This window comes from Sorex fumeus, unplaced genomic scaffold (genome assembly GCF_029834395.1).
Source record: "Sorex fumeus unplaced genomic scaffold, SorFum_2.1 ptg000128l, whole genome shotgun sequence".
NCBI classification, from domain to species: domain Eukaryota; kingdom Metazoa; phylum Chordata; class Mammalia; order Eulipotyphla; family Soricidae; genus Sorex; species Sorex fumeus.
In genome coordinates, this window is record NW_026606185.1 from 48930688 (window position 1) to 49182882 (window position 252195).

Below are 252195 nucleotides of genomic sequence, written 5' to 3' on the forward strand. Positions count from 1 at the left end.
GGCCAAGAGGAGTTCTTTGTAAGGTGTGGCTGGTAATAATTTAATTAGCCCAGATTTTATTTTTTTTTTGGGGGGGGAGTGTTAATTAACTTTTGCTTAAAATACACCATCATCATCGCCTTATCTTCCCCACCTCTCCTCTGGGCGAAGCTTCATTCTCCAGTCTTCACTCAGGAGCAAGTCTCAGCCTGATCACTGTTCTTCAAGCACAGGAAAACAGGAAAAGTGCCAAACTGTGATTTTTTGGGTTGCATCACAGAGGATAGTGGATGGGGACCAATTCCTCTGTAACAGGCATGGGAATTGGGACAGGGAGAGGGGGCGGGGCCCAACCTGTAGGCACCAAGCGAGGTCCTTGTTCCCTCCTGGGCCCTGGTCACTGCTCAGGTGATCACTGCTCAGGGTGTCTTTGAACAAGGAAGGTGGAAGGTCAAGGTGGGGGGAGGGGAAGGGGTAGCGCTGGCCACTCAGACGGAGGGGAAGAGATCTCTCCAGGTGAGCCCGTCGCCCCGCTTCTTGTCCAGCCACTGGCCGCAGCTGAAGATGGTGGCCACGCCGGTGCTGGTGTTGGTGACCTCCACCCGCTCCACCAGCCAGCCCGCGAAGTGGCCACTGCTGTCATGCTCCAGCCGCACCTTGCGCAGCTCGCCCAGCTCCAGCGTCTCCAGGAAGAAGCGGTCGGTGCTGCCCCGCTCAAAGAGGTTGCGCATCTTCTGCTTTAGCTCCCGCCTGCCCGTGTCCCCGTTGGCCCCAAAGATGGTGACAAAGACATTGGCGTCGGTGCCAGCACCGGGCTCGTAGCCCGTGGTCACGATGATCTCGTACTTGACGGGCACCAGGCTCTGGATCTTGCTGGCGAAGCTCTCTGTGGTCTTGGTGACCTCGAAGACGCGGAAGTACTTCCTCTTCCTCTTGAGGGGGATGAGGCAATCACAGTTAAAGAAGTATCTGGAGAGACAGGTGGGAGAATGGGGCATGGGGTAGGGGGAAGTTTCAGGGGACAGAGGTCCGGGCTCACGTCCTCCCCTGGGAACCCCTGATCATTCTTGCACAATTTCCCAGAAGATGGGAGGGGAAATGCTTTCATTCAAAGGTAAGCATGGGGTCCCGCTTATCTATAATGCCCCTGTGGGAGATACCCAGCTCTCCAGTTGCCCCTTTGGTCTCTTTGGATCTCTCCCATCACACTTTATATCCGATTCGCTAGCCGACCCCATCAGCAACTCAGTCTTTGAAATGGGTACATAATTTATTCCATTAAAAATTACATTATCTTGCTAGGTGTCCCTTGGGTTTGAGGCAGCAGCAGCCTCTACCTGGGCATACCAGCATCCTCACCACTCTCTGCTTCTTGTTACCTATGGCCAATGCTCAACACAGCCAGTGGCTTTCACATTGAAATATCTGGACAAGTTGACAAAGAACGGGTCCTTGGACTCCCTAGAGAGTGCTTGGTAACACCTCTCCACCACCTTGAAAGGACCATTTATTTTTCCTTTGACACCCCAAGTAAAAGCCAGTATCTCATGGAAGCTGTGAGACGCCACCCAGGAGCCACATCTCCTCCCAGGGTTTCCTGTCCCTCCCTGTTTCTGCTCTTCCCAGGGCTCATGAGACATTCCTCCAAGGGACAGATGCAGGTTCCAACCTTGTCACCTTCAGAGGCCGCTGTGGAGTCCAGTGTGACAATCCCAAGCAAATCTTAGAGGAACTGTAAGACAGAATGTAAACTTCCAAATCCCCTAACTGAGGCTGGGCTGAACCATGAGTGTATGACTGTGCACATGTGTGCGAGTATATGTCTACGCACCAGCACCAACACCACGTCCATGCCTGTGGTCATGAATTGCAGAGTATGGGCCTAAGGAAAGGACCTTTGTTAAAGGAGTCACCACAGACAAGCAAGTCCAGGGTCTGAAGCAATGGTTTGAACCTGAAAGTCTCTCCCAATTTCCACCTTTCACCCACACTCAGTCACAGCAACAAGTCCAATAAGCACCAAGGAAACATTGCAGAGGGTGTGAAGGAGTCTGGGTCTGCCCAGCACTGTCTCCTCCATGCCACCTGCCACTCCCTCTACCCTGTCCTCCGTAATCACGTTGACAGATGAGAGTGATTCGGACTGAATAACTCTTTGGTTCCTCGTCATTCCAAATTGCTGGTATTTTAACTCTGCTGGAAATATGCCATCCTAGCACTCATGATGACCCCATGAACAGAGTCCTCATGCCCAGCAGGATCAGCACCAATCCTATTTCACTTCATTTATTCTAGGTTTGGGGATCAAACTGGCAGTGCTCAGGGGCTACTCCTGGTTCTGTGCTCAGAAGTGACTCTGTGCCTTGCAGAACCAGACATAGTGCTAAGGATGTAACTGAGTCCAGCCACATGCCAGCAAGTGCATATCGTGCTGTACTAAATCTTCAGCCTAATCCTATTTTCTTTGTTAGCTTTCTTTTTTTTGAGTGTTTGGTTTTGGACCACACCCAGTGATACCCAGTGGTTACTTCTGGCTCTGCACTTAGGAATCACTCCTGTGGGCTCGGGGCATCCTGGGATGCTGGGGATTAAACCCAAGTCAGCCATGTGCAAAGCAAGTGCCCTATGTACTGTACTATCTTTCCAGCTCCATGGCCGAATCCTATATTAGAATAAAAAAAAATCCCCAATTTTTTTGTATGGTTATTAGATATTTGCGTTCTTATATCTCATCAGCTCCCACAGGCTCTCTGGGTGGTCAGCCTTGCCTTCCCATGTCAGAGAAGAGCCAGTTGAGTTCAAAGAAGAAAAATAAGTGCCCACACTGACCCAGAGCCGGCAACGGTGAGCCCTTTAGACCCACTGCTCTCAATCTTCTGTGGTGAGACTTCTTTCCTGCAGTTCATTGTTGGATAAACCTGAGGGGTTAGCACATACCACACTTTCCTAGAGGGAGCACACATAATTTTTAATCTTAAAATATATTTAAAGTGTATTCCTTCATGTAAATGCCCACCAATGTGCATAACTATATAAAGACCCAAATTGTGCTATCACTGGCACGCTTTTCTAAATACACTTGTTTTCTTTTCCTTTGGCTTGGTTCCATCTCTGTCATTTTCCCTCTTTCCCCAGTAGCATCCCATCTTCACCTTCAGTAACCCTGTGATGGTCACGGGCGTATCTCACCAAATTTTCCCCATCCCTCTCAACCTTTCACAGACACGGATGGAGGCGGCACGTCAGTATTTATCCCTCCAGAATGGAGCCTGTCATCTGAGCGTCTCCCATCTTGCTTTTCTCACTCTACAATACTTCCTGGGATTTTCTCCAAGTCAGCCGAGACATGATTAATTCAGCATGTTCAATGACTGGAGAGTATCTGCGGGCATCGCGAGAAGGAGAGCTAGTACATGGAATCAAGAGAGACTCCAAATGCAGGGATTTATCGCTTTGTGCAAGAAAAACTTCAGTTACCCCTGAGGCTGTTTCCTCTGGAAGTGGGGAGGAACTATCAGCAAAGCAAAGGCAAGAGCAGGCAGTATCAGGATGGGGCGAGAACTCAAGGGGCTGGTTGGTGGGGGAAGCAGAGTCACAGGACTGGCCTGGCCCCTGCAGATGGGAGCTGCTGGCTGGTGAGTGTAACCCTCTGGGTCTTCCCTCACCCAGTCCCTGGCCTTCAGCAGTGTGGCTCAGAACCATCTGCCCTGCACTTCCTATGGGATTCATCCTCTCCAGGTTTCTTTTTTCCTCTAAAAGAGCAACACATTTCATTATAGCCAGAGAGGAGAATTAAGAACGGAACTGGGGGCTGGAGCAATAGCACAGTGGGTAGGGCGTTTGCCTTGCACGCGGCCGACCCGGGTTCGATTCCCAGCATCTCATATGGTCCCCTGAACACCACTAGGAGTAATTCCTGAGTGCAGAGCCAGGAATAACCCTGTCCATCGCCAGGTGTGACGCCCCCAAAAAAGTAAAAAACCAAACAAACCAAAAAAAAAAACCTGAACTGTGTCCCTCACTCCTCGAATCTCAATCCTCACTGATAGAAGCCCTGTGTGGTGGAATATGGAGGTGCGGACTTTGGTAGGTGATTATGTTTCAATAGGGTCATGAGGGTGGGGTCCCCACCATGGGGTTAGCACCCTTGGAGGAAGAGGCTTCAGGTTGTTCTGTGCATGGGAGGGCAGAGCAAGGCAGAAAGCGCTTCTCATCCAAACCTGGCCACACTGGAAATTAGGAGTCAGAACCCTCTTTCCACCCAATTCCTGGGTCCAAGGGAGCCACATGCAGGCAACCTGCAGGTCTCAGATGCAGCTTTGAGAAGTGTGGACTGTGGGGTTGCAGGCTGCTGGGTCTGGTCAGCAGATCTGTCTGGGGGAGCCGGGTGTGGGGGTTCCTAATGGGAACAGAGCTCTGGGGATATGGGTTGGCAGGAGCTGTCCACTTGGGCTCTCACTCACTCCAGTACCCCCGTCCCAACAAGCACCGCCCTGGGGGCTCCCTTCCCTTCCTCCTGGGTCTTTCAGGCCTTCCAGAGCTGCAGGCACTTTCTGGTTTCCAGCGTGGTTACCAAGTGGTTTTAATTATAAAAACTGATGGCGGTGGAGGACCGTTACCCAGGTAACTAAGACCCTTAATCCTCCTGCTGCAGGAACCTCCAGAAGGCCCTGTAGGGGAGAATGCAAAGCTCCTTATCTGGGGGTCCTCGGAGGCAGATGGGCCCTGGGATTACCCGAGCTGGTCGCTGCTCCCAGCCTCCCACACAGTGTTCACTGTGATGGAGACAGCAGCTGCCCTGAAAGCTGTCACTGCAGTGATGGGCAGGCCTGCTGTCCGGCACTGTCGGCCTTGCTCAGCCCCCTTCCCAGGGAGCTCACGGGAGTGGAAGCCAGGAACACCTGGGTCTTGGGTCCAGCACCCTGAGGCTGGGCTAATGCCAATGGTCCCTGAGCTCTTGACCAGATAACTGCCTCTTCCCTACTTCGTCCCTCCCTGCCTTATGCTTAAGCCTCCTTAGTCGACCCTGGCCTGGAGTGGGCCCACCCTCTGCTCAGCTGCCCTCTGTGTGGAGGACGCGGGGGCGAGGGGGGCAGCACCTACACGTTGCCGTACTCCATCTCTGTGATAGTGATAGTCTTGACGTGCCACATCAGCTCTCTCTTAGGGATCCACCGGTCCTCCCTGGCCAAGTGACCCACACAGAGGGCGGCAATGTCCCCCAGGTAGACGCTGTCAAACTCGAAGGTGTCTGTGGTCCCCCTGCAGGAAATGAGTGAAACCAATGAGAGGCATTGGCACCCCAAGGGCATAAGCATGGATTGAAAGCCCATGGGGGTGGTGTCCCACCTCTTCACACCTGCCCACCTCCCCCTTCCTCCTGTGTTCTGGTGGTCACGCGAATCTGTCAGAGAGCAAAGGGGAATAAGAAGCCAAGCCTGACCTCAGCACCCTATTTGCTTTGCTTGTGTTTTGAGGCCACCCCCTAAGGGCTGGCTCCTGACTCTGTGTTTGGGGACACTAGGTGGTGCCTGGGACCACACCAGGGTGGCTGTGTGCAAGGCAGTGCCTGCCTTACTCACTGTCTTCTCTCTCTCTCTCTTTCTCTCTGGCCCAGCTCCCCATTTCCTGAGGGATTTATTCTCATTTAAAAGCAAAATTATCCCATCCAGGGGGAATCTTTGCCAGCTGGCTGGTCCCAACACCCCATATAGTGGCACTGCCAGGAAGATGGAGTTGGGATGGGGGTCCTGGGTCCCAGACATAGTGCTGAGGTGGGTGGTAGGTGTCAGAGAGCAAAGGGGCTTGGGGAAAAAAGAGTCCCCTGGTGTAGACCTGTCTCAGCAGAATCATGGGCTGGGACTGGCGGAAATTGGGGTGCAGACACTTATGGGGCAGTACTGACTTGGATGGAGTTTGGGTTCAGGATGGGAGATGACCATGGCAGAGCAATTGGGATATGTAAGGTCAGGCTGAGCTCAGACCTGATACTCATGTAGAGGGACTTTGAATGGGTAGCAGTAGAGTGGGCTGGGGGACTGGGGAGATAGTGCAGGAATGAGGAACACATGCCTTATATATGGAGGCCCTGAGATCAATCCTGGCACATTGGGGCCTGCTGAGTTCTCAGGCTGTAGCCCTGGAGGTCCTTGAGCCTCCAGGTATGACCACAGTGACCCCCAGTGCTGCTGCCTCCAACCTAGGGAAAAGATAGGCCCGAAGGCACCCTCAGCATTTCTTGGGAGACCTTACCTCCTTGTGGGAAAAAATAAAAATATTTGGAATATTGCCTCCTTAGGTGTTATGGTTTCTGGGGGTGGGTTGATAAAGCAATGTACTGGGGGATGGGGTGGGAAATGAGCACATAAGATGTTCAGAGGTGACTCAGATGTGAAGGAAGAGAGACTCCCCGGGTTTGTTCAGTGGTCAGAACTTGGGTGGGGGTGGGGGACAAAAGTTCCCTTTCAACAGGCTAGTTTCAATTTTCTCACAAAGTATTGTCGGTCCCTCCTCCCACCTGATTCTATAGTTAATCAATTCTAGTAAATACACACTATCAATGAATTACTTGAACCATGTATTGCTTGGATGAGGGTCTTACTTGACAGCGTGGCTGGTTCTGCACAGATAGGGAGGAACACCTAGCACTTCTACTGTGGACTGGGCTTGGCTTTTCTCACGAACCAATTGATAAATTAGCTCATCGGTCATTGCTACAGCCCTCCACTGACTTCAGATCACTCGAAACAGGATTGACAGGCAACCTCCTGTGCATTTAAGGTGTGTGATCATCAATACATTCATGGGCTGCAGAGTTGCCTTAGTGATACCACCCTCTGCCAGGCACCCCAGTTCTCTTACCTTTCTCAAGGTTGGGGTTGAGCTTTAAAGCCCATTCCTGCACCAGAGAGATAGTAGAGGGGGAAAGCACTTGTCATGCCTGCTGTCAACACTGGTGTGATCCTTGGTACTATACATGGTCCCCTGAGCAGAGTCAGGAGTGACCCTGAACACAGAGCCAGGAGTAAACCCTGAGCAAACCACTGGGTTTGGCCCCAACATCCCAACAAAAGCCCCCCAATACAGATAGAAAAAAATTATATCCCCACCTTTCTTCTTGGACACCCCCATCTCGTCTCCAAGGTGAGGAAAACACAAGGTAGAATAACTAGTGACATTCAGTGAGTAAATAAATAGTAAGTGAATAAACAATATTCAATAAGTGAATAAACAAGTGATATTCAGTAAGTGATCGTTGATGAGAATCAAGGGGGTGATTTTCAGGTTCCTCCCTCCCACCCTGCCCACCTCCATTCCCCAGGAGAAACCCTACTTCCTGAAGGCCCGCTGTCGAGAAGAATTTTCCACGAGGAACTCCTTGGAACGGTTCTTCCTGCCCTCCAGGATGAGCCAGACGTTCTCCCTGGTCTCACCACCATTGCCAGTTTCTATGACAATCTCATAGGCTGCGTTGAAGAAGAGGGCATCAGAAGAAGGGCAGTGACATCCAGGCTCCCATCTGATCTCAGAACAGTCAGTGCACCCCACCTAGGTCCTGTGTATAGAACCTACCTCCACTTGAGCAAGACAGAGACTGTGGGTTTATTGACATCACAATCCCATCGCCAAAGGAATTGGTACAGGGGAGTGCACCCTGGGAGGCTTCTTTACCAATCCCCATAAAGGAGGGGAATGTTTCAGAGGGCAAAGGACTGTGGGAGTCTGGAGGTCTCTCTCTCTCATTTCCCATTCTGGTGTCTAATCAACGCAGCACCCCACCCATCCCCTCTGCAGCCACCTCATGCACATTCTGTGGCAGTCCTCCAACAATGGGAGATGAGGCAAGGTCAGGTGGTCTGGCCTGTAGGGAACACTAAGATATATCTCTAGCATCGACTACTTAAACTCCATCCTCCACCCTCTTCCCCACGTTGGCTGGGCCAACTGCCTCTTCTATTGGATACCCCAATTACCCTAATAAAAATGGCTGTTTCTGCTGATGATGCTGGCCTCATCGTGACCTGCTATCTTCTCTTGTCCTATCCCCTCCCACTTGCTCACAGGCTGTGCTGTTTACTGAATTCCCTCTCCCCTGAATCCAAGTGCAACAAAAGCAGAGGGTCTTCATTTTTTCTCATTGATAAATTTCACAAGAACCCCTGGCACCTGGGCACTCAACAAAATAATTTGGTTGAGAGAATGAATCTATGTGGGGCAAATCCCAGGCAGATTCATTGAGGAGGTGGAACTTGAACTTGACTTGAAGAAGAGCTGTGATGATGATTATGATGGACAGGAGATGAGGAACACTGCCAACAGAGGGTGGAGAAAAGGCAGAGACACAGAGGGTAGGGGTCATGATCTGGCCCTGCTCTTTAGGGGTCAGGCTGGGGATGGAGCTGACCCCCAGAAGCATGCATTGCTTGTCTGGAACAGAGTTCTAGCAGAAAATGAATGGATGAGAGTTTAAGGTTCTGGATCCAAAGTGGGATCTCAGTTTCTGTGTCTCTATTTTAGAGATATGAAAACAACCATTAGGAGAAGTGGCTTTGCCCACAGCTCAATGTAAGGTTAACCCTAGCTTGGCAACACCTTTTGACTTTGTTCTGCTTCCCAAAGCAGGAGCAGGAATCTGGGCCAAGAACAGGTGGTGTCCACTGGGTAGATGCCCTGAGTGAGCAGCTGTGGTGGGGCAGGGAGGCTGAGTCCTCTCGGGGGCTAGGGGAAACTGTGGTCTGAGAGTACTGTCAACTCTCCCACAACAGAGAGAAAGAAGCAGAGCCAAGGGGGGAAAGGAGGCAGAAAACCCTGGAAACTATGGGGTCCCCTGGAGACAGCCATGTCTAAAGCAACTCTATGGGACACTTCTCAAGGTGCAGATCAATACCTCCCCTTTTCGCTGGAGCTAGTTTTACAGAGTTGGAGTTCAGGCATGTTTGATCAAGAGTCCTGACCTCTTCTGAAATGTTCTTTTGGCCCCGCTGGGGCTGTCAACAGACAGAAGCTTCAGGCGTGTGAATAAGAGACGGTTGTTTGAGCAGCGCTGCCTAGTGAAGCAGCGAGTCCCCTGTCCCTGGAGAGTTGGCCATCAAGCTGAGTGTGTTAGAGATGGAAATGGAGCTGATCAGGCTGAGTGAGCAACCCCGAAAAGGTCACAGGAGAGTAGGGGGATAGGAAGGGGAAGGGCTGTAAGGGGGAGCACTGGTCCTGCAGACTGTAAGCGGGAGCGCTCGTCCTGCAGATGGTGCTCCAGAGAGAGATTCTTTTGACACCTCCCTCCCAGGTGAGGAAGTATATGCATAACTATATTTGTGTCATTGTATGTGTGTGAGCGTTTTGTGTGATCATGTGTGTACATACATTTTGGTTCACAAGTCTGTGCTCCTCCTATCCAGGATTTACTCGAGCTTGATTTCAGCAGGACCTCTGGGGTGAGCCCAGACATTGGTAATATTTCATGGCTTCCCCGGTTCTCAGCTTTGTCTTCCCACTGAAATCGCCTGCAGGGATAATGCTTGTGGAGGGGGCAGCTTCTGGAGCTTTGACCCAGTGCTAGGGGGGCAGCAGGGGGCAGGGAACAGGAAGCTGAAGGAATGAGATAGTCCATCAGTATGGAGTACAGGTGAATCCCATGAGATGCGATTTCCTGTGGGGTTTTATGGCACAAAATCACTCAAAGGAGAGGCAACCAGGGCAGAACAATGGAGTCTCTAACCCTAGCTCTTTAGGGAGCTCCCACAACAGCAAGAGACAAAGCTCTAAATCCCAGTGGCCTCACACTGAAAAGTAAATTTTCACACATGTGACAAACAGACAGGGTGGTGGCTGGCCAGAAGGTCTTCCACACTGCAATCAGGCACCCAGTTCCTTTTTTGGGTTTGTCCTCCTTACTCCGGGCATGCCTTACATGCACCTCATCACTGTCCTGGTATTTTTTTTCCTTATCCATGATCCAAATGTGGAATTTGCACCTTACACAACAATTAGAGTGAGAACTGGGTAGGGAGAACCTAAAGAGAAACTAGGTGCAGAAAGAACCCCACTTATAAAGTGTGAGAAGCTGTTTGTTCTCATAAGTTGGGTGGCCAGGTGTGGCCCCAAAGGCCATGAAAACTAAGGGCAATGACAGTGCTTTATTCATATTTGCTTCCAGGCTTAGCAGCTGTGCAATTACTTGCGAAACACCTACATAACGGAAGCTGAGCACTAGGGGTGTGGTCCAAACTGCATCCATGGCTGTCCCCAGGATAATCCTCCATCTAAGGACACAGGTGTCCTCAGGGTTTCATTTTCAACTATGAAAATGAACCTTTTCAACCTTCCTGAGGGTGGCCTGTCCCCTTCCTGAATGAGCAGTGTGGCAGGGTGCGATGGCCCTCTGCAGCTGCTAATAAAGACAGAAACAGCCAGGCAATCTCCTGGGCACCGAGCCCCCACTCTCCCATCCACAGCCTGTTCACATCTTTCTGGGCACTCATGCACCTGCCATCTCTATGCCAAACCCAGACCCTCAGGTCTTAGCAGTTGTTTAGCAGGAAATTTACAAAGGAGATTCAGCAATTGGGCTCACAAATCTCTCCTTTCTGGGCACTGATGTCCCGAGGTGCCTCTTTTGCTCATCTCGGCATTGCACCCAGATATTGCACTTCAGTTTCTTTCTCCAATGAGACAGCCGCCCTGACCTCTGGTTGCTTAGAGTTGTGTAGGGAGACTGACACTGTGTAAAGGTAGATACAAATACAAGGTTATGGAACAATGGGCAACTGTCAAAGAACCTATAAAGGAAAACCAGGCACCAGGAAGGCATTCCTCAGTAAGTGCCTTCACAGGGACTACAAGTTGTAGCTGGGATTCTTGACAGGAAGCCTGATGAAAGCCTCTTGGCCCCTGTTGGAAAGTTCTCCGACACATTCGTGCTCCCTACCTCTCACAACATCAGAAGGTCACTGGGAAATTTGGACAGTACAGCAGAGATGGTTGGGTAGCTTTTCACAAAGACCATGCTTCCCTTCTGTGGGCAGACTACCTGGAGGGGCTTTCCAGTCGAGAACTATGTTTCCCAGGTGCCCTTGCAGCTAGGTGATGTCACATGACTAGGTCTCACCAACAGAAAGTGAGTTAATATGCTAAGCTGTTATAGGAATGTACCTTCTTCATGCTCTTCTCTCCTCAGGAAATGTGGGAGCCGTAGTTGAAAATGAAACAGATTAAAAGAGCTTGGGTGTTCCAATTACACTTGGATAGATTACTGTCCGCTACCACAGTGGATTGTTTATGACTCATGTAAGAAACTGTGTTAGGCCATTGAGATTTGGGGGCTCAGCTCTCATTGCTGTGGGTGTTACCTTAAAAACTAAGGCAACAATGAAGGCAACAGATCCAGTGGCCACAGAAACACAGAGAGGTCTACACAGGCAGGACCTATAAGCATCTCCCAAACCACCTCCCACTTTCCTTTCTTCCAATTGACTTTATCTTAATGAGTCAAACATGTCCAGAAAGAATGCAGATTTCACAATACTTTATATGTAGATTTGTTATTTCTTTTGTCTTTTAATTATACTTCTCTAAACTTGTGCAAACTGTTCTTGTGAAGAAGAGAGAATTGAGGAAAGTGAAATTGCTGAAAAATATGGAAAAAAAAACTAAGGCTGAATCTTTACACTGGACTCTACCTGTCTTAGGCTTTCTTTGGATTTGTTGGACCCAACCTCTGATATTCATAATTTAAAAAAATCCCTCCTCTTTCCCTTGCTAACCATCAGATAATGCACCAATTCCTCTTTAATACCCCCCAAGGAAGAACTGAAGAGAAAGAAGCTGATGGGGCTGCTGGCTCCCCCTGCACATTCTGTTTTCAGGAAGACTTGATTTGGCAGCTGTTGCCACAGGCACCAATTGAATAGAATTATAATCTAAAAATACACAAGAGACAGTTTCACACCAAATATCTCTGCCCAGTCCAACAAGGGCAGGGTGAACTTGTCCCTGGTAGATTTTTCTGTTGCCTAATTAGTTCCTGTGATTCACAGCCATGATCTGTACCAGCATCTTGGTCGTTTCACCAAGTAACATGTACTGTATTGACTTATGTACCACCCCAGTATTGGGCATCTGATTCCCCTCCAGCTGCCACATTTCTCCTTTAGTTCTCTCACTCTTCACCCCACCCCCTTGCCCTGACATCCCACTGTCTTCCTGACATAGCTCTCCTGTGCACATGGCAAAGGTGCAATCTTGTAATATCTTAGATAGCTAGGCAGGATGCCTTGGTCTTCCCACGTACTGGTCTCCTCCAGCTCCTCACGGATCTCATTGTTGGCACAGGCAAAGTCTCGGACTGTCTGCCTGTCGCCCTCACTCTTGGAGAGCCAGCAGTCACACTGGAAACGGAAGGTTTCATCTCGGGAGTTGTCTTTGACATCCACGTAACTCAGGTGCCAGCCTGGGAATATCCCTGTGGAAAGACAGGGTGGACATGGGCAGTGAAACCAGCTTTCTCTCCCCACAGACCTCCACTGTCTGGCTTGCTAGCAGCCAAGCTCTCTGCCAACTTTGGGCTCATTGATGAAGAAATAAAAATCTGGGTTTGATGATCTGTGAGGAGAAAATGGGAAGGTGCTAGGTGAATTCCTGGTGTTAGGAAGTAAAGAGGATTCATTGCTTAGCTTTGTGATCTCCAGAAAGGTCAGATTCCACAACAAATTAGACGAAAACTTTGCGCCCTCTCCCTGATCAAAATGTACATGTAGAATTAGAGCGCAATTTCTCTCTCTCTCTTTTTTTAAAACAATATAGTTTTACTTAAATTTATTTAGAAAGATATGAGGAGAGAGAGAGAAGTGCATATTCAAGAGATGACACAGGCTTCTCCAGAGTGGAAATAAGCAAGAGATATACATGTTTAAGGGGGAACACAGACCTGACGAATCCTAATATCAACAAATTAATATTTCTTTGGATGGTTTTCTGGGGGTTAATAAGATCTCATGTAGTTTCCCCATGGATCTCCTGATTTAGAAACAGTTTTCTGAGACTAGCTCACATTTCAGACCCCTTCTGTAATACCCCCACCTACATACTTATAGAGCAATTTCTTGAGATTCCTGTTTGCTAAATGTCCCCTAGATTTCAGTATCACATCTCTGTGATTCCTCAGCACATTTACACACATGACAGGATGAAAGGAATCAACTCAGTGCTTCTTTAGATTGTCACCATTCACTTTACTTCTCACCTAAAACTGGAAAAGTTGTTATCAAATCCTCCATCTCTATGAGCTAGGTATATGAACCAGCATTTTGGATTCACTTCCTCTTTATTAGGTCTTCAAGTTATTCCCCTGCACAAAATCCCCACTTATTCTTAACACTACTACATAAAGCCCTCCAAGTTTCCAGCCCACAGAATTTTCTGTCTGTTCAATCATTTGGCCATGTATGCAGATCAACTTGGAACATCTTTACTTTTGAGGTCATGACAGTGTTCTAACTCTTCTGGAACTTTTTATGTGAATGCATGATTTAAAATCTTCTCCAGTAAGATCTTAAGGTGTGGTAACTATGCCTTATGAATTCTTAATTACATCATGAGGAATTTGACTTAGCACCCAACTGACATAGAATTGATAAATTATATTTACTTTCTAGAGTAAACTCTGAAAAATTTTTAAACTGTGATTTTTTAAAAAAATTTTATTTTATTAGTGAAGCACCATGAGGTACAGTTGTAGATTTACAAATCTTTGTGCTTGGGTTTCGGTCATACAATGATCAAATACCCATCCCTCCACCAGTGCCCATTTTCCACCACCATGGATAATATCCCCCCCACCCCCCCTTCCCGCCCTGCCTCTGTGGCAGGGCATTCCCTTTTTTTCTCTCTCTCCTTTTGGGTGTTGTGGTCTGCAAAAGAGGCATTGAGTGGCAAACATGTTCAGTCCATAGTCTACTTTCAACATGCATTTCCCCTCCCGGGAGGATCCTCCAAACACCCTTTATTTGGTGCTCCCTTCTCTATCTGAACTGCCCTTTCCCCCAGAGAATACCCGGCTGGCCTCTAAGCTATGGAGTAATCCTCCTGGTGCTAATCTCAGCTATTCTTGGGTATTAATCTCATATTTTGTTGCTTTATATCCCCCAGATGAATGCAATCTTTCTATGCCTATCCCTCTCTTTCTGACTCATTTCACTTAGCATAATACTTTCCATATTGTACCACTTGTATGTAAATTTCGTGACTTCATCTTTTCTAAGAGCTACATAGTACTCCATTGTGTAGATGTATCAAAGTTTCTTTAACCAGTCATCTGTTCTTGGGCACTCAGGTTTCTTCCAAACTGTGATTTTTTTTATTCCAGTGTAAATCCTTGATAATACTACTTGAATATATAGATAATTTTCTTCAGTAAGCAACTTGAAGAAAAATAACCTTTGGCAAAAATTTACATTTCTGGGCCAGAGACAAAGTACATCAGGCAGTGCATTTTCCTTGCATGTGGTGAACCAGGTATGGTGAAACCCCCCCAAATTAAAAATTGCATTTATTTTTTGGGAGGGGAGGTTAGGTCACACCCAGCTATGTTCAGAACTTACTCCTGGTTCTGTGTTCAGGTGCCTGGCAGGGCTTGGGGGATCATATGGGGTGCTGGGGATTGAACCCATATCAGCCACGTGCAAGGCAAGTGCCCTAACTGCTGTACTATCTCCCCTAACCTACATTTCTTTCTTTTTTTTTTTGCTTTTTGGGTCACACCCAGCGATGCTCAGGGGTTACTCCTGGCTCTGCACTCAGGAATTACTCCTGGCGGTGCTCGGGGGACCATATGGGATGCTGGGAATCGAACCTGGGTTGGCCACGTGCAAGGCAAACGCCCTACCCGCTGTGCTATTGCTCCAGCCCCCTAACCTACATTTCTTCAATAAGATTAGTGATACGTTGAAATGAGCTGCAAACCCATTATACAGAAGAAGCTATAAAAGAATATGGGAATCTAGCTAAAGTCTTTCTACAAACCATTTTACATAGACATCATCCAAACTAAGGTGTTCAGAGAAACACTGACAGACTGTATACCTGGGCTCCATTCTCATTACACCCACATGGTAAATGCTTTCATTTTCTTGTTTAAACAATGTGAAAGGGTTAAAATATATAGATATAAATGTTTCTATGAATTTTATGAGTCATAAAATAAACTCATTTTGTGTTTTTTTAAAAAAAGTCTCCATGTCACCAGCTATTTCATTTCAGAGAAAGCAAGAAGAGCAAGATAAATTAGAAAATAAACACTTGTGTTATAATTTGTTCAGTACTGTAGTATCTGGTAATTGGAATTAAGGGGAAGAATTAATCATTTATCTTGATTTTCCTTCTTGAACTATATTTCATGATAATCAAATATCCTGAGGGACTATTTTCTTACAGAAGAATTCTAGCTAATAAGTGAATAAGAAATGACAGAATTAGAAAAACACAATTTGTAACCCTAATTGATCATCAGTGGATGAAGCCACTAGATGAAAAATTACAGGGGAACTTTTTAATAAAGTAAGCTGGCAGTCCCTGGATGCACCATTCAGTGTGGGCCTGGGTAGAGTGGCACAGAGTGGCACTTCTGTGATGCAATAGGAAGCACACAGGCCCCATTTCTAAACGGTCTTGATACCACTTGTCAAATGGTCTCACAAAAGAGAGTCAATATCTTTGTAAATCAAGGTGCCTCAATTAAAATTTTCATTAAAATGAAAAGAAACAATAATTGCTCACAGGGATGTAGCTCATCCACTGCTGCTGGGAATGTTATCTGATTCAGCCTCTATTAAAAAAACAGTACGGATAATTTTCAAAAAATTAAGAATTGAGCTTTTGCATGTCCCAGAAATTGTTTTTGAAAAGACATTTGAACAGTTTCAAAAGATTTGCACTTCTGTGATCGTTGCACGATTATTCACAATAGTTGAAATCAAGAAATAACCCAAGTGCCCAGCAACAGATGAGTGGATTAAAAAAACATGCTATATGTACGCAATGGAATATGACTCAGTTATAAGAAAAGATGATGTCATGCGATTAACCATTATGCTGATGGAGCTAGAAAGTATGTGTCATGCCAAGTGAAGTCAGTCAGAAGGCGAGAGACAAATGCAGAATGTTTTCTCTCATATGTGGAATATAAAGAAATATAGTAAGGAAGTAAAAAAAAAACCAATGGCAGCAGACCCTGAGAGTTTGCCTCTAGAACTGAATTTACCAAGAGGGTAGGGTGTGTGTGTGGGGGGGGGGCGTGGGGGGGTGGAAGGGAACTTGAGACTTGGTGGAGGGACACTGATATTATGGTGGTGAGTGTGGTGTTGGAACATTGAATGACTGAGTCAAGCAAGATTAAATCACAAGCAATCAATGAACTTGATTCTAATTAATCCTTTAGAACCGGCTTTCATGTTGCAGACAATATGGAAATAAACAGACAATGAAACCACAAGGAAGCAAACAGATTCAGAATGTGCAAATTCTGTAGATCATTGAACCAAGTTTACCAACAGATCAATGGCATATGAGAATAAGTGAAGTTGGCACAGCTGTGCATGAGCAAAATCTATGAGCTAAATGTGGCCATGGACATCAACTGCATCCTGACTTAAAAAGTTTAAAAACTGATGAGGGAGTTTGTATATGAAATAAAATGGGACACAAAGAAATCATTATTAAATGTGATGATGACACTGGATTTCATAAGAAAATGTCACTGTATCACTGTATCACTGTCATCTCATTGTTAGTTGATTTACTCGAGCGGGTGCCAGTAATTTCTCTATTTGTCTCAGTCCTGAGATTTTAGCAGCCTCCTCTTACTCGTCTTATAAGAAAATGTCCTGTCCTCCCATTGTTCATCGATTTGCTCAAGCGGGCCCAGTAACATTGTGAGACTTGTTACTGTGTTTGGCATATCAAATACGCCATGGGTAGCTTGCCAGGCTTTGCCCTGCAGGTGAGATACTCTCGGTAGCTTGCTGGGCTCTGAAAGAGGGGTGGAGGAATCGAACTTGGGTCGGCCATGTTGGCTGCATGCAAGGCAAACGCCCTACCCGCTGTGCTATCGCTCCAGCCCAAGAAAATGTAAATATTTAAAAATTGAAAATATTAAATATGTTTGGGATAAAATAAGTTTTAGGATTGGCTTTTATGTCTTCTAGTGACCAAAAATAAATCACAAAAGAAAAAGAAACTGTAAATAAGCAAAAAGGATAAAGCAGTTATGATAAATAATATTTGCTGATTCTATATGGTATGTGAAAATTCATTATATGATTCCCTTTACTTTTGCACATGTTTATAACTTTTACAAAAGAACTATTGGCTTTTCTAAAATCTCATTTCATTTAGCAAGACTTCCTCCAGATCTATCCAAGTTGAAATAAACTGCACAATTTCATTTTTTTCTCAGATTTGTGTATTATCACATTGTGTTCATACGATCGTGATCATCCTGTTGTTCATTGATTGCCTCAAGCAGGCACCAGTAACGTCTCCTTCGTTCTAACCCTGAGATTCTAAAAAGTGCCACATTCAAGGCTCTTTCAGGGTTAGGAGAATGAGACCCAACATTGTTACTGGTATTTGGCATATTGGGCACACCATGGGGAGTTTGCCAGACTCTGCCATGTGGGCAGGTTACATTCGGTAGCTTGCCAGGTTGTCCAAAGCAAGAATGAGATAATAAGATGTCGCATGGCCACAAATGTGTGTTCATACACTATGATTAATTTATCCACTCATCTGTTATTTTCCACTGGGGTTGTTTTGAGATCCTGGCTGTTATATATCACAATGCAGTGGACATAGGTATGCACATGTCTTTTAGAATTATGTTTTTGTGTTCTTGGGATGATGTCCAGGATTGGGATCACAGACTCACATGAAAGTGCTATTCTTAATTTTTCAAGAAGTCTACAAATAGTTTTTCTAAAGAGGTTGAACCAGTAAACAGTCCCACCAGCATTAAGAGTTCCTTTTTTGTCACACCTATACAGGCACTTATTGTTTCTGGACTGTGTGGGGTGAGACTATTCCTTATTATGGTTTAAGTTGCATGTCCCTGATAACCAATGATGGGGTATGGTTTTCATAACCTTGTTGACTATCTTTATGTATCTTTGAAGAATTGTCTACTTATTGACTTACCCTATTTTTGCTCTGATTCGTTTACAGGATATAAAGAAACAAAGCAAGGGATTAGATAATCCTCAGTGAACACAACCCTGAAGGATGGTCAATAGAACTGAGGGTGAAGAGGGTGGGGAGAGGAATCCTTGGGACAGTAGTAGAGGGACCCTGGCTCTCTGGTGGTGAACATGGTGTAGCAGTACTGCAAGTATAAAACAACAATATTATGCTACTGTAAAAATTGTTTTAACAATGGGAAAGGACAGATGAGAGATAGATTCAGGAAGAAAGAGTACCATGCTATTAAGTAAACTAAACATTCATAACCTTACATATGGCATTTGTTCAGGGATCCAAACCATTTTTGTTGAAGACTCTCAAATGAAATACATTTGTCCTCATTTCTGTTCAAGGAAGCTTACTTTAGCTTTTTTAAAAAGGAAACTATGGTATAGAGAAAGCTTAAGGACACATTTAGCTATCAGTTTGTACTAACATTTAAACTTCCTTCTCTGGAGAAGAAAGTTGCTATAAAGAGGAATTTGGGCATAGAAACGATGTAGTCTTTCCCATCTCTTTCCTGACCTTAGTATCCCAGCCACTTTTTCTCTGGAGATTCATTATTTTGTCTCGAAAAGTAAAAAGATCATATCAATGACTTAGGACATATTTAACTCCAAGAATCATTATGGTACCAAAATATAGGATGAGACAGATTTGGGTTATCACAAGAAGGAAGCAAATGTTCTCTGCAGCGCCTGGTATCCAAATCTTTCTATAACATCAAGCCCCAGGGTTGGGCCAACGGGGAGCTGTCCGCAGTGCTGAATCACCTCTTTTTTTTCTTTCAGGTTGTTTTGATGGTGATGTGCTAAAAGAATTAACTGTTGAGTATCTGCACCAGAGGAAAATGCACCAGAAAAAAAGTGAGAAAGTTTAGATATGCCCAAGTCACTACCTGGAAAGTGGCACATCCAGTTTTGAGGAGGATGCTCTTATGATCTTGAAGTTCATGACCTAGGCTCAATAAGTTCTATGTTTTGGATTGATTCTAGAAAGCTTTGAGTCCTGATGACTAAAGCAAGACAATACAGGATAGGTCTAAGGGCTTGAGCTGTAGGTGTACATAATTTCTATAAAAATTAAGTTCCTACTCTCTTAAAAAGGGTGTGATAGACATTAGGAAAAGAGCAATAAACTAGGACAACAGTGTCCACTGAGCTGAGAGTCAAATAAAGGAGATAGAGAAAGTAAATATGTAAAACTATAAAGACTATTCTGGATTCAAGTTAATTGTGTAAATAGATGAGGATACAAGTGAGTTTCTAATCATTAACTGTAGTTGTAATCATGATGAGACACACAGTGGAAGTAGGGCCACTGACCACACAGTGAATATAACTAAGTGACAAACTAGTTGATGATAACTCTAGATTCTTCCACTTATTCTTATTCAGAGAATTATCTGATTTCTGACTCTCCGTCATTATGGAACTGCCAGCAGTCTACGAAGACTACAGTTGCAAATGTCAAAAGCAATGAGTTTGTCAAGTTGCTTGGGAATTAGAACTCTGGATTGTCTGGTCTAAAGCTGCTTCAGATGTTACTGAAAGATTTCTCTTTTCTCCAAGGTGCTGCATGAACCCCATCAACAACTGGCTCTCTGCAAGTTGCTCTCCAACGTGGTGTGTCTTGTTTTGGCTGGTGTGCTTCTCTGTCCAGCTATTAAATATCAAGGTGTATTCTTTGCCACAGAAGTGACTCAAATGTGCCCCATAGAAAATATTTCCTGACTCAGAAAATTTTTCTCATCTGAGTTTGTTTCTTAAGTCTGTTTTAGCAAATAAAGTTTGTGACCTAAAGCTATTTAAATTTATTTGTAGACAACTCTAAAATCCTAGAAGTCTTAAACCAAGGTACTGGTAGGACCAGAATTGTATTGAAGGCTCCAGGGAAACTCTTCTTAGCTTTGCGTGGTTCCTAGAAATTCTGAAGTCCTTGACTGCTCTAAATTCAACCTATGTGACCATCTTTCCTATATCTTCCTATGTCTTCTTATGTTCTTATAGATATAGGCCAGAGAAGGCAGGACACATCCTAAATCAAGGATTGTTTAATATCAAGATTCTTAATGAATATATCTGCAAAGACATTGTTTATGAGATTCTGAATGGAGAAAATTTGGAGAGAGAAGACTACTCAACACACTAACTTTACTCCTGGAAGATTACAAAAGTTTGAAAATTAAAAAGCATGCCTGAAGGACCGAAGTGATAGCAAAGTGGGTAGGGCATTTGCCTTGCAGTGGCTGGCTGTGGTTTGATCCCTGGCATCCTATATGGCCCACCTATGCACTGACAGGAGTAATTTCTGAATGCAAAGCCAGAAGTAATCCCTGAGCATCGCTGGGTGTGATCCAAAAAGGAAAGAAAAAAGAAAGAAGGAAAGAAAGAAAGAAAGAAAACTATGCCTAAGATTATAATTAGATAGTACATAATTACTATATCTGAAGATCTCTCAGCAATATTTAGGAGGATAGGGACTCTGAGAATCTAGAGAAGAATTGTATCCGGGAACCATTCAATTAGAAAAGATCCAATAGTTGCTGAAAACAGTTTATTCATTTCACTCTCATAATCATTAAATACTGAATGCAAGGCACTGGGAATACAAAGGTGAGTGAAGAATGACTTCACCTTTGAGAAGCCAAGAATATGCTCACTGTAATTGGAAAGATTATTAGAACTCAGCATGGTAAGCACCACACTGTGAAAGTATGAACAGAGATGTTTTGGAGCACAGAGTGGGAACATCTAACATCAAAAGGTATAATCAGGGGCGTTTATGAAGAACACCTAATCTGGACTTAAAGGAAGCATAATAATTCATCAGGGAAGGAGAATTTCAGTGCAAAGTTATCTCCTGCATATCTGTAAATGACTGCTAATGTTGCCCCAAAGATATAAGTAATTTCACACCTGGTAAAATTTAAATAAGGACTGTATTCAAAGTTGGGAGAGGTAGGAAAGAGAAGGGAATGGAGAGAAAACTTTTGGCTTGGGGTCACACCTGGTGGTGCTAGAGGATATTCCCAGCTGGATTCTTGGGGGGTGCTCCTGGCAATACTGAGGAATGGCGCCATGCCTGGGGTGGAATCTGGGAATACAATATGAAAATTATGCTCTACAACCCTTTGAGACATTTCCTTAGCCCCAGAGGAAAACTTTTAAATGGAAAACGCTAATTTTAGAGATTTCCCATTGCTGCAAACTCATATGTACCATTCTATAGAGGGTCAGAATGAAATAGAAATTCCACTTTACAAAAAATACCAGTGTGCAGAGAGGCTGGGGATATATGGGAGAGATTTCTTAAACTTATATTGTTTTATTTTTTGTGTCCGTGGGTACTACTTTAATAAACATAAACCATAAATGACAGAAATCTGTTTACCACGCTCTCTCTTCCTGTTACAGTGATTTAAATGTTTGGCTGTATAACAAGATTATTCATCAAGAGATTCTGGGAATTAGTTAGGGAGAAACAAACATTTAAAATATTTTAATTGCTTTGTTATTTGAAAACAAATGTGGTCTTAGAGTTCTTTGATTAAATTTATGTCTGTAAAACTTAGAGTCTGGAACCTACACACTAGATATTGAAATTTCATAGCCAATGAGCAATCCATTGCATTACAGAGATTCCTAGTCTTGGTCTATTTCCCCAAACTAAGTTCAGTTTGAAATAAAAATTATAGAGGCAGCTCTTCCATTTCATTCCCTTCTACATCTAGCCTCCAATGTTGGACTTCCAAGGAATCTGCTATAGTTTTCCTAAAGGTTCACATCATTCATAAACTCTCGTATATTCAGTATTGTCTCTGTGCTATCTATAGATCAATAGCCATGTCAATATTTGCAATGAATTTTCCTCTTGAGTTTCAGATGCCTGGTTCCTCAGAACCACCCTGTTAATGCCTCCCAGATCTTAAAAATATCTAGCATATTCAGATGCAGAAAATATCCCCCTGCACTGTTCTCCCTTTCTGTCCAATCTCTAACAAGTCCCCTGTCTAGACATTTTTCTCAACTCTCTCTTTTTTTCCTATTTACCCTTGTTATTATCATCGCACAGGACATCACCACCACCCACCATATCCTAACCAATTTTTAGAAGTCCTTTTTCTTTTCCACCCATCTGACACCCCATGCTGACACTATAGTTTCTTGTATGACTCCTATTCCCAAGAGCCTTCAGTGATTGTCTGGATGCCTGTGTTGCTAGCTGAAGTTCAACAAAATGACATTCCATCTTCTTCTTTCAATGATTATACTATAAACTAGAGTCCATGCAGTCTACTTGGTAAAATTCTGTCCAATTTATTATGATTTATTTTTGGTGCTTATTTTATTGTTTAAAATGCCCCCAAGTCTAGTGATGAAGTGCTTGAGTGCCTACAGTTCCTAAGTCACTGGAGGCTGTGATCTGTCTTACGGAGAAAACAGATGTGCTGTAAAACCTTTGATCAGGTATGAGTTATTGTGCTATTACCCATGAGTTCACTGACAATAACTCAGCCTATATATAATGAGGTGCCTTTAAACAAGAACACACATGATGAGATCATGTAATGATGACTTGATAAAAATGCCATGACCAAAGATTTGCAGCATTTATACTTGCATTTTTCCTAGGAGCACAAATCTGGTGTTTGCAACAACTTTAGAGAACATGACCACTGTGACTGGTGAGAACTGCCTCCATTTGTTTGCCTGAATGATGATATAAGAACTGTGAAGACTTATGAATGTGCCTTGGAGGACTATTCTGTTTCTACCACCTGCAGAGGAAGACTACCAGGTAAGAGGAGAAAAAGATGGAAGGCGAAATCTTGGAGCTCATTAAATGTAAACATTATCCCTGACTCTTGAGATATGACTATGCTGTTTCAAGAAACAATCCCAACCACAGGAGCCTTTAATTTCCTAGGTAGGTTGGTGGGAAGGTTATAGCATGCAGCAGATATGGCCAAGAGAACTCTGGACCATTTTCAAGGAGAAACAGACTATCTTTGAGGAGAAGGCTGGCCTTGAAGGTGTGGAAACAACAGGAGAATCACCCATGAAACAAATAACCTGAATGTTTAAGGATTTAATTAGGTGAAGCTCAGAGTAGACTCAGATGGAGCCAGATATGGTGGTTTTGGAGGGCAGGAGACTGGCTGAATCTTATATTGCTGTAAATTGGGGAGACACTAATTTTACATGTTAGTTTATTTATGATTTCTGACTTTGCATCTATTTTTGTTTTTGGATTAAAGCCAGTGATTATTAGGAGTTATTTATGACCCTGTACTCAGGCATCACTCCTGGAAGTGCTCCAGGAACCCTATGCGGTGCTGGGATCTGGGGTCCGCCACATGCAAGGAAAGTACCTCACCACCTGACCTAGAAATCCTACCCTGAGACACTTATTTTTTTATCTGAATTGTCTTGCCAAGCTTGAGGTATATATAACAGATCCACTTGAAAACAGTCAGCTCCCACCTAAGAACATGAGACAGGAAGATTGCTCCATGGCTGAAAGCCTGCCTCATGAGCAAAGAGGAGAAGGCAGCTGGAATAGAGAAGGGATAACTAAGAAAACGATGGCTTGAGGAACCGGGTGGGATGGGAGATATGCGCTGAAAGTAGATAAAGGACCAACCATGATAACCTCTCAGTGTCTGTATTGCAAACCATAATGCCCAAAAGTAGATAGAGAGAATGGGGAATATTGTCTGCCATAGAGGCATGGGGAGGGTGGGAAAGGGGGGGTATACCTGGGATATTGGTGGTGGGGGATGTGCACTGGTGGAGGGATGGGTGTTGGATCACTGCGTGATTGTAACCCAAACATGAAAGCTTGTAACTATATCACGGTGATTAAATAAAATTTTAAAAAAGAAAGAAGGAAAGAAGGAAAGAAGGAAAGAAGGAAAGAAAGAAAGAAAGAAAGAAAGAAAGAAAGAAAGAAGAAAGAAGAAAGAAGAAAACAGCTTCCAGAGAACCCTGTGAGCAGGCAGGAGGAGTCAGGACCCTGGACAGCGCCAAAGGCAGCGGGAAGCCTCTCCAGCTCTCTCCTCGCTCTTTCTGGTCACACTAACCATACAAAAGTGTAGCAATGTAGCACTCTCTTCCCGTTATTCATCGATTTGCTCGAGCAGGCCCAGTAACATCTCCATTGTGAGAATTTGTTGTTACTGTTCTTGGCATAACAAATATGATACGGGTAGCTTGCCAGGCTTTGCTGTGTGGGCGAGATACTCTCGATAGCTTGCCAGGCTCTCCGAGAGGGGTGGAGGAATCGAACTCAGGTTGGTTGGGTTGGCCGCATGCAAGGCAAAGCCCTACCTGCTGTGCTATCGCTCCAGCCCCCTACAAAAGTGAAATACTCATATTAAAAACAGATACTGTCTGACCCTCTTGGGAAAGGAAGGGAGGTCATCATAGTCTATGCAAAATTCTTTCCTAGTTTTCTGACCTTCCAGGGTAGTGATAAGGGAATCCTGACCCTCTCAGCTCATCATGAGGTTGAACCCTGAAGTTTAGGTGTGGTGGGATACTATTTCTTCCTTTTCAAAATCTTGGTTCCTTTGGTCTTCTATTATTTCAAGGCTATAGACTAAGACAGAACAGAGTTAAATTCCTTCATATTTCTCAGTCCTTTCCTGTTGGGGGTAGTTAGGCAGTGATGAAGAGGAAGATGGACACAATCCTGTCCTCCGGGGTGAAGATGCCTTGTCCAGGGTGTGTGGTCTGCAAGCATAGAGTGGAAGTCTATAGATAGAGCATACTTTCGGAGGAAAGCAGGGGCGTGCTTCCTGTCAGCATGCTTCCTACACAGTGATGTGCCTTTGATGTAGGCACGTAAGCAGGAGACTAAACGTATGGGGGATAGGGTGGAGAAGCTCCTACTGCACTCCCCATTCATCTGCTATGTCAGATCCCTCTAATTAGGCTGTGGGGGCACACACACAGGGACAGGTGCTTTTTATGAGCCTCTGGCAGCCTGATCAATCACCGCCTGATTAAACTGATTGTCATCAACTCCATTTGTTGACTGTCACCGGCAGTTCATTCAGATCTCATGAACTGACTGTAGCAGAAGATGGTCTTAATGATTATGATTTGAAAGGGGCTGGAGCAACAGTATAGCAGGTAAGGTGTTCGCCTTGCATGCAGTTAACCCTTTGATCTCTAGCACCCCATAGAGTTCCCCGAGCCCACCAGGAGCGCAGCAACAGGAGTAAGCCCTAAGAATTGCCAAATGTGCCTCCCCCAGAATGATTAGGACTCAAAGGGGGAAGCATTGGTTACACTCAGCAGTGCTCAGGGGTTATTTCTGGTTCTGTGATCAGGAGTGACCTTTGATTGTACTTGGAAGCCATATATGATGCACTGAATTTGCTAGCTCTGGAGTTATTTCTAGTTCTGTGCTCAGAAGTGACCCCTGGCAGTACTTGGGGGGACAAATGTGATGCTCTGGACTGGGCAGCATAAAAAGCACTTGCCCTAACCTCCTGTATGAGTTCTATGATCCATGTGCTTTTTGTTCCTAAGGCACACACACTCCCAATGACCCTGTCAACCTGCTGTGACTTCTAAGACAATCATGATGGAGGATTAAAAGGTGGGGGAAGAATGTCGGTGGTCTGTTTAGTCTCCTTCTTGGGAAAGATGAGTGAGTCTGAAGTCCGTTTGGCAGATGATTTGCAAGCCTGTTCAATGACATACAACAGGTGAGGAGAAGAGTTTATTATCACTGCATCCCTGTCTGGATAAGATGCTCACATATATTTCGGTAGTAAATTCATGTGAAGGTGCATAGCAAACAGAGATAAAAGAAGTTCCCTTTCCCTCCACATCTTTCTTGCACCTTCTGGCACAGAGACAGGGGTGGGGATATCAAGGTCCAGATGGGCAAGGAAGCACAAGCTACTACATAGAATCATGAGCTAGAAGAAGCACCAGAACTGGATTGGAGTTTGGGCTCTGTCTCTGTCTTAATATGCTATTATGAGGAAGATTTACAGATCACACAGTTTCTCCATACTCCTTGTAGTAGAAGAGAGTTATTTAAAATGGTGTGCTCAGTGTTGAAAAGATGAAAATATTGCATTTTTAGTCCTTAACAGAACACCAGGCATGTGGAGAGCACTGCTCATGTTCACTAAATGAATGACTGAATGGATCCTCTGAGATCTGAAAACTGGAAAGCTGGGCAAAATGTTATTACTTTATCACTTTGAAGACTGGCTGTTTTCTCTGTGCCAAGCCTGAGCTTAGATCATGTATACTTGTGAGGAAAATGAGCTGTTTAACCCGTGTTAGAGCAAAATGGTCTAGATCCTTAAGGAAGAGTGGCTGGGAACTGCAAAGTTTTATGAGTAGGGATTTGGCAGAAGACAGGATGGCTGTAACAGTCAGGATGGTGTTAGGCCACGTGTGGGAAGACTTGGAGGAGGCTGGAGAAGTCTTCCAGAAGCTCACTTTGCAGAGATTAGATCTCATGGAAGATGAGAGGAATGTGTTGGAATAGTATGAATGGAAAAAAGCTTTAAGTCTCAAGGAGGTGAAAGTTAGTATTTAATTACGCGCTGATTCGATGCTACATATGTAAATTACAACTTAAAGGTCTAGGGACTGGAAAAAAAAAGATCTAAATGGCCTTAAGACAAAAGGGTAACAGAGAAACATTGATAGCATGCACATCATCACAGGTATAGATGTGACAAGGCATGCTTTCATTACCTCAAAGTTAAAAATAAATTTCTCCCTTGGTTTATGTCCCATTCCATCATTTACATTTGTAAGTGAATCTGACTAATTTTAGGCTTGCTGTTATAAATAAACAAGCATAAACCTCTGTTGGAAATCCATGAAAAGTTAATTTGATAAGCTAAGCCCCTTTACCCCAAAGTCTGAGTAAAGAAGAGTAAATTCTCTTCTCAGAATACTGAGAAGTGCTCATCAAACAGGGGGTGAGTGGAAGGAGCTAAGTTTCATGTTGAATATCTATTCAGAATCACTTGTTCTACTCAATAAAAGTTTGGGGCATTTTTAGTTGTCCATCATTCTTCAGTAGAAAGGTCAATCTACTTCCCAGGATATGAAGATGAGCATGGACAGAGAGCTGAAGCCGCCCCACACCCTGGTCTCTTAAACCATGACCCCGAGCCAGCACTACCTTTGTTGTCATGCCAGACTCTCAGCTTGCAAAGGTGGCCCAGGCTCAGCATATCAGAGAAGTTGAAAGTGTCCGTGTTGTTCCGTTCAAACTTGTTCCAGTTGGCCGACTGCTTCAGGGCCAGAGTGCCGCTGTCCCCGTTCTCCCCAAAGATGATGATAAACACATTGGCATCGGTGCCTGCTCCTGGGGGTGCATAAAACAACACAGTCCTTCTCCCCTGATCTTGTCCCTGGACTTCAGGCAGAGCTATCAGTGCAGAAGGGGCAGCTCAGAGTTGCTAGGACAGGGATGGAGTGGGAAGAGTCAGCTGTTTACTCATTATGGAAGGCAATTGTTCAGGTCTTACTCCTGGCTGAGTGCTCAAATATCACTCCTGGTAGGAATCAAGGGACCATGTGTAATTCCAGGGAAGGAACTGGGTCAGCTACATACAAGGAAAATACCTTAGCCATCATATTCTCTTTCTCCACACACCCCCAACCCCCCTTGCTTGCTCACTCACTTGCGCATGCGCCATTGTTTGCCTACTTAGACTGGATTTACAGTTTAGAAATGCAGGCACATTTCCATGCAATGTGGGCTCAGAAAGAAATAGGAAATTTTCTTGTTCCTAGCATCACCCTCTGATTGGTAGTCTACCTTCACGCTTCATGTCACTTGCTTAAGCCAAACAGAGACATTAGCCCTTGTTACAAAGAAAAGGTTCCCAGAAGCCTTTCTGAGACACTCCACCATGATTGGAAAACAGTGATTCTTCCCCAAAAGCCCATAGGAGGGGATGGAGGGATTTGGAAACATACGGATGCTTGGAACTTGAAGCCAAAGGAGTGGCAGTGTTGTTGTGTAGAGGAAAACAAGTGAAGTGGGCGTGAGGGGCCCCAAAGTTACCAGCCTCAGTGATCCCTCACTTCTGCCTGAGATCCATCCCTGAAAGCCTCTTTTCTCTGACTCAACGCTTCTCTGGAGAAAACATATAACGTAAGCAACCAGCCAAGAAGTCAATCCCTTCACTGTGTTCAATGCTTGTGAATGAGATTGCCAAATTCCTGGGAATAGCCCCCGTGGTTAGGCACTTGGTGTGGGGAGGTGAATAGAAGGTGCCCGCAAACTGAGGTTATCCCTCTCAGCTCCAGCCCCTGGAACATGCTAGTCCTCTTTCTGAGAGGCCTTTCCTCTGATGTTTCATGTTCCTCAGTGGCTTCTGTTCATATCTCTGGACTAGACTTTGGCAATGACTCTGGGAAGCTGTCAGTGATTCTTGCTCTTAGTCCCCGCTAGGGAAGTCTCCTTCCTCCAGTCCCCTGCCACCTTTGTCTCACTTTCATGGCCTCCCTGCAGTGTTAGACCCACAAGGCCCCAAGGTCATGTCTCCACCCTAGGTCGATGCTGACTCGTGGAAGATGATGACCAAGATCATAAATGTGTGAAGAGTTCAAGGGCATCTGAGAGCCCTGGCACCTAGGGAGGGGCTCAAGGAGCAGCAGGAGGATAGAGAGACACTTTGTGAAGCTCTCCCAGCTTCTTAGGGGTGTGGGCAGAGCTAACTAAGTCACTGGGAGAAAAGTTCAGAAGAAGGTGAGAGAACTTTTTCCAAGAAGAAATTTTAATTTCTGGTCATGGGGGGTTGCACCCCACAGTTCTCAAGGTTTAATCCTGGCTCTGTGCTCAGGGATCACTCCTAGTGGGGCTCAGGGGACCATATGGGATGCTGGGGATTGAACCTGGGTTGGTCATGTGTAATGCAAGCACCCTACCTTTATACTATAACTCTAGCACCAAGAAGGGTTATTGAGACATAAGGTGAGAGTTTCAGAATTAGCTCAATGGGCCAGTGCATTGAGGACTTCACATGCTGGAGGCCTGGGTGGAATCCCAGGCACTGCGTGGTCTTCTGAATACTAGCAGGAGTGACCCCTGAGCATGAGTCAGGAGCAGCCTCTGAAACTACTGGGTGTGGCCTACTCCCTCTCCTGGTATTAAAAGAAAATACCATATTTAATAAGTGAGGTGAATAAAGCAAATATTGATAGGGGGTAGAAAATGAGAGAAAGCTGAAAGAAGAGACCCTTGGGCCTGCTGGTAGGATGAAAATCTCATGCAGGTTCGTATAAAATCAGACAAATAAAATGAACCTGGGTGTGCTTCAGCAACAGTCTTAACTGTATAAAACTCTGAGTTAGGTAGGCCAAAGGGACTCCAGTGTGTCCCCTAACATTAAGGAAGTTCAAACAAATCAGCCTTCTTCACCCCCTGTTTGAATTTCTCATTTGAAAGCTGGAAGAGTGCAAAGCAAGAGAGATTAAGGACTGGAGCATGGGCCTGGCACACACCTGGCACACACCATCCCTGGTTCTGCACAGTCCCCCAAGCACTGCAGGCATGGCTCTGGTGGCATCCAGTACCACTGGGCCTGACTAAGCACTGAACCCCATGACATGAGGGTTTGAGCATGCTTGGGAAGGCCCAAAAATAGAATTAAAATTAAAAGTATGGAAGTCCAGACTAATAAGAAACCTGATCATTTCGGTTTCTAACTTGTTAAGAATAGCTTAACCAGGGGTCCAAGTGATAGTAGGGAGCCAGACTATGAGTAAGGGCTGGGGTCTGGAGTGGGGGAGGTGGGGGCAAGATGCCCTGCCTTACCCAGGATGTCGCTGGTCTTCACGGAGACGGTATAGGACGTCCACTCCATCATCTCCTCCTCGTCAATGACAGCGCACATCTCGCACACCAGGGTCTTCTTGCCCTTACGCAATGACAGCCAGTCTCCATAGTAGAACATGGTCAGGTCGCCAGTATTCATGTTCTTCAGGAGGATCTGGGTGGGCAGGGCTGTGTGGGATCCCCACCCTGCCATCTTATTCCCCACCCATCCACGGCACCCAGCTCCCCAAGACCCTGAAGACTCGGGATCTTACACCTGACACAAGTCTCCAACGTGAACTTGAGATGTCTAGAAAAGATACTATCTGGGTCACAGTTCCTGTTCTGCATGTCTTGTCCAAGGTCTAATGCTCCCTCCCCCCCCCCCCCCCAACACACACACCAGAGTGTCCCAACTCTGGGATCTGGAAATGGGCAGTTGGAGAAAGTATGTATCCTTGTTCACAACAAATGTTCATTGGGTGATGGCAGTAAATGGGCCAAAGGAACCCTACCATCCACTGATGCCTGGATACCACCGAAGTCTTTGGCATGAGCGCCATATTGTTGGTTGAAAAAAATAATGGTCAAATGGGAGATTTGAGAGTCAGGGGAGTTGGCATAGATGGTCTTGGATGGATAGGAGTGAGGATATGAAAGGACTGAATTGAAATGTGGGGGGAGCAAAGACCAAGACAAAAAGAGGCAGCTACCTAACCAGGTGATCAAGTAGGATCCCAAATCTCCCTCAATTTCCTAGAATTTCCACCACTAACCTTTATCTTGGTCTTCATTCTTGCTGCTCCTTTCTCCCTCCCACACAACTCCCTTTCTTCATGAAGCCCATGCCAAGACTGTCCACATCACATGGACAGTTGATGCCAGGTTCTCAGGTGGTCAATTTTGTGTGCCTGCACTCAAAACCATGTTGTCTGACTCATGCCTGATGAACCGACTGTATGAGACCATCCTGGACTATGCTGATGAGACATCTGCCTTCCACCGATAACCCCACGGAGCAAAGGGGTGAATAGAGCTGGGGGGGGCAACATATTACCCTCTCCAGGAACCATTCAGGCCGGCTGCCCAGGCCATCAATTCGGATTCGCATCTTGGTGAATGGAGCAATGTCCAGGATCTCCATGATAAAGGTGTCATTCTGCTCCCGTTCAAATCTGGGGGGTGGAGAGGAGGGCATGAAGGAGGGCAGAAAGAGGGAATGAAGAAAGGAAAACTGGACATGAGAATAGGCCAGGCTGGAGGCTGGGTTCAGAATAAGGAGAAAAAGCCTTTTCTTGGCCACTGGCTTAGCTACTGTGGGGACTCTCTGCATCCCAGAAGGAGTGCCTGAAGTCCAGACTAAGTGACTCTAAGGGAGAAATGACCTTGAATCAAGGCACTAGAGACACCAGTTGGGCATCTGGCAAGTACTTTATATTCTCTCTGGAACTTGATTTTCCTCTTCCTCTGTAGCTATGAAAGAAAGTCACTGACTCTGCTATCTCACAAAACCGTTATGACAGTCAAATGGGCATGGAATGAGCTCAGCCTAACCAGAATCTTATACCCGCAAAGTGTTGAGTGAGATTCTGCAAGCATTGGTGGCATCCTGCATGGAGGGACAGGTTGAGCACTGTGCAACTATCAAAGGTGCCAACCACATTTCTACACTCAGGTCTACACAACAGCACCACAGTCTACACAACAGATGGTGTCCGGCCACTGGAAACCTGAGGAGGCTAGGTGCAGAGAAGCCACATTGCCTTGGTTGCTGCTGCTGTCTCTACAGCTGACCTCATCTCTGAGTTGCTGCCTTTCATTCTCATTGCCCCTCCCATGGAGCCACACAGACAATCTGCCCTTCATTGTTGGTTGGTTGTGTGACAGCTGATGGGTGCCAGATGCTGCTACTGATAAGGCCCTGGGGGCAATAGAGGTGGCAACAGAGATATGACATTGCATGGGCAAATGTGAGGCTTTCTGGAATATCAGACATGCTTTTAAAAACTGAGGACTGGGGCTGGACAGATAGCACAGCAGGGAGGGTGTTTGCTTTGCACACGGCCAATACCCAGGTTTGATTCCCAGCATCCCATATGGTCCCAAGCACCGCCAGGGGTGATTTCTGAGTGCAGAGGCAGGAGTAACCCCTGAGCATCGCTGGGTATGCCTCTCCCAAAAATTTTTTAAAAACTGAGGCCTCAGTCTTGGCAGTGTGTGTATATGTAAGTGTGCATGTGTGTGCGCGTGTGTATGTGTGTGTGTGTGTGTGTGTGTGTGTGTGTGTGTGTGTAGGGTGGTGCTTGCAAATTGTGAACAGAAACAGCTTTTCCAGGCTTACAGGCATGGCAGTGGTGTGCTGGAGGGGAAGATTGGAGGGGGAAGCAGAGTCTAGGACTGTGCCCCTACTGACACCAGGTCACTCGCTCTTAAGCAGTTTGGGATTATTCAAAGGGAAGATATTCCTCCAAAAGCCTGACCTAGTTCCTTCACCCTCTGATTTGGGCGTGGTCAATGTCTCTGCTCATGTGTATGTAAGGGGGTGAGCATAAGTTCCCTCATCAAGCCCCTGGGAGCCTCTGAAATAGCCTTACTCCTGCCAGGTGGATGGAATTTACAAACCATAAGGATGGTGGTGAAAGATTTATACGATTTGAAGAGAAACCAGTCTCCTGCCCCTGTGCCTGGCTGTTCCTCGCCAGGGTCCCTTGGAGGGGAGCGGGTTGAGCTTTCCTCCCCGCCCCGACCAGGGCTCCGGCAGCAGAAGACCTCCAGGACCAGCCACCACCATGCCGATACCACTCTACGCACACATGAAGGTACTGGCAGAGGGACAAAGCCACGCGGGTTCCGGGGCCGAGATCTCCAAGCCTACTCGGATTGGAGTTGAGCATCCTCCACCCAGATCCTCCAAATTCCAGTAGGCGGGGGTCACACCCACCACCTGGCCCCCTGGCACCGTGTAATCCCATCAGCGGCCAAGACTCAGAGACTATAAAATCCAGCTCCCGGACGAGACCAGTGCAGTCTCCTGCCCCTGCGCCTGGCTGTTCCTCGCCGGGGTCCCTTGGAGGGGAGCGATTGAGCTTTCCTCCCCGCCCCGACCAGGGCTCCGGCAGCAGAAGACCTCCAGGACCAGCCACCACCATGCCGAGACCACTCTCCGCACACATGAAGGTACTGGCAGAGGGACAAAGCCACGCGGGTTCCGGGGCCGAGATCTCCAAGCCTACTCGGATTGGAGTTGAGCATCCTCCACCCAGATCCTCCAAATTCCAGTAGGCGGGGGTCACATCCACCACCTGGCCCCCTGGCGCCGTGTAATCCCATCAGCGGCCAAGATTCAGAGACTATAAAATCCAGCTCCTGGAACCGCGCGGCCGCGACATCTTATTATCTCATTTCTACTTTGGACAAACTTGCAGGCTATTGAATGTAGCCTGCCCACAGGGCAGAGTCTGGCAAACTCCCCATGGCGTACCAAATATGCCAAATACCAGTAACAATGATGGGTCTCATTCTCCTAAAGAGCCTTGAATATAATCTCAGGGCTAGGATGAAAGAGACATTACTGGGGCCTGCTCGAGGCAATCGACGAAGGATGGTGGTCTCTTTGTATTTCTCTTTCATTGCCCACTTTAAATGTAGTCAAGGATTTTCATTCATTTTATGAAGATTTCATGGTATCAAGGAAGAGGAAGAACCCAGTTTTTCTTTTGTTTATTTGGTGTCAGAGGAGGGCCCTGAGACACCGAGACTCCCTGGGTCACAACCCTACCCCCACCCCATGGTGCTCGGCACTCCCCAGAGCTACACGCAATGCTGCTCTTGGGACCATGTGGGACTGGGACTTGACCTGGGGTCAGTCACTTGCAAGGCACATGCCTTAACCTCTGTGCCATCTCTCTTACTCTTCTGTCACCCCTCTGTTTTGGGGATCCACACTTGGCGATGCTCAAGTGTTCCTCCTGGCTCTTCACTCAGGAAACACTCCTGGCAGTGCTCTGGGAGCCATATGGGTGCTCAGGATTGAATCCAGGTCCACCACTTGCAATGTAAGTGCTCTACCTATTGTACCATTGCTCAGTTCCTCCCTTCACCCTTCTTTACAGACTAAGTGCACCTAAAGGAACTGCCTCACCTCAGTACAAAAGGCCCCCATCCAAAGAGTAAACTCCTAAATCATTCTTTAAGCTCCCACAACCTACTGCCTTGACTCCCGCCACAGTGCTGACTTCAGCTCTCTGGCCATACGTGAGACAGTGTCAGTTATTTTCAGTCATAGGTTTGTGCTGAGTCTTTATCACAACCCCAGGAAACCAACTGTGTCCCAAGTGGCCAGAATGAAGCACTTAAAAATTGTTGAAGGGTACTGTTGGAGTAAATTCCTCTGATTTCAGCACAGAGGGACCCGGAGGATTGGCAACTAGTCAGGTGACTGCTTCTTGGTGGAGGCAGTGTCGGGTGGGAGGGAATGTAATTGGAGAATTAGAGGCAGAACCCTCAGTCCCCAGTTCCTCTCATTCAGGCCCCCAAATCCTTCCTTAGAGACCATTAATATAACAGAACTTGGAACCTCTCCAGCCCTGTACTCCCTGCTTGAGGTGTGTCTCATGAACAAGCATGGGGCTGTGCTTAGCACCCCCTCCCTCCAATTGCATCAGCATCCATGTCTGAGACTGTGTCTCACACACTCGTGTTCCTTCACTTTCTAATTGTTATGAATTCCATTTAGCTTTTCACTCTAAGTCATTTTAGACGTGTTAGAAGGGTTGCAAAAATAGAACAGAGTTTCTGGTTACCTCCCGCAGTTTGCCCTAATAGTAGCACCTGATATTATCACAGTGCAATGAACCAAACTAGGACTTGTTAACGTCACAGTGCTAGCCAGTAATCACTCAGGTCTTACAGTAAACATTGATGCTTACAGTAAAGACTGTTGAGTGACAGCAGGAAGGGAGGATGGAAGGAGAGAAGGAAGTAGGAGGCTGAGAGGAAAACATGTAAAAGGGAGAGGGAAGAGAGAGAGAAAGAAGTAGAAGGAAGAAAAACAAGGAAAGAGAAATAAGGAAGGAAGGTTGGGGAGGAAGAGAGGAAGAAGGGGAAGGGGAGTGAGAGGTGGGAGGGAGGAAGGGAGGGAAAGGAAGGAAGGAGGGAGGGAAGGGAAGGAGGGAGGGAGGAAGGAAAGAAGGAAGGAAGGAAGGAAGGAAGGAAGGAAGGAAGGAAGGAAGGTTATGGGCTAAGCTGATCCAAGAAGACTTCCTGGAGAAGCCAGACTTCATTGGCCCTTGGAAGAGGAAAGTGTTGGGGATAAAGAGTGGATAGAGGCACTCTGGGAGGGAAGAATCACAAGGACCAAGTGTGGAGGCTGGAAAGTCTCAGATCCAGTTGAGCTGGGAGCCTGTGTCTGAGAGAGAGCTGGTCTAGGGAGAGAAGATCAAGATGGTGGGGAGGTGAGGGCACAATCCCACTGATTACCTGGCCTTCTTCTTGTCCAGCTGCACCTCCTCTGTGCTGCCGTTGATGCCATAGAGGGTCATGAAGATGTTGGAGTCGGTGCCACCACCGACCACGTCCCCTGTCCACACAGTCATTTCATAGAGCACCTGCCATGAGAGGGTGCAGGCCTGAGTCTCAGCATGGCCCCTCCCATGCCTGACTGACAGGGGCTGGGGACAGCATGACACACTCCCCAAGTTGGTGCAGCGAAACGCTACTCCAAACACATGTGACTACCTCAGCCCCCCTGGTGTCTCACCATCCCCACTGCCCAGTTCCAAGCTCACTCTGACTTGCCCTTGACAGAGAAGCTGTAGGTGCAAAATAGAAGCATGACCATGGCCCCATTTGTCAAGGGTCCCACCCAACCATCCAGAACACCCTCCCCAATCCCCAACCCTGGCTCATACTGATGCCTTCCGCCCCAATCTCTGCTTCATCTGCTGTGAAATGGGGAGGCAGAAGGAAGCCCAGGGCATTGCAGAAGGAAGCAACCACTGACTATCAACCCCCTGCAGCGGCCATGTGGGGCATGTGAAGGGAGATTCTGGCCCCCTTCCTCCTGCCCAGCACATCTCTGATCCTGGGGAGAGAGGACCACCATAGTGGTGGTGCTCCGCATTCACATGGGTGCTGGGGCGATTGCGGGGTCTATCTTTTCTGCCCTATAGCTGGGGGTTGGCCCTATGGCCCCACATCTACTCCAAAGAGGATGCTGAGGTCTCTGTCTGTCCTCCTGGTGGGACGGGGGCTGGGAGCAGCTGCTCTTCCTCAGCAGGGTCCAGGCTCAGCTTCAGGGAAGCCCAGAGGCATCTCCCTCGATCCCTGGGAGCCCTGTGGCCCTGCCATCTTCAGGATCCATCACCACGTGTCCACGGCCTAGCAGTTGTGTCCTGGGGTCCAGGAAAGCTGTACCCCTCAGTATGGGAAATGCCAGACTGACTGTCTGCCTTAAACAAGCCTGTCCCCCTGCCCTCTCACCAGGCTCTGCCCAGGGCCCAATAGATCCCCACCTCTGAGTCTGCCCGCTCAGACCGCAGTAAGAGAGCTAAGTCATCCAGAGCAGTGAGCACAGCCTCGCCGTGTGATGCCTGGGGGTGACTTTGCAGAGGCATCTAGAATCTTCACTCCTGGAATGTGACCAGGGGCATTTGCAGGCCGGGAGCCGTTTACTAGGAATGACGGAAGAGTCTATTACTCATCCAGGGAAACTCTCCATGCTGGGCAGGAGGCCTGCAGGGTGGGGGTGGGGGGGTGGGGGCAGTGTGCCCAGCGCTGGCTCAGATACCCATGGGATTATGGTGCTGGAGAGGAGCAGGACTCCAGGGGCCTTTGGGCCATCTGCTGTGTCCACTGTCATGTCCGCCATACAGACACATCCTTACTAGGTCTGAGCGGTGTTTTTAGAAAGAGTTTTTCTCACTCAGGTATGATCTCAAACATCCTAGGAAGACAGTCGAACCACAGGAACCTGGGGTTCCTTTTAAAAACTGTCACAGAGCTGCCTTTTCCCCTAGCATGTGTGGCTGGCCTCCAAGCCATGGAGTGAACCTTCTGGCACTTATCTCGGCTATTCTTGGGAGTTAGTCTCCTATTTTGTTACTTTATATTCCCCAGATGAATGCAGCTCAGATAGAGAAGGGAGCTCCAAATAAAGGGTGTTGGGAGGATCCTCCCAAGATGAGAGATGCATGCTGAAAGTAGACTATAGACCGAACATGATTGCCACTCAATGCCTCTTTTGCAAACCACAGCACCCAAAAGGAGAGAGAAAACAAAAGGAATGCCCTGCCACAGGGGTGGGGTGGGATGGGAGTATGGGGGATGGGAGGGATACTGGTATCAGTGGTGGTGGAGAAGGGGCACTGGTGGAGGGATGGGTACTCAATCGTTATATAATTGAAACCCAAGCACAAAAATTTGTACATCTACAACTGTATCTCATGGTGTTTCACTAATAAAAATTAAAAAAAACTGTCACAGAGGCAGCAGGACTGTGACTTGGGGGGATGAAGAAGCTCGGGATGGATGTGGGAGAGATGGCCTCTTACCCACAGCCCAGACAGACCCAGCAGAGAGCAGAGCAAGCCTGTGTCTGGAGTGGCACCTGCCCACATACCCACCGCAAGCAGCCTGGGCATTGGGACAGGGTTTCTGGACAGTGGGTGCTCACCCCTGTGTCCACCCAGGGGTTAAGGGGAGCTGCCCGGGGGCATCTGTGCTGCAGAAAGTTCTGCTCTCTGGCTCCTCACAGGGGTGTAGCTTGCCTCACTTTTGTAATTTTAGGATCAGTTAGGGAGACAACCTAAGGGTTGGAATGCATACTTCACATTGCGAACCCCCTGCCCCCCCCCCAGAGCTTCATCCTGGCAGCCCAAGCGTGGTCCTAATGGCCCCATTCCAGAGGGTCCAAGACAGCATCATGTGGCCAGACCCCAACCTGGTCAGCAAAGTATCACCAGGAATGATCCAGGCGTCCCTTAGGGAGGCTCCTCCTACTCCAGAAAATAGATTTTGGAGGCTATCGTGGCTCCCCTCTTTATGTCTCCATCTATAACACAGAAGGCCCAGCCCAGGAAAGCTGGTGGGCATAGTGGAGTCATTTCTCATATAAATCCAGTAGGCTGTGGTTCACCCCGGGGCGAAGATGACAGCAGAGTCTTTAGGTAACCCCACCACTTTTCCAAGAAACCGAAGCCACAGGGTTATATGAGCCAGAGGCATCTGGGCCACCCACTGCCCTTGTATCCTTAGCCGCAGTGCCCAGGCCTCCTGCCCGCAGCCCAGGCAAGCAAGCACTGTGTCTACACAGCTTGTCCTGGGTCACTGGACAGTTTGAATACAGGATCTCAGAGCCCCACCTTCCAGCCTCTCTTAGGTGAGGGGGTCTCATGCAGAGGCCCCTCACTGCACCCAATTTCCCTCACCCCCTTCATGCTCTTCTGGTGCCACTGGGCTTCCTCAGGATAATAGCAGTATTTGTCTGTGTAGAGCCGTTGGCTTGCTGAGATCCTCGGGTCACACTCATTCTCATCAAGGTCTTATGAAGAGCGGGATGGGAGGCATTATTCTAGGTGAGGCCCAGAGAGGGAAGGGGCACACTGTGGCAGAGCAGGAGAGTCCGCCACTGTACCTGGCCATGATCTCCCAGGAGCACACCTCCAGCCTCCCTCACTACCACCTCTTCTCCTGCTCCCCAACCCCTGCACCCACACAAGCCCCCTCCTCACCTTCACCCCAATGTTCACCACCATGGCATCCAGGAGGTCGAAGACGCGGGAAGTGACGCCATCACCTCGGTCCTTGGCGAGCCAGCAATTGCAACGCAAGGTGTACTTGGTGCCCTGGGTGGGCACAGCCAAACACAGCTCCTCTACCAGCCAGCAGCTCTCGGGAGAGGCCCCGTCATGGCCCAGCTAGGAGGGGCCACACCAGGGCTGTGAGGGTCTGGAAACAGTGGAACGAAGCCCTATCTGCTTAGCACCCCCTTCCACCCTCCGTGGAGCTCTGTACTCTGCACTCGGGGGTGCATATGCCAAGGTTCACCCATGGAGGGCAAGAGGCTTGCATAAAGTACTGAGATCTCTGTTGTTGAATGAACTCAGAACTTGAATGAACTCAGAAGTCTAAGTTCACGCAAGTGCTCTGATGGGCCTGATCTAATCAGAGCCCTTGTTCAAAGTGGCCGCGTGGGTCTAGATGTCAGAGAGGGACAAATCCAGAGGATCACAAGCAGACTTTCCTTCTCCACCCCGAAGCTGTTGCATTTTGGAGAGGGTGACAGGCTGGGGGTGCCCCTGACTATGGAAGACCTCAGTCCTTCAACCATCAGGAAGGAAACTCCAGCACAGCCCGTGGGCTGTAAAGAAGATTCCATCCTTGGATGAAAGTACAGCACTTGTGGGGTCCTGGTCTCCAGACAGTGAGACTGAGGAGGAGGACCCGGCAAACGCGTGTCTGTGGAGCTGTGAGATGGGTTTGTGCTCCTTTGATCCATGGCAGTGGAGAATGAATCCTCAAGTTGCCCCCATGGGTGGGAAGAGCCCAGGAGATGGAGGGGCAGGTAACTCCCCATGTTACCCATTACTGATGGCCAGAACCATGACATCTGCCCTTGTTGGCTACTCTGAGCTCAGATCTGAGCCACTTGTCTGGATTTCCTGGTACCCACCCCAATCAGACACTGGCCAGCACCTTCCCATCTGGGACTGGTCACCATCCAGGCCCCACCTCTATCTTCTTGATGAGGCCCACGTCCAAGCCGGCCACGTAGAACTCCTCCACGGAGCCACGGCTGAAGCCCCGCTTTCCTCGGGGGTAGTCCAGCCAGATGCGGTTACTGCGCTCATCATCCTCCCCGATGAGTAAGATGAAGGCACGGCTGTCGGTGGCTGCGTCCTTGTGCTTTCCAGTGGTGACCGACACGTAGTAGGGGATCACTGCAGGAGATTTGACGGGGGGGGGGGGTGTCTCCAAAAGGGCTGGCAGACGTGATGGTGACATCTGGTACAGCCCTCTGCACCCCCTAAATGCAACAGAATGTTTCAGAAAGTAGAATTCTCTGTGGCAAGGGTCACTCCATGGAGATAAGGGGATGACAGCGCTTCAGAGAAGAGCGTAGAGCAACTTGCCACAGCTCGGGGCAGGTTAGCTAAGGAGTTTATGGGCTTCTAGTACCCCTGTGGACAGGAGGCTCAGAAATATCATTACTCCCCAAAGACAGGGGCTGTGTGCCTGAAATATTCCCGAGTATGGGGAGTGTAGGGGCTACAGGACTAAGGTGCTCCTGAGTACAAGGGCCATATGTCTGAGGGGCTCCCGAGTACAGGGGCTGCATGCTTGAAACACTTACTGTGACTGACATATATAAAATCTCACAGTAAGTAGGAATTTAGGGAAAAATAATTAAGTAAATGAAAATTCTGAAGGCCCACGTTTCTGAAACAGACCAAATTCATCAGCATACAAACTTGTTCTGGTAGTGTGACAAGAGGTCTAGTTACCCATCCAATAGCCATTCTCCTTGCAGCTAGGGATGACCAGCATATACAAACAAATACAATTAGGTGGCTATTGAGGGAACTTTCTTTGACAGGATCTGACTCCACTAGAAGGAAACTTCTTTCCTCCCATTACAGTCTTCCATTCATTCTCCATGGGATGTGGTGCATGTGATGGCTGGTGCTTCAGAAGCCATCTTGAAGACATGTGCAATCTTTAGAATGCACATCTCTCTAAAGGTTGCGAGGGACCAAATTAGAAGAATCAGATCCCTAACTTTACTGAGGCAGGTATATTAGATCCAACTGTCAGGGAGGGGCTGTCCCAAGCCAAGCTCAGGGAGTCTGGGGACCACTCCCACTCTGAGTAGCTAGTGCCAAAGGACGCAGAACTACTCCAGGCCCTACAATGTCAGGACCACCAGGGCCACACCCAGAAGTATGTGGGGGTCTCCAGAGCTACACCCAAAGATGCTCAGGAACTTTTGTGTGAGAGGAAGAAAATTCCTTATTGGTCTAGGCTGCCTTCTCCAGTCTCCGAATCTCTGTTGATATGAACCAGGAACTCTCAGGGCTCATCGTCCATAATAGCCCAGGAGACACTGGCCAGTGCAGAGGCTTGTAGATGGCACAATTTGTCTCCCAGAAGAGTCTCCAGGCTGGGGCCATCTGCCTGGTTTCTGTATCTGCCATGGGCTTGCTTTCTCTTTATCAGGAGAGCCCCACTCTGCACCCTCCTACATTAATCACAGATGGCATTTCTGCAAGGAGAGGCCCTTTCTTGTGGGCCCAGCTGCTCACACGCTGGTAGAAAGGAGAGTCCCAGAAGAACAGTATCTTCCAGCTCCACAGAACTACAACGTGGCCTACAGGAAGGAATACTGGGGTGTTTATGCTCTTCTTGTACAAGGACCCAAGGGAAAGGTCATGCGTTGAAACACCCAGTAGGCAAATTAGAGAACTTCTTGATTTCAAAAATCTAGCTGGAAAAACAAGTGTGTGTGTGTGTGTGTGTGTGTGTGTGTGTGTGTGTTTTCAATATTTTTTTATTGGGTGGGAGTACTGAAGTTCAATGAGAGACTTGCCCAAGGCCATGTTTTATTGTCAGAACCTAAAAATAGAACTTCATTAAAAAAAACACCCTCAGGACATCAGGGGTCCCTAAGCTGCTACCACAGCATGGACCATCTTCAGTGTACCTGAGTCCAGGGTATGGGGCAGCCCTGGGCTGACCAGCTGGGAGGGCCAGGAGAGGACTCCCAGGGATCCATGCTTCTCTCAGATTCTGTTTTTCAATCTGGAAAAGGAGTGAGTAAGGGACCTCTCACCTTGGATGGCTGTAGAGAAAGATGAAAATCGACACTAGGCATGAAAATGGAATAAATGACCAAGGGCTGGGGCATTAAAGCGCAGCCTGTTGAGGATGAGCTAAATCCAGAGTTTGTTTGTCTTTGTTCACTCATGGCCACCTTCAGATCTGGTTTCCTCCCAGTGGTACCCCAGTATCTCACTTGTTGGATCCTAGTCTCACCCTATGGCCCCCCTTCGACATGGTATTCACCTGGGTCCCCCTCAGAATTTCTGTGACCCTCCGTTAAGAAATAATGAATTCCCCCGACCCAACGACACCCTGAGTTGCCACCCACAAATGGCTCCTCCAGCTACTTATTGAGCTCCTTAACAGCCATGATCCCAGATGCACACAAACCAAACTTGGAACCTAGCAGCTTTTGAAAGAAATGCATCCGGACTTTGCATTAAGCTGTGGTGCCGTGCTACCCAGGGTGGGAAAAAGGTGTTGTCCCTTCCACCTTTTCCCCACCAGCAGCACAGTGGCCACCATCTTTCAGAGCCTATTAGACATTCAGGTATGAGACTGCAGCGATGAGACACATGGGGTCTCACAGGATGGGGGTAGAAACGGCCCTTCTCCCCTGCCCCATCGAGACCCTGAGTTGCCACCCACGAATGGCTTCTCCGGCTACTTATCAAGCTATCGCAGCCATGTGACATCATATGCTTTTCATAATCAGCAATAGAAAACAAATTATTTAATGATGCCTTTTCGGCAGGTCTGATTTTGGGGGAAAATTCCAAATAATAATGGTGGGTATTTTGTCGAAATATTGAATGTAATCAAAGTAGAGAAAGAGTAAAGTAGAATTCATCTGCCACACAGGCAGGGGAAGGGATAGGGGGGTATACTGGGGTTCTTGGTGGTGGAAAATGTGCACTGATGAAGGGATGGGTGTTTGATCATTGTGTGACTGAGACTTAAACCCAAAAGCTCTGTAACTGTTCTCATGGTGATTCAATTAAAAAAGAAAAATGCTGGATTAACCAATCCTGCACAGGGCTCCTTCCCCGAGGGTCTCTTGGCTGGCTCACCTGGGCCATCCTGCACGTAGTTGGCCATGGGCCCTGTCACTGTGGCAATGTCCACGTCGGCCATCTTGGAGCTCAGCGCGATCTCCCAGAAGTCAGCCGGACTGCTGCAGTTGCTGCTGCGGTCACCTGTGTACTCCTGTCAGGAAGCATGTGAGCCTGTCAGGAGTGACCCCTTCCACTCCCTCCTCCCCCGGGGGCCGAGGAGGACAGGGATGCACCTTCTCATAAAAGAGCCTCTCTAACCGCCCATCCTCCTTCTTCAGGGACAGCCAGCGGCCGCAGAGGAACAGGAACTCATCCTCATTGGTGTCATTCCAGATCTCCACCTTCTCCACGTACCAGTCTGCACACCACTTGCTGTTGTCATGTCGCAGCTTGATCTTGTAGATGACGCCCAGGTCAGCAGCTTCAATGATGAAGGTGTCGGCCTGAGGGTGACAGGCGCAGGGCCTAGTGGGGTTTGCTCCTCCCTCCACCCGCTGCCCCTGACCCATCGGGCACCCTCCATTCTGCACCAGTTGGCCACAGAGACATTATAGACCCAGCATTGTGGAAGCCTGGAAAGCCCTGTCACAGGCCTGGTTCCTCCAGTGGCCCCATCAGTTCCCCTGGGATGCCCCTGCATTGTGTGGGGAGGGACCTGGGATGGGCTGGAGGTGCAGGCAGGATGGCCTGAGTTCAGGCATGGGACAGTGACTTGGGCAGCTTTCGGGAGGGACTCTGCACTGCCTGCCCAGGGAGGCAGGGAAGTGAGGGTTGCTGCAGGCCCGAGAGGGAAGTAGGCATGACAGGGGGCACCAGGAAGGCTCTGATGGGGCATTGTGATGCCCCTCTGTGCCCCTCTGGAGTGACAGCAGCCCAGTATACTCAGCTGTGTTTGGAAGGGCTCCAGGAGATGGGGAGCTCCAGGCCATGGTGATGTTGGGGCAAAACACAGGTTAAAGGTGATGACGTGAGCTTGGGGACAGGAGGAAGAGCATACTGAAGAAACCCAGACTCGAATGAGATGGGATGTCTGTGACCCCCAATGATCCTCACAGTAGGAAGGAGAGGAAAGGCACTGGCCACAGGGTGGGGAGTAGCCCTGGACATGAGCCAGAGGCTGTAGGCCACCACCAGGACCAGACTGTGGCTAAGCATGATGAAGGCGTAGACACAGGTGGGCCGAGGGACCCTGGTCAGTGACAAGTTCCTTAGAGCAAAAGGAGGCATTGCCCCTGGCTGTCAACCTCCCATCTTTCATCTTTCCTGGTGTGGGGCACCTTCATGTAAGCACAAGGGCTTTTGCTGTAAGATAATGTGTTTGTGGCTAGTAGGGGTTACTGCTGGCTCTGTGTTCAGGGATTTCCCTTGGTGGTGCTCAGGGGACCAAATGGGGAGCTGGAGATTGAACCCGAGTCATCTGCGTGCAAGGCAAGTGTGTTGTACTATCTCTCTGGTCCCCTTCAGGGTCATTTTTGACCAGGGAACAACATGCACTCTCCAGGGTCAGAGATTAAGCTTAATAATGGTAGTGTGATGATTCTGTGATGGGCAGCCCCTCAGGACAGGTGAGTGGCTCTGCCCTGTGTGTCCTGTCGGATACATCTCCATGGTGCCCACTGGCAGGCCACAGCCAGACAGGAGAAATGTCACGTGTCATAAAAAAAGGGAGTGAACACTCGTGTGTTATGCTCTCCTCTGGCGGCATCTGTCTCTGGGTGCACAGAGATTCGGAACTTCGCAGGGGCATGTGGGGCATTCTAGAAAGCAATGCAATGCTTAGGACACTGCAGGAAACCAAGGCTCATGGGGCAATGAGCTCCACAAAGGCACAGGATGACCTGACATTCTGGGACTCCCGATGGCTGGAGTGAACCACAGCAGTCAGCCAGGTGGACAGAGGAGGCAGGAAGCAAGGGACCTGAGAGATCTCCTGGGGGTGACTTTCAGGCGGGGGCTCCCGGGCTCCTTCCTGAGGAGCAGGAAGGCTGAGAAGGGCACTGCAGTGATGGGTGACCAGACTGATCTGAGATATAACTCTGAGCTCTAGTGACTGACCTCATGTGTGTGCAGGAGAGGGGTGGCCAGTGAGGACAGTTCCAGGGCATAAACTGAGACTAACATAATCTTGAAGACGCCAGAGGTGAACTGGAGGCTACGCAGAGCATCAGGGGCTGAAGCAAGAAACTCCAGATCCCCTATAGGGTGTGAGGATGGCAGCAAAAGAACAAGGTACACAGTGGAACAGGCATGCTTGTCTGGTAGCCATCATGAAGAGGAAAGGAATCCCAACTCTGAGCACAGAGGAGGGCTTCGCCTTCATGTATGCTCTCATTTCTGCGCTCAGCAAACGTGCTTTGTCTGCTCTGTGCCTGGAACTGATTTACCAGCGCTGGCTGCTGCTGGCCTGTTGACCATGCCCAGGTGGCTCTGGGACTAACGTCACTTGTACAACATTTGAGGAGACAGAAGCACAGAGCTGGTAAGTGGCATGACCAAGATCACACAGCTAGTGAGTGTCAGGATCTGAACTCAGTTGATCTGGCACCAGCCATGGGTCAGGGTGCCTGACCACAGCAGCCTGTGTGAACACATCTGAGACTGGTGGGCCTGGTCTAGTCCCTGACACCACAAGGTCTGTGATCTCTTGAACATCCCATTTGTGCTCAGTGCTTCCATTTCCTGGGTGCTACCTCCAACAGCGCAATAGATGGGGAATAGGGAGCAAATCAAGAGGTGGAACATAAACCTTGAATGTGTGAGGCCCTGCGTTTGCTGTCCAGTACCTCTAGGGATAGCCTGGTGCCCCCCAGGCAATAATGAGCTCAAGTACCAAACCTCAGTTTCACTGGGAGTGACCCCCAACCTAGCAGTACCATTGGATGTGAGTGCTGTTGTTTTTAGTGTGTGTGTGCGTGCATGTGTGCATATGCATGTATGTGTGTGTGTGTGTGTGTGTGTGTGTGTGTGTGTGCGTGTATGTGTGTGTGTCCAGGGCTCTAAGTAACTGTCACATCACTCTTCCCGCTTCACAAGCAGGAAACCAGAGCTCAAGGTCAGAGGCACTTTTCTGGATGCTGGGCAACTGGATAGAGTGAAGGGCCCAGGGGTTTCCCAGCCAGGTGAGGGGTAACCCACCGTCCCTTTCTCGAACTTGTTGGTGCGGTTCTCTGACTTGCCGAGGTAGCGCTCCCCTGTGTCCCCCAGGTCTCCGTAGATGGTGATGTAGACCTTGGCGTCGGTCCCTGCCCCGGGCACGTTTCCTGTGAAGATCTGCACCGAGTACAGAACGACTGGCCGGGCAGTGAAACAGGCAGACAGATAGGCACGGGAAGAGAAGAACAGCACCACTTAAGGTTTGGGGGCTTTGTATGAGGAGGAAGTGAACACCACCCCCCCCCCCATTTCAGACAAATGTCTCTGTTTCATGGCCCATAGTCCCTGTGGCTCCAAGGCCAGGTATTCATGGACACATCCGACTTGGACACAGGCAGCTTCAAGAGAGCAGGAGATGCCTCCCGACGCCCTTAGATACCCACATCTGCTTGCTTATTACTGGGGTGCTTGCAGACCTGTGCATATATAGCACCCCAAAGGTCCTGAAGGCACCCCAGTCCTCCACCTCATGTGTAGAGGGGGTATCCAGCCCACAAGCTGATGTCCAGGTCAGAGGCACAGGCCTCTCCACCCCTGCCAATACCCTCTTCTCTTCACCTGTAAGCTGTGACTTCCCCCAACCCTGGGGTACCCTAGGAGTCTCTCTGAGGCCCCCAAGTCCTGTGAGTGGAGGATGGAGGATTCTGCTCAAATACAGAGATCTCAGAGCCTCCAGCCTAGCTGCAAGAAAGGAGGTGCTTCCTTCCTCTCAGCCCAATCCAGCACCCCCAACTGGAGCAGGACCTGATGAATTCTGCTTCCCTGAGACCGAGTCCTTCTCTCACAGGCAGAACCGAGGTGGGGACAAGTGAGGTGGCTTGTCTGAGCAGTGTCCGTCTCCCACACTTTATGGACTGGCCCTGGAGGGCAGGCACCAAGAGGCATCAGAGCAAAGAGATGAGCACAGCAGATGGCCTCCAGGCGTGCCTGCCCCTTCAGAGAAGTGGCACCTGGTATGGGGGCCGACCCTGGTACCTGCAGGAGGGCCCTGGGGGGTTGGACCCAACCTGCCCCGTCGGGCCAGACCCTTCCACTGAGCTCAGGACCCTTACATGGCCTTTCTGCAGAGCCTGAGATGGATTTTTCTTTAAAAAACAAATTGAGGCATACTTCCCAGCGGTGCTCAGGTGGGCTGGGCCACTGCCAGTGGTGGTGGGACAACCAGGCTGTGTGGTTCAGGGCTTAGTCCAGTGATGCAGCCCTGCTTGGGCCCTGCAATGCCGGGGACTGCCAGGGCCACCTGTGGAGGGGCTGAGAGAAGAGCAGACAGGGCTGGGGGTCTTTGTGCATGCTAGGCTCAAGCTCCTGGCCCTGAGCTGTCTCCCCAGACCCTTAGATGAGCATTAGCAACCATGGCTTGAAGGGAATCTGTTTACTGAATGAACTCTGAGTGGGTGTGATGCTATGAAGCTCCACCCCCACCTGTGGATCTCTCCCCACATGGCCATGTAAGGGTGAAACTGTCACCATGAGAAGCAGCAGAAATCAGCAAAATTAGCTAGGCCTCAGGTTCAGTTACTGGAACTGAAACAGTTTCAGTTTTCCAGCAATGAAACAATGTGCAACTGGCCAACCTGAACCCATCTGGGAAAGTTCCTGGACTCAGCAAGTGAGCTCAATCAATCAATTCTCACAATGCCCCAGCAATTGCCTTTTGTTAACCCTAAAAGAATGAGTATTAGGGCTGGAGTGATGGCACAGCGGGTAGGGCATTTGCCTTGCATGTGGCCAACCTGGGTTTGATTCCCAGCATCCCATATGGTCCCCCGAGCACCGCCAGGAGTAATTCCTGAGTGAAGAGCCAGGAGTAACCCCTGGATGTGACCCAAAAAGCAAAAAAACAAAAACAAAAAAAAAAAAACAAAAAATGAAACAAAACAAAAAAAATGGAATGAGTAGCATAAGTAACCATAAACTGCTAGTGAAAACTATTGTTTTACTATTGCCTGACCACTGTTACCTTAGACACTTGATAAAACACCTTTGTTTGGTAGCTAAGTAAGATTTCTTTCTGAAACAATAAGGCATGTACTGCTTATGTAATCAAACCCTATATAAACTGCTTGATGCTGCCTGAAGTCAGGGCTGCTATCAAGAGACCACTCTGTGGGTGACATAGTTGACCTCAGTATACTGGAATAAAACTCCTACTGCTTTTGCATTGTCGAATTAGTGTTTTTGTCCATCTTGCTGCTTGGGAACACATAGTCCCGGGCTTAATGCCCCACCAGGTCCCCTTCCCCTCACAGCATCCTGAATCCCCATGGCTACCAGCTCTACTGGCCTCTGGAGACATCCCTTCTGCAGCAGTATTTCCACCTCCTCGCCTAGACCCTCGCTAGCCCAGGTTTGTAGTTCCAGTCTCCCTCAAACTGTGGGCCACGCCCCTGGCACATTACCCGCCTAGATTAGACCAGGGCCCCAAACTCACACCCAACCCTGAACCCCACACCTCTCTTCTTAAGCCTTTTACAGTCTAGTCTCATCTGCACCCTCCTGCCCACACTCTGCTCTGGAGCACTCCCTGAGAATCCCTGAAAATCCCAGACCCCCACACTCCCAATCTAGCCAGCACGACTCGAGCTGCATTAATCACTGAAATCTTCTCAGGCGGGTCCTTGAGTATAGACAGACCACATCAGGATTCTCGGGCGCTTCAGACTTCGTCATCGACTGCCAACTTGCCCACCTGGCTTTCAGCCTCGTACCACATTTGAGCCCATTTTCTCAAGGCCTGGGTCCTGGACTGGGGTGCTACACCCCAGGACTGGGGTAAAACATCCTGCCACCCTCATGGCTCCCCTTCCTTTGGAGCCTGAAATGACTGATTCAGCCCTCTGGGCGCTGAGCAATGAGGCTGTGTATTCAGATGGGCTATTTCTGGATCCTCCTCCCTCCCCATCCCACCCCGGCCACACAGCGCTCTCGGTGCAAAGATGTTTCCCTAGAAACATCACCCAGCACAGTGTGGGTTTGTGGCATGTTATTAACACAGCACAGCCCAAGGATGCCGCTGGGACAGCTTTCCCGGGTGTCTTCTGGGATCAAAGTGAAAAGGGCTGATTCCCCTCAGATTTGACAGCAAAGAAAATCCAGAGAGAGAAGTACATGTGGGGAACATCTCATGATGTCCCAGGAAGGAGCGACTATTCAGAGCTGTGTCCTTCCCCCAGTCAAGAATAGAAGTCGGATTTCCCAGCCCTGGAGCATCTCTGGTCCTGGAGGCCATCCGCATACATAGACCCAGGGTGTTTGTCCATATCTCATCATTGTACGGTGGATTTGGCTCCTGACAGTACAGAGGGATCCCAGCGCTTACCAGCTGCTGAATAAACGGATATGGGCCTTGGTATTGCTGGTGAGAGAGAGGTGCAGCTCTATTCAAGGGATCCAGGAAGAATGTGTGCGTGTGTGTTATGTGTACATGTCCATCTCTGCATACACCTGTATGCTCCTTCTACATGCACAACTTAGAAAGATACAAGAGAAGGCCAAGAACTGAGCACTGGGCAATGAGGAGCAGCTTCCCTGAGAGAAGCAAGGAAAGAACAAGCAATTGATGGAGCAAAAGCAAAGTAAGATGCACAAGAGGACAAATCCCCCCAGTGAACCCTGAATCAGGGAGGAAAAGATAAGGTAAGGGAAAAATTCAGAACCCTGGAGCCCCATCTGGTCCCATGAGCCCCTCAGGAGTGATCCCTGAGCACAGAGTCAGGAGTAAGGCCAGGGCACAACTGGGTGTGACCCAACCTAAAAAAAGAAATGAAACCATGACCGGGACCCTTGCCCCAGGCCCCAGAGCAAACACACTAGCACCCACGTTCCCGTTATCCTGGTGCTTCTGAATAGCTGCCAAGTGGACACGGCAAGGAGATTTAGAGAGGGCAGACTCAGGCCCAGACCAGCAGCAGAACCATGTCACTATGGAGACGAGGCCCAGGAGGGGTGCAGCCTTGGCCACAGAGGAAGAGAAGAATACAGGGAAGAACAGCTCAGCAGTGATTTGCAGTGTGCAGTTTGGTGGGGTACAGAGCCTCTGAGCACCTCCAGGGACTACACCACACCCAAAGGGGGACAGGATCCCCCAGCTAGGGCTCTGCTACACATGCTCCAGGAAACAAGCCAACACTCACTATCCAGCGGCTCCTCCACCTCCTTGTAGACTTGTCGCAGGGACCCATCCTTCATGTACTTCTCCGTGAAGATGTCATAAGGAACCAGTTCTCGGATGGTCTTCTTGTCATCCTCGGAGGTGGCCAGCCACCGGTCACAAGGGAAAGTCAAGGTTTCCGTGCCCTGAGAGAGAGAGAGAGAGAGAGAGAGAGAGAGAGAGAGAGAGAGAGACAGACAGACAGACAGACAGACAGAGACAGAGAGAAACAGAGAGACAGAGAGACAGAGAGCTGCCCTTAATCAACAGTGAACATGCAACAAGGAGAGGATGAGGGTCAGATGGGCTGCAAACAGATGAACCAGCACTGGGCCCTGACCCCACCTCTGCATACCTCCTCTTCCTTAGAAACTGGGACGTCCATGCCCAGGACTACACCCTCATGGGCACTTGGGTATTGGCACTCCTGCATTCTCAGGCAGTGTGGGAGAGGCAGAGCTCTGGGTTTTCCATTGCTCCTGAGTCACCCATAGGACCCCACCTAAGTATTCTGTTTTTCTGGATTTGGGGCCCACATATGGTGGTGCTTGGGACTTACTCCTGGTTTTTCACTCAGGGATCACTCCTGGCAGTGCTCAAGGGACAATATGAGGTGCCAGTGTTCAAATCCAGATTAGCCACATGCAAAGCAAGCGCCCTACCTGCTGTACTATCACTCTGGCTCTAGGTTTGGTTTTTCATGATTTATTCATATGATTTATTCATATGTTTGCGTCTTTTTTGTGATTGGCTTATAAATGGTAGGTGACACTGTGCTAGTTGATGGTGTGTGATGCCCCCCCAAGTTTAGAACTCTGGGGTCTCAGAACACTTTCCTGGTGTTCTGGGGCCTGGTTTCTTTCCATAAAGTGACGGACACACGTGCTTAGGAACCCACTGGAACTCTGACTCTGTAGTGGGGGCAGGGAACTGACCCCTGTCCTGGACACTCAGGCTTCTGCCTTAATTCAGAGATAGGGGTGAGTGGGGCACACTGTACTCAGAGACTGAGACTCAGATAGAAAAGTGGTCTGGTCACTTCTGGAAAGGAACATGGGGACCAGCAGGTGACACTGAACGTGGCTAGAAACTCACATCCTTGTCGGGGAGGAGCCTGCGGATGTCCACATGGGAGCAGTGCCAACCGGGGTTGATGCCTGTGTTATCATGGCCGATCCTAATCTTTTCAATAATCTCTCCCACATCTTCTAGCTGGGGGAGGAGAACAGGCACCGGATGTCAGCCCTAGGGAGGGAGGAAGGAAGGAGAGAGCAAGGGAGGAGGGGAGGAGGGGGAGAGGAAGAGGGAGAGGGTGGGGAGGATGGGACTCAACAGCACCCACCCTAGGGTTGGCGACCTCTAAGTGTCATTCCTCCAGCCTTACCAGCCCCACATTCTTCTGCATATGCTACCATCAACCCTTCTGTTCACACACACACACACACACACACACACACACACACTCACACAAAGGTAGACACACACACTTAAAATAAGTCTTACCCCCAGTACTCTGGTCCATCAGCTCTTTCTCATAGTTTAATTTTGTTTGGCTTACAACACTATTAATAATGACTTCTCATGGACATTATTTCAACACCACACCCCTCACCTATGTGCCTGTTTCCCTCCCCAAAGAACTCCAACTCCCCTCCCTCTTACTATCCCCTCAACTCAACTGCGTGGATCAATTTTCCTTAATGTTGCCTTTGGATCTTTGTTGCTATCTCCCCATGTATCTCTAAGCCCTATATGAGCGGGATCATTTTGCATCTGCCCCTTTCAGTCTGACTCCTCTATGGAAAGCAATAGTGAGATTTCTCCAAAAGTAGGACTGAACACACACTTGGTCTAGCAATATCACTTCTTGGTATCTATCCCCAAAACACAAAGAAACATTCATTTGAAAGGACGTATGCACACCTATGTTCATCACTGCACTTAATACAGTAGCCAACTACAGATACATGGGTCAAGAAGTTGTGGCATATATATAATGGAGCTATAAGAAAGAACAAAACTATGCCATTTGTGGCAATAGGAATGGGACTGGAGAATATCATGCTGAATGAAGAGAGTGCTAGGTAAGAAGGAAGTGAGTGAGACTCTGCGTTTGATTCTTACACACACACACACACACACACACACACACACACACACACACACACACACTCCAAAGAGTGTAAATCAATAAATTGGGCCAGGGAGAGGCTCAGAGGGCTGGAGCACAGCTTTGCTGGCAGGAGCCCTGGGTTCAATTCTCTGAAACCAGGAGTGACAATCTGAGCTCTCTATGCTGTTTGCTCGGCCCTGACGCCCTGTCTGAGGTAGAGGCTGCAGAGAGAGAAATGGGGCTTGCTTAGAAATCAGCAGCTGAGTCAGAAGCAGAACCCTGGGGCACAGGTAACACTCCAACTCTCTCCTGAAGATGGATCAGTAAAGAGCTGAAGCCCCAGCACCCAAAACACAGGTGCTCTCACTCTGGGTTCCCCGAAAGCCTTGGGTAGAACTGCCCATCACCCTCACTGCAGGCCACACTTCCCTTGGCCCCTACAATGATCATCCAAGACCCTTGACCCCAGCCTGCCCCCTGCCGCCTGCAGCACCTCCATGATGAAGCGGGAGGCCGACTTCCTCTCAAAGAAGAGCTTCTGCTCCCTTTTGTTGGTGCACAGGTATTTCTCCTGGGTGCACACGGCATCGCAGCCATAGATGACGATGAAGATGTTGGCATCTGTCCCAGCCGCAAAGACATCGCTGGTGTACAGGGTGATCTCATAAGGGACAACTGTGCAGGGGAACAGAGGACAGATGAGGGGGTGACAATGGGAACAAACTTAAGCCAGGTCCAGGTCTGCACACACAGCCACCCCCGAGTCCTGACCAGGAGCTGGTACCCTGGGAACCCCTCGTTCAGGCTCCCTCAGTTTACTGATGATCTTCTGTATCCATTGACTTTGTGATCTTCTATTAATTAACTGGGGCATGAGGGGAGAGGAGCAGAACACCTAGGGTCCACTAGGAGCCCTAGGCATTATCTATGGTCAACAGAGGCCACCTCAGGCCAGCAGCGAACACGCAGTTCCTTGAAGGGCAGCCACAGGCAGAAACAGAAAGCCAAACACCTTCTGCCTCACAAATGTTGGGGGTGATCATTAACCAAAGACCCAGACACCCTCCTGAGGGCTCCCAACAAGGTGGGCCATGGGAGCTGTTCAACTCAGATTTTAGGCGAAATCTTGACACTAAAAGGTGTATGGCTCATCCACTTATGGAACCCATTACCAGGTTGCTGTGAATTAAGGGGGCAGTGTCTGTCACCAGGTTTTATTATTATTTTTTTCTATACACATGGACTCGGATTAATACGGCTGTATTGTATGTGAAGCATGGCAGGGAGAGATGTTTCTGGTGACTCTACGGGAGGTTCATACTTTTGTATAGCAACACATGCCCTTACTCTGAGTCATGACTTAGTGAGGAAAGAAGAGGGGAAACCCAGAGAAAGGGTCCCAGGGCCAATTTCCCTGAACTCCCGGACCTGGGACGGAGTGGGCTGTGCGGAGGGGCAGACCCACTCTGCCTGTGACCGAGGCTCCTCTGTTTGGGGATGCCCCTGCGGCCCTGGGTTTTGGCCGCTCCCCAAGCTCTTGCTCTAAGCCTGGTCTAAATCTCACTATTCTGAGCCTTCAACGGCCACCCACTAGAGCCAATGTTCGTGTCACTCATCTCACCAGGTGAAGACAGGACTCAGATAGGGGAGGGACCTCCCCAGGTTAGATGACCCGTAAGCAGAGGAATCTGAACTCAAACCCAGGTGTGTCTGGCTCCAAATCCCATGTGGATAACCTCTCCCTCAGACACAGGGAGAGGAGGCCCCTGGGGCTCCCATAATTGCCTGATCAGGGTCTAAACCAATGAAGAGGAAACCAGGCAACCCCGCAGCTGTGGACTCTTCCTCTGAGTGCTCAGCACTTCTGCACAGTCTGAGATCTAGGAGTCCTGGAGCAGAGGCTAGTAGCTTTCCTGAGCCCGCCAGTCATGGGGAAAGGCCGTGGAAAGGTCTGGCAAGACTTCTATCCCTCATTCTTCTAGGTCGGAGCCTGCCATGAGAAACTGTGAGTCCTTGAACAAGTAGCTCTGGGCCTCGATTTTCTTGTCTTTAACATAAGGGATTTGTAGCTTTCTGTTTGGTTCTTGGATGTGGGTAATGTGTTGGGGCCACACCCAGTGGTGCTCAGGGCTTACCCCTGGCTCTGTGGTCAGGAATCCCCACTCCTGAGAGAACTCGGGACCATATGTAGTGACAGGAATCAAACTTGGGTCAGGTCAGTGCAAGGCAAGCACCTTACAGCTGTATTATCTATCTCTCTGGTCAGACAAATTCTTATAGTTGGATTGAGTTCAGTTTGATTTCCAGGGTGGACCTATCGGTCACTTCCTGATAGTGGAATGAACGTGTCTAAACTTCACCAAAATTTTCCCCTTCCAGAGTTTTTCCTCAATCAAGAGAAACTCTCACTGCGACTATTTTTTTTTCAGTGTATTGGGAATTGATGATGGGATTGGTAATGATTTTTCATAGTGAGACCTTTGTCTGCCTCCCTTTGGTAGTGGGGTGGTGGAAAGAGTGGTTTAACTAACATCCTGTGCAAACATCTGTTTGTAAACAGGAGACTGAGCTCCAGGACTTCAGGTGCCTTTCGCCACCAGCTAGCTAGGAGAGGAGTTTGGAATGATTCCCTTGCTTCCTTTCCCTGGGTCTGCTATTCATGTGCAACCCACCAGAGCCGGGGAACTGGAGAAAGGACCAAGTGACATGGATCACTGTGGGCACTGGAGGAAGGAGTGACCCTGGGTGGGGAGGCAGGGGAGGGGATCTGGCAATAGAAGCAGGGTCCTACATGGTGTGTACAGCCTCGTCTGGAGCTCCGCGTGGAAGAGGTCCCGGGTGATAGCCCCGTCATCTTCATTCTTGGCCAGCCAGCGGCCACAGGGAAATGTCATACACTTTCCAAGAGAGGGAGCGTCGACCTCCACCCAGTCCACAAACCAGCCTGGTGCCTTGCCTGGAGGGAAGGAGACACATATGCATAGAGACCCCCGGAGGCCACTTATGGGCATCACTCTCGGTCCACCCAGTGTCCCTCCTGCCTTCCACCCAAGGCCCACTATTCTCCAGGAGCATGGCAGTCTGCTCCAGTGATTTCTGAGAACAGGCACCCCACAGAGGGGAGAGCACACGGTACGCTCTTGTTGGAGACATGGGGGTAAAGCAAAGGAGGGAGGGGAAGAGATGACAGGAGGGAGGGGGCAAGGATGCTGTTATGAGTTTTAGACCATCCCAACAGGGGCTCTGTATGACCCATGGCTTTAACATGGCCTCCCTGGAGAGCAAGAGGGCAGCCCCGGCTCCTGGACTTCAGAATGCGCTGCATGCAGGAGAGAGAGGTCACGAAGGAGGATGGTTCTGCCCCAAAGAGGAAAGTTCTGGAACAAGGAACCAGCAGCCAGGGGCTAGAAGGGCCTCCTTCCTCAGGCTTCTCAAGCGTGGTTTGCAGAGCGATGACAGTACATCTCCTTCCAGAAAGAACAGACATGGGCCCTGCCTCTGTCTGGCTCTACTGTTGGTGGGCTCTGGGTTGGCTAGACCAGTAGTTCTCAAAGTGGGAAATTCTCACACCAGCAGCCTCCGCTCATGAGAAATGTAAATTTCTGAGCTCATTGCAGACATACTGAATAAAAAATGCTGTGGTGAGGTCCAGGAATCTGTGAGACCTGTGTACTAACAACCCTTTTCCCCACCACGCCCCATATGTGTCTGATGAACATTTACACTGGAAACCCACTGAGCTAAACCAGGGATTTGAGAACCTAGCTGCTCACTATACTTTCTTTTTTAGCTTGTTTCTTTTGGGTTTGTGGACCACACCTAGCATTGCTCAGGGCTTGTTCCTGGCTCTGTGTTCAGGGATCAGTCCTGGTGGGAACCTTGGTTAGCCACATGCAAGGGAAGCCCCTTACCCGCATAGGCTCCATTATAATCTCTAAGGTGGGAAAGAGGAAAAGGCTTTAAAATCAGTGTCTGGACCCCAGGCTGTGACCTCAAATCTCAGTGGGGTGCCAGGACTCCACCAGGCTGCAGGGATTGAGGCAGCTGGTCCGCAGGAGGCAGATAGCATCCATGATGCGCCCAGTATTCCCCAGTGATCCCTGGGGCTCTGTCCATGGTCCTTAGAGCAGTCGGGGCCAGGGGCAAGTCAGACCTGTGTTGTCATGGCCGATCCTGACTTTCCACAGATCTCCCAGGCCCAGCGTCTCCACGGTGAAGATTTCGATGCTGTCCCTCTCAAACTTGTCGCTGTTGGTCTTGGAGGATTTCAGGAGGGTCATTCCTGCCAACCCAATAATCACAACACGATAGGCTGGGCCAGAGCCCTTTAAACTGAGTCTGACCCACCCCACTGTGTCTCTTTTCTGAGTAATCTGTTATCTGAATGTGTACCAGATTCAGACTGTGTAACGGTCACCTGTGGAGTACTATGGTACAGGTTGCATTTTTGAGGTGTGTCATTTGTACATAGCTTTGCAGAGTCTAAGTTGTGTTTTGCTTAGCAGTGTGCCTCTAAAGGGGAGAGAAACCAAGAGGTGGAATCATTGTGGGGAACATGTTCTTTGTAGGAACATGACTTTCTTCCTTCCTCCTTCCATTTCTCCATGGGGGGCGGGGGGCGGGAGCCAGTGACCCAAGCTCCCAGGGGACACAAGGTCCCTCCTCTGGCAGACATCCCTGGTTGATGCCAGGGGCATAACCCCTCCCTTCCACCAGCCAACACCTTCTCTATCCTGGGACTCTAGCCGTGGAGTCTGAAATTTGAGATGATTCCCAAGCTAATTCTGTTGACCATGGTTCAGTTACTGTTGTCATGGTATCCATTTATTAACTCTGACCCAATTAACAGTATATATTCTCTATATTATTGATCTACTCGATTATGATCATTATTATCATCAATGTTTTTTGAGGGCCATTTTATAGAGTCAAATATTTTATATATTTAAGTTCATTAACTCCACAATTCTATGATATAGCTTGATCTGTATCTTATAAATGAGGGGAACTAAGGCACTGAAAGATCATACAACTTGCTCAAGGCCACACAATCCATAAGAGCTAGGGTTCAAATTCAAACTAATCCATCAAGCTTGAGTGCATGCTCTCCCACTATGTTACTATGAGCACCAAAAGTCATGGCCAGGTCACTTTATTCTTCAATAATGCTCTCTGCAGGACTCTGAACATAAAGAATGACCATTCTTTGTACTTAGAAAGACTGGGTAGATCATCATGAATGATGACCCATAATCAGCACTACCTTCTCTGAGTAAGGACCTTTGGAGCAAGACCCACAAAGGACTGAGAATTCCTTGAAATTCTTCTAATTCCTTCAGAATCTCATGTCAAGAGGACATGGAACCTGTATGCTGAATGTCCCCAGAGTCTGGGAAGAGCCATAATTTACCTTCTGGGACTGAAATTAGATTAGAGCCACCTCTTCCGTTTGGACAGGAGGAAGCAAGAGATAACTCAGTGGATGGGAAGTCTTTCAGTCATGCCTTTGAAAGCAAACCAAATGATGTTCCCAAGAGGGACACAGGAAATGGCTACAACTTTCAGAAAGACCTGGAAAAGGGCATGCCATAGGTTCAGGCACTATGACCTTGGGAGAGAAGGCTGAAGGGAAAATGTGCACATGGCTTCCGCACATGGTTTCTCTTCTGAGGGAAGTGAAGGTAGCAACGAGGACAGAAGGTAGGGCTGGGGGCTCTCTTCTGCATGGAGTACAGTAAGACTGGCTTAGGAAGATTATGGAGAATTGGTCCAGAGAAATAGTACAGGCATTAAGGCACTTGCCTTTCATGCTGCTGAGTCCTAGTCAATCCATGGCATCACACATAGTTCCCTGAGCCCTACCAAGAGTGATCCCTGAGCAAAGAGGCAGGGACTCTGAGTACCACTGAGTCTGTCCCAAACTCTGTAAGAAAGAAAAAAAGGAAATATTTTCCTAAGGAGTTCCATTCATAGCCCAACTAGGTATTTTTCACCTCATCTAGAGATTTTTTTAAGAGAAAATTAACTGCCTTTCTCTGATGAGAATAATTGCAAGCAAGTTGTCAAAAATCAGAGGTATGCAAGAATGAACACACAATGGGGAAAAATAGTTTGCAGCAAATGGTGCTGGGGGAAACTGGAAGACGGCCACGTGTCAGAGAATTCATCTTGGCCCTAATCTTGAACTTTACTTAAAAAATGAACTCAAAATGGATTAAGGAGACAAGCATGACCTGAAATGTTAAAGCTTGTAGAAGGAACTGGAGGGGGAAAACCTCACGACAATGCATCTTGGCGATGGTTTTATGACTTATGACATCAAAAGCATGAGCAGCCAAAAACTCACACAAACAAGTGGGACAAAATGGCACTAAAAATGCTAAGGAAAGCAGAGGAAAATTAGCCCATGAAGGGTTATTTACAAAATGGAGAAAGGATTTTCAAAACCTATAAATAACCTCCCAAAGATATGAAGAACTCCTGCAACACCAGAAAACCAACAAAACCCCCAATAATCCAATGACCACACAGGTTAAGGACATCCATAGACAAGTCTTCAAAGAAAACACATAAATGATCCAGAGACACATGAAAAATTGCTTATTGTCTCTAATCTTCAGGGAAATGCAAATCAAACCACAATGAGCTATTACCTCTCATCTGTCAGAATGCCTGCTATATAAAAAAAAAGAACAGACGCAAGTGTTGTGAGGACATGGGGAAACCAGAACCCTAGCACACTTTTGGGGGGATGCAGGATGGTGCAGTTGCTATGGAAAATGATATGAAAGTGCCTCAAAAAATTATAAATAGAGCTGCCATATGATCCAACAATCCCACTTCTGGGTATCTATCCAAAAGAAGTGGAGTCAAAATCTTGAACAGCTATTACCACTTCCATGTTTATTGCAGCACTGTTCACAATAGCTAAGAAGTAAGGAAAAAAATCTAAATGTCCATTGACAGATGGATGGATAAAGACAATGTGATGCAGACATACAACGGAGTACTATTTAGCACTTAAAAGAGAAAGAAATTCTGAAAAATATGACAATGTGACTGTTTTAAGGGCATCAGGCTGTTTGGGAATATACCAGACACAGAAAAACAAAGGAAGCATAATTTTACTTTACATGAGGCACCAAAAATAGTAAAACTCAACACACACACAAAAGGCTGGGATGGCAGTTACAAGGAGTTGGCAGTTACTAACCAATGGACACAGTTTCCACTTAGGAATATGAATAGGCTTTAGAGATCAGCTGACAGTCAACAGTAAGATTCATTTAAAATTAGTTGAGGATAGACTTCATGTCAAGCAGTCTTCACACAATAAAATTCTTTTAAATTTAAATTAGAGGGGAATTCTTAAAATACTTTTTAATTAAAAAGAGAGAGACGGGAAGAGGCATAAAGTATTTCTTTGGGAAGTTCTACTGAGTCCTGATGCTTCCCCATGGAAGAACATAGCTGAACCTCAGCCCTGCCATCCTTTCTTACCAGTGTCATCTTGAGTGCCAAAGAGTGTGATGAAGACATTGGCATCTGTGCCAGCATTCTTCTTGTCCCCGGTCTTTATGGTCACTGAGAAAGTGGTGGATTTATCTGCCAGGAGAAAAGTGTAGAGAACATGGATTGAGTCCATTTCTATGTTCATGCTGATCGCATCTACGAGTTCTTTCACACAGAGAATGCAGTTTCACATGCACTGTGTGTTCATTCTTGCATGCCTCTTTTTTTTGACTACTTTATTCTAGAAATTTTCTGAAAGGAGGAATGAATCCTTACCTACCCCCAGTTCACATAATAATCCCTCAATGACTTGAATTGTAGGAGATATTTAAGAGAAAATTGGGGAGACTGGGAGGGTCTGAGGCTCCTTGGTTGGGAGCCATGGTCTGTCTCCTCTAGATTGAGAAGAGTTTTAGAGATGCAATTTTTAATGAATAGAGTATATATCATAGAACTTCATACAAAATTCATTCTTATTGACACAAATGTACTGAGAATCTATAATCTTCTGAGAGGAAAATATAAGACTAAGTCAGAGCTAGCTCCACTCCATCCTACTTCACTCTACTCCATTTCACTCCATCCCATTCCACTCCATCCCATCCCATTTCACTCTATTCTCCTCTAGTCCATTCCATTCTACTCCACTCCATTCTACTTCACTCTATTCCATTCTACTCCACTCCATTTCATCCCATCCCATTCCACATCATCCCATTCCATTCCATCTCATTCTTTTCCATTCCAGTCCCAATAATAGCTCTCTACTCAACCATCTGCTTCATACTCCACACATGGATATATGGCCTCCTTGCCTCTTCCCCTTGCCACAGAAGAACAAGAGGGCAGTTCAGAGTTTGCCAGAGGAGCAAGTGCCCAAGAGGAATTCCCCCAGGGAAAGGCAAGATGGAAACCTCAGAAGATGGTGAGGCCGAGGGACAGAGCACTGGAGGAAAAAAATCGGTTCTAGCTTAGGAAACCTTTCTGCTCCAGAGCCAGGTTGTCAAGTGGGTTGTTGTCCGCGCCTCCCCCCTCCTCATCCTCAGGTGGCAGCACATAGGACTCATCCACTGGCAACAGCTCCCTGGACAGTTGGCCATCGTCTTCCTCCACTGCCAGCCATCGTTGGCACGGAAAGTAGTACCTATAAGGTGAGGAATGAGGAAAGGTCGGGCATCTCCTTGGACAGGTTCCTCCTAAAGGAGCAGACCTGGGCTGAGAAAGGAGGCCCTCATGGGACCCAAATGGTCCCTTGTGTGCCCGCAACCCTCATCCAAGTCTCATCATCCAAGTTAGCATGGGAAACACCCCATCAGAGGACAAATGACTCTAAAGGGGCATGATGGTGCCTGAAGTACAGCAGCCCCTCAACCCAGGAAATGTTGGATGTTTCTAAAAGTGGGACTTCAATCCCAACCTATTACAGAATGAAGCTGCTCATCATGCAGGAGCAGAGCTGCATATCAAATGTGCAGTGAATGCTCTGTCATCCCATGCAGAACTCATGCATTTTACTGGAACGACCTGTAATGCTTCTGGAAGATTAGAGTGTGGTTAAGGAACTCACACTACAGACTAAGGAAGGGAGGTCCAAGTTCGGACCCGGCAGTGAGGAGGAGGCAGCTGGATGGGAAGAAAGGCCCGGCCAGGCAGGTGACAGGCCATGGATCTGGGAATTCAGGACTCAGTTCTGTAGTCCGGCTGGTTTTGCCTCCCAACTCTGCCCTGACAGCTCTGAGCCCTGGAACATGGTTCTTTACTCTCTGGGTCAGGGTGGCCAGGTAGTTACTCCCCCCAAATCCCAGGACCTCCAGTGCCATCTGAATTTTGGATGAGCAATGAATAATTCATCTGGCACCATCCACTGCCTCACAGACCATTGTCAGATAAAGCTTCTGTGGCATCATTTTCAGGTTGACGTGGGGACATGTGTGGGACATTTCCCAGGCATGTCCACATGCCCTGATCTCATTAGCTCTCTGTGAGAGTTTGCTTTGCTCACTCTGCTGTCTGCTTTTCCTTCTCCTCAGTCCGGGAGGGAGATCTCTGGGCGACAGGAAGTCAGATATGCCTCCCTTGGAGACTGTGCTTTCAGGACAACTCAGTCATGCCCTGGACCCTCAAACCCCCCTTCCCTACCTCTGTCCAGATACATGAGACACATTCAAGAATGATTCAAAGAGCAGAGAGGAAAAGCAATGTGAGCTGGGGAGTGGGTGGGCGGGGCCGGAGCCCTCATTTCTGAGCCCCCAGTTCTCTTTCAGTACCATTGCCTCCAAATGGTCTCATGTTCCAGGGGTAGACCCAAAGACCCAAAGCGCCTCACCTACCACCCTGGAACGGGGTTTGGAGGGGTAGTTTTGTACTGAGGGTTGTGCTCGAAAGGCCCAGGGGGAGCCCAATGCCTAGGCAAGCAGCATGACCGTGAAATGAGTGTTTAAGTGAAAAAATGCATTTTGTTCCACTCCTCAGCCTTTCAGCGTATGAATGGGAAAGTTACATTTTCATTCAAGCAAATAAGTTATGAATAATAGGCTTGAGCTCGAAATTATGGCCAATTAAGGGAGAGAGACAGAAATAAAGAAAGGGGTGGAGTTGGGGCAGCAGCAGAGACAATGGGAGTGTGGGAAGTTGGAGAACAAGGAAGGGGGGGAGATGTACAGAGTCGGGGTGACTTATTCAAGGAGAGAAGGAGGAAAGTCAGAGAGAGAGAAGGGGCCGGCGCAGCCCTCCCACAGCCAGGAAGTGAGTCTGCACACAGGGAGACAGGCTGGCAGCCCCAGGCGCCCTCCCGGCTGTCCCTGTCACCTGCTCTGCCCCCTTCAAGCTCTGCTGCAGTCTCACAGGTGTGGTAGCAGCAGCAGCTCTGCTCTGGAGCCCAGTGCCTGGGGAAGAAGAACTGGGGTGATGGGTGTGTGGTCCCACGGCCAACAAGCAACCATGCAAGGTTTAACAGGATCTAACCACCTGATCTAACTACCTAATCCAAGGCTCTTCTAACCACAGGAATCAATGGGACTCTGAGAAATGGAGGTGGGGGGAATTAAGCAGAAACATTTAAGAGTAACGGAGAGAAGTGTGGGAATGTTCTGGATAGATACATCCATATTTGAACAAGGATGACAGAAGGAAGGAATGAGATCTTGAGAGAACAGGGGATTAAACAGCCTTGAAAGAAAGCTTGGGGGGCTGGAGTGATAGCACAGTAGGGAGGGTGTTTGCCTTGCACGTGGCCAACCTGGGTTCAATCCCCAGGATCCCATATGGTTCCCTGAGCACCGCCAGGAGTAATTCCTGAGTGCTGAGCATCGCCGGGTGTGACCCAAAAAGCAAAAAACTAAATAAAGAAATTAAATTAAATTAAAGAAGAAAGAAAGCTTGGGGCTGTGGAAGGTACAAGGTTTGATGAAAGTAAAAAACTACACAAACACACTGCATCACGGAGGGTTGTAAAATAGATATAGCTTTGTTGGGACTTTCCCATTTGGGGCATAAGAGTTTGGACTGAACCACATTACATGGAAGTAGCTGGCGAGACTGGTAGAGGGCGGGCAGCAAGAGTGTGATCTAGAACTTAGGGATTTGAGTTCAAGCTCCTACTTTCCCCCTAGGAAGTGGTGTACACCAAACTCCCATGTTTCATCCTCAGGAAAGTTAGATGAGATCAACTGTATGAAGTTTTCTGTTTTTAACATTCTATGGTTTACCTCCCCCACCCCACCCCGACAACACCCCCCCACACACACACCCAGAGAACCCTGGTGGAGGTTCCAGAAAACATCCAGGAAGTTGAATTTTGTGTAAGCAAGACAACAATCTCTTTCTTCAATTTTCACTGGGAATGAAAGCACACCAAATGTGTTTGCCATATATAATGGAATTCAAGAGTAGCATCTGTCTCTAATGACTAAGGATCTAATGATATGGCCCCCAACCTCAACCCCCACCAATAGGCCGTCAGTCAGAATAGGAGACATTACATCACAGGGTTGAACAGAGGTGGAGAAAACTCTAAAGTGTCAGATCCAATGTGGACAGAATTCTGGACACTAGATACATTCCTAACTAAGGTGGCATCTTCCTCTCTTAGAACTGGAGTGGCCATTTTATTACTGATCCAAATTGCAGCTAGTATTTAAGGAGAAGGGATGTCACAGCAAGTCCCATTTAAGCAGCAAGTCGCTAGACATGGAAGGGATTGAGAAAGCAGCTGAGCTGATGAGCTGCACAAGGCCGTGTTCACTCAAGACCACATCCCCAAACATCCCACCATCACTGACAGTGGTCTGGAATTCAGACATGAGAATTCAGTCTATGAGAAGCTCATAGATTCAGAAATAAAAGGACTGTGAAATTTTAAGCGCTCACAATGACTTCAAAGGATCTTTAAGACCCATTACATGAAGTGTCACATCTCCATGCAACAAGGGTACATGGAAGCACATATGAGGAAAAGGGACCTTATAACTTGAGCAAAGTGCCCTGATGGCCAGCACTGGTCTGTAATATAAGCTAGAAAGAAGCTTCTGTTTTGATAGGCCACAGACGTTTTAGAGATGTGTATTACTTGCAGACCTAACCTGTACTGACCCATACTAATATGCTCATTACTCACAAATAAGTTGTCATTTAAGTGATGAGAATAAAAGAGATTGCCCAGGAAGCATATGCGGCATTGTCTATCTCCTCTATTAGGCAAACCATAGCGCCTCAAGCTGCCTGTCCTTGTTCATTATGTGTTCACAGTTCCTGTCCTATATGGGCACTGACAAATATCAGTAGAATCAGGAAGCACCGTCTTCTCGACTTCTCAGTGAAACATTCTCACTTCCTGCTGAAGAGAGTGGTGGCATAACCTGAGGGCTGGGTCACATGTACAAAACTTGGTGTGTAGATTATTTTTGAGCTCAGGTCAATAGCGAAGGAAAGGAGCCAGCAGGAGGCTTTGTTCAGAGTGATAGAGATGCAGAGCTGGAGTCTGATCAATCAAGGTCCGGGGTGAGAGGCAGTCAGGAGTCAAAGGTGCCCTGTTTGCACAGAGGTTGCACAGGCCTCATTTCTGAGTCAGGAAAGGTTGGGAAAGCTCAGGGAGGCCCTGGCACTGCTGGAGCATTCCCTGGGCACTTCTTTGAGAGGACTCCCCTTGCTGATTTTGCTTCCTCTAAGTGTCAGGACTTTTCTGTCATGCAGATGGTTCTGGGCTCACAGATGAGGGAGCTAGTTTGCCCCAGGGCTCTCAGAGATACTGCAATTCCAGAAAACAAAGGCACAAAAGCCCATAGTCAGTTCTTTCCAAATGTGCAGACATTGCCAGGGTATATCTCCTTGGCGTGTAGATTATTTTTGAGCTCAGGTCAATAGAAACTTGAAGTTCTTAACCTTTGCCTTAACTGCCACATGCCACATGAGGGTCATCTCCAGAAAAATCTTTTTATCTGAGAAGGCTATTTGAATGCAGAACAAACATCTGATTATAGATCTGAGTTTTGTCCTGAAAGGCTTAGTCCTCGCTCCTTGATGTCAGGGTGCCATCCTATCCCTAAGCTCAGGATAACACCACCTGGGCTTATCTCACTTATTTCAGAATGTGCATCCATGCCGATGATCTATTCAATATTTAAATCTTTTCTTCTACTAATCTGGCTGCTGTTCATTGGATTACTCTACCAGCCCAAGAAGAATCCAGAGAGGTGAGTGAGAAAGTTCTTTCTGTCCTGAGAGCCAGGATACGATTGAGAAAGGATGGTGAGGGAGGAGGAGAGGAGAAAAGGAAGAGTGTAGAATGATGTAAAGGGAGCCAGCAAGTAAGGAAACAATGCCATTTATCAAGATGGGTAGAATAATTAAGCATCTCTGCAAGAACTGAACAGGAATGTGTCTGGATACCTCCAGGAATACTCAGATGAAGGGGACATGTGTGCTGAGGTTAAAAGATCATCCTCTGAAACGGCATCTCCCCACAGGTAAATTTAAAGATAGAGCAATCAAAATTATAATAAAAAATTTTTTTCAAATCACTAATTTCTTGATTGAAAAGATAGGAAGAACCATAATGCTAAAGGGATAAAGAAAGCACTGGTACATATTGAAACAGATTATAGAGCTACAAAAAAAAAAAAAAGAAAGGAAGGAAGGAAGAAAGGAAGGAAGGAAGGAAGGAAGGAAGGAAGGAAGGAGGTTGGGCTGACCCTGAGTTGCCAAGTCAAGGGAGCATAATGAACTGACCTACTGACCTCAACTGAGCTGCCAAGGGGCAGAGGTTTCCAGGTTTCTAGTCTTTTGCGACACTTTGTCTGTCAAGCTTGGAAGCCTTCTACTTGTGGAACATCCTGAGAAACAAACTAGATGGCATCAATAATCCCATTGATCACCTTGTAGGCAGAGAGATATTGGGGTCCTGACGACAAATTTTTGGTCATAATTAAAACTAAGAGGTTGCCTAGCCCTGAAACAGACCAAAGGAATTGCAAGATCACAATCCTTTGAGATGCAAATTTTGAGCTCTTTCTTTGGTGATGCAAAAACTGAGGCACCATCTACAGAAGAGGTGGATCTCCCAAAAAATGAAAATCTAGAGGTCATGATAAGAATATGAAAGAACCATCAAATCTTCACAGCTTGGGGCAAAAGAGGTATTATAGATGGTAGGCTGTTTGTCTTGCATGCTGCTGACTCAGATTCAATCTCTAACACCCCATGTGATCCTCCAAGCCCCACCAGGAGCGATGCCTGAACACAGAGCCAGGAGTAAACCTTGAGCACCACTAGGTATGGCCCAAAACACAAACAAAAAGAATCTAATGTTTTCCCTGTGAGGAAACTCAAAGTAAATTTTGTGTATATAAACAATGTCTGGCCAAGGCAATTTAGAGACATTTATGTAACCTTTTCTTAAAAGTCATTCTCTGACTTTCCCCTTGGAGACGGCAGTCTCTCCTGAACATGTGTCCCTTTCCCCTCACATCTTTCTAAGTAAGTTTTGTTCAATTAAAACTACCTTGCTTCACTATTTCGCCTCCTCCTGAACTTTTTTTTCTTTTTGTGTCATACCCAGTGATGCTCAGGGGTTACTCCTGGTTCTGCACTCAGGAATAACTCCTGGCAGTGCTCAGGAGACCATATGGGATGCTGGGAATCGAACCCGGGAACCCGGGTTGGCTGCGTGCAAGGCAAACGCCCTACCCGCTGTGCAATAGCTCCAGCCCCTCCTGAAATTCTTTTCTGTGCAAGAAGGCGATGACTTGGACCATCTTGCCAAGGTTAGGACTGACTTTCCTTTTCCTGCAATGAGCAATTCCATAAACCAGAGTCCATGGGTTCCCAAGAAATTGGGTAGTGGGGACTAATTCCTGCACCGTGATGAACAAGTAGATTAAATGCACAGCTTCAGTGCTGTATTGAGGGATTGGTGGGACATGAGCATCCAAAGTACATTGGTGCTTAGAGCAGATTTTCTCAGTCCCAATCACACCAGGCATTTTCCTGGTGGCCGAGGTGAATTGAGCAAAGAGGAGGAAACCCTCTTCTCTCAAGGCAACCTTCCTCACTCCCCACTTCACCCAAGTAACCCACAATAACCAGAAGAGCAGATGGATACCCTTCAGGGTGGAGTGACTTGTCTAGGTCAGAAACTGGGTTCTAGTTGTGGGGCTGGCCTAGGCCCTTTATGTCATCAACATCACTTCGTGGAAATCCATGACCCTGGACCAGGTATGGGTGCTGGAGTGGGTGGCTTAGTGTCACCCTCTGAAACAATCTAATCTCTGAGGCTGGCAGGGCAAAGAGGGAGTGGAAGAAGAAGGGAACCCCCTCACCTCTTTTCCTGTGCAGGACAGAGCTCAAGCACATACTACAAAGACTCCAACTGTAGGCCAAGACTTTTCATTCACAAATATGTCTCCTTCGATGCCCCCCCCTCCCACACACACACACACATCTGAGGTTCCTCTCTCATGCCTATTGCTCTTCCGCCTCTTTTTCCCAAAAGATAAGGAACAAGAATGGTGGAAATGTCAATCTAATCACTGATCAGGAACTCTGCCCCTAGCGTCCGGGACTGTGATCTTTCCTCCCCGAGCTGCAGTTCCATTCCCTGTCAGTGGGCAGAGCTCTTTCTCAGCCCCAGTTGAGTTCACCAGCAGGGCCAGGCAAGTAGGGTCTAATCTGGTCACAACCAGTTTAGGTTCGTCCCACAAGCTAAGCACAGGCCTTGTATCTTCAAAATCGTGGTGATCGGGAATCTAAAGAACAATGCTACTTTGCAATAAACAAGCATTGCATGAAACGTGAGTCTTCGTCCATCAATAGTGTTGCTGGAACTCCACCATTTCCAGCGGTTTAGGTCTCTCCTTTCTTTTCTGCTGCCAAGGTGAAGAGTAGGTGAGAGTAGGTGTGTCAGAGGCCGAAAGGCCTCGGAGCAGCAAATATTTACTTTCTGGCCTTTAGGCAATAATGAACAAACATAATTAAATAATGAGCAGTTCATAAATGTCATCATTGATGAATAAAAATCACACACTACTAATGGGTGTGAGTAACTATCAAAAACATTAATACAACATACTGGTAGTTGCTCCCTACATGAAGGGAACCATAGTTGGTATGTGCCACTCTACAATATGTCTTTGGCAAAAAGTACATTTTATTTATTTATTTATTTATTTATTTTTATTAGTGAAATGCCATGAGGTACAGTTGTAGACTTACAAACTTTCATGCTTGGGTTTCAATTACACAATGATCAAGTATCCATCCCTCCACCAGTGCCCATTCTCCACCACCAATGATCCCAGTAGCCCTCCCCCCGCACCCCATCCCCCGTACCCCCCCCCCCCGCTGTGGCAGGGCATTCCCTTTTGCTCTCTCTTTCCTTTAGGGTGTTGTAGTTTGCAATAGAGGTATTGAGTAGCCATCATGTTCAGTCTATAGTCTACTTTCAGCACGCATCTCACATCCCTAGCAAGTCCTCCAAACATCCTTAACTTGGTGTTCCCTTCTCTATCTGAGCTGCCTTTCCTCCCAGTATGGGCTGCCAGCTTTTCAAGCCATGGAGCAGACCTCCTGGTACTTATCTCAACTATTCTTGGGTGTTCGATTCCCATTCTGTTACATAAAGTACATTTTATTTTTTTTCTGTAAAACTCCATATTATTTTTATTTTTTTTTAAATTTTTATTAGTGAAACACCATGAGGTACAGTTGTAGACTTACAAATTTTTGTGCTTGGATTTCAGTTATAAAATGATTGAGTACCCATCCCTCCACCAGTGCCCATTATCCACCACCACTAATCCCAGTATCCCTCCCCCCACCTCCCATCCCACCCTGCCATTTTAGAGGGTCTCCAAAGGCAGGATGAGAGCTGCCTTTGAAAGTACAAAAGATAAGGAGTTTGCCGTGCACATGGCTGATCCATTTCAGTCCTAGCACTGGATATGGTACCCTGAGCTCCACCTACGGTGATCCCTAGCACTGCCGTGTATGGCCCAAGCCCCTCACCCCTCACCACCACCACTACCCCAAAAAGGATAAGATTTTGTCTGTAAACTTTTTTCTGTATGATGGGAATTTCCCACACTGTTCCTGGACAGACCTAATATTTTCCTGGGAGGACATCAAGCCCCCACCTCACCTCAGACATCATAGCCCACCTCCACCTAAGCCATCACAAACCCTACCTCAGACATCACAGCCCTTCACCTCAGACATCAGTCCCCACCTCAGATATCACAGCCCTTCACCTCAGACATCAGTCTCCACCTCAGACATCATAGCCTATCTGTATGATGGGACATCATAGCCATCATAGCCATCCCACCTCAACCATCACAAACCCTACCTCCACCTCAGACCTAACAGGCCCCATCTCAGACATCATAGCAAACTTCACAGCCCCACCCCCATCTCAGTCACCACAACCCTTACCTCCACCTCAGTCATCAACTCCCTCATCTCAGACATGAGCCGCCACCCCACCCCCACCCCCGCACCTCAGACTCACGTGGTCTCGTTGTTCATGTCTGTGATGTCTATTCTGTCCAGGAACCAGCCTGGCCTGTTGCCTGCATTGTCATGGCGAATCCGGATCTTGGTCAGGGGCCCCAGGTCTATGGCATAGATGGTGAAGGTGTCTGTCTGGGAAGGGTCAGGGCAGCTTTCAGAAGGGATATCACACCTACTTGGCCCTCAACTTTACCTCAGGTTCAGGCAGCTTGAGACCAGCTGTAAGATCTGGGTATTTAGGAGATGGGCATGGGAAATACAGCCAGTGTCCTGGGCTCGGGTTAACTATTATTTTGTTGTTATTGTTGCTTTTGTTGTCACATGGATGACAATCACTCTTGGAGATCATTCCAGGAGTACTCAAGGAGTCTGGAGATGCTGGGAATCAGATCCAGTCTTCTGCATGAAAAGCAGCCCTCTGGGTTATCTCCCCAGTCCCAGAACTATTTTTTTTGTACTCACTATTCCCCAGAGGTAGAGAACTGAAGGTAAGGGATGACAGAAAGGGGAGAAAACAGGCTGGGTCATCCCTGCCTTATGTAGTATTACAGGGATGTGTGTGTGTGTGTGTGTGTGTGTATTGGGGCTACTGTTTGACTTTGTGCTGAGGTCATATGCTGTGTGTGTACCCCTGTGTATATTTGTCTTCAACCACCAATTTTAAGCATCTGCTATGAGCTAAGTGCAAATCTAAAGGGACGGACAGGAATGAAAGACTTGACTTGTACCGAGTGGGTGGGAAGCTGAGAGAGGTACCTTGTGTGGGTTCAGATCTGTGAAAAGGGCCCTTCTTGGTTTAACATTTTTTTTAAATTCTAATTTCTAAAAGGGTTCAAATTTACGGAAGACTTGCAGAAATAGTACAATGAAAGTCTAGACACATCACTTAGATGCTCCACTTACTGGCAAAATTTGCTTTCCCTGTCTCTCTTACTCTCTATTTTATTTTTTCAGAATCATGTGAAAGTCAGAGACACCTAAATTCTTAGCAGAAGCTCCTTAGCCCAAGGGCATCCTCACATCATCACAACCCAACAACCCAGGAGAAAAATCTCCGAATTCAGGAATCACAGATGCAAGAGGGTTATCTAAAATCTGCTCCAGACTCAGATTTCATTGGTTTTGTCAGTTATTCCCTCCATAGCACTTTTTCTTCCAACCCAGAATCAGAGGGACTGAAGTTTCTCAAAGAAAGTACTGACACCCACAGGGACCCTGTGGGCCCAGGCCCAGCACTATGGGAACTCCCTGTCCTTGGAGGGACCCCACACATGTCCCCTGTGCATCTTGGCTCAAGCTGTCCTGACTTCTCAGTGGTTTGTCATTTGTACCATTTCCTGGTGCTCATGGCCACCATGATATGTCAGCACATCCTCCTGAACCCCTATTCCTCACCAAGCCCCTGACTGATGCCCTCTAGTTAGATCTAGGAGCTGGAACCTACCTTGTCTTCCTGATGAACCCCAGTGGAGGTGTTCTCATAACCCCAGATTGGTTGGAGCCAAACTCCCACAACACACACAATAGAACTTTTCTGGGTGGACCTGCTGTGAGAATCACCCAAAGGTGCCCTTGCCCCTTCTGGAGTGGGGGGAAAGGGTCACCCACCCACACCCCCAAGGCCCTGAGATCCCGCACTCTACCTGGCCCTGCTCAAACTTGTTGGACTTGTCCGACTTCTTAAGGGGCCGCTCGCCCGTGTCCCCATACTCTTCGCCGTAGATGGTCAGGTAGACGTTGGCATCTGTGCCAGCCTTGGGCACATTCCCTGTGATCACCTGGACCTCATAGGTGTTGGCTGTGGATGCAGAAAAATGCAGAGTGGACACCATGGGGTGTACCTGATACCCCGCCAGTCCTCGGATCCAGTCAGATGGGGGGCAGGACAGCGTTTAACTGATCATTACATCCTCTGAGGGCTACACAATGCAGAAAGACAGGCCACAGGCAGCCCAGGAGAAGCAGCTGTATCTGCCCCATCAAAATCCAGGGCCTCACCCTGTGATTTTATGAACCTTATACAGCCCGCAGACTGGACATTTGCCACCCGTGCCTGATACTGAACTAGCTTCTCCTCATACTCACCTCTTTGCCATACCATCAAGTACAAGAGTTTGAATAAAGGTCCTCCTCCTTTCTTACCCACATGGACCTAGAAGATTCCCCTGAATACACAAACCCCGGGCCTCAGAGCAGGGCCATGCTAATCTCAGGGCAGATCTGTCCCTGGTGAGCTCTCCTGGTCCTCACAGGTCAGGAGAAGCCAGAGTGGATCCCACCAGGGGGGCTCCATGTGAGACAATCCAACATCCTCCTCTCCCCGCCCCGCTCAAGGGACCCTCTGACCCCTCCTCAGCCTTACGCTCAGGACCCGGCCGGCCTGCGGGCACCAGCTCCACCACAAGTTCATTATCCTCCTTGCCTCGGGCCAGCCAGCGATGGGCATCGAACTTGTACTCCTCGATCACCTCCTGCATCCCAGGCTCAAGCTCCTCTTCCTCCTCCTCCTCCTCGCTCTCTTCCTCCTCCTCTTCTGACGATGACTCCTCAGACGAGGACTCCTCCTCCTCGTCCCCCTCATCATCCTCATCACTGCCCTTTTTCTTCTTCTTCTTCTTCCTCTGCAGCTTGGCCTTGAGGCGCTCCTTCTTCAGCAGCTGCCGCAACTTGTCCTTCTCCTTCTTCCTGCGGGCCTCCTGCTCAGGCGTGAGCTCCTCTTCCCGCACCACCAGGTGCCGCAGCCACAGCGTATCCACGAACCAGCTGGGCCCGAAGCCCTCACCCGTGTGCCCCAGCCGGATCTTGAAGATCTCCCCCACATCGGCTGCCTCCAGCTGTCAGGGTGCAGGGCAGATGCTGGAGGAGGGTGGGGTGGCCTCCTCTCGATGGCCCCTCCAGGGCCATACCCAAGCGCCAATCATAGGGAGAAGAGACCCAAGGTCCCCGTACTCCCTCTGTCCTACCTCATCCAGCTGGGTGACAGGCGGTACATTCTCCACCCACAGGTAACTTTTCTAAACCCCTGGGATGCCAAGCTGCAACCCTTTTTCTCTCCTCTTCACAGACACACTCACACAATTATACACACCACATGCACTCACATATACACATTTTCACACATTCATCTTCATACACACATGCATATACTTCCACATTCTCATTCACTCACACACTCACACATTCCTATTCATTTCCATGCACTCACATTCATACACTCACACTCACTCACATATTCATTCATATACACTCACATGTGCTCATACATACATGCATATTCACAAATTCACAGTCAGACACTCCCATGCATACATGTTCACATTCACATTCTAATTCACTCAGACACATGCACTTATAGACTCACATCCACTCACACATTTACTTGTATGTTCCATTCACACACTCATAAGCACTCACACACATCCTCACCCACAGTAATCACACACATCAGTCACTCCTATTGTTTCTATTCTACATTTCTGCTTAGGTAGTTTCTTCACCCAGGGGATATTTCTTACTCTACTTTGAAGTAAAACTGATTTATTCAGATTCTTAAGCTTTCCTAGCACTTATTTATGTTTTTCTATTTTATATATATGCATTTCTACTTCCTTTTCCTCCTTTCAGTGTCAATACTCTTTAACTTTTGTAATGAGGAGGATGGGGAGGGGAGGGGGATGTTGTGGATGGGGTAGGAGGAGGAGGAGGAAAAGGGGAAGAGGAAGGGGAAGACGAAGGGGAAGGGGAAGAGGAAGAGGAAGAAGAAGAAGAAGAAGAAGAAGAAGAAGAAGAAGAAGAAGAAGAAGAAGAAGAAGAAGAAGAAGAAGAAGAAGAAGGAGGAGGAGGAGGAGGAGGAGGAGGAGGAGGAGGGGGAGGAGAAGGAGAAGGAAAAGGAGAAGGAGGAGAAGAGGGAGAAAAAGGAGAAGGAGAAGAAGGAGGAGAAGAAGGAGGAGAAGAAGGAGGAGGAGGAGGAGGAGAAGAAGAAGAAGAAGAAGAAGAAGAAGAAGAAGAAGAAGAAGGAGGAGGAGGAGGAGGAGGAGGAAGAGGAGGAGGAAGAGGAGGAGGAGGAGGAGGAGGAGACGAAGGAGACGAAGGAGGAGGAGACGAAGGAGACGAAGGAGACGAAGGAGGAGGAGGAGGAGGAGGAGGAGGAGGAGGAGGAGGAGAAGAAGAAGAAGAAGAAGAAGAAGAAGAAGAAGAAGAAGAAGAAGAAGAAGAAGAAGAAGAAGAAGAAGAAGAAGAAGAAGAAGAAGAAGAAGAAATTTTCGCACACAAGGCCTGTCTTCCTCTGAGGCCTATGCTGTGCACATTTCATTCTTTTTCTGGAGAGCTCAGGTCTGGTATAGAGGCTCTACAACCTCTTTGCCTACAAGAGGTGGTTTCTGTCCCCTTCAGTGGATCTTCAGTGCGGACAAGGTCTCTCTTGTCTTGTACTCTCCCCCAGGAGGCCTCACTTGTGGCTGCACTCTGGGAATTGTGGGTGGATTTAGCTTTTCTTCTAGATCTTCTTGGAAGATCTTTCTTCTTGGGCCTTCAACCTGCTTCACAGCTAGATGAGGCCTGGGCATGCAAAGCTCAAAGAGGACTCACACTGGGGTCTGTTCTGGGGGCGTCACTTGTAGAGGCTCCAGTGGTGATGGGTCCCTGTCTGGGTGTCTGACCCTTCTCCATGCCAAGCCCTACTAGTACTCCCATGAAGTTGCCTTCTGAGTCCACAGAACCCACAGGTGAAATCCTCCACAAGAACTCAGGTCTCCACAAGAATAAGGCAGATCCTTTACAACTCCTCACGAGCCACAAGGTAGCTAAACCCCCAGTCATGAGGAAATTCATAGCCAAAAAATGTACCCTAGCACCCCGGGAAAGAACTTATTCCTCTTAGCGACTCAGGGGACTGACTCTGGCCTGGCAAGTCCTTCCGCAGTACCCAATCCAGATCTGTTTTCCAGAGTTTTCCAGGTCACAGCATCCCAGCCTTCACTCTCTTCTCCCTCAGCTGGCCCAGCCATGAATGCACTCACCACATCCAGAAACACCCTATAGGTTCCTGTTCCGGGAACTTCCCCAAGGATTATTCCTGATAAGGATGACAGCGGTACCTCAGGAAGGTACCAAATATCTAGAACTTGAAGCTCTGAGAAGGGAAATGCCAGGCCTGTGTCTACTCAGCATTGTAGCAGGAGGGCGGAAGCCACATTCCACTAACGTTTTACACACCCACAGCCCTGGCCTGGTTAGCAGGGCTTGCTCTTTGGGTGCTGGTTTGGCTCTTTAGTAAAGGCCAAGTCGCTGTGGCACACAAGCATACACACAGACCCTCTGGCACAAGTGTGCTCCCCACACATACATCTACACACACACACATGCACACACACACACACACACACACGGAAGCATGTCTCCACCTTCCTGCCCATGGCCTGCTCATACACACATACATCAGGGACATATGCTCATATCCTCCTGTTTCCTTCTGTATGTAAAGGGAGGTACAGAGCCCCGGGGCACTCGGAACACAGTCATGAGACCCCAGCGCCCCCCAGAGTCCTGCCTGAAAAGTACAGCCCTGTGGGTGAGAGGACTAGAGGATCAGGCAACGGGGCAGGAAGTGGGTACAGTGTCCGGGGGTTTAGGGCCACGTTCCGCTAAACTAGACACACCTCAGCTCGAATCATCCTTAGAGTCAGCTCATGTTGGTACTATTGCAGAGCTTTGAGAAGCAAACCCAGTACACACGTTCCACCAGAGACATCTGGAGGGAAGAGATCCACATGGGGACAAGGCAGCACTCTTCTCCTCCTGGGAGCCTCACAAGAAGTCAGGGGTGAAGCGCATAGATCATGTTGACCCCCTTTACTTTTGCATCCCCTGGGGTAGCCCCTCCGCCTTACCCCACACACACCTGGAATGTGTCCTTGGACGCCCGTTCAAAAACTTTCGAGCGGCTGGTGAGAAAAAGCACTTCCGTCTTGCCTTCCTCACCGTAGATCTGCATGTAGACTCGGGAAGTGGTGCCGGCACCACCAATATCCCCTGTCCAAACCTCCACCTCATAGTGGACCACTGAGTGGGCACATGGTAAAGAAAGAGAACACTTAGTCAGACTAAGGCCCATCCAGGTGAGGTCAAGAGGTACATCTCTACAGGGAGAACTGGAAAGCCTATACTTGGAAGTAATACTTATCAACCCATGAGAGGGTCAAAGGTATTACATGTATGAACCATTAGAGGAGAGACTTGCTGATGGAGAGCATGCTAGCTTCTGAAGAACTCAAGGGGCATATTTTTCCCCCAAGGGACTATCCCAGGCCTCCCACCAATGCTTTAAAACAATAGCATGATTCTATTTTCAAGTTAGTTTTGTTACTTTTAGCTAGATGGAGCATCTTCCAGTATATCACAGTGTGAGATGTTCAGGGCTGAGAAGAAGACTCTGAGTCTGAAGAAGTTGAATTCATTTGTGAGGGAAGGGGAGCTAGTAGAGGGAGTGCATGGGATTCAGTAAAAACTGGCATTATAATAGTGAGACTCCCCTATCTCATTCCCTCCCTTGGTTCTCAGAACAAGAGGAAGGCAGCATTATACAAAATTGAAAAAGATAAAGATAATATTGCATATTAACATTTAGCAAGTGTAATCGATATTCAACCACAGAATAAAGTCAGCGACAGACCCCAAGGACAGAAAGGGAACTTCTTAAGAACAAGTAAAGTAAAAGTAAAGGCCCTCCCATTGATCATCGATTTGCTCAAGCGGGCCCAGTAACGTCTCCATTGGAGACTTTGTTGTTATGTGTCTGGCATATCGAATACGTCATGGGGAGCTTGCCAGGCTCTGCCGTGCGGGCGAGATACTCTCGGTAGCTTGCCGGGCTCTCCAAGAGGGGTGGAGGAATAGAACTCGGGTCGGCCATGTTGGCTGCGTGCAAGGCAAGCACAAAAGAGAACAAAATGAGAAATTATTTAAACAAGGTAAGAAAATCAAAGGAAGTCTAGTATCTAAAAGTTCAGTTCCAGAGAAAACAGAGGAAATAGTTGAAAATAATTAAAGAACTAATACAAGAAAATGTTCCAAAAGTTAGGGGGGAAAAAGGTCCTAAATCAAAGGAGTCATTAGTAAGCAAAACAATGGGTAAAGCTAACTCACTAATATACATACACACTCAGACAGGGTGATAGGAAATTTCAGAGGGAAAAATGACAAAACCCCAATGGGTAGGATAACAGAATGACAGGAAACTTCTCAACTGCAATTAGGGGCACTCAAAGATGGTAGTACAAATAATGCCTTCTAAACTCTGAAGGAAAATGATTCCTGGCCCACGACTCTATCACAAGCCAACTACTAACCAATTAGGAAAGTTGGCTAAATCGGCATGTCACAACACTTTTCCTTCAGAGTCAACCTGTGGAGAATGTGCTCTTCCAAAACAAAGGCATAAACCAAAGAAGAGGAAGACATAAAGCCAATAAGCAGGAAGAAAGGAGTTTCCCAGAGATAATATCAGGAAGTCCCGAAGGATAGCTTCAGGCAGGTCCAAGCTTCTTAAACAAATTTGTACAATAGAAAAGGAAGTGAGGGGAAGAGATGGCAAAATGAAACCAAGAGACATTTTGTTGGGGCTGAACACTAGTTAAGAACTTATTTCTAGTAGCTGGAGTGATAGCAGAGCGGGTAGGGCGTTTGCCTTGCATGCAGCTGACCCGGGTTCAATCCCCAGCATCCCATATGGTCCCCCGAGCACCGCCAGGAGTAACTCCTGAGTCTAGAGCCAGGAGTAACCCCTGAGCATCGCTGGGTGTGACCCAAAAAAAGCAAAAAATAAAATTTATTTCTATTGGAGAGATGGAAGAATTGTGCTCTTCCCAAATTCTAATGTTGACTCTTTCACAATGTTCTTGTACCATTTGGTGATAGGACCTTTAAAGGGGTGATTTAATTAAAATACCCCAATCTACTAGGGCAGGTGTCATGGAGAAGGGTCATATTAGAAGACAGACATGCCACTACAAGGATCATATGATGACACAGCTGGAGGTTGACCATCTAAGGTTCTAGTCACCTTTCACAAGTCTAGGAGCCCCCAACATACGTGTGTCCTTCTCACACCTTGACCATAGACTGCTGGCCTCTGAATTTGTGAGAAAATGAATGTTTCTTGTTTCAGTCACTTGGTCTGTGGTATTTGTTATGGTAGCCTTTCTAGACTACAAATAAGTGTAGAGGGGTCTAAAAACCATACACAGGGAAAATTAGGCTATTATTTACTCCTAAAAAATCAAAAAGGTACACACAAAAATGAAATGCATTCATATACAATAGGTGAATAACATTTCATCAACGATGAATAAAAGTCATGATATAAAAATTACAAATTGGTACAATCTTACTGAAAGCTGGAAAGAAGAGAAGTGTGCATGTAAGCATGCATTAAAAGTTTAATCAGGGGGACCAGAGAGATAGTACTTGCCAGTGGTCAACCTAGGTCTAATCCTCAGCATGCCATACTGTCCCCCAAGCACTGTCAGGAGTGATTCCTAAGCACAGAGCCAGTAGTAAGCCCTTAGCACTGTTAGGTGTGGCCTCCTCCCTTCCCTCCGCCCCCCAAAATTAAATTGACCCTAAGTCTGGACTGGAGAGAGATTTCAATAATCTGAGCACAGTCTCTGCATGCAAGAAACTTGGGTTCAATCTGTGGCACTGCATAATCCCCTGAGCATCACTGAGAGCAACCCCCAAGCAGAGTTAGGAGTAGCCCCCAGGCTCTGCCAGGTGTGGCCCAGAAATGGAACAAAACATATTAAAACCTATTCCATATTAAAAAGTCAGTAATTAGTGTCTGTCACTGAAATATTAAGAAATTCATAAGTGCAATACTAAAAATATAGAGATAAATTCCAGAGGAATTAAAAGTGCTAAAACGACAACGCTCAAGAATTGCAAAGGTCTTCATCTCTGATGAAGAGGTGTGGGCAGGGAAGGAAGTAGGTCAGGGAACTACTGCTTTTTCATCAGTATCTCAGAATCTAGTACTTGTCTTACTCTGATGTGAATCAAGTATTAATTCATAAAATACAGAGGGACACGGAGTTGATTCTTGTACTAATAACCAAGTCCATAACCAAGAATGTATATGGGACATAGATGTTCATGAAGTTACAGGTTAGGTGGGGAGAGAAAATACACAGGAGAAAAGGTGTCCCGGAAGAGAAAGAGGTGAGGTGGGCCTGGTGCCCATGGAGTGAGCCTTGGCAGATACTTTTAGGGTCTGTGCAGAAGTGCAAGGAAAGAAAATAAGATTCTCTATGACCCATATGGTTCCCAGTGCCCTGCTGACCCTCTAGACCAGCATTTCTCCACTAGGAGCCACATGGCTCTCTGTGGGCTCCCAGATAGTCCAAGGAGGCCAGAGGTGAAGATGGTATAAATGGGGGACCAACCAGCAGGATGGGAGTTACAAGGTTGGAAGGGGTCATGGTCAAGTCAAGGTTGAGAAATGCTCTAGGGGACCGTGGGCTTCTCTGAGCCTTTTCAGAAGTAATGGTTCTCCCACTGCATGACCCTGAACCTCACCTTCACCTCAAGTTGCTGCCACATTGGCCCAGAAGGTCCTGTAGCCCACACCATGGCTATCCCCTTTACATGCTCCTTTAGTGGCCTCCTTCTCATGGGTGTTAGGTAAGCTACTTGCTGTCAGTCTTGCCAGTGGATGTGAACCCACCAGGACAGGAGTGGGGTTTGATTTGTTCAGGGTACCCCTACAGAGCCCTGGGAAATGCTGGCACAGTGAAGGGGTCAGAATACACTCAAGGAAGAGCCAACTCCTTGCTCCCCTCTGATCATTATTTCCAGACAGACATTGCTATATATCAAAAGTCCCCTTGAACACAAGGCTAAAACAATACAGTTCTTTTCTTTTGTTTGGGGGCCACACCCAGATGTGGTCAGGGCTTACTCCTGGCTCTGTGCTCAGGGATCTCTTCTTGGGTCACTCAAGGAACCATATGTGGTGCCTGGAATCAAACCCAGGTTTGGTCACATGAAAAGCATGTGCCCTACCCACTCTGTTTTCTCTCCAGTCCCCTACTGTACATTATTCATGAACATTATCTGCTGCCTTTATCCCAGAAAAAAGATTCACTGGAGTGTCTCCAACTATAAAACAGAATATTCTTCACTCAAAACACCATTGTATCAGAGGCAACTGGAAGTCCCTCTAATCTCCCCACTCGCACCCCTTGACTGGGAGACCCATGGACCCCAGCATCCCTCACCCCCACAGCTCTGTCCCACAGTGAAGGGAGGAGGGGGATGCAATACTCATGTCCCATCACCTCCGCCACGTACGTTTCTGGATCTCCACAACTTCGCTGGGATATAGTTCCACTTCCAGGCGCCCATCAGCCTGGTTCTTGTCCAGCCAGCGGTTGGCAGGGAAAGTGTACTGTTTGCCTTGGCGGGGCACGCGGATCTGGACGCTGCCCAGGAACCAGCCAGCATGCATTCCCGCGCTGTCGTGCCCGATAATTAGCCGGTTGATCTGGAAGGTAGCCCAGGGTTGTGGGTTATCACGGAGCCGGGGCAGAGAAACCGCCACACCTCCAGCCCTCCTGCCCCAAATAGGTACAAAGGGAGAGCATCTGTACTGCTGCCTGTGAGCACCCACGGCGGGGAAGAGTAACGACGGGACACTGTCTTATACTTGGTATGACCAGAAGTGTCTGAAGGTGAGGACTGGCGCTTACTCAAGGCTGAGTGCTCAAGCAGGGATGGGTCAGGCCATGACAGTTTTTCCAGCGATTCTGATGTGCATATGCATATCAGGGATACACTGCTAATGCCAATAACACTCCCTTTCGGATCTCCTCTGTGATGGATGAGGAAACGGATGCAAATGGAGGTGAAATAACTGACACACAGGCAAGAGGGAATGTGGGGGCGATCAACAACTGGGGCCTCAACCCTCGGCATCTGGATCCCATGGTTTATTAGGGGAAGGGGGATTTCAAAAGCTCAAGAAGGTCCAAAACACCAGGCCTGTCCCCCAAGACATCTCACCTAAAAGCTTGCTGTGACTCTAAGTCCCTAGTAAAGGGAATGGGATTTCTCTCTACCATATTGAATTCAGCTTAACATGTAAACAGGTTTTGATAGAAAAGAAATTTTTTAACTCATTAAAGGTACTAATGACAGGCATGAGCTCCCCAACAAAGAGAGGAAGGCTCAAGAAATAGGGGAGGGTTCCCAGATGGGACAGGCTGGTGGAGAAGGGGGGTTTCTGTCCACTTCCACAGGCTCCTCCTTGTGAGGGGCAGGTGGTCACATGAAGTGTAGCTCAGACATTCCAAGGAAGGGTTCCAATATTGATATAAGAAATTCAGACCCTGCTCCTTAGAACACGTGCAGCAGGGTCCCATGGAAGTGTGACCAAGGGAGACGCCCGGGTGCCCTCAGTGACCAGAGTCTCTCGGCTGTGAGCTGGGTGTGTGCCCTGAAAAAACAAGGCCCTGGGGCCTCAGCCCCCTGATTCACACCAGCATTTGGGACTCAGAAGTTGTTTCTGGCCTCTGCTCAGCTCTTCCCTCTTGTTTCTGTCCCCTTCAATGTACCATAACTCAGGTACATTGGCCCTCGCTAGGTAGGTAAAAGAAGTATGAGGATACAGTCACTGATAGCCCATATCCCTGTCCCCAAAGATACTAGAAGCTTAACCAACTGTTCACCTCCTTGCAACTGCTGCACAGTGGGGCACTGTTTACCTGCAAAAACAGTGTGTGGTGTGTGTGAATGTGTGTGAGTGTGTGTACGCATATAAACCTGTGAGCTGTGGGGCACTGAAGAGTGTGTGTGAGAGTGTATATGTGAGTGTCTAAGTGTGAATGTGTGTGCAAGAGCATGACTATATATGAACAAGTGTGATGAGTGTTGTGAAAGTGAATGTGTGAGTTTGTGTGTGTGAGTGTGAATGCATATGTGTGTAAATGAGCATGTAACCCATGAATATGTGAGTGGGTATGTGTGTGAATGAGTGTGTGGATGTGTGTGAGCGTATGTGTTTGTGGAGTGGTGTATGTGAGTGGTGGATATACATGCATGTGAATATGTACGTATATAAATGTGTGTGAGTATATGTGGGTATATGAATGTGTATGAATGTGTGTGAGTGTATGTATGTGAGTATGCGTGAGTGTATGAGTGTGTGAGAGAGCCATTTGTGGGTGTATGTGTATGTGAGTACGTGTGAGCCATATGTAGGTGCACATATGTGTATGGGTATGTGGATGTATTATGTGAGCATGTGTATGAGTGTGTATAAGTGTATGTGAGCCTTATGTGGGTATACGTGTGTATGAGTGTATCTGTGAGTGTGTGTATGTGAGCCGTGTGTGTATGTGAGTGTGCATGTGTGAACCACGTGTGTGTGTACATGTGTGTGAGTATATGTCTGTGACTGCATGTAGGTGAGCTGTGCATGGGTGTATGTGTGTGTGATTGTGTGTGTGAGTGTATATATGTGAACCATGAGTGGGTGTACGTGTGTGAGTGTGTGTATATGAGCCATCTATGGGTGTACGTGTGTGTGAGTGTGTGTGTGTGAGCCCTGTGTGGTGTACACAGGGTAAAGGGTGAAAGGGGACATGCCGTCAGGAAAAGGCTTACGTTTCCAATGTTGAGCGTCTCCAGAGTGAACTCATCCACGCGGCCCCGTTCAAAGTAGTCTTTCAGGTTATTGTCCGAGACCAGAAGGACTTGCTTGATGGTGTCAGACTTGTCCCCATAGAGTTTGATGTAGACTCTGGAGTCCGTGCTGGCCCCAGACACATCCCCTGTCTTCAGGCTGATGTGGTAGCGGAAGTCTGGGGGTCCCAGGAAGGAGGCAGAAGGGAGGAGAGGGGGTTAGTGCAGAGTGAGTGGACAGAGAGCAGGTTCACGGGGGTCCCCCACCAACTCTGGAGAGACATTTCCTTGAAATTTTGTCTGCTACTACTGACAAACTCAGGCACGTTGAAACAGCAGCAGCAAGAAAAGCTCTAAGGCCTCCAGGAAAATACTTAGCACTTGGAAACAAAGTCTTTAGGAGGGTTCTGGAAGGAGTGGGGGTATGGAGAGGAAGAGGGGGCTCCCAGGGGAGATAGGCTGGCACTTGAGCCAGGGTGCTAGGTGCACTGAACCTTACACTCAGAGAAGTGTAAAGCGAGACCCCTTGAGTTCTACATACTGTCAGTGAACGACACATCCATCGAAGGGGAGAAATTAAATAGCCCCGATGTCCTCACGACAGCCTCCCCTGGACCTGCCGTCCTCAGGAGCCCCAGATGGAGGATGCACCAGCACTGCCAGTTCCTGTTCCTGCCCTTGTTCCCTGTGGGCAGGGCCCGGCACCATAGCCCCATCGGCCTGACCTCCAGGTCCTCCTCCCCTTGGTCGGTGAGATGGTTCTGAGAGCTGAAGAGCACTGTAGGCAGGAGTCCCAGTCTCACCCCCAGAACCACATGGTTCCCCAACCCATCCGCTGTGTAGAGAGTATCCCTGAGGATATAAGCAGGTGTGACAACTCCTCTCCCCAAGGAAAATGAAAATGAAAAGTAAAGCACAGGGGGGCTGGAGCAATAGCACAGTGGGTAGGGCATTTGCCTTGCACGCAGCCGACCTAGGTTCGATTCCCAGCATCCCATATGGTCCCCCGAGAACCGCCAGGAGTAATTCCTGAGTGCATGAACCAGGAGTAACTCCTGTGCGTCGCCAGGTGTGACCAAAAAAGCAAAAAAAAAAAGTAACCAGATGATAAAGAACAGGTCCAACTAATAAAGACTGGTCCTATCATTTAAAAAAAAAAAGAAAAAAGAAAAGAAAAGTAAAGCACAAATGGCTGCTCTCCGTCATGGAGGGGAGTGCCATCACCAGGGTCACCCACCAGCTCGGGCTCACCAGGACAACTTACTCTTCAGCGTCGCGTTGCTGTCACTGGGCAGCAGTTCTCGGACCAATTGTCCATCATCTTTATCCTTGTCCAACCACCTGGTGGACAAACGAGGTGGGTCAGTGCTGCAGGTGGGTCCAGACCACAAGGGATACCTGAGTTCTGAGGTCAGTGGAGGGAATGGACTTAACAGTGCTCAGAAACAAGGGGTTCCCCATCCCCGACCGGGGAGGGAGTGTGGTCCTAAAAAGTGGGTCTTGGGCTGAGATTAGAGGGAGGACAAGGAGTCAACTTGCATTCTGAAGGCAACAGGGGCTGGGATGAGGAGAAGAGCACGGGCCAGGAGGGTGGGAGTGAAGGGGGAACGCTGGGCAGTGAGGCTGGAGAGATGATGTCCTGGTGTAGTCCTGGCAATTATGGGAAAAATCCCATTTTCAAAGCCAGGCCCATGCGTGGCAGCATTACCATGGGAGACAGCATCTCTTCTCCCGAGAGCCCTCCATGGGGGTGACCCATGCTGGGGCTCTGACTAAGACAACAGAGTCAGAGAGTATCATGTTAAGTGAAAGGAGTCACACAGAGAGGGACAGACATAGAAGGACTGCACTCATTTGTGGAATATAAAGTAACAGAATGGGAGACTAACACCCAAAGATAGTAGAGATAAGAGCCAGGAAGATAACTCCATGGCTTGGAAGCCGGCCTCACATGTTTGGGGAAAAGGCAGCTGAGATAGAGAAGGGGACCACCAAGCAAATGATGCTTGAAGGGCTCACACGGGATGGGAGATGCAGGCCGAAATTAGGCTATGGACCGAACATGGTGGCCACTTAGTACCCGTATTGCAAACCGTAACATCCTAAAGGAGAGAGTGAAAAGAAATGTGCCTGCCACAGAGGCAGTGGGGGGATGGTGGGGGTGGCAGGAGGGATACTGGAACATTGGTGGTGGAGAATGGGCACTGGTGGAGGGATGGGACTTGATCGTTGTATGACTGAAATGCAATCACAAAAGTTTGTAAGTCTGTAACTGTATCTCATGGTGATTCATTAAAAAATTGTTTTAAAAATACAATAGACTCAGCTCTCAGAGAACCTGCCATTCAGGGAGGCCAACAGAGGGACAAGGAAGCCCTGGAGGCCGCGGCCAGGACAGGGGTGAAACACACAGAAGCACAACAGGAAGTCAGAGAAAGGAGAAAGGCTCTTGGTTAAGGGGCTCGGCTTAGAGTCTCCATGGAGGAATCCAACAGGTGGAATGGGGCTCTCTGCTTGGTACCATGAGGGTCTGAGAGCCGAGACCCAGCTCTCTCGGGGCACCTGAGAAAGGCACTAGGCCAGCTCATGTGGAAAATACCTTTCCCACCGCACACAGGGCCACAGCCTGAGCCATCAGACCCCGCTGCAGTCTGCTGGCCTGCAGGACGCCCATAGTCCAGGCTGATGCACAGGGTCGACGCCCTCACTGCACTCTGGGGCAATCCCCACCCAAGGTCAGGGCCTCTTGGCACAAGGCTCTTTCCCCTCTTTGTCTATGCTGCCTGTTTTTGCAGCTCAGACGCAGGCAGTTCCGGGGCCTCAGGACCCACCCAAGGAAGACAAGGCACCTGTCCAACCCAGCCCTCTTGCATGGAGCTCAGCATCCGTGAGCACAGTGCTCATCTCCTACCCCTGCAGCAATACCCTGCTCTAGGAGATCCCCGCTCCCAATCTCAAGGCCAGCATTCCCTCGAATCCTGCTTCATCCGGCTGCTGGTAGACACTGCAATGCTAGGAGGAAGGTAAGGTGTCATAATTCCCATGGGTCTTGGTGCTGTGAATCCAGGCCACCAAGAAATGTTTGCTAGAAATGCAAGCGTGCTTCATGGGACTGATGAGGAAAGCTCTCTGGGGGCTATTGGCTAGAGCCCCCCAAATCAACACCTAGGGGTCTCCCTCTTTTGTCTTTTCTCTTGAGGCCACACCGTTCACAGCCACAGCCATGGAATCTTCCTGGGAGAAGCTGGGCTGCATATGGGCCATGTGTTCATGAGGGCAGGGAGGGTGGCCCACAGCCCTGGGTGTTTGGGAGCCCCATCTGTCTCCCCACATTCCTTCCACCTCTCGCCTATGCCGGGCTGCCCAGCAGGGAGAGGAAGTCCCAGCTTGTCACTTCCGTTTCTACCTAAATAGTGGTCGGGTATTAATAGACATTTCCAAATATAGTCATTTCCTTTCAGCTTCAAACACCTCGGCCCAGTTTGAGAGTGAGATTGTAGCTAAATGGGTAAGGCAGTCTGCTGTGCTTCTGTTACTGTGTGTCTGGGGTTCCAGGAATGTGCAAGTACACACAGACATGTACATACATGCACACACTCACACAGGCGCATATGTGCACGCACGCACGCACGCGCGCACACACAGACACACACAAACACACACACACGCACATACACATTCAGACACTGAGCTAAAATCTAACCACTTTCCGATTCTGGCAAAGAAACTGGTAAATAAACCTGGTTCATCCTCCTCCCTGGGGAAAAATAGCTCTGGCGGGGAGGGGCGGGGAGCAGCTTAGATCTTCCTCCTAAATATCTACTCCTCAGTGTATCTTCCTTTGTGGTGAATACTAACACTAATCCTATTCATCACCTTCCACCCACCTCCTTAGCATTTCCTCTTTAGCATGTCCTGTCTTCAAGGTCTTCCCAGTCTGGAAACTGAGTGTTGAAAGTAGGTAAAAGTGTATACCGAATAACCTCTCAGTATCTTTACTGCAAACCACAATGCCCAAAAAGGAGAAGAAAAGTGCCTGCCATAGAGGCAGGTAGGGGGTGGGGGTGGGAGGGAAACTGGGGACATTGGTGGTGGGAGATGTACACTGATGAAGGGATGGGTGTTGGAACATTATATGACTGAACCCCCGTGATGAACAACTTTGTAACTGTATATCTCAGTGCAATTCGATTTTTAAAATAATTAAAACAAACAAACAAATAAGCAAAACAAAACACAAAGTCCAAGGTAGCAAGTGAAAAGCAGCCTTAGGAAGATTAAAGTCACATTCGCAGGTTGGGGATGTGGCTCAAAGGGGTTGAGCATAGAACTAGCATGTATGGAACCCTGAGTTCAATCCCAACACTGCATGTTGGAAACTGTGTGTCCCAAGAACTGCTGCTGGCCCAAAGCACTGAACTATTGGCTATGGCTGTGCATTCCTAGGAGTGACCCCTGTCCCCACTGAGCTCCATTGGGAACAATCTCTATAAAAATAATGCATTCCAGGGCTAGAGGGATAGAACAGGGGGTAAGGCGCTTGCCTTGCATGTGACCCAGGTTCAAGCTCCCCGTGTCCCATAAGTCCCTGGAGCCCACCAGGAGCAATTAATTCCTGAGAGGAGAGTCAGCAGTGAGACCCAAGCACCAAGAAGTGTGGCCCAATTTCTCAAAAAAAAATGATTTTCTTTAAAATGTGTGAAACCTTAGGATTTCGAGGTGGGAGGGCTGTGGGATGGGGGTGAGGGCTAGGCACCCCTTCTGCACTATTATCAGAATTTCTTATGTCTTTAGCAGCCTGGAGTTCTTCCCAAGTGCAACCCCGTTTTCCCTTCTCCTTCACTGTAGGACGCATGCTGGAAAGCAAAGATCGGAGAAGTTAAGAGGTTTGCCCAGAGTCACACAGCGGGGCCGGTGGCTAGACTCCTTCTTCCAACTCCATCAGCCCCAGGAGCATCAGAGGCTCCACCTCCATTCTCACCTTTTCAGGGTGGGTCTGGTTCAGTCACTACAGATTCTGAGGGCACCATGGGGAGCTTCCCCACCCCTCATAAGCACAGCCCAGTGCAACCCCCAAACCAACCAATATAAACAAAAACAAAACGGCGCCACACCACCGTTTTGGATGCACACGGGGTAGTTAGACTCTGGGTAGGTGGGGCTGGCACTGCAGCAGATGCGGAGTGGTGGGACAGAGAGCGGGGCCCACTCGCTGCCCTCCGGGCTGTACCTGAGACACGGGAATTCCACGTTGTCGCTCTCGGCCTGGCCCTCCTCCCTCACCAGCACACGCTCCAGGAACCAGCCACTGCCCGCGCCTTTGCCGTCGTGACGGATGCGCACGCGCCGCACCTTCCGCATGGTCACCGCCTCGATGGTGAACTCGTCGGCCTTGGGGTGGGGGTGGGGGTCGGATATGAGGCGTCATTGGAACACTGGGACCCCCTCCAGGAATTCCCCTTCCCCACACAGCAAGGCCCAGAAATTGGAAACACTGAACAGGAAGGCTTGGGGGACCAGGAGGCACCCCCTCCCCTAGGCCCCCTGGAATGGATTTCCAAGTCAAGCCCCCTTCCCCAGATGACGGCTATAAATTTTGACTAAGACAGGGATGCCATGTGCCCTGTGATCTCTTCCCAAAAGTCAGCACCCTGCTCCCCTGCGCCCAGGAAGGAGAGCAGTTTCAGCTGACGCCACTTCCCAACAGTTATTCTAAATTCACTCCTAGCTCCTATTCCCGGACCCTTTTCACAGGGGAATGAAAAGAGTATTTGGGGGGTCTTAGCTCAGTTTTGCCACGTGGAAATAGCCAAAAAGCCCCCAAATGCCTCAAATCCACCTGTACATACCCAGGTGCCTCTGGGTCAGGACCACCAGGTGCAGGGCATGGGGGTGAGGTCAAAAGAGGCAGAGGGAGCAGGAGAAGGGAGTGAAAGTTGGAAGTGGGGCAGAAAGCAGAAATCCCGGTGTCTGGGTACAGTACGCCCTTGCCCCCAGCCGAGTCTGCCCACAACCCCCAAACAGTTGCTGTCCTCTAGGGCCCCCAGACCTGCTGGACTAAAGAAGCATAGCTCAGCCTTGTCCAAGGCTCGCCGTGTTGGGAGGAAGAATACACAGGGGTCTACCTGGAACCCCTCACACTGCCACCAAGTCTCTTTCCTGAGAGCTCCCCAGGGGCTGTGGGTCAGGCAGCACCCATATCGCCTCCAGGGAGGCAGCCTGCCCCTGAGTTAGAACCCCATAAAAGAAGGCAGCTGGTAGGACAGGGCAAATAACCCCATGTCTGTCTGTTCTTCCTGTGACCCCATTTGATGGAGGGGGCAAAGCGAGGGGACTCTCGCATGTGAGAAGCAGAACTCTGATCTCTAACCCATAATGTTTAGTTTCTGTCAACTAGGAGAGGAAGAAGACGCCCAGTGGTCATGCCTCATGTGGTCAGGCCAGCAGTGCCGCCTTCCCTGGCCTGGAAAACCTGACCCACACCTGGGCCCTAGAATCCTCCTTGGGAAGAAAAGGGGTGATGCCTCCTCCCCAGCTGTCCCCTCGAGGGACCTCTTCTTGGAGCTTAGGGGCCCTCCTGCCCAATTGTCCCACCCTTCTTCCCCAGACTGAATGTGTCTGAAGGCAGAAGCCCAGGACCGACCATAGCTCCACCGTCAGAGCAAGGGAGCGGAGGGAGGGGCATAGCATACCAGCAAGGGGTCGGGGGCAACTTACATTGCCCTTTTCAAATAGATCGGTGTTATTCCGGCAGTTGTAGAGCAGACGCTCCCCCGTGTCCCCCACATCACCGTACAGGCAGAGATAGACGTTGGCATCAGTTCCAGCACCTTCGAGTTCTCCCGTGCACACAGTCACACGGTACCGGGCCACTGGTAGGCAAAGAGAGGGACTGTGCTGTCTGGAAGCTCCCCAACCCTGGCCCTGCTGCCCTTCCCCCAACCTTGGGCTCCACTGCCTCCTCAACCCCAGCTTCATCTGTGCTGACTTGTTCCTTCCCACTATCTGAATCTCACTATAGCCCTCATGCAGCCAGTTCTGCCCCCAGATAGACAGAGCTGCCCAGGCCTGGCCGGTCTTCATAATCCCCTTCAGAACCACCAAGTGGCATGTTTAGATGCTCCTTCAAGAACCGCTGATGTACCTGGCAATGCTGGGACCACTTGCCTAATTCATTCTGGCACCTGAGGCCATGCAACTCTGCCTCTGGTTGTTCTCCAATTTGCGTCGTGTCCTATCATATCCCATCGTATCCTCCCCTCCCCTCCCCTCCCCTCCCCTGCCCTCCCCTGCCCTTCCGTTCCTTTCCCTTCCTTTCCCTCGCCTCCCCTTCCATTCCCTTTGCTACACCCTGCATCACTAAGGGCTTAGTCCCTGGCTCTTGGTGAGCTTAGGAGACCATATGTGACACCAGGAATCAAACCTAGACCAGTTGCATGCAAGATAAGCACCCTAACTATCTTACTTTCTTTCCAACCCCAAGGTTCCTTTTCCTTGTGACCCAGAGCCTCCCCTGGTCTTCAGAACTCTCCAGTGATAAGACCACACCAGGAGGAGAAGCAGAAAGGAAGCCACAGCAGTCAGCCACTGTGGGACATGTCGTCACTTCTTCCCAGGTTGCAGATGTCCCCCCCAAAAAAATCAGGACCTGCCTACATGCCTGCACACCACAGCCTCATTTCATACTTCAAGAACTCATTCATTCATTCATTCATTTCCTCCACATTTGTTAACTGAAGTCCAGTAGGTGCTACACAGCAGTGTCAGAGCAAGGATTCAGCTGCAGACATCTACTACCTGCTAAAGCTGGCACCAGGAGAAATCTGAGCTGCAGGTCACCAACAGATTAGTAGCAGAAACATTTCTCATGATACCCGTAATCAAGGCCACAGAATGGAGTCATGTGTGTTAAATGCAAGGCCACAGAATGGAGTCAGGTGTGTTGGATGTCAGGAGAGAGATGGCAGGGTGAAGATGATTTAGAGATGCAGAAAAAAACTGGCTGCAAAGAGGCAATGTTTGGATTCAAATATTAGTGACAGGAGCTGGCCATAGGAAGCTCGGAGAGAAGAATGTGTGCCAGTGCAATGGTCCAGCCTTACATGGAGAGGGGAAGGCAGGAGGGCAGGGGGAGGGGCAGGGCTGGAGCAGGGGCAGGTGCCCAGGGATGGGGAAGAGCAGCAGGTATTTTAGGAATAGAGAGAAGGTCAATATGGCTGGAGTGCAGAAAGTGGGAAAGGATGAGGCCTCATCTTACCAATAAGTTTAAGAAAACAGGTGGAAACTACATGTGCTAAGAAACTAGTAAATAGTTTCAAATAAATGAAAGGTGATTTAAATGAATGGAAAAGCATCCCAGTTCATGGGTTAGAAGACCCAAAATAGGTCACAATAGCTCCTGACCAATTTTTAAAATTTTTTTTATTAATGCACCTGATTTAAAGTTGTTCATAGTAGGATTCATGAATATGTGGGGCGGAAGTGATAGCACAGCAGTAGGGCATTTGCCTTGCGCACAGCCAACCTGGCCGATCCAGGTTCAATTCCTCCACCCCCTCAGAGACCCGGCAAGCTACCGAGAGTATCTCGCCTGCACAGCAAAGCCTGGCAAGGGTGACGTATTCAATATGCCAAACACAGTAACAAGTGTCACAATGGAGATGTTACTGAGCCCGCTTGAGCAATTAGATGAACAATGGGAGGACAGTGACAGTGACAGTTGTTCCACCACCAATTCCAGCAATCAGTTTACAGATTAAATGAATTCTGTCAGAATTCTAAAATTCACATGGAATTTACAGGAGACCAGAATAGCTAAAGCCATCATGAAAAAAAAGTAATAAAGAAGAATTAGTGTTGATGGCACCTTCATACTTCCAGATACCCCAAAATTGCTGCTGTGCCTTTGGCCAGACCCCAAAAACTTGGGGCAAAGTTGACCAAGAAAGTAAACAGCCAAAAGTTAGGTATGTGGGAAACACACCCACAAACCACCTCCAGCTCAGCTATATAATTGGAGGGGAGGCATGGCCTCTCTGGTTTATGGTTGAACTGCTTAATGGCCATGATCCCAGAGACTCAGGAACAAATCTCGAAACCCAATGGCTTTTGTAAGGAATGCGTCCAGACCACGCAGTAGATTACTGTCACCAGGCCACCCCAGGGGGAAAGGATGTTGTTCCTCTGCCTGCTTCCCCCTGGCGGCTCGGTGGCCATCATCCTCCAGAGGCCATTGGACAGTCAGGTTTGGGCCCACAGTGACGAGACATGAGGGGCCTCACAGGATAGGGGTGGTGCCAGTCCTGTCCTCCCTATCCCAATGAGACCCCAAGTCATTGCCCACGAACGGCCTTTCTGGCTCCGGATCAAGCTGCTTAATGGCCATGATCTCAGAGACTGAGGAGCAAATCTCAGAACCCAGCAGGTTTTGGCAGAAATCCCTCCAGATTTAAGTGCTAAAATTTCGGAATTTAAAAATTGAGTGGCCACTACTGTAGCCACGTGACATCATATGTTATTCATAACCAGCAATAGAAAACAAATTGTCTACGGTTGCCTTTTCAGCAGATCTGAGTGTTGGCGTAAAGTCTCAAATAAGGGTCTGGTGTCAAAAAATTGAATGTGATCAAAGTAAAGAGTAATGTGGAAATCATCTGCCCCACAGGTAGGGGGAGGATGTGGAATGGGGGTATACTGGGGTCGTTGGGGGTGGAGAATGGGCACTGGTGAAGGTACGGGTGTTTCATTGTATGACCAAGACTTAGACCCGAAAGATTTGTAACTGCTCTCATGGTGATTCAATAAATAAAAGTATAAAAAATGAAAAAAAAGTAAGGTGGGGTTCATGCACAATTCAATCAGCTAATCAGTGGCTGAATAAATGGCAGTACTCCTACATAAAAAAAAGAACTAGTGTTGACAAAAATGCAGAGAAATCAGAACTCTCACACATTGCTATGTAGATGCAAAATGGTACAGCTGTTTTGAAAAACAATTAGTTCTGGAACCAAAGTGAGCAGGGCACTTACCTTCCCTGAGTTTGATCCCCAGCATCCCCCAGTTCCTCCAGAAGTGATCCCTGAGCACAGAGCCAGGAGTAAGAACTGAGTACTGCCAGTGTGACACCATCCCCTCCATAAAAAGAAAAGAAAACAATCCATTCCTCCAAAACTTAACCAGAGTTACCATATAGGCAGCAGTTCCACTCATAGATATATTTGGTCAAGAAAATGTAAAATAGATCTCCACACAAAACTTTGTACATGAATGTTCAAATGACCATCATCAAAATAAACAAAATAGTAACCCCAGTGATTAGCAATAGTCAAATGTGGCAGTGACATACCAAGAAATATTATTCATCAAAAAGAAAAAAAATGATCCCTGCTACCAGCAGACGGACCTTGAAAACACCATGAAAAGTGAAAGAAACTAGACACAAGAGGTCACATGTGATTCCAGTTATATAAAAAAATGGTCCAAACAGGCAAATTTGTAGAAATAAAAGCAGAGCATAGCTTGTCAGGACTAGAAAGTGAGACCAGGGAATGAGTGTATGCTTAAGAACGTAAGGTAGGTCTGAGCAATTAAAACTGACTGTGATGCCAAATTTTATGAGTATATTAAATGCCATAGAATCATATACTTGAGACTGTATTAAAAGTGAATTGTATATTCAGGCCAGAGTGATCGTACAGTGGGTAGGGTGTTTGCATTGTATGCAGCTGACCTCAGTTTGATCCCTGGCATGCCATATGGTACCTAAGCACCACCAGGAGTGATCTCTGAGTGCAGAACCAGGAGTAAACCCTGAGTACCACCAGATGTGACAGAAAAACAAAACAAAAAAATTAACAAAAAGTTTTTTAAAAAAGGAATTGCATAGAACTGGTCTACAAAACTGAAGCTATGGATGGGAGGATTCCCTGAGTCAATGGTGGAGAGAAGCAGATTCTCTGGTGGAACTGTGGTGTTGGAATGTCAAATGTATAAAACACTATCATGAATGTATTGCTCAATCTCAGTGCTTCAAAGAAAAACTATTATGTCTAAAATTAGTCACATTACTCTTAGATGACCTAAGATGAAGATTAAAGTATGGGGTAAGGGAATGGAGCAATAGTACAGTGAGGAGGATTGCTTGCCTTTCACACAGCTGACCTGGGTTCCATCCCTGGCACCCCATATTGTCCCCCAAGCCTGCCAGGAATGATCCCTAAATGTAGAGCCAGGAGTAATTGCTAAGCATTGCCAGGTATGACCCCCCCCCCCCACACACACACCAAACAGAAAGTCTATGGGGAAATAGATAATTCACCAGGAAGTTTAGCTCAACAGCGATAGCACGGGCTGGAGCGATAGCACAGCGGTAGGGCGTTCGCCTTACAAGCGGCCAACATGGCCAACCTGAGTTCGATTCCTCCGCCCCTCTCGGAGAGCCCGGCAAGCTACCGAGAGTATCTCGCCCTCATGGCAGAGCCTGGCAAGCTCCCCGTGATGTATTCGATATGCCAGACACAGTAACAACAAAGTCTCCAATGGAGACGTTACTGGGCCCGCTCGAGCAAATCGACGATCAACGGGAGGGCCTTTACCTTTACCATAAAGAAAAAGATATATCAATTTTTATTGCCTGTGTAGAGACACCTGAAAATTAAATTTGTACATGAAACATGTGGACCCTACTACAAAGCAGTAATAATTAAAACAGCATGGTACTGGAACAAAGGCAGAACTGCAGACCAATGGAATAGGGTTGAATACACTGACATCTCCCCTCAATCATATGATCATCTAATCTTTGATAAAGGTGCAAGAAATGTGAAGTGGAGTAAGGAAAGCCTCTTTAACAAATTGTGCTGGCATCACTGGATGGCTACATGCAAAAAAAAAAAATGGGCTCAGAACTCTGCCTAACACCATGTACAAAAGTAAGATCAAAATGGATTAAAGACCTTAACATCAGACCAGAAACCATAAGGTACATTGAAGACAAAGTTGGCAAAACCCTCCATGACATTGAAGCTAATAGTATTTTCAAAGATGTCACGCCACTGGCTGAGCAAGTGAAAACAGAGATAGATAAATGGGACTATCTTAAACTAAGAAGCTACTGCACCTCAAAAGAAACAGTGACCAAGATACAAAGACAGTCTACAGAATGGGAAAGGATATTCACCCAATACACATCTAACAAGGGGTTGATATCAAGGATATACAAAGTAGTGGTTGAACTCCACAAGAAGAAAACATCCAACCCCATCAAAAAATAGGGCAATGAAATGAACAGAAACTTTCTTAAAGAAGAAATCAGAATGGCAAAAAAGCACATGAGAAAATGCTCTGCATCATTAATCATCAGGGAGATGCAGATCAAAACCACAATGAGATTCCATCTCACACCTCAGAGACTGGCCCACATTCAAAAGAACAAAAGCAACCGATGCTGGCATGGATGTGGCGAGAAAGGGACACTCCTTCACTGTTGGTGGGAATTACGACTGGTTCAACCCTTTTGGAAAACAGTATGGACGATTCTCAAAAAATTAGAAATTGAGCTCCCATTTGACCCAGCAATACCACTCCTGGGAATATATCCCAGAGAGGCAAAAATGTATAGTCGAAGTGACATCTGCACTTGTTTGTTCATTGCAGCACTCTTTACAATAGCCAGAAACTGGAAGAAACCTGAGTGCCCAAGAACAGATGACTGGTTAAAGAAACTTTGGTACATCTACACAATGGAGTACTATGTAGCTGTTAGAAAAGATGCAGTCATGAAATTTACATACAAGTGGTACAACATGGAAAGTATCATGCTAAGCAAAATGAGTCAGAAAGAGAGGGATAGACATAGAAAGATTGCATTCATCTGGGGAATATAAAGTAACAAAATATGAAATTAATACCCAAGAATAGCTTTGATCAGCACCAGGAGGATTACTCCATGGCTTAGAGGCCAGCCGGGCATTCTAGGGGAAAGGGCAGCTCAGATAGAGAAGGGAGCACCAAATAAAGTGTGTTTGGAGGATCCTCCCAGGAGGGGAGATGCATATTGAAAGTAGACTATGGACTGAACATGTTTGCCACTCAATGCCTCTTTTGCAGACCACAGCACCCGGGGGAGAGAGAGAACAGAAGGGAATGCCCTGCCACAGAGGCAGGGTAGGATGGGGGGTGGGTGGGAGGGATATTATCCATGGTTGTGGAAAATGGGCATTGATGGAAGGATGGGTATTTGATCATTGTATACTCGAAACCCAAGCACAAAAAATTGTAAATCTAAAAAAAAAATAATGAATGTGATCAAAATAGAGAGAACGTTAAGTGGAAATCATCTGCCTCACAGGCATGGGGTGGGGTGGGGTGGGGGGCGTATATTGGGCTTCTTGGTGGTGGAAAATATGTACTGGTGAAGGGACGAGTGTTTGATCATTGTATGACTGAGAATTAAACTTGAAAGTTTTGTAACTGTTCTCACGGTGATTCAACAAATAAATTTTAAAAAATAAAAAATAAACATGTGGACCCATCTAGTAGAATGCAGCAAAGTCTTAGTTAGAAGACTGACCACTGTGCCCAGTTGCCTTGAGTGGAGTGGACAGAGGCAGACCCAGAACCAGGATGGAACATCTCCATATCCCACCATCTCCTTACCCAGAGTGATAGTGTCTGACATTCAACCCCTGACTTCTTCAAATGGTTCTAAAACTGCAAAACTAAATGCTTCCGATAGTTGGAAGGTTTGGGACCTTTTGCTTTGCTCTAAAGAACAGGCATGATGCTGAGGTGTGTGCTCTATGGGACAGAGTGTGTGAGCAAAAGAATGAGAAGCATTCACTTACATGAAATGAGAGAGCCCAGAGGCAGAGCGAGTCCCCCAATTTGTCCCTGCAGCATAGGGCACCTCCACAAACATCCGTGCTGCTTTTCAAGCTGAAACTATTTAGGCAATTCCCAGAGCAAACTCACAAGAGGATTCAGAAATCCCTTCACTTAAAAGGAGCTCTGCCTCCTTTGTTTAGACTCAAAGGTTTTTGGATTGGAAGTTCCTGGGATCCTAATCCTCTCCAGGGGCCCAGCCTACAGCACCAGTTACCAAGTTCCAACCTCCTTCTTGGCCAGGAGTCTGTGGACAATTAACAATAATTCTATTGTCAACCTTCAGCAGTGAAAGACTTTAAACAGATGGGTAAGTACCAGAACCTCTTGTACTTTAATTTACAAATTACAGCTCAGCCTGATTAACAAGAAGCTACGATTTCCAGCACTTGAGTCCAACGGTCTCCTGCCCACTCAACAGTGGCATGTAATCACTTCTGCTGGGCACGCAGTGGAGAACGTGGATTTCACTGATTTTACTCCTCCATGGAGCTCCCAAGGGGAAAACAAGGTAGAAACAAATTGTGGCCCAATGGGTGTTTTGTCAGGGTCACTCCTTCTATGTTACTCATGCAATCACCCCCAAAACCTCTTGACTGTCAGACTTTGCACTAATTGCTTGGTTGGTTAGCAATTCTTTTAAGTTAAGAAGGAGCACACTTCCAAATTTAGAGAACCGAGTTTATATTTGGTCTCTACTCATTTCTCAGCAAATCTACCATACTCCGTTTTGGGGATTTTCAAAAAGTCCTAAATACTATTGACTATTTTCTGACACCCATAGGGATACAGGGGTGGTCTTGGGAATGGGACAGTGTGTCACCAAGAAGCACTCCAAGGCAAAAATGAAGATCTGAGTTCCTGGGGAGGTGAGTGAGGGCATGGGTACATTCCAAGCACAGAGGAAATTTGTGAGCGCTAGAAAGAACAGCTGGGAGGAAAAGATCCAAGTTGCTTTGGGCTCCAGGGTATAGTCAACGACCCCCCAGGAAGCATCAAAATGTCTTGTTGCCAGCACAGACTGTCTCTGACTCAATGCTGCACCCTAGATTTTGTTTTTATCAAAGTGGTTCTATAAAGCATCAAGACAAAAAAAAATTCAACAACTCAGATAGCTCACACTTGGGCTCTGCTTTAAAGTTGCAAGCTTGCCATCAATACTCTTCATCTCACCAGTTGGATTCCTACCCAGAGAATAGCACCCCGCAAAAGCCACTTCATTTGCAAAGGCTGCCATCCACTTCCTGGGCAGGGAGACGCCTAACTCTGATTGTCTCATTGTATGTTCTCCAAGACTTGCCCCTTCCAACTTCAAAATCTTCCTAAGTTTGTCTCTCTTCCTCAATCTATCTAGTTCGTGCTCAGGACCTTTTCCTCTTCCCATATGACTTCTTAGAGATTCAACACTAACACCCCTACCCCCCACCCCACCCCTGCCACTACCCTTAAGAGTGCCACACCTGGCACATCAGGAGAAACATGGAGAGGAAAAAGGAGGGAGGGATTCAAGTTTAAGGGTGTATGTGTGGCAACAGGTGCAGAGAGGAGAAGCTGGGCAGAGGTAGAAGTATGGTTTCAAGGCAGGAACAACTTCCTGGAGTCATCCCCGATCCCAAGTGAGATGCCAGGAGTGTGTGGTTCAAAGGTAGGAAGGGAGAGAGGGCCCTGAAAGACAGTCAAGACCTGGCAAGAAGAGGGCTGAGTCTGCACAGAGCCTTGAAAAGACAGGACAAGACTCTGAGGTTTTGTTGGCATAAGAATTCCTCTGGGGGGGCCAGAGTGATAGCACAGCAGGTAGGGCATTTGCCTTGCACGCGGCTGACCAGGATTCGATCCCCAGCGTCCCATATGGTCCCCTGAGCACTGCCAGGAGTAATTCCTGAGTGCAAAGCCAGGAGTAAACCCTGAGCATTTGCTGATTGTGACCCAAAAAGGGGGAAAAAAAAAAGAATTCCTCTGGGAGCTGGAGAAACAGGACAGAGGTAAAGGCACTTGCCTTGCCTATAACCAGCCCTGACTCAATCCTCATGCACTGGGTGGTCCCTGAGTATTGGGGGGCTCCCCTGAGCACTGCTGCTTGGACTGGGGTCATCCCTGGCACTGCAGGGCCTAAGCAGCACCACAGCCTCAGGTCCTAGCATTGACCCACCAGGTAGGGTGGCTGAGAATCACCTGAAGGGACTCACACCACTTGGGGATGCCCCCAGCCCCAAATAAATTCAAAATGAAAATGAAAATTGGTGAGGAAAAGGCAATGGGGTCCCCTGATGTCCCTGTCTGTAGGCTCCACTCTGGCACACAAAGCGGGCAGGTCTCATTCGAGCTGGGGCAGCTCTGGTTTGGTAAAGGGAGCAACACTCCAGGGAAAGTCCCAAGTGGGGAGGAAGCAAGTGCTTCGGAGCAGATCTGCAGATAGGCCTTTGTGCCGAGCATGACGAGGCAGCGCACAGCCACTGAGCTGGGAGGGGCAGCCTTGCTCAGGGCCTCACTGACTAACTAACCGTGGGATGAGGCCAGGACTTTCCTCCCTCCCTTCTCTGAGCACAAATACCCTGGAATAGCCTAGATCCTTCTGTGAAGGAGAGATCCCTCCAGAAGGCAAATCATGTGGCTGCCAAGCCAGAGCTGTCAGACCCACAGACTGAGTGATACCCCTCGGTACTGGCTGTCCCAGGTTCCTGCATATCTGCAGATCTGACTCTGTGCAAACTTTCCGCCAGGGTACAGCAGAGCTTCTACTGGATGAGCAAGTGCCTGAGGACTTTCACTGCCCAAGTATTCAGAAGGGCTCTTGGAAAGCTACGGGTGACATGGTTTCCTGGCTTTGCTTAACTTTGGGTCATTTCATAATATCACTTTCCTAATTTGAAAAAAAAAAAGAAAAGGAGCTACCCAGAGGATGAGCAATGGGTTCATTATCCCCAGTGCCAGTTGTGATCAATCATTACTGTCCACGTGGAGGCCTAGACAGAGGTCTCTGGGGCTCATTTTCAGATCAAGGGATGGAAAGCTGGAATCACTCAGTCACTTCTCCTGAGGGAATAGGGTGGGCAGGGCCATGTTTGTTTGCCAGCTCTCTGCTGTGATAACCTAAAGGCAAAGGGATCTTTTGGTGCCGCTCACATATGGGGCTGAGTGAAAGCTGAGTCCCCGGCCTTAAACAGAAGTAGGGGGTCCCTCTATGAGCAGCCAAGGGGGCTATACAAACCTACCTTCAAGACTTTGGAAAGATTCTAGAAGGTTCCAGGAGGTTCTGGAGAGCTACTGCCCAGTGTGGATTCTTCACGCTCCCTCATGGCCCAAAGACCCATTAATCACTCCCCTCAAACATTCTCCCCAGATCCTGCATCATGTCTTAGAGAGGGCACCTGTCCTGAAGGAGACCATCAACATTCAAGTCTAGCTCAGCATTGGAACTTTTCGAGCCACCTGGTCCTCTGAAGGGCCTCATGATGCCCCACAAGCAAACCCTATCAGCTCACCAGTCAGCACCTCCCCTGGTGCACCAAGTCAAGGTTCCGCTGGCTCCCCCAGGAAGGAGACCTAGTGAGTGAGCACTTACTGCCCATAATTCTCCGCGCCGAGGGGCCCTCTGCCGTCATTTCCCGCACAATCTCATTGTCGTCTTCGTTGGCGTCCAGCCAGCGGTTGCAGTTGAAGTTATACTTGTCTTTGGTCAATGTGTTCATTAGGGTCATCTGGAATGGAGGGCAGGGGTGAGCAAGGGGCTGCCCCACAGACAGTCCCGCATTCCCTGGGGTCCCAGTCCTGCTAGCTCAGGGAGGTCAAAGTCACCTGCATGGAGGAACCATGCCATGTGGCTGGCGAGTGTTACTTTCATACTCGTGACCTTGCTGCCCCAGAGACCCCCACTCGCCGAGCAGACCAGTAATGGGAAGAAGACACAGTTTCTGAACTCCTGAGCATTGTCCTTTGGGGAAGGGTGCACCCAGTGGTGCTCGGGGCTTACTCCTGGCTCTGTGCTCAGGGTTGACACCTGGTGGTGCTTCGGAGGGGGCTCTATGAGGTGCTGGGCCTAACCCTGGGTCTGCCGTGTGCAAAGCAAGTGCTTTATGTGATGTACTACCTTTCCGGCCCTTGAGCATCTTCTTAGCCTAAATCAAAGTCATCTCCGTATCTCATCAAGTCCTGTGCCCTGACATGTTCCCCTCCATCTTCCCTGGAACCCTTCCCCTATCCCTTCCTGGGCACAAAGGCCGCGTAGGCCCCAGGATCATGAGAAACAGCCCTCTGTTCCTCCCGCCCCCTGAGATGCCCTGGCTCACCCTTTCTAAATGCCATCCAGAGCCAGGGCTCCTTCTGTCATGCCATGCCCGGATCTTATAAAACCTGCCCAGGTTGGGTAGCTCCATCTAGGGTGAAAAGCACAGGGTATGAGTGGGCAGGGTTAAGGAAAACGGGCTTGTCCTCAGAGCTGACCCCTATCCAGGCATCCCCTCCATCCCCACTCCCAACCCAGCTTCCGGCCCTCTCTTTACCAGCAAGCCCAGACCCGCTGGCAGCTCTACTCGAACACTTTGTCCTCAAATGCCCCTCAGAGCCTGTGGCAGGGGAGGGTGCGGCAGCCCTGAGCTAGGATTCCATCCAGGCTGATGGCACTGAACAAAAATAACTGACCCACAGTCGGATCCAGACTAAAGAGAATCTTCTAAGCAAAAAAACAGGGGGAAAAAAGGGTCCAGTAACAAAATCCATATGGCTGCACCTCCGCCATGCACAGTCCCAGCCCCAGGCCTCTGCTGGGCACTGAAACACACAAAAAAGATCAATCTGGCCGCCATGCCCTTTCCCTGGGGGCCACAGTCTAGCCGGGAAGACAAACACAGAAAGAGCAGTGAACCGAGTGGGAGAATAGAACACCAATGGGGGCTCTGAGGAGAGGAAAGAAAATTACAAATCATCCTCGCCAAAAGGTCAGAGCAGCACTTCTGTTGGCCAAATAAGCCTTGCTCTAGCTATGTACATACTGGGAAGCCAATGCTGAAGGTCTTTCAAAGTTTTCTAAAATGTATATTTTGCCTTCAGGACAATTCTCACGCTCCAGTTTTGCCCAGAGTGGGTCAGTGGCTATGAACTCTCCCCGGGGTCTCTGCTCTACATTCTCTCCCTTCCAAATGGCTAGGATGCCTCACCCCATTCTGTCATTGCATCGGTTGATTGGGTTTGGGGCCAGCTGATTGCAACCAGATCTAAACTGCGCCCCGTTCAGTCCACGGCCTGCCCATCAGATCCGGCACTTCCTTCATGCAGAAGCCGAGTTTCCATGGGACCTTGTGATCTTCCACAGTGATTCAAATTTGACTAGGCAACCCAGAGTCCCACGAGAAATGCCACCCCACCCCATCCCCCCCTTCTCCCTCTTCCACCCGTCACCCTCCTTGCCTACCCGAAACTTCTCTATGACGCCTGGTTTGAACCACTTATTGTTGGGGTTTAGGAGGATCTCATCCGTCCGCCCCTTCTGCCCATAAATCTGGATGAAGATAGGAGTGTTGGTGCCAGCTTTCTTCAGATCTGTCGTCCAGACCCACAGGGACCAAGGGAATTCTGCAGAGACAGATAGGCTGCACCAGGACTGCTCCAGGACAGAAAGAGAGTTTCCAAAGAAGATGGGGAGCAAAGACAGAGTACTCAGGACAAAAGAGCAAGTCACATTGAGGGGTGGAGGCAGGACTCCCAAGGAGTCTTACATTTGAAAGGGAGGCCTTGATCTCAGCAGGCTCTGAGGGAGGGGGTGATGGCCCTGGGAAAAAGTAGACCCCTTGATTCTCAGCAGGCTCTGGGGGTGGGGGAGGGGATAGCCCCAGGACATGTAGAGTACAGATTGTTGAACATTCCTGGCACTTTATTTCATTTGGGGACACTGGAGCATCTGTCCTCCATCATTCCAGGTGCCTTGTACCTTGAGGTACTTACTGCGCACCCTAAGAAAGGATCCTGGCCCTTCCTTTCTAGAGAACTGAGAAGCAGTTCTTGCCCTGGGCTCCTCCAGGCTGGCCTTGGCTAGCCCTGCTGCCAGCCCCTGGCCCTTGTACCTACTTTTCAGCCGCTTCTTCCTGAGAGACACCATCTCATAGAGTTGCCGCTCAATCAGCCCGTCTGCCTTCTTCTCATCCAGCCAGTTGCTGCAGGGGAAGGTCTGCTGGATGCCCGTGAAGGGGCACAGAATCACCACCTGGGAGGCACAGGGCAGAGGCTCCTGAGGCGGGGCCCTGGTTGGGGGAATCCCCTGAAGCCCCACATGCCCTGCTCCAGTGATGGATCTGCTGTATTAGAGCCATCCTGGGGTGGTGCTCACCCCGCCCCCCCCCGCCTCCCCCACCCCCCTCATCAAGCTGAAGCACAGAATAGCCTCCCCCAAGAATTCTCCCACCAGTACTGGTAAACCATTGACTCGCTTGAATTGAGAACCTTTTTCTCTACACAAGCAGCTCTCTTCAAAGATCGGGTTTCTTGAGCATTTTTTAAAATCTCAATTAGTCTGAACCATATTAACTTGAACACTGAACTACTTTCTCTATATTTGTTTTATAGAGAGACAAAAAGACAACCCTGTATAAAATCTCCGGGGGTGGCCGGGGAAGGCCTCGATGGCTCTTCCCCTAGCGACCCGGGTTCGGGGTGGGCCTGGGCTGGTCCCCCAGCCAGGGCAGCCCAGGCCATGGTGCAGACGACAGAGGAAATGAGGGCCAAGGCGTTTGATTGATCAGATGCCGGTTATTCCATTCTCCCCACGTGCCTGCCTGAGTCTCCCATTCTAGTCTCACACTGCTCCTCATTCCCATCTTTTCCTGTCTCTGCCGCTCATCTCTCCACGCTCCATCTCGCAGTCTGGGCTCTCTCTCTCTCTCTCTCTCTCTCTCTCTCTCTCTCTCTCTCTCTCTCTCTCTCTCTCTCCACGTGCCTGCTCCTGTATTCTTCCCCTACATCCTTCTCTCTCTGTTTCCCTTGCTAGTCTCTCCATGGTCCATCTTGCGGCCCTGTTCTCTCTCTCATCTCTCCAACTCTCTCCCTCTCTTCAGCTCTCTCCTCACTCCAACTCCCCAGCACTCTGGGCTGACACTGCACCCAGTCAGGTAGCCAAATCAACATAAGAACGTCCTTCCTGAGGGGGAATCCCCTGAGACCCCACATGCCCTGCTCCAGTGATGGATCTGCTGTTCAAAGGGAACACCAAGTTCAAAGGGAACACCACCTAAGAGGTATTCCAAAGCCCTTCCTGACTGCCCAAGGGTAAAATTTCCTCAGTCCAAAAACTCAGTCAACATCTTAATACTAGTTATTTTTGTATGGACACAGTAAGAGATAACATTGAGGCTTGTAGGGCAGCTCTCCTGGGAACATCTTGCCACAGACTCAGACTACAGCGCTCAGGCCAAATTAATCATTCCTAACCCTAGCAGGGGACGAATCCAGCAATTACTTTATGGATCATGACAGCATTTGTCCATGACCAAGATCTTAACTTATTAGGCACTTTGGCCAGGCCCATCTTGATGCCAGGGTAGCACATAGATTACCGCTTGCCCTGGTTCCATCCAGTCCCTCGTCGGGACCCTGCTTTTGGGGGTGCTAGGAAGTAAGGGCAGCTGAGGCTTAAGTCGAGAGAACAGATGCCCAGGAGGAAAATATTACTAAGTCAATAAACACGTACATTACAAAAGCATAGCATTAACTGTCTTCTTGTGTCCATATAAAAAGGACAGTGCTCTAAATAAACTATGCAAAGGACTTAAGGAGAAAAGAAAAACAATATTTACAAGTTAACAGAGCACAAAGAGAGAAGTTACAAATAAATGGGAATGGGAGCACTGTGATGGGAGCAACCCAATAAACCTAAACTACCTGATGCTATGTAGGAAGAACAAAACAATGTTATCCTATACAACCCCACAAAAGACAATACCTGGAATCTCATAGAAAAAGGAATAGCTTTGGGTTGAAGTGATGATACAGTAGGTAAGTTACATACTAACACACGGCTGACCCAGGTTCAATCCCAGCACCCATAGGGTCCCCTGAGCTTGACAGGAGTGATCCCTGAGTGCAGAACCAGGAGTAATTCCTGACCACTATCGGTGTATGCCTCCCCTCATACACACGCACATACACACACACACACATATAGGCGCGCGTGCGCACACACACACGTACACACACAGTGGGGCTGGAGTGATAGGACAGTGTGTAGGATAATATAATGGATTGCTTTGTAAGTGATCAACCTGGGTTTGACCCCCTGTACCCTTTAGATCATACTTCTGGGTGTGACCTAAAAATATATATATACATATATATTTTTTTAATAGAATGGTCTCTTTTGGGCTACTACTCCTACTTTCTCTCCCACTTCTCCCCATCTCAAGTCACATTTTGAGCCCACAGGCTTAAAACATGGGAGACTTTTCAGCCTGGGTCCCCCACCTTATGGATGCCCAAAGCCATGGCCCTAGAACTCGACCAAACCTATGATTAAAGTGAAACTGTTCAGATGATTAGATTCTTAGTTTGCCTTTGTTTTTAACTTGGAAACTAATATGCCTCTCACATTGGTTAATTGATCAACCACGGACTTATTGGGTATTTCTTTCTTACTCTGGATCTTACATTCAGTTCTTATATTAACTCGTTCCCTGGAGAGCTCTGAGAACTTACCTCATGCTCAATACCAGACCATCCAGGCTGTACCTTCCCTTACAAACAACTTGCAAGGAAGAGAAAAGATTGTGCATGGAGGGAGTGAAGGGAGATGGATGGGAAAGCCCCCAGTCCCAGCCATCAGCAATACAGGCTAGATGGGTTCGTACTGATGTAGGCAGGTAGACAGGGAAGGCCCCTCCCAAGGCAATGTCAAAGTCCAGCCCTGCAGAAAACAGAAACTAAGTCCTGATAAGACCCTCACCTGGCTCCAGCAACAGACCCAAAGAAGCTCCTGCAGGAACAAAAGGCCAGGAAAGGAATTTCAAAGAAGACCATCACCTTTCCCAACCCCACTGGTGACCTCCTTAGCAATGGACCCACCTGGAGGCAGGTTGGAGAAACCCTGTAAAGGCCACCTTGAACAAAGGAAGGAAGGGCGTGCATATGCTGCCAAAGTCCTGTGCTGCTTGTGCCCACAAGGCCAAGCGAGCACAAGTATCAGCTAAGCACATGTGTCACCCGCATCTCCCCTCTCGCGATGTATACTTTCATGCTTTGTGTCTAATGCTGGTATGTGTGTAGAGGCTCTCTCCACCCTTGGAGAAGTCCGTGTTCTCTCTTGAGTATGTTACTCTCTCTCACTCTCTCCCCCTACACACCTTAAAAATCCTCCAAATAAAATCTGTTTATTTCACTGCTTGTCTACTCCTGAAATTCCTTTTTGTAAGGCGAGACAAGAACCCAGTAACCCTGGGTCCCAGGTGGCAGAGGAGGTTGGGGAGAAAGTAACCATCTTTCTCCTCCCCAGTTCACAAAAGTCACCTGTGGGGCCCACCGACATCAGTACCACCAGCACAGACCATGATAGGGGACCCCAAGACAGTCGAGGAGTCAGGAGCAGAGTGAGGTCAAAGAAGGGAGGGACCCTGGCAGCAGCACCTTCTCGCAGTACCAGCCTCTGTTGACACCCACGTTGCCATGACCGATGGAGACGCGGCTTAGCGGGCTGAGGAGCACGGCCAACTCAATGTGGAAGATGTCCGTGCGGCCGCGGTCAAACACGCCACCTTCCAGGAAGATCTTCCCACTGTTCTTGTTCCCTCGGGCGCCATACATGACCAAGTAGATCTTGGATTTGGTGCCAGCACCCCGGACATCCCCGGTGAAGATGGTGATAATGTAGGAGAGAGCTGGGAAGGAGGTAGCAGGTGGAGAGAGGTTTGTAAGAGCTGCAAGATCATGTACCAGCTCCTGCCCCCTGCATGCCCCAAGGTTCTCCTCCAGAGACATGCAGTGCTCCACCAAACTCCCTCCGGAAGCCCCCACCTTCCATGTGGAGGGGCCACCCAAGCAGGATTTAGGAGGCCCAAGGGCCATTCCTGGTGATTCTTGGGCAGCCAGATGGTTTCATTCTGATCCCGGCGGTGCTTTGGGCCATCAGTTCCTGAATGCTAGGCATGCATCGCTGACCACTGGGCTACCTCCCCAGCCCTTTCACCCTGTCTTTTTTCAGACTTTGTGTATCAATGTATCTGAATTGGGGAAGCATTTCTCTGTCTTATTACAAGGAGCTCCAGCCCTAATTACAGGAAACTAACAAAGGGAAGGAGAAACTTGAGTTGGCTAAGAACAGAACTATTAATGTTAATTAGCAAGGTCATATTATTAATACTGGCTGGATGAATTCAATCATATTTAATGTAATTATGAGTCAAAGCTCTTCATTCAGATTTATATTCAGGGCTATCTGATTCATTTTGCTGATAACTTAAAGCTTTTAGCAGAGGGTCTTAGAGAGTTCCCCTTTGCCAATAGATGTGTTGGGATAAAGGAACATTTAGGGGGAAAGGGATATTGTGAGTTTGTGAGTTAGCCATTTCAGGTATAGGAGGACAGCGGGGAGGAAGATAACATGGAGTTATTAAAGTTCTGGGGAAAGCCTGCAATGAATGATACAACTCTGAATGGTCCAGCACCTAGCAGAGGACCTGGCATCAGTAAATACTCAGTAGTGGGAGTGAATAATAAATCAATACCCTCAGAAATAGCCACATGGCAGGACTTCCCATTCTGACTCATCCCAAGACTTTTTTTTGCCTTGTGCAGTTTGAGTCTAAAGTGGGTATCTCCTGGTATCTCCTTGGACCCCAACAGTACAGACGAACCAATGTTTCAGGAATAGGAGGTCCAATGGCGATCCCCCCATCTTCCCCTGCATCCCCACTCCTGCCCCAAGACACAAATACCCATTGCAGGCAGGAAGTGATTGCTGAGTCAGTGCCCCCTTCTCCAGACCTACCTGTGGTCTCAGCACCACCCACTAAGATATCCCTCTGGATTTTGCCATCATCTTCATCCAAGGCCAGCCAGCGGTTAAGAGGAAAGTCATATTTTCTTTTGTTCCCAATATCTTCAATGACTATCTGAAAAGAAGGAAGGAAGGAGGGAAGGAAGGAAGGAAGGAAGGAAGGAAGGAAGGAAGGAAGGAAGGAAAGAACGGCATCACTGAGGGGACATGGGGGATCAGGGGGAGTCATGATTTGTGAGCACTCCCGGGCCTTGCTCGTACACACGTTTCTGGGCAACCCAAAAAAGCCCTTATCCAGGGTACACCTGTGGCAAGCATGGGGTCACCCCCAAGGACGCTAGACCATTGTGCATTGTGTCCCCTTGAATCCTTCCCTCTTCATGCAAGACCTAAGCACTTCCTGTTTGACGTATAATTCATGGTGTTTCCATTTTCTGTCTTCAAACTGACTCACCCTGCCTTGTGATACCCTGGGGCAGAAGCTTTGCTCACCACAAGCTGAGCTTTCCTGGATGTTTTGGGATGTAAGTATAGTTTTTGAGAACTTAACTTTAAAATTTTTTTTAAAATTCTATTGTATAAGGGACACACTCAGGCCTCCGGGATTGGGGGTGGGGGGTGGGGGTGGTACCTGTATTGCTGAGGAGGGATTCGGGAATCACACGTGCTGGATCTGCTTTTTCCCTTTATCTACTTCCTTATTCCTTCGATTCCAGGCCTGACATTGTGATCACTGTAATAGGGGTGTCTGAGCACCCCAGGCCTAGCAGGAAACAGCCTTGGTACATGTTGGTTAAGACAGAGCATGAGAGACCAGAGAAGTCCCTGTGTTCCTGGTCCTGAGTGTCCTCCTTCCACTGAGCTGGCATCAGATGGCCATGCACCAGGCCACCCACCCAATTCAGGCCTTCTTGGGCATGGCACAGAAGACTGAATCTTCACTTTAGGTTCAGCATACCTAGGCTAGGTCCCTGTCTTGCCCCTGAAGAACAGGGGGCCTTTGGGCAAAGCTCTTTGCTTTTCCTCCATGGTCCCTGAAGTCAAGGGGCCAAGGACATAGCCCAGAGGCAGCACCATGTCCCATTCATGGTCACTGCTCCTTACAAGTGGCTATTGAACAGAACTTATCAGGAATCACATACACACACACACACACACACACACACACACACACACACACACACACACCAGTCCCATGTCCCATAAGGGGAATGGGGAAACACTGTCAGCCAGGGAGAAGAGACAGGGCAGGGACAGGGGGTGCTGGCCACCTTGAGGCCATCTGTCAGGGCTGGAAAACACTTGGGCCATGGACTTGCAGGGAAGGACGCCTCTGCAAGGATTCATCCCATTAGTACTGACAGTCTTCCCTGTAGATCCCTAACAGAAATACCAATGGGCCTGGCCTGGAACTTGAGGAATGAGAGGGGAAGCACTCACCATGCCAGGGGCCAGCATGGACATGCAGACAACCAAAGGGTCCAGGAATGGTGATTCGGGGTGAGAGGGCAAGAAGAGAAATAGAGAGAATCAGTCATTAATATTAATAGATTGATAAATAGTAGAGCAGAGGGAAGAGGCAGAAATGTAGGGCTTCTGGGGCATCAGTAGAGGAAGGGGACCCTGGTGGCCTCGAGCTTCTGGTTTCAGTTTGAGCCCACTCAGCCTCCTTTTCTTACCATGTGTCCTCTAAGGTTCCTGATGTGTGCACTGACCTGAAAATTGTCTGACTTACAATTAACATCCTTAGGTCAGATCCTGGGAGGCTGGGGTAGGGGTGGAGTTTGGTTTGACTCAAGTTATGTTAAAGGAACAGGCCTTGGGGAGTTTCAAAAGTCAACCCGGAGGGTCAGGGGACCAGGAGGAAGGAATGCAGACCAGGCCCTGACCTCTGCCCCTGATATAATACTAGTCCCCTAGAGAAGCATCCTCCATAGGCATTTTGCTTTGAGTTTTAGTGTTTGGTTTACAAACTAGAAAGAAGAGAGGAAAGATGAAGGAATGAATAAAGGGAGGAAGGATCGAAGAAAACTTTCTGACGAATCAAGAAGAGCAAAAGTGTGGAAAGGAGCTGATATAAGATAGGGGAGAAAATTCAGGAAGTTGGTGTGTTTTACAGAATACAGGAAGATTTAGTCTTTATGAATTAAGAATAAACCTCATGAAGGATAAAAATGACTTTACTGAAAATGAAATAATGATATGAAAAGGTTAAATAAGGTATCAAGAAAAGTGAAACTATAATGAAGCAAAGTTCTTACAATCTGGTGGCTCCCGGGAGTTTGTCATCAATAATAATCATATCTGCATAAAGATAAACCACAAGAGTGTCTGGCAGCTGTGTCTGCAGTAGCAACAATTCTGAGGTGGGTGGGGGGAGAAAATATTTGACAAAGGAGAACTGGTTAAATAATGCATGGTCTATCTGTGCAATAAAAATACAATTCTTGTCATTACACAGAAAAACATCGTGTTTCATCTAAACAGCTTGGAGAAATATACATGCTTTATCTGCAAGTGAAAAACATTTTGTAAATCATTGTGCTTATCATAGTCCCATTAAAAATGATACATGTATATTAAATCATAGAGAAATGAGGGGCATGTATCAAAATATGTTATCTTTGGGTGGTAATTTAAATTATCTTATTTTTATGCTGATTTGTATTTGCTTAACATTTTACAACAGACATACACTAACTTTTATAAGAAGAAAAAAATAAAGGAAGCATTCAGGATTTAAAAGCTCCTGGAACCAGAGGAAGAGACTGAGATAGAGACAGAGAGACAGAGAGAGACTGAGATAGAGACAGAGAGCGACTGAGAGCAAGACAGAAAGCACAGGGGTGAGGTGCTTGCCTTGCACAATGGTGACCTGGGTTCGATCCCCAGCATCATATATGGTCCCCTGAGCACTGCCAGAAATGATCACTGAGCACAAGGTCAGGAGAAAGCCCTAAGCACAGCCAGGTGTGGTCTCCAAACTCCAAAATAAATAAATTAGTAAATCAATAAGATGCACGTAGATGAAAGGTGGGGATGAAACTGGTCCTGCAAACAATGTAAGGGAGAGGATTTGCCAAGAGCTCGTGGAGCAGACAAGAAGTGTAAATGGAAGGAGGGGTAGGAAGTGAGATCCTGACCAGGCTGATGGGTATCCCCAAAACACCAGGTGCTAATGCCACGCAATCAAGAACCTGGTGTGTCCTCAGAGATGGCTTTGCACATGGAGCAGCGGACAAATGAAATGAATAATAACAAATAAATATCCGAGGTTTCCTAGCAAAGACTCACTGTGTTCCAGAAAATGAAAAGGCAGAAGGAAGGGAGGGAGAGATGAACAAACATCAGCCCCACTCCCAAGGGCTGTCTGACAAGAATTTGGGATCAAGAAAAAAGAAAATTCTGTAAGCATCTGGCTAAAAAAGGGAAAGGAAAACAATACTTATGCCCAGAAAGAAACTAAAGTTCACTTGGCCTCCACCTCATGTTTCAACCAGGTAAAGAGAGGTTGGCAATGTCTTAAAGGAAAAACCATGGGGAGTACCCCTAGACCTCACGTACCCCCAAGTTTCCCTTTCCTGAGCACAGAAAGATGCTGTCGAGAGAGGGGCTGCCCCAATGCAGGGAGGACCAGGGGCTGCTATTACCCAGCACCTGCCTGCCTGTCAAGGTCACCCTCATGGATTTGGCAGCTGTTTCTGCTCCCTGAGACCATTTTCTTTCCCAGGATGAAATGTCCGGGCTCCAAGAAGCATGACCAGTGCCCCAATCCTGCACCAGCCGCCCCTCTCACCTCCTCCTGTTCCCTAGGGCTCTGGGGTTCTGTACCTGAGCTATCTTGTCACCAACTGAGCATCAAGTAGCCTCCCAGGTACTTACTCAGCACTGGGCTGGGCTGCCTTGAAGTCAGGCAAGACCCAGGTTTCCAAAGGCATCTTGGTCTTTCCTCATTCACTGCTTCAGGGTCCATCCTGAATCAGGAGCTTTAGGGACTTCAGACTACGTAAGGAAGAAAAAGCCATCTAGTCCGGAAGGCTCACTCAGTCCTCTGCCACCATCTGCTTCCTGGCCTCCCTCTAACTAATGGCTAGGAACGCAGCAGCTGGAGGGAACTACTGTCACATTTCTGGTCAATGAAATATGGGCAGAAGGTTCACCAGGGTCTTAGTTTGCTTCAAAAGATCTTTGAGACTTTGTAGGGGAAAGAGTCTGTCCCTGCTTTGGTTTTCCTTTCCCTTTCCACCTGGAATCCAGGAATCCAGGGATTCAGCAGCCATCTTGTGGCCATGAGGCAGCAAGTTGGAGGGTGAAAGCCACAGGACTAGGGGTGGGGCATGAGGGAGCAGGAAACTCAGAGTGTAGCTGCACCCTCCCTGAGTTCATCTCATTGTATAAAATAAAAAGAAATCCCTACTGGCTCAATGCTGCACTTGCGTTTTCTGATACTTGGCAACCAAATGTGTGCCTAAAGGATTCAAGAGGGTAAAGAAGTTAAGCAGCAACAAAGCCTCAGTTATGAATCTCAGCTCTGTAGTCAAAGGGTTGGAAATCTAAGGGGCTTCTTTCTACCTTAATCAATAAGATGTTTTTCAAAAACAGATGATAGAAACTGGGGAAGATTGTTTAGAGGGCTGAATGCCTACCTGTATGGACAAAACCCCAGGTTCCATCCCTGGCAGCACACAGTCCCTTGCACAAAACCAAATAGAACCCAGCACTGTTGGAGGCCTCCCAAATACATACATACATATGTACATACATACATACATACATTCATACATGCATGCATACATACATACATATATGTTATATATGACCATTCCTATCATTCCTCTAATGAGCTGAAATATTCTAACATCCTTGTGACAAGGGCCAGCATTATTAAAAAAATCTATTATTAACAAGTTGAACAATATATTCAATACACTGTCAAAGTACTAGCAGATTTTTGAAATCTGGTAGTAAATTCTAAGAGGTGGTAGTATTGGTATTCCAACTTTGTTCTTGTGTTTCAAAGTTGTTTGACTATTGCATATTATTTGCATTTCCATAAATTTTTAGAATATGCTTGTCACATTTTCACAAAAAATTCTGCTACTATTTTGATTGGCAGCGCCTTGAATATATTGTTCAATTTGTTCAAATATATTGTTCAGTTTGTTCATTATAGATTCAATCAATCGGAAGGTCTGAAAGCCAGTTTTCTTTATTTTTTCTTTTGCTCCTTTCTGGTGCAGAGATGGAACCCAGGTCTCCAGCTGGCCAAGCACACTGGGTTCCCTTTATCCCCCACCATATTATCCTACTCTTTCCACCAGTCCAGTCTCCCAAGTTGGGACTCTACCAGGAAGCCTTCCTGGACTCAGCCTCTCTAGAATCTCACCCTCCCTGGGTGCTTATAACTTGCCTGCTTCCAAATAACACTCCTTAACCCATCATCAGTGTCTATGATGAGCCAATTTCATCTGACTTATCCTAGGTCACCTCCAGAACCAGGCACAACCATGCTGAGACCACTCTCCACATGCATGAAGGAACTGGCAGAGGAACACAGGCATGCGGGTCCCGGGGCTGAGATCTCCAAGCCTGCTCAGATTGGAGCTGAGCATCCTCCACCCAGATCCTCCATCTTTCAGTAGGCAGGGGGTCACACCCACCAACTGGCCCCAGTGCCAGGTAATCCCATCAATGGCCAAGACCCAGAGACTATAAAGCCCAGCTCCTGGAAGTGCGCAGCTGCATTCGCGGCCACGCAACATCTTATCTCATTCTTACTTTGGACAACCTGGCAGGCCACCGAATGTAACCTGCCCACACGGCAGAGTCTGGCAAACTCCCCGTGGTGTGTCCGATATGCCAAATACCAGTAACAATGATGGGCCTCATTCTCCTAACCCAGAAAGAGCCTTGAATATGGCACTTTTTAAAATCTCAGGGCTAGGACGAAGGACACGTTACTGGTGCCTGCTCGATGCAATCAATGAACAACAGGATGATTATGATCGTGATCCTAGGCCACAGTCAGCACTGTCAGCACTGTCCGGTCAGCACTGTCCTCCTTTTGTTCATCGATTTGCTCAAGCGGGCACCAGTAACGTCTCCGTTGTGAGACTTGTAGTTACTTTTTTGGCATATCGAATACGCCACGAGGAGCTTGCTGGGCTCGCCATGCGGGCAGGATATTCTCGGTAGCTTGCCTGGCTCTCCAAGAGGGACAGGAGAATCAAACCTGGGTTGGCTGCATGCATGGTAAACGCCCTACCCACTGTGCTATCGCTCCAGTATCCCGCCCACACGGCGGAGCCTGGCAAGCTCCCCGTGGCGTATTCAATATGCCAAAAACAGTAGACTGAACATGATTGTCACTCAATGCCTCTTTTGCAAACCACAGCACCCAAAAGAAGAGAGAGAACAAAAGGGAATGCTTGCCACAGAGGCAGGGTGGGATGGGGGAAGGGGGGTCAGTGGTGGGTGGAAAATGGGCACTGGTGGAGGGATGGGTACATGATCATTGTATAATTGAAACCCAAGCACAAAAATTTGTAAGTCTACAACTGTACCTCAAGGTGTCTCACTAATAAAAATTAAAAAAAAAAACAGTAACAACAGTCTCACAATGGAGAAGTTACTGGTGCCTGTTCAAGCAAATCAATGAACAAAGGGATGAGAGTGCTACAGTGCTATCCTGGGCCAATACCCCTCTATTTCTAAATCTTGTAATTGCACCTAGCCTGGACGCAAAAGAGGTGGGGGTGGGGAGCTTCCAAGATGCTCACTCACATCTGCATAAAGCTTATAGAAAAGTTCATGCCCTCAAGTCTCTCAGCCTGCTGGATTTTGATGGAAGGCCCCCTCACCCCCTCGGACTCTCACGGAGTCTGATGCTTCCTTCCAGTCCCGTCTAATAAAGATGCTGCCTGCAATTTTTAGGCCACAGCAAAAAATTAGAAGGGAGAAAGGCATGGTAGGGTTCCTGAGAATCATAAGGAGTTAGCACTGTCTTCCCATTGCTCATTGATTTGCTCGAGCGGGCCCAGTAACGTCTCCATTGTGAGACTTGTTACTGTGTTTGGCATATCAGATACATCAGGGGTAGCTTGCCAGGCTTTGCCGTGCATGTGAGATACTCTCGGTAGCTTGCCAGATTCTCCAAGAGGGGCGAAGTAATCAAACCCGGGTCTGCCATGTCGGCCGAGTGTAAGGCAAATGCCCAAAGTTATAAAAAAGGAAAGAGAATCCTAAAAATTCATAGAAGCCCAGGGTCATTTAGCAAATGGGTTCCTGGACTGGAGTGAATGCTCAGTGGTAAAGTGAGGTGTGGAGGCAAAGAGGGAAGTGAGGTGTGGAGGCAAAGAGGGAAGTGAGGGCTGAAATCTGACCCTCTGAAGAGCCAGAAGTGCCCCCTGTCCAATTGCAGGGGACACAGAGGGACAGAGGAACCCACCTTGCACAGGAACCAGCCTGCAGATCCTCCTTTATTGTTATGGCCAACATTGATCTTCATCAGCTGCCCCAAGTCGGGGGCATCCAACATAAACTTGTCTTCTGCTCCCTTTTCAAAGTTGTCCTTTTCATTCTCCAGCCTACGTTCCCCTACAGGCACAGATACATAAGTTACAAAGTAGTCCACGGAGGAGGAGGAGAAGGAGAAAGAGGAGAAAATCAGCTCCTCCCACTGGAGGAAGGGCTTCAAAACTCAATCCATGAAGAAGTCTATGGACAGGGAGAATGGGAGATGGGCATTATATGGGAATGCTCTGCTCTTCCACTCATTTGGACTGTGGACTAACACAACTCTAGAAATAAAGTTTATTAAACACAAACTCTTGTATTATAAGAGCTACAATAGTTGTTATCAGAGAGGAAATGTGGGAGAGGGTAAGGGAGAGAAAAGATTGGGTAAAGATGCTGAGTGAAATGAGTTGAAGGAGAGGGACGGATATAGAATGACTGCATTTATTTGTGGAATATAAAAACAAAACAGTATAACACTAATACCCAATACCAGGGAAAATGAACCAGGAATACTAGTCAAAGGTTGGTCAATGGTGAGACAGATGGAGGGTAGTTAAGATAGAGCAGGATCCATTATCACTTAATCACTTAACTTCCTGTTAGTCGTCGATTTGCTCGAGCGGGCGCCAGTAACGTCTCCATTTGTCCCTGTCGCGTGCTAGTGTAGCCCAATGGCATCTGTTCGCTCTGGGAACATGAAGAGCCTCAAACCGATCGTTCATGATCTTGACGAAGAAGTCTGACCATCTGGTAGGTGGGTGGCCACGCGGTCTTTTGACATCTCGTGGAATCCAGTCGGTAACAGCTCTAGTCCAGCAGTCGTCTTTAAATCTCATTACGTGACCAGCCCATCTGATTTTTGACACCTTGGCAAACGAGACAGCGTCTCTGATTCTTGATCGTCGACGGATGTCAGAACTCCGGATTCTTTCTCTCATTTGAGTGAAACGTGATATTCCAAGCATAGTTCTTTCTATTCTTCTTTGGGAGACCTCAATAGCGTTCTCATCTTGTTTGCGTAGGGCCCAGGTCTCTGAGGCATATGTTAATGCAGGAAGAACAGTGGAATCAAAGAGATGTGCCCGGAGCCGGAGGTTCTTCGTCCTCTTAGCTATTTCTTTAACGTTCTTGAAGGCGTTCCAAGCTGCTCTCTTCCTCCTGCGCAGCTCGGGTGCCAGGTCATTTGTCATGTTGACTTCTTGACCTAGGTACACATAGCTGTTGCATTCGGAGATAGTCGTTCCGTTGAGAGCGAATGGGGCGTCAGGAACGAGGCTGTTTCTCATGAACATTGTCTTCGTAAGATTCAGCTGTAGCCCTACCTTTCCACACTCACGGTCAAAGTCAGCCAGCATTTGTGCCGCTTGGCTGATGTTTGGTGTTATTAAAACAATGTCATCAGCAAAGCGGAGGTGGTGTAATTTCCGACCATCTATCTTCACTCCCATTCCTTCCCATTCCAGTCGTCGCATGATGTTCTCGACGGTGGCACTGAAGAGTTTCAGTGAAATGGTATCACCCTGCCGTACCCCTCTCTTGACATCAACGATCACTTCTTTGTAGAATGGTGAGATCCTGGTAGTGAATCCGCAATACAGCTCACAGAGGATCCTGATGTATTGGGCTTGAATGCCCTGATTGGCTAGGGCTTCAATGACCGCTTCCATCTCAACAGAATCAAAAGCCTTCTTTAAATCAATGAACGTTAAACAGAGCGGCACCTTGAACTCCCGAGAAACCTCAATGAGCTTGGTTATCGTGTGGATACGGTCGATGGTGCTGAATCCTTTGCAGAACCGGGCTTGCTCGCATGGTTGTCCTTCATCTAGTGTTCTGCCAATCCTATTTAGGATGACTCGAGTGAACAACTTGTAGATGACAGACAATAGGCAGATCGGGTGATAGTTGCCAATGTCATGGATGTCTCCCTTCTTGAACAGTAGTACGGTCCTGCTGGTTTTCCATTGGGACAGAACCTTGCACTCAGACAGGTAGCGAGTGAAGAGTCGAGCCAGTGTATTGATGAGTACTGACGGCAGGTTCTTCAGGTGTTCAGGTCTGATCTTGTCTGGGCCAGGTGCTGTTTGTTTCTTTACCGATGAAATGGCATGTCGGATTTCGGAAGGGAGAACGTTGGGAACGACATATCCATCCTGTGGAATTTGGTATGTTGGTAAGTGGACATGGCTATCGAAGAGATTTGAGTAGAAGTCATGGATAATCTTCTCCATTGCCATTCTGGAGGATGTGATGGATCCATCAGGACGTCGGAGGGCAGTCATCTTGGTCTTATAGTTGGTGAAGGACAGGCGGGCGTTACAAATACTTTTCCTGGCTTCTGCCGCATCTACCAGTACTTCTGCTCTTCTCTCTTTGAGGTCTTCCTTGATCGCATCTCTGCACTGCTTTGCGAGCTCAGACGTTAGCTTGCGGTTGCCTGCGGCATGCGCCAAACCACGCTGGCGAATTAGCTCAAGAGTTTTCGAAGATAGGCGATTTTTTGTGGCTATCTCTCTCTTGGCATTCCTCGCACATTCATGGAGGTGCTGAACCAGTCAATCGTATTCCTCGTCAATGTTGTCAACAATGGCATCTTCCCATGTTGCCGCAATAGTGCCAAAGAGTTCCCAGTTGGTGGTCGTTCTGGGAGTTCTTTTTTTGAACTTTGCAGCCCTTTCTCCCCGCTCTGTGAAGTAGAATTTTGTACGAAGGAGACAGTGGTCCGATCCCGTTCGAAATTTTGGGACAACAGCTACATCGGTCAGGCAAAACTGTCGATTGAATATGATGTGGTCTATTTCGTTGTGGAATCGTCCACCGGGAGACTCCCATGTCCATCGTTTAGAGTCTGCCTTCTGGAACTGTGAGTTACCATAGATGGTCTTGGTCGACATGATGAACTCAGACAGTCTCTCACCCTGTTCGTTCCATTCTAGGCCATGGGTCCCGATGTGAATGAAGTTCTTCAGCTGATCTTCTCGGTCCTATCTTGGCATTAAAATCACCCACAATGATCTTGTAGAAGGTGTGGTCTTCTTTATAGAACTTCTCCAGCTCCATGTAGAACTTCTCAATTTCTCCTTCATCATAATTGGATGTTGGTGCGTAGACAACGAAGATAGAAACTGCAGGCAGTGAGCCACATCTATTCAAATGTAAACGTCCGATTCGGGTTGTTAGGCATTCGAATGAATCAATGCTCTTGGCCAAGTTTGTGTTGACAAGGACACCGATGCCTCCGACACCTCTTTCATCGCATGTTCCGAGGAACAATTCTTCTCCAGTGTCGAAAATGGCATGGTGAGATTCGTGCCTTCTTGTCTCAGTCAGACCAATGATGTCGTACTTGATAATTCACGCTTGTACCATCAGGTCCTCGATGGATGCATCTGATGCTAGCATACGTGCATTGAAAGTACAGACGATCTTGTATATCCTTGAAATTAACCCCTTATCAGATGTGTAGTTGGCGAATATCCTTTCCCATTCAGTTGACTGTCTTTGTATTTTGGTCACTGTTTCTTTTGAGGTGCAGAAGCTCCTTAGTTTAAGATAGTCCCATTTATCTATCTCTGTTTTCACTTGCTTGGCCAGCGGTGTGACATCTTTGAAGACACTATTAGCTTTTATGTCATGAAGGGTTTTGCCAACATTTTCCTCAATGTATCTTATAGATTCCGGTCTGATGTTGAGGTCTTTAATCCACTTAGATCTTACTTTTGTACATGGAGTTAGGCAGAGATCTGAGCCCATTTTTTTGCATATAGCCATCCAGTTTTGCCAGCATAATTTGTTAAAGAGGCTTTCCCTGCTCTAAGAAGCTTCTTCACCTCAAAAGAAACAGTGACCAAAATACAAAGACAGTCAACTGAATGGGAAAGGATATTCGCCAACTACACATCTGATAAGGGGTTAATTTCAAGGATATACAAAATACTGGTTCAACTCCACAAAAAGAAAACATTCAACCCCATCAAAAAATGGGGAGATGAAATGAATAGAAACTTTGACAAAGAAGAAATCCAAATGGCTAAAAGACACATGAGAAAATGTTCCACATCATTAATCATCAGGGAGATGCAGATCAAAACCACAATGAGGTATCACCTCACACCACAGAGACTGGCCCATATCCACAAGAACAAAAGCAACCGGTGCTGGCGCGGATGTGGTGAGAAAGGGACACTCCTTCACTGTTGGTGGGAATGCCGACTGGTTCAGCCCTTCTGGAAAGCAGTATGGATGATTCTCAAAAAACTAGAAATTGAGCTCCTATTTGACCCAGCAATACCACTCCTGGGAATATATCCCAGAGAGGCAAAAAAGTATAGCCGAAGTGACATCTGCAATTGTCTGTTTATTGCAGCACTCTTTACAATAGCCAAAATCTGGAAAAAACCTGAGTGCCCGAGAACAGATGACTGGTTGAAGAAACTCTGGCACATTTACACAATGGAGTACTATGTAGCTGTTAGGAAAGACGAAGTCATGAAGTTTACATACAAGTGGTACTACATGGAAAGTATCATGTTAAGCGAAATGACTCAGAAAGAAAGGGATAGACATAGAAAGATTGCATTCATCTGGGGAACATAAAGTAACAAAATAGGAAACTAACACCCAAGTATGGCAGAGATTAGTACTAGGAATTTTACTCAATGACCCGGAGGACAACCACACATGTTAGGGGAAGGGGGAGCTCAGAAAGAGAAGGGAACACCAAATAAAGGGTGTTGGGAGGATCCGCCCATGATGGGAGAGCATGCTGAGGGTAGACTGTCGAACAAGCATGATTGCCACTCAATGCCTCTTTTGCTGGCCATGGCACTCAAAAGGAGAGAGAGGGAAATGCCCTGCCACAGAAGCAGGGTGGGATAGGGGCTGGGGGGGAGGGGATGCTGGGATCCGAGGTGGTGGGAAATGTGCACTGGTGGAGGGATGGGTGTTTGATCATTGTATAATCGAAACCCAAGCACAAAAATGTGTAAGTCTACAACTGTACCTCATGGTGCCTCACTATTAAAAAATAAATTAATTAATTAATTAATTAAAAAAATTTAAAAAAAAAGTACAGACGATCATTTTTGTCTTTCTTCGTTGTGGCAGCCTAGGTCGGCCTTGAGATTTTGTCGGCCTCTCCTTTCTCATCCTTCTCAGTGCTGCCATGTCGGTGAAGCCTTCAGGGTCAGGTGAATGAGACCAGTTGTAGTTACTGGTTTTGGCATATCGAATACACAACGGATAGCTTGCCAGGCTCTTCCGTGCGGGCGGAATACTCTCGGTAGCTTGCCAGTCTTTCCGAGAGGGATAGACACTTTTGGGGCGACCTTTAATCACCTATGTAGGTGTTACCATATTTGAACCCTATCAAATATGGTGCGACAATTCCGGAAGATGGGTATTTAGTGTCTTACGATGTGTCCGGGTCCGGAAAGCGTCCTGGAGTGTGGCGACGGCTGGGTAGTGGAGGGAGTGTCCATTATGTCATAAGGATCCATTATGACAATAATAATTAAAAATGATCACTGTGGACTAGAACTGAGTGTTGAAAGCAGGTAAAAGAATGTACATGATAATCTTTCAGCATACGTATCATAAACCATAATGCCTAAAATGAGAGAGAGAGAGGTGCTTTCCACAGAGGCAGGGAAGGGTGAAGAGGTGGCTTGAAAGGGTAGGAGGGAAACGGGGGACACTGGTGCTGAAAAATTACACCGGTGAAGGGATGGAACATTGTATGACTGAAATACAATCATGAACAATTTTGTAATGCTCTATCTCATGTTGATTCAATAAAATTTAAAAAATCAATTGGGTGAAGGGCCAATTATAATGGATGGATGGATGGATGGATGGATGGATGGATGGATGGGTAGATGGGGAGATGGATAGGTAGACAGACAGATGGATGAACAGACAGATGAATGGATGGATTGATCAATTGACTGATCCAGACTAGGATTTGGGTGGTGATTATGATGTAGTATAGAATGATGTAATAGAATTATAGTTCTGTCCCCCTAAAACTTATATAATGTTATAGTTTAATGCTACTTCAACTAAAGTCCAATCAAGGGGCAGCAGGTTAGGGTATAGGTCTATCATGTACCTAATCTGGGTCCAATCCCCAGTACCATGTGGTGCCCTGAGTATTGTCCAGTGCAGGCCTGGAGGGCCCTGAGCATTGCCAGGGTCACTCCCAACAGGTTCCAAGCAGCAACACATCTTCATGCCCTTGTGGTAAACCACCTGCCCAGTCAGTTGAGAATTAGCAGTGGTTCCTCAAAAATAATTAATGAGAAAACTTAAAATCAAAATGAGTAATAATAAGATAAAAATACAGTGATATAAAAAAAAACGCCAACTCGATTGCTTCACCCTGAGTCTTACATCTCCTTAATCCCCAGTCAAAGTAAAGGCTTGCTTGGGCCCAGGACACAAATCTGAGTGTTTGGTTTCTGCCTTATTCAGGAGCCTCAGTCTATTAAACTGACCTGTGTCCCATCCCCACACCTGATAACTAACAGTCCTGCTCAGACCAGTTGCTTGTTCTGAGCTGGAAGCACAGCTGTGGTAGCAGAAAATGGGTTGGGGCTGGTGCAGCCAATAGACCACTGAGCCACCAGTGACAGCCATCAGACATTCCGGCTTCTCAACATAGGTAGTTTTCTTCACCCTTGATCCTCACCCCATCCCAGTATTGGGAGAGCAGTGTTATTCACTCTGTCCTGCAGATGAAGAAACGGAGACTTCGAGAAGCGTATCACTTGCCGAGTGTCAAAGGAGGTAATAGACACCAAGCTGGGTCTCCTGCCATCCCGCCTTTCTTCTGAGCCATTTTTCATGGTTATGTTTCTGAGTCTCTATCCCCTGGAAGTACCAGCTTCTTGCTCTTGCCATTTCACTATCTTTCTGTTTAAGAACCTCTCAATCTTAACTTATATTAGTTCAAAACTAGAAAATACTCAGAGATCCATAAGGAAAGCAATCTCGGTAGGTTCCCACCTCCCACATTTAAGATGCTAATATTTTTGTCTAACATTTGTCTAATATTTGCTTGGAACGTTGTCTTTTTAAAAAAATAACCAACCCGTCCTCTAATCAGATCAAATCTCTTTCCTCCAGCACAGTTGTTTGAAGCAGTGGTTGAATGTTTCCGCTACAGTGCTACAGTGCCCTCAGGTTTATAGGCTGCGTCTACCCTTTTGTTCTCTCCCACGGTTTTGTTTGTTTGTTCTCCCTTCTATCAAAATCAGACTATTTTATTTTCTAGAGATCTGCAATATCTTAACATCATTCCTCAGGAGAATATGAAAATGCTCTAAAGGAGATGAGATGATTAAAAGGAGAAGCTACTGACTAGCTGAAATAGGCCCAAAACATCAATTCTCATTTTGTCAACAAGTAGTGTCAGATGTGATTGAGATGGCTCTGAAATTCACAACTGTGCAGATTACTCCTGATTCTAAAAGCAGTGTGCCAGACTTACCCAGCCCATGAGGATGACAGCTAGTAGCATAGAAAGTGTCCTCACAGCATGAAACTCTCCTATTTATAAAGATTGTTAATATTACTATCACTTCAAAATTATCCTGCAACAGTTAGCCTTGTGGGGGTGAGGGGTACTGGGTCACATCTGATTGTGTTCAGCTCACGGCTTACTCTTTGGCTCTATGCACAGGAGTCACTGCTGGTGATGCTTCTGGGACCATGGATAGCACCAGGGACTCGAACCAGGATCAGCCTCATGCAAGACAAGCGCCTCACCTCCTGTACTAGCTCTCTGGCTCCAATAGGTCATAAACAACATCTTTTGAGAATCTTGAGAATGTTTTCCATTTATAGAATAACCTGCGAAAGTTTGTTGAGTTTTTATGGTGATGGTAGTTGTTTTGGGCTGCAACCATCAGTGTTTCCTAGCTCTGTGCTCAGGGGGCACTTCTAGTGGGGCTTGGGGCACCATATTAAGTGCTAGGGATACTACTGGGGTCAGTTGCATGCAAGGCAACCACCCTAGCCTCCATACTGTCTCTCTGGCCCTGAATGTGACATATTTTCAAATTCATTATATTGAGCATAATATATTTCTCCACTTACTTAGGAATTTCTGTATATCTTTTATTGCAATTTATGTTTTTCCAGACAGCTCTCCTGATAGTTATTCACAGGCACTATATAGTTGCCGTTTTAAACTGTATAAGGGAGGCCACAGCTAGGGACGCACTCCTGGCAGTGCTCAGAGAATATACAGTGCTGAGGATCAAGTCCAGGGCTTTCACATGCAACCATTGTGCTCCAGACCTTTGGGCCACCTGCATGACTCGCTCAGCTGTATATTTTCCAATGGACCATTTGTTTATTTTTCATTTTGTATATTGATATTGGACTCAGCAACATTATTAAACTTTCTCTCTTCACTGTTTCTAATGTTCTGCGAATTGTCCTGGATTTTATATGTGATGACTGTTTTTTTTTTTAATGAAAATTAAAGGGTTTTTTCCCCCAGCAGAACAAGAAATGCTGTTTCTTCTGTTATTGAGTCATGATCAAAGAATGTTTACTCTATTTATTGCTGCATTTGTCTCTTCTAAGGTTTGTTTTGTGATTTAGTGAGTGGTTATTGTGTGGTTGAAAAGAAAATGCATATTCTCTAGAGCAGTCAGACAAAGAAACTTGTATATTTTCATTAGGTCTCTGCTTGTATCTATGTAGTTAAAATATTCTGCACCAGGGCTGAAGTGATAGCACAGTTGGTAGGGCGCTTGCCTTGCACGTGGCTGACCCGGGTTCAATTCCCAGCATCCCATATGGTCCCCCAGCACTGCCAGGAGTAATTCCTGAGTGCAGAGCCAGGAGTAACCCCAGAGCATTGCCAGGTATGACCCAAAAAGCAAAAACATAAATAAATATTCTGCACCATATAAGTGTTTATCCATTTGGCTTATCCACTTAGCTATTGAGTGTTATATCAAAATCTTTCTCTCTGATTATATATTTGTTACATTTCCCTAAGAATTATTTTAAAAGGGGCCAGGGATATGTCTCATAGGACTGAATTACATGCATGCAGAATCCCGGTTCAATCCCCCACACTGCCAGAATAACCTCAACTCCACAGCCCCTGAGCTAAGCCCCTGAGCACCATAGGGTATTCCCCTCCCAAAGAGGAAGAAGAACTCTCTTCATTTAGGCCACATGTCTTCTGGGGAATATTAATATATGTATACAAGTCTCATAATGGAGACGTTACTGGGCCTGCTCGAGCAAATTGTTGAACAACGGGAGGACTATGACCGTGATATTAGCTCAGAATTATTCTATCTTCCATGTCAATTCTCCCTTTTGTCATTATCTAAGGTACTTTTATTTCTAACAAGATATTACATTAAAATTTAATTGAATAAGATCGTAATAGAGCTCAGTGTACCCCAAAGTGGATGATAGCAGGGGGTGTTAGAAAAATGCAGGAGGTGGTAGCTTCCTCAGGAGGAATTGGGAAACATTTTCTGTTTGTTCCTTTAAAAAAGGTAGATTTCCAGAGGGAAGCTGAGTGCATTGTCTTTATGAAAAGGGGACATTAGGTCAAATAAATCTGGGAATTTCTGAAAAGGCTATATCTCCTTCTTTCCTGTATTAATATATTCCTGGTATAATTTATTCATCTTATTTATTCTCAACCTTCTTTATGTATACTTAAGATAATTTTTTTCACTTAATATGAGAGTTTACATATATTTTTCAGAACTGGGCAGCTATATCCAGCTATGCCAGGATGTAGTCCTGGCAATGTTTTCAGGGATCACTCCTGGCAGTGCTCAGTGGACCACATGGGGTGCTGGAGATCAAACCTAGTGGCTATGTGCAAGGCAAGCACCTTACCACTGTAGGAGCTCTCTGGCCTGAGAGTATCTATCTTTTAACTGATGTGTTTATTTCTATTTATATTAATTATTTATACATTTACTTTTTTGCTAGTAGTCATATTCCTGATCTTTGCTTTTCGTTCCTCATTTCCTGCCTTCTATTAAATTTTTGATTGCCTTTGATTTCCTCCACAACCAAGCCAGAAGTTATATATTTATCTACATTTATACAAATGACATATTTCTATCTTTTGGGGGTTATTTTCTATTATGCATACTTGGCCTTTACAGACTAAAATCAATCAATATCTCCACTCTCTTAGGGGTGAGAGAATAGGCTGGAGCCAAGAAATATTTTGTTTCAACTCACATTATCTACAATCATCTTCCCAAAGATGCTAGTTGGTACTATTTCAGGTTCCTATTCTCTGAGGTCTTGATAATGGCCACTACCAGTCCGGTTCATACAATCAATGCTTGCATGGACTTCTTAGATAATTATTCCATTTTACTGCTAATCCTTTTTTTTCATTCCATTCCTTCCTTCTGAGTATGATTTCTGTTTTGAAAATATATCCTTCAGTGATTGTTGATGTTTAGGTTTATGTATCAGAATCTTCTCTTTGTTGTTGTTTATTTGTTTGCTCACCCTGCAGTGCCCAGGGTTTACTTCTGGCTTTATGTTCAGGGATCACTGCTGGTGATGCTCAGGGGCTGTATATGGTGGAGTGTTCAAAATGGAGTCAGCTGTGTGCGAGGCAAGCACTTGACCTCCTGTACTCTCTCTCCAGCCCCTTCTCTTTGTTTTTATAAAAAGCTTCTGCTTTTCCCTCATTCTGTAAATTTCTAACAGAAGATAGAGTTCTAAACTGACCTATATTCTTGCTTTGAACAATAAATATATTTTCAATGAAAAAAACTTCAGTAGGTGGATCACAGGAATTTTCTATCAATCTAATTGGTTTTTTTGGGAGTTTTTTTTGTTTCTTTTGTTTTTCTTTTGGGTCACACCTGGCGATGCACAGGGGTTACTCCTGGTTCTGCACTCAGGATTTACTCCTGGCGATGCTTAGCAGACCTTATGGGATGCTGGGAATTGAATCCAGGTCAGCCTCATGCAAGGCAAACACCCTATCTGCTGTGCTATCACTCCAGCCCCCAATCTAATTGATTTTATAGAAGCTAAATTGCTAACGCTGGTTATTTATTTATTTATTTATTTATTTTGGTGCTTGGACCTACTCAGTGGTGCTCAGGGAGTACTTTGGCTTTGTACTTGGGGGGTCACTCCCAGCAGTAGTTGGAGGAATATGCAATGCTGGGAATCACACCCAGGTCCTCCACATTCCAAGATATGTTCCATCTGTTGGACCACCTTGCAAATGTTGATTATGTTTAAGATCTCTCTTTTTGCCTTTAGTTTCACCACAATGTAAATAAATATGAATTTGTTTTTATTTATCTTATTCCCTGATCCAATTTGTTACTTTCATCTGAAGACTCACATTTTTGCTTAATTTTCAAAAGGTTTCAGCTATTATCTCTTCAAACTCCTTTCCCCCCTTCTATATCCCTTTTCTAAAGTGATGTCCAACATCTTTAGTAACTTACTCTTTCTTCCATGTCTCCTGGTCTCTCATTTATATATTCTAACCCTTTATCTTTCTGCTCCAGCTGTTTTACTCATATTTATCTTCTAGCTCTTATTTCTCTATTTAACAGATTCTAGTCATGCTTTTTAGCCCATTCACTAAGTATTTATGCTTAATAATTCTATTTTGATTTCCTGAGTTTTGTTTGCTATCTTTTTCTATGGTGCTTTGTTATTTCCCTCACTTGTTCGTTCCATGTATGCAGCCAGTTTACACATCATTAATTGCAGCCTTTCTCATCGTTCTCGGCTAGACAAAACTCCGAAGTTTCTGATCTTGTTTTTTGTTGCCTCTGTTGATGTAAAGTCATGGTAGACTGTGTACATGAATGCTGTGTAGTTCTAGGAGAGTGAACTTTCCTCCAGTGCTTTACCCCTGGGTCTCCCTGACAGCCCTTTCTTTGTTTCTCCCAAGCTCCCAAACGTATGTTGGCACAGTTTTCTGTAATTAGGGGTAGGGACTCCCAAATCACATTCACAGTGAAAAATCAAGGTATGCAAGTCTAAATGATTGATTTTTCTTCAATTGTTATTCTAACCTAGAGCTCCTACTGGGATAACCTTCCTGTACCGATGAACAAAGTTCACCCTCTACCTTTACTGCAGATGTCCCTGAGAATCTCTGGAACTCCTGACTTTCTGTGTGGCTCTAATTTCAATGACCTTGTCTTCTGCGGGGGTCAATGTCTCCTTGAAAACTATCCTTTAGTGTGTTGAACATAAAAGCTCCCTTCTTCAAGAGCCCCAACATCGATTTCACAGCCAATTCTTCCATTTTTGAGCTTCCTCTGCATTTCTGGCATCCAGAGATTTCTCTCATTTTCAAAAGGTTTTATACGCTTGGCAATGCATGTTGAATTCTTTCATATATTGTGTCCAGAATTCAGATGTCTCTGCCGCTTTCCTGACTCCCATGTAATTCCATTCATTTGGCAAGCGCAAGAGGAGAGAAGCTTCAGTCTCTGCCTCTGTTGCACTGTCCTGCAGAACATTCTAGCACCTGCAGCTGTTTCTGTCCCCTCGCTTCCCACCTCACCTGTGAGGTCGAGTCTATTCTGTTCCCCTGCGCCATGCTGGTCTTCCACAAACATTGAGTGCCATTGAATCAGGCCACGCATATCCACAGACCCAAATATAACTCAAGACAGGCATAAGGGAGATCAAGAGAGTCCATGACAATGGTCTCCCTGGAGATGTGGAGCGGGGACTACAGGAAATTTTGGACCCAAGCCCCAAATAAAATTGCTTCTTCTGAAATCACCTCAAATATGCATGTTTTACAAGATCGGCACCTTTCTGCCCAGGAAAAGTCACGAGGAGCCACATCACAAGAAAAAGATGCTTAGGGATGGAGAGATAGCATAGCGGTTAAGATGCTGGCCTTTCACACAGCCAGCCCTGGTTCTATCCCTGGCACTCTATAACTTCCCCTGAGTACAGAGCCAGGAGCTGCCTCTGAATGTAGAAACAGGAGTAAGCCCTGAGCACAGTCAGGTGTGTCCCATACCCACCTGCTCACATGAAAAAAGGAAAAAGAAATGCTTGACAGAGGAGCCAGCAGGAACCTGGGGCTGCCTCATTGGAAGAATGGGGGCAAACATCAGCAGGCATTTCTGGGGGACTGGGATGATGGCTCCACAGGTTAGAGTGGAGGTCTGGTACCTGGAAAGTCCCAGGTTCCATTCCCAGGACTCCATGGCCCTGAGCACTGCCAGGTATGGCTCTGGGGGCTGTGAGTACTGCTGAGGTGGTCCACCACCAAAAAGAAACCATCTGGGCACAGCTTGTGAGCCAAGGACAAGGATGTTCGCCCAGCACCTGTGTCTCCGTACTCTCCGAAGATGTTGATGAACACGTCCGCGTCAGTGCCTGCACCAATGACATCCCCCGTGTACACTTTGACTTCGTACTTGTTGCCTGGGAACAAGGACAGAGAAAGTCTCAGTTTATAGGGTCCTGAGCAGGGAAGATCAGAACCCCCAAAGTAGCAGCCACGCCCTTGCTTCCCCTGCTTCCCCTCCAACAGTGTATGGCTTGTTGCCATTATTGTCCACGACAGAACAAGAAACCAGTGGGCTGATGTTGGTCTCAGAAGGCCATTGCTAGTAGAATAGCTCTCAAACCAACACGTTATATGCCCCAAACACACAGTGTTATATGCCAACTGTATCTCTGTAAACCAGGGGGCTGGGGGCAGGGGCGGTTTACTGAGACACAATCAGCATATACCACTGTACCTGGCCATTGCTATAGAGCAAGCATAGCATAAATGAAACGGAAATAGGGCTTCTGTTTCCATCTAGGAACAAACTCTCTTGGAGTCAGCTTCCATCCAAGGTGCCCCTGAACCAGGGGCTCAATCCATGCCCTGGAGATTGAAGCCCCTGCATCTACTCTACCTTCCCCAAAGTGTCCACGTGTCTCCTTGGTGTGGCACTCATGGGGGAAGGGAGAGAACATGAGATTTACATGTGAGGAGACCAAAACGTGAGCAGGGTGGCATTTCCCAGAGCCCAGCTCTAGGGTGAATGCTGGAAGGACAGGCCCTCTGCAGATATCATGGTCAGACACTGCAGGGGACCCTCAGGGGACCTCCCCCATGCTGTCCTGAAGGTGGGCACAGGGTTGAGGGGACCAGCCCCCTTCCTCTCCCTGACTCTCATTCAGTGAGTCCCATGGGGGAGGAGAGGGTCTTCTCAGCCTTCTGTCCCTCACTAGAGTGCTATGGGTCAGTCACCCTCAGATGCCCTCTCCATTTGCCTGATCATGAAAATCCTTTGAGACAGGAACACTGATTTTGGCATGCAGAGGAGGCCAAATTGGAGGCTCTCAATTCAGTCCTCGCTGGAGCTGACCAGGGGGGTGGTGCACGAGGCAGGACTCCAGTTCCCTCCCAGAAACCCAAGGACATGAGGCTGTCCCCAGAAGGTCTTGACCATGTCCACTGTACCCTGATCTAGTTCTCCACAGTGATAGAAGCCTCTCTTTGGGGTTCCCCAGCTACAAGACCTCTGGGGTTCATTCCTTTTGGTTCCTGTCCTTTCTCAGTCCCAGCCAGGGCCACTGCACCCAGAGACTGGGCCCCTCTACTGGGGGGCAGGAAGCCCAGGACCCCTTGACACAGGGGGTCAGGATAGGGGCAGGTCTCGGAGGCCATTGCTGAGCATCAAGGGTGCATCGGAAGAGCCAACAGGACTCCAGAAAGAAATGGGGGTGGGGGAAACCAGGGACAGGATGATGGGGGATGGAGAACAGGGGGGAAGCCAGGGACAGGATGGTGGGGGTGGGTAACAGGGCTGGGAAACATTCACAGAGTAGCATCAGGCATCCCGGATTCTCCCAGAAGGCAGAGTCAGAATTGGAGAGTCAGATGACAAAGAGGAATACATTAGCTCATTTTTCTAGTGGCTGGGACCATCCCTTGAAGGAGTGGGGTTCTTCTAGGGGAAGTGGATTTCCCATTTCTATGACCCCTAACATTTCTGGACCCAATGTGGTAGTGGAGAGGCTGGAGGCTGGGAAGTCCAGGCCAGCAGCAACTCCATACGGTCCCTTCAGAAACTCAGCCTGGGAGCCTGAGCATCAAGGATGCCGGGACATCAAGGAAGAGGGTCAGGGGATGCGGAGGGCAGTCAGGTGAGGCCTGGGGAGCAGCAGTCCATGACTGGCATTGGAGCAATACAGCATCTGGGCTCTGGGAAGGCCCAGAGAAGTGGAGTTGTCCGAGAGCCAATGGGGAGTCCAGCCAAAGTTCAGGGGTTAAGAGTCCAGGGTCAAGAATGAAGCCTCAGGGAAGGAAGCTTTCAGGCCTTTCTCGCTGAGGCTGGCATGGGGCCCAAACCCAGAGATGAGAAAGGGGTGGGGGGGAGGCAGAGATCCAAGAGCAAGAACAAGCCACGGCAAAACAAGCATGTCCACGGCAAGATGGGCACCCGAGTGCCAGCCCTGTGGGAGAAAGCAGGTTCCCCAGATGTCAGATGAGCTCCGAGCATGGAGGAGGGGCAGGGGTAAGGGAATGGACTGGTACTCCTTACCAGTTTGGGGGGACCTGAAGACAGTTCCATAGAGGGGGCATGAGGCCAAGAGTTCAATCCTCACACATGCTGAGTGCCATCCCCTACTGTTCCTGCTCAGGATCCCGGGGGACCCTCCATAAATTATGCAATCTCCAGTGTAGCCCAACCAAGAGTGTGCCAGCCCTGCTCAGGGAAGCAGCAGTGGAGGGGAGAGAGGGGATGGGAAGCCAGGGGCGCTTCGAGAGGGCCAGGGACAGACAATGCAGCTTATCTTGTGGCTCTACCTCTTCTCTCCACAGCCCCTCTTCAGGCTGTCTGGTTTGCCATTTTCCAAACAAACCCTCTCGAGGCCCAGCGCCAAGCCTAAATTGTGATGACGTGCATATATTGATGCAGGAGCGATGCCAACACAAAGCAGGGCTTCATTCTCTCGGGACTGGCAAACTCTCAGCACCATGAATTCAAGCCCTCCTCCCCAGTGGCTGCCCAGGACAGCCCCCTCCCCCAGCTTCCTGGGAGCAAAATTTCAACGGGTGCAAACTTGCAATTCTGGTCCCAAGTGAATTTTCCTGTGTTGAGCTTCCCCAGTAGTTCTGGGGCTTAGAGAGAGGGGAGATGTCCTAAACACAGGAAACTTGAGCTTTTCGCCCCCATTCCTTTGGAACCTCCAGCCAAAGAAAGGTCAACAACCAGGAAAATTCTGCTCCAGAGGCATCAGAACCAGGATGAGGGAGAAGACAGGAGAAACAAAGGGCTGAGAGCCATCAGTGATCAGCCGGTCGAGCTGCCTTCAAGGAGAAATACAGTCCACCCCACCCCCCTCACCTCCTCTATCTGAATGCAGACTCTTCTCAGAAAGCCGTTTTGAAACCAAAATGTCATGAAATGAAGAAGTCACTGGTACTGAATTTATTTGAGAGAGAAGGAAAAAAAAACACAAAACACACACACACACACAAAAAAAACCCTTTGTGTTCCCAGATTCCAAAAATAACATGCAAAATCATACCGAAGAGCACATCAAACCTAAACTATCACTCACGTACAGTAAAGGCTGGAAGGATGGGACAAAGGCACAGCCTAAAAGAGTTACAGGAGGGGCCAGGGCCAGGGCGTCCCTGCTGCTACAGGCAGCCGCACCCTCCACAGCTGTGCAAAGCAAACGCTGCTGCTGTTGCTTTTCAAAAGCAAAAGTCCCCTTCTCTGAGTGCTGTGATTGGACTAATACCCTAATATTGGACTAACATCCTTCTTCCTGAAAGTGATGCTGCGTCATGCAAACCTTTCGAAAGCTGGGTACCTGTCATCCTCACCTGCTTGCATGCCCGCTGTTTCCAACTTTCTCTCATTGGATCCATACAATGGCCATGCCACACAGGCAGGGCAGGATTTCCTGGCATGCTCATTGGCAGATGAGGAGACTATGGCATGGGGAGCAAAAGATGAGGGGGGGGGGGTTGTCCCAGGACAAGCAGCTTCCCAGTGATGCCAGAGGGACTTCAAGTCAGGTCTCCCCTCAGACTTGCCTCATGGCCTCAAGTTCAGGGCCAGAGGTCAGTGCTGTTTTGTCTTAAACACTACAGTTCTGGCAAGCCACTTGCCACGATTCCTCAACTCTGCACTCAGGTCACAAAAGCAGCCAAATGCAAAGCCAGAGAGGGCCAGAGAAAGAGCTCAGTGGGTGGAGCACACACTTTAGATGCAGGAGGCCTGGGTTCGGTCCCTGGCATTTATAGTCCTCCAAGCATTGGGCTAGGAGCAGCCCCTGAGGCCTACTGGGGACAACCCCTCCAAAAAGAACATGAGAAAATGCCCATGATTATATTTTAATAAAATTTCATTATAGATACAGACATTTGAATTTCTGCTTATGTTTCCTGAGCCATGAAGTCTTATTCTAGCCTTGATTTCTTTTCAAACCTTTCAAAATGAAAAAAACAAAAACATAAAAGCACCTCACACTAGTGAAACTGGAGCACATCAAAAAGAACAATAACAACCAGTGCTGGTGTGGATGTGGGGGGAAAAGAGACCCATAACCACTGCTCGCTGGAATGTCAAAGGGTATGACATATTTTGGAAAACAATATGGTTCTCAAACAACGAAGACTCAAGCTTTCATATGACTCAGTAATTCCACTTCTTGGCATCTCTCCCAAGGGACCCAAACCTCTATTCTGCAGAGACATTTGTGTCCCTATGTTCGCTGCAGTCCAATTCACAATTGCCAAAGCATGGAAACAACCCAGTGACTGAGAACAGATGACTGGATAAAGAAACTGTGGCACATACACACAGTGGAATACTACTTGGCTGTAAGAAAAGATGAACTCAGGCAGTTTGCTGCTAACTAGATGGATCTGGAGAGCATTATGTTGAGTGTTGAAAGAGCAGGACAAATTCAGAATGATTGCTCTCGTATAACGGTGACAGAGAAACGTAGTTAGAAAGCAACAAATGGCCAAAGACAACAGAACCTTGGAAATGGTCAACAGAAATAACCTTCCAGTGACAAGGGGACAGGGAGACTGGGCTGAGGAGCTTGAGATGATGGTGGGGGAAGCAACACTTTGGTGGAACATGAAATCCTATGATGAACAGTATTATAGATCATGGTATCTAAATATTTTTAAATAATAAAATCATTGTTAATACAAAAACCAGGTCAGAGAGATAGTAGTGGGGCCAAGGCACCATATGCAGTGCATGTAGCTGACTGTTTTGATCTCTGGCCACACAGGGTCCCCTGAATATCTCCAGAACTGACCCCCCAAGCACAAAGCAAGTCGTAGAGCCCAACCATAACAAGTTGGGCTGGTCATGCCCATTCCCACATCAGATAAATAAAAAAAAGAGGACCCATTCTGTGCTGGGGTGACAGGTAGCCACAGCCTGGAGGGGGAGGAGAGCTGCCCAGGGCGGGGTACAGGGAGCCCTCTGCTATAATAATGGCACCTCCTAACCACCAGCAAAACAGCTCAGGACGTCAAATATTGGGGAGATGCTGCCTTGTCTCCGTGGATGTGAAGGGACAGAGAAAAATCCAGCTCTTCCCTCCTGACGTGGCGCTGTGTGCCTGTGCGGAGCCTGATGACACCATATCTAGTGGGGAAAGGGGGCTCAGTCTGAGGCTTCCTGCAGGTGGGCGTTGTGGACAGCAGCACCAGACCCGCAGCCCTAGACCTTGGGTCTTCAGCCCACAGCTGGCCCAGAGCAAGCTCATGGCTGACAGAGAGCAAAGGTCACGTTGAGGACAGAGGAACCAGGAGTTCACTACTTTTCCCAAGCCAGTGTGGGAGGAACAGGACCCAGTGACAGAGACCACCCCCTCCCCCCCCCCCCCCAAGCCAGCTCTATGTAGAGTGGGCCTGGCCTAACACACTGGCCGATGATCTAATTATAAAATTCTCTCCAGAACTGATTTCTCTCTGACCTTTCCACAGCGCGACCATCACCAGGCCCCTCCAGCACCTTGGTGCAAAAGAGAAAACAAGAGCCCAGCCTCAAGACCCTTTACTGCCATCTGTTGGTAACTGCCATCATCAGGACCACAGAGGTACCCAGCCCTCCAGGGGCACAGTTTCCTTCCCAGGTGGGCTTCTGCAGTGTGCAGCCTGCTCACAGGCACCTTGCAGGCTCTTTCTGAGGCAGGTCAGCGAGAGCCAAGAGAGACCAAACTAAGTGGCAGACTGACCTGAAAGAAAAATTAAATAAATGACAGAAACTAAGGATGGAGCTAATCACAGGTGCCTTTCCAGGCCAAAGGGAATTCGGGGAGAGCTCTGAGTGGTCTGAGCAGCTCCAAGAAAGCGCCTGCTCCAGGCATCAGCTCCAGGGCTTCCTTGTCTCACCCCAAGACCCGCTTGCCCTGCCCAGACCCTTTTCCTTCCGTAGGCCCGTCAGCAGAGGCACTGGGGCTGTTCCCTCCAAACAGGAAATCTGTCGTCTGCAGACCAGCTGGAAGATGCCTGCGTGGGTTTCCAGCAAAGGCATTGGCAGCCCGAGCTGCCTCCTGCACCCGCTGCGCCGGCCGCCCCCGCAGCCTCCCCTGCTCTGTCTGGAACAGCCAGCACCAGCCACCCCAGAGAGCCGCCCCGGGGGGCTGGCGCGGTGGGGGGGGGGGGGAAGGGGGGAGGCGCAGTCAGGATTCAGAACCCCCGAATCCCAGTGCCACGTGCACAGTGGAGCTGAGCTGGTCACTGTGTTGCCCGCGACCGCCGCACCCCTCCCGCTTGCCCAGGAAGGCTCCAGCCCACGCCCCGGGTGACTGTAGGTGCCCCCCCAAGCGGCACCCCACGGGCAAACCATGACACGCTGACGCCTCCTCGCTCTCCGCCGTCCCCAGATCTGTGTCATTAGAACGTGCCGTGTTGATTTTGGCAGGTGAGGAGCCGGCGGGGCGGAGGAGAATGACTGGATGGATTTTCATCACACCCCCAAGCCCATCCGTGGCGGTGTGAGCGCCGACTTCCGCTCTCTGACAGCCCGGCCTCGTGGCAGTGAAAGTGAGATCGTGAGATGCCGCAGGCACTGCGGGGGAGGGCAGAAGTGGGGGGCTGCCCTGCGGCGGGGAGGGGGGATGGGGGGAAAAGTGATGCTCTCCCTCAGCCAGGCAGGTCCCCGCTACTCCAGCCTGTCAGCTGTGACAGTGAGGGGCAGCTCAGAGTGGCACCGACACTGCCAGCCCATGGACCCTCACCCTTCCCGAAAGTTTTTCTCTTCCTTCCTGTGGTCTGGAAGCTGAAATGTGTCCCTCACCTTCCCCCCATCCTTCAAACAGCCTTATGACCTCTTTGCTCTCTCCCGGACCACTTGCAGCAGACACAGACTCAGAGCATCGTGCACAGGAATGTCTAATGTTTCCTGGGGACCCCAGCCAGTCACTTCTAGGAGCTCAGTCAGCCCCCTCAACATGCAATCCCAATTGTGTCTTATTTATTTATATATATATATATATTTATTTATTTATTTATTTATTTTATTTTTGCTTTTTGGATCACACCCAACAATACACAGGGGTTACTCCTGGCTCATGCACTCAGGAATTACTCCTGGCGGTGCTCAGGGGACCATATGGGATGCTGGGAATTGAACCCAGGTCTGCTGCGTGCAAGGCAAATGCCCTACCCACTGTGCTATCACTCCAGCCCCCCCCCCCCTTGTGACTCTTGACCTCGTTTACGAAAGAAGCAACAGAAGAAGCAGGAGCCTCTGAAGGTTCCCAGTGTTAAAAAGGGAGGAACAGGGGCCAGAGAGACAGCAGAGAGGGGCAGGCACTGGCCTTGTAGGCAGTTGGCCCCTGTTCAATGCCCAGCATGACCTGGGATCCCCCCAAGCACTACCATGAGTGATCTCTGAGCAGCACTGGGTGTGGCCCAAAAATGCAGGAAAGAAAGGCAGATGCAGGACTGGAGAGAGAGCAATGTGGGCTGAGCACCTGCTTTGCCCACAGGAAGCCTGGATCTCTGGCTCCACTTGGTCCCCCAAGCACCACTTGGTAGCACTGTAGCACTGTCCTCCCATTGTTCAACAACTTGCTCGAGCGAGCCCAGTAACGTCTCCATTGTGAGACTTATTGTTAATGTGGCTCTGTAACTTTGGACACTGCGGTGACACACCAGACTTTAACCTGGGCGGGTGGACCCCACCAGAGCTGTCTGGAGTAGTTGTCTTTGATAAGTAGGCAAGAAAGGAAACCTCCGCTGCTTCTCTCTTGCTTCAGCATATCGAATACGTCACGGGGAGCTTGCCAGGCTTTGCCGTGCGGGCGAGATACTCTTGGTAGCTTGCCGGGCTCTCCAAGAGGGGCGGAGGAATCAAACCCAGGTTGGCTGGGTTGGCCATGTGCAAGGCAAATGCCCTACCACTGTGCTATCGGTATAGCCCAAAAAGCAGAAAAAAGACACAGTGAGGCCTGGGTTTGAACACAAGGCATCTGGGCAGACAGACGCTCCTGTAGCTGTCCGTTCCCACCTGCCAAGTCTAGTCCAGCCTCTTTCCAAGCCTGCCCACTGCAGCCTCTAGGTCTGATCGTTCCTGCAACAGTGAGCTCAGATGTGGGCCTTGGGTCAGACTCGCTCAGCGTCATCATGCACATGAAACCATCACTCACAGCAGCTCTTGGGCAGCAATTGGGGTGGGGGTGTAATTCTATCCCTTTCAGCACCCCCGAAGAAATGGAACGACTCATGTGAAACTGCTAAAGGTAAGTAAGCCTGATGGTATCGGAGGTGAGGTAGTGGGGAGCAGATAAGCTTTTACTCCCTCAGCTTCCCCGGCTCACCAGTGTCCACTGAATTGTTTGCAACTGCACTTCCAGCCACTCTCCAGAAGGACCTTCTATCCCCTTTCGTCTACACATCAGCAGCCTGGGCTCAAGCTTCCCTTCAAGGCCCCCAATGAGCCCTGCCACTGGAGGTTGTCTTCCCAAGGTTCTCATCTGTGACTGTGGAGCCACTGTATCATGCAGTTCTTCCAGAGGACCAGTGAAAGACAGGGGTGAGAAGCCCTGATGTCCAGCATCTCCTTAAAGTAGCCAAGTATAACAAACTGCTGAAGCGAGGAGACAGTATTGGCAGAGCACCCACCCACCCACACACACACACACTGATCCAACTGCTAGGAAGGACCCCAGCCTGCGAATAACCAACAGGAGCCAAATCGGAGGATGAGCTGGGGCAACTATGCTATCAGCCCATTCGTAGAGCAATGGCAGGGAAAATTATTTCCTTCCATAGTAGAGGGTCAAGTGAACACTGTATTTTCAGAACTCATCGAACCAACAAGGACTATTTATTTTATTCCTCTGTATTGAGGTTTTGTGACTAAGAACACTATTAATGCTGGTTTTATGCATACATCATCCCAAGACCACAGCCACCATGAGAGTATCTACTTCCCTCCACCAAGGTCCAAATGTCCCTCCAGTTCAACTCCACACCCAACCCCCCTCAAACACAGTCCTGTGGACCAAAAACCTGTTTCTGTGGCCCTTGGTCATTTGTGGCTTCCCTGATACTTGTACCTTTAAGTCCCATGTGTGAATGAAATCATTCTGTATCTATTCCTTTTCTTTTGACTGACTTCATTCAGCATGATACCCTCTAGTTCCAACTATATCTCCACAAATTGTGTAATTTCATTCTTTCTTAGAACTACATAATATTCTATTGTGTATTCATACTACAACTTCTTGATTTGTTCAACCATAGTTGGGCATTTTGATCATTTCCACATCTTGGCTATTATACTAAGTGCTGAGATGAACATAGGTGTGCATACATCCATTCAAGTTAATGTTTTGTGTTTGCAGGTGTAGATACCTAGAAGTTCTACTGTCAAGTCATATGGGAGTACTATCCAACTATTTGGAGAGATCTCCAATTCCTTTTTAGAGAGATTGCACCAGATATTTAATACATTCATGCACAGAAAAGGCTCAGAAGGGAGTTCAGAGTGGAAATGTTAACAGGGTTATCTACCTAACCAGGGGTTAAGTTCAAGGCTCTAGGTTTACACCTGGACCCATCATCTGTATTACAAATTTCTTATCTTATATGTGCCTCACTTTCCTTCATCTGTAAACTGGGGATAACAATAATACCTCCATCGTGAGCTTCCTGTAAAGATTAGATAGATGGATAGATAGATAGCCATGGACATGGCTCAAAGTTAGACTCTCATTTCAATCCCCGACATTACATGGTCCCAAATGTGATAGCCTCTCAGTATCTCTATTGAAAACCATAATGCCTAAAAGTAGAGAGATAGAGAGTATGAGGTAAATTGTCTGCCATAGAGGCAGGGGGAGGGGGAGGAGGCAGAGATACTGAGGACATTGTTGGTGGAAAATGTGCATTGGTGGAGGGATGGGTGTTTGATCATTATATGACTGAAACTCAAACATAAAAGTTTTGTAACTGTTTATCATGGTGATTTAATTAAAAAAGTTCATAGTCCCCAGCACTGCAAGAAGTGACCCCCAAGCACAGCACCAGAAGCAGCCCCTGCGTTCTACTGCGTGTGGCTCAAAATCAAAAAGAAAAGGATAGACGATGGGTAGATATCAAATGGTATCTGAATTTGAGTCATTGTCTAATATAAATGAGATGCTGTTTTAGTACTATGAGATTATAGTATATTTCATTGATTATTATTCTTTTCCTTGGTTCATTTGAAATCTGCTACACCCTATTTCCCCCTGAATTAGAGACTAAAGACTGAAGTCTTTAGGCCCCTCAAGTCAAAACTTAATTAAGCCAAGCTTTTCTGGGGGTGCAGAAGAGGGTATGTAGGACCTCTCTAGCTACAGGAACCTCTGAAGAAAATGCATGTTTATGACAAGGGACATGTGCCCTCGGGCTGGCTTTGGAGAGGGAAACTTTGGACCATCAGAGAGGCTGTGAGGAGGGCACAATGCTGGGAAGACACCAGCCTCGGGTGAGTGACTGTTCTCTGATGACCACTGGACTGCCTCTAGCCAACACCTGGGGCTCAGAGGGGACCAGCAGGATGTGACAGGCAGGGGCGAGAATGGACCTTACAGCTGGATCCAGGCCAAGGAAATGCCTGTGTCCTAAGTTTAGATTTCTATACACTTGAAAAGAACTGATTTCAGAAACAGGAAAATACAAAATGAGTTATCGACACATCAGTAGAACATCCAACACACCAGGCCTAAGCAACTATACAATTTCAGACATTCCTGGAAGGTTTTGACTGCTGGTTGGAGAGAACCTATGGGGTCCTGAGGTGACAGTGAAGTTGGAAGTTGGGGGATCTGCTCCTTGCTCGAGAGGAGATACTAAATGTGCCTACTAACATTCATTCCGCTAAAAAGCCTGATAAACTCCTTCTCACCTGTAAAGCCTCACTTGGGTGTCACCTCCTCTGTGGAGCCCTCCTGTGCCTTTCTCTATGTTTCCATCAGCCAGTTTAGGTCAGCCCCCACTTTGAGCATTCTATCCTCGGCACTTATTTATGAGCCCAACACTCTCTGTCTGGTATTGGAGGAGTATAAGCTGGTACTGAGTGTCTAGAGCATGAACTCTGCTCCAAGTGATGCTGTGAGACTGAGCTCAGCTCAAGTTCTTTCCTGGGCTTCCATGTTCTCATCTCTCAGATGGAGAAGAAGTAAAGAAGGTCCCCTTTTGTTCCGAAATTTTCTGCTGCACCTCACTGGGGCCTCATTCAAAGCAGCTCTCTTCTTCCCACTCTTTCCGGAGATGCTTTTCTGCTATGTGAAGTGGGAGCAGATGGGGTGGGCGGGAAGCCGCTGTGAGTTCAGAGGAAGAACGCGCTGCAGCACTGCACCCTCCCACCCCCTGCCGCAGTCCTCCAGCTGTGAGTGGGGTGCCCAGGACCACTCCAGGGGCATCGAGGGGCTCCCCACACCCCCAGGCTGCACCCACGATAAACAGAGCTCAGTGGGTCCTGCATAACATCGATGCTGGGTGCTTGGGAAATGCCAGGGAGGGGACCAAGGTTGTAAAGAGAGGGGCTTCCTGCTGGTTTTGAGGCCATCCGGGAGGGGCCCATTTCAGCTGCCTGCACCAGGGTCCAGAGACAGGTACAACCATTGATCTGGGTGGGCCCGTGGGATCTAGAGGGATCCTGGCACCCAGAGTGCCCAAGTCATTTCTAGTTCTGGGGTCCCCAAATCTTGAGTCTGTGCATATACAGAGTCAGGAGAAGTCTGAGGTTGGCGGACAGGGAGGAGAGACCTCTAGGCTGTAACCTGCACAACAGCCATACTGGCACCCGCACTGGGCACATGCTCTGCACCCCCCACCCCCGCCTGATCCAGAGACCCCTGTCTGTTCCCCAGGTTACAGAATCCACCGGTTATTGCAGTGCGAACTTACAGGGTCCCCACAAGACAGAGGAGGAGATGGCGGCTCAGCCACGCATTCCTGCATTGCACCCATGAGAACAGCCAAACCAGGTTTGAACCACAGACTGGGAGTCAGGAGACAGCTCGTGTGGACCCCAAGCAGAAGAGTATGTGTGCAGAGGTATAAAAGGTACATAGCCAATGGCAGGGGCTGGACAGGGACCAGTGTCCTCTTGCCCCTGCAGAGGAGAGCCAGCCCTGGATGCAATCACTGCTCTTGGCTTATGATGGCCAACCATCTGCTAATCCTGTAAAGGCTCCTGGACACCAGCTGGGTACCCCCTTCTGCAGAGGAAGCGCCTGAGGAGGGGGAGGCACTGAGCAGTCCAGTTCTCATCAACCATGGGTGCTAAAGCCAGAATGAGACCTAGGGGTACACAGGTGCTGTATTTCCAGCGAACAACATGCTCCCCAGAGTCAAGCAGCAGAACCCAGGGAAAGGTCGGGCTACCCGTTGTCCTGACAGAGCTCCGGGACTGGCAGCTTTTCACGGCAGTTGTAAACCTGCTATCACTGTGTGTTTGCTCTGCTCCCCACCATCCACTGCCCGTCAGGGAAACTTGCACGTTCATCCCTTTCTCATTCATCCCATTTCCTTTCTTTTTTCTTTCTTTTTTTTTCTTTTTGGGTCACACCCGGAAATGCACAGGGGTTACTCCTGGCTCTGCACTCAGGAATTACTCCTGGCGGTGCTCAGGGGACCATATGGGATGCTGGGAATTGAACCCAGGTCTGCCGTGTGCAAGACAAACGCCCTACCCTCTGTGCTATCACTCGAGCCCCCCGATTCCTTTCTTGTCCTGATCCCTTCCCCAGACACATGCGGGGCACTGTGCCCACTCTCACCCTGCTGTAGCTGAGTGACACTCGCTATGGAACATGGCAGCGTGGAGTGGAGGGTGGAGGAGACCGGGCCACAGATAGGTGCTTCCCTCACACGCAGCTGGTCCCGGTTCAATCCCACACACCCCAGATGGTCCCATGAGCCCTGCCAGGAGCAGAGCCAGGAGTAAGCCTTGACCACCACTAGATGTGGTTCCAGAAATCAAACCAACAAAAAGAACTTGGAGACATCGGCTCTGCTAGACAAACAGCCACAGCTACTCCCAGGCTCCAGGACTGGTAATGGAGGGGAAAAAATAAGAGCCCATCGAAGGCTGGGGATCTGGGTGAGCATTTCATCTACCCACCCACCCCCTGCCTGGCTCCTTCAGTCCACTAGTCCTTGCCATCACTTCCTCTTGAGGCTCTTCTTCCTCTAACAATCAGCTTCTCGGTTTCTTCCTAGCAGAACACAAAACTCACTGCAGCCTCATTTATTATTGACCCCCAAGGAAGACTCGGTGGCCCTTAGGAGACCAGCAAACCTAGGAAGAAGGTCCCAGCTGAAAATAGGGATAAGGCAGAGCCCACGCCCTTTGGGGCCCCTCCCAGGTCCTCCGGGCCCAGGTTTGCTGCACCCCCATCGCCCCCCAGACAAGGTCGGGATCTGAAACAGGACTGAGCTTCTGTGCCTCAGGTTCCAACAACCCCAAGGCGTGAACAACCCCCAGGCCAGTTGGAACCCAGCTCTTGGCATCAGATGCCTGTTTCCTTGCCAAGCTGGCAGTGCTGGCCCAAAGCCATGTGGTGTGTAGGCTTGGTACTAATTTAAATTACGTGACCCTCTCGGTGCCTCTCAAGGTAGCAGGGTTTGTGGGTTGATGCTGGGCAGGGAACGAGTGCTTAGCTATGAGGTAGGAAATGATGTCATATTGATAGGAAAAGGGCTGAGCAGGGTCTGCCTTAGACAGGCCTTCCCCCCACCACCAATGCTGGGATCCAACCTGGAGCCTCCATGCCCAAGGCCAGTGCTCTGCCACAGAGCCTCACCCCACACCCATTTCTGTCCTCCCCACCATGCTCCAGCCTCTTGTCAGAAGCTCCTTTAAGACTCAACAATGCAGGCCAGAGAGCTGGCACAGAAGATAAGGTTGTATTTATTTGCCTTGCATGCTGTAGACCCTGAATCAATCCCTGGCACTGAATAAGGTCTCCTGAGCATTCCAGAGATACTCCCGAGCACAGAGCCAGGAATAGCCTCTGAGCACTGCTGGATGGACTCCAAATTCCCTCCCCTCACCCCTCCCCAATACACAAAGACTTAACATGCATCACCCCAAGTCCATTCAGTGGGAGCACACTTTATCCCACCTAGTCCCCTCCTAGTCTAAGTCACACGTCCCCTCTCTTGTCCAGTACTGGCCCTGTCCTCCCCCTGATCCCAGATGGGAATGGGTAGCTTTGGCTTCTCAGCCTGTGCAGCTGGGCAGGACAGGCATGGAGAGTGCCTGGAGGCTATGTCCCAAGAATATCACACCCAAATCGACCACACAGGATGAGTGAGTAAAATCAGCAAGAGAGGACAGGACCCGGGGATACTCAGTCATGACAGCAGCTAAGAAAACCAATGATTCTGTCTAGGAAACCAGATTCTAGACTCAGAAGTGCATTCTGGAGGTTGCTGAAACTCCAGAGCTACAGAGGGATGCCAGTGAGAGGGAACATTGTCCCTGCGGCCTGCACCACAGCAGAGCAGAATGGGATGCATTCAGGAAAGTATGCTTCAAGCCAGGGCTGGAGGAGGGGAGGTGACTTCTGCAGCAGGAGGACAGGGTCCCTCAATGTGTCTAACCGAGACCCATCAGACTCTAGTCCCTAAGGGGCCCAACCAATAGCCCCTGGCTCTGCCCCAGAGTCTGACATAAAGCTTATTACGAGAAGATCGGGAGACCCGCAAATCACTCTTCCCACTCTGTCACACTGGCGCCTCCATCCCCAGGAAATCCACAAGTCGCTAGCTCCCTGGGCCCGTTTACTCATCTGTGTAATGGGCACCAGCCTGCCGATCCTCACTTCCCCGCCCCCAGAGATAGGGTGAGTGTGAGGGGAGATAGGGAGGGGAGTCCCGATATCTGAGCCGCCCTCCTCCCCTCCCGTCTGGTCTCTGCCTGTCGTTGCTCTCAGACAGGCTGCTCCTGGTGCCCAGTTGCAGTCTGTCCATCACTTATGGCATGCACGAGGCTGATGGTGGCATAAGAAATGATCCTGTGTGTGCGTGTGTGCTTGAATAGGAGTCAGTGTCTGCCTGGTGTGTAGGGCAGATGAGAGCAGGTTTTCCCTCTTAGTGACAGCAACTTGCTGAAAACACCCCTATCCCAGTGCTCCCATCTCAGTCCTGATGGGGGCCTAACTCCGCTGGTCAGCCAGTACCTCTCTCAGCCCTATATGAGGGAAGACATGACTGCCCTGGCCTCCCTCGGGGAAGTTTGAGGACAGAGTCTCCTTCTTTCCCACTGACCCAGCAGACATGCTTCTCCTCCTGAGGACACTCAGAATTGGTAAGTGACCAAACAGAGGAGGGATGAGGAGGTGAAAGCAGGCAGATGCAGAGAAAGGGAGGCCAAGAGCACAAAACGCCAGAGGACCCGGTAGACAATTCACTGAGGGTTGGGCCTCATGAGCGTCCAGGGTTAAAGATGTTCACGCTCACTGGAAGCCACAGGGAAGGCCACTCTCCAGGCTGCCCACACCTCCCTCCCACTGACCCAATGGCACGGGACTTTCTAATGATGTGGGCCTGTGTGACTCCTTTGGGGAAAGGTAAATAGGTGTGGTGATGGGAAAAGGGGAGATCAGGCCAACGGGCACAATACACACCATCTACCCCAGAAAGCTCAAACAACTCAACAGAAGTCCAGGTAATGACCTTAGTTGTGACTTAAGCTGTTTCTCTCAGAAATGGGGGCACAGGGGAGGGCTTCAGGAAGAAGGAGATATGTCTGCCTCTCCCATTTTCCTGGGGATCAAAAGATAGTCAAGAGAATCAGAAGATAGGGGTGGCTGTCTTTGAGCCCAGAGAACTTGGTAGGAACCCAATAACTAGAGTGGTTGGAAGTTGGAGTGTTCAGTGCCACCCCTGTCCCTCCCCATGTCTCCAGTACACTCCACTTCCTCCAGCCCCTTTGCCATTGAATGACCCCAGACAGCTAGGGGCCTCGGAAGGAAGAATCTGTTGATAGGCCTGGCTGTGATCACCTGGACAGAGAGTGGAGGGGGAAGCCCAATTGGCACTGACCTCTGGGCATGTCCATGGGGTTGAAGCTGGCCAGGAGGTCACGGCACCACTGACGGTCACCCTCCACCTTGCTTAGCCAGTTGTTGCAGTTGAAGTAATATCGGAGGTGTGGCCGCTTCATGTCGGTCACCATCACTCGATCCAAGTACCAGCTGGCGTTCAAGCCTGTATTGTCATGCTCGATCCTGGGGTCCAAGCACACACACCCATCACTGACAGAAGAGATGCCATGCCCTACTGTGCTGGAACTCCCAAATGTTCATTTCAGAAGGTTCCATCATGAGTGACAAAGGCTGTTGTCTCTCTTGAACCACAGTTTCCTCATCTATGCAGTGGGGACAACTGACAAGGCGGATGTGCTCATTGATGAATGTTATTTGTTGCTTTGGCCAACCTCACCCTGGAGAAGCAGAGCCTCAGAGAGGGAACCACCTTGAGTCCCACGGCTCAATGCCACAGAGCTGGACTTATAGGCCAGGCACTAGTGTTACTCAGGGCAAACTTCCCAAGTGTGTAAAAAATGGTCCTGAGCTATCTGGGCCCCAAGAAGTGACTCTCTAATGGGGAAAGGTTAGGGCATGGGACTCAGTGCACCGGAGCAGGAGTTGGGACTTTGGTGGCTTTCTAAGAATACTCGGAGGGGTAATCATGTCCCAGAAGGTGTTAGTAGTGAGGTTGGTTCTCCACTCACCTTCTTTCCTCCCAATCTAGCTGGGTCCCAACTTCACCCCTGATGGTTTGGGGGTAGAGGGTCTCCCAAGCATTGATCAGGAGACCTGGGGATGCTACTGGAAATTCTCAGCCAACTGGACTGCTGGTCCAATGCCAGAGCTCCAAAACACAGTGCTACTTGTGCCCTGCCGTGCCAGCTCAACCAGCCAGCTTCCATGGTTCTGGGGACCTCCAGGGCAGTACTCGGCAGTGCTCAGGAGACCCTGTGGTACCAGGAGTCCAATCCAGGTTCGGTGTATGCTAGGCCTGTGCTCTTACCACTGTGCTATCTCCCCACCCCATTTATTGTTTGTTTGTTTTACCTTTTGGCTTTGGGGCCACACCTAGCAATGCTCAGAGGATCCTCCCAGCTTGGTGTTTGAGGACCCAAGCAGTGTTAGATTTCCCACATGCATTGCATGCCCTCCCAGGAGCACTCACCTGACTTTATAGATGAGGCCCACGTTGTTGGTTCTCACCCGGAAAACATCCACATTGGCCTTCTCGAAGGCAGACTCGCTCCTGCAATGATGTGCACACTCAGCACAAACTGGAGCTCCCAGCGCGGAGCAATGCCCGGCCCGCCTCCCCTTTCCTCCTCCATTGCCATGCTCCTGGTTGACACTCAAGCACCCAGCTCGCTCCACAGTTCCTCTCTACTATGGTTTGGAAGGAGGAGGTCAAGATGGTCAGGGCCCACCCGGTTCCATGCCCGGTTCCAGGGGGCCCTCCCTGGCATGTGTCAGGCAGACAGAGGGGGCACCAGAAGCCCCAGTCTGTGCCACCCAGGACCACTGCTAGTCAGGAGTGGAAGTGGGGCCATAGCTTGGTTCTCCCTGTCCCAGTCCAGTGCTCAAGGGTTCCTGTGGGATGTGGAGGAGGAATAAGAGGCTGATAAGGTAGGGGAGCTTTGGGTCGCCCTCACCTGCCTGCCTCTTGCTGGGAAGAGTCACAATGATAGCCCCAAAGGGAGGCAGGCTAGGGTTGAGACACCAGGAGCAGGGCCCAGGGCTTGTATGAATGAGGACCCAAGGCCCCCGTACCACATGCCCCAGATTGCTGGGTGTGGCAAGCAAAGAACTCGGTGAAGACTTGGAAGCACAAGTGCCCAGGCATCAGTGTCAGTCGCTTGCTCTTGTCTGTGTATTCTTTTAGCTTTCCCAAGGGAGCCGTTTGGATTTTGAAATGATAGAAGCACAGCCCCTTGCCCCCCACCCCCAACAATTCCACCCTCCCCTCCCCCAAATACCTGGCTAACATCCGCCTGTGGCAAATCCCCAGGAATGAGTTTAAGGATTGCAGGACTCAATTCCTGAGGGTGTCCAGTTAGAGGGTATGAGAAGGGGCAGGGGAGGAGATGGGTTAGGAAAGCAGCTGGCTCTCTGCATGCGTCTCCCTAGACTGCCAGAGCAGAGGCACAGACTGTACTAGGTAAGGGGGAAAGGACCTAGGCTTCAGAAGGACCCAGTGACCCCCACCCGGTGGAGTGTGGATTCCTTCCTTCCTGTGCTGTGCTAGGTCATCTTCAAGCTCTACAATCGAGAATGCTTTTAAAGTCACATGGCAGGGAAGCCAGGAGAGTTCTAGCAGGATGGGGGATACCCCCACAGTGAGGGGAGCATTCTGGGGTCAGAAGAGCTGAGTGTCCAGTATTTGGCAGTGGAATGAGTCTTTCAGAGAGAGGAGGAAGAAGCACCCAGAACTTCAAATATCTGTACCAACCCCTCTTAGGGGGCTGGAATAACCCCAAATCAACCCACTCAGGGGCCACTCCTGATCTCCCTAGTCCAGTAGGTCACAAAGCAAGGTCTGGTGGGTTCCAGAGAACTGTGCAGGGCCGGGGCCAAAGGAAGAACCGGGAACATGAGTTTCTTCTCGGCAGGAGGCTGCAGATCCCAAAATCAAAGCTCCTGCAGTCCACCCCCCCCCGACCACACCTGCCCCCCAGCAGAACCCCTCACCCCAAAGACACTGAGCATTTTAGCCACCCAGTGGGTAGCACTGGTGACTGCCATGCCTGGCCTCCTGACACACTCAGGCAGAGAATTAACAGGAGCCCTGAGTCCCAGCAAATACGGGAGATGCCATCCTTTTGCCATGTTCTGAACACATAATCCTGGGTCAGAAGAGAGAGGACCCCAGGAGGGGGAAATCTCCTCTGGGAACCCCAGTTGTTGGCACAAGTGCAGGAGTGGTAGGGACCATGTCCCTCACTGCCTAGGGCCCCATGGACAGCAGCCACTGAGGGGAGGAAGAGCAGCGTTTCCACACTGGGTCACAGGATGATCCCGTGTCAGGGAAAAACAGCCCCAAGAGGCCACTTGGAGGTGGAAGGGAAGGGCCATGGGTACAGGAAAAAGGGTACAAGGATAAGCAGGTAGAGGGAGGACGAGGAAGAGCAGGAGAGGAGGCTGAGGTTTTCCTGAGAAAAAGGAGGGGCGCAGGTGTGAAAGAGAAAGAAAAGTGTGCAGGGGAGGTGTCTGGTGTCAGAAGAAGGGGCGACAGCGAGGAAGGCTCAGGGAAGGGGAAACTGTTTTGCAGGTGGGGCAGGGAGCAGGCGCAGGGGGCCACACGGTGCCCCAGCATAGACCTGGGAGTAACCCCCAGTCACCATTAGGTGTGGCAAAAAGAAAAATTTTAATCACAGCTTGGGAACTCCCCAGAGCAGCCATGCTGAGGCCCCCAGGGCTTGGTTGCATCTTCCTGGCACCTGGGGGGCGCACCCATGGCAAAAAGGCTGGGCATTTCCTGTATTCTCTTTACCATGCCCACATCACAGCAGACAAAGACTTCATAAGGCGTCACTGCAGTGCACACGGAGCGCGAGGGTGCGTACCCTGTTCTGGGAAAGGGACAAAACAGAAAGTTACATCTGCCTTGGGGCCATGAGCTCCACACCTGAGTCTGGGTCCCGGAGCCTGGCCTGTCTGTTGCCACCTCCTTTGCCAGGGACCCTACACCTGGCACGCAAGGAGGTACCAAGCCCCACACCTCAGAGGCCACCACCCACCACCCCAGAAGGTCTTCAGGGGACCCCGTCACCTACCCTCCACAAAACACGGTGCTGCAGGGAAACATCCGAGAACCCAAAAGCTGATATGCAGCTTTACCACCCCAAAGTCCCAGGACTCAGTCAGTCATCCTCCTTCCTGGGCTCAGTCTCCCCAGGAAGAATTGAACAACACATATTCAATGGCTTTTCAGATATTTCTTGTCTACAGAACTATCATCTTAAGAAGCAGCCAATCTGGGTTCGATTTCCTGAACCCCATATGGTCCCCCATGCACCGCCAGGAGTGATTCCTGAGCTCAGAGTCAGTTAGTCCTGAGCATCACTGGGTGTGCCCCCCACCAAAAATTAAAAAATACAAAACCCAGAGCTGGAGCAATAGTACGGCATGTAGGGCATTTGCCTTGCACGCGGCCGGCCCAGGTTCAATTCCCGCATCCCATATGGTCCCCTGAGCACCGCCAGGAGTAATTCCTGAGTCCAGAGCCAGGAGTAACCCTTGTGCATCGCTGAGTATGACCAAAAAAGAAAAAAAAAGAATTCCTAGAATCTAACCCTGATTGGGCCCCCCTCAGTCAAGCGGCACTGATGGAAGGAAGGAAGGGTGCTCTGTGGCCCCAGAACCTATCCATTAATGTCCGGTTCCCCTCAGCAGAGATGGGACCCAGGCAGCCTGGCCATGTATGGTCTCCAGGTCTCTCTCTGAGTTTCATGTCTCTCCTCAGGGGGTCTCGGACATGCATGGTGTGTGTGCGTGGGGCAAGAGGAGCAGAAAGTGGCCATGATCTCAGAGGCAGCAATGAGATGCCAACCCAGGCAAGGCACAGATACATGGGGACACAGTTAGTGCCTCACACATAGTTCAGGTACACACCCATGTGATACATTGGCAGGCTTAGTGGTCTCAGGAGCAGGGAGGCTTCACAGGACATCAGCCCCTGGTGGAGACACAGGTGCCTGGCCTTGATAGACCCTGGCTTTCTCACCCACATGACTAGTTACTGCCCCACCAGCCCTTGGGTCTGCTAAAAGGGGAACAGTCACTTTCCAAGGATACAGAGCCCCAGTTGCAAGAGATTTGTCCAAATTTATGGGACACCTAAGTAGGAAAGCTGGTTCTACAGCCAATGTTCATGGTGCTGAGTGTGGAACCTCTCACATAAGGGACAGCACCTATGAATTCTGTGATATTCTGAGTCCCAGGGTAGATGTCACTAGACCTGACATGCAAGACAGCAGCCAAGGGACAAAGACAGGAAGTCATGAGAAAAACCACATCTCTGGTTGGCAGGAACTCTCTAAATCACTTAGGATACTTGTAATTCCCTGTGCCTTCTACCCTGAGTTCCAGAACTATGACAACCGAACCCCCAGGTCAGTACTGCAACCATCGCCATCCCCAACACACACACACACACACACACACACACACACACACACACACCTATGTGTTGGTACTCACTTGCTGGTGAGATGGAGCTTGGGAGAGAGTCCATTCTCTCCGAAAATGGTGATGAAGACATTGGCGTCTGTCCCTGCACCACGAACATCCCCGGTGGTTGTAACCACCTCATACACTGAAGGAGGGAATGGGAAAACATGGTGGGCTCAGGAGAATCAGGACATGGCCTTGGACAGCCGGCACTCCTGGCACCCCACATGAGGGAGGCCAGCCACAAAGGACTCCCTGAATCCTTGCCACATCCTACAAGTCCCAGAACCAGCATCAGGCCCACACAGGGTTCTTTCATGAGACCAAAGCCTCTTCCCCACATTGAGCTCTCTCATCCTAGGCCTTGGGTGGAGAAACAAGTCAGGGCACACACTATAATGTCAACCGGACGCCTGACCCACAGAGCTCAGAGGCCCCATCTGCATCTCTCTAGCTCTGCAGGGACAGCCCTAGCCATAGTCACCTTCAGAGCCCATGCCTGGCTCCCCCTTCCCCAGTACCACCCCACTAGCCCTTCTATGCCCCCCTCATGACCTCCTTCATTGATGCTGCCATTATATATCTGAGGATAAGCTGCCCCGAGGGTGGGATTGCAGGGCTGTTCTGGGATATCTTTGGGGGGCACAGGTTCTCTTCATGTTGTTGTTTGCCATTGATGTCTTTTCTGTGGATGACCCTAGTTCTGAAGAAGATCCCCAACAAGGCACCATGAGATGGTGGGGAAGAAGGCAGCAGAACCTTTGTGTGACTTCCTGTCTCTTATGATAATAAACTCTTTGTTCTTCGCTGCCTGCACAACCCCCTGAGACCCTTGAGCCCTTGTGGGAGCAGTGCCAGTACCTCAGGGTTGGCTATGTGGCATGTCCCCACACAGGGGTTTCCAGACACACCATGTAGGAAAAATTAACTTCTAGAAACACAGCACACAAGAGAAGACCAACTCTGTAAATATTCAGGTTATAAAAACAGGAATGCAAAGAAGAAATAAACTACTTCGATCATAAACTGAAAGAGACATGGCTACTTCTTTTTTTTTTTTTTTGGCTACTTCTTAAATAGGACATGATCCATTAAAAGCAGGCAAATTTGACTTCATTAAAATTAATACAACTGAAGAAAATTAAAAGGCAAAATGTTGGTGAGGAGCTATTTGAATTGGTAGATACCCAACAGAGAACACATCAGAAGGTAAAAAGAATCCACAGAGCTAGAAACCAGAGATATCAGGAGGCTAAGGTTCTTGCCTTGCTGATGCTAATTCCCAGGTTTGATCTAGCACCATATTTTGTCCCCTGAGCATCACCAGGAGTGATCCCTGAACACAGAGTCAGCATTAGGCCCTGATTTGGGCATGGCCCCAAAACAAATCAATAATAGTAATAACAAATCACACAGAACAATTAGGCAGAGACCATGAAATATTTTAAATGGGCAACAATTCAACATTTCATAAAAGATATACAAATGCATAATGTTAGGACATTGTATGCATTAACCCCTATACCTAACACTTTTGTAAACCACAGTGTTTCAATAGTACTGTCCAGTGTGGCACTGTCCTTCCATTGTTATCGATTTGCTCGAGCAGGCACCAGTAACGTCTCCATTGTAAGACTTGTTGTTACTGCTTTTAGCATATCAAATATGTCACGGGTAGCTTGCCAGGCTTTGCTGTGCGGGCGGGATAATCTCGGTAGGTTGCCAGGCTCTCCAACAGGGGTGGAGGAATCGAACCCAGGTCGGCCACTTGCAAGGCAAACACCCTACCCTCTATGCTATCTCTCTGGCCCACAGTGCTTCAGTAAAACAATAAAATATTTTCACATAAATACAGGTACTCCACCTTTAGATTATTTACCCAAAAGAAATAAAGACAGGCCCACATAAGACCTCTGCAGCTTTCTTTATAATAGCTGCAAACATCCAACATGGCCATCCTTGGTAAAAGTGTAGGTAAGGCAGGGTACAGCCAGAAACTACTCCACAATAAAAAGCAATGAGAGAGATAGAAGAGAGTAATGAAGAAGATGAGGGAAAGTACACAGGATCAACAGAGAGAGAAAACTCGGGTGGTAGAGAATATGTTCTGCATGTACCAGGTCCTGAGTTTGACCCTTGGCTCCATATAGCCCCCTGAGCACTCTGGGGTTGGCCCAAATGACCTCCAGGTAGACGCAAACAGTGAATTGTCAGGCCTGTACCAGCAAGATGAGCATTGCTGGGAGGGGACTTCATTCCCACATTAGCATCCCTGGGGGTGACCTCTATAAAAAGACTAAACATTAAAAAGGAAGAAGGTACTGACATATGCATGCAGACGAATCTCAAGCATGTTTGAACATGTTACACTGAGCAAAATAATTCAGAGGCATTATAGAATGCCTTCCACATAAAATTCTAGGAAAGTTTAATTGAATCCATTAACAATCAACACGATTTTCTGGGACTGAGGTTATGAGGGACTCAGGGAACTTCAGGAGAATCATTTAAATGTTGTCTGTATAGATTTTGGTAGTGTTTATACAGATGTATTTGCCAATACTCATCAAACAGCATATATAAGAAATGGAAGCATCTTATTTTCAAGAAAACTGTACTTCAGTAGAGTTGAAAGATGGATTAAAAACTTAAATAGGGGGCTGGAGCGATAGCACATGGGTAGGGCATTTGCCTTGCAAGCAGCCAACTCGAGTTCGATTCTCAGAATCCCATATGGTCCCCTGAGCACCACCAGGAGTAATTCCTGAGTACAGAGCCAGGAGTGATCCCTGTGCTTCGCCAGGTGTGACTCCCCACCAAAATATTAATAAATAAATAAATAAATAAATAAATAAAAACTTAAATAGGTGGGTCACAGAAGAGGGCGTCAAAATCACCAATAAACATATGTAGAAGTATTAAGTATTATTCTTAGAGAAATACAAATTAAAAGTATAATGAGGTAGTAATACATATGCATATTAGCTAAAAAATTTTAAATGACAGCCATAAGTACAGGCAAGAACGCAGCCCCATTGGCCCTCATACATTGCTGGTGGAGTATAAATTGGTACAAACATTGGTAGCTCAGCATATGTCTACCCTATAATCGAGTAATTATACTTCCAATTATAGATCTGAAAGAAATGCCTGTGTACGTCCATCAAATGATGTGTACAAGACTTGTAGCAGCTTTAATGTGTAATAGCTAAATATTGGCCAGAACCCAAATAAATGTCCATCAATAATAGAATGGTTAAATAAATGTTGACACAGAGAGTGTAATCCCACAAAATGGAAAAAGAGCAAACCATATAACATGTCACAACATGGATACATCTCTCAAATATTATCTCTAACAAAGAGAAACTAGACCTTTCCCAGCATCTACAATGGTCTGAGTCCATTTGTGCACAGTTCCAGAACAGGAAGTACTAATCGGCGGTGATAGAATCAGGAAAACTGTCACCCCTGGGAAGGGCAGTCAAGGCTCTTTCTAGAGGCTGTAAATGTTCTTGTCCTCATTGGAATGATGGTTACAGAGCATGTCTGTACACAAATCCTCATCACACTGTACATGTGAGAGTTTGTGCTTATGGATATTATTCCTCAATTAAAAAATAATAAAAGAGTTCAATTCAGATAACTAAAAAACCACAAAGTGAAAGACAGGCATTCCTATTTGGCTCCAGAGAGGCCAACTCCAGCTAACAAAGTCCCTCTGGTCATCACAAAGAATTGTCAACATCAGCCCAGAGTTGCTCCTAGCTCAGAGCCTGGACAATGGGAGGTAATTAATAATTACCTGCATCAGTGAATAAAGCACCAGACAAAATGAAGATTCATGATGGAACTAAGCTAACCCAAATTTGAACCCCTGTATTTCCAGTAGAGGCTCTGTGAGTTCAATCAAATTTTTCTGAGCTTCAATGTCTTGCCCTCAATCCATTTCCCTCTCACCACCCTGAAGTAAATGACCATTTCTTCCTTGAAAGATTGTGGCCAGCCAAGTAAGACAAAGTTTTTCGTGTTTATACTCATTGCCCTAGCATTTTCACTTCTGGGAATTTATCTGAGTGGTACCCTTCCATAGTTGCTTGGAAGATACCTTCATTAAGTGATAGATGATTAGCACCAATATCCTCATCAGCACCACCTTCCTGTCATCATCACCTCCATTGTCATCACCACCACCATCATCATCAATAGCACCATCCCCATCCTCATAAGTACCACCAACATCGTCAACAATACCATTATCACCATCTCCATTGTCATCATAAGCATCAACAGCACCACCCTCATCCATACTATCATCTCCACCATCCTCAACACCACCATCATGCTCATCATTAATAACCACCATCATCACCAACATTGTTTCCATTATCATCATCATATCAGCCATCCTCTCTGTTGAACACATTCTCAAGGAGGCCACCCCATATGGGATGCAGAGGAGGAGTGACTTTGTGGCAGCAAGCTCATGTCCTGGCCTGAGATCCCTTCAGAGCTCAGGTATTGGAGGACTCACTGTCTCCGACAAGACCTGCCTCCCTCAGGGGCACAGCCCAGTGTGTAGGTGTAGCTTTCCCTTTCCTCAAGCACTGAGGGAGCTTCTCTCCTCTCCCTGACCATTGTAGGACTCCACTGTGGCCTGGAGGTGACCCAAGAAACAGAGAAAGAAACCTTAGGCCCCTCTCCTTCTTCTCCTTCTTCCCTATCACACTTACCAAGGTTCTATTTGTAATGCAAGAAGACAGACTGGGGGATTAGGGGAAATGCTATCCTGGAGCCAGGAGGGTGACCACCATGGGCCATCTGAGACTCAGTGTGTACCTGCCATATGCATCCCCCACCTTTGTTACTTGGGTTCAGAAGCTGACTGCGCAGTCTCATTGGGAGCCATGCATGTCTGAGTACCTCACGCCCACCCCAGCTTTCTCTTCTCTGACTGATTTCACCATGGTCTGGTCGAATCCCAGAATGAGCATCATTAGACCAACCAGACTCAAGAGGAGACCTAGCTGAGTTTTCAAGGTCAAGATGGGAAGAGAGGGACAGATGAGAGAAAACAAGCCCAAAGGCGGGCACAGACGTGGGTGTTCAGTAAATATTGGGAAGGGTGGGCACAGAAGTGTGCATTCAATAAATATTGGGAAAAGGCCATGGAGTAAGGAGGGTTCACATACCCAGCACCCCACAGTCCTGCTGGGTGTGATTCCCAAGGAATGCGCTGAGAGTAGCCCCTGAGCCCTGCATGTTGGGTGAAGGGTCAATGATTATTGTGTACATGGAGAAGCATGGTGCAGGAAGGACCACTGTGCTGCTTTGGAGGGAACACAGAGAATCTGAATGCCTGAAATGTCCAGGCAGGCCAACACAGTGAGTAAAACAGACCTGATATAAGACAGTAGGGAGGGGTGGAGATTTCGACAAACCACAAGCCTGTTATAGGCCACACGTGGCACTGGGCAGGAATGTGGCTCTTGAGATACATAGGCCTAAAGAGCATGGTTGTGGGGCTCTGGCCTCTTCTGTGCCACTAGAGTCCAGGAGCATGGGTAACACACCTTGCCTCTCTGTACAACAGGTACACTTGTGTTCTGCACCACCAGGGACTCACTGCAAGGGAACACAATACAGGTACAAGGGGGCCTCTGGGAGGAAGGGGCAGAGGGACCTGATTCCTCCCTCAGCTGTCCAGTGTGCCCTCGGACCCTGACTACATCCTGTGGCCCCACAGCCGTGCCCCATGTCCTGATCCCCATTCCCTTGTGCCCCGCGCCCCACACCCTGATCCCCATGCCCTGACCCCCATGCCCCATGCCCTGACACCCATTCCCTTGTGCCCCACACCCTGCACCCTAACTCCCATGCCCTTGTGTCCCATGCCCCATGCCCTGACCCCCCAGGCCCCATGCCCACGCCCTGACACCCATTCCCTTCACCTTTGGCCTTGTAGTACTCATGCTCCAGCTCATCCTCGTCATCCTCTGAGGCGTAGTTCCGCAGCTCTTCCTCGTACAGGGCGAGGAAGTCTATGTCCTTCTTCCTCTTCTTTTTCTTCTGGGGCATCATCTTGCCAAAGGTCCCTGCTGGACGCCCACCTACTCAGCACAGCCAATTCTCCCCCCTCCTTAGACCAATGCCACCCCCCACAGGTGTCCAAGGACCCAGGGCTTTCTGGTGTCCAGGCGGGGGAGGCTGAAAGCCTGTCCTGAGTGCCTTCAGGGCTGCATCCCCACCCCACTCCCCTGCCTCCAAGTGGAACCCAGCGCCTTGTCTCTGTCCCTCCTGGCCTGATCCCCTCTCTGCCACCCTCCAGGGCCCCGTGCACCCAGTGCAGACCTTCTCCTTGCACCTCATCATATATTTATGGGGACAGAGGCCAGGCCACCACCGTGCCCCACACCCGCCAGTTCCTCTCCTCCAGGGGACTCAGTGACACTGAGCCCGGGTGTCTGATTTCCATCTGGCTTTACAGCAAGGAGGGGCCTGAGATGCTCCACTGGTCACCCCAGGGCCAGGTGGGGCCTCCCACCAGGCCAAACCCTGCAGTCCTTGAGGTCTTAAACCCTGAGCTCCGGACTTCTGAGGAGGCAGCTGGGCCCGTCTCGGGGCCTGTCACTCCATTATTCATGACTGTGATCACCTTACAAGCAGGCAGTCACTACTGGCTCCTGGGTTCTCTCTCTTGCTCTCTCTCTCTTGCTCTCTCTCTCTTGCTCTCTCTCTTGCTCTCTTTCTCCCTCTCTGTCTCTGTCTCTCTCTGTCTCTCTGTTTCTGTCTCTGTCTCTCTGTTTCTGTCTCTGTCTGTCTGTCTCTGTCTCTGTCTCTCTGTCTCTCTCTCTCTCTCTTCCACCTCCCCCCTGCCCCAGAAGTAACCACTGCCCATCCTCTGAGACACAGCCCTCAGCCCTCACATACCCCAGACCCAGAGTTGGTGGTTCAAGCAGGCCCGGCCAGGCCCCACATGTGCCAGGCCCCTCTGAGCCTGGGCAGCAGGCACCATTAACCAGCATCTGTTTTCACAAGATTTTTCCCACGCCCCTGTGTGTGTGGTGCTGGGGGGAGGGGGAGCGTGGTCTCAATACCCTTAACAAAATGGAAATCCCCCTTAGAGTCCACCTGGGATGCCACCTCTACTCACTCCTCAACCCCTCCACCCACAACCCCATGTGGGGGACCTTCGGGTCTGAGCCAGGGACCCCAGCCCAGAGCACCCTCCTCCACCCTCCTCCAGGCAGAAGTTTCCCTTGGGGCCACCAGACATCTCCCGCTGGCTTGTTTTACTTTATTAAGATTCTATTGAGTCACGTAATGAGTAGTTTATTAAGAGTGTGTACTTAAGAGTGTGTACAGCCCAAACGGTAGGGTTTCCACTGAAACTCAGACATGCCAGAAACTTCTGGCCACTTGGAACTCCCCCTGCCCCAAGAGACCAGGCAGGGGAGGCTGTCCGGCTGCTCTTGGACTGACCCCAAGACCTCACCATGCATCCAGGAAAGGGCGCTGATGACCCATGGTATGAAGCTGTTCCATCAGGCAGAAACTTCTAGAACACCAAAAGAGTTGCATCCAGGTCTATGAGCCCCTCCAGGAACTGCTGCCTTCTCAGGTTGCTCCAGAAATTCTCCTGCAGGTCCCACCTGCAAGCTCTAGTCCGGCTGCCTTCTCTTTCCACTGTGGGGGTCCAGCCCACCCCAGGGGCCACCCAACTTCACAGGAAGAGACTGTCAGGAAAGAGATCATTTCCTGTGTGTGTGGTGTCCTCTGTGAGGGCATATCCTGTTTGGCTCCGGGACTCCATAACTCAGACCAGCAAGCATGGATCCCACTCAGTGGCCTAGAAGGGAATGTGTGCATGCGTGTGTGTGTGTGTGTGTGTGTGTGTGTGTGTGTGTGTGTATGACGGCACGTAGCCAGGAAAGCACCAGGGATGTGACCTAGCAGTGGAGACTCTGGGTTCAATTCCTAGCACCCCTCGGTGAGAAAAAAAAAAAGGGGCATCAGCCGTGAAACAGGCCTGTCTCTCTCTCTCTCTCTGAGGGAAACGGTACGGGCTGGAAGGAAACCCTGCTTGAGCCCATATGCTGACACAGACATACAGGGGCTGGGGTCCACATGCTTCCCAGGTCTAGCCCCAGGAGTAACCAAGCACCACTGAGGTGGCTGGGAGCACCCCAGCATAGCAGCACCCAAGGGTAGCATGTCCTTCGACCTTGAGTTAAACCATCAGCCACGTTGGCCAAGAATTACCCAAAGGGGCCCCTGGGTTTCTCGAGCATCACTTAGGAGCTCTCCAAACATCCCCCAAAATAATAGAGCATTTTGATCAGAGAGTTCCAGGAGCCAGCTGGGAGGCAGGGTCTCTGAGGGCCACAGGCTCTGCCTTCACAGGGAGATTGCCTGTCTAGCACAGCAGACACACATTTGCCTGTGTGGCTAGGTCACCACAGGCGGTGAGAAGAGAAGGAACAAGGGCTCTCTGCTTCCCCACTGATGGATCACCTAGGCTGAGGATGGGGGCCTGCTCTCAAGAGCCTCCAGCAGGGGGCACTCCAGAGGCCAACCCACCCTCCGTGGGAGGAGGAACCATGGCAGGTCTCCATGGCAGAGCCCCCCTCAGTGGGCCAAGGGTCAGAGAAGGGAACCAGCTCTTCACATGCTCTGACAGCACAGAACTGACAGATGGGCAGGGGTGGGGTGGGGTGAAGAAACAGGCTTCAGATGGGAGATGGCTCAAAAGCTGTTACGCAAGAGCCCTGTGTTTGAGTCCCAGCACATGAGGCTCAAAAACAAACAAAATTGAGCACCTATTTTGAGTCAGATGTAGAGACAAGGAGAGCAGCTAGTTCACCTTGTAGAATAGGTATCCACACAGGACTTCCCCCAGGCACCTCCTGTCTCTGTCAGGGACAATGTTCCCTCTGGGGAAGTGGATTTCAGCTTCCTGGAGGAACCCCTCCAAATGTCACTTCCTGCCCTACCCCCTCCCCACACATTGTTGAATCAAAATTGCTGAAGGTGAGCCCTGCCAGAAAGGACCCCTGAGCACAGAGCCAGGAGTGAGCCCTGAGCACAGAGTCAGAAGTGACCCTTGATCACAGAGTCAGGCATGATCCCTGAGCACAGAGCCAGGCGTGAGCCCTGAGCACTGTTGGTTGTGTCCTCAAAACCAAAAAGAAAAAGAATTTTAAAGGTGACATTTGGGTATCATTTTCAGTAACCCTCCCCCCCACACACACACACGGTAGAGTGGGGGGTTATCTACTCAAATATGGTAGTAACAGGTGGCCTGGTGGCTCCCATGTGAGCTCAGTTCCTTGAGTAGCTTACCTGGGCTAAGGTGAGGACTAGCAAGCTCCAATCCCAGGTGGGGGAACACCTGGAGGGTTTTAGGGCTTTTGGGGTTAGTTTTTCTTTAGACTCTGTGATTAACAATTCTATTAATAATAGAATAATAATTCTATTAATAATGGAGATGCTACTGGAGCCCGCTGGAGTGATCGATAATTAACAGGATGACAGTGACAGTGACAGTGACAGGTTAATAATAGAGTTTCCAGCACCCAAGGGGCAGCCAAACTCACCATGCTGTCCACCTCAGGTAGGAGCGGGAGCTGACCTTTTAAGGGGCAGCATGTGTGCATTTAACTCAAAGGAATAAGCCAAAGAGGGGTCTGCGGACGGAGAGGAGAGCGTGACTCAGGACTGAAGTTACCCAAGCAGCACTCATAACTCTCAAGCCTCCCTGCCTGAGCAACTTGGTTCCCACCCTTCTCCTGGAGCCAACCAGGTCTCCGCTGCCGCCCAGGAGGAATAACCTCTGACCCTAAATGACCCATCAAGATCACCTTCTCCCTTCCCCTAGCCCGCAAGACAGGTGGAGCTGGCGGGGGGTGGGAGGGGGGGTGGGGGGGGAGGATTGGGGCTCACTTGCGGGGCACGCACGGCCCCTGCTGGCGAGATGTGGTGTGACAGTTGTTAACAACATTCTGATACTTGAGCAAGAGGCAGAAAATCACTAAAAGTCATTTGCCTGATGACCCGTTCAGAAGAAAAAAAAAAACAAAAAAAGCAACAAAACAACTTTGTGTAGAAGAAATCACCCCACCCTATCAAAAAATGGGGCGAGAAAATGAACAGAAACTTTTGCAAAGAAGAAATCCGAATGGCAAAAAGGCACATGAGAAAATGCTCTACATCACTAATCATCAGAGAGATGCAGATCAAAACAACAATGAGATATCATTTCACACCACAGAGACTGGCCCACATCCACAAAAGCAACAGGTGCTGGCGCGGATGTGGCGAGAAAGGGACCCTCCTTCACTGCTGGTGGGAATGCAGGCTGGTCCAACCCTTTTGGAAAACAGTATGGACGATTCTCAAAAAATTAGAATTTGATCTCCTATTTGACCCAGCTATAGCACTCCTGGGAATATATCCCAGAGAGGCAAAAAGGTATAGTCAAAGTGACATCTGCAATTGTTTGTTCATTGCAGCACTCTTTACAATAGCCAGAATCTGGAAAAAACCTGAGTGCCCAAGAACAGATGACTGGTTAAAGAAACTTTGGTACATTTACACAATGAAGTACTATGTAGCCGTTAGTAAAGATGAAGTTATGGAATTTACATACAAGTGGTACTACATGGAAAGTATCATGTTAAGCGAAATGAGTCAGAAAGAGCGGGATAGACACAGAAAGACTGCATTCATCTGGGGAACATAAAGCAACAGGAATGGCTGAGATTAGTACCAGGAATTTTGCTCCATGACTTGAAGGCCAGCCACATGTGCTAGGTGAAAAGGAAGCCCAGATAGAGAAGAGAGCACCAAATAAAGGGTGCTGTGAAGACCCTCCCAGGGTGGGAGAGACATGCTGAAAGTGGTTTGTGGACCAAACATGATTGCCACTCAATGCCTCTCTTGCAGAGCACAGTACCCAAAAGAAGAGAGAGAGAACAGGGGGGAATGCCCTGCTACAGCGGCAGGGTGGAACGGGGGGGGGGGGGGGATGGGGGGTGGGAGGGATGCTGGGACCCGTGGTGGGGGAGGATGGGCACTGGTGGAGGGATGGGTACTTGATCATTGTATAACTGAAACCCAAGCACAAAAATTTATAAGTCTATAACTGTACCTCATGGTGTTTCACTAATAAAAAAAATGATAAAAAAAAACTTTGTGTTTATTTTGCGCGAGGGCCCAGAAACAATGGATATAATATGCATTGAAGTTTGTTTTTTTTTCCCAAAATTTTTGAAATGAGAACTTATTAAGGAAACTCATCACATGATGACACTATGAATGAGGGCAGATGAGGGACCTGAAATAACCCCAAGTGTTGGGGGGACAGGGAGCAGCTAGAACGCTTCCCCTGCTGGAGATGTGGGAGTTATGTCACTCCTAGCTCTGTGGCTGGACACTCCAGTGCTGGGCGGCCCAAACTAGCGGAAGTTCATGATGCTGGTGGAGTTCTAACCCTGAGTGCTGGCAACCCACCCCCTCCTCTCCTGGAATCCCACCCTGTAGCTACATTAAAGGCACCCGAGTTCCAAATGTGCCTGAGCCCAGGGCTTTCCTCCTGCAAGCTCCGGTCTGTGCTCACTTGATGGTCAGTCTGCATTAATCATCTGCAGCGCTGTGAACACACTCTCACTGCCAGACCAGTGTGGTTTCAGCCGCCACTCATCAGGCGCGACGAGCTGATGGGGTGTGTTTAGCTGTGTCAGCTGCCACAGCTGCACAAAACCATCACACACTTCCAAGGAGTCACACTCTGGCCGGCTGACTGAGTTTGGGGCAGCTCTGAGCTCCAGGGCCTCACTCAGGGGCCCCGCAGAAGCAGCAGCTCCAGGCAAGCTCTTCTCACAGCCATGGTGGCAGGACAAGGCCAGCCCTGAGGACGCAAGCGCCCTGGAAGTTATTCTGATAGCGCATCTGCTACCTACCGTCCCACAGCTGAACTCAGGGAGAGCCGGGCAAAGGATGTGGAGAGAAATTCAATGCACCCCCATGACATACCTCTTCCACAGTGCAAATGTGACTCTCAAGAAATGAGCAAATGACAAATGTAGGGAGCAGGAGGAGTTGAGGGCATGGGTACAAGGGAAGTCTAGCCTGTTCCCACTCCCAGCTTGCCCCTCATTCTCCACGCAGGATAAAGACTGGGCTGGGATCTCAGAACCATCATGTCCTGTTCGGGTGTTTCCGTTTCAGTGCCATGTGACTCCCTGTTGTCCCCGGGCATCTGGTTCTGGAAGCAGGACTCGGCTCGGAATAGCAGAGGAACCACACTTCAAAATGAGCCAGATCCGGGGCTGGGTTGCGGCTCGTTGCTGGAGCATGTGTTTTGTGTCTGAGGCCCCGGTCTGGATTCCCAGAGCTGCCAATCCAGTAGATCATGGGTCAGACAGAAGCACAGGTCTGGCAAACACGAGCCCCAAGTTCCATGCCAGGCACTGCATGGTCCCCACCGCAGGCACTGCCAGGCATGGCCCTGAAGCCTCTGAAAAGTGCTTTGCCCACCCCAAAATAATCAATAGGGTCAACTATTCTATTAATGTCTATTAGAACTGCTTCCCATCGGTCTACACTGGAGTGGTTTACCAGGCCCTCAGAAAAAATTCTGAATCCTCCTCAAGACATGACCCCTCTCTCCTTCTTGTGCTCCATTTCCTCTCCACCCCAAGAAATTCTGCCTGGATTCTAACTCACCCCATTTCTGCTTGTCATAGTCTGAGCGTCTCCACCTGAAACACACAGCCCACTGCCTAGGGGGCCAGCTCATCCCCTCTCTGCAGTGTCCTGCTTGCCTCGGTCTGCCTCTCCTCCAGGCCCATGGTAGGTGCCCAGCCGAGTTCTTCTGCTCTGTCCCTGGCCAACAGGCTCACACTCTCACAGGCTCGCTCACTCCCATCAGACTCACTCACTCCAGGCTCACTCATTCTCACCAGGCTCGGTTTTCCAGGGAAGTGATTCCACAAAAATGAATTCCTTGCTACCTCCTGGAGGTAGAGAAAGCGGTAGAGGTAGAGGTAGAGGTGGAGCCCAGAGAGCCTTTGAAAATGACTCAGCCAAAAAGCTTATTTGGGTTCGCGTGGATGTGAAAGGCAATCTTTTTTGGGGGGAAGGAGGCGGAGCGATAGCGGGTAGGGTGTTTGCCTTGCACATGGCCGACCTGGGTTCGATTCCTCTGTCCCTCTCGGAGAGCCCAGCAAGCTACCAAAAGTATCCCGCCTGCACAGCAAAGCCTGGCAAGCTACCCGTGACGTATTCGATATGCCAAAAACAGTAACAAGTCTCACAATGGAGACGTTACTGGTGCCCGCTCAAGCAAATCGATAAACAACAGGAGGACAGTGCTACAGTGCTACCTCTTAGAAAACAAGTGACCCACTCCTCTGCCCATATCCACAGCCTCCTATATTAGCCCACCTCTCCAGTGGGTGCTGCTCCCCTATCCTTGCATGCACGCACATGCGGGTGCGTGTGCGTGTGCGAGCGCGCGCGCGTGCACACACACACACACACACACACTCACCATTCACACTGGTCTTAGATCTTCCAGGTTTGCCCTCTGACTGGCAAACTCCAGCCCAGAAGTGTGCCAAGGAAGTCCTCTTATCATTCTCTAAAACTCACTTCAATTCAGGACCCCTCTCACCAGGGTTATAGCAAATCACTTTTGTTTAAAGGGGGTGAGCACACATCCAGCTGTGCTTCCTCCTCCTGTTCTTAGGGGTCACTCCGGTGTGGAGTGACCACAGATGGTGGTGAGGATTTGATCCAGGACCTGCTGCACACCAGGCAAGCACCTTAGCCCCCTTTCCCATCCCTTCCCTCCACACAACCTGGGTCCTATGATCATGGAGCTCAGTGGAAGGGCCATGTCCAATACTCAGTGGTAAGTGAACACATGTTCATATGCCTGAATCTGAAGGCAGGGCACCACAGGAGTGTAGCCCTGGGAGCAACCTGGCAGAAACCAGGGTGATGAGCATTCCCAAGATGCAGATGTAGGGACTCCAGACAGCTTGTGGGGTGAGCATCTCCTCAACACGCGCAATAGACAGTTTGCTCTTGACTGAGCAACTGTTTCTTGTTCTCTATCCCTGTTTTCAATGCTGGGAGACAGTGTCTCTGGGCTGGGGACAGGCAGTGGCTAGGCTAGGGACAGGCAGTGATCCTGGGCTGGGGGACAGGCAGTGGCTCTGGGCTGGGGACAGGCAGTGGCTTTGAGCTATGTGGTTCTGTAATGAGCTGCTCTTCTTCCAGAGGCATAGCTGCCCCTCACCCCACCTGCCCAGGTGCCCCCAGCTCTCAGCGGTCTCCCCTCCTCTGATGGAAGCCTGTGGTTCTTTCTCCATGTCCTCCTGCCCCTTGCAGCCTGTAAATTCCAGACTCCATGGACTTGTCTGAGCCCCGCTGTGAGCCCACCTGCTTCCTTCTCAGACTGTGCTCCTGCCCCCACATCCCCCATCTTCACATACCCCCCAGAACTTCTCAGAGGCTCCTCACTCCTCACAAAACCTGGACTGTGCTCCATCAGTCACTTCCCCTAAACACACACACAGATATATGCAAACACATGTGTGCATTTGTGTATAATACAGGTGTGCACAAACATACATATACACATCTGTAATGTATATGTGTATAAATCCATTCGTATAAATACATGTATATTATATATGGGCCACACATGCATGTTTAATACACATACATGCATGCACATGTGTGTAACACACATATACAAATTCACATGTGTATGACATGGGTGTATAAACACTATATACATATTCGCATGTGTACAATGTATGCATTTATGCATCTACACACATATAAATGCACACATGTACCCTGTACATTCATATGAGTAGATACAATGTATGTTTATACATGTGCATATACATATTCATGTATATATACCGGTAAACATGCATGCACATATACACATGTATGCACATGTACACATGCATGCACACATACCTAGACAATACGTGTTTATACACCTTCTCATGTACTCATACGCATAGAGTCATAGACTTACACATACACACACAGAGTGAGGGCCAGTCTATGCCACATGGATCACTTGACTGGTTCTACTGGAAGGAAATTGAGGGCCTTTGCACACAGTGACAGGTCCCAAGGCCTTGATTCTGCTCTGAAGCGGCCCAAGTCACAGCTCAGAGGCAGTCACAGCTCAGCTAGAAGCCCTGCTTGGGACAAAGTTGGCATGGAATGAAGAACAGTCCCAAGGCCCTACCGGCCACTTGGGGGCGCAGCAGAGCTCTCCCAGAGCTGGCCACTTGGGGGCGCAGCGGAGCTCTCTCCAGAGCCCGGGTTCCATGCAGAGCTCCCACAGCCTCCTGCTGAGTCTCCCCCTTCCTCTCCCTGGCAGAAGGCTGGAGGACACATGACCAGTAGTTCAGTTCCTGGGAGTGGTGGGGACGGTGGGGCAGCCACAGGCCACTTTGTCTCCACGCAAGGAGGCCACTCAGCTGCAGCGGGTGCAAAGCCCTGGGCTGCACCCCTCCTTCCCCCAACCCCCCTTGCCTCGCCCCACCGCCCGGCACCCTCACGGGTCTCTGCGGGATCTCCTGGAGAAGGCAGCAAACCTGCAAGGGGCAAAAGCCTTCCATGGGGCCTCTGCCAAGCCCCATGCTGACTCTGTTGCGTTCGGGGTGTATCGGGGAAGCGAGGTGGCAGGGAAAAACTCTCTCCAAGCACACCACTGAACACCAATTTTTACATAAAGTGTTAGCTTAAAAATGCAAACCCATCTCCAGAAATGTCACGCTTCAAGCAATCTGGCTGTGAGGAAGAGCTGGGGCTCAGACAGGAGGGATATCTTGGGGTGTCAGGGGTGGGGCTGGGGGTGGACACAGAACCTACCGGCCCCCTGAAGCCCCGTACAGCCTGAAAATCCCTGAGTAGACTCTGGGAGCTGGCCCAGAGGGGAGAGGGTTTTGCTTAGAGGTCAGCCAGCTCAGGGAGTGGGGTCCTGCGGGGAAAGCCCAGGAAGGCTGGCTGGAGGCCCCTCCCAATCTCTCCAAGACTTCGGGTCACTTGTCACTGTCCCCCCTCTCCCTCCTGCTGCTCGACTGGCACCTCAGTGAAGCCCCCTTTCACCCACTTCCCCCAGGAGCCAGGAGCAGAGGTATCCCCCTTCTGCTGAGGGCAGCTCCCTCCCCCTGTGCCCTGGGCAAGCTTGTCACCCACCCCCAATCCTGCCATCACTTCCTGGGCTTTCTGGGTGGGGGCAGAGCTCCTCACTCCCCACTCGCCCTTCTAGAGATTCAGTGAAGCCAGGAGACAGTGAGCAGTGGCCATGGGCCATCAGCAGGTCCTGCCTCCTGCCCGCTATCCCTGCCAGCGCCAGCAGTCACCCAGAGGTGGGGGGAGAAGCATGGGGTCCCTTCTCTGTTCTGGGTCACCAGGCAAGGCGTCTACTGTGTCTGGATGGAACCGAGGGCTCCCTGGGTGTTGTCTAGAAATGCGTGGTTGGGGAGGAGGGTGGAGTTTGGCAGGAGGGCATTCTAAAGTGGATGCATATTCTTGGTCAGGTTGTAAAATGAATCTTCCTCTGGGAGGTGGTGGGCATCCCAGGGAGTGGGGTGGGGTGGGGGACTTGGTGCTCACAGGGTTACTGCAGCCCATGGGCCCCTCTGGGAATGACTACAGGTGGCTTCTGTTTTCTGAAATGCGTCCCTTTAGGGAGTGGTGCTGTTCTGTGAGGTTAGTGGTCCCTCCTGGCTGTGCCTGGCACCTTGTTCTTACCATTCTCCGGGATCCTTGGAGCTGCAGCTGACAGGCTGGACTGGGACATGCCTGCAGGGACCGGACCAGGGCCTTGCACCAATTCTGCCCTGTCCCCCCACTCCCCAGCCCCCAACAAAGATGCCAGATGCCAGGAGCCAAGGACCTGCTGACCAACAGTTAGTACAAAGTCAAAATCAAAATTCTTTCTAGGGACACGGAAGCACAACAGTTCTTAAAGGACCATTTGCATGCACTGCAGCAATTCTCTACATAATCAACATGTCACCCAACGACGTAGGGTGTGATTCCGCTGATGCCGTTCCTAGAATAGCGGGAAGGCACAGACAGTAAGTGTGACAGCAGCTGCCAGAAGTGGGGGCTGGGGACAGGGTGCAGGTGTCCTTTTGTGAGTGTAGGTTTTAGGTTTGGGAGTCAGAAAGCCTGCCAGAGCCATGTGAACGTGCTTCATGACCCAAATGGGCATGAGCCAGCAAGAGGGGGACTTTTCCATCATGGATATTTCACCACTGTGAGAAGCAGACATGGGTCTTTAAAAGTGGCTAACCCAGATTTTGTAAATTGAGCCGATTCCTGAGCAGCTGACCTTCATTGCTTCTTTAATAGCAGACTGTGGTTTCTTGCGCATAGACGTTGCAGACACACAACCAAGAGTCAGATTTTTGCTCTTTCTCACCTAGGGTCCAGTGGGGGCAGGGGCGGTTCAGGGAAGGCTCAGCAGTAGAGCACTGGCCTCACAAGTGAGGCCCCAAGTTCCATCCCCAACACTGGCCCACATGCCTGAGAGTGAGCTGGGCAGCCCTGCAGACTGAGACCCCCAGTATCACACAGAATTGTATAACCTCTGCCCTGACTCCAACAAGAAGGAAGAACAGGTAGAGAGAAAATAAAGCATTTTAAACCCCTGGGGCTGGAGAGATAGTAGGGCAGGGAAGGTGTCTGCCTTGCATGCAAACAGCCCCGGTTCAATCCTCAGACCCACATATGGTCCCCTGAGCACCACCAGGAGTGATCCCTGAGCACAGAGCCAGGAATAAGCCCTGAGCATTGTTGGGTGTGGTCCCCCCAAATATATATATATAATATATAATAATATATATAATATATATATGGGCTAGAGCAATAGCACAGTGGGTAGGGCGTTTGCCTTGCACATGGCAGACCTGGGCCGACCCAGGTTCAATTCCTCCACCCCTCTCAGAGAGCCCGACAAGCTACCAAGAGTATTGCGCCTACATGGCAAAGCCTGGCAAGCTACCCGTGATGTATTCTATATGCAAAAAACAGTAACAAGTCTCACAATGGAGATGTTACTGGTGCCCGGTTGAGCAATTCTATGAACAATGGGAGGACAGTGCTACAGTGCTGCTACATAAATATATATATATATATATAAATATTTTTAAACCCTCTCAATTAAGTTTGAAATTAGATATTCCCACTCACCTGGTGGCAGGCAGTGCCCAGGTGTGCTCTGGATGGCTCAGCAGCCCAGGCATCACCTACACTGGCCCCAAGTCCTAAGCCCCACGGCCAGGCTGGACCCTTGAGCACCTTCTCAGGAACACAAGTCAGGAGGACAAGCTCCACGCCACATACTCCCTGTCAGAATAGGTATCTCCAGGGATGATCGCGGCGGCCGTACAGGGGCCTGCATTTTCTGGTGTCCAGCTTGTACCCACGCTGGCTGAGGCAGCTTAGTTTTACTCCATCCTCATGCAGCTGAGAGGCCGGTGTCCTGGGCTCATCCCCAGCACCCTTTAGAGTGGCCAGACACCAGGAAGCAGGGGGAGAGGCTGGGTCGAGCTCAGTGTCCTTCAGCCCTCCACACTGCGCACTGCCCTGTCCAGCATGTCCACAGGCCAATAAACCTGCCTCTAGCCAGGCGGCATACCAGGGGCTTCCAACCTCCTCGCCTGCCCCAGGCCTGGTCCATGGACCCAGGATTGAAGACCACTGCTCTACACTGCCACTGCCCACCAACTAGGCAGTTGAAGTTGCCCGAGTTTGGGATGTACACACACACACACACACCCCTCAGATCCTCGGGTGAGGAGGGAGACAGCAGTGCCCACTGACAGCCAGCTGTGGGTCCCCCTGGCCTCTGCAGGGAGAGGCCATCATGGGCAAGAGACCCCGTGAACCTGCTTCTAGAGACCTGACAAAGGGGAGCAAATGGGGTGGGGAGAGAGTTCATGCTGTGACTGGTGATGGGGAGAAACTTCCCAGCAGTGCCTAAGGGTCTCCAGGCCACACCCCACAATTCTCAGCCAGTCAGGCTGACAGCTCCATGTAAGGACCCAAGAACAAAGGCCCTGTGGTGCCAGGGATCCCCTGGTGGTGCTGGGGGTGGAGGGCGGGGCTTCACAGCCACAACCAGCAGAGCTGGGGGTGGGAGCCATGAAGGGCCAGAATGAGCCACATACCAGGTATGTGCCCTAACCGCTGCACCACCCCCGGCAGTGTCCAGTTGTCTGGGCCGCCAAGCCAGGCAGTGGCCAGGTGGTGGCCAGGATGTGGCCTAATGGCCAGGACAGGCGATGGCCAGGCAGCCGGGCTGCCAGGCCAGACTGTGGCCAGATCTCTGCGGACACAGTCCGAGAGAGAGCAGAGAAACCCAAGAAAGCTTGGAGGAATCAACCAAGGGGCCTGGGCAGGAGCATTCAGAGAGGAGAGTGGGGAGCCTGGTGGCATCCAAACAGAAAGTTCCAGGCCGGAGTTATAGTACCATGGGGAGGGTGCCTGCCACGCTCGCGGCCAGCCCAGGCTTGATCCCCAGCACCCCACCTGGTTCACTGAGCACCGACAGGAGTGATCCCTGAGCACAGAGCCAGGAGTAAGCCCTGAGCACCAGACCCTTCCCCAAAACAAAACAACAAAAAATGAGAGTTCTGAGCATGCTTGGAGGCAGAGGAGGTGGTCCAGGGGCCCCACGGCATGATGGTTACGGCACTGCTGCCCACTTTCAGGATGCAGAGCTGATCTCCACATTCCCTGGGCATCCTCCCAAGAATGACAGTACCTGAGTGGGGACCCACAGGTCCCTGGGGAGCTGGCCTGTCTCCTGGTTCTGCATCCGGACAAGCACAGCTGACCAGAAGCTCCAAGAGGCCTTTGGGCGTGTCCGCATCCCCAGTACCTAGCACAGGTGTGGCCCTACATGAGTATCCGATACATCATCACTGTCTGATGACATTCAGGGTCACCCCCAGGGTCCTAGAACCAGGCAAGCAGGGAAGTTCTGGGACTCTGCGGCCCTGGGTCCTGGCAGGCAGTGTGGTGGCTGTGGCCACGCTGATCTGAGCATCCCCTTCCTTGGTTGAGCACCAAGGCTCGCGTCTGCCCACTTAGACCTTGGGTCAGGGGGTTGGCACAAGGGAAGACACAGTGATGCTGTTACTGAGGGGAATCGCTTATCTTCAAACAAGAATTTCATCCTAGTGGGCTGGGGGCAGGGGGTCTTTCTGAGTGAGTGCATAGCTCTCTGGTACTAGGAGCTGTTAGGCTGGGCGAGTCTTCATGGAGCCCTGTGTGGTCTTGAGCAACTGGTCCAAAGGTGGGCGTGTCTCGTGTGCCTTTTATGGGCTCCCCTGCCCTGCACAGGCAGGCTGGCCTCAGCTTCCCCCTGCCTACAGGTGTGTCTTCTCTGGAGACAGGACAGTGCTGCTGTGGGGGCGACTTGCGGGCACCTATTGTTCAGGCTGGTGCCCTTGATGTTTATCATTAGAGCAGGGCCTGAGAGTGTTTTGCAATGGGCAGCCGGTGGGCATTCCCCTTGGTGGCTGGGAAATGGCAGAACAACTTTGGGTGGACAGTCTCGGGTGGGGGGGGCAAATCCTCGGGATGCTTAACAGTGGGCAAGTCACTGGATGCCCTCAGGCCTGGTTCTGCATCCGAACTAGCACACCTGGCCAGAAGCTGCTGGGTGTGTCCCCTGTCTGGACAGTGGGCACCTCCTTGCCTAGAAGCCCCCGGGACAATGACGACAGGAGACATGCAGAGACGGTGCTCAGAGGACCTGACACCCAAGTGCAGGACATCGTAGCTACTTTAATAGCGAGTCGTGTCTATGGCTTAGATCCACACGCCACCAAGCCCACCCAGAGCAGAGAGAATGTCCAGACACCAGAGGTCACTGTACAGCCTCAAGTGACAACAAGGACGAATACACCCAGGGCAATGGCAGGAAGTTGTCCTAAAACACACACAGACCGCCCCCCCCCCCCACTGAACCAGTCCCATGGGCAGGAAGCACCACTCTCCCACCCACCACTGTCATGGGCCAGACCAGCAGGTTCCCTGTCCACTGTGACAGACAGGGTCCTGGTGGGGTCAGACGCCATGACAGCAGCTACTGGAGCAAGACCCCAGGTCCCAACACCACTCCATCTGGAACCCGGTGACCCAGCGGGCTCTGGAAGTAGGTTCTGTCCACAGCGGGCCTCACCCTGGAGTGCCCTGGCCCCATCACTTCCTAGTTCTATTTCCTAACCTGGGACGAAACAGTTTCTATGTGTCTCAGACATGCCATGATCTCAAGAACTAGGCTCAAGAGTACTAGACAAGTGGCCAGAAGCAGAACTCAACTGGAATCTCTCCTGGCAGAACTCAGCAGAGCCCAGGAAAGCATGACCATGCAAGGGCCCTGACTGGCCACCTCCTGGGGCTGTGACTGTCTCCTCAGCTACTTGCACGGACAGTTTTCCTGAACAGGACCAAAGGTGAAAGATCACCCTGAACACGGTAGTTCCTGCTCCACACATGACCCCCAGAAATACAAGGCAAGAAGAGTCTTGGCCAGAAAGCAGCCCTGGGTCAGGAGTCCTAAGTCCCCACAGGCATGAGCTCTCTGGTACGTCTGGCTGGGCTGGGGGTCTGCTTGTGAAAGTGGGTGATGGAGGGAAGGTTTGCGCCTGGGGTGCTGTCAGGGTCCTCATCCTCGGACTCCCAGCATGAGGGGCCAAGTCTGCTGATGGCTGCAACCCATCCCCCCACCCCCCAGGTGACAGACATTGATTTGCCACCAGGTCTTGCAAAAGCCCAACCCCAGACCAGAGCAGAACTGGCTGGTGGGGAAATGGAAGGAAGGAAGGAGGGAAGGAGGGAAGGAGGGAATAAAGGAAGGAAGGAAGGAAGGAAGGAAGGAAGGAAGGAAGGAAGGAAGGAAAGGAGGGAGGGAGGGAGTGGGTGGTAGGGATGGTCAGAGGAAACAAGGAGGCAGGCAGAGGATGGAGGCGGAAATCTCTCCAGCGCTGAGATTCCATGAAACTCAAGTTCTAAGGCAATTCTCCAAGGAAGTCTCACAGGCACGGCCCACACACGTCCTGGGGGAGCCAGCTCCAGGAAGCACATGGAATGGCTTTCAGATGAGAAGTGACACGTTCGCCCCTTTCTGCCCAGACTCCAGGGGCTGAGCCATGCAGGAAGGGCAGCCCTTAGGCCCCAAACCCAAGCTGACCCTCCCTCCCTCTCCCCCCAAACCAGCCACTGGGAGCCTGGCGGTTTCTGATACAGCAGTATGACGGAGCAAGATCCTGCGGCAGTCAGAGGAACGGATCTTATAAATAACTCCTGGTCCAAACAGAGCTGAAAACACTTGAGACAGGAGAGGAAGCAGCACAATTGTGAAGCACTTAACTGAGTCGATAACACTGGCTCAAAAACCTCCGTGCAAATGGCTGACTTGGTGTATCTCCTTCTCACCCCAGTCATGAGTGTGTGTGTGTGTGTGTGTGTGTGTGTGTGTGTGTGTGTGTGTGTTGGGGGTAGCGGGGGATGCTCAGCAGAGAGCTGGGCACACGGCCTTGCTCTCAATGTCCCAGTGTCTTTCAGCTCATGGTTAAGTCTCTGTTCCTCATGTAGCCACTGTTTTTATCGTGCCTGAGGGTTGGCCTCCAAGCGCTGAATTTCAAGAATGGAAATCCACCTACGGGGGCTGGTGGGGGGCGGTCCTTGGTATGAAAGCCAGGATCCGCAGAATCTAAAGTCCACCTAGACTCCCTGCCGCCATGCCCCTCGGCGCCCCCTCTTCTCCCTTCTCTTCGAAGCCATGCCAGCTCATGTTTGTGCTCTTGCAGACGCTAACGTGAAGTGGAAATGTGCTTTGGGACCGGACAATTGCCAGAAATGGGGGGAGGGGAGAACCACCGGGTTGGAGGGAGAGGGAAATCCCCAACAGCACATTCGTCTGTGGGCAGGACACGAGCTCAAGGTGTGGGGCAGAGTCAGCCCCTCCGAGCCAGCAGGGGCATGAACAGCCCGCCCCCACCCCCGCCCCCACGGCGGCCTCAGCAGCAGTTACAGGTGCCCGTGTGCACGCGCAGGATGCCGCGGCTGTGCAGGTGCAGGAAGTTGAAGATCTCCGAGGGCATGGCGTGGAAGCCGGGCCGCGGCTTGACGTTGTCGTAGTAGTGGTGGGTGATGTAGAGGCCCGCGGGGTTCATGGGGAAGGCCCAGAAGCCGAAGAGGTGCACCTCCTCGCAGAGCTCCAGCGCGGCGGTGGCCAGGATGAGGCCAGTGCTGATGCGCTTGGCGCGCACGCCCAGCGTGAGCCAGTAGCGGGACACGTTGAGCAGGTACTGCGGGTGGAAGTAGTAGACGGCCTGCGGCGCCTGGAAGTCGTCCAGCACGTACTTGACGCGGATGGACACGTCGGTGTTGCGAGTGTTGTAGAAGGCTGGCAGCAGCACCGACGCATTCTCGTACACCTGCAGCACGCGGTAGAAGGGCCGCCGCCACTTCTCCAGCTTGTGGAACCTGGTGGGGGGCGCAGGGCCAGAGGGCTGACTCAGGGCGGTCATGGAGTCAGGGAGGATTCAGGGCGCCCACGGGGAGAGGGGAGGACTCAGGGTGCTCATAGAAGTGGAGAGGACTCAGAGCGCTCACGGGAGGGGACAGGGACTCAGCGCTCAGGGGGCAGGGAGGACTCAGGACGCTAATGGGGGAGGCAGGGAGGACTCAGGGCACTGACAGGGAGGGGAGGACTCCGCCCTAATGGGAGGAGGAACTCAGGGCACTCATGGGGGCAGGAGAGGACTCAGGGCACTCACATGGGGGGAGCTCAGGGTGCTCAGGAGGAAGAGAGGACTCAGGGCACTCATGTGGGGCATGGAGGACTCAGGGTGCACATTGGGAGGACTCAAGGCACTCATAGAGGGTGGGGAGGACTCACGGTGCTCACAGGGAGGACTCGGGGCCCTCATGGGGAGGACTCAGGAAGCTCATGGGGAGGACTCAGGGCGCTACGGGGTAGGGGAGGACTCGGCGCTCACAGGGTCTGGGAGGACTCAAGGCACTCATGAAGGGTGAGGAGGACTCAGGGTGCTCATGGAGGGTGGGGAGGACTCAGGGAGCTCATGGAGAGGACTCAGAACACTCATGGGGAGGACTCATGGTACTCATAGAGGGTGAGTAGGACACAGAATGCTCTCAGGGTTGGAGAGGACTCTCAGGGTGCTCAGGGGGACTGGGGTCACAGGGCCACAGGGAAGAGAGAGGACTAGGGTGGTCATCGGTCATGGGGAGGACTCAGGGTGATCACAGGACACTCCCCAGTCTCCTCCAGCTCTGTCACCCCAGTATGTGCATCAGCCTTTGTGGCTGACATGGAGACACGTGGTTCTTGTAAGCGGGCATAGGAAGGACAAAACGGGCAGTTGTGTCAGGTGGGGAAGCTGGGGAAAGACATGGGAGGTGCCCAGTGGGCTCAGGGACAGGGAGTTGGGGCTTTCTCCAAGAGCGTCCTGCCATGCACTGCACCATATGCCCCCAGGACCCACAGCCCCACCCAAGGACGCTTTATGCGGGGGTCCCCTCACTCCCTGCCCCTGCAGCCCCTCACTCATCTTTCATTCAGGGGCTTGGTTGGCTCGTCCCCCACCACTGCCCATTCCTTTCCCTTCTCTGGACACATGCACCCCTTCCTTGAGGCAGTCACAGGGACAGACAGACCCAGCCAGGGGCTCCATCCTGACTGCCCACCCCCACCACACCCCAACCTGCTCCCAGAGCTGCATGCCACCCCACAATTCTGGAAAGCTCTCTGACCCACCCCAAGGGGAAGACCGTCTAGACCAGGCTGTCTGCATGGAAACGTGATGTGTTCGTGCACTTCTCAATGTGCCTGTGGGCACATTTCAGTGGGAAATGGCTGTGGTGAGGTATTGATCTTTCCTTGAGTCAAACAGGACCAAATAAGTGGCCCTTCAGCATATCACCTGCGACAAATAATGAGTGAAGGCTTTGAAATGGGCACATTTTCTCCATAGGCACTTCCCCACCTCAACAGGCCACCTGTGCAGTGTCCGGGTCACAGGCACCTACTTGCTCCCAGGCTGGACAGCACAGGCCTAGAAAGAGGGCCACTGACCTCTCGGTGATGATACTGGGGTTCACAGTGACTACGTCTGTCTTGACCCCCACGTCCATGGTGTACTTCTCTGAGATGGGGGGCAGGTTACACCTGCAAAAAAGAAGGAGGTCGCACAAGGAGAATGGGGGGAGGGCGGGGACAAGATTTCAGTTGCTGTCCATGGTGCTGGGGAGTGGGTGAGGGGAGGCTCAGGAAAGAGGGGTGAAAGAGTGCAGAGGGCAGACCATAAGGGGGCCTTCCAGTTGGGCTATGGGGCAGGGAGCAGACTGATTCTCTGGTCTTGCTGAAGCTTCAAGATGAGGGGGCAAAGGGACCGCCCTCTGCAGTGACAAGTCCCAATGGTCCCTGGGCCCCTGGGCAGGACAGGTCAGGGCTTGGAAACTGGAGCTTTCTTCGAGAAAGCAGGAAGGGCCCAGAAGCCATGGGAGGCAGAAAGTCAGCCACAGCAGTGGACCCATACAACGCCTCACATGCTGAGCCCCCAGGGAAGGAACAGGAACGGCCCCCAATCAAGTCCTCGTCTCCCTCCCCCATATATGATTGTGTCCCCTAAACTGGCAAAGGGACATGCCCAGGTAGTGAAGGGAAGGATCCCGGGAAGCAGGTCCCCAGGGGCTACCCAGGTGGGTGACAGGGAGGGGGTGTATCCACGGGGTCCATGAACACAGTTGGAACAGCAAGACACTCCCTGTGGGCTTTGAAGAGGCCAAGCCCAGGAAGGCCTGCAGAAAAGTCCAAGGAATGGACCCCTCCCCCTAAAAACCCCAGGCAGCAAAGCACCTCTGGGACCCCTGGTTTGAGTCAAAGGAACCCCACTGTGGACTGGAAAAGGGAAAGGGGATGAATGTGTTTGTTGGTTTCCCAGCAGTGCCCAGACAACAGTGCGTGGTTCAGGGATACATCTGCTGGGGATGGACCCATGGAGCGGGGTGGGGAGGTGGGGCTGGGATGGGGAAGGGTTCCCCTGTCCAGGCTGAGACTCAGGAAATACTAAGGGCCCTGAAGAGTGACTGGCTTATAGATACTTGCTCTGTGCAGGGCACAAATGGTCTATGTGTGCAGGGAACATGACAGAAGCAAGCAATGAGGAACGGTGAAGACGGGTGTTCAGTGGGGCATGTGGAGGGTGGGCAACCCGGTCAGGGTCAGCCCCTGGGGAAAATGATGCAAGGTTTGAGGGACAAGCACTTCTGGGTGCTGGAGCACGGCATACATGGGGGCAAGTGTGGCAGTGAGGGCAGAGAGAAAGCAGGGGCCACCCAGGAGGAGCCATGAAGGACTGTCCTTGTGTAGGGGAAGCCACCTGGGGCTTTGTAACAATGAACACATACATTGGGGCAAGCTGGGGGTAGCTCCCCTTACTCCAGCCCCCTCGCCATGCCCAGGACAGGCTGAACAGCATCTCTGCACAGGGAGGGTACTGGACAGGCGTTTGGGTCAGTGAATGGGCCACTATGATGGCCACGGGTCAGGGCCCGGCCAGGCAGCTGAGGAGAGTTTGTTCCTCCAGCCACAAGCAGGTGGTGAGAGCAGAGCTCAGGACTCTGATGGCTGCACAACTATCCCCTGGCCTGACGCTCCCACATGGACACGCAGACACTGCCCCAGCTCCCCAGCTCCCACAGGAGGAAGCGGGGGCCCAGAGCGGTGGCCACAGACCCACTGCTTCATGAAAGGCAAAGATGAATCCATGACCTAAGAGGGGCTCCTGGGGTCCCAGCCTGTGTCAGTGTCCCCAGGGCCAGTCCACTGGGTCATTCACTGCCCACTGCCAGGGCAGGGGTGTGGGGAGGGGACAGCAGAGGCATCCTGGGCTCCTCAGCAAAGGGCAGGTGCCTCTTGCTCGAAGCGTGGCCTCCACGACCCATGGTTTGCCCTAGCTGGGCCATTCCCACTCCCAAGAGAGACATTTCTGTCCCCCACCCCACTGCCCCTTCCCACGGCTCTGCCCCCAGGAGTGGGGCCTAGAAGATGCTCCAGTAAATGCATGTGCTGGGGAGTGGAGGTGGGGGATGGAAACGGTCCAAGCCCCGCCCCCCAGAGCGGCAGGAGGGACCCCAGGAACCCTCCAGTCAGGTAGAGAGGCCCCCCACCAGTCCCTTCAAGAAAGCAGCTTCCAAGCATGAAAACTTGTAACTATCTCACGGTGATTCAATAAAATTTAAAAAAAATAAAAAGAAAGAAAGAAGCCTCCTTCCATGGAGGGCAAGTTCACACCTCTCACCTGCTCCAGCACCCCAAAATCCTTGTTTCCTTCAGCTCATCCTTCAACCCATCTCCTCTCCCCTCATGGATCTGAGGGTCCCCAAAGAGAGGGGACATGTGCTTAGCATAAGGAAGAGGAAACAGCAGGAGGGACTTGGGCTTGACTATAACCAGGGACATAATGACAACTGGGGCTAGCAGCAGGTTACTCTGGGTTCAAGCCGGGACACCCGAGAGGGGAGAACTTTTGTGGGGCCAGAGGGTGGGGAGGTGGCTCGGAGAACCTTACCAATGCCCAGACAGCCCCCAGGATCCTCAGTGCTCATGTATCCGTGGTGCCCACTGCACAGATGTGGAGACTGAGGCCCAAAGAAAGGTGGGACACAAGCCCAAGCACTCATGGGGGTGGAGAATGGGGGTGACCATCTAACGGGCAGGGCAGAAGTGTGGAGGGCAGGCCCGTTACCGGAAGACGAAGTCCGCACTGTCGATCTCCCGCCCGCAGCGGCTGCTCTTCAGGATGCCCCCGTTGCCCACCACGGCACACTTCTTAAACTGGGAGCGGTAGTACGGCATGTCCTGGGGAGACACATGCATAAGGGGCCACCTTACACCCCTGGCAGCTCTCCCTTTGTTCCCACATCCCCCCTGACCAAGAGAGGTGGGAGCAAGGGGGTCCTGGCTGCTACAGAGAGAAAGAAGCTGGGTTGGGCACTTGCCCAGATCCTCATAGGCAGGCCCAGAGCTGCCGGCTTCCAGAAAGGAGACAGGGTGACTCTGGGACCTGGACCCTGGGTTTCCTGGTGCTGCCAGCTTGGCCTCTGCACATTGTGGAACAGTCTGTGATGCTGGATACACATGTGCTGTGGGGACGGGGGGGAGGCAACGGCGGCAGAGGTTGTGGGTGCAGGGAGGAACATCCAGGTACCAGGTACCCTGTACATTTCAGGTGAGCCTCATATTTGCCCTATTCTGGGCGAAGGACTGTATGATCTGGGACATGTGTGAGGCCTTAGGTACAATAGAGACACAGGCTGAGGTCACGGGCTGAGCAAGACTCAGAGGGATCCGCAAGAGGTCACGTCCTGGAGACTCTTCAGGAAGGGAAAGCACTCCCGAGCACAAGGTGCAGGGGGAAGGGGGTGTCAGAACTCTACCTAGAATACTGCAAACGATCACCTCACTTTTCTGTGGGAAGCCACATTCAGAGGTATTGGGGGCTACAACCAACTCAGTGTTCAGGGGACCAGGTGGTGCCAGCAATCAACCCAGGCATCTTGCATGTCAAGCACATGCTCTCCAGTCCATCATCTCACTGTGACCTTGTCACATCAGGGCTGGCTGCCCCTCAAAACTCCCTCCCACACTTGTTTGGGGTCCCAGGTGAGGCAGCAGGAAGACGTGATTGCTAACCCACACATGAAACCTCCCTGCACTGTTCCCTGGCATCCCTGCTTTGAGTCCTAGTCCTTCCCTTCATCTTGCAGAGAGAGGGAGCCCCCAACCCCCACAACCCAGCACCAGTAAGAGCACAGAGCTGGAGGCATGTGTCAGTCATCCATCCCCTTAGTTTGCCTAGACTGGGGTCTTTGCACTGGAAGCAAGTCCACCAAGATTGGAGGCTGGAGTTAAAATAAAGCAAAGGTAAACCGAGGTATTGAACCCATAATGAAGTGAGCAAACCATGGACAATTTTCTTGCAATCTTGACAACTCTGTTTTATACAATTTGCTCTGGGTTCAAGTTTTCTTGTTCATATAAGGAGAATATAGAGCATTTCCTGCACTTCTGTTCTCTGCTCAGCCTCTGATGCTGGAGACCAGCAGCTCTTTGCCGTGGGGTTGGCTCAGCAGTGTCTGTCCATGGGCCGTGTGGGGTCAAGAGCAACTCCTGTCACAATAGCCAAAACTGTACCCAAGTGTGCCCCATAGAACAGTGTGTGTCTCAGTAAGAAGATAGTGTTGTTAGCATTGGATGTGCCTGTCCCCTCTGTCTCAGACACCCACATATCTGCTGGGCAGCTTTTCTCCCAACACCACCTCCTGCCAGATCTGCCTAAGGATGGCCCATCATCACTGTGTAACTCAGAGGCTGGCCCCAGGGGTCTGGTGGAAAACTCAACTGCACAAGGTCATCAGGAGTCAGGAGCTTCTGCAGGACATGATATAGCTGTCTCTGGGCAACATCCTCAAATAGTCCTCCTTCCCTAGAGGGATGGTCCAGGGAACCATGAGGGGTGGGATGGGAAAAGTAGCACTGTGACTTTTATCATGAAGGGAAGAAACCAATTCTTCCTCCAGAGATCAGCAAAGGCTTTTCATGTTAGTTGCTAGTATTTGTCAATCATCTCTCCATCAAGACTACCCAGCTACTTGCTGAAAATGCTCCATTCATACTATGCAGCTGTTAGGAAAAATGAAGTTATGAAATTTGCCTATAAGCGGATGGACATGGAGATTATCATGCTAAGTGAAATGAGTCAGAAAGAGAGGAACAAATATAGAATGACTGCACTCATTTGTGGAATATAAAATAACATAATATGAGACTGACACCCAAGGACAGTAGACACAGGGCTAGGAATATTGTTCCATGGTTAGAAGCCTGCCTCGTGAGCTTGGGAAGAAGGCAGCTGGAATAGAGAGGGGATCACTAAGCCAATTATGGTTGGAGGAATCGTTCGGGATGAAAGATGTGTGCCAAAAGTAGATAGATAAAGGACCAAACATGACAGCCTCTCAGTATCTATAATGCAAAACATAATGCCCAAAAGGAGAGAGTATAGGGGAAATTGTCTGCCATCAAGGCAAGGGGAGAATTGGAAAGGGGGTGTAATACTGGGGACATTGGTGGTAGAGAATGTGCACTGGTGGAGGGATGGGTATTCGATCACTGAATGACTGAAACTCAAACATGAACATTTTGTAACTATCTCACTGTGATTCAATATTTTTAAAAAAGAATATAATGCAAAAAAAGATGAAAATGCTCCATTCCATAACTACAGAATCTTCCAAGTAGGGTGTTTGTTAGAATAGACCAAGGAGGTCTATTTATTAGAAACTAAAAGAAATAGTTACTTGAGGGGAAATACTTGTAGGTGATGCGCTCTAATTAAGAGGGTGGTAAATCTTGGCTCACAGCCACATCTGACCCAATCCATTTTCCTAACAGCACACAACTGAGAACACATTTGGTTTTGTTTTCCTAAATTATTATGTGCACATATTGGCTTATTTGTTCATTATATTTCCCAAGTAGAATATGAGCTATCTAAGACTAAGTACCTTGTCTACTCATTCACCCTGTATGCCTCACTCCTAAAACTGTGTCTGGTATGTAGGAATAACACAGTAAGTACTTTTGAACAAATAAATGAATGTATGCTGAAAAACAGAGGGTATGATGGGTGGGTGAGTGGTTGGATCTACTGATGGATGGGTAGGTTGATGGATCTATAGATGGATGGATGGATGGATGGATGGACAGTTGGACTGATGAATGAGTGGGTGGATAGATGATAGATGGTTAGGTGGGTGGATGGGTAGGTGGATTGACAGATGAACTGATGAATAAGTAGGTGGTTAGGTGGGTTTGTGGGTAAATGGACAGCTAGATAAATGGTAGATGCATGAAAGGACGAATGGATTGGTGTATGAGTGGTGGATGGATGGATAGCTAGATAAATAGTAGATGCATGAATGGATGGACAGTTAGATACATAGGATATTTGGGTAGGTGAGTGAGTAGAGAGTTGGGGATTTTATATTTTTAAGTGATTAGAAAACAATCAAGACTTTTAGGACATAAAATTCAGAGCTAGAGTGGTAAGACAGTGGGTAGGGCACTTGTCTTGCACACAGCTGACCTAGATTGGATCCCCAGCCTCCCATATGGTTCCCCAAGACCACCAGAAGTGATCCCTGAGCATCGCAGAGTGTCGCCCATAAACAAAACCCAGAAGTTTATATAAAATTCAAATCCCGGCTGGAGCGATAGCAGTGGCAGTGCGTTTGCCTTGTACACGGCCGACCTGGACGACCCAGGTTTGATTCCTCCTCCCCTCTTGTAGAGCTCGGCAAACTACCAAGAGTATCTTGCCCGCATGGCAAAGCCTGGCAAGCTACCCGTGATGTATTCGATATGCCAAACACAGTAACAATTGTCACAATGGAGACATTACTGGGCCTGCTCGAGCAAATCGATGAACAACGGGAGGACAGTGACAGTGTCTAACAGAACCTAACATGGCACTGGAAGCTGCCTCACTGGCTCATGAATTCAAGATCTCTGGCTACTTTCACACTCGAACAACAGAGGTGAGTAATTGTGACAGGTGCCATATGGCTTGCAGAGCCAGAAATATTTGTTATCCAGCCTTTTCTAGACAACAGTTGGCAAGCCTGCCTCCAACTCCCTAGATCTTGGTTCTGGACCCACAGCCCTCCTTGAACCCATATGTCCCGACCAACCTGGGCGGCACTGATGGGGGTTTCACCTGTGTGAGACGCATGCTCACCTGCTGCCTCTGGCCTCATATTCCAGGCAGCTCCCACCTTATTCTCCTCTGGCACTGTGAGGTGGGGTAGTGGCTCGTTGGACACCTCTCCACCTTCAGCTCCTCCCCAGCATTCCCCATCTGACCCCTTAAAGCTCAGTTATGCCAATACTCTCCAGTGAGTAACAGAGAAAGGGAAGCCTTGGGTTTCTCCCACAATTTAGAGCTTCAAATTTCATGCTGAAAAACCTAGGCAGGCCTCCACTGAGTATTTCTACAAACTGACAGCGCTGAGCTCCCCTCCCCACACCTGACCCCCATGCCCAACCTTCTCTGAGCGGTGGCTTTGAGCTTGTCCTCCGGAACCTCCTATTTAGAAGGTGGCACAGGGATCAACTGCCAAGCACAGCCTCAGGGACCCTCCCTGGGAGTCTGTGCAGCCAAAAGCACAGGGGTGAAGTCTGAGGTAAGGTGGTAAGTATGGGGAGCACTTGCCCTAAGGACCTCACAACCAGAAACCACCATGGTCCACCTCATGGTATATTTTAGGACTGGGTGGAAGGAAACCTTTTTTCTGCCAAGGGTCATATGGTGATTTATAACCACCCACAGATCTTACAATACATGTAGGTGGGCCACAGCCAACCATACGTGAAGCAAGTGTGTCAGGGTGAGACCACAACATTTTCTTTAGGGGTCACACCCAGAGATGCTTAGGGCTACTCTAGGTTCTGTGTTCAGGGTTCACTCCTGGTGGTGCTTAGGGGACCATATGAGGTGTTGGATTAAAACAGGGTCACAAGCAAAAGAAGCACCCTGGCTCCTGGATTGTCTCTCTGGCCCCTGACCATAAGATTTTTCCGATGGAGGGGACAGTCCCACCCATTTTAGGTGAAAGGAATAAAGAAAATATCTGTGTTACTTAAACCTCTGATACTTAGATGTTCCATTAGGAGGAGACATGCCTATTTCTAGTGCACATGCCAGCTTCAGAGACAGGGAGACAGAGACTGTGGGACAAGTGACCACCCAAGTCTTCCCTGTACCACATCAGACTTCCGGTACCTTGCTTTATACTGGTTTATGATTTCTAGGGTCTTGCTCTCCGGTATCCCTGGGGTAGAAGATCAATGCTTCATTATTTTCCAGACATCCCCAGGATGGCTTTTGCAGGCCAGGCAAGAATGGAAACTGGCAACCACAGAACCAGAAATGGCAACTACAGAACCAGAAATGCCAACCACAGAACCGGAAATGACAACCACAGAACAGGAAATGGACAACCACCTCCTCTCCGGAAGTTATTGAAATCACAGCCACACCGCTGTCACCGAGAGGACCCCAGAAGCCCCAGAGGGTGCTGCACTCAGCCTGAGAGATGGTGCCTACTGCTCTGGCTGCTCATCCAGGCCATACTGGCCCCTGCTCTTGCCCTGGCTCTCCAGCCCCCAGACGAACCTTGGGGAACATGCGAAAGATCTCCTGGTTGATGTGGAAGATGCCACTGGTATCCACCTCATACTTGAGTTTCGTCCCCAGGGGTGTGTTCTTCTGTGTGGTGAAGAGGAAGGATGGGGCATTGCAGCACCTGGACAGCGTGGACCTGCCAGCAGAGGACAGAACAGGGACAGGCTGATGACGCAAGGCAGAGCCCAGCCCCTGGAACAACAAAGGGCTTATAGTAGCTGGAGGAGACAGGGAGCTCTGTCCTCCCACCCGACACCCATGCCTCCCATCATGGTGACCCAGCTGCCCGAGCCCCCTCCCCCACTCCTGCAGCTCTGCTTCCCTCCAAAAATACCCCAGCCCCGCTCATGCCCTCAGACCACATTGGTCTCTCGGGGCCCAGAACAGCAGGACGCCCCCTACTGCTTCACCATCTGCTGATCTCAGTCTGCCACAGCGGAAGGCCCTGTGTGCGGGGACGCCCCTTCCCTAGATCCCACACACAGGCTCAACAACCACAAAGGTAAAGGGAAGGGGAGAGAGAGAGAGGAAAAGGCCTAACTACCCCACCCCCGGGTTGCTGAAACCTGGGTTATATAGGTGTTCCCAAGTTTCCCCTAACTCAGATCTAGCTGCAATGAATAAATATCCCAACAAAAGGGGTGTTAGAGGCAGAGAGGCCTGTAGATTCGCCGTCAATCAGGAGAATGTTAAGATAGGCATTGCTGCCCTGCAGGCACACACTCTGCTAATTTTGGTCAGAGCTGGAGTAGAATAAGATCTCCCAGGGAGCTGACCTGCAGGGAGGGGGCAGGAGCCCATGCTGAGTCAGAGCATTTCCCTGGGGAAGAGAAGAAGGAAGTGACACAGGGGAAGAGGTTCGAGACCTGGGCCAGTGGGGCCCTGCAGCCCGTCACAGTCCTGGAAGCAACGGGGCGAGCAATTGAGGACATGCAGACCAGCATCGGTCACGGGGTCCAGCCAGCCCAGGTGCTGAAACATGGCCTGCCCTGGGCCCAATCAGGGCCAGTGCCAGGGAGAAGGATGGGGAAAGGAGGCATGGGGGACAGTGGAGAGAAGTGTGGGCGACCCTGGGAGGTCAGGGAAGGGCAGGTACTTGAAGTGGTTGGCTTCCGAGATGTTCATGGCCCATTTGCACATCTGCAGGCTCCGCCACCTGTCGAACAGCTCCGACTGCTTCACCCTTGGGGAGTGGAAAACAGACCATGTGAGAGGTCAGACCCAGACACATGTCTCACCCGCACCCTGCTGCCAGACCCACGGCCACTCCTTGGTGCTCCCTGCATTTTCCTCTTCACTGGATACCCTTGGCCTCAGCAGCCCTGGTTGTTTCCTGGAGACGGCTCTCCTGCCAGCACCCAACTCTAAAGCCACACCCTAAGCCACCTGGTGACCAAATAGCTGCCTGCCCTGCTCCAGGTGGCCAGTGACAGGAGTCAGATAATAAGGGGCAGTGCCAGGCCGCACAGATATTATTGAAATTTGCCAGTCCTACACCTGCCTACCCTGCCTGACCCAACCCTCCCACAGAGGCCTGCAGATGGGGCTGGACAGACAGTTCACTAAGTTGGAACTTGAGGCTCAGGTTCAGTCCTCAGCACTGAGTCACTTGTGCACCCCCCCCCCATCCCAACTGAAAACAGCAGCAACAAACCATAATGCCTAAAATGAGAGAAAAAGGGGCTGGAGTGATAGCACAGTGGGTAGGGCGTTTGCCTGCACACGACTGAGCCAGGTTCGATTCCCAGAATCCCATATGGTTCCCCGAGCACCACCAGGAGTAATTCCTGAATGCAGAGCCAGGAGTAACCCCTGAGCATCACAGGGTGTGATCCAAAAATTAAAAAATAAATAAAATTTTAAAAAATAAAATAAAATGAGAGAGAGAGGTGTCTTTCATAGAGGCAGGCTTGGTAGAGATGGTTTGGGGGTATGGGAGATGGAAACTGGGGACATTGGTGCTGGGGAATTACACTAGTGGAGGGATGAGTGTTGGAACATTGCATGACTGAAACCCAGTCACGAACAGCTTTGTAATACTCTATCTCACGGTGATTCAATAAATTTTTTTTTAAAAATTTAAGAAAAAAGAAAACAGTAGCAGCAACAAAACCATACTAGAGGTGTCCCCCAGGCTTCCTGGTGCTCCTGTGTGGCCATCCCCAGTGAGATGTGTGGCCTGTTTGTGAGGGGCCAGGAATAAGCACCTTCTCCTCCTGACCATCATTTCTGTGTCTATATGCCTTAGCTTAGTTGTGTTCCTTTAGTTTTTCAGTCACACTCAGCAGTGCACAGGGATTACTCTTTGCTCTATGCTCAGGGATCATTCTTGGTGATGCTCAGGGGACCATATGGGATGCCGAGGATTGAACTCTGGTTGGCCACATGCGAGGCAAGTGCCCTACCTGGCGTACTATAGTTCTGGTCCCTGCTATCCCTTGTTAACGCAAATAAACCCTGGGCATATTTTCGAACATTCCTGCTACCTGCTCACCCCCAGAAACCTGAAGAGTTCTCCCAGAAAAAGCATTGGCAGCTTCCCAGCACTACATGGGCCTGTGATCACCCCACTTCCTTGGCATACAGGAGGGTTCACAATAAACCCATATCTTTGCTCTCTGTATAGGGCAGATCATAGTTTCTGGGGCAGGGGATGGTGAAACATGCATCTGTGAGGCTTGGCGCCACGTGGGATTCAACATTCCCTGTGTGAGAGCTCTCAAAGTACCCTCAGGAAAAGGACTGGCCACACCAATCTCCTTCTCCCTCTGATGGAGCACAACAACCAAAAAAAGTTCGTTCTTAAGTTGCCAATTTCCAAGTCTCTACACTGTCTCGATGCAATGGCCCAGTTTCTTAGAACAGAACCTGCGAAATGTGGGACTGGATAAACATCCAGGAGTCAATAAATGAGCCCAATCCAGTGACACTAGGTGAATGTTCGCCTCCACAGGGCCCTCACCTCCTTCTCATGGTGCCTTATCCTTGTTTCAGGGCCAGCCCTGAGCACTGCACCCTTATCCCAAGCTATCCCCTCTCTCCCACTCCCTACCCCCGCCCCCAGCCCACATACACAGACTTAGCAGCAGCTCGAATGCACTCCCCTTTTTCCTCAGTAACTGCCTTTCCAATCTTTGGAGGGGTATAGTTTGGGGGCCACATCAGCAGTGCTCAGGGACTATTCCTGGCTCTGTGCTCAAGATTGATCCCCAGCATTGCTCAGGGCTGAGTGTACGATGCTGAGGATTCAAAAGAGGGTCCTGGCCACCGCAGTCATGCAGAAGGCCAGTGTCTGGCTTCCCATACTATTTTTTGCCCCTGCTGCTTTCAGGCGCTCTCTCTCTCTCTCTCTCTCTCTCTCTCTCTCTCTCTCTCTCTCTCTCTCTCTCTCTCTTTTAGCACAGTGGTAGGGCATTTGCCTTGCACACAACCAGCCCGGCCGAGCCAGGTTCAATTCCTCCACCACTCTCGGAGAACCTGACAAGCTACCGAGAGTATCTCGCCTGCACAGTAAAGGCTGGCAAGCTACCTGTGACATATTCAATATGCCAAACACAGTAACAACAAGTCTCAAAATGGAGACGTTACACTGGGCCTGCTCGAGCAAAATCGATGAACAATGGGAGGACAGTGTTCATTTGTTTGTTTTGCTTTTTGGGTCACACCTGGCAATGCTCAGGGGTTACTCCTGGCTTTGCGCTCAGGAATTACTCCTGGCAGTGCTCAGGGGACCATACGGGATGCTGGGAATTGAACCCAGGTCAGCCGTGTGCAAGACAAAAGCCCAACGCACTGTGCTATGGCTCCAACCCCCTCCCCCCCTCCGGCTCTTGTGGCAAAGAAATGAGGCATCAGCCACTGATCATTGTGGAGGACCACTCATGGAGGCCATCAGCTCCATTTGACCATGGGCCGGGGACTCACGGTGGAGCCAGTGGTTTCCCACTGGTAAGATACAGGAACACCACATCCTCGCAGAGTGCCAAATCTATGCCATCCCCCCACCTTCCAACGGCAGCCTAAGTGAGTGGTGTTCAACCACTGGTCTGTGGAACAGGACGGTTCCGGGGGTGCAGAAAGGCTGAAAACTGCTGTCTCACCACCTGGTTGTAATTGTCGGTCTGTAAACTGCATGCAGGAGGCAGAGTATGGGTGTGACCAGGTTGAAGAACGTGGGTCTAAGAGAGAGGACAACACTGGATCCTGAGCCCATGGGTTGTGGCACAGCCCCTGTGCCTGCTTGGCAGGGGAACTGGCAGCCAAGTGCCCATGCCCTTGCCCTGGGTCACAACCTGTGTCACTTTGAATACATCACAGCAAGCCTCAGTCTTCTCATCGGGAAAGTGGAATTGATCATAACCCTGCCAGCCCATCACAAGGTAATTTTCCAAAGCATTATATAGAGTCAGAGCAAACCCCATCAACATTCCAATGACAGTCTTCAAAGGATATCCCATTTACATAGAATCTGGAACAGAGAGAGCACTGCCTTGCATGTGGCCAACCCTAGTTAGATCTCTGATATCACAGCATTCCCCAAGTATCCCTGGGCAGAGGATGGAGGGGCGGGGGTCGGGAGGATAGTATGGTCTGGGTAATCTCTGGGACTGCAGGGCCCAAGCAGTACCTCATTGCATTGAACCACCTTCCAGAAGGCAAGAATTGCCGGGAGACACCCCAAACTCCCCAAACTCTCCAGCACTGCTTGGGAGATCCTCCAATAAATAAAAACAAAAATACAGAGTCAGCCATCATAGGCAGGGCAACTAAAAATAGCTGTACCTCTCAGCCCAGGAAAAATGGGAAGGTGTGGTGTGTAGGGGAGCTGAAAAAGCAGGTATGAGCTTGTGGCATGTAAGTGGTGGGTAAACGAAGATCAAAGAGCCTGCATGCATTGCTGAGAGTCAGAAGGAAAGACCAGGAGAAGCAGCCAGAGCCCCAGGGAGCAGGGCTGGGGAAGAGGGGTGGGGAACAGAACATTTCTGTATCTGTGAAAAGTCAGACACAAAAATCTCTGTTTAAGTGCAATCAGGAGACTAAAAATGTGTGTCCTTGCATGGCACATCAGCATAGCAAAGACAGCCCGAGCACACCTGGCATTTCCTGTGGGAAGTGGGCTTCCCAGCCCACACAGAAGGAAGAAGGGTCCTCCTGAAGCTTGATGGGGTGGCCGACCTTGGGGAAGAGCAGTTCCCACGCCCCGTGTCCCTCCCCCCCCACCCCACACACACAAGGCATGCAGTTCCCGTAGCCCTTCTCATTGCATCGGAACAAACGAATTTTGCTTGTGGAATAACGGATGGCTCTTTGCTTGTGGCCCACACTGTCACCAGATTTTTTTTCTAGCCTGGTGCTAGAGATGGGAACAAATAAGAAGGAGGTGATAATGATGACCTCATTTGCCTCCTTTCTCCTCCTTTTCTGCCATGTTGGCTGTTTCCAGGTCTCGTCTGCGTCCTCCAGCCACTCATTCACTCAACAGACTGCTCTAGGCCAGTGCAGGGTCAGAGTCAAGGGCTCCAATTCTCCAGAGCACAAAGGACACCCCAGTCTGAGGAATCCTGTCCACAGGGCCTCTCTGGTACCCCACCTCTCTCTCTCGGTCTCAGAACTGGACCCAGGGTATGGATCCCCATCCCAGAAAAAAGGGGAAGTTGAGGCAGGGAAGGCTTGGGAAGAGAAAGAGGCTCTGAACAGTAATACAGAGGCTCAACCAGCACCAACCAGCCCAGTACATCCTCAATGACTTTAGTAACACCATTATGACATAAACAATGATCACAAATTGACTCTTATTGATCTAAATGTTGATAATTCTATTTGTCTTTGTGTTGTAACAAACAATATGAAGCAAATTTGCTAGTGCCTGCAAGGTGCGGGTAGGAAAGGTGATGGGTAGGAAACTAGGGCCATGGGTGGAGGGAGGGACTGGTGGTGAGACTGCTGGCTGGACAATTGATGCCTGAAACAACTGTATTATGAACAACTTGATAAATGACAGTATCATAATTGAAAATGAAAGAGAAAGAGGCTCTGGGGCAGGAAGAGAAGGAGAAGGGAAGGAAGAGGAAGGAAAGGGAGAGGAAGGGAAGGGAAGGGAAGGGAAGGGAAGGGAAGGGAAGGGAAGGGAAGGGAAGGGAAGGGAAGGGAAGGGAAGGGAAGGGAAGGGAAGGGAAGGGAAGGGAAGGGGGAAAAGGAAAGGGAAAGGGAAAGGGAAAGGGAAAGGGAAAGGGAAAGGGAAAGGGAAAGGGAAAGGGAAAGGGAGGGCAGAGGAGGGGAGAAGGAGCAGGGAGAGGGGAAGAGGGAAAGGGTGGGAAGAAGAGGAGAGGGGAGGGGAGAAAGGGGAGAGGAGGGGTAGGAAAAAGAGGGGAGGAGAGGAGAAAGTGGGGAGGGGAGTGGAGGAAAGGAGAAAAGAGGAGAGGGGACAGGAGGGAGGGGGAAAGAGGGGAGGATAGGGGAAGGAAGGAGTGGGGAAAAGAGGAGAGGGGAGCAGGAAGAGGAGAGGGGAAGGGAAAGTGGGGAGGGGAGGGGAGAGGAGAAAGAGGAGGGGAGAGAGGGATGGGGAGGGAAGAATGAAGAAAGGGGAGGGGAGGGGAAGAAAAAGGAGGGGGAGGGAAGAAAGAGGAGGGGAGGCGAGGGGAAGGGAGGCGAGTGGAGGAAAGAGGAAGAGAGGGGAAGAAAGAGGAGGGGAGGGGAGGGGAAGGGAGAGAAGGGGAGGGGAGGCCTCTTGGAACATTGAAAGTGGTGTTCTTCCATCACTGCTCCTCCTGCACTCAGGCATGCAGGTGTGGGAAGGTGGGACCCACTGCTCTAGCACTTGGTTGGCATCTCTGGTCCATGGAGCGGTCTGCAGGGCAGGTGCCAGTCTGCAGGTGTACCCAGGCTGAAGAATACACAGCTCTGGAAGGACTAAACTCAAGCACAATCATTTCTCTCATGTCCTTTCATCACGCATCACCCCACAGCAACTCTGCGGGTCCCTGCGTCCTCCGGGAAAGGCAGCATTCTCCATGTGGGAATTTTCCAGCCCACTGCTTTTTACCATCCATGTGAGCAGTTTGGGATGGGAGTCAGGAATGGGAGTCAGCCCCCGGTGAATCACACTCTTCCTTGCCTGTCTCCTCAGCCCAAATGCCAGCTGGCATCCGTGTGCCTGCGGGGCCTTGGCACACAGCCAGCAGCACCCCCCACTCCCCCAACCCTCCCCTCCCCCCGCCCTTGATCTACAGACGAGGATGCAGCCTTCTCCACAGATGCAGCAGCTCCATGAGCCGCTGGTGTGGTCTGGGCCGAAGCACATCAAAGCCCAGAGAGGCTTGGGGCTGTCAGAACCACTCAGAGCAGAGGCCGGCCTTGGGCTCTTAGATTTCAGCCCTGGAGACCCCGAGCCTCGACTCTGGGCACCCCACTATCCCCAAGGGCTCACACATGGATAGCCCGGGAGCTGCCTCCATCTTTCCCACTCTCTTGCAGCACCCAGACTACCAGAAGAACGACTGGCCATCCAGTGCCAAGCCCGAGAGGTCAGCAGCTGGGATGGTGGCACAGCTCAGAGGAGGCCCAGGAAGGGCATCCGAAGCAGAGGCGAGCAGGAGAGGCAAACCCACCAAACCCATCCACGGGCCTGGATGGGGCTGAGAGAGGAGGTTTCCCCAATCACACACGTGATTTGGATGTTCAGTAGAATGCCCAGCCCTAGGCGGATGCAGTGATCAGGACTCCCAGGTACTAGATTGTGTCTTCTGCAGATTCCTGTGTTGATCCTCAGAATGTGACTGTATTTAGAGATGGGATCTTCACAGGGTGTTAAAGTGACATCATGAGGATGGGCCGACACCCCATGAGCGAGAGAAGATGGAGGAGAAGGCGGCCATCTGCAAGCTCAGGACAGAGGCCTCCGGAGCAACCAGCCCCACCACACCTGGAGCCTGGACTTCAGGCCTCAGCCCTGTGAGTTCTTCACTTAAGTCTGTGGCCCTGGGTCATGAGGACCCTAGCCAACGAGCCTTGGAGCAAATATAGAGGCAAGTCTGGTAGATGGTGATCCAAAGGGGAGGATCTCGGCATAGAACTCACATACCTTCTGTTTCCATGAAGACACTTTGCATATCCTGACTTTACAGTTTAGGGCTCAGAGAGAAGTATAGTGGGGAAGGTGTGTGCCTGGCACACATCAGAACTGGCCTTTGGTCCAGCACCAAATTGGGCTCCAAGCCCTGCCAGGAGTTATCCCTGAGCACAAAGCCAGGAGTAAGCCCTGGCCACCACCAGATGTGGTCCAAAAATCATCCCCCCCCAAAATAATTTTATTTCCACCTGGAAAACACAAATGTGTGCCCTTACTACGGTGCTCCCCCATAGAGGGCCTGAAAGCTGAATACTGAGCCAAAATCATGGTATCCCACTTACATGCTCATAAATCTGAGTTTTGTCTGTGATCTGGGTTGCCATGCAGCTAAAGAAACCCTACCCCCAGTCACTCCACGGACACTGTGCCCACCTGCTTGAATCCTTCAGGTAGGCGCCCCTGGACTTCAGAGAAAGACAAACTCAACTCTTCAAGGCTCTGCCAGGGCTGACATCTGTCTGGACCCCTCACATGGACACTGCCCTGCCCTGGCCCTTCCCACCTGGCCATAGCAGTTTCTCCTGGCATAGCTCTGGTATTCCCCCTAGTTTAGTTGGTGTGTGTCAGCAAGGGCTGGTGGGCTCGACATGGGTGTAGGTTTTAAATTAAAAAGGTGTGGTGGGTACTCATACGCAGGCACTCACATGCAGGACGGAATTCAAGCATTCAGTAACCAAGAGATCCCTCCCCAGGCTGGTCCATGGTGACAGCAGACAGATGGGGAACCGGAGCCCCAGGCCAGTCAGTAGTCGGGTTATTTCTCTCTCCTCTCTGGTGCCATCTGATCTCTGCCCTCACGGCACAGTCGTAGTTGTCCTTTTGGTCGTAGTCCCAGTCATCACAGTTACATCAATCTAGTCTCCTCGTGGACCTCAAAGTCCTCTCTCTTTCATTATATCTTCTTCCTCATCCTGACGTAGTCTCATAGTCCTCTACTTCCAACCATCATCGTCATCTGCTTCTCCTTCTAGTCCCAAAGTCCCCAAAGTCTCAGTTCTCCTCCTCATCTTCAACATCTCTTCATCTACTTTCTAGTCCTCAACATCTAGTCCTCAGCATCTAGTCCTCAGCATCTAGTCGTCGATATTCTCTTCCCCAACAACTAGTCCCCAATGTCTTCAACATCTTGTTCTGACTTTTACATCTCCCTTACAGCATAGTTATTTAGAAATCATGAAGGGTGGAGATACACAAAGGTGGGGTTGAACATTTATCATAACAACAAAGAGATGTAAAGCCTCTCCTTCAGGAGATTGAATCAAGGACAAAAATCTCATCTGAAGATTCAGCACTCCAGATTTCTAAGAGATCCACTCAAGGGCAGGATTCCTTCCATCTAGAGTGTATTGCTTTCTCCTTTCCTCAGCTAGTAATCCATTTAAACCATCATAGTAAATTTACTTCTTACAATATTTCTACCAATACCATTTTGTATGAACACAGTAAGAGATATATTAAGCTTAAAGGTTGGCTCTTCCTGGGGACATCTCACTATATATTCCAGACTTCAGGCCACGTTAGTCTCTCCTAAACCCAGCAGAGTCCTTATTCAGTTACTTCTTTTTGGACCATGACAGAGTTTGTACATGACTGTGCTCTTAATATAGTTAAGTATTATGGCACTTGGCCTGGCCCATTTTGATGCCAGGGTAGCTCACAGCTTGCCCTGGGTCCGTCCAGTCTCTCATCAGGACCCTGTTCTTCAAGTGTTAGGAACTAAGGGTAATTGAGGCTTACATCAAGTAAATATGGATGCTCGGGAGTAAATATTATTATGGGGTCAATTAACTTCCATGTCACATAGCATAGCATTAATTGTCTTCCTGTATCTATAAAAAAAAGGACATTGCTGAATAAATAATGCAAATGATATAAAGGAAAGAGAAAAGCAATATAGGATTATTAGTGATTGATGGAATTGGGTGTGCCTCAAGGGCACTATTGTGGAAGTGGTTCAATAAACCTTAAGCTCCCTGTGGGAAGAGCAAGGACAACCCAAAGTTATCCAACACATGAGAGTGGCACGTGGCTTCTTGGACTTCTCCCTAGAGGGGGTCGAGAGACCCCTGGTTAGAACAGGGATGTGGGTAGTACAGTGAGCATTTGGGCTTATCTTTGGGGTGGTCCAGTAGCTGCTGCGTCCATGGCCTCTGCATGACGGCCCTGAGGCTTCTGGGAAAGAAGGTGGGGGTGGGGCAGGCTGAACATAGGGCACCTCGAACCTGTACCCCTGTGAACAGCTGTCTGCTTCTGGGACCTTACCCATCCCTTCGGCACCTCCCACGGGGTCATGAATTGTGTTCACATTGGGGTGAGGAAGGAAAGCCTCTGAGCAGTGAAGCCAAGTTGTGTTGGTAAAACTCAGAGTTCCCTTGGAGCTCTGAGTCATACTGAGCCCAGGATCTCTCTAACCCACGACCTGGAAATCAGGTCAAACACCTAATGGAGCTGCCCGCTGCCCGGAGGACAGGGGCGGCAGGCAGGGGCCACATCTGGGGTGGGGGAGGGGCTGGGTCTCGACATGCACACCTGACTCGGCTTGACTGCAACGTAGCCTGCATTGGTACAGCATTGCTTTCAATAGCTGTGGTCCTGTCCAGCCTGACCATGCAGGCTGTCTCTCGAGGGGGCCAGATGCCCGTTTATGGCAGGGAAGGGGGCTAGTTGGGAATGGAGGAGAGCTGGACACACACATACATACATACATACATACACACACACACACACACACACAAATGCAGCTCGTGAGCGAGCAGTTTCTCCCAAAGGCTGATTTGGGGAAGCCACGGAACACGGTCCTTCTCTCATTCATTTGTTGAGGAGGGGGTCAGGGATAAAAGTAAGGGACTGGGGAGTGACCCGCCGGACTGGAGCACATGCTCTGCATGTGGACGCCCCAGATTGGATCCTCGGCGCCATAAGGCCCCCCCCCGAGTCCCACTAGGTGTGGGACCAGGTGTTGTGCCCCACTGCCCAACAGAAGCAAGGACAGTTCCTCCGGGGGGGGGGGGGGGGCGGGGCGGGGAATGTCTTCTGCAAGAAGACAGAGAAAGAGTCTCGAGCCCATGGGCAGCGGAAGACTCACAGCAAACATCTCAGCACCCACTTAAACGCTTCGCCTTTTCAGTCATGTTTTAAATACCAGTATCCTTAATGACGACAGAGCACTGCTAGCCAGAAGGCAGGCAGCTCAGCTCTGGAGCACGGAGAGCGGAATTTCAGGCACAACACTCGGGGCCGCTCGATTTCCCTCCGCGTTGCCCAGTGATGCTAATCAGACACTGTAACTGAGCCGGGGCTGCAGAGCTGGAGGTGACCTTGCCAGTGTGACCTTTGTCTTCAAACACTCACTGTCCTCGCTGCCTTTCTCCCCCAGGGCTCTCCAAATGCTCTCCCTACTCCCCCCAAATACGACCTACTTTTGCCTCCCCCAGATCCACTCTGTTCCACTTCCTCCCACCTCCTAGCCCCCATGTTCCCACCCACCCCCCAACCTTGCCCGTGTTCCCACCCCGCACATGCACTGCGCCCACAGGCCACACTTACATGGACAGCACCTTCACTTCCAAGATTTCCTGCCTCAGCTCCAGGCATCTTGTGGAGTTATATTCAAGAGGACCCTCGTAAAACTCGAAGTACCTGGGGACCGACAGGAACAGGGGTCACTACACAAAGAAACCACCCCCAGATTTGGGGTCTGCCAGGGCTCTTGGGGGCGGTAGGGAGGGGGGTTAGTATTTATCCTGGCCAGATCAATAGAGCAAACCAGCCCTCAACTAGTGAATTATTCATTAAGGAGAACCCCTGGCTTGAGTCCTGTTTCCCTAGAACCAGGAGTATAAACCCATTTCAGCCAGAGGCAGGTTTGCTTCCAACTGGGTGACTGGGGGCAGGGATGGTGACAGGGGTGCGGAGGAGCCTGGGGTGCAGCCTGGCTCCCATTGTCCCCTGAGGTCCGTCCTGGAGTTAGCTGGTCGCTTCTTACTTGGCAGTTCCAACTGCCCGGGGAAAGGGGGTGCTCTCCCCTTCAAACCTCTGGGATACTGCCCATTCCGTGCCAGAGCAGCCCAATAGGGTTGGTATATCAGTGAAACCACGTTCCCATTTTAGTTTGGTTGGTTTAATTTGGAGGGGGGGGGGCATTCTTGGCAGTGCTTAGGTCTTATGCCTAGCTCTGCACTCAGGGATCACTCCTGGTGGTGCTCAGAGAGATCATCTGGGATGCTGTGAATCAAACCCAGGTCAGTCACATGCAAGGTTAGCGCCATCCCCCTGACCTGTCTCTCCAGCTTGTAATAAAGCAATGTCAGTAGCATCTCCCTCTGCAGAGGGAAATTAGGTTTACTCTGAACTGAGATCGATAGCACAGCGGTAGGGCGTTTGCCTTGCACGCAGCCAACACGGCCAACCCGAGTTCAATTCCTCCGCCCCTCTCGGAGAGCCCGGCAAGCTACCGAGAGTATCTCGCCCACATGGCAGAGCCTGGCAAGCTCCCCATGACGTATTCAATATGCCAAACACAGTAACAACAAGGTCTCCAATGGAGACATTACTGGGCCCGCTCGAGCAAATCGATGATCAACGGGAGGGCCTTTTACTTTACCTGTACTGAGATCTAATGTGTGTTTTTAAATGTGCCATTTAAAAATGCCATTCCTCTTCATCATTTAGGTGATCTCTGAGTGCAAAGCCAGGAGACAGCCCTGAGCACTTCTGGGTGCTGTCCATCCTCCCCAAAAAACGACCATGAATTTAAGATAAAGATTCTTCCTACATCTCCTAGAAGCCTCATGACAGGAGGACCTGAAGGGGCTGAGAAGCGTCTCAGGAAGAGCACAGGCCTTACTGATGTAGTGTATGTAGTTCCGGGTTCCATCCACGGCAACCTCCAAATGGCATGAAATCATTATATTCATAATATTAAAAAATATTTACAGAATCATGTGCCAGCTGTGTTTACCTGTAAATTTAACACACACCCCAACCCTGACCTCCTGTAAGCATTTATGTAGGTAAGCTTTTGTTTTTTATTTGTTTCTTGAACCACATCCAGCTGTGCTCAGGGCTTACCCCTGGCTTTGTGCTCAGGGAATATTCCTACGGGTGCCCAGGGGACCATATGCAGTGCCAGGAATTGCAACCAAGGTTGATCATGTGCAAGAAAAACAGCTCTAGATTATTGGCCCTGTAGGTATGCTTTAAAAATTAAATTAATTTACCCCAAAATTAACTTCTTTTAAAAGCATTCATAGGGGATGAAGCAACAGTAATCGGGTAGGGAGTTTGCCTTGCATGCAGCCAACAGGTTTGATCCCCAGCATCCCATATGGTTCCCCAAGCACTTCCAGGAGTGATTCCTAAGGGCAGAGCCAGGAATAACCCCGGAGTATCACCTGGTGTGACTCCCCTTAAAATAAATAAATAAATAAATAATAATAATAAAAACATTCATAATTTTTAGATATATAGTAATTCATTTTATATTTGATCATCTCAGTTTATCTTATATATCTAAGGAATTAAAAGAATATTTTAAAGTACTAAAACTCTTACAGAATAAAATCACTTCTACTCACAAAATGAATGGATGATTAGTGCTCAGGTGTTAAAAGAACCAATGCATTGAGTAACCCAAATTATCTTATCACCCCCCCCCCCCTTTCCCCTCTGTGCTTTGAACTCCTTTTTAAATCTTTCTTACCAGGAAAACTCATGTCAATATGATAGTCCTTCAATACCCAACTCAAATGCCCCTGTGTTTTGGACTCCTACTCTCAGGGCCCCTCTGTACACTGTCTCTTAATTGGAATAATTACTGTACTGTAAAAGTCCATTTACAGGTTTTGTTCCTCCCAAACTCTTGAGTGCATCAAACACATGGAGAACTCTGGCTTTGCTGTCCCTTGCCTTTTTCTGAGACAAAACTACATTTCCCAGACTCCCTTGTAGCTTTGGTTCTAGATCCAGCTTTACCAGAACCCATGAGACACATTTGCATGAGAGAGCGGTCTGTGAGAGGCACTGTTTCGCTGGTGCGGAAAGTGGCAGAGGTGGGAACTGGAGCAACAGTGCAGCGGTATAGGATGTTTGCATTGCATGCAGCCCACCCAGGATTGATCCTTGGCATCCCTAAAGGTCCCCTGAGCACCTCCAGCAGTAGTACCTGAGTGCAGAGCCCAGAGTAAGCCCTGAGCATCGCTGTGTGTGGCCCCCAAACAAAACAACAACAAAATAAAGAAAGTGGCAAAGGTGGCACAGCTCTTGGAAACTGTGGTGGTGGCAACACCTTTGAGATGCTATCAGAGGCCAGCGCTTCCTTTCACAGGGCAGTGGGGAGCCATTCCTGGAAGCTCAGCCAAGGGTCTTTCTTCTACTCAGCCAACAATGCAAAATGACCTGTGCCCCCCAACAAATACTTTTCTGCTTTAATTAAATGGATCTTGTTATCTGCACCTAAGAACAAGGGGTCACCGTGAGGTCACACCCAATGGTGCAAGTCCTTGGCTCTAATGGACTCTAAGTTTCCAGTCTACATCAGTAAACGTCGTCTGGTATCTTATCACCATCACGAGCATCGCTGTTCGCAACCCGAGCCCATGGCACCAGGTCCTTTGGTATCCAGTGGGTCATCGAAGCCGTGTCCTCAAGCTGCTAGGAAGCAAAGCTCCAGATTCCAATAAAGACGGAGACCAGTGGGCAGACTGGCCAGGCCCTTGTGGAGATGCTCTAAACCAGTTGTGTGACATAGGGTAAATCACTTCCCCTCTCTGGCCTCTATTCTTTCCTCCTTAAAACAATCCATGTAATCTAGGTTACATGGGCAGACAGTAAAATAAGCCCTGAGTTCCTCAATGCTTCTGGGTTGCCCTAGCAGAGACAACCATACTGTGAATTAATGCTCCACAGTCAATGGGAGGGAGAGGGAGAGAGACCTGGAGGGAAGTGAAATCCAGTTGCCAGGACCCCAGCATGGTCCCCACCTCACCTCCGCACATCCCTGGTGATAAACAAGGGTTACTCCTGCCTCATGCATTCAGGAATTACTTCTGACAGTGCTCCGGGGACCATATGGGATGCTGGGAATCAAGCCCGGGTCGACTGTGTGCAAGGCAAATGCCCTACCCGCTGTGCTATCGCTCTAGCACCTATTCAGAATTATTGACTAAATTACCTCTCTTTCTCTTAGGTCAGTCAAAGCAAGAGTAAGATCACATGACTCCCTGTGACCCTTTGCTGAGGGTTGGATAGACAACCAGATTTCACCCTTTCTCTCCCCCTACCCGCTCTCCAGACACATCCTCCCATGCATTTCTGAGCCTTCACACTCTCATCTGTAAAATCAGCATTTCTAAAAACTGTGGTGCACATGTGTGTGTGAGCATGTGTGTGTGTGTGTGTGTGTGTGTGTGTGTGTGTGTGTGTGTGTGTGTGACAGTGAGATGAGCTATTGATGTGCATGTTGGGAAATGCACTGTCACAGTGCCCAAGAAAAGACCCTTCCCCCCTTTCTCCTGCTGGTGAGGGGTGAGGGCAGCCAGCAGTTTCCCAGGAACTCCTGTTTAAGCTACACATGTGCAACTACCCTCCTAGGTCAACGCAGTTCCTCAAGATGCTCCAGAACCCCTTGCCTGTGAGAACTAACCCAAAGTCCCCTCGCAGACTGTGCCACCCCCTCCTCACACCCCAGGGCCCCTGTGCCCTTACCCTGATCCCTGAGAGCCAGTCATCTGGGCACGGGGATAGGGGGTACCCCTATGCCCCGCCCCACCATTATCATTCATATGGGCCCATCTTAACCCTCACTAGTCCCTTCTCAGAGGAAGATTCCTGTCCCCCAATCCCTCTGCCTTCTCCCTGACCCTGGAGTGGCCCCAAGTGGCCCTACCCAACGGCCTCCTCTTTCAGGTCAGGATTATTGAGCCTGAAAACCTCGTCCTTCATAACCATCACCTCTGTGTCTACATCAGCCCATGCCTGGCTGGAACAGATCCCAAGGAGCCCTAACTTACTCCATGCGGCACCTCAGACAATCCCAGAAGCCAGGCTGTGCCCAAGCAGGAACCTGCTTCCACCTTGGGGAACAGAGCTCCCCCGTGGCCCTCTAAGCTGCTCTACAGGGGCTCCGCTGGGCGAGTCCCCCTGACTCATCCTGGTCTCTAAGGATGACTGACTTGAGGAAATAAGACAGTGGGAAGTAGGTGGCACTACCCTAGGTCACCCCTCAATTGCACTTCTGGCAGGGTGCCCCCAGATTCCATTCTGGAGGAAGTCATGGAAATCCTTGTTGGATTTGGATTCTGACCTTTATGCCAACCACAAAACAATCCCCCAAAATGGGGCGGGAGGGAAACTGAGGACAGCGGTGATGGGAAATGTGCGCTGGTGAAGGGCTGGGTACTGGAACATTGTATGACTGAGACCCGATCATGAACAACTTTGTAACTGGTATCTTATGGTGATTAAATAAAAAATCAATTAATTATAAAATTGTATAGATAGAAATGAGGAAGGGTTGAACTGTCACAAAATGGGTGTTTTTGGTTTGCTGAGTCATTGGGATAAGAGATTTTTAAATATTTTGGCGGAAAAGGATGTGAGGGGAAAGCTCAAAGGGCTGGAGCACCTATCTCGCATGAGTGAGAGCCCCAAGGTGGCTTCTGGCACCCTGAGCAGTGATGGGTGCTGGCTCTGGACACACACACACACACACACACACACACACACACACACACACACACACACTTCTCTGTTGCTTTGGACATGTTCTGTAGTTGAATTCTGACCCTTTTGCCACTAGAAACGACTCCTCCTTGCGGTATTAATCCAGCTCTCCCTCTCAGTACTCAAGCTGGCCCTGCGGGAAGATGGACAGCAACACTGTCCCCAAACTGTCCCCAACACTGTCCTCAACACTGTCCCAGACACATTTCCAATGCAGACACCTCTCAAGGTGAGTTCGCAGCTTCTCTGCTTTCCGTCTGGAAAGCCGATCTCTCCCTGGCCAGCTCAGCCATCGGCGCAGGTACCCGACTCTGCTCAGACATCACATGGGACCCAGCAGTCCAGCCGGCGGCCTGGCTGGGCTGCAAGGGTCCTGCCCAGAAGCTGTGGCAGCAGCCTTGGCTCACCAACTGCAGGTACTGGCCCCCCACAGAGTGACCGCCGTGGCTGGCTCTGCCATTCCAACCAGCCTGGATGTCTTCAGAACTGTGGGGGCCACGGCCACTGGGCAGTACGAGCCTAGGCCCAGCTATGCTGTTCTCTATCCCTGTCCCTTTACCCTACACATGGATGGGGTGCCAGGGCATGGGGACCTAGGAGCCCCCGAGTCACGCTAGAGCACCTTGAGGAGGCCTCCTCCAGCCCCCAGGAGCAGGAAAGGGGTCCCAGCTCAGCCACAGTGGAAGTCCCCCCACATGCCCCCTGACCCCACCCTCTGACCTCCTCGCCTCCGCCCCTGGCTTCTGTCAAACCAGCTAGCTCAGAGAGCCCTGGGGCAGACTGTAGACTCCACATGGGGTGGCTCGGAACCCAGGGACAAGAAAGCATCTCTGTAGATGAGGAGAAAGCCCCCTTTTTCTCGGCATGAACTAGGCAATGAGCCAGTTATATGGCTTGTCAAGGGAGTGGGAGTGGGCTGCCATTTTACTCGACCACCTGGCTGTAGGGGCAAGGGCACAGGGTTGGAGGGAAATAGAGGGGAAAGATGGTCTCTGCGCAATGCACGCCCTGCCCATCTGTGCCCGTGCTGTGGTGTGATGCTCCATTCTCTGACTGCTCCCTCCTTGATCAGCCCTGAGAGGCACGTCTGGTTTCCCCAGTGTGTGGCAGAGGCTGCAAGAGAGAAAGACACCAGTCCCAAGTTCATGTAGCCGGTCCCCGGTGGGTCTAGAACAAGGAACCGCAGGCTTCGGAGAGCCCATTCTGGACCTCCATCACTCTCATGCATTTCCTCTGCCTGATTCGGACCAGCCCCGGTCACCTGGGGCTTGTGTGAGAGAGCAGCCCCCGCCCCTCTCCCCCCACCCTCCCATTCCCTAGGCCACCAGTCCTCCATGCGTCGAGGTTCTATTCTATTTCCAGAGTCAGAACAGCTGTCGTCTCGAGATAGCACACCCGTCAGCATACACGCACAGGCATCAGAGCCTGAAAATTGCAGCCTGACAACTCCACAGGACTGCAGGGCCTTCCCCAGCAGGGCCAGAGGTGGGGAGGGGGGGTGGAAGGGGGCAGGACATGTTGTGGGAAGCCCCCCCAACCCCTGCCCACTGTGGAGGGAATGGCAAGAGCCCCTACCCAGCCCACATTGTGCATTCTCCCCTGTCCACAGGAAGCCTGGTATGGAGCGGCAACAACCCTGGGATGGTGACAGGCCCGAAGTGCCACCCTGGATGGCTGGGTGGTGGATCAATCTGCTCTGGGGAGGGGGCGGAGTGGGGGAGACACACTGGGAATGTCATTCCAGGCTGAGGCATTGCGCTGGGGGTTTGGGGGTAACACTGAAAGCTCAAGTTCTCTCTTCCTTCTCCTCCCACCGCCAGCCCCAGCAGAGTATACACACACACACACACACACACACACACACACACACACATATGCACAGACACACACACCAGTGCTCCAGGCCCCAGGGCCCTGCCCAAGATCAGCTGCTACCTCCTCCTCTTCCTCTTCCTCTTTCTCTTTCTCCTCCTCCTCCTCCTCCTCCTACTCATCCTCTTCCTACTTCTCCTGTGTGTCCCCCCACTGCCCCCACTCCCCCACCTTAGAAGCACCTCTCCGCCCACAGCTGGTGACATGCACCAGCCCTTATCTCTCCCCTGCATGCATCTCTGTGTCCGGAATCCTTTCCTTCACTGTGTCTTCCCACCTGCTCACCCACCCAACATCAGCCTGGGTACTGGCCTCCTTGAAAAATCCTCCTCGCCTTCCCGCCTCTATGCCCACTGCCCCGGGCACACCTCCAGCTTTCCTCCAAGGACTCAGGTGCAACTCCTCCACTGCCTCCAGGACCGCTCTGTGGACACCCACCATATTCCTCTCCCGCTCACCACAGACTTGCTGCCCCACTCAGAGTTAAGTGGAGGCCGAGAGACCCAGCCAGCCAGGAGCCCACCCTCAGCAGCCAGGACAACTGGGAGTACACGTGGGGCCAAGCGAGTCACAGAAAAGGAAGATAGGTGGGGTGGGGGTGGGAGGGATATGAGGATCATCAGTGGTGGAGAACGGACACTGGTGGAGGGATGTGTACTCGAGCATTGTATGACTGAAACACAAGCTCCAAAGTTTGTAAGTCTGTAGCTGTACCTCACAGTGATTCACTAATAAAAATTGAAAGGAAGGAAGGAAGGAAGGAAGGAAGGAAGGAAGGAAGGAAGGAAGGAAGAAAGAAAGAAAGAAAGAAAGAAAAGGAAGGTAGGAGGGGCTGGAGCAATAGCATGGCAGGTAGGATGTTTGCCTTGCATGCGGCTGACCTGGGTTCGATTCCCAGCATCCCCTATGGTTCCCCAAGCACCGCCAGGAGTAACTCCTGAATGCAGAGCCAGTAACCCCTGAGCATCGCTGGGTGTGATCCCACCCCCTCAAAAAAAAAAGCGGGGAAATAAAAGGGAAAGGAACGTAGGAGAGGGTGATGGAGGGTAGTGGGAGGGCACCAGGAAGTCCAGGAAGGGCTCTCAGATGGGGGAACATCTTCAAGGGAGAGGCCCCTTGCCATCAGCCATGGGGGTGGAGGGCTCGAGATCCCCAACCCAGCCCCGGCAGGAGAAGGCCAGGCTCCCAAGCACGTTCCCTCCAGCTGCTGCAGAAGGGTCTGGAAACCGGGAGGAGCCGGCCACAGACTCTACTGCAAGTGGACAGGAGCATGCGCAGTGCACAGGAAGCTGGCGGGAGGAGGTCAGTGTCAGAGCCAGCTGGGCGCCTTGGCCGCAAGAGAGGAAGAGAAATCAACGAGGATTTGGGCTGGCACCGTTCACTGGCTCCTGGTGTCACCTGAGAAGCTACAAAGGCCGGAGATAAACAGGCCTGGGTGTGACTCAGGCTCCTGGCCGTGACCTTCCAGAGGAGGCAGGAGTGGGCATGCGGCCTGGTGCAGAGATCAGGGCTAAGGGACCGGCCTCGCGGGCTGAGGGTGACAGCCGCAGGGAGGAGGCCCTTGTGAGCTCTCAAGGAGGCAGAGCAGAGAGGGACAGGCCTGAGTTCAGCTCCCGCATCGTGACGGAGGCGAGAGAGAAGGCATGCAAGCCCGCGGGGTGGACACAGAAGCCAGGGGCAGAGAGTGCGTCCAAGACAGAAAGGCCAGCCCTGCTCCGTGCCAGCAGAGGTCAAGCTGGAGGAGGCTGGAGGCGGCCCCTGTGGTCCAACAGCCAGGAGGGCACCGCTGACCTGCACCAGAGCAGTTCTGGGCAGGGGGCAACAAACATAGCTTGCAGCAAGAACAGACATGGGGATGGTGGAGATGATGACACGGAAATAATTGTTTGTGACAATCCAACCCCAACCCATGTGCTGAATTCTGCACTGCTTGGGGGGGTTGGGGTGGTGGTAAAGGGAAGGTGTTTAAGGCATGGGCTGTCACTCCTGCCAATGAGCTCAGCAACCTGGTGAAATGGGCCTCGGGGAGCTCCCTGGCCTGGAGGCACCCTCAAGGGGGCGAGGCACCCTGGCCAATGAGGGACTCTGGGGCACATTCTGCTCAGACCCTGCAGGACGGACATAGGAAGGAACAGGCAGGGGTTCTGGTGGCCTCCAAAAGGCAAACCTGGGAGCCCCCTGGGTGCAAGGAGGCTCTCATGAGGAGGTCCCGGGGGCACTAGGAGCCCATATCCCTGAGAAAGGAAGCACAGCTCGTGCCCTACCACTCACCTGGGGAACTTGACCAGCCTTGGTAGCCCTCACTTCTGAGTGCCCCCAACTCTGTCCTTTTAGCCCTACCCAGCCCCCTTTTAACTTTCCACCCATTTCTTTTCCTTCAAGGAGCTGGCGGGCAGGGGGTGGGGAACTGGTCCCTTCTACCCCACAAGAGACCAGGCTCCATCAGGGAGGGAACTGTGGGGACCCCACAAGTAGCACAGCCAAGTGAGACTTGACAGAGGAGGAAACTGAGGCCCAGAAAAGCTCATGCAGGGATTTATAAAACTCAGGGAAAATAATGCAGACTTAACTAGGGGCCCACAAAACGGGAGGCGGGGGGAACTGAGGGAGCCACCCCCAGGGGCCCAGGGCCCTGCAGGGTCTATCAGGGCATGGGAGGAGAACGGGCCTGTGCCATCTCTGTCCCCAGCGCCCAGCCCACAACGCTGCCAAACCTCACGCCCCGATTCTTCCCGGCTGGATGGGGCCCAACAGCTTGCACTCCCCATCCCCCTTATTTTTGGTCTTTTTCCAACTGACAGGAGACAGAGCGGAAAGACGAATGCTGAGCCAGCCTGCGCCCACCGCAGCAGACACTGCGACTCCTGCCAGCTATAACCCCCCAACTCCCACCCTCCCCCCAACACACACACACATGAAATGTTCCTTCCCTTGGGGCAACCTGACCCAGGAGCTCCTCATTAAAAGGCAGAACCCCCAGAGCAGGGCGAAGGAAGCAATTTTTCCGGGGTAAAATCTGGGACATAGCAAATAAGCACAGGGGCTGGTGGAGGGGGGAGGGGAAGGGGAGGGTCACAGATAGGGAAGCGAAGAAAGACTGGAAAAATGACCCCCCCCACCCAGGTCAGTACAGCCAGACAGCCCTGCCAGGGGAAAGCCCTGGGTTCTATCCCCTCCACAGCAGAAAATAAACAAAACAGTAAAACCATCTTTCCTAGACCACAGCCACTAATATGGGGGTGGGGACATGCTCCCCCGGGTGGCATATGCCCATCTGCAGCTGGGAGCAGGGGCTGGAGCCAGAAGATGCAGGAAGGAGACACCCACCCTAGCCCAGAAAGACAAGAAAACCCATGCAGGGGCTGGAGTAACAGCACAGCGGGTAGGGCGTTTGCTTTGCACGCGGCCAACCCGGGTCCAATTCCCAACATCCCATGTGGTCCCCTGAGTACCACCAGGGGTAATTCCTGAGTGCAGAGCCAGGAGTTACCCCTGAGCATCGCCGGGTGTGACCCAAAAAGCCAAAAAACAAAAAGAAAAAGAAAAAAAAAAGAGAGAGCCCACACAGAATGGGTTCCCAGAACTATAAAGCATGGGGTGGGGAGGGGTCAACACCCTCCCCACGCCTGCAAGAAAGGGACTCAGTCTCCTCAGCCTCAGGACAGGTGTAATGTCAGTGTCTGGCTCCGACGTTTATGGGGAGGATGAAAAGCAGCTGTGCATGTCCGGTGTCCGGCACTCACTGTGCCCCAGAGCCCGGGCACGGCCTGTCACGATCCACGCCAGCTGCTGCCCCTCCCCACGGACGCGCCGGCTTCACGCTCAGCACCCATCCCCAACCCCCGGTGGAGGAGGCCCATCACGTGCACTGTGCAATTTATTACCTAATTATAGACGTCTGGAAACAATTAGGGAACAATTCGCTGTGGCATGATAAAGTTCTAAATTGCCTTCGGCCCAGCTCCTTCCCACTCTGGCGTCTGACGCCAGCTGCACTGATCCTGCTTAGTGTGGAGCAGAAGCATCCCGCACCTCTGTCCTTTCTCTGTGATCAGGGCCCCCTTCCTCCTGGGGGCAGCTCTGCCAGGGGTGGGGGGGGAAGGTATCTGCTGAGTCCCAGAGAAAGGCCCCCAAGGCCAGCACTTTGGCCAGTGCCAAAGCTGCTCTCTGCAGGCCCTCTAAGCTGCCATCTTACCAGAGTGTTCTCTGAGAAGTGCTTGGCAAGAAGTGCTCAGTGAGACGTGCTCTGCAAGAAGTGCTCAACGAGCAGTACCTGAGCAAAGCGCCTGACATGCACTTGATGGTGAGTTCTGAGTGTGTAAGCCCTTGGGGCAGACACCTTGCACAGAACTCTCAGTTAAGGGAGCTACCAGGGAAGGCTTCGTGGAGGAGGCGAGGTGGATCCTGGCAGAATAAGGACTTAGACATAGAGCAGGATCCAGAGGCAGAGGGGACGAGTAACTCCTGCCTCTGTCTCCCTCAGCCCCTGTGACTGGGGGTGGGGGTAATCTTCCCGTGGACATGATGCTGACCTCCACCACTCCCCCTGAGTGTTGCTTCCCTGCCCTGGGTGCTGGGTGGGCTGGCGGATGGTGGGCAGGGCCAGGAGGAAAAAGGCACTGAGTTGCCTGGTAGAGGGTGGGTGGTAGTGGTGGTAGTGGTTCTCCCTCCCCGGTCCCCACCTTCCCATCACCCTTCCCCAAACTGCAGGCAGAGTTTGGGAGAGTTTTGCAGTCTGCAGTTCCAGAAATGCAGCATCTGCCTTCACTGCCTTCTGCCTCTCCCTTTCCTACATCCCAGTCCCCAGCCTCAGTCTCCCTTCTCCTACCCCGTTCCCCAGAATTCTCAGAGTGCTCCCCTCTGAGGACTAGCTCTTCTCCAGAGAAAACCCTCTGATCACTGCACACGAGGAAGAAGGTGACGACTGCCAAGTGCTTTTCCCTTGCTGCGGTTCATCCTCAAAGGGAAGGGACAAGGTTTCCTCCAGAGGAATAGACTCAGGGGGAAACCAGGGGCGCTGACCATGCCTGGCTGCCAATAGCCTCCCCCCGCTCCCGGCTTCATTCACTCTTTGCTCCTGCGAACAGTGACGGAGCACCAGCGATACTGCACGGGCTGCATGTGGGGGGCTGAGGGTTCAAAGATGGGGTGTCATGGAAGCCCAGCCTCTGAACACAGGACCATCCCCGGGCACCTCGCTGCAGGTACTCCAAGAGGCACTTTTGCGGCTGTGGAATGATTCCTCCCTGCTCATTATAGCCGTTCCCCTAAGGACTCTCACCGGGCACTTGTGGGCCTAGAGTGGAAATTAATACAGTTCTCCTCCATGTGTTTTATAACTCACACACTTTCCAACTGGGCTTGGATGTGACCCAGCTGCTGGCCCACGCACAGCCCGGTGGCCCGGGGCCTTTCTGAGTGCTCTGTGGCCCGGTTTCCTCTGTGGGCCGGTGCATCTTCCCCCATCACTTGGACCCATGCCTTCTCCTTGTGCCTCCTGGTGGAGGACACCACTTAAGAGTCATTTGCCTTTTTTCCCTCCTTGCAACTCTGGATCCCCTGCTTATATATGGTGCCTCTCGATTTCCCTTCCAGCCCTGTGAATAATAAATGTTAACGGGTTGTACCACACTTCAACACACCACACAAATATAGATAGCAAACTATAGCAGGTGCTGAATTATTCATTAGGCGAGGAGCACCGGCCACCAAGCTCACCAGTGGGTTGTCAGTGGGGAAGGGGAGAGCACTTACTCTGACATTCCCCCCACCCCCAGCCCAACGAAGTCCTCCCCTGAGCCTTTCAAAGGCACTGCCAGGAGCCGCCTGCCCCTTTGAGAAAGATGCTTTGATCGGGCAGATCCACAGCTGGCAGTGCTCAGGGAAGCACACCGTGCACGGATGGAATCCAGGGCTTCCTCCCGGGGCCCTGCACACCTCGGCCCTTGAAGCCACCTCCACGGCATGCCCCACCCATTGCACAGAAGCCATGAGCTACTCTGTCAACAATAGGAGGAAACAAAAAATACCTGAAAGGGGGAGGGGGCAGGAGGGCAGGTAGGGAGACAGCACAAGGGAGTGAGAGGCATTCCTAGTGTGTGCAATGCCCTGCATTGGATCCCCAGCACATCCCAAGTGTAGCCTGAGTGGTCCCCAAGCCTTCCAACTGGGGACATCCCCTGTTGCACTGTAGCACTGTCCTCCCATTGTTCATCGATTTGCTCAAGTGGGTACCAGTAATGTCTTCATTGTGAGACTTGTTGTTACTGTTTTTGGCATATCGAATACACCACAGGGAGCTTGCCAGGCTCTGCCATGCAGGCAGGATACTCTTGGTAGCTTGCCAGGCTCTCCGAGAGGGACAGAGGAATCAAACCCAGGTTGGCCGCATGCAAGGCAAACGCCCTACACACTGTGCTATCGCTTCATCCCCCTATTAAAAAAAAATAAATAAACCTCCAAGATACCCTTTCATTCTAATGAGGTAACCAGTCTTTTGCTTTTTTTTTTTTTGTGGTGAGGGTGTAGGGCTGCTTGTTTGCTTGGGGGCTACACAGCTGTGCCCTAGATCACTCCTAGCAGGGTGCCAGGGATGGAATTGCAGTCATAGACAATGCAAATACCTTCACGCCTGCCCTCCCTCTCCAGCCCCAGTTTCACTGGTTCAACTGTAAATATTTCGGCTTCCTGAAAGGTCCATTTAAAACTGGGATTACCCCAGTCAAAACTCTGAGACATGTGATCATCACATTTATTTACTCTGTGATGAGGGGAGGTCTGGGCAATAGAAACCTCTCTGGAAGGAGATCAAGTTGGCTGGGGAGCACTTTGAATAATGGGCATTGTGGGTCCAACACCAAAACCAGACAGGGGGCTGGTGGAGTCTGTGACGCCAACAGGGTAGGGTGCTGGCCCGTGGGCAGAGAGCTGGAGGGAGAATCAAGAGAAAGGGAACCAGAGGGAGAGAGGCGTGGAGCATGGGGAGAAGGGGGATCCACACAGGAGGGTCCACACAGGGAAAGGGAACTAGAAGGCAGTGGGAAAGGGAGATTGTCCCACCAGTAGAAGAAAAGGTAGAAGTCCAACTCTGCGTGCCCCTGGCCACCTAGGACCAGCTGCCCAGATGGCTTCCCTGGGTCTTGGCCTGTCAGGCTCAGTTTAGTCCCATTTTTCTGGCCAAAAGTTGTCCATGAGTTCTTCAAAGAGTTCTTCTTTTGCAGAACGACTCTGGCTGACTCCCCTAGATCACCCTCTCCTGAGTGTGGGGGGTGGTCTAGGTAAGGGAGACCACTGCAGCCTCCTTCTCTGCATGGGCTTCACCCAGCCAATAGGCTCACCTGAGCTCCCTCTATGTGTACAGATAAGAACCATGGTCCTAAAAGCACACAGGGTCAGAGTAATAGTTGGGTAGGGCATTTGTCTTATATGCAACGAACCCAGGTTTTATCCCCGACCTCCCATACAGTTCCCTGAGCACTGCCAGTACTGATCCCTAAGAGCAGACCTAGGAGTAAGCCCTGAGCATCGCTGGGTATGCCATCCCCCCCTAAAAAAAAAACAACAATTCAAGTAAGAGCCTGCTAGGGACCTCCTTTGAGTCTGAGCTCTGTAGCCACAGCCCTGATGGGTTTCAAATGCTGGAACCACATGAGCCCTTTTTCACAGCATTGAACAAAGTCCTTTAGATTGAGGGTCTCTGGCACAATGCCTCCTCTTTAGTGTCAATAGAATGTTTTGGTGTCCAAATGAAAACAGATATGTGTCCCCTGGGTCCACAGGCCTAAGCATTAGCCCTCACTTGGAGAAGCAAAAATCAAGGGCCTGCTGGAGAAGATTCCGTTTGCACTCAAGTCTGAATGAATGAATATTGAACGAACTCCTACTCCTGAGTACAGTGTCCTTAACTGTTGATTTTAGCTTCAAGTCCTGCAACAGATCCAGAAGAAATAACTCGTGATGGTGGGAATATTAAACTGTATTACTCTGCGCATGACTCAGTTCTTCCCAAACCACGTTCAGCATTGCCTGTGGGCAGAGGATGGTATGTATGCTGGGGGGTTCGGAGTGCAGTGAGCTCACAGGATACCCCTGCCAAGCGACCCAACCACCCACCATCACCTTTGGGGGTTGATGCCCAAAACCCTGCCACAGAGACAAAGCTATTGCTCCACTTGAAATAGAGATCTGTACTGGAGCATATTGCCACTCCCTGCCTTCTCTCCCCAAGAGACGGGGCAGGATTCCCTGCTTTGCTGTGGCTGGATCCTACTTTGCCAAGACTGGTCTTTACTGTGCCGTGGTTTGCTCCTATTTCGCCATGAACAGCCCTTACTGTGTGGGAACTGGCCTTACTCTACTGTAATTAGCCCTTACTTTACTGTAATTGGCCCCTACTCTGCTGTGATTGGTCCCGACTTTATTGTGACTGGCCCCTACTTTGCTGTGACTGGCCCCTACTTTGCTGTGATTGGCCCCTACTTTGCTGTGATTAGTCCCTACTTTATTGTTATTGGCCTCTACTTTGCTATGATTGGTCCCGACTTTGCCTTGACTGGCCCTTGAAGTCAAGAAGACAAGGTATAATCCCTAAATGCAGTGATCCTGGAGCCACAATGCCGAGCCTGTTTCTCTCTTCTGCTCCCACAGATCCTCTGGTGGGAGACGGGGTCACGGGGTAGGGGCAATGTGTCATCCCAGGATGAGCTCCCCCCTTCCCTGTTGGTTCACCCGGGCTGTACCTGGAGCTGGAGTCACTGCTGCTCTGCACTGCTGGGTCGTCGGTGGCATTAAAGAAACCCGTCCAATTGGCCAGCGGGTCGCCACTCTGCCAACCAAACTCGAGGCCTCTGGTAAGAGAACGAGGCAGTCGGTACTCACACTCAAGTGCTGGGTTTCACCCGTCTGCCGGGGAGCTGCGTGCTGTCAGGGCGCCAAGTGACCCCTGACCTTGAGCATGAACTTGATGGAGCCTGAGGTGGCGTCCAACCAGAATGAGGAGGGAAAGGCAAGTCACGGTGCTTCAGCGAGCGGCCACGTCAGTGGAAGCTCACTTGACCCACAGGGTCGAATCACACATAAACCCAGAAAAGCAGAGGTATAGCAAGGCCAAGGTAACAGAGCGCTCCTCCTCCTAGAAACTGCATCTCCACCCCACCCCACACCACACACACTCATACACACACACACACACACACACACACACACACACACACACACACATCCTAGAGCTGAACATGGGCAGGATGAACCAGCCAGCAGGCTGCAGGCCCTGGAAGAGTCAAGCATTCTACAGTTATAGGAACTGCAGCTTTCCAGTGCATCAACTCCCCTGCAGCTTTTCAGTGCATCAACTCCCCTCCCAGCCTTACTGGTTTAGGACCAGGGATGGACTCCCACCTGTGGCTCTCCATCTCCCACCCCAGACCTGAGTGAAAGGACAGTAGAGGGAAAATAAGGGCACAAGCCAGGAGAGGAAGAGATGGGTGGGCAGACGGCGAGATCTGAGAGGAGGAGCTGCAGAGTCCATGAGTCAGACCAGCGCACCCTCCTGACTGTCCACAAGAAGCCAAAGTATTCTCCATGCTGAGTTCAGGGAGGCTCGGGGCTGCAGGAAGTGGGGTGCAGAAAGCAGCGTACTGATCTATGTTTATGGAAGGAGTCCCAAGATGCTCCCCCGAGTCCTCTGCCCTCCACCCAGACAGTCTGGGCACCCGCCTTCTCCTGAGGTAGCCACGCAGCCCTGCCTCCCCTCCCCTGAACCCCATAGCCAAAAGCAGAGTCTTTCCAGCTTGTGTGGTTTATTGGGTGACTTTGGGGGTTTCCTCCTCCTTACATCCATTCACGTGGGAAAATTCTTGAATATGCCAGATCCCTCAAACAAATGTCTGAAGCAAAATGAAACAGAGCACTTTACTAGCAGATAGCAGACTAGCAGATAGACTGTGGAGACTCTCCTGGGGAAAACAGCAGTGATGACCTGGAGGGCCCAGCAGGCTTCAGAACCCTGATTCCATGGGGTTAGTTCTGGGCAGCTTCTGCAGAAGGAACCTGACAAGGTCAAGGTCACGGCTTTGGAAGAAAGAACTTGCCTTCACATGCCTAACCCAAAGTTTCTCCACCCAGAACAGCTGACGCCAGGAGCTGGGCTTTGTCCCTTGCAGCATGGGGGCAGGGCAGCACCCCATCCTCCACCCTATCACATGCCCCATCCTGAACCCCTGCCTCTAGACATTGCTAAGTGACCCTTGGGGGCAAAATCATTCTGGATAATAACCACTATCTTCAGACAAGACTCACTTCACTAAGCACCAAGGAACCTTCTGGAGATTCATTTGCCCTTAAATGTGAAGGGAGAGTTAAAGAATCATTAAAAACTCACCCACAAGCTAAGCTTTCCCTTAAAGGAATAAATATTTGGGGCCAGAGAGAGAGTCCAGTGAGAGTTACAGTGAGTATGATACAATGAGGACTTGTCTTGCATGTACCTGACACGTGGCTTCAATTTCCACCACTCTATAAGGCGCCCCCCAAGTCCTGCTAGGAGTGATCCTGAGCACAGATCAAGGAATAAGTCCTGAGCATCACTTGGTATGGTCCAAAGAAAAATTTTTTTTTCCTTTTGGGTCACACCCAACGATTCACAGGGGTTACTCCTGGCTCATGCACTCAAGAATTATTCCTGGCGTTGCTCGGGGGAACCATATGGGATGCTGGGAATCGAACCTGGGTCGGCTGCATGCAAGGCAAACGCCCTACCTGCTGTGCTATCGTTCCAGCCTCCCAAAACATTTTTTAAAGGAAGAAATAATAGTAAAACCTGTAAGCTTTAAAACCTTAGGAAGAAAAGTCTATTAACAAGGGACCCCAAGACAGCAAAGGCTGCTGGAGTCGGGCTCTGCTCTGCCCCAATCAGCCATCAAGGAGCCACAAAGGGAAGGGTTCAAAGGGCTGGACAGGTATGGTCCCCTGACTGGGACTGACCCCCCAGCAATGAGCCAAGACTAGTTCAGATAACCACCCTTCGGCCCCCCAGAAAGGACAAGCAGAAACCCAAAGAAGCTGAGTGACTTCAGTTGTCAAAGAGAATTTTTATGGGCATCTCTAGAGATCCTGACCAGAAGAGTCACAGCACCCCAGCTTCCTTCTCCAGGCCTCAGTCACTCCCCCCAACCTGTCAGCCCAGTTTCCAGCAAGACTCCAGGCTCAGGAAACCCTGTGGGGCCCCACCCGCAGAAGGTTACACATGGAGACACCCTCTAAGCTTGGCCAGGTGACCCTACTGCTGGGTCCTTCTCAGACTCTTTGTCTCTGTGACAGAGGGACACAGCCTCAAAGGACAGAGTCTGACATCTCAGTAAAATGCCATTTGTGTCATCTAAGCTTCTGGATATATTTATATTTTTTTTTGTTTTAGCCTGCTCGGATTGGGGCTGAGCATCCTCCACCCAGATCCTCCTTATTCCAGTAGGCAGGGGTCACACCCACCAACTGGCCCCCTGGTGCCATGTAATCCCATCAATGGCCAAGACCCAGAGACTATAAAACCCAGCACCCGGAAGAGAAAAGCGCAGAGTCTCCTGCCCCCGTGCCTGGCTGTCCTCGCCAGGGCCCCTTGGAGGGGAGCGGGTTGAGTTTCCCTCCCCGCCCCGACCAGGGCTCCTGCAGTCGAAGACCTCCAGAACAAGTCACCACCATGCTGAGACCACTCTCCACAGGCATAAAGGTACCGGCAGAGGAACAAAGGCATGCGGGTCCTGGGGCTGAGATCTCCAAGCCTGCTGGGATTGGGGCTGAGCATCCTCCACCCAGATCCTCCTTATTCCAGTAGGCAAGGGTCACACACAGCAACTGGCCCCCTGGTGCCGTGTAATCCCATCAACGGCCAAGACTCAGAGACTATAAAACCGAGCTCCCGGAAGCGACATCTTATTGTGTCATTCTTACTTTGGACAAACTGGCAGGCTACTGAATGTAACCTGCCCACACAGCAGTCTGGCAAACTCCCCATGGCATAACCAATATGCCAAATACCACTAACAACGATGGGTCTCATTCTCCTTACCCTGAATGAGCTTTGATATGGCACTTTAAAAAAAAAAATCTCAGGGCTAGGATGAAGGAGACACTACTGGGGCCTGCTCGAGGCAATCGACGAACAATAGGATGGTCGTGATCGTGATCGTGATCGTTTTTGCATAAATGATGATTTCATATTATATTTACCTATCTATAATATAGGTATCCCATAGATAGGACAAATATCCCATACTGAGCTATTCTATATTTATACAAAATGCTATATATTATAGAATTTAATATATTACACAGCTGCCCATGTATTAGCTTATGATGTATTATATACATCTATACTGTCAATAAGTTTGCTTTCCTTGGGGCTGAAGAGATACAGCTGATACTGCTGACCCAGGTGCAATCCTGGGCACCACGTATGGTCTGTCCAGTACCATCAGGAGTGATCCCTGAGCACAAAACCAGGAGTAAGTCCTAAGTACCACTGGGTGTGGCCTCAAAACAAATAACAAAACCCATTCTATTGGTTTATCTATCTATTGAAAGGGGTTTTGGAGGGGGAGAGTCTCCCAAATAGTGCTCAGGAGTCCTGGGGTCCCCCTCCCAGCGGTTCTTGGCTAAGGAGGTCAAAGCACAGGCTTGCAGATGCAGGGCTAGAGTGCTGCGGGTTACTTGGACCATCCAGGTAGTGCTCAGGCAGCAGTGCTCACGAGGATCAGACCTGGATCAGTGCACATACCATAAGGCCTTAACCCTGAACTCTCTCTCCAGCCCCAGAAGGGATTGTTTGATTTCAAGGCAGTGAGCAAGGTATTTCCTGGGGGAGACTGCTTGAGTTCGTTTCACCCATAGGGAAATCCTGATTCTCTCCTTACTATGAGCGTCCTCGATTCCCGAGGGGTTTGATGCAGAACTGGCTCCCCTTACAGATGAGCAAGACTAGGCAGGCCTGCGGACATGCCCGGGGCCACGTGTCTGACAAGTGACCCTGCTAAGACTAATTCTCAGTGGGGGGCCAGTGAAAGGCTGTCTGGGTGCCTCAGAAGGGCAAGGCCACCCCATTCATCTTCCTCCCAGGCCACTGCTGAGGAAGATCATGCTTCCTTGGTCTCTGGTGGAAAGCCTGCATTTTGACTCAAAACACCATAGTCGAGTGTCTTAGCCATGCTCATGTAAGAACACAAAGGCCCTAGCCTTCAGATCCCCCTCCTCTGCACCTAGACAAGATGAGTCCCAAGGGCGGGTGTTAGTGTAAGAAAGGCCCATGAGGAAGCGAAGGCTGGACCATCTCTTCACACTGAGACCAGAGAGCTGGAGTGGCCAGAGATTTCCAGACCTTTCTCCTGCCTCACTCCTGTCCCCCAGGCCCCTGGGGGCTGGTGAGGGGTAGCTGGCCCCACCTCTCAGCCCTCTGTCTCCCCTCACCCATTATGAAGGAAAAACTGATGCCATGACAGGCTGCAGCTAACATTAAGTCTCAACTAGGCCTTGCTGTTTCCTCAGAGCAGGACTTGCAGTTTTTGGTAAACTCTCAGTTGAATAACGTACCTAGATAAGAACTGGACAGTTGGATTTGGGCTGTCATGAGGGGTCACTGCACCCTCCCTGGAAAAACCTCAAACCATTAATTGCTGACCACTGTTGTAATAGGCCAATGCTAAAAATAGACCAGTATATAAACTGCTTCTTAACTGAACCCTATAGAAACTGCTTGTGATTTGGAGTCGGGGTCCTTGTCAAGACTCCACTGCGTTGAATGAGACCTGGACCCTAGCTCGAGCTAGAGATAAAATTCCTTTGCTTTTGCATTATTGTGTGTGGACTTGGACTCTCCACAAGTGGGTATCTGAAACTTGGGCACAACACCATCAGGAGAGCTTATACCTGTGTAGAGGAGGGGGACCCCGGGAGTCCGAGCAGCCACTTGGAAGTTCTGCTAGAACCAAGACTTGACTCAGACTCTCAGCTCAGGGGGACAATAAGAGAGAGAGAGACACAGAGACAGAGAGACAGAGACAGAGAGACAGAGGGGGGAGACAGAGACAGAGAGATAGAGAGAGATGAGACAGAGAAAGAAGAGAGAAAGGAGAGAGAGGAGAGAAAAAGAGAGAGAGTATTGGGGTAGGGGAGCTGACCTCCTGAGGGCTTGTCCTGGTCACACAAGTCCACTCACAATTTATGCCATGAATTTCTCAAGTCAGAACAGTTCCATAATGTCCCCTTCTCTTAGGAAGTCATGGTCCCCATGTTCCTTGAGCCACGTAGCACATGGCCTTAATGCAACATGGCCAGAAAGGTCCAATGACAGGCCAGCAGGACATCAACGCTCAGTGATGCCACACATGCCTCATTTCCACCACAGAGCCCAGTCTGATCTCAGTGGGTACAGAGAGAGCAGCGAGACCTGGGGAGGGATTCCTGCCCACCAGGGTGGGTGCCCCTAGCTCCAGTCCCTGGCTGCCATAGGGCCAGACAGGCCTCAAGCCCCCACCTGTGCTCGTTCCAAGAGATGCTGAGCATGCTGGTTTTTGATTTCCCATTTTTGTTTTCTAATGCAATGGGTGTGTTCCATTTTGGAAGCCTGTGAGACCAAACGTCCTAGAGTAGGTAGCCGGGGATTCAGGCTGGCAACCCTGGTCAGTAACACCTCACTCTACCCTGAGAGCCACCCTAGGAGGGAGTCACGATGTGCAGCAGCCACCACAGCTGAGGAAACTAAGGCAGTGAGTTAGACGTCTCCTCTCAGCGAGCTAGAAGCCCGGCACCGTCTTCCCCTCTTGGGGGCTGGGACCATCGCTACCAGCATCTGCTCACCAACACAAAAGGCCCCAGAGAGAAGCTCAGGTGAAAGTCTGTCCCTCCCCTGACCAAGTCCCCCATCTGCTGATAGAGCACAGACCAGAAATGGCCATGATGATGGAATGGCCATGACTGCACCAGTCATTACTAGCCCAACCCTTAGTCTTTTGTAAGCAAAAATGAAATGAATAAAAGAAGAGAATCATTCACAAAGTGTTAGCACCTAACTTCCCAGTGGGAGGAAAAGCGACTGAATTATTCATTTGTATTCTTCTTCCCATTACCCCAGAGAAGGGCACTGTGTGGGAGGGGCTGACGCATCAAGGGGTGCGGGCCAGGCTGACGGGACCTTCCATTCAGGAACTAAACCAGGACCTCAGTCTGGCAAGCAGGGGTGGAGGGTAGTGGGCAAACTCCCTGAGTCAAGGAAGCCCACTGGGACAGCAAATCAACCCCTGACTGGGGAGATGCCAACCCCAGCAGGGGAGATGCTCATGAGACACACCGAAGGCAAGAAAGGAGTTTGGGGTGCAGGCAGGGTGGTCTTTTCTGAGAGGGTTACTGAGAGAGACATGAAGTAGGGGATGAAGGAGCAGGGGAACTCAGGGGAGTGAGAGGAAATAATGTGGGGCCACAGAGATAGTACCGCTGGTAGGGGGCTTGCCTGGCACGTGGCTGTCTGAAATTCAATCCCGGGCATCCCATATGGTTCCCAGAGCACCAGGAGTAATTCCTGAAAGCAGAGCCAAGATTAACCCCTGACAATCATCAGGTGTAACATTCAAAAGCAAAAAAAAAAAAAAAAATTAGGGACCAGAACAATAGTACAGAAGGGAGAGTATTTGCCTTGCATGTACCTGATCCGGGTTCGATCCCTGGCATCCCATATTGTCCCTTGAGCATTGCAGAGTGCAGAGCCAAGATAAACCCCTGATAGTCACCAGGTGTGGCACCCAAAAGCAAAAAAAAAAAAAAAAGGATAAAGAAAAAAGAAAACAGAGGGGAAAGGAAGAATCAAAACTTTCCAGCACTGGCAGTGAATAGCCCTGGGGCTTGTTCTGTGGCTTGCAAAGGGGTCCCTGCAGTGGGGGTCCATGAGCCTATAAGTAGGTAGGAGAGTGTGGGCTCCACCTAGAGTCTCCTGGAGTCCCCATAAAAACTCTCTGGGAGGGAGAGGCCAGTGTCCTGTTTGGATGCACAGAGAGCTCTCAGCTGGGCACATTATAGCTCTCTGCTGACCCTCAGCTCGCCCCCTGTCCACATCAGGTGGGGGTGGTCAGGAAAGGCCCAGTACATGGGGGCCGGGCACCTTCCCCCAGATCAAAGCGGAAGTGCCTGCCAGCTGGGAGCCTTCCAGTGGGAATAATGGGCCTAATTACCAGGTCCCACATTCTCTCCGTCCTCCTGCTTCTGACTCACAAGTGACTCATATGATTTTTCCATGACACACCAGACACCTCAGGGGGAAAGGGAAGTGGTTTCATCCTCCAGGATTTGCCGGCAAAGGGGGGTTTTCATGTGGGGTGCAGGATGGGAGAGTAGAGAAGAGCCCCCCCACACACTCCTACTCCCTACTCCTCACTCCTCCAGGGGAGAAAAGGGACCCAATGGGCCAAGGGTCCAGCACTGGAGCCCACAGGGATTCTGACCCCCTCTATGCTGTCCCCACACCTTGGGGGCCTGGAGGAGCTGAGGGGAGGTGCATCCAGTGCTTCTGGTTCATTGGGGGGCCCTGGAAGGGGACAGGGGGAAGCAGAGGGGCTCCCAGCACTGACCGTGCCAAGTCCTGGCAAGGTGGGGTACACACAGGGGAGTGGGGAGTGTCCCTACCAGAGCTTTGGGACCTGCTATCAGCCACCAGCCCCTGCAGCAAACATAAGGTGACCCTTCTGTACCCCCACACCTCCAAATGTTTCTGCTCCCCACCCTCTGAACTCCACTGACGCCCACCTCCCCTTGGACCCCCCTAGGCACTGACTGTAGACACAGCAGAGGGAGGGGATTCCCCTACTTGGATGTCAGCAGGGTCGTACACCCAGAAGGGGCTCCCACACTCACCCAGCATCATTCCCTTCACCATATCAAGAGCTCCTGCCATTTCTTGGTCTGACTCCATGTCTTCCTGCTCTCCATGTGAGAGCAGGTCCCACAGATGTGAGCAAGGTGGCACCGCACTGTGAAGTACATCTGGGGTAATTCAGCCCAGATGAATTCCAAGTCACTTCCTCCACCCCTGCCTGCTCCTGTCAGAGGCTGAACTATGGGTTCTGTTGTGCCCATCCCCCTGCCCCCACCACCACTAGCACCATCTCTCTCACACACACACACACACACACACACACACACACACACATATGACCCCATGCTAAACCCTACGACCTGCAGAGGCTACCTCATTTGGAAAGAGGGTCATTGTTATGTGAAAACAATGAGAATGCTGAGTGACATGACTCAGAAGGAAAGGGATAGATATAGAATGACTGCATTCATTTATGAAATATAAAAAATATATATTGTATGAGACTAATATCCACAGTCAGGAAAACAGGGGCCAGGAGGACTGGTCAATGGTTGGAAGTTTGCCACAAGAGCGTCTGGGGGTGTGTGAAAGGCAGTTAGGACAAAGAAGGGACTGGTATGACAATAATAGATTGAAACTATCTTTTTGAACAGAAACTGAGTGTTGAAAGTAGATAAAGAGATTTACCTATAACCTTTCAGTATCTGTATTATAAACCATAATGCCAAAAAGGAAAGAGAGAGAGGAAAGGAGAGAGGAGAGAGAGGAGAGAGGAGGGGGTGGCTGGTGCAATAGTAGAGCAGGTAGGGCATTTGCCTTGCAAGCAGCCGACCTAGGTTCAATTCCCAGCATCCCATACGGTTCCCTGAGCACTGCCAGGAGTAATTCCTGAGTGCAGAGCCAGGAGTAACCCGTGTGCATGGCCAGGTGTGACCCAAAAAGCAAAAAAAAAAAAAAGAGGGGGGAGAGAGAGAAAGAGAGAGAGAGAGAGAGAGAGAGAGAGAGAGAGAGAGAGAGAGAGAGAAAGTGCCTGCCAAAGAGGTGGTAAGGGAGAGAAATTGGGGTCATTGGTGGTGGGAAATGAGCACCGGTGAAGGAGCCAGTGTTGAAACATTGTATGACCGAAACCCAGTCATGAACAACTTTGTAACTGTGCATTTCTCAGAGATTCAATTTAAACATAATAAATTAAAGGAATAAAGGTAAAAGGTAAAGGCCCTCCCGTTGATCGTCGATTTGCTCGAGCGGGCCCAGTAACGTCTCCATTGGAGACTTTGTTGTGGAGCGATAGCACAGCGGGTTGGGCGTTCGCCTTACAAGCGGCCAACATGGCCAACCCAAGTTCGATTCCTCTGCCCCTCTCGGAGAGCCCGGCAAGCTACCGAGAGTATTTGATATGCCAGACACAGTAACAAATTAAAGGAATAAAGAAAAGAAAACAATGAAGAGAAACAACTAATCCCTTAAGGAGTCACTTAATAGATAAGTGCCCCAAAATGAGAGTTTGTGACAGAGAAGCACCCCAACTGAAACACAAAGCACAGAGCCTTAGCCTCAGGAATCTTAGGGAGAGAGGGGGCAACAAATGTCGACCTTGATCCAGCTTGACCAGAATTCTAGAATTCCCTTATGTGACAGAGACTTGGTTAGTGGTCACCTCGCATCCATTTGGGGGGACAGTTTTACTCATGACTTCTGGAGGTTGAGGCAAGGAACCCAGGTCAGGTTAGCGTGGTCAAAGGAGCCCAATTGAACGTACGTTGTTCGGTCTGCTTAGGAGATTTTCCCAGAAGGCCTCTGCATTTTATTTTCACCAGGTCAGACTGGAAAAAGGGGGTGCTGGTCCCTTGAGCCTGGAGTCCTTATGTAAGGGGGGGTATCTGGAAGCAGACTAGCAGTATCTGGGGGGGGGGGCAGAAAAGGGGATATGAAAGGGAAGCTCTGGAGGCCAGGCCCATACCCCACCACCCTGCAGAAGCCAGGGAAGAAGTACAAACCAGACCCCTCCAGCCTCACAGACACCCCAACTGCACCTTGATGTTAGCCTCCAGAGCAGGACAATATCCTGTAAGACTGAGCCCCTGCCCAAGGGTCCCTTGTCAGAGAGCAGCCGCTCCCCTCTCACTCTTTCCAGTAACCTTCCAGTTTCCTCTCGGACCCATCAGCTATTCCGTAGTAAGTTGTTTAATTTCCAAGTCTCTGAATCCCCACCTCCCCTCCGTTTCTGTTTGTGACTCATTTCCATTTTCAAAGCCTCGTGATAAGAGAGGACCGTTGATGCGATTCTATCTTCTTGATTTTATGGAGATCTGACCACATTCTGCAGCACGTGGTCAACCTTGGGGAATGCCTGCGTGCACTGGAGGAGAATGTATACTCAAAATTTTGGGGGGATCAAGGTGTCTCTATGTGTCCCTAGGTTCGTTTCTTCCACTTCTTCAAGGTCACTGTTTCTTTGTTGAGTTTCTGCCTTGTTTGATGGATCCAATAGGGATGGGCGGGTGTTGAAACTTCCAACCACTCAGATGCTGCTGTCAACATCTTCCTTCAGTTCTATTGGCAGTTGTTCTAATCTTCTGACAGTCCACCATTAGGTGCATAACTGCTTAGGAGCAGGGTTCAAGAAGTATAGATCATTAAGAAATGACCATCCTTGTTCCTTAGAGTCTTTTTATTTTGAGGGACTTTGGGGGACCACACCTGGCAGTGCTCAGGGATTACTCCTGGCTCTGGACTCAGGAATCACTTCAAGTGGATTCAGAGGACTCCATATGTGATGCTGGAATTGAACTAGGACAGCCGCATGCAAGGCAAGCTCCCTCCCTGCTGTACTATCACTACACTTGAATCTTGAAAAATTTCAAGTCTATACTGTCTGACTCAAGTATAGCACAGCCCTTTCAAGGGAGTTGTTTGCCTGTGAGATGTCTTCCAGCTTTTGACTTTAAGCCTGTGTTTACCCTGATTGTTTTGGTATGTCTCTTGCAGGCAGGAGAACGTGGGTTCAGTTTCAGATTCATCCTGCCACCCTGCCTCTTGATGGGTGAGATCTGGCCACAGAATCAAATCCTTTATTCAGATGACTGAATAAAGAAATTTATTTACCCTTTATAGAAGTTATGCATGTCAAGGTATGTCTTGTCTTTACACATTGAAAAGTCCCTTTGGTGCTTTCTGCAAACCTGGTTTCAAGGCTATGAAGTCCTTCCTCTGACTCTCCCCTGAACCCTGAGCATGACTCAGAGACTCCCACACTTGTCTTTGGGGTTCCTTTGGGTCTCTGTAGAGGCTGAGGGGAGGTAGGTGGGGAAGACAGTGTCTGCAGGAGAGGCCTCACTCTAAGTCACACATGTCACCTTTCTCTGTTTCAAACTCAGGTTCTTGCACAGCCTATGGCCATGAAATCCTGCCTATGGCTCTGAGTCCCCAGCAGTTTGTAAGTATGTCCCACACCCTCAGTCCCTCCCTGAAGCACAGGGACAGCAGACCGGCTTCATCCATCTCCAAAACCAGTGCCCAGAGCAGTGCCATTCTGCAGAAACGCATCTCCTATGGGATCGAGAACAGTCTGCCTACCAAGCTAAGTGTATGTAATAAAGTTGCATAGATGGAAAGCCACACAGACACAGATGAAATTGGCAAAAGGTTGATGGGCTGGATCTAAGTTCTCGGCCAGTATGTTGTGCTACACTTTTTCCAGTGGAAGATTACAGCCGGAAGGGAGAGATGAGAGGCAGACAGAGAGTATCTCTCTGCATTATTTCTGACATCTGTACAGAAAGCTACAACTTTCAAAACATTATCAAAAAAAGGTGAATTAAATTGAATGCTAAATTATAGTAAATTTATTTTAAACTTAATCCTAAATTTTATCACTTCACATATAAAAAGTTGATGGGATAGGTTACAAACTTTTTTGGGGGGAAGGGGCGGTGATACCATGCCTCTGACATTTATTTTCTTCTTGTTCGTTTTAGGGCTATACCCAGTGGTGCTATGGGATGACTCCTGACTTTGTGCTGAAAGATCACTCCTGGCAGAGTTTGGGAGACCAGATGGAGTTCCAGCATCAAACCCACTTTGGCTGTATGCAAGGCAAGTTCCTCACTTGCTGCCCTACCTCTCCAGCCTTGTCTTGAAATCTATTATTCATTTAGACTTACAGAATGTTGTGATTTAAACCACCCATGTTTACACTGGGGTTGTGACTTAGACAGCACCCACCTTGCAAATGTGATGTCCTGGATTTGATCTCTAGCACTGCCAATAACAGTAACTATACTGTAGCACTGTCCTCCCGTTGTTCATCAATTTGCTCGAGCGGGCACCAGTCACATCTCACAACAAATTGTGAGACTTGTTGTTACTGTTTCTGACATATCAAATACATCACGGGTAGCTTGCCAGGCTTTGCTGTGTGGGCAGGATACTCTTGGCAGCTTGCCAGGCTCTCTGAGAGGGGCAGTGAAATCGAACCCAGGTTGGCTGCGTGCAAGGCGAATGCCCTACCTGCTGTGATATCGCTACAGCCCATAACAGTAACATTCATATTAATATTTTAATAATAATACATAGCACAGTGAGAGACTACAGAGGTGAGGGAACATGCCAGGCCAATCCAGGTTCAATCCTCAGCACTACATGGTCCCTGAGCATCGCTGGGTGCAGTCTTGAGGTCCCCAGCACTCCTAGGGTGACCTGAATAAAGGGCCTTGGCTCTGCAGGGGCTGAGTAGCATCGCATTCTCAGCCCTGTACTAAAACACCTGTCTGACTGACAGAATCTTAGTGGGGCCCCAAACCTCTTGAGCACTGCCACCCCCAAAAAATATGTATCAAATCATACACACACATGTACACACACACACACACATGTTTCCAATGCTCCATAGCTATTCTATTAGCCATTCTGTAGCTGGAGTAAGCTATAGGTCATGCTACACCATGGTCAGACCTAGAGAGGACTATGCTTCAAAAAAGACAGCCACTACGTGGGCCCACATGCTACGAGATCCCATTAATAGGAGGAGTCTAGACTGGGTGCGTCTAGAGACATAAAGAGACAAGTGTCTTTGCTCTTTCCTGTAGCCAGAGGAAGCAGGGAGCTAAGGGTAAGGGCAAAGGAATGGGGGATACCTGTGCCCCTTCTTTTTTTGGCTTTTTGGGTCACACCTGGAAATATTCAGGGGTTACTCCTGGCTCTGCATTCAGAAATTAATCCTGTCAGTGCTTAGGGGACAATATGGGATGTCAGGGATTGAACCTAGTTGGCCATGTGCAAGGCAAACACCCTCCCTGCTGTACTATCGCTCCGGCCTCTGCACCCCTTCTTCTTTAGCTCTAAAACCAATTGTGGGGATGGATGTGCATTTCATGAATGTACTAAAAGTCATTTCATTGTAAACTTGAAATGAGCAAGTACATAATATTTCAAGACATATGTTTTTCTTAAGAAAGAAAATGAGGATTAAGACCATGATAGTTACTGGCCATGATTTTTGAATACCATGTTGAAGATCCACACCAGAGTAATGAGATAAGAACAATATACAAAGATATAAGGAATAAGGTAGCCCTGTAGCACTGTCCTCCCCTTGTTCATCAATTTGCTTGAGCAGGTACCAGTAATGTCTCCATTGTGAGACTGAGACCAGAGTGATAGTACAGTGGGGAGGGTGTTTGCCTTGCACATGGTCAACCCGGTGTCGATCTTCGACATCCCCTATAGTCCCCTGAGTACTGCCAGGGATAAGGTAAGGAAATAAAAAGTATCCCTATAGAACTCCCAGAAGACTTCACAGAATTATGATCATTTTTTGTGTTATCAAGATTGTTGAGTGTAAGATCAGTATGCACAGAAAATAAATCAAATTTATGCTACTTACAAATAGTGAGAAAGTACAACTTTTTAAAAGGGACTTTTTACAATGGCAATGAAAATATGTAGCTAGACACATAAAAATGGGTTTGAATTCTTTATTAAGAATGATTAAGTTCTACTAAAAGATAGTCCAAGAGGAACATTCCAAGGGGAGACCTGTCTGGACTTCAGTCTAAAAGGCAGGCTGGGGGGCTGGAGCGATAGCACAGTAGGTAGTGCGTTTGCCTTGCATGAGGCAGACCTGGGTTTGATTCCTCTGCCCCTCTCAGAGAGCCCAGCAAGCTACCAAGAGTATCTTGCCCACACAGCAAAGCCTGGAAAGCTACCTGTGATATATTCAATATGCCAAATACAGTAACAACAAGTCTCACGATGGAGACGTTACTGGGCCCGCTCGAGCAAATCAAAAAACAGGAGGACAGTGCTACAGTGCTACAGTGCTACCTATTTACATACAGATACAGATATATGAATATATCCCTGTCTCGGACCCTGGTTAAAATGCAAAATTTTGAAATTCTTAATTCTCCTGGGATGTGAGTTTATGTGGCCATTTTAGCCCTAACCATGGGGATCTGGAGACGTGGAAAGTAGAACAATTCCAATGTTCCTCGTTCTACTCCCCTACGCCTGCTTGGCTCAAAAACAAAGGCTGAAACACTCCGGGTGCATGTGGCTCCTTCCATGCCTGCACCAGACTCCCCCAGTCTCTACTGTCTCCTGGTGTCTCTGCTCACAGGTCCAGGATAACCTTCCTCCCCAGCGAGCTGCGTTTATGCTGTCCCACTCACCCAACTCCTGCCAGTCAAAGGAGCCACGTTCCAGAGCCCTTCTGGCACCATCGCAGAGCACTGCACTGAAGCTACTCACCCAACATGACACCCCACCCTCTGCCCCTTCTTCCCCAGCTCCCCCCATGCCAGTGGATCCACTTCTCAATGTGCACACACACAGACACACACACTCAACCATTTCTGAAGTATCTAATCTTTATATGCCAGGTGCCATATTTTTTTTGGGGGGGGGCATGGGGATAGGAGATTGGGAGACACACCCAGTGATGCTCAAGTGCTCACGGATAGCTCCTGGCTCTACACTCAGTAATCACCCAGGGTGGGCTTGGGAGAACCATACAGGAATGCCAGTAATTGAAATCTGGTCGGCTGTATGCAAGGCAAATGCCTTACTTTGATAATACCTCGCTGTACTATCTCTCTGGTCCCTCAACTATTTCTGCAATGTCTAAGCTTTATGTGTTAGGCACTTTATTCGAGTTTGTTTATTTATTTATTTATTTTGGTTTGGGGGGACTCGTACCTGGTGGTGCTCAGAGCTTAATCATGGCTCTGTGCTCAGGGATCATTCCTGGTGATTCTCAAGGGACCTAGTGGGGTACTAGGGATCAAACCCAGTTAGCCACATTGCAAGCAAGTGACCTACCACTGTACTATCTCTCCAACCTCCTAGTACCATATTTGGAACTTGGGACATGGCAGGGATCCACACAGATCTACACAGAGAGAATCAAGCCTAGCTCAGGGCTTCTCAGCATGGACACTTAGGGCTGGATGACACTTGGCTGTAGGAGCACAGGCTGCATCCCAAGCTCCTTAGCTGCACATCTCTTTCCACAAATGGCCAGTAACACCCTCCTCTCTGCATTGTGACAGCTAAAATTATTAGGGTGCCACGGTGGAACCCAGGTCAAATACATTCAAGGCAAGTGCCTTAACCCCTGTACCATCCCTCTGGTCCCTTCCTTCCTTTCTTCTGGGTGTATTTTTGGGTCACACTCAGAGGCACTCAGGGGCAACTCACAGCTCCGTGCTCAGGAATGGCTCCTGGCAGTGCTTTGGGGACCATGTGGTGCTGGAGATTGAATCCAGGCCTCCAGCACGCAAAATGTGTGCTCAGCCAGTTAAGTGATCTCTCTAACATCATCATTTCTTCATGGACATCATGATACCCCTTACCCTGACCCCCAAGATCCAGCATCAATCAGTTTGAACAGACCAAGTCTCCGGAGCAAAGTCTTTGAGGCAGTGTCTGAGATTTAGTGGTGCTTCTCTGCAAGGAACGGTGGGAAGCCACTGGTATATTGGCTCCATCTGGGGCTCAGGGGCTCATCTGCTCGAATCCATCCACCCAAAACTACCCACAGTCCGGAGCTGAGCTAGACTAGGTCATGGGCACACTCCTGCCACTGACAAATGGAAGAGAACAACAGAGGTGGGAACCCAAAGACACCCTGCCGAGGGCAAGTTGCAGCAGACCCTTTGGGGTACAGCTGTCCTTGCTGCACCCCAGGAAGGACCTGAATAAGAAAAGAGGAAGAAGCCAAGCTCCAGCACAGCGGGAGATGCTCAGAAACACAACCAGCCTGGGCAGAGGGCTGTGCTGCCTTCACCAAGCAGGGCAGAAGCCCCCAGGGAAGGTGGGAGAGTGGCCAGCTCCAATCTGTGCCCAGAGCAGAGGCCAAGGAGCAAAAGTGACCCAGTGACTTGGCTGTCCAGCTATGAAGGAGGCCCTGGCACCCCCTACCTCTGTGCAGAGACCTGTAGGGACCCCCAGGACAAAAACAAACATACAGTCTTGACCATGGGGAAGTCTCAAGGGGGTGGGGGGTCCAAAAGAAGGCTCTGCTCTAGAACGCCCCTCCTTCCCTACCCCAGGGACAGAGTCTCACTAGGCACATCTGCTCAGCCAAGGGCACACTGGGGGACTGGGCTGTGAATCCCTCCCACTGCTCCTTCTCTTGGAGGGGCATTGCAGGATGAGGGCCATAGCAGGGAGGGCGAACTCCTGCAGCTGCGGCCCCCCACCCCCGGCTTTGGGCTAAGGACGGGACTCCCTGAGGTTGGGGGATCAGGGGACAGTCACAGATCTGGGTCTGCAAACACTCACCTTCCTCTCTTAGAAGATCAGCCAGCAGGAGAAGGACAGATACAGATGGATGCACAGGGATCTCTCTCACATGCCGGATACAAAGAAACACAGCAGGGGAATAACTAATGGCCAAAGGCAACAGAATGGGACACCTGGTCTAGGACACTGATGGAGCTTACCAAGACCGGGGAGCACGGGGTGCTGGAACATTGTATACATGAAATCCTATGGTGAACAGTAGTGTGAATCATGGGGCCTCAAATTTTTACATTTTTTACTTAAAAAAATTAATTTGCCATCCTTGTCCCATGATCCAGGCCCACTGTGGCCCCTATGAGCCTCCTGCCAGGCGGTGGTATGTGTGTGTGTGTGTGCGCGTGTGTATGCACTTGGAGTGTTTATGCGTTTGCATATGTATGCATATGTGCTAGGTGTGTGTGCATGCACTTCCCACCCCACGCCCAAGGGTCCACACAAAGTTCAATTCTGGTGAAGTAATGCTAACGGGTGTGGAGCCTCGAACCCCTAAGCCTTTCCTTCAACCAAATTACCCCAAGCACAGTAGAACTGGGGGACACCTGCCTCACCCCTTTGGATGCTTGCGGCACTCAGAAGGATTTATCGGCAGCCTGGCCACTCGGGGCTGCACGCTGTATCCCGCTCCATCCCTGCGCCCCCCACCCCCACCCCGCCACACACACACACACACACACACACACACACACACACGAACACACACCGTTCCTCCGCAGAACAAAGTTGCGGGCCCCTCTGACCCGCGCCGGGCACGCGCTCCGCAGCTCGGCGCGCGGGGCCCGGGGCTCAGCGCTCAGCGCACACAGGCCGGCGGCCCCTCGGGCTGCGGGCGCTGCGGCGGGCCCCGGGGAGGCGGGGGGGCCCTCCGCGAGAGCCGCACCCGCGCCCCGCACTTTCTCACCTCCTGATGTAGTTCCTGCCGTACAGGAACTGCTGCAGCAAGGTCACCAGCGCGAAGGCGCAGATGAAGATGAAGAGCAAAGTTCGGCTCCCCAGCAGGTCGCGGTTGGCCGAGGGATCGGCGTAGCGCATCCTGGCGGCCGCCCGTGCGCGCCGAGGCGCAGCGGCCGCCAGGCGCCGGGGGGTCCCCGCAATCCCGCGCGGGGCCGCGCTGCCCACCGGGTGCCTGTCCACGCGTTCAGGCGGGAGCGGGGGCGCTCGGCGGGGCAAAGTTTCCGGCGGGCGCGGCTGGCCCCGGACGCATCGGAGCGGTGCGGAGGGCAGGGCGGGCGTGTGGGGCGCTCGGGCCGCGGCCCCCCGGGCCTGGGCTCCCGATGCCTCGACCTCGGCGCGCCAGTGCCCGGCCGCCGCGATCTCCCTGCGGAGCAGCTACGCCAGGTGCGACGAGCCCGGGGCGGCCCCTCCTGCAGCCGCCGCGGCCAATGGGGAGCGGGGGAGCCCGAGCGCCGCGCGCCGCCCCCTGTGCCCCGGCTCGGGCTTCGCGGGCATCCGGCCGGGCCGGCACAGCGCGACCCCCGCGCCCAGGTGGGCCTGCGCCCTCGGGGTGGCACGTACGGGGCGCCCACCCCGCTCCCGGGCAGCCGGGCCGGGAGCAGGCGGGCGGTGGCGCGGGGGAGGGGTGGTGCGCAAAATGCCGGGTTCGCGTAGTGGAATGAAAAAAAAAGGAAGGGGGAAGAGGAGGAGGAGGGTTGAGGGGCTATGCAGGGAGGGGACGCCCCGCGCGGGGGGCTAAGTGACTCGCCCGGTTTGCTGCCCCCGGGAAGCCGGAGCAAGGTCAGCCCGGCGGCCGGTCAAGGACGGTGCGGGCGGTGTCCGCATGCTGATGGCCAGCGAGCTGGCCCGCCCGCGCTCCGGGGGCTCAGATCCGGTCGGGAGGAAATTCTGGGGGCTTTGCCCGCCTCCCCCCACCCCGAGTCCCAGGCCTCCTTCTCCTTCCCCGCTCCCAAGCTGCGGTTCATGGCTGCTCATCAGAAACTCAGGCGGTCTCCTTGGAAGACCTCGTGGATTTGAAGTGGGGCAACTGGCTACCTTGGGATCCCACCGCCCACCCCCCCGCCAAAGGGGTCTGGGAAGGGCTGTGCTTCAGAACGTGCACGCCGGCTCCAGCAGCACTGACATAGCAACCAGGGTGTTCCCAAGACAGAAGTGTGAACTTTTACATGCTCTCCCCCGCACCCTCCCACCCCGACGGCCACCACCAGCGGACCCAGGCTGCATCCCCTCGGAGTCCTCTTCCCAGGGACCATCCCACCAGTATAAGGGAGGGCTGAGGGTCACACGGGAGAGAACACCGGAACTTGTCACAAATTCGGAAGGGATAGAGCCAGACTCTGACCTTGGTATTCAGCAGTTTTCCTCCTCAGACTGGGAAAACGACCAAAGAACCACCACGGTAGCTCATCATTGACTGTGCCTCACCCTGCCCCCCATCACTGGAATCCCTGCCAACAGGCAAGGTGAGCATGGAGGCTGAGGAATTGGTGCATCTAAGGACACCTATGAGCGGGGCAGGAGAGAGGTCAGCGGGTAAAGTACTTACCTTGCACTGGCCAACTCGGGTTAGTATTCTGAGCATCACATGTGGTCCCCTAAGCACCGCCCAAACACACCTCTGCCCCAAATAATAAAATCTCTAAGAGCAAAACAAATAGCTGGGTGATGGAGGCGCTTGTCTTGCACGTGGCCCACCATGGGTATCACAAATGGTCCACCATCCCTGCGAGGAGCATTCCCTTGTGCACAGAGACAGGAGTAAGCCCTGAGCAACACTGGGTGTGACCCAAACACACACACACACACACACACACACACACACACACACACATGGCTTGAATGTGGTTGAATGTTTAACTAGTTAAAGGAAAAACACATGGGGCTGGAGTGATAGCACAGTGGGTAGGGACTTTGCCTTGCATGCGGCCGGTCCAGGTGAGTTCGATTCCCAGCATTCCATATGGTTTCCTGAGCACCACCAGGGGTAATTCCTGAGTGCAGAGCCAGGAGTAACCCCTGTGCATCGCCAGGTGTGAGCCAAAAAGCAAAAAAAAAAGGCCTTTTTCCCTCTGGACAGCAAGACGGCGGCCGCCTCGGAGCTTTTTGGAAAGCCAGGTATGAGCCAGTCGTAACGGGGGCGACTGAAACCTCATGGGAAGGGGGGGTGTTCCGGGCTCGTCTTCACACCCTACCGAGGTCACGAGTTGTCCCCGACGAGCGGCTCTCTGGCACAGGCATGGCTCTAGAGCCATAGAAACCAGTCTCATAATTATCTGACTCTCGGCAGAAATACTTCCAGGCTTAATAAGTAAAATATCAGAAATCCAAAATCACGCGGCCGCTGTTGCAGCCACGCATCATCATTTGATTCTTGTAACCAGGTATAGAAACAAATTATTTCAGAATGTCTTTTCAACAGGTCTGATTTGGGGGTGCATATTTTGTCAAAACAATGAATCTAATCAAAGTACATAGAGTGTTAACTAGAATTCATCTGCCTCACAGGCACTGGGAGGGTTGGGAGGGAGGTATATTGGGGTTCTTCTTGGTGAAAAATAAGTACTGGTGAAGGGAAATGTGTGTGATGATTGCATGACCGAGACTTAAACCTGAAAGCTTTGTAACTTTTCCCACAGTGATTCTATAAATTAATAAATTTTAAAAAAATAAAAATAAAAAAGTAACACGTAAAAAAAAAAAGAAAAACGTAGTTAGGTGGCGAAGATCGAAACAGTCCCTAGCTTGGACAGTGCTTGGGCACCAGCGAGCACTGGACTTTGTGAGTAAGGCTCTCCTGGCCTCTGGCTAGCCCATTCATTTCTCAGTGGGAGTGAAACTTGTGGCCCAGGATCACTCCCAAATCTCCAGAATCTCAGACTTGCTCTTCCTCCCTCACAGCAGGGTGGGACTGTGACCTTGCCCCACCCCACACTTGCTGTCTTTCAATGTTTCATGTTTTTTTAACAAGGACACTTTGCCCATTTCGTGGCCCTGGCTCCCTGGGATGATGAAGCGATCAGGATTGAGTTCATGGAGTGGCACTATTTCTTCTGGTTGGTTCTCCGCCACAAAGTTCCTGAGGACCATTGCCATGACTCAAGGCTATCTGGAGCCACATGCTATTGGAAAATACAAAACTTAGCACTTTTTAAAATTAGTCTTTTTAGGGGCTGGAGCACAGTGGGTAGAGCACAGTGGGTAGGGCATTTGCTTTGCACGTGGCCGACCCAGATTCGATTCCCAGCATCCCATATGGTCCCCTGAGCACGGCCAGGGGTAATTTCTGAGTGCAGAGCCAGGAGTAAGCCCTGAGCAGTGCCGGGTGTGACCCAAGAAGCAGAAAAAAGAAGTCTTTTTATTTTACTTTTTTTTTTAAAGCAATGTTTGGCCTGGGGGTGGATAGAGAGCACACACAGCCATGTTCAGGGCTCACTCCTGACTCTGTGTTCAGTGATCACTTGTTGTGGGACCTATGAGGTGGCAGGCATTCAAACCTGCATCAGATGCATGCAAAGCAAGCCCCCGTCTGCAATTATTTTTCAGATGTGCAGTGTGCAGAGTTTCCATATGTTGAACACATCCATATCACCAAGACACGAAAATATGCTGCAATGTGGAAGGATCTGGAAGGCATCATGTCAGGCGAAATCATTCAGAGGGAGAAGAACTAATAGCAGAGAACTCACTGTCTGGGGACAGAGACAAAACAAGCGACTCCACAGTATTCAATGATGACAATGACAAAATTGAGATTACCCAGCAGAGGGGGAACAGAGTTGAGGAAATGAAGAGGCACTGGCGGAGAGTCTGGGGCACCTTGGTGGTGGTGGTGGGGTGCAGTAACTATATCTCAAGACTATAACCATTAGGGGCTGGAGCAATAACACAGCAGGTAGAGTTCTTGCCTTTCATTCAGTGGACCCAGGTTTAATCCCCAGCATCCCGTATGACCCCCTGAGCACCTCCAGGAGTAACTCCTGAGTGCAGAGCCAGGAGTAAGCATTTTGCCAGGTGTGGCCCCAAAACAAAAAACAAAACAAAAACTATAGGTGTTAAAATTGTTATAAACATGTGACCTTAACTACAACAATAACTTTTAAAAAGAATGTAAATACGTGCAAGTTGTAAGGAATGAGGAAATTATGTAACTTGCTGCAACACAGATGGAATTAGAAGATACTAAGTTAAGTGCAGTCAGAAGAAGGACAAACACAGGATGCTCTCACTTATATATGGTATACAGTGTAATCGGATGAGGAGATGCAATATTTTAAAGGTAGGATGCCTAGATCACCCTTGGCCCCAATAGGGAGTATAGGGAGGGGGACAGAGATTGGAGAAATTGAGGGGAATGAAGAGCTAGACAGGAAGCGAAGGGGAGCAGGTGTTGTAGGGAGTGGTACAGCTAAACATCCAACCACAGAGTCCTCAACACTGTAAACAAGAGATCCAACCTTCAACAATCAAACTTTAAAAAAAAAATCTGTCAAGGTGTTAGATTGGGGGCAATGGGGAGAGGAAACTGGGGACAATGGTGGAGGAAAGATGACACTGGTGGCAGGATCAGTGCTGGAACTTACTATGTCTAAAACTCAACTTGAAATAACTTCCTAAATCATGATGCTTTTCTTTTCTTTTTTGGGCCACACCCAGCGATGCTCAGGGGTTACTCCTGGCTCTGCGCTCAGGAATTACTCCTGGTGGTGCTTGGGAGACCATATTGGATGCTGGGGCTCGAACCCGGGTCAGTGGTGTGCAAAGCAAATGCCCTATCCGCTGTACTATCTCTCTGGCTACAAATCACGATGCCTTAATAACTTCTTTTTTAAAGGATGCATAGAAAAAATGAACAGCATGCAAAAGAAATAAACATATTCTTGGCCCCATCCCCAGGAGCCCCCTTCCTGCCCTTTCCCAGGTACTATTGACTCGAGAGAGAAAAGCCAATGTTTGCTTTCCTGCTCCCACAATTGCTACTTTCTTGGCCAGCAGTTTTCTTAGAGAGGCTGGAGGGGACAGAGGGAGAGTAGCTGGAATGCAGGTGACCCCTCGTCCCCCTCCCATCCCATTCTTACATTTGATACAAAATGGTGTGATATGTCCAATGCTCTCGGGGTCTGGTTTTTCTTATTTTAGGTTTTGGGGTCACATCCGGCGATGCTCAGAGCATTACTCCTGGCTCTGTGCTCAGATATTATTCCTGAAGATGCTTGGGGGGGGGGGATGTTATGGAGAGGCAGGGATCAGCTTGTGCAAGGCAAGCATCCTGCCCTCTGTACTATCTCTCCAGCCCCAAGGGGTCTGACTCCTGATTTCCATGATCATGAGGCTTCCCTGTGCTGCTGGACATGGCAAGCAAACTGCTAGGATGGCCCCAAAGGTCTTCAAGCTCTCCTGTGCAAGCACTGTCTACCAGGGGACTCAGCATCATGTCTGTTCTAGGGCCACATCAGAGGAAGGTGGCCGGCTGAGTGGAGGTCCAAGGCTGTCAGATAGGGAGCTTGCTTCTCCAGGGGCCTCTTCACCTGAGTCCAGAAAAGAGACTGTTCTCTTCTTGATAGTCTGACAGCTGAATAATGTCAGGCAGGTGGGCATCCATCCTCACTGGCTTTGAGAACAGAGGGGTCCACGTGGTTATATCATGTGTGGCTCCTGGCTGACAAGCAGCAAGGGTGGGAAATGGAGACCTCGGTCCCCCCATCACAAAAAGATTCGGAATTTTGCCATCAGGCTGAAAGAACTTTGGAAGAGTAGCTAGAGCTGCAGCAATGCCAGACTCGTCTGGGAGATCCTACTTTTGGTGGTGGTGGGGTCATACCTGGCAATGCTCATGGGTTACTCCTGGCTCATGCACTCAGGAATCATCCCTGCCAGTGCTCAGGGGACCATATGGGACGCTAGGAATTGAACCCCGGGTCAGTTGCGTGCAAGGCAAACGCCCTACCTGCCGTGCTATAGCTCCAGCCCCCCCTCCCTTTTTTAAAAAGGAATTTTATTGAATCACTGTGAGAGTTACAAACTTGCATGATTATGTTTCAGTCACACAATGCTCCAGCACCATTCCTCTACCAATGCACATTTTCCACCACTATTGTCAGTGTCCCACCTGCCACCCCACCCCCATTCCACTCCCTGCCTCTGTAGCAGGTACAATCCTTCTTACTCTCTACTTTTGAGCATTATGATTTGCAATACAGATTCTAGGAGGCCATCGTGTTTGGTCCTTGGTTTACTTTTCAGCATGCATCTTCCATCCTGGATGATCCCTCCAATCATCATTTACTTAGTGGTTCCTTCTCCATCCCAACTGCTTTTCCCCCCAGCACCTGGGGCCAGCTTCCAAACCATGGCGTGATCCTCCTGGTTCCTTTATCTTTACTGTTCTTAGGTGTTAGTCTCATGCTACTTTATATTCCACAAATGAGTGCAGTCATTCTATGTCTGTCCCTCTCTTTCTAATTTCACGTAGCATGATACTCTCCATGTCCATCTACTTATATGCAAATTTTATGATTTCATCTCTTCTAACAGCTGCATAGTATTCCACTGTGTAGATGTACCAGAGTTTCTTTAACCAGTCATTTGTTCTCAGGCACTTGGACTTTTTCCAGATTCTGGCTATTGTGAACAGTTATGCGATAAACTACAAGTGCAGATGAGGGAGAACCTTTAAGATGCTGAGCTGTATGTGTGGATGGGCTACAGTGGTCATGGTCGTTTGTATCGCAGAGAGGGCCGAGTCCCTGCAGGATAGCTCAGACAGGGTATAGCTACAGGGACAGTCACTGTGTGTTTTATCTCATTGTCTAAGAAGACAGCATCAGGCTGGAACATGACTTAGTATCCCTTCTCCCATGGATGCACCCAGACACTGACTGCTGTAGCCAACTCATGCATGGTTGTTGAATAGATGCATGCAGTTACTGGATAACTTCTTTTTTTCAGTTTTGTTGAGATGGGGAGTGGGTGTTTCCCAAGCAGTGCTCAGGAGACCTAGGGCCTTTGCTGACGATTCTCAAGTCAGGTCAGTGTGGTTCAACACAAGGGCCTGAGGATGTGGTTCTGCAGGGGCCTGGTGGTGCCAGGGATGACGTGAGCCTCCACCTCCCCACTTCCCGGCACAGCTTGGTGCCCTCCAGAGCTGTACCTGGCCATGCTGGGTTGGAGAATGCCCTCCAAGTTCAGCAGTAAGTTCATATCTCATGGTTTACAATACAGGTACTGAAAGGTTATCATGTCTATCCCTTTATTTACTTTCAGTTCTTGTTCAGAGTGATGGTTTCTAACTAGTATTGTCATAGTGGTCCCCTCTCTATACTGGGAGAGGGGCAGGTGGTGATGGTTTGGGGATCTCTCCTTGGCAGTGCTCAGGGGGCTACTCCCAGCAGTGTTCCGGGAGCGTGGAGTGGTAATGACGGGATCCACCCAGCTTTCTTCAAATAAAGCCTGCGCTCAGCATGGAGTTGTCATCTGGCCCAGGAGTGTCCAGATCACTTGACAGTCAGCAAATAAGCAAACCTGCGGCAGTGAGTTCCCCCCTCCACACACACACACACACACACACACACACACACACACACACACACACACACTCAGCCCTCCCAGCGCTCCTTCAGTCCAACCAACGCGCTCAGGGCCAGGGTAAGGCTTCTTCGGAATATGCGCGCCGGCGCCCCTGAACCCACAGCAGAAATGTGGAGAGAAGGCATCCCGCAGTCCCTGCTGAGGCCACTCACGTTCAGCCGCGGCTTGCTTCTGACTGTGGAACTGCTGGCAGGTACTGAGGAGGGCCTCGCAAACAAAAGGGTAAACACGCGGCTGGCTGGCGGACGCGCTTGTTCCCCAGGCCCCTGCCAGGGATGCGGCCAGCTGCATCTTTGTTGCAGACACGCGCTCACGTGCCACTAAGCCTGAAACGCACGTCCGCGCGCGCTGGCTGGCTGGGCCTGCTCGGGGACTGATAATCGAGGGGCCACCAGCACCGTTTCCAGGAGGAAATGCCAAGATGCCTTCAAGAGAGAAAATAAAGCGGGCGGGAGGGGGAGTGCAGAAGCTTGTACGAGCTTCACATAGCCCGGGTTCAGATCACACGGCACCCCTGTGACCTGCCAGATTATGTAAGTGACATTCCACCCATGTGCTGAAGGAGTTTGTGGAGCTCAGGCCACACTCTGCCACGCTGTGCACCTGTGTGGCTGAGACAGGCTGCGAGAGACGATGCCTGGTCTGGGGACACAGTGTCAGCGAGGGCGGGGGTGGGGGGAGGGGGGTCTTGCAGCCTCAACCAGCAGAGATGTCCCCCAGATCTGGCAGGCCTGGACTGGACTTCATCAGCCTGTGGTCAACACCGAATCTCCCGACTGCCACTTACCCCCCAGCGCCATCCCCTTAACAGGCAGGAGTTATGTCCTCATGGAATCAGCTGGAACGTAGTATCAGGTCACTCTTGGCTTCCCCATCTGCCAGGAACAGCCTGTCTCAACCTACAGAGAGGGGGCGGGTCAGGGCACTTGTGTTGCCTGCGGCCACTTGCTACTCCAGCATCACATATGGTCTCTGCACCACCTCCAGGGGGCACTTCTGAGTGCAGAGATAGGAGTCCAGAGAACCATCAGCTGAGAGCTCAAATACACAGAATACATTCTCCTGCTCAGCGCCCCCTCCCAAGTAATCTGTCCAGCTTTTACCATTTGTCCAGTTTTTTATCAAAAGGTAGATGTGATTGCTGTATCTGATTGCTTATTACTGTGTATTGTGGGCTGGAGCGATAGCACAGCGGGTAGGGTGTTTGCCTTGCATGCGGCCCACCTGGGTTTGATTCCTCCATCCTTCTCGGAGAGCCTGGAAAGCTACTGAGAGTATCCCGCCCGCACAGCAGAGCCTGGCAAGCTCCCTTTGGCGTATTTGATATGCCAAAAACAGTAACAAGTCTCACAATGGAGACGTTACTGGTGCCAGCTCAAGCAAATCGATGAACAACGGGATGACAATGCTACAGTGCTACTCTGTATTGTGATCATTACTGTATATTACTGTTACTGCGTAGTCTGTTACTCTGTAGTACTGCTGCTAGTGGCCATTTTTGCTGCTTAAGATTCTTGGTTTACACCTTAGTGCAGTTGAGAGTCACTTTCATCACAGGTCTGTCATACTCCCGGAGAGTCAGCAAGTGACAGTCTTTATAGCAAGGCCTCTGGGACCACGTGCAGATGACAGTGTCCTTTGCTTAGCTGAAAGGCTGAGTGCTGGAGGCCAAACCCGGGACTCAGGTTCTCTCCTTGAAAGCAGCACCAACAAACTCAGCTGCAAGAACGTTCTTCACACCCAGCATGGGCCCTAGGACACGTTTTGTTGCGTGATCTATATCAGAGCTACTTAACAATGTGCACATTGATTCTGCAATTTGTGTTAATTAAGCCATATCCAAGTGTGAGCCACCAGTGGTACACGCCAGCGTCAACTAACACAGGCTGGGAAGTAGCTCTGAAGGGTAAGGACTAGGCTTGCAAGTACAACCCCAAGTCTAACCCCTCACACCACATGTCCCCACCTGAAACAGCAGCTGGTGTGTGGGCATGATGGGCCCCAGACACTGCCAGGTGTGGCCAGTACCACTGGGCCGAGCAGCACAGCATCACCATGCCAGAGCACCAACCTGGGGGTCTGAGAGTCCCTGGGAGTGGTCTGAGTACCATGGGGGAAGGGGCCTCTCCCAGCCCCTGTGGTTGAGTACTCTGTGGATCCCTGAGAAGAGGCGGGGTGAGCACTCCACTTGGGTCACCCACCTCCAAAGCACCTGGGACATTCCCAGCCGACTGCCAGGCTATGCCAAACATGCATGTCTCACTGTGCCACTGCCCTCAGGCCCAGGGGCCTCCTTAAGTCATAGCAGGAGCATGAATTGTGTGCTTGATTCTAGGCATTGCAGGGACAATGAGTGTTCCCTGGACTGTGCGGGCTGACAGTGGGTGAGGAGCTGAGACAGACAATACTAGGAGGCTAAGCAGGTCTTAACCTTCCACATCCTGCAGGGCTGGGCACACAGGGGAACACAGAGGGTTCCCAGAGGAGGTCATCTAGGACCTGCACAGGGGAGGCTGGTCAGCCAAGTAAGGGAGAGGGACCTGGAGAGCGGGGCAGAGGGAGCGGCTGGGGGGGGGGGCGGGGCAGTGGGCTGGGTGAGGCAGGAGAGATGAGGCTGGCAGGCAGGCAAAAACCCCCCACAGAAGAGGCTGGGATTTGATCCATCGAACCTCGGCAAGATTCTAAGTCCCGGTGTAAGCAAATCAGGCTTGCATTTTAGATAAATCTGTGTGTCTGTGAAACGCTTTATGGGAGAAATGCTGGACAGCATCTGGATGGGAACGCATGTCCACACACACACACACACACACACACAGAGCGCACCACCACCACCCTCTCATTATTGTGTTAGGACTCCATCTTCTGCTTCTGTGGGAGCAAGCAAGCATGCAGGCTTGGGAGTCAGAGCCTCCTGCCAGCTGGTGTCTGAGGACTTTATCATTCTGGAGTTCCAAGTGCCCAGTCAGGGCTGGCCCCCTGCACACCAGGACTAAGTCATTATTGCTCTTGGAGACTGTTTTTAGTGTTTTCTGGGATTTCTCTGTTCCATTAGCTCCTAGTATAAAAACCTCTTCTTTGGGATCAGGGAGATAATGCTGGTCCCAAAGAAGATAAGGCACTTACCCACATTCAGTCACGCCCGGTTCCATCCCCGGCACTACAGATGGTCCTGAGCACCATCAGGAGTGATCACTGAGCACAGATCCAGGAAGAAGCCTGAGTTCAAACCAACAGAAACTCTCCCTCTCCCCCTCCCGTGCAGACCCAGCCCTGACATTGTTCATCCCCTCCCCACCTCCCCCCCCCACCCTCCACAGCTACTGAAGGAAGATGCCTCACTCGATGCTTCGTGTGTCTGTGAGCAGGAATAGGTCCCCTGAAAAGACCTCTCAAGTTGAGCAGCCCCCAACTCCAAACTACACCCCCAAATGCTATTCTCAATGCACTGTGTGGAGCATAGGTTTCATGCAGTTTGATGTGAAAATCCCTGGACATCGCTTTGTTTGCAAGACGACTTCCTAGGGCCAGAGGGAGGGAACCTGCCTTGTATGTGGCCAAGCCAGGTTCAATCCCTGGTCTCACAGATGGTTGCTTAGAGTCCGAAATCTGAATTAGGATGTTGGCCACAATGTGGGAAGGGCGGTTAGGTCAGAGAAGGGGCCACTATTAGTGTCAGTGGGGTGGAATCACTGGACGAGAACTGAGTGCAAACGAGGGAAAGTCATATGCATGATACACTTCCAGTTACAGTACTGTAAACCAGTTCTGAAAAGGAAACAAGAAAAGTATCTGCTATAGAGACAGGCTGAGCAGCAGAAGGGAAACTAGGGACATTGGTGGAGGGAAATGGATACTGGTGAAGGGGTGGGTCCTCAAACATTGTTCAACTGAAACAATCATGAACAACTTTGTAACTTCAGATCTCATGGTGATTCAATTTTTTTTTAAACTGGGGAACTTTAGCTCCATCCATTCAACCACCCATCCATCCCTCCTTCCCTTGCAACTCCAATTCTCAGTTTCCACTGGAACCCCTGGCCCCAGCAGAGGAAATGATCTGAGAGAGAATGTATCTCCCCACAAGAAGAAGACACTCAAGTTCTTAAAAACAAAATCAAAAAACAACCAGAACTCCAGCCCTCGCATCCCTAGCTGCCTGAGAGGAACATTCTGGAAGCAGAGGTCTCTGGGACTTACTGCCTGAGGCTGCCACCCAAGTCTCCCTGTCTCCCCAGGGCCCAGCAGAGTGTGCTGGGGCTCCAAGGGCTCTGTCCATCCCAATGCCTCTGTCCCCCAGGAACTGATGAGGGCTTGGGCCAAGAAGCTGCTTGTCTGGCAGCTCAGGGGCTCCCACTTGGTGTGAAGTTTGCCTTGGAGGTTGCTATAAAAAGGAGCCCAAATAACAGATGTGCCTCTTCATCTGCCTTTATGTTCCTGTTCCACTTCTCTCTCTCTCTCTCTCTCTCTCTCTCTCTCTCTCTCTCTCTCACACACACACACACACACACACACACACACACACACACACAATCTTGCAATAGCTCCTTGTTTTCACATTCTCCTCAGCCACTTCCTCCAACGGGAGCTACTTAAAATAACCACTTCTCTGGGTCCGCCTCCTGGCCCCATGGAGCTGGCAGCTGTGCCCAGTAAGGATTGTGCCCAAAGACAGCAGCAGGGGATCCCTGCCCTTGGGCCAGTTGGCAATACCATGTCCTTTCCTCCTGCTGATAGTTGGAGGACATTGGTCACTGGCCACTTGCCTAAGGATAAAGATTGTCAGGAAATCCAGAGAGAGATTACAGGCCATCTGGCATGGAAAATGGGCAGACCAGGGAAAGAGACCTGGGTTCTGATCCAATCCGTGTTACCAGCATGCCGAGTGGCCAGGGCCACGTGCTTCCTATCTCTGAACCTCAGACTCTTCATTCCTGGCTCTGTCTTCAGAAGGGTTTGGGGCACCACATGCAGTGCTGGGGATCAAAGTTTGGCCGTATGCAAGACAAGCACCTCACCTGCTATTACTATGTCTCTTCCTTTTACATTTATTTTGGGGTCTCCGCCCCTCTCGGAGATCCCGGCAAGCTACCGAGAGTATCTCGCCCGCACGGCAAAGCCTGGCAAGCTACCCGTGATGCATTCAATATGCCAAACAAAGTAACAAGTCTCATGATGGAGACGTTACTGGGCCCGCTCGAGCAAATCGATGAACAATGGGAGAACTGTAACCGTGACCGGGGTCTTCCAGGCTACACCTGGAAGTGCTCAGGAGATAATGTGCAAGGAATCAAAATGAAGCCGGCTTCATACAAAGCATGCACTTCAATCCCCATACTCACTTCATCTCTCTCTCTCTGGCACCTGAATTTTCATCTTGACGAATTTTTATTTTGATGAAGTCAAATCTATTTTTTCCTTTTAAATTTAGAGATAGTCATGAGTTTTTTCTTTCCCACTTCATTTAAACACAGTGGTTTACAAATTTGTTCATGATGTTTGGTTATAGGCATTCAACATTCCAAACCCCAATCCCACCACTACTGTCACCGTCCCCTGCAGTAGGCCCACATAATTTATTTTGTATTGCTTGTTACCACTAAAGGGCTAATGGAATGATGAAAACATACTTCATTCCTCTCTTTTCTTTTTTTTTTTTTAGGGTGGTTGTGGTGGTGGGACAAGGGATTCGGGTCACATCCAGCAGTGCTCAGGTACTCCTGGCAGTACACAGAGTACCAGGAATGGAACCAGGGTTGGTTGCAAGGTAAGCACTCTAACCCCTGCTCTATCTCTCCAGCCCTTTGCATTCATTTTTCACTGGTTATTTATACATCAGGGTTTTTAGTTTTGTCAAAATGGCAGCCTTTAGTGTCTGTGGCTTGTTCCATTTACCTGTCAAATACTAAGTGTTTAACTACACTAGATGTCTGCTCAAGATTATGTCCTTCTTCCTTATTTGTACAGTTTTATATTGTATTTTTCCACATTAAATCTATCTGCACACTTACAGATTTAGTCCAGAGTCTTGTCCGGTTCCTTCATTAAAAAAAAAACAAACAAAAAACAAACACATTTCACCACCACTCTGGGCAGAGCAGTTTCTATTAAAAATTAAACTCAAGGAGGTTTAGAAAGTAAAGAAGCTTCAGTTCCACATTCCCTTCAAAGACCCTTCGAGGGTCCTAGAAATATACTCAATTGGTCAGGTATCTATGAAAAAATGCATAGACAACACATCATGGTTTCATGGGAATTGTGAAAGGTATTATTTATTACGCCCTGTTTTTGTCATAACTTCTCACAAGCCCAAACCTGCAGTAACATCACTGCACTCCGTGGACAGAGTTGTAGTCACAGACCTACTACATCCCAATTGGCAATGGTAAACAGATTCTGAGCTTTTTTTTTTCCAAAACTGAACTACCTACTGTTCTCTCTATATAAAAATTAGTCTTCTAAACTTCTGGTGGTATTAGTCAGCATGCAAAGAGTTAACCTAACAGGTTCATATTGTTCAAGCATATTAAAAAAAAAAATCCCACCACCACTTCAACAATAAAGAACCAATCTATAACTGGTCCCTGCGAGAGATCTTCTGAGCCTTTGGAATATCCCGCTAAGAGTTTTGCTTTTGTTCTCTTCTGTATCTTATGACCAGGGTGCTGGGCCACGCTGCATCCGCATGACCAGTCACTATGTGTGGCTATGGATGTCTACTTTCATAGGCCAAAGTACAGCAATGTTCTATCGGTTTGACTCTGGGGGGTTCAGACACTTGGTCAGCCAGATGGGAACAGCACTGCCCTTGCCATCACCGTCTCGGTCCCAGTGCAAAGCCTGGACGTGGAGGTCGGAGCAAGTCGGTCTGGTTGGAGGAACTTCATCTACTTCCACATGCATGGCTGCTGGAGGTGGTGGCTGCCATCTGAACAATTCCACTGGAGACACACATGCCAGGTCCCTCCTGGGTGCCTCCTCTGCTGTTTACCTGGCTGGTTCTCGACTGAACCTTCCACAGTAGAACCTAACTGAGAGCAGAGATGCTTTCCTCAGTGCTCTACCACGGAGCTGCAGGCTAGTCTGGACAATTCACAATATAGATCGCTTGAATTTTTTCTCAGCAAATGTTTACTTTTATCCCTGATACTCCCCAAATTCTTTCATTTCCCAGCTTTGCCTGGGTCTACTCTTAGCACGTATGGCTGAGGCACACCAACCCACACGCACACCCACCCTCTGGGCCTCGCCCACAGCAATGCCTTCACTTGCAAGGCATCTGCAGAGCCAGCCACCAGGAGGTTTCCTTGCTTTGGTTCTCTGCCAGAGCAGTGGGAGCCCACTCTGAGGGGCAGGTGTGGTGAACATGGCCAACAGCACACAGAACTCTGAGCGCTTCTCACATCCCATTGTAATAAATAACACCACAGGTCCACCTGGGTCCCCCGTGCCAGACCAGTCCAGGCCCTTGGGAAGAGAGAGAATAGAGAATCTTTCTCACTAGCCAGACTGGAGATCCCCATCTCCTTGCTGGGAGATGCTGAGCAACTGAGATGCCCCTCAGGGCTTCCAGTGCCTCAAGAGAGAGAAGGGGGGTGGAGTGGGGGAATATCATTCACCTTGGCCATTGTTCTGAGGGCAAGACAAGAGGCTGTAGGCAAAAAATCCTGGTCAGGAGTTTGGGCAAGAGCGCATCTAGGACTGAAGTGCCCAGAAAACCAGTCTTCTTTTCCTTACCTGTGACTCTGGCTCGAAACGCCACCTTACCTCCTGGGCTCCACCCCATTCTACAGTTTCATCCATCTACCCATTGATCTTCCAGAGTTATGTGACCTTCAGGCAATATTTTTCTTGGCATTAGGAAATAAAATGAGATTGGAGAAGGAACCACCTAGAAGTGGAGGGAACAATGTCCAGCACGCACACAGGGCCACAAACAGCACCCTCCCCACTAGGCAGAACGTAAAACTTCATCATTTGTGGGGTGCCGAATTTAAGAACCCAAGAAGGTCTTGACACTGTAGTGGGGAGCAGTTCAACCAAGAGAGACGTTATGTTCTGGAGGTACCTAAGGAAACATAAAGGCACGATCTGAAAGACCAAACTGCTTTCCAAGTGCTGGAGAGTACAGTGGGAAAGGCACTTGTGCACATCTGTTCAATACCTGGCATCCCTTATGGTATTCCTGGAGCCCGCCAGGAGTATCCCTGGATGCAGAGCCAGGAGTAGGCATTGCACACTGGTAGGTGTGCCCCCAAATTCAAAACCAAACAAACTAGGTTCCAATAAAAGAACTGTACCAGAGGAGCAGGAGAGACTGTAAAGGGGAGTAAGACACTTGCTTTGCATGGGGCCAACCTGGGTTCAATTTCCAGAACCCCACGATTACTGAGCACACTGGGTATGGCGCCCAAAACAAACAGCAACAAGAACAGAATTGCATCCCAGGATAATGCTCATTCACAGGAATGCATATATGTTGTCCTGGCAAAGAAAATCGACAACGTCTGGCACCAAACTAAGATTACCAGGCAGACAAAGAGCGGGGAAAACAGAACCTATTAATGAGACAAATACTTGTTAGTCAAACTGAACCAGAATGGACTTAGATTTGCAGGTAAGGGCAGAAACAGCAATTATCATTTTGTTCCATGTGTTCAAAAAGTATCACTGGGCAACCTGAAAGATCCTAAAAGTCGATCCAAAAATGAACTTCTAGAAAAGAAAAAACACTTAACGAAACTGCCAGATGGTGTCATGCTGTTTTTAAATGTTAATGACGCCATATATGCTTTTTAGATATATAAAGACAGATATTGTTTCTTGATACTTTCATAACAGTTCCTAAATTGAAATGCAAAGAAAAATATCTTTAAGAGAACATACTGTCCAAGAACCGTGTGAGTTACAAAAGCCTAACACACACACAAAGGGAATACCAGAGGGTGAAGAACTGGAGAAAGGGCCCAAAAAAAAAAAAAAAACTGAGACAATAATTACAAAGGAATTCCCCAAATTAAGGCAAATAATTAACCACAGAATCAGAAACTGAACATTTGCATAAAAAAATCTAGATACAAGTCTTATGTCCATCACAAAAATTAACTCAATGAGTCATAGACTTATAAACTTTTATATAAAAGTATGAACACATGAAAAAATGTAAATTGACACTGGGTTAGAAAGTTACTTTTTAGGCGCAATAGTTACGTACAGTGGGTAAGGTGCTTGCATTACACACTGCTGACCCAGGTTTGATCCCTGGCACCCTATATGGTTCCCCAACCTTCAGGAGTGATCGCTGAGTAAGCCCTGAGCACAGCCAAGTATGCACAACTCCTCCTGCCAACCCCCACGCCAAACCCAAAGAAAAAAAACTTTAGGTACAACAGCAAAAACATGCTTCATGAGGAAAAAAATAAAATTAAGTCAGATCACCAGGCTTTACTACCTGTTACCATGTGTTTAGTAACACCTGGCTTAACTAGCATATTTGTAATTTTTATTAGATACTTGATAAATAAATGTAGGTCCAACCAAACATGGTTCTGAAGCTTTATTTTTTAAAAATATGGGTAATTTTTAACTCTTCTTGAAAGCCTCTTGTAGCACCTATGCTGAGTCCCTTCTATCACATCTGCTCCTGCTGCATCTCCCTGCTGGATTCCTTTTCTACTTCTTTCCTCACTTACCAAGTTACTAATGAACTCTTGGTTTCAAGGATTCCAGAACTACTCACATGTCACAGGAGAAACCTGTAGCTTGTCTAATGGCATATGGGCATGGCTTTGAGATATTGGGGTAACTACTTATTCGAGTTACAAAGTACTGAATTTACTACTGACTTGGAGCAAGTTGTTGGTGAGACAGAGGGTGAAAATTCAGAATTTTTACACCCACAACTGTTCTGCACCTGACTCAGCATGGTGGTTGGTCCTGACCCAGGCAGGTGGTCCCTCAGTAAATGGAGACTACACAGAATTCCCATGAGTCTGCAGGGGCTCATTGTAGCCTTCATGTTTGCTAAGCCAACTGCTCATTCTCAACACTGCCCTACCCACTGCCCACCCGTGACCCTGTAAGATAGTTGGAATCTAGATGACAGCACTTAGTGCCAACTTCCAGAACCTTTCCCCTCTTCCCCCAAACTGCATCCCATCTTATTTTCCTTTCTTGGTGAATTCCTATTGCTGATTTACACCCATATAAGTCACAATACAATTATCCACCCTTCCTTCATTCAGATATTTACTGAGCATCCATTAAGTACCACACCCAGTCCAGGGCTCTAGGATGGAAGTTAAACATCCTCCCCTGCCCTCATGGAACTTAGTCTAGTGGGCAAAACAGACAATGGCCATTAAAACAAGTACTGACATGTGGCTAGTGCTGGAGACAGCATGAAGAGTGACATAACATGGATAGTTGAAAAGACCAAGGAAGGCCTCTCTCAAGTGCTCAAAAGCTGGGGTTGAGACCTGGTTCCCCACTTACAAGCCCTATGACTTTAGGAAAGTCACATACCCTCCCAGAATCTCTTTCCACATTTGGAAAATCGATAATCCTACCAAAACCCACTGTTCAGAACCTCAAAGACTCAATGCCTCCCATGACTTGATATGGCCTTCATGATTCTGCACTTTTCTTAATAAGCCTCATCCACTCCCCAGCTACCCTGGAAATTTTAGTCCTCTTTCTTCTTGACAAGCTTCTTTTAACAACCCTCATGTTCCTTCCAGTGTTGCTTCCATGGATGTACTTCCACTGTGCCTGAACTCTGCTTTTCCACTACTGCACCCCAATCTCCTCTCTCTCACTCACATTTTCTACAGCAGTGACTTTGATGAAAGTCCGTACTTACCTAAATAGTGTTCCAAGTGCCCAGAACAATACCTAGCACATGTAAGGGTTTCAAATATTAGAAGACACAGATTGTAAACCCAGAGCTGTATAAGTGAGACATAAAGGTTAATGTTAAGACAACCCTGAACCTCATGGGAGGGGCTGACTCAAAGGCCCATGTGGCCCCCTTGTGTCCAGGCTCACCCTATTCTGAGAGATTGCTGAACAAGGATGACAGATGGGCAGACATGCCATTACCCTGCTGCACAGGATGGGGCTTGAGGAGTGGCGTTACTGTTATTGTAACTGGTAAGAATGGGGGAAAGAACACAGGAAGGGACCTGAGGCTATGTCCCAAGCTGTGATAACGAAGGAGTCTAAGTTAGACTCAGGACAGGGAACACAGAAGGGGTTAAAGAGTGCAAGAAAATGCTGAAGATGGAGTAATTGACAATCTTGCTGGGTAGATGGATCATCCATAAGAACACTGACAATATGAAGGAGCAGAGAAGTGGCAAAAGCTATCATGAAGAGGAAGTGAGGAACTAGTAAATCTAAGGACTGGAAGATGATATAATAGTAGAGGCAGCTGAGAACATCGTCTGTCTTGGTGGGATATGCAGGCTGTTTTTTTTTTAACTTAATCTTTATGTTACAATAAAAAAGGACAGACAGCAACTATCACTTCTTGAGATATATAGATGGTAGGCACCACTCATACAGTGCTGCAGGGCAAGGCAGGACTTCAGGTGACAAATCTGTTAAAGTAAGACAACGGAGAGAAAAGTCACAAGGCGAAGATGCAGCCCATTATATTTAAGGGGAAAGGGCACATGGGCAAATGGGATAGGAGTATGTTCCCAAATAAGAGATAAATGAAGGAAAAAGGTAGTCGGCCTCTTTAAACACCACAGAACAAGTTTCATAGCTCATACTTTCTGAAATCTCATGCTTGATTCAGACTCATCACTGTGACCCTTCAGTGGCTAACCCGCACTTTAATGGCTGTCTGTAAATGGGCACCATTATCTTGGCTGAATGGCTTGAGAAATGCATTTTCCCCAGTATTACCACTCAGATTCTCTGAAATGGCATCAAGGTCCTCCCTCATTTCTGAGGCCATCACCTGAAACTGATTTCCATAACTGAGTATCTAAAGTCCCTCACAGCACAGTTCCTGCCACTTTGGTTTCATCAGAGGGCTCCAACTGGGTTTGCTTCAGACTCCTAATTCCACTACAAGACTGCTTTTGAAATCTGTCCAAAATGGGGACAAAAAACAACAACAAAAACACGAATGCCATAACAATTTAAGATCTTAGCAAAATACACACTAGCAAAGCCCTTCGGAGTTATGGTACCAGATCTTTTATATTACTTGATTAAACTTTTATATTACTTGATTAAAAAAACTTCCAAAAACACCAAAATCCAAGAATAGATGGATGGATAAAGAAACTATGGAACATATACACAGTGGAATACTAATCGGCTGTAAGAAAACATAAAGGCCTGAAATTTGCTGCTACATGACAGACCTGGAGTGTTGAGAGTGAGAGTGAAATGAGCGGAGTCAGCGCGAGAGGAACAACATAAAATGATCTCACTCATATGTGAGATCTAAAGAAATATAGTAGGGGATTAACAAATGCCCAAAGATTGTACAAACAAACTGATATTCAGTAGGAAGATCTCCTACTGCAGGGGGAGGGTAGGCCAGGGAAGGGATCAATATGACAATGGCTGAGGGAAGTGGTCACTTTGGAGGAGGATGGGAGTTGAAGAGACATGCATGAGATCCTATCAGTCAGAGCACTGTAAACAAAAATGCCTAAAAGGGAAAAGAAATAATACCTGCTATAGAGGCAGGGGAGGTGGGGGAAAACTAGGGACATTGGTGGAGGGAAGGGGAAAGGCTTGGGAAGGGATTGGTATTGGAGCATTGTGCACCTTAAACTCAATCACTAATTACTTTCTAACTTTGTCATTCACTGCTATTCAATAAAAAGTAAAATTTAAACTCTTCTTCACTTAAAAATCAAGCCCGGAAAACACAAAATAAAGTTATCCAGAACATTTTTTTTTCAAAAGCAGTTATGGGAAATACAGCATGTCAATCAAGAAAATAACATCTTGAACCTCTAAAGATAGCAATTTTCCCAACACCCGCCCTCAGAACACCAAGATCATAGAGAAACACAAGAACGAAAGCAACAAGCAAAGCAAAAGCTAGCTCTGCTTTTGTCATTTTCTTAAGTCTTACCACTTTTCCAATTTGGTTAGGCCTGCCTTTGGCTCATTAGTCTACCTACTCAGAAAGGCTAAACTGGAGGCGAAAATTTTTCCTACAGGAAAGCTGGGATGGGGGTTGGGTGGGGGGATCTGGCTACTTAGGGCTGGCTACTAAGCACAAAAAATTAAGAGTCAAGACTGTCTAAAAAGAGCAGATGTGGGACCAAAGTGATAGTACAGTGGGTAAGGTGCTTGCCTTGAACGTGGGTGACGTAGGTTCAATCCCCAACACCCCATCCAGTTGCCCCCAAGGCCAGAAACGATCCCTGAGCAAGAAGGCAGGAGTAAGTCTTGAACACTGCTGGGTATGCCCACCAGCAAAACAAAAACCAACAACCCCTCCAACCACTACCACATACACAAAAGATATATCTATATAGTCATCCCATGTGCACCTAACTATGTGAAAAATCATTTGGCTCTCTCCACATATTTCTAGAACAGGGAAAATTTCTGGAAGTAAGACAGTACAGGAAAAGCTATGCCAAATACCTCCAAATCAGTGAGCCCGATCCTCCAGAAAAAGGGAGAAGGGTCTTTGTGCTGATGCCCGCTCAGAAACTGCATATCCCTGGCAAATACACTGAGATGGTTCACACCAAATAAGTGGAGACAGATAAGGAAAATCTCTTGGAAAAGTGACAAGTCAAAAGTTACAAAAGTGGGCCAGAGGGATATATTGTACATTGGGTAAAGCACATGACTTGGATGCAGCCAACCCAGTTCAATCCTAGGCACCACAAATGGTTCCCAGAGCACTGCCAGGTGTAGCCTGAAAACAAACAAAAAACTTGAATCACCAAAGTTAGCATCCTCTGAACCTAAAAATTTTACCTCTAGAAATTTATTCTAAGAAAAATTATGAAAAAAGAAATTAAAACAGTGTAAGATGTATCTGAAATGCCCAATGGAAAAAATAATCGTGACACAACCATATAATGGAGTATCATTCAACTCATACATGTTGAGTTTATAATAACATAATACATAATGGAATAATGACTAAAGAGTGAAAAGAAAAAGATACAATTTATATTGAGAATGAAGAAGATAGTGTAATTGGAGTAAGGTTCCTAATCACGGTCCCGATCCTCCCGTTATTCATGGATTTACTCAAGCGGGCCCAGTAACATCTCCATCGTGAGACTTGCTACTGTGTTTGGCATATTGAATATGTCACGGGTAGCTTGCCAGGCTTTGCCATGCGGGCGAGATACTCTCAGTAACTTGCCGGGTTCTCTGAGAGGGGTGAAGGAATCAAACTTGGGTCGGCCATATTGGTCACTTGCAAAGCAAACGCCTTCCTTACCCACTGAGCTATTGCTCCAGCCCAAGGTTCCTAATACCTAAACAAAACACCAAATGAAGTATAGCCCCAGTCACTTATAGGACAGGCCACTAGACTGTTTAAAACGCAGTGAAATCCTACAAACACACATGAACTTCTTGTTTTACTACAAGTAGAACTGTAGCAGAAAAGATGGTCAATCAAGCTTAAATCAGACCAAAATGACATTTCCAAGCTCTCACACCTCAGATACAGGGCCACAAAACACAATGCCAGACCAAGTTTAAGTGGCGTATATTTTTCAAAATGATGAAATCTTTTTTACTTGAAGAAAAAGGAAAAGAAATCCAGCCTTGTATCAATACTTTTTACCAAATGAGAGACTGACAGAAAGTCATAGCTGAGAATTAGTGTTTTGGAAAACCTCTTGATATTATCTGAAAAGGCAAAAATGTAACTAATGTTTACTTCATTGGCAGAAGAAAAGCAGACAACACCAGGACTGGTCTGAAGGTAGGACTCAGAAGTTTTGTTGGCTTATCCTTCACCAAGAAAACCCCAACATATTCCATGATGCCAGGTATTCATACCTTTGAGACAGGTTAGAGAGCAACTATAAATAGGCCCCAATTAGGAATGAAGCTACACTCTGCCCCAATTACATTGTCAGGAGATACACAAATGTGAAGCCAAGCCCATAACATTTCTATGTGAATGAAGATGAAAATATGGGTTGGCTAAGCAGTTGAGGGAGTCCCTGCAACTCCTACACAGTGTAATAATCACTGACATCTATGGCATGGCTCAGATGGGCTCCCTTGAGCATTGTGCTTAGTTAAGAAGAAATCAGGGGGTGCTGGGAGATAGTACAGTGGTTAGGCCCCATGCCTAGCATGTACCCAATGTTATACCACATGGCTACCCAAGCATCCCTGAGTTCTGCCCTGAGTTGCCGGGATGTGCCATTTATTCCATCCCCCCTGCCCCCGCCCCAGTTGCTCTGAAGCCCCGAACAGCACCACATGCTCAGGCTGAGCAATTTATGATAGAATGAAAACAACCTCTAGAATGAGAATGCACAATTGCCAGAAACTTAGGGCAGAGTCAGCATAGCTCTTCCAGGTTGCAGTGAGCAGCCAGATGCCAGAACCTCCCATTAGCAAAATGTAAGGACTTTAAACTGCTGACCTCCCACTGAGAAATCTCTTCTTGGGCTAAGAAGCACCTGGGAGTCCGCTTCCCACACCCTTCTCAAAAGATATGCAAGCTAGCAAAATAGGTTCTTGGTAAAAATACTTAGCAACTATCTTGGCCCTGGCCCCCCCCCCAAAAAAAAGATGAACAATGGCTTAAGGATAACATTGCTACCATAAAACCTAAGACAGGAGAAAAAGCACTCACCTTCAAAGGTGATGAGACAATGGAAGTTCAGTTTTGAGATTACAAAACCTGTATGCTTTAATGGAATAGCCACCTGCACTGGATAAAACTGTGTCACATGTAATTTCTGTGTGTAGCACTGAAAATGAATGCCAAAATTGTTCACCTAAACTGATGCAAAGGAAACCACTCAGAAAGCCTGGAGCGAGGTCTCGGTGCCAGGAACCAAGCAAATGGACTGTCACCTTCATTCTCATTGACTTTATAAACCTTGTGGGGTCACGCTGGAAAGAGGGTGGGGTGGAGACAAACTATGGGAATATGAACAGTAACAAAAGAATAACAAATATACATCATTCTTTATTAACAAATTATACCGCACAAATCAGGGCTTTTTTTCTCCGAACCCTAGCCAACCACAGTGTTAACAGAAATCACGCCTGTTTTTAGAGCAGCAACATGAAAGTTTTCTGAAGAACAAATTCAGAGCCAGGAGTTTGAACATGGCTTGGACTAAAAACCTAATGTGAAATGGGCAACTGAGGGTGAACTATTGCACTGAGAAAGCGCAGGAATAGCAGCTCTCCAAAGGGGCC

At 49.6% G+C, this 252195-nt stretch overlaps 2 protein-coding genes across 4 annotated transcripts; both read right to left on the minus strand.

Annotated features, from left to right (window-relative positions):
* Nucleotides 1–467: 467 nt before the first annotated feature.
* LOXHD1 (lipoxygenase homology PLAT domains 1) lies at nucleotides 468–155636 on the minus strand. 2 transcript variants are annotated; one of them, XM_056138462.1, is made up of 41 exons: nucleotides 155507–155636; nucleotides 149586–149700; nucleotides 145555–145635; nucleotides 144403–144587; nucleotides 128196–128294; nucleotides 114793–114941; nucleotides 107337–107460; nucleotides 105977–106227; nucleotides 102437–102572; nucleotides 101784–101944; nucleotides 100663–100749; nucleotides 99939–100074; nucleotides 89213–89367; nucleotides 87726–87886; nucleotides 83760–83836; nucleotides 82478–82674; nucleotides 80165–80357; nucleotides 75720–75880; nucleotides 72183–72654; nucleotides 71464–71618; nucleotides 69819–69952; nucleotides 60799–60962; nucleotides 59807–59911; nucleotides 56460–56588; nucleotides 55098–55262; nucleotides 52800–52981; nucleotides 51289–51405; nucleotides 50177–50339; nucleotides 46026–46180; nucleotides 43124–43333; nucleotides 42906–43041; nucleotides 39748–39956; nucleotides 38748–38933; nucleotides 35497–35624; nucleotides 31076–31193; nucleotides 30019–30193; nucleotides 27373–27558; nucleotides 12266–12436; nucleotides 7313–7445; nucleotides 5083–5241; nucleotides 468–948 (listed from the first exon to the last, which is right to left on the minus strand). In XM_056138462.1, the coding sequence occupies exons 1-41, from the start codon at nucleotides 155634–155636 to the stop codon at nucleotides 468–470; spliced, it is 6831 nt and encodes a 2276-aa protein (XP_055994437.1). The 2 variants fall into 2 exon arrangements, with proteins under 2 accessions (XP_055994437.1, XP_055994438.1); XM_056138463.1 differs by lacking the exon at nucleotides 38748–38933.
* A 16901-nt stretch (nucleotides 155637–172537) lies between these two features.
* ST8SIA5 (ST8 alpha-N-acetyl-neuraminide alpha-2,8-sialyltransferase 5) lies at nucleotides 172538–228738 on the minus strand. Of its 2 annotated transcripts, XM_056138475.1 has the most exons (8): nucleotides 228164–228738; nucleotides 210350–210457; nucleotides 194565–194657; nucleotides 183987–184073; nucleotides 182882–183026; nucleotides 177392–177504; nucleotides 174718–174810; nucleotides 172538–173105 (listed from the first exon to the last, which is right to left on the minus strand). In XM_056138475.1, the coding sequence occupies exons 1-8, from the start codon at nucleotides 228292–228294 to the stop codon at nucleotides 172637–172639; spliced, it is 1239 nt and encodes a 412-aa protein (XP_055994450.1). In that variant the 5' UTR covers nucleotides 228295–228738; the 3' UTR covers nucleotides 172538–172636. The 2 variants fall into 2 exon arrangements, with proteins under 2 accessions (XP_055994450.1, XP_055994451.1); XM_056138476.1 differs by lacking the exon at nucleotides 210350–210457 and having other exon boundaries at nucleotides 228164–228735.
* Nucleotides 228739–252195: the final 23457 nt, after the last annotated feature.

Coding starts and splice junctions, on each gene's coding strand:
- LOXHD1 (XM_056138462.1), bottom strand. CDS start 155,636: ATGATGCCCCAGAAGAAAAAGAAGAGGAAGAAGGACATAGACTTCCTC. Junction 46,181..50,176: donor GGTGGAGGAGCCGCTGGATA/GTGAGTGTTGGC, acceptor CTGCCCGGCCAG/TCGTTCTGTACTCGGTGCAG. Junction 43,334..46,025: donor ACAAGTTCGAGAAAGGGACG/GTGGGTTACCCC, acceptor TGTCACCCTCAG/GCCGACACCTTCATCATTGA.
- ST8SIA5 (XM_056138475.1), bottom strand. CDS start 228,294: ATGCGCTACGCCGATCCCTCGGCCAACCGCGACCTGCTGGGGAGCCGA. Junction 183,027..183,986: donor TCGGAAGCCAACCACTTCAA/GTACCTGCCCTT, acceptor CTCTGCTGGCAG/GTCCACGCTGTCCAGGTGCT. Junction 173,106..174,717: donor CCCAGTATCATCACCGAGAG/GTCAGTGGCCCT, acceptor GCCCCCCACCAG/GTTCCACAAGCTGGAGAAGT.